At 42.3% G+C, this 251906-nt stretch overlaps 7 protein-coding genes across 17 annotated transcripts; 5 read left to right on the top strand and 2 right to left on the bottom strand.

The window, feature by feature from the left end:
• The first annotated feature begins 9711 nt into the window (after window positions 1–9711).
• On the top strand, window positions 9712–19590 carry trappc13 (trafficking protein particle complex subunit 13). Of its 3 annotated transcripts, none has more exons than XM_030085345.1 (13): window positions 9712–9848; window positions 10839–10907; window positions 12959–13058; window positions 13144–13228; window positions 13303–13430; window positions 14777–14849; window positions 15165–15209; window positions 15530–15547; window positions 18001–18134; window positions 18224–18422; window positions 18754–18854; window positions 18993–19140; window positions 19265–19590. In XM_030085345.1, exons 1-13 carry the CDS (start codon window positions 9803–9805, stop codon window positions 19370–19372), a joined length of 1254 nt encoding a protein of 417 aa, XP_029941205.1. In that variant the 5' UTR covers window positions 9712–9802; the 3' UTR covers window positions 19373–19590. The 3 variants fall into 3 exon arrangements, with proteins under 3 accessions (XP_029941205.1, XP_029941206.1, XP_029941207.1); XM_030085347.1 differs by having other exon boundaries at window positions 9776–9848; window positions 12599–13058; XM_030085346.1 differs by lacking the exon at window positions 15530–15547.
• A 758-nt stretch (window positions 19591–20348) lies between these two features.
• Window positions 20349–27689, bottom strand: sgtb (small glutamine rich tetratricopeptide repeat co-chaperone beta). Of its 3 annotated transcripts, none has more exons than XM_030085204.1 (11): window positions 25019–25118; window positions 24565–24668; window positions 24236–24311; window positions 24002–24101; window positions 23677–23781; window positions 22928–23066; window positions 22752–22814; window positions 22269–22306; window positions 22082–22165; window positions 21775–21895; window positions 20349–20573 (listed from the first exon to the last, which is right to left on the bottom strand). In XM_030085204.1, exons 1-10 carry the CDS (start codon window positions 25116–25118, stop codon window positions 21784–21786), a joined length of 921 nt encoding a protein of 306 aa, XP_029941064.1. In that variant the 3' UTR covers window positions 20349–20573; window positions 21775–21783. The 3 variants fall into 3 exon arrangements, with proteins under 3 accessions (XP_029941064.1, XP_029941063.1, XP_029941062.1); XM_030085203.1 differs by having other exon boundaries at window positions 20349–20547; XM_030085202.1 differs by lacking the exon at window positions 20349–20573 and adding an exon at window positions 27614–27689 and having other exon boundaries at window positions 21784–21895; window positions 25019–25138.
• A 198-nt stretch (window positions 27690–27887) lies between these two features.
• nln (neurolysin (metallopeptidase M3 family)) lies at window positions 27888–38788 on the top strand. Its single transcript, XM_030085201.1, has 13 exons — window positions 27888–27946; window positions 28436–28683; window positions 29752–29900; window positions 30339–30443; window positions 31607–31709; window positions 31789–31949; window positions 33446–33581; window positions 35232–35598; window positions 36519–36720; window positions 36810–36996; window positions 37077–37205; window positions 37294–37430; window positions 37528–38788. Exons 1-13 carry the CDS (start codon window positions 27906–27908, stop codon window positions 37678–37680), a joined length of 2118 nt encoding a protein of 705 aa, XP_029941061.1. The 5' UTR covers window positions 27888–27905; the 3' UTR covers window positions 37681–38788.
• A 1685-nt stretch (window positions 38789–40473) lies between these two features.
• erbin (erbb2 interacting protein) lies at window positions 40474–100250 on the top strand. Of its 3 annotated transcripts, none has more exons than XM_030084660.1 (27): window positions 40474–41161; window positions 52163–52234; window positions 72103–72297; window positions 72456–72573; window positions 74283–74361; window positions 74522–74611; window positions 76192–76248; window positions 79281–79344; window positions 80518–80592; window positions 81198–81342; window positions 82359–82431; window positions 84422–84551; window positions 84649–84764; window positions 85334–85403; window positions 87797–87896; window positions 89983–90104; window positions 90396–90569; window positions 90775–90957; window positions 91040–91142; window positions 91242–91425; window positions 91676–93197; window positions 93625–93774; window positions 96464–96511; window positions 96613–96783; window positions 96859–96951; window positions 97040–97114; window positions 97339–100250. In XM_030084660.1, exons 3-27 carry the CDS (start codon window positions 72112–72114, stop codon window positions 97444–97446), a joined length of 4236 nt encoding a protein of 1411 aa, XP_029940520.1. In that variant the 5' UTR covers window positions 40474–41161; window positions 52163–52234; window positions 72103–72111; the 3' UTR covers window positions 97447–100250. The 3 variants fall into 3 exon arrangements, with proteins under 3 accessions (XP_029940520.1, XP_029940519.1, XP_029940522.1); XM_030084659.1 differs by having other exon boundaries at window positions 40475–41161; window positions 91040–91157; XM_030084662.1 differs by lacking the exon at window positions 93625–93774 and having other exon boundaries at window positions 40476–41161; window positions 91040–91157.
• Window positions 100251–101585: 1335 nt separating this feature from the next.
• srek1 (splicing regulatory glutamine/lysine-rich protein 1) lies at window positions 101586–111540 on the top strand. The gene is made up of 11 exons (XM_030084664.1): window positions 101586–101839; window positions 101972–102105; window positions 104999–105114; window positions 105542–105688; window positions 106772–106950; window positions 107069–107199; window positions 107318–107414; window positions 107504–107611; window positions 108054–108125; window positions 108209–108323; window positions 108949–111540. Exons 1-11 carry the CDS (start codon window positions 101712–101714, stop codon window positions 109108–109110), a joined length of 1389 nt encoding a protein of 462 aa, XP_029940524.1. The 5' UTR covers window positions 101586–101711; the 3' UTR covers window positions 109111–111540.
• Window positions 111541–112471: 931 nt separating this feature from the next.
• LOC115382774 (interleukin-31 receptor subunit alpha) lies at window positions 112472–118352 on the bottom strand. The gene is made up of 17 exons (XM_030084663.1): window positions 118326–118352; window positions 118101–118123; window positions 117922–117975; window positions 117662–117715; window positions 117468–117585; window positions 117228–117388; window positions 116998–117143; window positions 115518–115659; window positions 115035–115120; window positions 114747–114954; window positions 114481–114666; window positions 114240–114371; window positions 113995–114156; window positions 113670–113813; window positions 113503–113581; window positions 113355–113436; window positions 112472–113244 (listed from the first exon to the last, which is right to left on the bottom strand). The coding sequence occupies exons 5-17, from the start codon at window positions 117476–117478 to the stop codon at window positions 112804–112806; spliced, it is 1980 nt and encodes a 659-aa protein (XP_029940523.1). The 5' UTR covers window positions 117479–117585; window positions 117662–117715; window positions 117922–117975; window positions 118101–118123; window positions 118326–118352; the 3' UTR covers window positions 112472–112803.
• Window positions 118353–123505: 5153 nt separating this feature from the next.
• mast4 (microtubule associated serine/threonine kinase family member 4) lies at window positions 123506–229067 on the top strand. 5 transcript variants are annotated; one of them, XM_030084654.1, is made up of 31 exons: window positions 123506–124039; window positions 148056–148209; window positions 154973–155106; window positions 183640–183671; window positions 190748–190828; window positions 201737–201825; window positions 206814–206883; window positions 207103–207123; window positions 207544–207622; window positions 209474–209610; window positions 209707–209782; window positions 209865–210074; window positions 211035–211136; window positions 213273–213405; window positions 215118–215179; window positions 215328–215419; window positions 215637–215845; window positions 216071–216209; window positions 217199–217331; window positions 217419–217584; window positions 219509–219610; window positions 220298–220420; window positions 221672–221781; window positions 222349–222470; window positions 222855–223069; window positions 223150–223350; window positions 223812–224038; window positions 224185–224307; window positions 224475–224611; window positions 225132–225316; window positions 225422–229067. In XM_030084654.1, the coding sequence occupies exons 1-31, from the start codon at window positions 123797–123799 to the stop codon at window positions 229042–229044; spliced, it is 7530 nt and encodes a 2509-aa protein (XP_029940514.1). In that variant the 5' UTR covers window positions 123506–123796; the 3' UTR covers window positions 229045–229067. The 5 variants fall into 5 exon arrangements, with proteins under 5 accessions (XP_029940514.1, XP_029940517.1, XP_029940516.1 ...); XM_030084657.1 differs by lacking the exon at window positions 190748–190828 and having other exon boundaries at window positions 209456–209610; XM_030084656.1 differs by lacking the exon at window positions 207103–207123.
• The last annotated feature ends 22839 nt before the right edge of the window (window positions 229068–251906 follow it).

Genomic DNA, 251906 nt, shown 5'->3' with positions numbered 1-251906 from the left:
AACAGCGCTGCGCTGTCTGATTGGTTCTCTCTGCAGTTCTGCTGTTTCCTGAAGTGCTCCAATAGAGGGAAACATCTGTGATTCAGCTCTTCCCAGTCTCCCCATGCAGTGTTTCCATCCAGCTTCAACACATTTAGCTTCACAGTATATTCAACAATCTGGATCATCAGTCGATTTGAAGCTGCAATCACCAATATATAGTTATTTCCATATAAAAAACACAAATTTAGTTGAAGATTCTGCAACCTGCAGCTGTGCTGCCACTATATTGTTGTATAAATAACAATTTATGGTGATGCAGAACAGAGAAGGTCCAGTGGTCCAATAATCACATCTCACTATGTTCCCTGACCTGCAGTATAAAACAGTGAACACAAACAGATGGCTCCAAACATCTCTGGAAAAACCACCAGACTGAACAAATTTGCAGAAGAGAAAAAAAAAACAGTGAAAAGATGAAAATGTCTAATAAAAAAAGAAGTCAAAATGTCTTTAACAGCTGAAGTATATTTGAACTTATGTTTATACGTATGGATTTAGTAGTGTTTGGGGCATAATATTAATTCCTCTTCAGTATTCAGTGTTCTGTCATCCTTAAATCATATTTTCTTTTTCTATTTTATGACGTGTTTCTTTCATGACTCTTTCTTTCTTCAAACAATCCTCCATAAGCTCTTCAACAGATCTCCATGTTGTTATCTTTGGCGCCACCTGTGGTGAGGCGGCGTAGTTGCAACTTTGTTTTTTGACCTGTGAAACTACAGACCTGATGTTTAGAGTTGTTTTCCAGTTTCGTGAAGGATAAATGCTTCATAAAAAAAAGTCCAACAGACACAGTTTAAAATTTTGTGGGATATTTTTTTGTCTCTGAAGTTGCAGTATAAGTTTTAAATTGAGATTATATCTCCTTTAAAACAGAAGAATTGCTTCTTCTCTGTCTGTCTGATGCTTTTTGGGTTTTTAAAAAAAGGGTTTCTTACATGGATGAGTGAAATAAATTTCATTTGTGGATTAATATTAGATCTTCGCATTTAAAATACCTCAAAGTAATTCTTTTTTATTCCTAAATGTATGATTTTTTTAAAAGAGGATTGAGAGCAAATGGCAAACTGAGACAGAGGTCTGAAATTGTTTTGGCAAATAAGAAGCTAATATATATTTACAGCCTCGTTTTTTTGTACTCCTGAATCGATCTGTTTGTGGCGCTTCTTGAAGTCTTGAGTTCTCTCGATTGAATTACAGCTCAGAAACTGAACATGATTCTCCTGCTGGCTGATTCTGGTCTGATACCAGGAAATTTAGCATTGAGCTAACTTTTTAAAAGAGGTATTCATCTTTAAGAATTAATGTCAAATGTTTAAAAAAAAAATAAAAGAATTCCCTTTAGAGCCTTTCTGCAAAGTTTTCTGCAACTTTTCCTGCTGATTGGGGTCTGTAAAACAAGGCCATCATTTAAAACATCCTCATGTAATAAGAGCCTTCAAGGCCTGAAGGCATGAAGTACACACAAAAGAAAATACACACAGTAAGCACACACATAAGAAAAGACTTATTTGCTGCCGTGCCGAGAGTTTGGGCAGAAGACGGAGATTAGAAAGTAGATCACTCTTCCTTCAGCAGGACCTCAAACTGAGAGACATTTAAAGTGAGCTGGATGTACGTCTGCGGCGTCTCTTCCCTCCGTTTCTGAGGGTTTGTCAGTAGAAAGCCGCTTCGCCGTTGGCTCTTTTTGATCTCCCCTTCTGTCGCTGTCTGTCCCTCTCATTGAAGCTCCACCTTCACTGGCGGCGCCTTGGGGAAGCTCGCCGGTGTCTGCGCGAACGTCTCCTCTCATCCGGAGAGGCCGGGATGGGTTTTCAGTCACAGCTCGCGTGTTTCCTGTTTTACGTTTGATTGATCTCGGCTGGCTGTCAGTCTCGGGCTCCGGACCGGTTCTGGTCGTCTTGCTCCGAGCCTGATTGAAGACTTTCGCTTTAATCTTTGTCTCGGCCGCTGTTGTTGTGACCGTTTCCATCACCGCTGATTCCTCCTATGGCACGCTCTCTTCTCGCTTAGGGCCGATCGTCGCCATATTTTCACGAAGTATTTTAATACTTTCTGCCTTCTCTCTTGTCCCTTTGACCTCTGAATGTAAACTTCCTGTGGACGCTCCAGTTAAAGATTTATCTGCTTTTGTGTGCGTTTTTCCTGTTGCATAAACCACTCAGTAAACACCGGCTTCCTCTCAGGCCCTCACATGCTGAGATTTCAGTGTTAAAGTGTTTTACAGCAGTAAAAATGAGCTCATTTAAGAGAGTATTTACTGTTTTCCGCCTCATGTCTGGAGCAGGCTTGGTTCCAGATGATGTGTGTGTGTGTGACAGGAATAACATCATCAGGGCTGCATCTCCTCCAGCAGATCCTTCTTTATGGACATTAGGATCGCCTGTTTTATGTGCGGAGTCTGTTTGCGGGATGGATTCTAATCCCTCCGTGTTTGTATGCTCTGTTTTACTTTCCCCCCTCCGGGCCCCCCGAGCGCCGCTTGTTTTGTGATTATCTCCCCACTAAAATATTCATTATTATCATGGTCCTGCGCCGGCCTGGCCTCGTCCCGCGGTCTATTTACAGATCGTTTGTTCTCCCCGGGTAAAGACAGGAGTTGCTTCTCCACGTTAAATCCATCATCGTCTGCTGGAGATGCTGCTTTTAAAGGAAGTGGTTTCTGGGAACTTTCTCGTAAAGCTGAGTCTTCGTCCCGGTTCAAACGTTCATTCGTCTTCATCACACGTCTCTGCAGATTTAACAGTGATGCACGGCGATGTGGAGTTTTTCCTCTGAGGTGCTGCCAGAGCGCACAGGAGCAGCTCGGCCGGCCAAAGCTTTTAAAGACAGTTGTCTGTCTTTCTTTACGAGAGGCTTCACATCCATTACTTGCTCTATTTCCACTTTTTCTCTAATTTGTGGTTGTGCAATCTCTGCTTGTGATGGCTTCTTTATGGTCGTTGCGCCATGTGTCGGGCAGCGGGAAATAATTGAGCTTTTAGCCACGCAGCACGTCGGCAGTTTTTAGTGAGGGAACAACGGCGCCGGCCGACCATCTTTCAGCTTTCCCCAGTCTAAACGGTTGAAGATGCCTTTTGGTGAATGTATAGTGTTTCACTGATGATTCACTGAGTAGTGCTTTACACTCAGACTAACATCCACTTAAAAAAAAAAAAAAAAAAAAAAAAAAAGTGGAGTTTGCATGTTCTTCCCATGCATGTGTGAGCATTCTCCAGTTTGGTCCCACACCCCATAAGCATGCATTTGAATCTAATTGGAGAATCAAGTAAAATCTAATAAGATCCTACATGAAGCAGCCACTTTGCATGTCTTGTGCAGCGTTTCAGATGAAATAAAAACTGTATCAGTTGGATTTATTAACGCTTTTAACTGCATCTTTTGATATTACTAATATTAACACATTATAAATGAAGTGATATAAACTGACTGTAGTGAATGTTTACTGTTTTTTTTTTGGTGCTCAATTTAAAAAAAAAGACACTTTTAAATGATTAACTTTCATGCTAAACAAAATAGCTGAGATTCAGTCAACTGCATCACTTTGGTGTGAGTCAATTAGCACAGTGTCATGTAACGCCACACCAAGAGTGATGATCATCAGCATGAGCATCCAGCCTGCTCAAGCAGAGACATCTGACTTCCAAAAGGCAGATAAAGTAGTGACAGTTTAACTTTTCATGCATCTCTTTTCCCTTTCTCCTCCTCCATGTTCGTCGGGCCTTGTTAGAACCAAAGCATGTGGTCGGGCTGTGCTGCACACGCCGTCGGCCATGCAGAACATCCGCTGTTATCTGGCCTGCTAGGAAGAAGATTGGTTCCTGTGGAGGAATAATTTATGTCTCCACAAATCTGAACGCCCTGCTTTTAATATGTGAGTCTGTTCAGGAAATATTACACCGGTTTTCATTTGTGGTCTTACACTTTCTGCTAGAAATTAGCTTCCAGTACATAATCAGATGCAAAAATATGCTGCGTGTCAGATATTCTCAATGTTTCCACGGTGAAATCAGGAGGAAAATAAAGCAGACTGGTAATTTTTCGGGACGCTCGGCTGCCTTGTGAAATGTGACAATCACACCTGGGAAAGTGTCATAAATTAGAAATAAATAGCATCTCTGCTCAAATGAAGAGCAAAAGGTAACGATTCAATCTTTCAACATGCAAGGGAAAATAAAACAACTACTGATTGCTTTAATTATTGAATGAAAGAAATGATCAGGGTCATCATACTTGGTTGTTCCTGCAGGTCTCACTGAGGGAAAATGAGCCCATGAAGGTTCTGGCCTCTCGGTTTGAGTTTGTGCTGCAGAGAAACATGCAGACAGCGCCTGCAGCGCCTCTCGGTTTGGATCCTAATCGCTTCCACTCCTTTGTGTCTCGCGTTTCCAGCGAAGTGCAGCCGGTGCCGCACAAAGTCCAGCTAAATTGTCCATGGAGATTCAGGTCAGACAGCAGCAGGGACGCCAGCAGCAGCAGCCACGGCCTCATTGTGCTGAGTACAGAAGCATCATGAAGCCTGCAGTCATGCTTTTATCGTTTCTGCATTTTAAGAAACTTTGTATATGCAAACCGTGCTGCAGGTTCAGACCTAAATGCAATGTAATGTAACTAAATGTGTACTAAAATGCATGATAGATGGATGTGACCCATGCATAACTTACTTACAGTATTTATGAAATCAGTAGCAGTCCAATGCAGCATTGGTCAGGTATGTTTTAAATATTGGAGTTTGAATATGAGGCATGTGTACAAAAATACTCCAAAATATCCTGGTTGTTCTCTTCTTTCTTTTCCAGTTTAAAGTTGTGAGACGCCTGCAAAACCTCCAGCTTTCGACTTCTTACGAAGAGTTTTTGGGATGATTGTTAAAGAGCAGCCAGAAGTTCTGTGCGGTCCGCCACAGGCAGCCGCTGAATGAAGAATAATAAGCCGGGAAGCTTCATTCGGGACAGTTCGGTTCTGTTCTCACGTCTGGTTACTTTGCAAAACAGTCACAGGGAAGCTTTCAGAAGGACTCCTGATGAATCACATCTGTCACATCAGACGGAACAACTGGAAACATCAGTCCTGCAAAGCAGATGAGCAGACGCAGCAACAGAAAGGTCAGCGTTTGCACTTCCAGCTCCTCCTATCCGGCACATGGTGATAAGATGCCTGTGGGAAGTGGACACACACACACACACACACACACACACACACGGATGCCCCCCTCTCAGGTGGAGGCTCTCTGTTCGTCTCTGTGAAGGACAAAGACGAGGATTCACAGAGAGCCTGGCTGCTTCAGGACAACTTCTTCTTCCGTCTGCTCCTGATCAGGACCTCCTCCACACACACAACACAGTGTTTCTGAGTGAGTGAAATTGCGAAAAGCACTGCTGGAGACAGTGTAATAAAAAGTTATCTAGTTAGTCTTTGAACTTACTACACTAGGTTTCAAAGAAATACCCTCAAACTGTTGTCATGTACACATTTTAAATAGCTTTCATGACTGTGGTAAAAAGAAAAGATCAGTCATTTAGATAAATTGATGCTTCACTGTCATTACTGTCAAAATTTGATCTGTTGGAGCTAACAGGTTTTATTCTTTATTTCTGTTTCACTGAGTGACAGAATAAATAAAAACACTTTAATCCTGCTTTGAGGTGGGAAAGAAAAGATTTTTATGGTATTTTCAGGTTTTATCCAGAAACATGAGCATAATTTTCATATATTGTATTTTCTGCTTAGAATCAATCATCAGTTTCAGACACAAAGACAATTCATGTTAAGCGCCAATACAATGAAGGGTTTTTTTTTTTCTAATTGTACTGTCAGATATATGGACCTCACACATATAACAGTAACTACAGTTGATTTATTTTTAATAAAGCTCTGCACCTTCTGATGTATATCCTTGTATTTTATTGATAATCTGTCCCATCGTGTAATATTATGTATGCTTTAACATGAGACCTTGCGTCTCAGTGTGATTTCCTGCATGAATAAAGGTCAAATAACTGAAGATACGATGCTCAGTATGGCATCTATCGAATCTTCTGTATCTCTTCATCCAGCTCAGAGTCACCTGGCACTGGAGTCGACCTCTGATGACCTCTGGCGACGTGAAAAAGAAGCTTTGTCTTTGGAGATGCACAAACGCAGAAACAGACGACACACTGGCATTTACTCTGTGAGAGAACAAAACTATTAGAACCCCATGCGGGCTTTGGGAGAACATGCAAACTAGACCTGAACTCCACCTTCTTGTCATATTGCATGTTTTTGAGTTATTTTCTGTTTGGGGCATATGAAAGAAAAAAAAAGTTCTGCTGAAGGGGCAGCACTGCCTGCAGAAACAGATAATGACTTCTTTTTTTGGCTTCACAAGAGAACCAAAAAAAACCTTCCAATTACCAAAGTCAGTCTGCTGTTAACACATTTCTTATGATTCCTTCTTAAAAAAAAATCAGAGAAGCCCTTCGGCTACACAGTTGTCTCGCTTTTTGCATTTGTCATTACGGAGTGAAATGAGATTACACATTTATTTAGTGTCCGTTTGCTTACGTGCCTGAGTCCTCGGCGATCATCTGCTCCAGAGCAGATCCCAGGATCGCTGCTGGACTGTGGAGGCTTTATTCTCATCAGAGGCCCTCCCTAAACTCAATGACATGGCTGTGGTCTCTGGCACCCACATGGTTGTTGTGAAACAGTAAAAAAAAAAAAAAAAAAGCTGACATGTGGCTCAACCTGCTAGTCATAGATATGCCTCAGAAAAAAAAAAGTTATATAAAACATTTTTTGATTGCTCATGGTTACTACAATGCATTTTCTGTCTCTTATGCATCTATTTTTATTCAAGAATCCATAGAGAGGCAGCTTTTTAAAGCTACTTTTTAATCATGTTATGATTTAATTCATTTTGGATTTATTTGTTTGTTTGTTTGCACCTACTACTGCTGATATAACTACTACTATTACTACTATTATTAATAATACTTATATTTTTGTACAAAAATTCATTGCGGTTGTAACTATATTTTATTGTCTTTCAGCTTGTTCATTCACTTACGTGTTGATTATTTTTTTTCTTTTGTGAGTTCATCTCTATTGTCTGGAATTAAAGGAATGAATAAACAAATGAATGCTCACAAATTTCATTAAATGGAAGCTGCATGTTTATACAGCAGTGTGTGTGAACAACACGTGACAGCCTGAGGAAAAAGCAAGGAATTCCTGCATTCATCACTGTGCTGTACCCACAATGTCAAGCCAAGAAATTTCACTTTCACTTTTCACTTTCATTTACTAACAAAAGAATATATATATATTTTTAAATCCTTCCTTTTTGCTTCATCTGTCAGAATGTTAATATTTCTTTAACATAATAATCTTTACCTTTAAAAATTGCAGCATCATCCTTTGAGGGTTTTGTTATTAAACTGAAGCAGCAGTGCTGTAGTGCCATTTATCACCACGAGATGTCAGTAGACACAGCAGCACATCAGCATTTGTGGATCAAGGTGCCTTCTGTCTGCTTCTGACAGAGAAGCATCACAATTCATTTCCACATATGATATGAACTCTGAAACTGGCGCCGTTATAGTCAGAATGGTCTTATTGTTGTTATAGTGTACAGTGAGATTGGAGAGTTTCTCCTTGCAGGCACAACAAACATAACAAATATAACAAATATACAATATTAATTTCACAAAGGAGATATATATATGTGTGTGTGTGTGTGTGTGTGTGTGTGTGTGTGTGTGTGTGTATATATATATATATATATATATATATATATATATATATATATATATATATATATATATATATATATATATATATATATTTATATATATATATATATATATATATATATATATATATATATATATATATATATATATATATATTTATATATATATATATATATATATATATATATATATATATATATATATATATATATATATATATATATATATATTATTAATGTGAAAGAATGAAAGAATTGTAAATAATGTGAAAAGGTGAATTGTACACTTTAGTGTGACTGTATTGCAGGTATTGAATGGATATGACTTAGTGAACAGCAGCAGAGACAGAGCTGCATTATACTGTTCAGTAGTTCCATGTGAGGGTTTAGGATGGTGATGGTTTTTGGAGAGAAACAGTTTTGCAGTCTGTTTGTCTTCACTTCAATACATCTGTATAGCCTCTCAGATCAACAAGCTGAGAACTGGATGTGATCCGTCCTTGATGAGGTTCTGAGGAGGCACCAGGTAGTTATGAAGAAGGGGAGAGGACAGCCAGCAATCCTCTATGCTGATATGTGGCACAAAGTTTTTAGGACATACAATCATATTATCCTGGATTAAATATATTTTTGTTTAGAAATCAAAAAAATCAGGCCAAAGACCAAAACCAACCATGAACCCAACCTGGATGAGCAGCTCCTTAAACGCTGACCGGGTCAAACTGTCTCTTTTAACCAAGTTGAAACTAAAAAAGGCCGGTTATTTGCAGTTTAACAACAATAAAACCATTCTGATTCTGATGGATCTAGTTTCAGTGTTCATGAAAATGCTTCTTGAAAATGAAGCATGATTCTTTTTCAAACCGAACTAGAAGTTTGGTTTGATATGTGTATTGAAGAATCCAGCGTTGTACTGGTTTAATGATATTCACATGGTAAAACATGAAATAATATCACAATAACCCGTTTTTTTTTTCAGTGTATCCAAATTTCTATTGATGAAGACATTGAGCAGGAATATAGAGTGATGAGGAAATCCACACAGGGCCACACAGAAACTACAAGAACACAAATACTAAAAACAGGTAAACCAGTATGTTTTTCAGAAATACTCTAACTTATAACTTCATGCAAGAATGAAAACAAACGCTTACAATAATCAGAAAAAAAAGAAAAAAGTAGCACTGTTTGCTTTAAGTTTAAAATGAAATAAAGTGGAACATTTGACTGTTGATTGAATTCAAATGATAGTATCTGCACTAACAGAGGCATTTATTATTAAATATATCGGCGATAACTTTGCTTGCTTTGTCACAGACATCCTGTTCTTATTAACCTAGTTGAAAATAGTCACAAAATAAACCCAGTTTTCTTAAGAAAAAACAAACACCAGAGATTTACTCTGTGAGAAGCAGGTCCAACCTAATTTAACAGGTCAGCATGAAAGCAGATCTCCAGCACCATTCAGACACAAGGCATTTCAGTGTTCCATTTCCAAATCAAGGAAATACACTAAAACAAGGTGACTAAGATTCTTAATCCTAGTGAATAAGACTATGAAATGTGTTAAAACAAAGTCATTAATAAAGGCATAAACGGATGAATATACAAAGTGAATTTGATCAGATAAAGGTAATAAAATAAGTCAAATCAATTTTTCATGGGAAGCCCAAGCAAATGATGTTGAAATGCAATAAATGCAAATGAAAGTCACTTATTTGGTATATCCTTGCAAAAAAGAAATTCAGGAATCTGGTCCTCTTATAAATAGTGTTTGTTGTGCTATGGATAATTTCTCTCTCGGAATAATAAAGTAATTCCATTCTGTTCTGTCGTGCTGTAAGAACAGACATGCACAGTTGTTTTGATTGTTGTAATACATGAGCTGGCCTGCAGAGGGCAGCATCGGAGTCTATGTGTGTAGCTTCAACCCCAATGAAACGACGAAGAAGAAACCAGCTGCCAAAGTTCAAGAGCTAGCACTGTGGCTAACATCCCCTTCAATACACTGTTATTTATATCAAAATGGACGTAAATCAAACAAAACAAGAACATCTACTTGCGTTAAAAGGTATTTATTTCCTCAAGCTCGTCTATCGCTGTTCACGCGCTGATAGCAGGTTTAATACAGACGCCGTAATAGGATCTGTTGTAGCTGTTGCTGCTAGCTGCGCTAAATAAAACACTAACATGTTTATGTAAAAACATGACAACTGGAGGCAGGAACAGCTTCAAAATGTGCCGTTTTTCTTTGTTATTGAAGTATAACTTGTGATTAATGACAGCAATGGAGGCACACGCTCTGTCGTTTTGTCGGGCTTTGCTGCTGCTGTGAGGAAGTTGATATCAATTCACAATATTACGATTTTTGAACTCGATAAAATGTTTTCATTCAGTCACTGCTGCACGAGAGCAACTTATACGATTCTGCAATATTTTGAAAGTTGTGGATGTCACATGAACATGAAGTCTTTTTGTATTGACTACAGCTTATTTGAAAGGTGATAATGCACATTATTATGTTGCCATGTAGTTGATGTGAGACAGCTTCAGATCAGGGGTAACTTCGCTAAAATGAGCATATTGTTTATTTTATGACGTTATTGAAATATCAAGACTAAATGAAAGTTCTTGAAGAAATGTACACATATCCACATTTATTTAGCAGCAAAGACTGAAAGACATACAAACTAAAGAACTCCCTACATTTGAGATCATTGCACAAGATTGGAAAGCTGCTCCTTTCACAGACCAAGTAAACAAAATTCAACAAATAGTAGTGTTCTATAACAAAGAATAGTGCAGTCTGACTTTCAATAAGGAGCAGAAACTATTTATTTTTTTATGTTTTGTGCTTTATAGATGTGTGTGTTTAAACTTTGTGCTGGGTCAACTTAAACTCTGAATCGCTGTTTTTAATGTTTTAGCTGCAGACACACAGCATCCATTGTGAGCGTCCTCGTTGCCTTGATTGAAGGAAATCCATCAGAAAAATATTAGTGTTGTTAAACTACATCCAGGTTTCATTCCAGTCACTTACATATGGTGCTTTATGTTTCAGTCATGCGGTTAACAAAGCCCACGCTCTTCACAAACCTTCCAGTGACGTGTGAGGATCGAGATCTCCCAGGTGGGTCAAAATCCTTTCTTATCATAAAATACAGACAACCGGATTTATGAGACCTCATTTATGTCACAGCTTGTTTGTTTCAGTTTCATAGAGGATTGCAGAATTTCAGTGAGAATTATTGTGCATGAGTCTGCCGATTTCTCCGTCTGATGTCGTTTGTAGTTCAGCATCTGATCTTGTGGAAGGAAGGTTTATTGATGAGCTTTAACTCATCAGTTCAGTTGGTCAGAAACCTCCAAACAGAATGTCATGAATCGGCCTGGTTTGTTTTAAAAATGAACATAAAGACAAGACAGCAGAATGAAAGACAACCCCCCTCCATAAATAATGTTGTTTATTGTGTAAGTACAAAAACTGTATTATATTAGTACCGTGTTGTGCATCAGATGAGAACAACCGGATAGTGAAAGCTTTTTCTAAGAGATAAAGAGAGAAAATATATTTAAATGAAATTTATTGGATCTCAAAAAAGCCTTGAACAGCATTCAGGTGAGAGAAGAAATAATTTAGGAATATTTCAAGGAGTTTTTTGTCAAGATTCCACTTTAAAATAAATAGATTTCTTGAGAACTATTTAAAGCAGTTTATTGTTTGAATGTACATTTTCCTGATTTTAACATCTCAACAGTTTTATGTTTCTCCAGTCCTCACTCAGTTGTTTTTCCACTGAGTTTTGTCCACAATTGTTTGAGGAACTTACCATCACACTTTACTGTGTTTCTCAAGAACAAGAATGTCAAGTTTTCACTTCTCTAATTGCTGATTTCACGCCGGTCTTTAAATTTAACTAAAAGAAGCTACCGAGTTAGTGAGGACACTCTCAGTATGAGAGCTTTTTTATGCTTTCATCCATACAATGTAAAGGTTACTTAAAATCTTCTCTGTTTAAAATTTTATTCAACTGATTTTAATAGCAATAGATCTGGATTTCCATCCTCAAATTGCCAAAATGTATCTTCTGCTGAAAGTTTCTGCTGCTTGTATTGTAGCGCAGAGTGCTGCACTGGTAACCCAACTCTCCATTCACCATAAATTACACTGACACTTCAAAGTGGGATCTCTATTTATATGAGTAGTGATGAAGTGAAACATGACTGAGCATAGCTGAGCTGCTTTTGATGTTCCCCTTCTTTGTCATCGTGTTGTTTCTGCTCGGAGCTCCAGACGACATTTTGCTGAGGATGGCAGTAATGGTAGTACAGTAGATGAATTCACCACGGCAGAAATGTGTTTCTCTGAATGTAAGGAGGGCTTTGTTCACTGGAAATAGGTGACTTGGAGATCATATCGAAGGGATTAGAAGCAGCTTGTCAAACAAGCCATGAAGAGGCTGCGAAATGTTGCATCTCATGCACTTTGGATGGCATGCTGTGGGGAGGAGCAGGCGGTACCGGAGCGTGACAGGAACCAGCGAGACAGGAAATCTGTGAGGGGAATAGAAACATATCCTGCAGACTGCACTTCAAACCTGTACGGAACAAGTCGCAGAGTTAAATTTGCACATACTCATATCGCAAAACGGAACTCATGTAGTAAATACATTCGTCTTATATTCAGGTCAATAGGGTAATTCGTGAAAATGATGAGTTGCACGTCTGCACGAGCAACTAGAAAAGGAAGACAGAAGAAATTAGAATTTGAGTCGACTTTGAAACCCGATCTTCAAAGGTTCTTTATTTATCTCCCCGCAGCAAACGGAAAACTCAAACATCTGACGCTACCTTCCCGTGTCAAAACCGCTCCTGCATCTCAGAGATCTGCACGGCTCACCGGTGTAGCAGGAGAAAGTCATGTGGCTGTGGAGGAACATCAGATGTAGAAATGCTGTTTGTTTGTTGGTTTAAATGACTTTTCCTGCTTCTATTTTTACACAGGTGCTTTTTTGTCCCCCGCCCTCTCCCTGGTCCAAACATAATCGGCTGTACTCGGCGTCGTGTCACGTGTTTGTCGGGCCTCGTGTGTCTTCAGCTCTCAGCAGAACGTGAGCCGAACGCAGGGTTAAGTTCTCACGTATTCACTGCAGGTTCTCTGTGTGTTTCGGGCCTCCGCAGGGGATCTGTTCGGTCAGCTCATGAAGGAAGACCCGTCCACCATCAAAGGAGCAGAGACGCTGATGCTTGGGGAGATGCTAACGTTACCACAGAACTTTGGGTAATCATCAATAAAGTTTGATTCAAATCGGCTGTCAGTTTGATTCCCGTGACAGACTTTATTTTTTTTTCTCTACATCACACAGGAATATTTTCCTGGGCGAGACCTTCTCAAGTTACATAAGTGTGCACAACGACAGCAGCCAAGTGGTTAAAGATATCCTGGTCAAGGTACTGGTGGAGCACGAGCGCCTGTGCAGCGCGCCGCTGGCGCTCCTCTCTCACGTCTGTCACGATCTCCGCAGGCCGATCTCCAGACGAGCTCGCAGAGGCTCAACCTCTCCGCGTCCAACTCCGCCGTGGCAGAGCTCAAACCCGAGTGCTGCATCGACGACGTTATCCACCACGAAGTCAAAGAAATAGGAACGCACATGTGAGTGTTGCGTCTCAGTCGTGACGCTGACGCAGACCTGATCGATTCACAGCTCTCAGGCCACAAATTAGCCTTTGCTTGATGAAATCCAAGCAATGTAGCTCAAGCCTGTTCATATGACTTTGAGACACATTCAGGTGTCAGACAGATTACCACTCAATCTACACAGTGAAATAGAAGATCTTAAAGCGATACTTCAACATTTTGGCAAATTGGCCCATTTAGGGCAATTCCCTAGTCATTTAGAACAGCCTACTTACTTTTTTTGTGAGGGCGAGCTGTTGTTTATTCAGCTGTGGGTCCGAGGAGAGCTTCACGGCAGACATAATGGAAGTGGATGGTACAGTTGCTTCCCTCGTCAAACTCATCAAATACACAATCCAACAACCCCAAAACACTTTGGTGGACATGTTATAATCCGCACATTCACTACGCTGTGAAATATTAATGCAAAATTCCGAGATTGACTGGTTTTTGCGAAGATTGCTAAAACGGAACTACTTACTAAACATGGCGTCTGGGCGTAGTGATCTCATAAGAAAAAGTAGTTCCCAGTATTTGCTTCAGTGTCGTAACGCTACAATATTATTTGTAGGTGTTTCACAGCGTAGTGAATGTGCAGATTATAACGTGTCCACCCGAGTGTTTTTGGGGTTGTTGGATTGTGTATTTGATGAGTTTGACGAGGGAAGCAACTGTACCGTCCACTTCCATTATGTCCGCCGTGAAGCTCTCCTTGGACCCACCGCTGAATAAACAACAGCTCGCCCTCACAAAAAAAGTAAGTATGCTGTTCTAAATGACTAGGGAATTGCCCTAAATGGGCCAATTTGCCAAAATGTTGAAGTATCGCTTTAACTGACGCAGATCAGCAAACAGTAGCGACTTCAAACCATGTCATTTAGAGTTTTTTTTTTTTTTTTTATATATATATATTGAAAGTATAACCAGACTCAGATCATCTGGACTGCTGCTGGAGCTGATTCCAGCTGACTGAGGGAGACAGATGGGATGAAACCAACCTAAAAATGCCTCGATTGTTTCATCCTTCAAAGGGGGGGGGGGGGCCTACTTTGAAGAGCTTTCTCGGGCCCGATTGCTGCTCCTGAATCAGAATGAGTGCACATTTTCCATTGGGTCTATGTTAATCCTGCCTCATTCACTGTGGTGCACAGAGTCCCACAGTGTCCATTGTGTTTATTTATGCTAATTTTTTAATACTCTTTGTGGTGCATAGTATCAAACGGTTTAATTGAATAACAGTTCTTGCAAATTTTCTGCTTCAGTAAAAGTTGTCATCCCTCTTCTCGTTGCTGAATGTTTCCATCCTTTCCTCCCATTTGCAGCTTAGTTTGCGCCGTTAGTTACACCACGCAGTACGGGGAGAAGCTCTATTTTCGGAAGTTCTTCAAATTCCAGGTGAGTTGCGTCTGCGCGCTCTCGTGAGATGGCAGCGGCGAACTCCGGCAGGAGTTTGGAGGCCGCTTGTGAAATTCCACAGTGTCCCACAGCAAAGCACAAACTCCATTACCATCCGGGGTGTGGATCCAGCAGCCTGCGCTCCTCTGTTTGGAGCGAACCCAATTCCCTCAGAGTTCCAGATAGATTCACGTTCAGAGCGTCACCACCTTTGTATGGATGTAGATGTGGGTTTTTTTTTTTTTTCCGACTGAATGAATGAACGGACCGAGCGAGAAAACGGCAGCGTTCAGCTTTCAATCTATTTTCAACCAGGTTCTCAAGCCGCTCGACGTGAAGACAAAGTTCTACAATGCAGAGGTAAAGTGCATGTTTGTAACCCTTTCATTCTTTACGCCAGTTCATCATTAGGGACATTTCCTGATGCTAATAGAAGCAGTTAGCATTAGTTAGACCTCCTGGGAAAACCTTGTACCTCCAGAGGCGTGTAGCCTGGTTACTGTCCGAGCTGGAGATCCAAGGATTTTTCTCGCCCTGGAGGCAGTCAGCTTCATTTTGTTTTTACCTCTCATTTTCATACCAGTAGCTTTTTATATTCGACTGCATATATTCATTGTCATCAACTCTGGCATGTAACTTCATTTGTTTATTGTTGTCTTGTATTTTATTTTCTCCATTAGAGTGACCTCAGTTCTGTGGTAATTGTCCCTTCAGTTCTCATCGCTGAAGCATCGGCTTCTCTTTAATTTGTCTTTGTTTTCTGCAGCCTATTGCGTCTCGCTGGGCTCAGAGAAAGGTGCAAAGTGAAAGAAAAGCATGGATATTTAAAAAAAAAAAAAAGAGCTAAAGTGAAAGAAATCTGAGCTGAAAGAGCTCCAGATAACAGCAAACTGGTTGGAATCTTCCAGTATTTTACTGTTGCCTTTTCTCTGAGCGCTTGCTCTTTCCTGCAATCTCATCCTACACTGCGCTCTGACTTTTCACTCGAGGCTTGCGGTGTCCGAATGTGGTGGGCGGGGCTTTTATTGATCGGGTCAAGCCGCATTGACGAAGAATGGCAGAGTGTGCGTTTTGATTAATTCAACTTTGATTTGTAGAGATTTAATGATCACGTAGCCACGCCACTGGAAATGATGCTACCAAGATTCAATCAGTAGCTGTTGTCGTTTACAGATTCCAACATGTGTGCATTTCCTTTTTTTTTAAATTATGCCACATTTGTAATGAGTCAGCAGCAGAATAAGCCTTTTGAGTTTGCCAGAGAAGATTTACCACATTTTCTGCTGCTCATCCCTCAAATGCTCCTAAAATAATCAGGCTTTTTTATTAGTATCTATTTGTGACCAATCAAACATTTCCTTCATATCTGTGCTCTATTTATCCAGTTACCCTGGATGTGATAAAGTTTGTTTGGAATGGCTTTGCATGGAGAGATGCGCAGCTCTGTGGTTCGCTGTTAACTTCACTCAGAATGGTTCGTGGTTCTGTTCTCACGTTATGAATCGCAGGCACGAACTAATCTCTGCTTTTCTGTCATTGTATCACACTGTGTGTGCTGGAGGCTGCACAGACTGCTGGAATTCAGTGTTGGTCTCACAAAATATCAACCTGCGTGCTTAATGACAGGTGAAAGTTCAGAGTTGATCCAAAAAAACTGTTTTACACTGAAAGAAGTTCCAAAAGCTGCAAAATAAATCAAAGTTGGGAGAAGGAGATCGGTTTTTAAACTGTATTCAGACTTTAATGCACTGTCGGAATCTCTTGGATGAGAAAAAATGTGAAACTAAAACTTAATTCAGCATTACTGATCTTGCTTAATTTGTTTCTTTTATCGCCATAACACAAGCAGTTTATATGTTTTAGGGTCAGAAGTGGACGTGCAGCCTCTACTGTTCTCTGCACCTGCACCTGTACTAACATCCTCAGAGGGACACTGAGCAAACCTAATGTCATTCATTTAATGGATTAATTTATCTTGTGATGTTTGTTCCCTGATAAATGCCCACTGGAATCTCTCATCACCAGAAGTGTCTTAAAGGATGACTTCTCTGTTTTGGAGTTTCTCAGATGTTTGAAATGTTTGTCTTCAGTCTGCTGGCAGCTTTTCTAATGGCTCCTCAGTGGAAGTGAATGGTTATTGATTTTGTGTCATTTTGATGAAAATATCAAACTTCAGCAGTCTAGAAACATATAGTTTTATTTGAATGTTTTTCTCTCTCTATTTTAATGGCATTCTTGGTTTAAAAGAAACTGTTATGTTGGTCTGAATATACAAGAAATTCCCCTTTAAAAAGCTCATTTGATAAAAGGTTTTTTAAACCAAATTTAGGTTTTATGGAGATGTAAACATTATTTTCTTGCACTTAACAGAGCTAATTTTTCAAACTTGTCAGATCTACATACAATTGATAGCAGACCCATTGGTCCCATTTCGTTTCCTTAATGATGGTGATGACATGAAGTCTGTTCACCACAGCGGAACCCAAAATCATTTGTAATTATTGATTAAATGTTGTAAAACTGAATCATTTTTAAAGTTGAAATCCATACAGGCTACTTTTCGATACCTTCAAATGTGATTAATTGATAAATAGTGACAATTTGAAACTCTGGTAGAGAAGCCGACAGATCCGACGAGATCTGTGTGAGGAACTGTGATCGCTGTTACAGCGATCACAGTTCCTCACACAGATCTCGTTAGATCTGTCGTTCTCATACTGCAGTTCTGCCAAGTAGAAAAATAGATCATTACTATTTCAGTTGCAATTCCAGGCACAACAACAGCATTTGATATTCGGATCAATACAGTAATTAAGATAAAACCTTTCAGACTGATATTTTCTTTAATCTGATTTTTTTGGAGAAGTGGTCTCCTCTCTCTCCCACTGAAGCCTCATTAGAAATGTCTCTCCTCAAGACGATAAAGAACAGCAAAAAAAAAAAAGACCAAAACACGAACTCATCGTTCGAGGCTGTCGAATTTTTAATCCTCTTTAATACCGCATGATGAACGTGACGTGTTGCTCAGTTCACCTCAGAGGTTATGCACTTGTCCCCACAAAGACCGATATCAGTGTGACCCTCCCCTCCACCTCCACCCACCTCCACCCGGCCTTCCCCCCCCCCCCCCCCCCCCCCCCTCCTCCTCCAGACGGACGAAGTGTTTCTGGAAGCTCAGATCCAGAACATCACCACGTCACCAATGTTCATGGAGAAAGTGTCTCTGGAGCCGTCCATGATGTACAACGTCACGGAGCTCAATACCGTCTCCAGCAGCGACGAGGGGTGAGGACCGAGCGCCAGTCTCTTCCTCCATTGACAGAAAGAGAGAGAGAGTTTCCGCTTCAGCTTCATCTGTGAATTTTACGTTGCAGAGAGTCTACGTTTGGGAAAATGTCCTACCTGCAGCCCATGGACACGCGGCAGTACCTGTATTGCCTCAAACCCAAGCCGGAGTACGCCGAGAAGGCCGGCGTCATCAAGGGCGTGACGGTGATCGGGAAGCTGGACATCGTGTGGAAGACGAACCTCGGGGAGAGAGGGAGGCTGCAGACCAGCCAGCTGCAGAGAATGGTGTTTCCCCTCACGTCTTCTTTGGTTTTTTATTTTCTATTCTGCTCACACATTTTTCCAAAAGTGTATTTTTCTTATACTTTTTCAACGTCTTTGGTCATTATTTGTTGATTCCCACCATTTATGCGTGCATTTATAATTCTATTGAGCATATTCCAAGATGTATTTGTCTGTGTCGGCCTGAATGTGTACATATCCACATATGTGTCAATCACCTGTTTTTTTTTTTGTTTTTTTTTTTTGAGTCACATGTATCTAATGATGCTTTAGTTGATGAATTTTGAAGTGCATCTTACTGCCTCAGTCTGCTAAATCCTCGTTTGTCCTCCAGGCTCCAGGATACGGAGACATCAGACTCTCTCTGGAGGTGATTCCTGACACTGTGAACCTCGAAGAACCTTTTGACATCATGTGTAAAATCACCAACTGCAGGTAAAAATTCCCAAAAGCCGGATTTTGTCTCTCCTAACCAGCCACGTTGGATCATCGCGAATTCTGTTTGACGACCGATACGAAAGTTAAAATACAGACATGGCCTGACGGTCGTTCTCCGCTGCTGTGGTGTTGCAGTGAGAGGACAATGGACCTGGTGCTGGAAATGTGCAACACCAGTTCCATCCACTGGTGCGGAGTATCGGGCCGACAGCTGGGGAAACTCAACCCCGGAGCCTCGCTCTCACTGCCCCTCACAGTCTTCTCATCCGTCCAGGGTCTGCAGGTAAACTGTGCAAAATGTTCCTGTTTTTCGGGATTGTAGGAAACTGTGTCACAGCGAGCTGCGGCTGATTTCTAGGAAACTCGATTCGCCTCCTTTCCTCACTTCTTACTCTGCTTTATTTCAGAGTATTTCCGGACTGAGACTCACAGACACGTTTCTCAAGAGGACGTACGAATACGACGACATCGCACAAGTGTGTGTGGTCTGCCCGTTTAAAAGCAACGAGTGCTAGAGACTTTTAGCATTTTTTTTTGTTTTGGTTTTTTTTTGCATTTTAGATATGAATGGACCAACCGTGGGAATCTGCACATGACTCTGAGATTTCACTCCTTTTTGCAACTTAAGGTGAAAATACTGACTTTTAAAATTTATTGTGAATATCCTGAATCCTTTTCTTTGAACTTAATTATGTAAATGTGCATAAATGTTAATAAATCCTCCATGATCTTTGATTCTTCTGCTCTCTCTCTCTTTTGAAAGCACTATGTGATATTCTCAGTGGTTTTTAATCGCTTTTTGTCACGATCCATACTCCTCATATGGGAGGTCTCAAGTAATGCCTATTACTTTTTCCACATAAGACGCCAGAGTTCATGTTGAATTTCAAGACATTTATTCATATGTTTTAGACAAAGTGCTGCTGTAGCGTACCTATTTGTTTCCATAAAGCATCTGATCTCAAATACCAGATTTAAGAGCATGCAAAATGAACAATATGAATATATTGTTAGTGGTTAATGTAACAATTGAATACGCTTAAAGGGGAGGAGGTGTTTGTTTCATGTCTTTTCGTTTAAAGTGCTATAACAACATAATCCAGGCTGCAAACACTGCTATACATATACACACTTGTCTCGATCAAATGTTAAAAGCAGTGATGTGAGTCGGTAAACAAGTACGACGTCTTCTGTCTACAAAAATAATACCGAACAGGATGAAGAAACCTGATGTATTATGTGTTCTTGTATGAGAAGAAGCCCAGATGCGCCCTGCAGTGTTGCAAAAGTACATTCCTCCCTAAACCTTCGGTTCGCCACGACTGGATGGAGGGATCCCCTCAGTCCTGACATACCAAAAAAAAAAAAAAAAAAAACCTCTGCAGGATTTAAAGAAAAAAAAAACACTCGGAAGTAAGAGTTTACTCAGAATCTGTCTGGATGCTGAACGCCTTCCTGGCTCTGTTGGGTTTTTATATTTTCATTTAGGTGTTTTTGGTGTTTTGCCCTGGATGTCTGGGGTGCTCGGTTTCGTGGTCTCCCTCTCCAGTCCCTCTTCTCTCCACACGCTGAACCTCAAGTCACAGTAAAGTGCCTTCACCCCCCCATCCCTGTCTCTTCATTCCAGCGATGCCGGGGAGCTGACTTTAAGAAATGGGTGTAGAGATTGTAATCGCGCCATATGGTTGCCCTTCGTTGGAGAAAAACAAGATGAGGCTGAAACACAAAAAATGCATGTTAAGTTAACCATGATCAGCTTTCCTTCAGTCAGAGCATGAAGGATGGTTAAATCTCTGGGTCACAACTTCCTCTGTGCACTTTCTCCATTTATCATCTTTAAATACTTCCTGATCTTGTCCTGGAAGTATTTAAAAAGAACTGGAGTTTTTAGATATCCTTTATAAATAAATTAGTGTGCTCTTGCATTGAGAATATCCTCGGTTCCTGTTCTAAAATACGCATTTGAGGTTAATTAGTGACTCTAAGCTGCCTGTAGTCCTGACTGAGTGTGTGTGTCAGCTGGGAACGGCTCCTCTGAAATGAATAAAGTGGTGAAGGAAACTAATGGATGGATTTAACAAAGTAAACTGTATCGTCAAATACACCAAAAAATGCTGCCTGTTTCATCGTGATTCCAATAATCGACCTGGGAGATGCTTCCTGGGAAATGAAACTCATAAAATCTTAAATGAAACATCAATTTTGGGGGGAAAAAAATGTGTGGATATAATAATTTTTCTAAAAATGACTTAAACTGTAATGTTTATGTTTTGCAAGTTACTGAAAACACTCTCTCACTTCTGACCAACAACTTGTTGTCAAAATGTAATAAATTTAATTCAGCCTTCCCACAATCAAATTAACCATTTCTTGGTCAATTTAAAAGAGAAAAATAATTTAACTTGCATGAACAGACAAAAACTTAATGTGTATACTTTTTGTAGATCTGTCCTGTGTGGCCAGAAGAGAGAACCAATCTGTTTGTTGTTTATTGAAAGGCTTCAATTAGATATTTTAGAAGAACAGAGAGAGACAGCAGCTCTACAACTTTTCACCTCTAACACAAGCAACAAGCCCGCTGTGAAACTCCAGTAAGTTTCAGTTACTAATGTCACAAAAACCACAAAACATCGACCTCCAGAGGGTAAAAATTAACGTTTTCACCTTGACTAAAGATCAGACATCAACCTTGCAGTGTCCTCCTCCTAAGAATAGTTTATATCTCTACCATGAAAAGATGGTGACAGACTATTCAGCTGCTGTCTTTTACCCTTCAGGAAGACATTGTGACTCGGATAGTTAGAATGCAATACATATTTAGACTATCAATAGTGGGAAAGCTCAATAAAAGAAAACATGCAGTAAAAATCTTGTTTTTTCACTGTAAACGAGTTGCTTTTCACAGTTGAGTAAATACCTGAATAGATCATGAGTGCTCCTCGGCGCTGCCGCTGAAGGAACGGCTCCGGATGTGGTTCCTTAACTGTTCGATCAGCTCTGGGTTCTGCTGCTGGATCTGCTGGGCGAACTGTTGACCCCTGTCAGACACAAGAGGCCCGCTCAGTTCACCTGGCCGGTTTCTCTCTCTCCCGCAGCATGACTGAAAACATGCTGCCTCCCGGCTTCTCGACAACAGCTAAATGAATAGATCAATGCGGCAAATATGCAAAAAAAAAAAAAGGTTATGTGTCATTGTGTTTTCACTGCGACTTCAGAGCACTTACGCTTCAATCAAGCTGGAAATGTCCGACATGCCTCCCACTCCCGCCGCAGGGCCTCCGACTGCATTCGACATCATTCCTGACATTCTGACCACACAAGGAGGACGTCACAGCCGGTCAGTGTAAGATGAAACCCACAGCCACGCTTCACACACACACGTTCCTCCTAATACAATCGGATTATACTCACAGCTGCTGCACTTGTTGGTTCTGCATTACGCTCGCAGCCTGTAAACAAGAAATCAAGTTCAAATTCTTCAACCGCCTTCAGGTTGGCGCCGGCGTCTCGGTGAGGAGAAGCCCCGCTCGCGTGAATCCACAACACGCAGACGTCTGATTCAGATGTGTCTTGTCATTGTTGCGGCAGTAAAACTCTGGCATGCTTGGAAAAACATTCCTGGCCTGGCAGACGTTCCCACGTGTCATCGTTTAACAAGAGCGGCTCTCCAGGACCCAGACAAGGTCCTCTCCAGCTCTCCAGCAAACAATAACTCAAGGCTGGTTAACAGGCTGTCCGTCACTCCGGGGACTAATTACAGAAACATTCCCGAGACACACTGAGCCGCGGATATCTGTCTCGAGGAGCAGCGTGGAGGACTCTGAGTGGCAGATCCAGCCTATTACGCCAGCAGAGAGCCGTTTATGCGCTGTGCATGTGTATTAGCGCTCTCACCATGCTGATGAAGGCAGGGTTGTTGATTAAACTCGCCATGTCGAATCCCAGTCCGGCGGCGATCTGCGGCACACGTCAATAGGAAAAGGTCAAAATGCTAATGAGTCGCATTTAACTGTATCAACAAGGCCAAAACCCTGAACAGCGGGAGCTCCGAGGGAAGCGGCTTCACTCACCGGACTGGTGGCTTCTTTCTGCTTCTGCTCGGCAATTTTCAGGTTCGACTTGTAGGTGTCGTTCTCCGGGTCTAATACCAGAGCTTTCTTGAAGTAGGATATTGCCTCGGGATATTTGTTCATAGCTGTCAAAGCAAGACTGGATCCACAAAACAGGGAAAAACAGAGAACTTATTTTTAGACGGGGTTCCAAACAACAGGGAGGTTTGCTGTTTAGCATTGTTAATGTGAACTGTCTTATCATCCATTTTAGAGTGTGGCAGGAAACCAGAGTGCCTGGAGAAAAGCTGTACATGCACAGGGAGAACATGCAAACTCCACACTGAAAGGCTGGATCAGGACTCCAACCAGGGACCGTCTGCAGGCGATACTTAGTTGTATCAGTTTTATGTGCACACTGTAAATCATTAAATGTGGTGTCAAAAGGGAAAAAACTAAACAGAGTTTATGTTCTCAAGAGAAATGTGAAGCTGAAGTGTCGCACATTTGATTAATTCTCACAGATTCTAGAAATCCTGCAGCTATTTACACCTATCTGAGTATCGAGCAACACTTTAAAGAACTTAACATTAGTTTTCACTTGAACCCTGAGGTGTTAAGAAGCCACTGTTATGTGTGATTGTAGAGTTTGTGCCCAGAGTTATTTCTTCTAGTTTTCCATGTATTTTATGTGTTTTGTCCGGTGAAGTACTGAAGCATTTACACTTTGTCACATGTGACTGTTATTCAGAAGGAAAGATCTGACTCACCCCATTCTCCCATACGCCTTGCTGTAGGTGGGATCGATCCCGATGGCTCTCTCACAGTCACCAGTTGCTTCAGTGTAATTTCCCAGCTTGCTGTGCGCTGCGGCCCTGCAAAGTGTGGAAAAAAAAAAAAAAAAAACTCAGCCAGTCGCCAGGCTTTGATCGCCGAGCCGTTTGTTTTCAGACTGAAACAAGGGGGAGGATTCAGTTCAGTAGTCTGAGCGTGGCATTGTGACGAGTGCTGCTCAGCCCGGCCTGCCGCTGTTCGTAAAGTCTGAATCACAACGAGAGACTTCAGTGCAGTTCAAAACAACGGGAGTGTAAATACCTGTTGCAGTAGTAGACGGCGTTCCTCAGGTCCAGATCGATGGCCTTTGTGTAGCACTCCACCGCACATCTGTAGTTTTCCTCCTTCATGTGATTGTTTCCTGCAATCAAGCATCGGAATCAGAATAAAAAAAACAAAAACACACCCTCCTTATAGTGCAACATTTCGAGCAAGAACAGAAAGATCAGCTCGGCGAGGATGCTTCAAGAAACTGGAACAAGAATGAAGTGTAACCTTCATTTTTCAGTTGCTCTGCGCGTTCGATGTCTTCGGGGGATGGCGAGGTCTCTGGGATGGTCAGGTTGTCATTCTGCGCAATTAAAACACAAGTGATGGATGAAGTCTGGACTTTGCCAAGAAAAGGAAAAAGCGTAATTAATAACATTATGGACCACGTCGATATATGCTGATGAATTAGTGCACCGGCATTTCTCAGTTGCCCCCAGTTGAATTAAAACACCTGCCCTGCATAGAGCACATTGGCGAAAATGACGCATGCATATTGTGGGATGTGCTTCGCTGGTGCCGTGTGTGTGTGTGTGTGCGTGTGTGTGTGTGTGCACCTTGAGCAGGGAGTTGAGGAAGATCTCAGTGAGCGGCTGTGGCACTGCGAGGTGGCAGTCACTCGAGCTGATCTTGAACGTGGTCTCCAGACACTGTATGGCGACTGCGGAGTGGAGAGAAGCGGCGGTGTGATAATGATTTAAGATAACGGCTCCAGGAGCCGGTCTCGGAGTTAACGGCATCGCTGTGGTGAGTCAGAACTTGGCTGCACATCCAGAACTGGAAATCTAACAGCCCCGAGGACTCTTCATATTGGCCCACACACACATTCTGGTTAATATATCCTAATAACTTTGAGCTGACAAAACCTGCCGATGCTCATCTGCTCCAAAAACACTAAATCAAGAGCGTCCAGCATTTAGAAATGAAGTCCTAACTGGACAGGACACAGACGGCCCCCACCTGTTTGTGAGGAATCCCTCTGAAGTCTGAGAGTGTGGTGACTTGACCTACCTTCAAGGCTCTCCTGCTCATCTGAATTCAAGCCACCGCAATGTGTTTGATCCCGTAGAAACTGCACAATAGAGAAAGCAAGGCGCTTCTCCACGGCCATTTTTTTCAACCTAAAAAAAACTGCAGGTCAAGAAACAGAAAGAAATAAACTGTATTAGTAAAGCGTCCTAATAAATGATAATGCTTCTTTGCTCAGGACAATTAGTAAGAACAATTGGACCTACAGTGATGGATTGGTGGTGCAGTGGTTAGCACTGTTGACACTGGGTTTAGCTGTTTGCATGTTCTCCCTGTGCAACCTTCAGTTTCCAGATTCATCTACCTACATTTTATTACATGATCAAACAACAAGTTCACTAATGTGTGCTATAAACTTTTGAGATATTGAAGTTTATTCTCCCTTCATCTGAAGTATGTTTTTTGGTTGTGTTTGTTTTTCTTCCTGCATCAGAAATCAGAGAATTAAATGTATTTATTATTATATTATCATTAAAGTATTTATATCTAATGTTACCTATAAATTAAGGGATAAAAGAAAAATAACTCGTCAGCTGTTAATTAAATAGCTAAATCGTGGGAGCTTTATCACTTTTTGTAACTACTGACCAATTCCCACATTTCTTCGACAGTGCTACTCAGACCCTCAAGGTATTTTTTACCAAATGCATGACAACATGTCATAAAATGGTAGGATTGCTAAAACCTGCACTGACAAGGCTTTTATATGTTTATGCATCGCTGATGTACAAAGTTTGAGAGTGACCACATGGTCTCTAAACTGTGAAATTAGTGAGACTGTGAACTAAATACTTCTTTCACGGCGAGTTCATCACTTTTTGAAGGTGATTGTCTAAAATTCAGGATATTTCCACCATGAAGACAACAAGCATTACATATGATTCAGCACACACTTTTCCTTATAACGCAGAATTAGTGGAAACTGCACTGCAAAATGCATACTTATGTCATAAATATATGGTAATGGATGAGTATCCCTCCTCATGTACAACTGTAGTCCTGTTTGGTGGACTCTGACCCACCATGGATTATAAATTAGGCAACAAATGCCCCACATGAACTGCATGCAAGTGGATTTTAGAAGTCTTATCTGAGCCGCTGGATGCAAAAATTCACTCAAACCAGCCCTGCTGTTTGTTGTTCTTATTTTCTTTGTGCTCCCATCCATTTATTCAACTACTATGCTGCTTAATCCAATTTAGGTCACGGGGGCTGGAGCTGATCAAAGCTGGCTATGAGCAAAGAGAGGGTGAATTCTGGATAAGGTAAACACAGTGAGACAGACACAATCATTTTCACATCTATTCACATCATTTATTGCTATTAAATAGTCTAAAATCGTTGGGGTATTTTTCTGTAATGTGGAGAGAAAACTGAGCTGATGTTTGCTCAAACTTGTAGTCCATGCAACCTTAAGTTGGATTATGTGGTACATAAGAAGGATGCAGGTTCATCCAGAGGTACTCTGAAAAACCCTGCAGTTTTTTTGTGTGCCTATGTCTCCATTTATCCATTTAACTTCTGGGCTACCTAATCTAACTTATAGCTCAAGGGAGCTGGGGCTGATCTCAGCTGAGAAAGAGCCAAAGACAGGACTCCATTCACACCTGGTCATCTCAGAGACACTGAAGCTGAGGTACCCAGAGAAATCCCACACTCACAGAGAAGATGCAGACTACAGCATTTAACCAGGGATACAGCATGCCCCCCCTGTGCTTACACCGCTCCTTAATACAGTGGCATTATATGAAGCCACCTGCAAATTGCCCGCTTTTGAATCCCACCATGTAATTATCCATTATTTCTTACAGTCACAACTGAAAAAGAAAAAAAAAAAAACCATACCAGCAGAGCAATGTACTGAAGCTCGTTTCCAAGACAACTCAAAGGAGGATGAAAAGCAAAATCATTCTTGCTTGTGACCAAAATGAGCATTGCTCTATTAAAAAGGCTGGCCACTGTTTGCAGTGTTCTCCCTCTGCGTGCAGCAAGGAGGTGCAAGGTGGGCACACCAAAAAAAAAAAAACACCATTAATCTCAGTGTAAATTGGCTGTGTGTGGGGAAAACACCGATCAGACGTGAACACGGCCTCATGTTTCCATCACGTGCTGACGCCATGCGTGGTTCTGCTCATGTAGGTCTGGCTCGCGCCGCTACTCCTCCCTCAGCCTGTGTTGACACGCGTTAAATGCAGCGATGCAGAAGCTGTGATGTAATATCAAAACAGGAGACGAGAGGTGCGCGGATCCATCACACAGGATCTGCATCAGGAAAACACGCTTCAGTGCGAGGTGGATATTCAAAGCGACGCCACTTGGAGCGGGGGGGGTAAAAGGGAGGGAGGATTTGCAATAAATAACAAGCCTGCGACGCACACTGTGCAGCCCGTGTGTGTGATGCTGGCTCATTAAAAAAAAAAAAAAAAAGCAGCCCCTATCCTGGTCCAACAAAGGCCGGGAAAACAGCACGCGGAGGTCACTCTCGGATCCGCACAAACACCACCGAGCCAATTTTTTATAAATAAGATTGTGTGAAAGGGATGCTATTCGGTTTCCCCCTCCCTCCCGCCCACCTACCTGAGCTCTTCTCCAGCTGTCTGCTGCCGCCGCGTCATGAGGACCCGTGTCGGATTGATCGCATCCTCCCACTCTGCGCATGCGCACTGGCAGCGGAAATAAGAAGCGGTCCCCACACGGGAAAGCAAGAGAGAGAGAGGGAGAGGGAGGGTGAGGTAGTTTCTTCTTCTGCTGCTGCTGCTGCTGTTGTTCTGACCGGACTGAGTTCTAGTAAGAAGGGAGGAAACTGAAGTGTTTTTGTTTTTTTTTTCTCGTGTGTGTTTTTGGGGAAACGCATGAAAACAACAGCGGCATGTGCGCGCTCAGAGTTGCATTGTGCCAAACGCTTTGCAGGTACGGGTCAAAGCCCTCAGCTCAAACATCTGCTGAGTGTTTTGTTTGTTTGTTTGTTTTACTCTGCAGATATCTAACGGTGTTCGTGCATCACACGCTCCCGCTGAATTAACATCTGCCCAGTATTCTGTTTACGAGCGCACCTGTTAATCGCGGAAAGTGTTATAAAATCATCGTGCTCCGGCGGCGCTTCTAAAAAAAAAAAAAGCCTCCGAGATAGTTTGTGGGTTTTGGCTCCCTCGCAAATATGCCACGCTTTTACGAACGTTTTTGGAAAGCTTTCCGCCGCCGCCTCGTGAAACTGTACCCTGATGTGACACGAGAGGAGCTGGGAAAGGTAAAAGGTCAACGCTTAGCATGGAAAAAATGCACAGCGCCTCCCAGGCATGACCTTGCAGAATTTACTGCTTGTGTTGGTTCCACCTGTTACTGCTGCTGGGCGCTTTATTATTCTCCATTTACTGTCTCTCTTTTTTTTCTTCTTCTCAGGGTCTCCAAACCTGTAAAAATGACAATCACGAGCGGCCTGCTGATATCTGCCAGGGAGTGCTCCCAGGCAGGACACAAGAGGAACACCCAGAGGTGGGATCTGTGTCCTGAGGACATCAAGGCAGCCACGGACAGCTTGATAGCCAGGGTGCAGAAGGTCTACGATGACATTGGATCTCTAAGTATAGAAAACGTGTCTGTTGAAAACACCCTGCGAGCTTTGGCCCATGCCAAGTTGGATTATGCCTGTAAGTCTGCTTTCTTCTGCTTGTCATTATTAAATAATAACAAACTGCGCCACAGTGCCCCACCATTCAGAAGGATATCTTTTGGGACATGTTTGAATTTCACTCAACTACAGACAATATAAAGCGCCAGAGGTGGAGGTTTGGGGTGGACTTGGGGGGCCTGCTGTCACCTGCAGCTGCCTGAAGCTCAAATCTGGAGAGTGGGGGTCGATCGTTTGGTGATGAGAGCAAACTTAGGGATCACCAAAAATGGTGTTGACTTGACTTACATGACATTAGAAACTTGGGTTGTCTGTATCCAATCGCCTGAGCAGCTCCTGACCGGACTTTACTTCAAATCAACACATTACAAGTGGCATCATAGGCATTAAACATATGTATAAATATTTCTGATGTATCAGCAGAAAAGTTAATGCTATGCTGATTTTTTTTCATTTCAGTGCAACAAAGGATTTTTCTTATTCTTTCTTATATTACTACCCTTTTATAATATTTCATTCATCTAAATCAAAATGAAATCAGAAACTCTGAGGGCAGAGCATTTCAGATCTTTTCTGAGGCCCGTGGTTGAATGCATGGCGTTATTTAATTCACTGTGATTGCTGAAATCATTCATCGATTATTGGATCTTCTATTTTCAAGTCACCCATTGCACTAACAGCTGCAGGTAGCTGAAGTGCATTCCAGGTTACTCTGTGTAAAGGATGTATCCTGAAGAGGTCGCCAGGCCCTCAGAGAAAACATTCAATCTCTCACAACTGCAGGTAGTTTAAGAGCAGCAGTTAACCTGACAAGCATTTTGTTGATTTGTGGGAGGAAGCACCCGGAGAAAACTTAGCACAGAACGTCCGTGATTTGTCATCAAACATGAAAACCACTGTACTGCAAAAAAAGTGTAGAAAAAAAAAAACACTTCACACATGACATTACCATGTGAGAGAAAATGGCAAATTCCTTCTTTGTAAAAATTCCTTGACGACATTTTGGTCCTTTCATGTTTTGATAAACTATATCCTAATCAGCTGTGTCCAAATGTGTGTCCGTGCCTTGTTTCTCCTGCTCGCTCAGCATCGCGCCACGTCCTCGACTTCCCCCAGTTCGTGTGTCCCTCTAAGGAAGTCCGCTCTGCGAGCACGGAGGCCGACAAGAAGCTGTCGGAGTTCGACGTGGAGCTCAGCATGCGGGGGGACGTCTTCGAGCGGCTCCGGGCCTTGCAGGTTCACTCCGTGTCACGCCTCCTCACATATCCACGGATATTAAAAACTCCAGTTTGCTAAGATAATAATGTGTTAGAGTAACCCCCCGTCGTTAAGGAGTTATGTGTGAGGTGCGGCTGCATTTATCGGGGTCACTGTGTCAGTGAAAACATATTTTCACATTTGATGCCCCCCTCGGGTCGACAGATGATAGATCCACCAGCACCGAGGCGTTTTATATTAAGATCAAGGATATTGTGCCCTCATCTGACCCCATGACTGGTTTCTATTTAGCTGGAGTAAGAAATTTAATCCCGTCTAATGAGCGTGACGCCGTTCAACGTGATATTTCAAACAGTGCAGCATAAATAGGTTCATAAATTTAGCCGAGAGACCTGGGTAGTAAATAAGTTTGTTTTTTGGAGGTTTTATTTTTACCGTGTGTTTATATTTTGACAGGCAAAGCCTCAGAACAGCCTTTTGCCTGAAGAAAAGAGGTTTTTAGACCGACTCGTCTTGCTCGGCCAGAGGAAAGGACTGCACCTGTCCAAAGACACACAAGAGGTACAATGTTTAGACTTTGTCTCAAAAAAAAACATCTAAAAGAAAAACACGATAAGGAACTGGTGGAAAATGAGTTCAGATTTATGAAAACAAACACAAAGCAGTTACATGTTGCAGAAAGTGAGGATGTGATGACGATTATGAGTTGATTGTTTTAAAAATATTGGAATTTTTTTTGTCATTACTGCAATTAGAAGCTTTTTAGTTAGAGACGCGTGTTGCTTGTGATGTCTTACTTTCCAAATCAATTCAACTTTATTTAAGGACGTCTTAATATTGTGCACACACAGTTGTAAATTTGCAGCGTCGTTATGACACATTAACTGAGCTGTCAGCACTGTGGGGGTCAACCTAACGACTGATTAAGTTCAGCTGGAGTTAAACTTCATGCATGGGTTCCAGGAAGATGCTCTTTATTCTGAATTTTACACGTTAGAAGGGACACGAACAGCATTGTAAACAGTGTTAATCCAGGTACTGTGGATACTGGTCAGGGACCAGTGGCTCTAATCCACATCTCTTAGATGGAGATTTGTTAACACTAAAACTCTGCTGCTCTGCACAACAAGCCCACTGAAACTTAAGTCATTGCAGCTGCATCAGTAACTCACAATGGTATAATAATTGGTTTATAATTAGTTACTGCAAAAACGAATAAAAGCAACCACTGGTCACATGCTGGACATGTGTTGAGGAGAGATTGTGAATATATTGGAGAAAGGGCGTAGTGAGGACACGGAGATGGTTCGTGCTTCCCTGAATGGAGCAGCGGTAAAACAAAGATTGCAGTAATCGTCCAGATCACAGGCGCTACGTCCCACAGTCCTTTATGTCGCAGACTGTCTTCCTTCTCCAGCACACCTGATTAGAGCTTATCAGACCTTTGCAGAGCTTGCTTTCGACACATTCGTCATATAAGACTGTGGATCCAGGATCAGGATTCAGCAGCTCTGCTCCAGATAAAATATATATTACTGTTCTCTCAGGGTCTCAGGACTTGTAGGAAAAGGGAGTTAATAGGATCTTAATAGACTGCTTTACTTTTTTAAATCCCTCCTTTTGGTCTTGGGATTTAATATGTAATTTTTTTTCTGCTAATGTTACATAATGGGGATTAGATTTTCTCTCGTGACTCTGCTGCTGTGTCCTTTTTCTCTCCCAAGGAAATAAAAAGAACTTCAAAGCTCATCAGCGAACTCTCCATAGAGTTTAACCAGAATCTGAACGAGGACAACACATATCTGACGTTCTCTGAGCGGGAGCTGGGTAAGCTCGTCTGCAACAAACTGCGCGCCGCCGTGACTGCACTTCGGTTATTTTCACTGCCTGCTCTCTTCCCGATAAGGTGGGCTGGCTGATAGCTATCTCAACAGCCTGGAAAAGACCGAGGAGGGCCGGTTTAAAGTGACACTGGAATATCCCCACTACTACCCCCTGATGAAGAGGTGTCACAACCCTGAAACCCGGAGGAAGATGGAAGCAGCTTTTCACAGCAGGTGTAAAGAGGTAACTGGAGTGGTGATCATGAGTGTGTGTGTGTGTGTGTGTGTGTGTGTGTGTCCCATGCTGCACCGGCCACCAGTCACGTTCCCGGTTGCACAACATCCACCCATCCATCCATTTTCTGCCGCTTGTCCTTTTCTGGAGCCAATCCCAGCTACTTGAGGCGAGGGCGGGGTGTACGCCCTGGGCTGGTCGCCAGTCTGCCGCAGGGCCGACACATATGGACAGACAACCATTCATGCTCACATTCACACCGAGGGGCAATGTAGGGTCACTAATTAACCTAACATGCATGTTTTTGGACTGTGGGAGGAAGCCGGAGTAACTGAATTGAACCCACACACATACACACACACACACGGGGAGAACATGCAAACTCCACACAGAAAGGCCTCGAGACCCGGCCGGTATTTGAACCCAGGACCTTCTTGCTGAAGGTCGCACAACAGTTAATGCAAATACCTGCAGCCTTATCTTGAAAGACAACGCTGGTATGTGCAAGAAGTGTGATTTATGGGAGGAATATTTAATCCTCTGTGTCTCTGATATGATTCTCATGTGGCATTTTAGAGGAAACTGGATTTTCACTGTGTGATTATTACTTTATACCTTTTAATCCAAGAGGATTGTCAGTGAGTTTTGTGGGTTAATTTCATTTGGATCAGCCTGAGTGTCGACTGAGTGTCTGTCTCTGTGTTTGGACTGTTGTAGACTGGGCTTTCTTTGAACATTTTTGATTAAAGCAGGACTGAATAAGTTTAAAATGCAATATTCTTTATCTTTTGTTGTGCCTTTTCCACCTCCATCGTATTTTAATTTCATGTTTTTGAAAAGTTGAAGGTTTTTCTTGATTTGCATTGAAGCTCATGATTATGGGATGCTGGCGTGTAAACCACAGATCTGAAATATGAGTGAGTGAGGACATTACTCTACAGTGATCTATTGCCGAATCATTTTCATCAATCATTTGTCCAGTGGCTAAACAAATGAACAAAGAACCAAGTGACAGCATAGCTGACTGACCTGAACTTTAATGCTGCGGCGTCTTTAAGAGGAAGCGTTGCAGTCGTCTGCAGTGACTCCCGCTCCTCACTGCAGTAACGAAGTGCCACATCCCGCCGCCGGCTGGTTAAGTGCTCACAGTATCTGTAGCATGAAATCAGATTAATGTCTGTTAATGACACGACAGTAAAAGGACGATTATCAGCTGTGGGTTTGCAGCGCTGCAAATAGATCCCCCCCCCCAGTTAGTGTTGCAGTTGTGGCTGAGAAGTTTCGGCGATTATGTTGAAATTCATGACAGGCTGTTAACTTTGGAACGACATTCAGACATACTTCTCAGTTTTCTATACCGATCTCTTGAATAATTCTCACCTCACAGAACCGAAGGCACACACAAGCGGGGCTGTTGCATGATAAGAGTTTTGTTAAGATTTGGAGAAGGCATTCTTTCACTCACTAATTTGCATAGCTACTGTATTTCTTTGTTTTTTTTCCAGGTAAACACAGCCATCCTCGAACAGCTGATCCAACTAAGAGCAAAGGTCGCAGACCTCCTGGGTTACAGTAATCATGCCAACTATGTGCTGGGGATCAACATGGCAAAAAATGCAAGCAATGTGTCTGACTTTCTCGGTACGACCCCCACCCCTGTGGCACACACACGCACACACACACACACACACACACACATGCAAACATGCTGTTATTTAAGACACACACTATCTGGTAACGGCTTCGGCGGTGGAAAATAAATTTTGCTGGGCAGGAAAGTGGAAGCAGAGAAACGACGCGCTCCATACCGCCAGCACGCGGAATGCGGTGTGTGTTTCACTACATGACACTCATATGTTGTGTAACATGCTGTGATTTACGGCCCATGAAGGCAGGGGGATGAGTATTAGAAAGCAAAGAGGAGCTATAAATTTTAGTATCCCAGATCGGAGCACCTTTCACACATTATTGGAATACGTTGAGCGGAAACTGGAGGCCTGGTCTATAGGTACGCTCTGGTGGCCTGGAGGTTAGAGAAGCAGAATTGGAAGTTGTAAGACCTTTGACCCCCGCTGCTCTCCAGGCAGCACGCTGCTCCAGCCCACATCCTAACATGATTAACTGTCAATAGGAAGGAGTGTGGAGCAATGAAGTCCACTGTCTGTCTTTCTTATTTATTTTTCTACAACAGATTTCGGTTGCAGGCTGATTCTCATGTTTTTAGAAGTCATCTAGAGAAGAATTACTGAGCTGACGATATGAGAACCATCGGTGTGTGAGGGAAAGTTAGATATTTTGTTTCCAAAGCAATTTTTTTTTTCTTGTAAATCATTTGGGAAATTTTAAATTTTAAGGTTTTTTTTTTATGTTAAAGAAAAATCATTTTACTCCACAATCTCATTTGCCTTCCTTTTGTCATGTCAAGATACGTGTTCACAAGAATTATTTTATTTTTCAATAATATTTGGCAAAAAAAATTCTTTTGTCAACATTTCGCTCCATTTTTTCACATCTTGTTTTTTGTTGCCCGCATTAACTCATTATTATTTTTTCCTAATTTTACTTTTATACTAACATTTATTACATTTTGTGATATTCTCACGAGGATTTCGGTGAAATTTGCCGTTATTCTAATATTTTCCTTTGTTTATTTGATATACTGAATTTCTTGATGTTTTGTTTTGAATCTTAGCATTTGAATTAATTCTCACTGGTGTATTTTATAAATTATTAATAAATAAAATTCAGTTTCAGTTATTAATAATTCTTCATCATCCACATTTCCTAGCTAACTCTTTATTTCATTCTTAATGTTCAGACATATTTGCAAATTGTTTTTTAAATTTGTTTTCAATTGCAATATTTGAGTCAGTTTTTCTTTATTATTCAAATTTTGTTTTTAAGGTTTTCTTCCACTTTCAACAGCTTTAATTGTTTCTAAATTGTTATTGTTATATTATTGTAAATTTTTACAATCAACTTCAGTTTAAAATATGTTTGGATTTACTATCAACTTTGTTGTTTTTCTTAAATTTGATAAATTTACTTTATTTTTTTTATTTTTTGTCTTCACAGTAGACTTCATCAATGAAAATGCATTTTTACAATTTTAATTAATATTCAGTAGTTCAGCTTAAGTCTCAGCGATTTACCTTTATCTGCCAACATTTTTCATAAATAAATTTTTAATTTCAAAAATCAAAATTTATATCTTGATTTTTTTTTCTTTTTTTATGAGGACTCTAATGATCCAGTTTAACAAGCAAATCTTTGTTTTGTTCATCTCCACAGATAAGTTTCACGAAAGTCTGAAGCCGGTTGGGATGAAGGAGAGGAAATACATCCTGGCGCTGAAGAAGAGGGAGTGCCTGATGAGGGGCCTCCACTTCGATGGGAAGATCAACGCCTGGGATTTGTCCTACTACATGAACCAGGTGGAGCAGTGCAAGTTCGCCGTCAACAAGGACAAACTGATCGAGTACTTCCCGCTGGACGTGGTGACGGAGGGGCTGTTCGGCATTTACCAGGACCTGCTGGGCCTCACCTTCGCCGAGGTGCAGCACGCGCACGTCTGGCACGAGCACGTCAAGCTCTATTCGGCCTGCGACTCGGAGACGGGCGAGGAGATCGGACAGTTTTACATGGATTTGCATCCAAGGTAGAGAGTCCGTTGCTGTTTTTGTAAAGAGTAGAAAACTAGTAAAACCCGTCGAACAGCTGCTCATTTGACTGAAGGAAACTCAAAAGTCAAACTATTCCTTCAGTTCTTAGATTTTACTTAAGTACAAACTACTTAAAAAAAATACTTGAAATATCAGTTAGTAGCTGGATTGGATGTTGTGTTGCATCTTCAATAGCAGGCTTTTAATCCATATGTCATTATTGTTCATTCATTATTTATAAGGTTTGGTCTTATGGTGCATCATTAAGAATTGATGTTCTTCATACAGCTTCACTGATGCCTTTTTTTTGAGTGTCTATATTGTGTGTCTGAATTCTCTGAAAGTTTCCACTTTTGCAGCCGAAAGTTTGAAATTTGCCAACATTCAGAGGTTTCTTTTTCCCCAGCTGGAGCAAAGAACTTTCCCATCTTCGATAATAATACAGTCGTTTTTTCTATTAATAAAGATAATACGGTAATGTGGAAAATATTTTTCCAACATCTCTTGTGTAGCGGTGACTGAACGATTTGTGTTGGCAGAGAGAAGCCAATAAAATCTAATTTATGTGTTGTGACTTTATAGCTGTTAGCCAGTTATTTATTTGATTTAATTTAATGATGCAGCACTTTTCTTAATGTTGACAACAATAAAGAAAAGATTATAAAGTCAAAAGGTTCAAATCAAATGAACAACAATGATGGAAAGAAGTTAAAAGATGGAACATTTACATTTTTTAAAAGCTTTCATGAAAAATAATCCATAATACATGTGACTGTAATTATATCTATGACAGAAGCATGGCTGGTATTCAGGCCCTGTGCTGTGATGTTACTTTTTCTCATATTTAAGCATAAAGACTTGTTAATGTGTTGCTCATTCCATCATGAGACTTCACACTTCTGCATGGTTTCACCAGGGAGGGAAAATACGGCCATGCGGCCTGTTTCGGGCTCCAGCCCGGCTGCAGAGGCCCTGATGGGAACCGCAGGCTTCCCGTAGCGGCCATGGTGGCGAATTTCACCAAACCCAGGAAAGGCTGGCCCTCCCTGCTCCAGCACCACGAGGTGGAGACCTACTTCCATGAGTTTGGTCACGTGATGCATGAGATCTGCTCCAAGGTAAAACGTCCTGCGAGCCGTCCGCCGCTCACGCCGAAGCGTGGCGATACGTTAATAACCAGGATCGTTTGGTTCTGCGCCTCTGTCAGACCACGTTTTCAGAGTTCAGCGGGACCCAGGTGGAGACGGACTTCGTGGAAGTGCCGTCCCAGATGCTGGAGAACTGGGTCTGGGAGAAGGAGCCTCTGAGGAGGATGTCACGCCACTACAAAGACGGCACGTCCATCCCGGACCAGCTGCTGGACAAGCTGATCGCCTCCAGAGTGGCCAACACCGGTCAGCCAGACGCTTTCCTTCCCACTGCCGTGCAGTCTTTCCTGAGCTCCAGCTGACGTGCGGCCTCGTTCCTCCTCCAGGTCTGATGAACCTGCGTCAGGTCGTCCTCAGCAAAGTGGACCAGTCGCTTCACAGCAGCTCCTGCGCCGACACTGCGGAGGTGTTCGCCAAACACTGCCAGGAGATCCTGGGTGTTCCTGCCACACCAGGTCAGTCACTGGAACTCTACCCTCACAACACAGAGGATGAATGACTCCATTTGAATTTGATATATTTATAGTTTGTTAATGTCTGCAGGTACTAATATGACGGCCAGTTTCAGCCACCTGGCCGGAGGGTACGACGGTCAGTACTACAGCTATCTGTGGAGCGAGGTCTACTCCATGGACATTTTCTTCAGCCGTTTTAAAAAAGAAGGCATCATGAATCCAGAGGTCGGCCCGCTAACGTTTCCTTAAACTTCAAGGCAGTTATTTGCCTTTCTTTTTCTTTTAATTCTGCTTTTATCCCTGCACGTATGGCTTGATCCAGGTTGGAAAAGAGTACAGGAGAGTGATCCTGGAAGCCGGGGGCTCCCTGGACGGAACGGACATGCTGAGGAGCTTCCTGGGACGGGCGCCGCGTCAGGACGCCTTCTTCCAGTGCAAAGGACTCATCGGCTCACGGGACACGCAAACGGCTTAATTCCTCTTGACTTTTAAAGAATCAAAGAAGGGATTTTTCTGAACTGTCAGCAGAACAATGCTTTTGTTTAATGTGTTCATCTCATGGTGACTTTTTTCAGCATGGCAGACCTTTTTCTTTTTTTTTTTTTCTTGGCTCATCTCAGCACAGCAGAAAGCAGAGGTGTGTCTAATAACATTAACCACAGCACTTCTCTGTTAAGTGTCCCCCCAAGACTGTTTGACAGTCAGCCAGGCGGCACAAAGACCCGTTTTAAACCACATCCTGACTCGTCAGACCAGGAGAATCCATGTGGTTAATGACGACCGTGTCCCAAGAAAACCATGAAAATCTGCATGAAAGCAGCACCGTGAAAAAACTCACCTGAAAGGAATGCCGTCTGGACTTTTTTTTTTTTTTTTCTGCTGTTAGAAGCTAAAATCAGCCCTGAAGCTGGTCCAGTTTGGCACAATCTGATGTTTATTTTATTATTTATGTGTTGTTGTTTTTTTTACTGTGACATAGATAAGAGTTTCCTTCAGATTTCTGAGCATTATTGTCTTATTTCATTATCCCTCAAGGTTTGGACAGATAATCTGTTAAAGACCACTTAAAGTTGCACAATGTGATTCATTCACTGAAAAGGAAAAAAAAATCCACTGTTCTTCAGTAACTGTTCTATGTGACGGAATTATGACACTATTTAGAAAAACGTATTTTCTGTGCAACCATGTTTTCAAATTATGAGCCATATTTATTTTGTGCTAATCTCTAAGAAAATAAACATACTTGAAAATTCTGAAATAATCATATTAATTCAAGAAATTAGAGAAACTTTGTTTTTGCATTAAACTTTTCTTTAATTTTTGGAAGCTTATGTAATTCTGAAAAAAAAAAGACATTTTAACATGAAAATAATTGTTATCTTACTGGTTTTGAACATTTTCCACTTTAAGTACATATCTGTAAGTCTATATTGATTATTAGTGCCAAGAAAACAAATGTTTTGCTTATATGAAGTATTTCACTGTTCATTTGTATATTATCAGAAGGATAGGTGGAAAATGATTTTCACATTTGTATTTTATTCTATCGTAACTTATAAACAACTTCTGATTTTTTTTTAATAAAGAGAGCAAATGACTTTATTGCAACTTTATTTCTCCTTTCTTTCTTATGTATTTTATATCTCAGAATCAGAATAGCTTATTGCCCCATATATTATTTATTTATTTACATGTATAACACCTGAAGTGTCTGTTTTGGGTGAAATCACGCTCGAGATGAGACTATTTAAAATTTCCTTTATCTTTTCCAGAAACTTTAATGCATGTTGTGCATGTTGTAACCAAGATGCATTTGTGGGATGCGCAGCACAGATCTGAGTATGTGGAATGAAGAGATGTGTAAACCAAAGAGCTTTTCTCGTTTGGTGGATTAAAATCTGAAGAAAGTAGACACAAACAGTTTCATTTAGCAACAGGAACCGAAGAACCAGACACAGTCACAATAGACAGGTAACTACACTATTTTTGTACAAAGCTTATTCAGTGGATCATTGTAGCTGTTTTCATCTACATTTCTGTAATTTAGAAAGTTATCTGAACATTTAAAGACAAGTTGTTATGGTTTTTTTATACAATTACATCCTGGTTGAAGTTTGAGCTCGGGTTCTTCCTGTCCTCGGCTTCTTTTCAGGTGCACCTTTTTCCTTCAACATGTGTTTGAGGCTAATTAGTTTCTAAATTGCCAGTAATTGTGAATATATGATGAAATGGTGGAACCAGGTTGTAGGTTCAGTTCCAACACCCTTGCAACCCTGTGCAAGATATTGTAAATCTGTGTGAAAATGGCTGTTTTGGATGATGATGATGATTATTATTACAATTTTGTTATTATTGAACTCCCTCACACACATATCAAAGCTGTTATGTAGGCCTAGTTCCTTTCTTATTTAGCTTTGTTTTCTTTTGTAGCCCATTAAAATAATCGTTTTTGTGAAATTTAAGTGATGGAAAACTTCATTAAAAAGTTATTACGTATGTTAGAAGAAGCAGAGGCGGAAAGAGGAAAAAAGTCACTAAAAAAGAAAAGTTACACTAACAAGGGAAATTTGTTTTGGGGGAAAAAAAACTTTTGCACTAGCAGACAGAAACTAGTAATATTTGTTCAGCATACATGTAGAAGAGTTTGTTGAATGAAGGAAAACATCGCCAAGTAGTGTTTGCAGTTAATTATACAACATTTTGAACTAAAAAGCACATTTTTCCAAAAACAAGAGAAGGAAATTGTATTTTTAATGCACCATTCAGACACATGATTTACAAGGACATCAAGGAAATACATTCAAACAATAAGATTAAGAATCTGATGAGAAACATTTAAACAAAGTGATTAAGAAAGGCATGAAAACAGGAATAAATAAAGTAAGCGCTTTATTAAGCTTTATAATGAAGAACGGGAATGAGATTCCTGAAATCAACAGTTATTATTCGTCTACAACAAGATAATCTGTTGAACTCAGTGAACTTAATTGGAAAACATCCACAAAACAACAATCATATGTTGGAGAAAACGTGATCTTAAAAGTTATATTTGCAGCAGAGGGCGCCACAAGATCACCATCGGACGGGTTGTAAATACAACATGTTGTGTGTACATGTCATGAAGTTGTTTTTTCCAGGTGTTTGCCGTGTGTGTGTGTGTGTGTGAAAGAGAGTGTGTGTGTTTTGTGGCGAGGAGAAAGGGGAAACGCGGTCAAACGCGTGGATCGGGACAGATAGCGGGGGACTCGCAGACTGTCTGGGGGAGATAGCGAGAGCAGCATCGTCCTCATCCTCCTCACGGGGGCTCGGTGTGAAGCTGGAGAGAGGAGACTTGTGGCAGATCTCCTCCTCCTCTCCTCCTCCTCCTCCTCCTCCTCCTCAGACTCACTCAGAGGTCGCACAGACCAGACTCGTCCATGTAGCTGGGTCGAGCCCACTCCAAGCTGATGATCCAGGACGCGGAGATAATGAGTGAAAACATCTGGGTGCGGCGCGTTACACAGGAAAAGGTTTCGCTCTCTGCCGGAGGTCGTTTCTTTCTTTTTCTATTTCCTTGCTGAATGTCGTGGACATATTGGATTTTTTTTTAATGTTTTCCGTGTCATTAAGATGAGGGTCGTGTCCTGATTGTCTCCACCTTTTGTTTACTTTTTATTTTATTTTATTTTATTTTTTTTAAATGTGGTACTTTGTTTTAATGGTGTGAAAACAAGGTGGAAGGGCAGCTTTGATCAACTTGAGGACGATAATGTGCGCACTGGGCCAACTCGGAGTCTCTGTTCTGTGAAGTGGGCAGCGTTAGCTCCCGTGCTAACATTAGCCGAACCCGATTGAACTGCCAAGTTAAAAGCTCTTCGGCGGATGCCCGCCCCTCGAAACATTTTTCCTGGAGATAGTTTCACCCCGGCCGTAACCTGGACGTCGCTACGTGAGTCGCCGGCTCGACGTTAATTCAGGTAAGTGTGTCTTTTGTGTGTGTAAGTTGCTGCTTGTTGTCCGTGAGGGGCCCCATTTAACATGCTAACGTTTCTGCTAGCCGCACCGCGGAGGTCCCATTCTGATGCCGAGGCTCCACTTTCAAACATTTACCAGACGATTTAAACTGTGAAATCACCTCGTCTGAGCCTTTTATGATCCGTCCCAGTTTATTAATGCCCGAAAAGCTCAAAAATAAGTGAGGGTTTTGCTCTGATTGTGGAGGTTTTAGACATCAACAGCTGCACACAGCTGCAGCTTCTTTGCGACGATGGCTCGGTTTGTTTTATTCGATGATCACAAATCGTGTAAATTCGAATAATGCACACCTAAAACTGTGAATCGGTCTGTCTTCGGTGCCATCCCCGGTGTTTGTCAGGAACCTAACAGCTGCAGTGCAACAGCAGCTGCAGCAGCAGCCTCCTCTTTTGTTGCGGAGCACCTTCAGAGATTATACACTCCACATATCGGCGTTTTCGTTTTCTCACCACTTCACTAATCTGATTACCATCCGCACTTAACCGACCGTAATTTAATCCTGTTAAGACGTGAGACAGATTAAGAACTAATCTCACGGGTCTGATTTTTGGGAATTTCTGTCGTTTCCCTCCATGTCAGACTGAATGGTAGTCATCTTTTGGAAAATGTTGGAATGACTCAAACATTCAAATCAACTTGAGTCACATGTGTTCTGCTAATGTCAGTGTTATTATATGCTTAGATTGTTAAGCATTGGTGTATTTATGTCTTTCTGTGGATAATCTGATGATGCACAGTAAACTTGACCCTGCTGAACTAAGCCTGGGATGTCCTCCAGACTCCAGACCAGCACTGTTTCTGCTACCTTTAATCCAAACCCTTGGATCATCTCAGTGAAGGGACAGTGTATCTGTGCTGTGATAAAATGTAAACAAAGACTTGTACCTGTCTGCAACCACTTGTCATTGTTCCAGGCTCATAATCTGTGAGGTCTGATAGCAGTGTGTTTGTAGTTTATCACACAGGTATTTACAACAGTATTGATGAAGGGTTTCCCACAGTCCAGCCCTGTCGTTTCGACAGTGTTTAAAGCTTTCGTCATATGAATGAATGACTGTCTCACTCCACTGATAACGTTTCCACTGAGGTACTGAAAGCCAGTCTTGGCATTTACCTTTTCCTTGTAGGATCATTTACAGCTTATCTAGACTTGAAGATACGGTTTTCTTAGACAAAAGCTCTCTATTACCCTGCTCTTTTCCCACAGTGGTGCCACTACTGTAATGTCATTGCTCTTATCTGACTGTTTGTTTGTTTTTTTGTACCACAAGGAAACATCTCTAGCAACAGCATGATAGTCATGTTTCCATATCTTTTATTTCTTCCCTCCATTGTGATTCTGTTCCTTAGTCATATTTAAAGTTGCACAATCAAACCTTTTAAGACATATCTGAAAGCCTTTATCACTGTAAACAGCCCAGAACAATGTCGTCCGGCAGTTTCTATCAGCCTGCATTCACTCTGTGTTGAAAGCCTAATGAAATGGCATCTAATGTAGTTCCTGTTGAAACCGGAGACAGCGAGTGCTCATCCTGAACCGTAAGCCAATACAATGCCATAATGGGGCTGGGAAAGGGAGGATTTCTTTAATAAACAACAGTTGGGCTCTATTTTTACTTTGTGTTTGGGCTCATACCAAGATCTGTGTTTGTTTGAGTATCGATGCAGTTATCAGTGATCTTTACTTGATAAGGAAGCTTTCTTCTAACTCTTTGGGGATGGTGTGATCAAACTAGTACACATTTCCTGCTCAGCAAATTAAACCACGATCTGATTCATATGCTTTTAATTTGCCCCTGTTATGAGTGGGAGAGAGAAATATGCCAGTCAACCGAACACGTTGAGTGACTAAACACTCATGTGACATTGTTGATGAGTTGGAGGTGATTCAGTGCAGCGATAGCAAATCAACCTGTGAGATTTTTTTTCAGTTGAGGTAATGAATGAGCCGATATTTCCTGTGCCAGTTTCCACCATCTGAATGTGCCAAAATCTGTGTTGTCTCCCTGTTACGAAGCTGCTGGCAGGTGATTTAGGCCTTTCATGTTTCCTGTTGGCAGAGTGAATAATAAGGAAGTGATTTGGGTCTGAATTTCCACATTATCGTCATTGTAGGCCAAGGCGTCTTTTGATTTCTTTGCTTTCTTTGATTCCTTGCGACGTGCTTGTTTTCCAGTTTACGTAAATTGTGTACATGCAGTGATTGTCCCAGTTCACAGTTTGATGATGACGATCTTCTCTTCAAAGCAGCTTGTTTTGTGTTTTATTGTATTCTATGCTGATTGTCCCTGTCGAGAAGTGGCGTCAAGCTCACGTTCAGCTAAATTTAATGTGACTTGGTCATCACCAGTAAGATGATTGTATCGTACCGTAGAACTACTTCAATTTCCCACACTGTTCTGAAAATATTCACATTTATTGCAGTTGTTGCAAAATGTATTATAAACACTTAAAAAGTGCAAACAAAATGTTTTTTTCCCCCACAGTGACTTTGAGCTGCTCAGTTTGTGCAGCCTTCAGTCTGTTTCAGCCTCACTGTGTGAATTATTGTAAGTTTTGTGTTTGTAGTAGGACAGTGTAACAACAGACAAATTACAAGTCACTTTTAATGAAAAATTGCAGTGAACATTTTCTCTTATTATCACACTGTGCACAATGATCTCGCAGGCAGGATCGAAGCCACTTGTGGACTGGATTTGACCCACAGGCCACGTGTTTGACATCCCTGCTTTGGAGTAGGGAATTCACAGGCAAACATTAACATTGCTGAGTTACCCCCTCAGTTTCAAACAGTCCGCTGATATTTTATCGCCAGAATTGTTAGTAGCTAGAGATAGTGATACAGAGAATATTTGCATGAATAATATATAAACTTTAAATTGCACCTTCAGAAAATTAAAACGTGAAACAAAGATAATTAAACCTACAAATCTTCTATTTAAATTCCCTTATTATAAAATACACAGCCTCATCTTTGTGAAGTTGTATTGTTCATTCATTTAGTTTTATGCTAACACCACAAATAAATTATCAACATGTGGAAACCAGTGAGTCACAGCAGAGGGAGGGAATTTTTTTTTGTTGTGCTGAGAATAGTGTCACACAGACGTGTAAAATTAACAGTGATAATGTTGTGTTATTTAAGCTGGTGGATAGGAGTTGTTGATGTCCATCAGTCATATTACCTGCTCTTCCTTCAGCACAGATTATGGCTTCAGGATCAGGATGCATGAACCAGAGTTATTCTAACAAGCGTGTGTTTTGAGAGAACGAGAAAGCAAGAAATAGCTGCACAGGGAGAACATGCAAATGCAACATGGAAAGGCCCCACAGGTCATTTAGATCAAATTAGACTAGAGCAAGGAGTCTTGTGAACAGTGTGAGTCACTGAAGCATGTGCATATAGTATCTAATGTGATTAATGCGATCTACGTGACGTAGACGCTCGTACAGTCATTAAGTTTCCAGCGCGTGTGTGTGTGTGTGTGTGTGTGTGTGTGTGTATATGACACATCCGCTTTACTCTTTCTTACAGTAGGAGAAGAAGAAGGAACATGGAGTTGACATTTCCTGCCAAACTCAGTGACAGAGCTCCACTCTCCAAACACTGTCTGTTTAATCTGATGCAACATATTTGTTTAAGCGATTAGTGAAACGCAACGTCGGTACATGTGCTCCGACTGGTTTGGTTGCACAGTTGTCTGATGTGTTGTTTCTTCTATTAGCCTTTGGGCCTCTTCTTGAGCTTTCCATAATCCCTCTGGATCCTCAACAGAGCACTGCGATACTGCAAAATGCGAGGCTTTCCAGAAATGCCTGTCCTGCTCTTTCTTTAAGGCATGTGAAAGCTTGCAGTAAAAAGAAAAACCCAAAAACAAATGGTTTTATCTCATGCTCCAGTATCAGTTTCTGATGATGTAAGTGCGGTCACGTGGCACAGGAAGGACTTCATATTGTTCAACCACCTTAGGATCACCATTTGTGGTCATATTATTTTTATGGCCTTGAAGATTGAAGGACGGAGAGCGAGACGACATTCATCTTGATTATGGGGTCTGTCCGTGTGTTCGGTTGTGGCTTCTAGATCTGAACCGCTGTCAGAATGCCGCTTGATTTCTGTGTATTGTTTCCTGTGAAAAGGCTTTAAATTAGAGAAGCGTGTCCCAGATTTGATGCACATTTTTAGCATCCATTCACAATGTACACGACTCAGTCCTTTTGGCTCTGACGCCGGGTTGGTGCAGAGGAGATACCGGCAGTGTCGTTAGTGACGTAAAACGAGGAAATGTCTTCCAATGCAATGAGTCATCCAACATTTGACACAATTTTACAGGACGATAGGAATCTTAATTTAATTTTATTATTGTACCAACAGACAGATCAGCAAACTGGGGAAATGTAGTTTCCTGAACTCGTGAGCTTACGTTGCGCTCTTGGGGGATCCACAGACGGCTGTTGTGGTCCTGCGACCAAAGATAGCCCGAGATGATCTTCTGACATGGTCAGAAATGTACGGACGGCTGTCTCGCTATGTCTTGGTGTCACTGCTGCCACAACCTACTGCTGCTGGACAGCAAATCCATCCCAGTGATGCTGGGGCGAAAACACAAAAGTGTTCTTGCATGCAGATGAATGCTACAAAAAAAGAAACTCCCAACAGTTAACTTCAATCATTTAATTATTTTTGAAGTACCCTAATGATGAGCCTGGATGACGACCTTGTTTTTCTTGCATAAACTGACTCAGTGGAGGTTGAAATCTTGTCCATGAGATTCAGGTTTCTCAGTGGAGCAGGTAAATTCATGAGACTACTAAAACCACCCGTCTGCTGGAGGCTTTCAAGCTGAATTTTTCTCTGCGGCTCAGTATTGTCCCTCCCTTCGCAACGGCAGACTAACCGAAGCAGCTCAGCTAACACGACGCGGAGCAGGTTATATTGGGACTAGGGATGTCCCGCAAAGATATTTATAATTTATGGCAACTTTTCAGCCCAGCTGACCAACTCAGACCTTGTGAAAAAAGCACGGACACTCTCCCGACGGCTCCCGAAGACGCTCATTCGGTATGTTTTCAAACACACGGCTGCCATTATTTCGTGTGATTCAAAGTGAAAGTAGTGGCTTCACCTGTTTCCTGAGGTATTTTGTCACCAGACCTGTGCCGTTGAGTTCAATCCGGAGGAAGACGGCAGCAGCTTCTTACGTACCGTTTAGCTTGTCATAACGATAAATCAGCCAGATACACAATATAGAGTGCATGTTTATGGATTTTCTTTCTTGGTCTGTTGCCCACTGGTTGTTAAAGCTGGCTTAACAAATAGCCAGTGCTATACATTAAATGTCTGCGCATATCAATATTGAATGAAGAGCCTATTAAGTGCAGCGTAGACATTTCAGAGAAGAGATGGATGGCTTGTGGGCAGGCTTTGAGAGTCTTGTATCTGGACTTATTATTTGCAGAGAAGTGTAAATTTGCATAGCGCTTCACATGCTGGCGAATCAGTTTGAAACGCATGTGTGCATTCGGCTTCCCCCTTATGATTCCTCTGCCTGCGTGACCCAGTTAGAGACTGTCTGTCTCTGCCTCGTTCAGTCTATCAGCTGATACGATCACAAAGACGATTCTGTCACCAGCGTCTCATGCCAAAGTAAGACGCGTCAAAGAAAAACAAAAGTTATTGGTGGTCTGAAAATTTGCCACTTAACAGAGGAAATTATGCAATGGAACAGTTTCGAAAGGGTTTTGTTTACTGAATGGGAAAGAGGAAAAAAAAAAGGCTCTTAGAAGTAAACCCTGCAAGAAATGGTCTGTTGCAACCGCAGCTCCAGATAAGCTCGGTATCTCCGCTATAAGCTACCTCCATACTGTAAAGCCAAACTGGCTGTGTGCGCTCGAGGCTGTTCAGTGCATTGTTGTCAGGCTGTCTACACACGATAAGGGCTCCAGCGTTTGGAGTCAAACAGTAGAGCCAGCGTCATTCTCGTGTGTGTGATGTTTGAGACAGCCAAGAAATTAACACCGAAGGAAAACGTAATATCAGAGGTCATGTCATCCCCTGACGCACATTTCAGATGTGGGAAAGACATGTCATGTTTGCTGAGTTATGTGGCTCAGTCGTTCATCACAGACCTGTCAACCCACTAATCCTAACCACACTGGGTTGCTCAGTCACGTCACCGCAACGTCATCGGAACACCGCCGCTACTGTTGTGGATAGAACCATGCCCGCTACAGGGGAAAAAAATAGATTGTGTCTAAAATGCAGTAGAAATTTAGCTGAACCGGCAGTGCGCAGAGAGACGAGGGAGCTTCTGCAGGTCCGTGGAGACCCAAACACGCCAATGCATCAAGTCCAACTGAAACTAAAGTGGCAGCAACAAGGGATTATTGTCTCCGTCAGTAACTTGGGCAAATGTTTGACGTCCCAGCCACAGATTCCCTCCACTTCTGCACTCCACCGGTCTGACGAATTTTTGCGGTGCGCCTCGGCAATGCCACCTTTGCAGTGGCATCGTATGGCCATCTGTCAAATTCTACCGCATTACAGGCTTTGACCTGTTTGATGAATTAGCCTAACAAGAAAGTTTCAGTGTAAAAAAAGTGGGATTACAAATACAGTCATACATAAAAGAGTATTTTATTCTTGTGTGAAACGTGGCTTCAAAATGGCTTTCTTCACACTGCAGTGAGATGATTCAGGTATGCGATGTTAAGACTGGATTTTATGTACCGCTGCGAAAAGCACAATGAATTTCCTCATGAGGTTTGGGAATGTGATTGTTGCTCACCGCAGTCTGCTTCATCCATATTCATCAGTTCAGCTTCTGCTGCGGAAAATGTTGCCAAAACATTGTTTTTATTCTCTTTCTATGACAATATATTTAGGAGTGTGCAATATGGCATACTTTATTGATGAGGGAGTGAAGTAAATACCCATATATGCAATGTTTTCTTCAGCAATCCTCTCCAGTCTTGAATTTTGCTGTTTTTGTATATCCTCTTCATAGCCCTCTCTTAAATCCTATTTCTTTGTTAATCCCTCAATGGCTTGAATAAATAATGCCTTATTAAAATAGCATACAGAAGATAATATGTAGCCTCATGACAATCTATTGTATTTATCTCATCAAAGAGTTTTCCAGCTTGTGCATAGACCTCAAGTGACTGTTGAGGATCACATATTTCTATCTGCTTGGTATTCAGAGTAATGCACACTTTCATTGCCCAGATTATTCTCGTACCGTCTCTGGCGCTCAAGTTTTGTAGCTGCTTCCATCAGATGTACTTAAAATATAGTCAACATAAAAATAACACCAGCTGAATTTGTTTCCACGTACTGAAAATACACTAAAAGACCCTCAAGGAGAGGTTATGGCGCATTTTATGCCGTAAATACATCATAGAAATATGTAGGAATGAATTGACTGTCAGTTAATGAAATCATCCTCCACATTGCAACTCAGTGAAATATTTGGCGAGTGTCCCATCTGATGTCTTCTCGAAGTTTTAATAAAGCTTTATGAGTGTGCATGGGCAAAGGAGAAGGGTCGAAACCGCAAAGCGGCTTCATGTTGGTTTCTCAATCACTGCAGCGTGCTGGGATTTAAACAGGCGCAGTCCAGTCAGCGGCTGGTTTACTGACCCCAATACGCCGTGTCCTGCCTGTGCTGAACTGCCTGTGCTGTCAAGTGACCCAAAGTAAAACCTGGTTCATGTTTTGTTTACTATTTATGCCACATGCAAATTATCCCCATTCTCATTTTAATCGAAAAGCATCTCCTTGCAGTCAATGAAACAAACACACCTCAAACTGCATTCTGCAAATGTGCGATGTTACTTTTCTGTGTTTGATCTTTTTTTATTTATTTATTTTTTTTAACATTTGACAGTAGTCTCGGAGCGGGTGAAGTCAGATTTTAGTTTTTAAGTTCATTGTAAATCTAAAAGAGAGGAAAGACTGTCCAAGACGAGATGCCGAGGAAACAGCATTGCAAATTGTGAATTAGACTCGTAATGAAAATTAATGACATTATTACCATGGCAAGCACACAGCAATCAGCGTCTCTTCTGAATGAACAGACAGTCGCTTTGCACTCTCTGGGTTTAATCATGCAGTTAGGTTGCTAAATATCTGTCCTGTATATGTTCTTGATATATTTTTCTCACATGAGGCCCGTTGAGGAAGTCTGAAAGGAGCTGGAAACACCACAAGTTTTGTATTTAATGCTTTGTATTTAATATTTTATTCGCACTAAAACGTCAGAGTAGAATAGAGTCAGTTTTGTTGTGAAATCCATAATTGATTGTTTGCTAAACATGTTTCCATTGTGTTGCTAATGAGTCGTGATGTCTGTGATTGTGGTTGTACGCAAAACGATAAATATGTTATTTATCTTATCACAATGCTGTGAACAAGGGAAACCCGGCATAGTATAAAAACCACGCTTCCATTTCTGAATGCATATAAGCTGTAAATATTTGGTGCTCATGCAGCCAGAATGTTTGGTTTTGCAGCGGTTTTCCTGGATTATATTGATGAAATTCAGCAAGTGAGGTATTCTCAATAAGGCAGAATCCTTTCATCCATGTTACACACCTTGATGGATGGATGATAGTAGGCTTATCTGTCCCTTTTTTTAATCCAGATCAATGGCTGTTTGTATGTTAGGTATAAATGACTGATGTTACTGATGTGATTAGACAAAAATCTGTATGTGGTGATATTTTTCTTCTTGATTTGAGTTTGTTAGAATTAAAAATTCCAGTACATCTTCTCATTTACCGATTGTAAATTCACTGCAATGTGTGACGTATCCCTATATTGTTGCCAATAAACAGTCTTTGTATTCTCTCCAAAAAAACACCAACACAATGCAAATAAAAGAGGAAAAATAAAACTGCAGTGCATCATCACTCATATTCGTCTTGCCCCATGTTGATGAGGCGGGGTGCCATCGACCAGATAACATGGAGGACGAAGCCACTGCAGAGCTGAGCAAAAAAAAGAAACAGTCCTTCATGACATGCCAAGCCATCTTTCATACTCCCAAATGATGCAATTTGTTTTTCAACAAATGTACATCCAAGTGACTGAGAGCCAGCTTCTCGCTTTGTAGTGCTGCATGGAGACGTTGGCATGCGTCATGTTTTTCAGATGGCTTTTTGTTATTAATCGTGCACTGATATATTCCTGATCGCCTTCGAGCCTAAAACCTTACATTCAAACAAACATATCAGAAATAATAATGCCAGTATAATCCATTTAAACCTAATGCAATGCTTATTTGATGCTCGTCTTGACAGCAAGTTTGTAATTGAGGTAAATTCAAAAAACTATATTGAGTGGTCGTATCAGTATTTTAGAGAATTCTTTAAATAATAATAAAAAAAGGTTACTCCAATAGATTTAATTACACAATGGGTTGTGTGTAAATGGCTAAAGGTGACGGTGTGTGTGTGTGTGTGTGTGTGTGTGCGTGCTCGTGTTGAATGACTTCCTTATTGGCAGGGCTCATATAAACAAGGCTCAGGTGATTTCCTTCAGTCTTCTGCTTTTGATTTCACCGACAAGCTGTGAAGACAGGATGGATTTTCTGAATGTAGGACAAGAAGGAGGCTCAAAAAAGAGGAAAAGGAAAACGTTGTACCACCCCCTCCGTTCCCCAACACCCCCTGATCTGAAACCGACGCCTCTCTTTCGTTATCCCACTGTGCGACGGAGGCAACTTTTGTTTGGCACCTCTTGGTATCCCAGATAGATGTGATGAGGATAAAGGCACCCCGGAGGAAGTGGAGCAGAAAGTAATGAGTGTCAGTGCAGCCCAATGTGTTTGCAGCTGATTGGGAGACGCCATGAATAAGTCAAAAAATTTTCTTCCTTCCCCAGCTTTGTCGTCGTCCCCCTCTCCCTCCCTCCCTTTGCAGCTCTGTAGCTCTATTGTGCTCGACGAGGATAGCGGAGGGATAATCCTATCTTTTAGCAGGCTCAGTTTGTCTCAGATCAGCTGGCAAAGCTAATGCTTTTCCAGACATGCACGGACAATACTGTTGTTTTGTACTCTGACCTGAGAAGCAAGATCATGTTGCATTACCTCTGGTTAACGTTCTTTTTTTTAATGAAAAACTGGATTACCTTCATAAAATCATTCCATATGTGTCCTACTCTTAGTAGACTAAAAACACTTTTTCAGATTCCTGTTGATTTATTATTATTTATTTACATTTCTGTCATTAGCGCTGTGTAAGATGTGCTGCATTAAGAGAAAAGACATTCATTCTATCCGTGCTTGATGTGTGTCCGAAGGCGGGTCTCACATGGCAGGGCTTTTCTATTTCAGTATACCCTTAATAAGTTAATAAATTCCACCTCTATTCAGCAGCCCTGTGTAGTTACAGAAATATCTGCTGACCAATCAGTTTTTCCTCAGTCGAACGCAGTGAACATTAGCCTCCACAGCTGCAGAGCTCTAACAAGCACAAGTTAACGCCACGGCAGAGAGAAGAGGTTCTCTTGACCCAAATTTGACTACTTAACATGCACCGTGAAACACAGAGCTTTTTAACAAACCTAATCACTTCGGATTTTGGCAGTTTTCCACCAACTTTTCCGAGACATTAGGCAAATTTTCAGCGTTTTGTAACAGATGGGGGCAGTGAAGGCAGAAGGCATATTGCTGCAAATCTGTTTCTAGATATTGTGGCGTGAAACAGATTGCCTTTTATTTTACAGTGCTAACCTCAAAATTGGCTGAATTATGCTTTTTTTAAAGCAAAATCGTGAAGGTGAATAGGTGACAGCTTTTGAAATATACTGCTTGTTGACCTTCATGTTTTGTTTGAGGACGGTTCTGCGACAAAGTGAAAAACTTCTGTATGGAATTTAATGTTTGAAATGTTACTAGTACAATTTTCTGCTCATACTGATTTTTCTTTTCTCCCCTCAGATAATCAAATTGTTGTGGGATCTGCCATCAGCCGTCCACTGGCATCCAGGCGCTTGAGTCCTAAATGACAAGGTGTGTTTGGCAGAAAATCCTGTCGTAATTGCTTCTTCTGCTGTATTTTTTTTTAAATATATATGTTACAAGGGGGAAATATTTTTTTTTTAAAAATCTAAATTTTTTTGTCAAAGTTTCATTTGACCTGGAAAAGCGCGTTGAGATTTAAAATCTCTTGCCAGGTCATGCAGTCGATACAAGTAGCAATTGAGACGGTGTGTGACAGGCAGAGTATGAATGTTCAAATCATATTCATCATAAAAATCCAAATTTAAATAAAAGGATGTAAAATCATTCACAATTACCAACCTACGCTGCTGCTTTCGAGTTGTGGTGGAAATTGGAACTGGTTGTCTTGTTTGGCTTTTTAACTCCAACAGCAGCATAGAGTAATCATTTCCAATGCCGTTGGAACACACTGTGTTCTGGCCCTAACATGACTTGGCTTTTAGAAGTTATTCCTTCAAGAAGGAGCAGAAAACATGATTCATGTTTTGTTTCAATACCTATTTGCAAGAGTAAATCTTTGGAATGCAAGGTATGATTACCAATCATTTCCTTTGCCACCTCACTGAATAATAATCTTTGTAGCAGCCCAGGAAGCACTTTATGAATGCATGTGCACCGATGAATGAACGTCGGGATTAAGCACTTCATCTAATCCGATCATACAAGTATGATGAGTGTGAGCTGGGCTTTCTAACTTCGCATGACTTTGTATAGAAGTATGCATCCAGTCCAAAAGTAACACAATGACTTGATTTCTGGCTTGACAGGACATGATTGATTTGACACCGAAAATCATGAACAATTGGCCTGCTACAAAAAAAAAAAAGATTTTAAAACCATGTATCATTTCCCTTCCGCTTAACAACTAGGCAGGTGTGGTTGTAATGCGACAAAACACAGAAAAGTTCAATGGGGAGACATTCTCAAGCCACTGTAAACAGTGAGGCTTGTTTTTTTCACTCGTCTTGAAGCATTCGTGGACAAATTCATGGTCCCACTCTCACAAGTGATGTGTGCACGTCAAACATTGGTTCAGCTCTGAACAAGAGGCAGCGGCGGTGCCCCACCCTTGTCTCCTGCAGGCCAGGAGACATGATACACCTGCCAAACTGGCTCTTTGTGCCGCCAGCATCCTGTTTCATCTTAAGAAGGTCAGAGAATAGCCGTCCCCGGATACTGTTGAGACGACTTCAAGCTACAACATAAAGGACGATGCAGGATGTACTGTATCTTCAGATTAGAGATTATTAGATGTTGCTCCAGTCAACCGAGTTAGCTACAGCAATCACAAGGGGTGAACCAGTTCAGACAGATAGCTGTGGTGACATTAAAGCAATGTAACAACTGTCGCAGCGAAGACCAGCATGTTCCACCGTGTGTTTCCACCTGGTAACGTTTTAATGTGGCACCAGAGGACATTCAGACTGGTGCCATTACTACATGTCTGTTATGACTAGAATATGCCACCAGCCAGATGTTTATATTGGCAGTTTGGTGGATATTATGGCAGAGTAATAAATGGGCTCTGTTTATACAGTGTGTTTTACTGCTTTTGCAGCCTCATTGTTTCCACTTGATATGACCGCTGCCATGCAAGGTGCTCACACACGTCACTGTAGGCAACCTGGGGTTGAGTTTCGTGCCCAAAAACACTCGTTCCCTTTTTTTATTTAAACCGTTTGGAATTGTGATCGTGGATACGTTGCCCAAGGACTGCCTGCCTGCACAACGTCACTTTGTCTTGTTGACACTACGGATATCACGTCTTGTGACCTGAGTGGTGATGACAACAGGAGCCACATTATGCTAACCCGCTCCTGCCTGACACAGCTTGAGGTTTTCTGTTCACTTGCTCGTCTGATGAGAACAGGTTGTTCTTAATCTGAAGCACAATGCTTAATTGTTTTTTTTTTTTTTTTTTCTTTTCGTCATTAGTCAGTGCTACTGTATTTGCATACCTTCCACAGTGCTGCAGGGCTTTTCGTCAAGCTGCATTTGATACCGGGATTTAAACCAAGGTCAACAAACACGTGCTTGACTACCACAGTAATTCTTTTTTTTTGTTGTTGTTGTTGTTGTTGTTCATAATAGAGATGCCAAAGTCACTGAAGCTCGGCTTGGTAATAATGACGGAGCTTCTGTTTGTCGGTAATGCTTTTAGCACTGTGATAAATGCATCACGTGAGAACGCCTGTGCATGACCGATACAGATGCTCTCACGCCAGCTGTGATCGTTCACTGCTGAAGATGTGCGTCAGGGCACATGTAGCATACACATGTGAAAGATACTATCTAATTCTTTACAATATGTAGGTACCGTACTAACATTATGATTTATGTTGATGTTCAATCAGTAGAAGATGAGAATATTTAACTTGTCTGGTTATCCTTCAAGGTTGCCTGCTTTTAGCCCACAATCCATTGCTCGTGTTTGTGAAACATCTTAAATACTGAAGTTTAAGGGTGGCCGATTGAGATGGAACATTTCCAAGGTCGCCATTTCTTTTCTCTCTGCCTCTGTTGAGACTTGCACTGTGCAGTATTGTCAAGCGTATTGTTAACACTGACTGATTCAGCGTTGCGTGTCTTCAAATGTTTTCAGGCCGAAACCACTTTACCTTGAATCCAGTCAAGAAATTTTGGAAAGCAAATCTTGCTTATCATGGCTGTGTTACTGATAAAATGGTCTTTTCCTTATGTGGTGTTATGAAATGTTTTTCTATCTCTTAAAAAAATAAACAGTCACTTAATCATAAGATGTTTTTATCAGCTGGCACATGATGAAACAACATCCTGTTAAATAGTGAAACTGATAGCTAATTGCTGCCTTATCTTATTAATATGCCAATAGTTTTGGTCACTGACGATGAACCAGCTATTGGAAGTTGTCCGTTGCTTTCCTGCTAGCCCATCTCTTTTTTTTTGACACTTTGGCTCTTTGTTCACAGAGAGAAGTTTCATTTTGAAACATGGTTGTGAAAGTCCGGGTAGGGAGCTCCACTTTGTTGCAGGCTGAGATCTTGGGGTTTTGTGTTTTGCTTTTTCCAGGAAAGAGAAGTAATCTGTGCAACAGCCAACAGTTAACTAGTCCCATTCATGTGACCCAGTATCCTCACCAGATGATCTGATTTTGATTTCCACACAAAGAAAGATGCTTAGTAGTAGAAATAGCACTTCTTAACGATGCCTTGCAAAGTGCACATTGGCATTTCTTTTAGCTATTTCTACATGATCTGCATTGTAGCTGAATAGTGTTCAGCAACTTAAAAAGAAAAGTTGGACGTGTCATACGGTGAAAGATTCGTCATCATCTGATGTTTTTCCCAGATTTTTTTCTTTCTTTCACAATGTCGGTAAAGACTGTTAAAAGTGAAGAAAGCACCAAGCAAGATGAGAAAAGACTTGGAAATCTAATTAGTTAAAACAGCAGCACTATGTTTACCTTGATGGAGCGGATGCAGTGAATGTGCTTTTCAGCTGAGTGAGGGAAAAGTTCAAAGCTCCTCTCATGATTCAGTGGCGGTACAGACCATAAGGACTTATATAGCAGGGTTTTGACCGAAATCATAAGTGTTGTGTCCATGTTTCCGTTAAGTTTTTGTCCTGGCTTTCACTGATCTAGAAAGTTTTATTGTGATTACATCAGTAAAACAGCATGTATAATACATTCTTTTGTCCTTTTGGGCTGTATTTAATTCCAAACTCTTAAAGAAAAGTCAGAAATAACGAGCAAACTTTCTGACTTTAAGACAGCAGGGGATTCTTCTCCATTTCCATATTCTGCAGTCGGCAAATGAGGGAAATACGGCGGTTGTCAACATGGATACAAGGCTTTGACCTGAATGTGTCTGACCTGGTTATTGAGACTTGGCAAACTGCATCTCGCTCCCTCTGTGTTCGCTGCTCACGTGGGCCAACACACAAACAGGCGAGCGCCTGTATCCGATACCCCGTCCCCCCGTCTCTGTTTACTGGAGGAGCATCATCTTTTATTTGTAGATATCAGCACAAGTGTTTGTTAAAGGATCCTTTCGGCATAGACGGTCCTGATTTATTTTTGGTTAACCTATATACACTTGTTGGCCGTGTTCATCAACACCATGCAGAGTAATATTTACGTTTACCTTGCGCAGGGATGACTTTAGATCGCTGTTACCTTTTGTCTGGCTGACTGATTTACTTTCCACTCCCCTGCCTTTTCCATTCTTGGCCATCTGTGGGGGTAGCCTAGATCATAAGCTGATTGCCCTCCAGGTCTTTTTTGAGATCTACGTGTTGTGGAAAAAAAAAAAAAGAAAGAAAGAGATGACCAACAGTGGTCAGCAGCATTTGAATACACTCCTCCTTCAGGAAAGTGACACTAATCGTCTGTCTTTCCTTTATTTAATGGTTCAAGATCATGTCTTGAGAGAGAAAATGATAGCAGTGTTTTCTCAGTGTCACGTGTGAGCCATCAGATGGAGCAGAACAGATGACGTTTTTGACTCGGCATCAAATGCCAGACAGGCTGAGCCAATATGCCTTATGTTTTCTGCTATTACCGTGGCTGTCACATGCTGTTCAACAGCAAACTCAGGCCAGCGGAAGTATCTTTAAAGAGCTATAAGGCAGATTGTATTTTCTTAATCTGTCCATATTGTGTTTTCTTAGGTACGGACATTTAAATGTCATCGGCTATGACTCGGTGTGATAATTGACAGTCACACATGAAAGATGAGCTATTGTGTAGATATCTTTGGCCGTGTCTTAAAGAACTTGTGAAATGATGTCCAGTAAATATGAATTTTCCGTATATTTATGTGTTTCTGGCAAGCGTGGTTCAATTCAGTGGGAGTGTGATTGTGATTGACCTTGACAGCAGCCTGTCCTGATGGTTCCATTACAATCGCCTGCTTCTGTAGCCGGGTATCTAAAGCTGCACCATTGTTGGGCTAAAAGAAACATCGGCAAAGCTGCTTATGTGTTTGTCTTGAATGCATATTCAGGAAATGTCCTCCAGTATTGGGTGAGTCATCCAGTATTTCACACCATTTTTCAGGGAGACTGTACATCTGCTGTATATTTGATGTGTAAAATGTATTCCAATCATTTATTGAGGCAATTACACGGCATACATCAAGTTCATATATTTTTTCTATTTACATTTTCCATAAATTAAAATCCTGTGGTCTTGCACTGCAAAATAGCTCACTTTATTTTTAGGTGTGGCTGCTGCTAAGGGGAATGCTGTTCGTGACTAATTTGTCTGTCAACGAAACCACATTTTTAATCACGACTAGTCAACTCGCCCTGAAACTGATACCAGACGGATAACAAGCTCAATTTAGCACCGTGAATTGAGGCTGCACGTATTCTACTAACTTCCAGAAGCATTTTCCTTCAACAAAGCTTGAAAGTAATTTCCTCAGAGCAGACTGGACCACAGAGCAGGAGCTCTGTGCTTGAGTTTCGGGTGATTCTCTGTCACATAATTAAAAAAAAACCTATCCTGAATCATGGTTTGCATTTTCTTTTCCTCCTGTCACAGTTGGTGGCAAACGTAAACAACATAGAGGACGTTTGTTTTCCTTTTTTTTCTTATCGATGTTCGTCGTCGCTGTCGTCAGTGAGGCCTGACCTTGTGGGTTAAACTTGATGCCTTTCCAAAGTTGGATGTCCATGTCGCTCTGTGCAGCAGGTAATAATCTAATGAGGTTGCTCAGATCACACTGCAGTCTGGAGGAAACATGTTCGTGTCCTTTGGCGGACGTGCAATTTGTCACTGTAATGTAAACCGTGGGGTTTTTTTCAGGTGTCTTTGTGGGGAAATGAAAAGAAACAACTGGCAGTCGTGTGTTCGTGTTGCGTCACGCTTCATACAGCCATATTGCCTTGCATCAGGAAGAGCTTCTATTGTTTTTACAGGTTGTAAGGAGGTGTTATTGTCAGCTGCTTTCCCCCTGGTGCTGCGGTTTATAATTAGAGTTGGGTATTACTTGCAGGAAGATGATTGTTTTGCTGCTCATGAGCACCAGCAGCTTTAATTAGATGGGTTGAACCCACCAGAATTTCGGCAGCGTTATGATTTATTGATGCAATAACCATATGCTAAGGTAGGAGTCAAGCTCACACTGTTTGCAGTCTCATTAAGTTTTCAAATATTTGTTTACAAATGCTGTAGTCAGTTAGATTTGATGCATTCTTTCGAACCCGTGCATTTTCAAATAGGAAAAACTGAAGCAAACCCTGAATGCTGTGAAAAACGGAGCTCTGTCGGCGTTCCTGTCACTGTTAAGGTCCCTTCTGCGCAGAAATGAATCCCAGCGGTTCGTATTCAACTGGCGCTCATGTTTAATTAAGAAGTTACTGGCAGAAGGGATTTTTCAGTAGATTTCTATTTTTAACCAGGACACTCTCCTCTTCTGCCTGTGTTGGCTCCTGATGTGGGGAAAAATGCTTCCGTTTTGGTTATGAACCACTTCAGATCAAAAGGTATTGATCTTTAAAATGTCCTTTCACATACTGTTGATTTGAAGGAAATATAATCACGTGTGTATTATTGAAGCCAAAATCTCGTTTTGCTGGTTAGTTTAGTTCACTGGCAGTTTTTTCTTTTCAGGAAAAAAGTAGATTTTCCAGGTCTTTACTGGGAGAAGGTGAAAGGAGAATTCTCGGTGTCACAAGCTGATCTACTTGAAATCAAAGCTGGCTGTTCGGAGCAATCAAGTGAACAATTAGTTAAACCATCCCTGCAGATCAGCTGTTGATTGGTTCCTCTTGTTTCATATCCTCTTTGCTCCTTTACGCTTTCAAAATAGATGACTTCACGCTGGGTGCTTTTGCACTTTCCGTGCCCTTTAAGACCTCAGAGACACCGAGAATATTTTGGAAGTGCAGGCTTCAAGTTGCAAGGGAAAAGATGATTGGATTGCGTATGAAATTCAGCCAGTTTCCAGCAGCTTCTCTTTCCTCGCAGCTTTCCTCATTTTTAAAATGTTAGCATAACCTACAGCCAGCAGATTTGACTTTCCCCCCCTTTGCTTTAGCCAACCGAAAGCATTCTTTGATGAACTCTGGCGTCGGTGTCAGTCACGGCTGAGGTGAGGCGCGTTTTGCAAGATTCTCCGCTGCTGCACATCTCAGCACAATCGCTGTGGGTCTAGTTGCAGCCAGGAAGTGGCTTTCAGAGACACAACAAGGTAGTTTATGAAAGTCAGCATTTGTAGCTCTGATCGTCAAACTTGCATGGGTGACGGCGGCGGTGAATTGTGATTAAATTATGGCGGCTCGAGATGCTAGCTGCTTCGCTAAGAATTGCACAGCTTTTTAATATGTTTGCTGTTGACATTGCAGTCACGTCTTTGACTCGAACTGTTATTTCCAGCAGTCTTGTTACGCTCAATAGAAAACAAACAAAAAACAAAACAAAATGGAGGATTTCTGCATGAACTGTTGTGGCACAGAATGGCATAATATTCTGTTTAGCCAGGCATATGCACTCGTAACCTTCAAATGAAAACGATCTGCTTTGTTTGATTCATCGCTGAGGCTCCCAGAATGATTCCATTGATTCCAACACCACACAGCGAAGCATGACAGCAGCCTCTGAGTGTTCATGCAGGAATCAGCGCGTGGCAGTGACATTTATCCAGATAAATGGTAGATGACTTTCACAGATAAAGCACGTTTTCCCTGCTTTAGTTGTGTTTAGGCACTTCACACCTTGAGTCACATTCACTCATCTCTTTATCGGCACGTAAAAGCATCAGTGTCTTGCCGAAGAAGCCCTGCAAGCAGAAACTGTGATCAAACCACCACTACTGGAAAATTTTTTCACCTTAGCAACAGCAGCCGCATTCACAGAAAATCATTTTTTCGCCTTATTTTCATACCACCATCCATACGCTAAACATGAAAATCTGTACATTTGATCTGAAAGAATTTCCCTGGATCTGATCTGCAGCTTTGCGGGATTTTGTTCCACATATATTGATTATAAAAACTAAACGCTGCTTCCCCATTTTTCCCTTCTCACTCTGGAGACACAAAGCAGACCGGCCCCTGATGATCTGAGAGGTCTGGAAAGTTCATACCGATCTGCTTTTAGTACTTTATAAACCAGCAGTGTTAAATCATTTACCAGTGAAAATCATGTTCGGAATGGGAAATGAAGAAAAGCAAAAAAAAAGAAAGTCTTCATTTATGGTTTCATCAATACAAATGCCATTCATTTTCAATGAAACTTAAAACGTGTGACTTTAAATAGGATGTTGCACAGTGCTGGCTGAAACGTGATGGCTGTTTATGTTTTTGCCATCCTGACCTTTCAAGGCTGAATGAGTTGGAGGACCGATTGTTAGCAGCGTGCACACAAAAGGCCAGGAGATAAACATGCTTATTAATCATTCCACTGCGTGTTGCAGAGGTCTGCATGTTTTCCCCTTCCAGTCTGAATGGTTCTCTGGGGGATCCATAGCATCTCCTTGACCTTAAGAGTTTTGAAGGCTTGAAGAGAGCGAGTGAAGCTAATGCGGCCTTCGGTCGCCTCGGGCTAATCCCCTGTCTGGAAAAAAAAGCAAAAAACAATAAGGCGGGAATTATTCATTGGAGTAATTATGATCGTCGTCTCAAAGGGAACCGAGATGAAGATGCCCTGGATTCAGTGCATTTGTAATCCCCCCACCCTGTATAAGCTGGTGTTATTTTTAAAACACAACACCTCACCAACAGCAACAAGACTTCACCGCCCCGGCCAGACGGCACAGTGCAGCGGTCTGCAAGCCTTCTCTTCAACCTTTAAAAAAAAAAAAAAAAAGATGTAGCATATAATTGTAAATGCGTAGCTTGTCTGCCAGAGCTGCGTTTAGAAAAGTGTAGAATTGCAGTTAATTTCGGGTTTTAGCTGTTCAGCAATAGGAACCAGCAGACATGTATATTTCTGTTTTGAAACAATTTGACAATGACAGTATACAGGCCCACTTCATGCTCTCAGACACATGTAAACAATGAATAAGGTAACAAAACACAGTTTGAATGGGAAAGCGGGGAGCATTGCGTGCTTGTCTGGCCACACTTGGTAACAAACTGAAAATACAGAGGAGATTTGGATTAATTTGTGCAGTTATACTGCTGGAAGAATGGGTTCTGGTTGTGTTTCTCTTATCGAATAAATCCAAACTGTAAAAAACATTTAAATTCTCCACCGAATATATGTATATGAAGCCGAACAAAGACGATTGTGAACTCAAACCAGGGTCTTTCTCATTGTGAGGAGAGTGAGAGTAGCCACTACATCTCAGTACAGCCACACTAAACCTATTCCAACCTCAAGCAGTGAATAATTTCAGGTTTAAATAAACTGTTCTCATAGAACTTTCTGTTATTTACCCATATTTATCCTAGTAAGTACTAAGATAAATCACCTTTTGGGGCAGCTGTGGCTCAATGGGTAGAATGGCTCATCTCTCAATCAAAAGGTTGCAGGTTTGATTCTATATCTGTCCACATGTCGAAGTGTCCTTTGGGGAATGCTGAAGTGGTGGAAATGTGTTTATTTTTTCATGTGTTTTTCTGAGAGGGAGCAGCTACAGAGAGGTTGTGGAGCTGCAGGTTGCAGACCCCTGGCCTCATGGGCTTAGCTGGAGGGGGGGGGGGGGGGGGGGGGGGGGGGGGGGGGTGGATGTGCGTCAGAGGGTGTGGGAGGACTGCATCTTTAAACACAGCATGTGGACTGTCAATACTGGGCATTGTTGGGATGGGTGAAACGGATAGTAGATCCTTCTCCCTTCAAACTCCAGCTGATGCAGTGCTGCAGTATTGTGTTGTGCAAGTGTCTCGGAGATAAAGACGCTGACTTTGCTGTCTTTCCAGCGCTTTCAGTAACAATAATAGTTTTGTTTGACATACGCAAAGAAAGGGCAGGCAAATCTTTACATGAACGTATTCTGACGTAGAGGACAGCGTGCAGGCGGCATATATGTGTTGAAATACATGTAATGAGTTTCCTCCAGCCGAGCTCATCTGTTCAGAGAGGAAAACTGGGAGAGATGCTGTAAGAAAAAAAGAAAGCTCTTTGTCGCAGATCAGATTACTTACCCTCATTTCACCACAAATTCAAAGAAAACAATCATGGTTTTGTTTTGTGGAGTCACGCAAGACCACTGAGACCTTTAGATCGCCGGTGAGAACCAAAACCAGAGGGAGAGCGAAAAAACTGGAACTTCAGGTTCCACTCAGCTGCATTCCCCTGCCACAGATACTGACGACAGGCTTGTCTTTCTCCCTGTTTCAGCCACGTCTCCAACTGTCGTCTCCCATTGCCGAGCTTTTTGTATTCGTGGATATCTCCCTCCGTTCGTTTATCAGGTCCTCCTGCAAGGGAAACACCTGCATGCTGACTGCCAGTCGCTCTTGAATTAAACAAAAGGCATGTGCAGAGCGACTGTTCTGTCACGATACTGGTCTTAATGCCCAAACCGCTTTTTTTTCCCCCCAGAGATCCATTCTTTTGTGCATTTTTGGTCACATTGTCATTTAAACGCAACCACAGTCACACTGCTGTATGAACAGCCTTCCACTCTAAAGTGACCTGCATTTTCCTGTGAAGGATCAACAAAGTTCTATTATATATTTGCTGAAAAAGACATAACATGCTGCACAACAGGCACCGTATTTGTCCTATATTGAACAGGCAATTTTCCTGGAAATAGGGCTGAGAGATTGGAGTGTCGTCAAATCATCAGCTTCTGCAAAACAACAGGAACATGTTAAACTGAGGTCCCATTTCCACAACAGCATTTCCAAGGGAAAATGGAAAACTTTCATTTCATTATCGGTATCCGTTCACATGTCAGCGGTACTTCGAGCCACTGACAATGTAACTTTTTGAAAACGGCTCCCTAGGTGAAAGTTTTTGGATGTGCTTCACGACTGTTTCCATGGAAACTGGGGAAAACTGAAGTCTTCTGAAATTCTTCAATTGCGCATTCTCACCGTGGCTGTAGTAAGTGGTTCTTCAAATGTACATGTAACTTGACAATATCAATGGCGGCCTCCAGAATTTATTGTGTACTTGCATCGAGATTGTATCCGGAAGTAGCTAAAGGTTATTGCTCGTATTTGTCCTTCAAGAAAGTGGTATTGGTTCACCATTGGTATTGTTCTCTGCGTGCATATGTGTGTGGATTCATCACAAAAACAAACCACACCCAGTAGTTCGTTATCTGTTGTTCAGGAAACAGTGCTGCTTAAACATGAAACTTCTCTGGAACAGAAATACAAAAGTGAAGCACTCACATGTTAGTCAGAAAAACTCATGTCTTGATAAAGATAGATGGATCCTCTGTGCAAAACCTTTTTTCAAAGGTGGTAACTGGTGTTATATTTGAAATGATTCATCAAATATGTATTGATTTTGAATTTGTCGTGCAACTGGAGCCAACCAAATCATGACCAGGTGATGCAGAGAAGAAGGAAAAAACAAGCAGAAGTAACAGTGGCTGGCCTTCCCACTGAGATTGCTTCTAAAACTGTTAGATATGTATTCGGCTCTCATTTGAAGAAAGGAAAAAAAATCTTATTTATGCGGTTCATACTCCCACGTGGATCTTAAATAGGCAAAAACATAAAATTTGGGCCACTTTCTCCTGCTGTGTAAATGTAGCCCATATTCCGTTTTCTGTTTATAATGCAGCTGCGCATGTGCGTGTTTTACTTCACTGCTGTGCTGAGGTTGTTTTAACTCAATATCCCACTGCATTATTGAGGAGCTGCGCATCTCTTGTGTTGCCAGCTGGAGTTTTAATGCGATTGCCGTTAATGAGGTGCTCGGAGGAGAGACACCGCCTGGGACTGTGTGGTACACTTCTCTTTGCTAAAGAGATGTCCCCCTCTCTAAATGATGACAAAAACATTTCATTAGTCAGCTGTGCCTCAAGTGTAGAACTAACATTTTAGCATAAATACGCGTTAGATAAAATAGTACTGTGGTATTATACTGGTTGGACTCAAGCCACCTTCTGTTTGGAGTTTGCATGTTCTCCCTCTCCGTGCTTACATTTTCCCTGTCATCAGTTTACTCTTATGTTTTCACTTCTTGTTGCATTATATCCAATTTGACTGAAACCATCAGTCAAACAGTCAGAGATCAGTTGTTATTGGACTGTCACATAGTGAAAGAAGCACACTTTGTTTCCCCTCGCTGTGCTCAAACACATTGGTTAAAAAAAGTCAGACTCACAATGGGAAGCCGCCTGCTTTCATTCCTCTACAAAGTCAACAAACTGTACCACCCACATCTTCCCAGGCCTCCTGTGAGACTCTACCTTGGCTTTTTAATTCTCGCATTTCTTTGTGAAGCCTCTGTTACCAAGAAGCTATTACAACTTATTTCTTGGAAGTACTGCTCCCTCATGGTGGTCTGTTCTCATTTGAAGGTTTTCATCAGTTACTGAGCTCACCGTCACTAATCTTTTTACCTGGCTGGCAGGAGAACATTTCATCACGTTATGGCTTGCCACTCAGATTGTATCCCGATAGTGAGGTATATTGAGGATGATTTCCTTGTGTGAAATTGAAAAGATACAGCACACTCGGGGCTGAAATATGACAAATATTTAAAAGTATCATCATTTCTCGGGTCTGTGTGGCTGCACACTTTGACAGTTTTGCTTACAAAAATCTTGCAGTCTTTCAAAAATATGCTCTATTGTCACTGATGATTCTCTTAATTATCTCAGAACTCAGTGAACATCTTTCATAATGATCCTTTTGCCCAATCTCCCTGCACAGTTATGTGTCTCTGAGCAGCAGATGTACTTTTCAGACAACAAATCTTAGTGCAGTCTAAGGTGACTGCAAATGGAAACTGTAAAAGGAAACCGTATAAGGATGCAGAGTTTTCTGAGCAAACTTGATGCTGCATTCCACAGCAGAGTGGTATCTTATTCTTAGCATAGGCTCGTGTTGAAATATATGGAGATTGTAGCACAATATGCCCCCTAAACGCTGTGTGTCTTGGCAGTAGATTTTGCGTGAAACAAGAAGAATGACCACAGTGCACATTCTGCTTTGATGCACAGAACTCAGAGACTTTCTCCTCTGGCTTGGGATTCAGCCGTAATAAGGAAGAGGGGATCTCCATGGTAAAATACAGGATTCCATTAAAGTAGTTTAAGTTGCGCCGTAGGAAGCTTACAGCCCACTGGCACTCCGCCCTACATTGAGGAAGTGGCTTTTTTTCTTTCCTCTTCCTTCACAGACGAAGGCAGTTCAAGTATATATATCCCACAGGCTCTGAAGGTCGTCGTGTGCCTTTTCTCTCTCCACGCATTGTTTTTCGTCGCCATAATCTCTCCTGCGAAAAATTTTCAGCTGTGGCTCAGCAATCCTGTAACAGCCCAGTGCAATCTGGATCAAAAGCTCCTTTCATAAGGCAAGAGCTTGCCCGTACTAATCACATTCTGCCATATCAACCAGACGGGGACTATAAATAACACAAGCTGCTCGCTACTGTCAAAGGCTACACTTGCATTTCCGTTTAACCCTTGACACACACACACACACACACACTAAGAGTCACATGGACACACAGCCACATCAACAAAAACTACAATGCCTATTTTGGTTGGTTACGTCACTCATGTTGAACAAGTCTCTTTTTTCACATTCTTGTTCCTCATCAGCAAAAAGTTTTACGTTGATTGTTAGTGCTCGGAACAGTTCTTCCATCAGAAACTATAGAGATCCTTCCAAATGTAGTTCTGGGAGCTCAAAAGTGCCTGTTTACCTGATATGAAGACACACTGAAGGAATAATCCTACCAAGAGAGTTCCTCAAGTCTGGCCAAATGTCTATATCAATAAGTGTCTTACTCAGTCCTCATGATAAAATCTCAAACTCGCATAATAAAGTTTTAGGGAAAATAGACCAATAAAGTTGAAGTAATTGAAATGCCGTGGCAGGAAAACGGTCCGTCAAGGAAAAATGCCTCGTTAAAGAAAACAAAGTATGAATGTGCAAGGATTTAGATATTCAATCAGTCTCCAATTTCAGACTTTTTTTCCAGTGAATTAGCAAGTGCTGATGGACTCCTGACATATTGTACTTGGCGAACTACTGTTAGAGCAGTGAGCCGGCAGTGGACAGCCTCAGTGACCTTTGAAGAATTCAACTAGACATTTCAAGCATGAACAGAGTGGTGGTCTTATTATATCTGCTTGTCTCTTACGGACCTTACTTTACAATTCCCTTGCTTTGCCTACGTCCCTCGTGCCTTAAGTGCAGCTTCTCTGCTCTCTGTCAGTCAGTAACTTTCTACATATGGCAGCTGATAAGTGAACTCAGCTGTGTGTGTTTTCTTGCGTGACTTCAGGGGTCAGAGAGCCAATTCTGCTCTTGACCGTCGTCTCGATGGCAACAGCGCCGACCCAGGAGGCACTTAAGTTACAGGGAGAGGGGCTGCGACAAGGAAGTGGTTTCCTGGTTCTGAGTGGGAGAATGTAGTGGGAATCTGCAACTGGCCGGCTCTCTGGACTATTTCATTCACTGCTGCACAGAGGAAGCCACAAGGATCGCTGCCAGACTGCACAGTCACATGTTCACCATTCACACATGCCCACACATTCTCAAAATCATCAACAAATACAGCCAGTGTTTGCAGAAACTCTCATTGCCTCTCTGACATTTCCACCGCTAGCAGGCTGAGCGTTTCCTGGCACAGTCTTTTGAGTGCATGTGTTGCCTAAATAAGTGGGGTAAGACAGCGAAAAAAAAAAAAAAAAGAAATCTCAGTCGAGAGCTTAACAAGTCTGGAAATCTTTGTTGCATTTTCTTCTTACAGAAGTAAAAAGCTTGATGGAGTAAAGCTGGATGGAGTGAAGTCAGTCATCATTCCACTAACATGTAGGTCAGTGGATAAGCCTATCTATGTTGTAGGCAGTGCGGTTCTCATTAGTGTGCTGCCTTCCAGATTACTCCTGGGGAGGGGGGGGGGGGTTTGCTTCAGACAGCCCAGCAGTGCTTGTTATCCAGTCCATTTCTCCCGCTATTCATTTTTTCACGTCGGAAACAATTCTTGACTCATAAATGAAGCCACTTAAATTAAAACGAAAAACGCTCCAGAAACTTTTCACCAAAGCGGTCAAAAAAGAATGTACTTCCAGCCCTGCTAGCCAATTATTTATCTCTTATTCCAACTTTGTCCAGGATGGACTGCTAGGGCAGTGGGCAGTGGAGAGTTCAGCTAGTCCATCACAGAATTCACTCAGATACAGTTTCCCCCACACATTCGTAGGTGAATTGGAGCCACCGGTTTTGGTAGAATTTGGAGAATCTAGACACACCCAGGCAGAATATGAAAATTCCTTGTGCCAGTGGCATTTCCACCATTTGTTTTAAATGCAGTGGTGTTGGAGTCACTTTAATTTACATATTTTCAAAATGGCTTCGGGTTTTAAAAACACAACACTCCTTGTCCCTGTGACAGCAGGGAACAAGGAGTTCTTGCACACACTCACGGCCGGCGCAGTCAGTAGTTTCACTGCATGTGTGAGTCGATCAATAACCATCTCAGTTCTTCTCCAGTAAAAATATACATTTACTGCAACATCATCCAGATGACATTCAGGGACACTTTTCTTCCACCCTCTTGATTTTCTTTGTGCAGATACAAAAAAAGACCATTTTAATGTGAGTGGTTCTTTATAAAGACACAGCACCAACTAGTGGCTTGACGTGGAAACTACAGCATTTTCAGCATTTCTGATCGTTATTAAAACGTCACAGTATGTTCATGAATTTTTCTCTGTAACAACCATGATGTTGTTTCCATTCAGTTACTGCAGGTCAAAATCCCTGTGCCACTGTATGCAGCATCCAGGATGTGTCAAAATTCAGAAATCATGGTTTATTCGACAGTTGATAGAAATGGTGATGTTGCGTTGTAACCGGCGTAACAGCTTATCCAATCGGACGGAAGCACCAAACTGACATCGACTCAACTTGTAAGGTCGCATGGTGTGATGCTGTGTACGGATATGTGCAACATACATTAATTTTCTAAGGATTAAACCAGACATCATTCAGTATTTAAGACCGTTTTGATGCCTGTTGGTACTTAAGTATTTGATTTTTCACCTCCCAGCTTTGTGTCAACCCCCAAACCCATTTCTCCTCTGTTGTTGAAAACCCCAAATCTCCTAAAACATATAATCAACACGTGTCTTTAATTGTCAAATCTCTGGATGTAATTGGTTTTGTTAAACTACTGTTTGTTGTTTTAGCAGACATCACTCGGGCAGAAGTAAACGGTGTGTTTTATTGAGGCTGCTCTCCTCTGTGCATTTCTGTGCTTCGGCTTAAAATAAACTATATTGGTCACAATTGTGGGAATGCAGGAATGTCCCACCCAGAACAGTTGTGGAACTCTTTATTGCAGTTTTAGTAGTTTTGGGATAACAGAGGAGCAATTTAGTGCAAAGATATACCCGTGTTTGGATGCATATAAAGTAATTTTATCCCTGCAGGTAACCAGCGCAGCCAACATTTTGTCTCATTATCAAATACTGAGGGAAAATGTCCCAACAGTCTCATTGTTACTTCACTTCTGTAAATCTACCATCATAAAACCTGATTCATTTGGATTCCTAACAAAAAGGAAGGAAACTACCAATGAACTAACAAATTAAGGTATTAGTTTAACAATGTATTTGGTGAATCCAATCTACATACGGACTCCACTGGTGCACCTTCCTTAGGTAATAATTTAAGGGAAATAAACCGACCATTTATTTATTTAGTTCAAGTCATATTGCCCAAAAGCACTGTAACAACAAATAAATTGTCTTTTAAATACAAATCGTCCCCTTTTTTCTTAGTTAAGTTTGCCTCTTACTCTTGTTGTCTAAAAAGAAGTGGCATAGATCTGTTTGTATGTTTACACCGATTTGTTTTATTGATTGTTTTTTTTAATGGGTCAAATCACTTCCTCTGAGTCTGTTTTTTTCCCCCTGCCACGTTCAGCACATCCACTCTTCATCCCCTTTGATTTGCTTTTAATGCTTTCCTGTAAATCTTTCAGCTATATCTGTTTTCCCATGCAACTTTTTCTCCCGACACTTCCTGTTCTTTTCTCCGTGATTGCTTTCTCTTACATAACTTGCAATAACCCCCCCCCCCTCCTTTTTCTTTTTTCCTCCGATAACCCGTGTCTCCCCCCCCTTCATTCCAGTCTTCCCTCTCCTCCCACACTGTATGGCATGCGTCATCCACATGCTCATTACTGGGGGTGAATGGAGCCAAGCCCTCTGTCATCTCCTCTGGTCATATACCAGATCACAGAGTATTTATATGCGGGCTGCCTTCTGCTGGAGCAAAGATTGTGTAGGAGGCCGACAGGCCTCTTGGTTGTGGATACCTTATGTTAGTGTGGGCGTGTGCACACATGTAGCCATTATTAATGAGTTGGAGAAAGAGGGATCGCAGACCCGTATTCTATGAATTGTCGCTAAACAAAATCGAAAAGGTCTCCCAGGAAAACATGCTTGTATAATCTTTAAACCTAACCAGTCGTAGTCTCACCTTCTTTTCCCCTGTCCTGACAGACCATATCTATGCAAAAATGCGCGCAGCTGATAACAAGTATATATTTGAATGCCGTGTTTCCCTGTGCAAACATGCACGCTCTCCCACTCCCAGTCTTGCACCGAGAGTTTTAGCCGGAGCCCGATCATGATTTGGCTGCTCAGTTGGGCAGCCAAAAAAACGCAGTGAATGAATGACTCTGAGATTATGAGCTGTGGCGGCACTCAGATTAAAACAAGGGGGAGGAAAAGTCACATTCTCCACATGCTCCAGTGAACAAAGCCTCTCTTGACCAGAGCGCATTCCTCGGTTAGTACTGTACTTGGTGGAAAGCTTTGTGTTAACATGAGGTTGAGGCTATGAAAATGTACATATGTATATATATACATGCCAGTAACAGTTTACAACTCCCCTCCCTTCCACTTTTTAATCCCCTCCAGACCAGATAGAGGGACTGGAAAGATTTCCTGGCTTTTATGCCTCTTTATTGTGCTTTTGGATGAACCTCGTCAAGGACAAGGATTTCCTAAATAATGACTGATTCATGGCCTACTTTCTGTGCCTGTTTGATCCTCTGCTTCGACCCAAATGGGGATGCAGCATACCCACGATATTAAACAGCTACTCATTTCGCACAACTTCGGAAAAGGCCCGAAGTGGAAAACAGCCTTGGAAACCAACAAAATACACTCTATTCAAGTCTTTTTTTTCTTCTTCTTCTCCCAGATATTCAGTGAAACTCGAAAAAGATTACTTCTTATCAGCCATTCGCCTCGAGTGTCCACTCACTGGCTTGTGACTCGGTGACACTTATCAGCTGTAATGCTCCGTAGGCTACATAAAAATTTGATCGCACCGGCGGCGGAATGCTCGGCGAGAAATAATGAGATTGTGCGTGCGTGACGCAGCTCGTGGCTGCTTTGAGAGGCCCTTGTGCAGATGTGCCTCTGCACTGCAGAGCTGCAATACATTCATCGATACTGTGGGTTGCACTTCACATTCCATTCAGACCACATTCTGAATGGCATGCTCATTTTTTTTAAGTATACTTCCCTAAAAATGAGCTTAGTTGCTGTGGTAAAAGAAAAACTGGTATTTGTCAGTGTCATATTTTGGTCATCTGATCATCATCTGTGCTGCAGAAAAAGCTTCAACATTAGTTGAATTTAGTTGGTAACTATTTGTCTCTTTCGACTGAAGAAACAGCAGTGCCTCCTCCAGCGTTCGCGTTTGTTCCAACTTTACTAAAATATCAAATGTCGACCTCACTAACAATCACATCCAAGTTGTTTTTGAGTATGTGGCTCGTAAATAAATGCCCCTGTTTGAGATGCATAACAAACCGCACTTCTCTGACTTGTCACCATGCTCTTTATTCAGAGCTGATTCGGTCTTCCTGCCCTGTTTGTGCCCTCCCACTGTTCTTGCGTTCGGAAGCAAAGACAGTGATATGACCAAACAGCCAAATGAACTGGGACAGAGACCTTTCAAGTTTTTTTTTCTTTCCCTCAAGTGACTTAAGACTGCAGCAACAAAAATGGGGGAAAAAAAAAAAAAAAAAGTTTTGAAGCAATTTAATGTGTTTTACTGTTGCCTTAATACTAGTGTAATGTCTTGTTTTTAATGCTTTGTACTTCTTCCTTTTTTATTGTATGTTATTGCTACTGTTTCGAGGAGATAGAAGTCTTTGATCTGAACAAGGCTGACCGAAAACAGACATGAGTGCAACATGGATTTCCAATGGATCACTTTACAAACTGTTTTCAGAAGATAACCGAAGAAACTCAGTGTGATTCACGTCTCTAAAGAAGGGGTTGGAAGAAGAAAGGGCTATAGATGCACTTGAATGAGAACTCGAAAACCGACTTCCTCTGATGTATCTGAGATGGCGTCACAGCGCATGTCTGCAGCAGTTAAAGTCTTCATTAAACGAAATAGGGCTGATTGCATAATGTTTGCTGCTGCATGTTTCGTTATGACCTGGAATTTTGTGACAGGAGGTTTTTTCTTAAACATGTTTTATACAGACATCTGAACTTCTCATGCAGAGATATTTTCCGAAAGAACCATTTATTCTTACAGTTGTGGATCAGATTAAGGCTCAGATATCAGGATCTCTGTGCCTGCGTGCATGCGTTAGTTTTCACGGCATGTGAACCACATTAAACACAGTGTGTATTACATGCGAGGGATGAAACAAACCCACATCCAAACACATGCAGCACAAGTGTGAAGGTAGTTGCAGCCAACATGTCCACCTCCTCGTGAGCTCTTGATCCTCTCCTCCCCTTACATATCTCCCTGCTTTCCGTCTCCAGTGCCTGAGGATGTCCAAGCGGAGTTTGTTTGTTCGTCTGGTGCCATGCCGCTGCCTGCGCGGTGAGGAGGAGACGGTAACATCGCTGGACTACTCCCACTGCAGCCTGGAGACTGTTCCTAAGGAGATCTTTAGCTTTGAGAAGACCCTGCAGGAACTTTACCTCGATGCCAACCAGATCGAGGAGCTGCCTAAAGTAAGGCGCTCAGCGACGTATAGAAGCTTTATTGACAAGAGGCTTTTGAGTAATGCAAGCTTCAAACGCAGCCTCTACATGAGAGCTTCCAGCTATGGACTGTATGCGATGAACCAGCCACGTTTGGCTGTTTGACTAACTTTTCTTTTCTTCACCAGCAACTGTTTAACTGCCAGTTACTGCACCGACTGAGCATGCCAGATAATGACCTGACAGTGTTGCCAGCAGCCATCGCAAACCTCATCAATCTCAGGGAGCTTGATGTCAGCAAAAACAGTAAGCAAAAAAGGCTTCTCCTTTGTTTTTGTGCGATTTAGTTTCTCTTGAGAATTGCCCCCTGGGGTTAGAGGTCTTTTTGTCTGTGGGGTTAAGTGAGTCACATTAAAAAAAAAAAAAAAAAAAGTACCACCAGATCAGGTTGCCAACACCTGGAAACTGACCGCAGTCAGCAGATCAGCGACCTGTGAAGTTCCAAAGTGTAACTCTACGAGTTACACTTAAAACGTCAGCAGGCCAGTCGCCATATTTGATCACTTCCTGTTTTCTCCCTGTTTCTTCCAAACATGCAATGTTAAAGACGGTTTCGGTTGGTGTGATGAAGCAGGGATGGGCGGTTCATTTGCAGGAAAAGAATGAGGAAAGAAATCCAACATTGGTGACACAGTAATTGATTTTATGCATGGGTGAAAGAATTCAAAACATTACACCACTGATTAAAGCTGTTGCTACATGTTATACAAGAATAAGGCTTCACTGACATTTAGTTACAGAAGGATCGAATGATACCTGAGAAAAACTTTAAACAACTTGAGTTTCATTTCCTAGTATTTAAGAGATAATTCTATGATAGCAGGGTGAGTTTAGTACAGCACATTTGGTTCAGTGTGAAGCAATCAGAATTCAGAGGAAAGAGATTGAAAATCTCTGGTTTTAGATGGTTTCGGGAGATTTCCCGCAGTAAAATGCCACAGCATGTCTCCTTCGCTAGAAGTTACGTCACAGGACAGCGTGACTCAAATATGCTGATGTGATGGATAAAATAAGCAGACAAGCCCATACCTGCGTCTGATTTAAAAGCTGTCTCTGCGCCGAGTGGCGTAATAGCAGGGACAGAAGAGCATGAGATGAAGCAACATGGAGCTTGATCCTCACACAAACTGAAAGTGTCGGAACGAGGGGCTCCACTTCAAGTGTTTGGTCGCCACTTTCACCGTGTACGACGTGACAGAGATCGCACAAGTCTGACAGTCACTCACTGCAGTTGACACCTTTTATGTTGCGTACACAATCCTTCAATTCTGAAATATCTATTGTGGACGATAATCTCGCAGCATATTATGGGTAAAGCAAGAAAATCATACATAACCTAAAACTGTATTGGGGGTATATATAATATTCAAATGCCAAATAGTCTACAAACGAACGACTATGACAGTATAACCAGCTTTCAGACATTTTCTTTATTTGAATTTTCAGCGAGTCGTCGAGCTAATTATGTTACATTAACGTCACTGTAACATCTGCACATCAGTAAAAACAGATCCAACCACAGGAGGCCAAAGTAACTCACGGTCACCGTTCAAACCACTTTCTTTTTAAGGTCAGTTACTAGGAATGGAACTGTAATCTATTGCCGACTTTCAGAAGGAAGTGGATGTAAATAGAAGCACACATTAAAGGATGTGGTGGCGTTCTCATGAACCAGATCTGTCATCTTATCTGCCCATGTGAGCCACTCTCGGCTAAGTGCCGTGGACACTGAACAAAGTGAGTGGAAATAAACCCAGATACTGTTTGGAGGGAACCTTCAGACTGTCAGTCGGCGGGCTCTCTGTGTTCTCTTCTTCCATTCCTCGTTCTTTTTATTGCGTCACCGCGCTCTCTCTGGTTGTTTACAGTGGAAAGGTGCAGAGCCTTTCTCAGTGCACGTCGAGCTAACGCAGCCTTCTTGCCGCTGCTAAAGTTGCTGCGTTGCGTCTCTCCAGGTATCCAAGAGTTTCCAGAAAACATCAAGAACTGCAAAGTCCTAGCTGTTGTAGAAGCGAGCGTCAACCCCATATCCAAGTGAGTGGCGCTCTCTCTTACACCACTGTTCAGCCTGAATTAGCTTCACTTTCTAATATGGTGCATGAGTTTGAGTGTTGCAGCCTCTGCTGCAGCATCTCGAGGCTTTGCGTGAGTGAAATGTTTTTATGTGTGTGTGTGTGTGTGTGTGTGTTCTCAGGCTCCCAGAAGGCTTCACTCAGCTCCTGAGCCTGACGCAGCTCTACCTGAACGATGCCTTCCTGGAGTTCCTACCAGCCAGCTTTGGCAGGTCAGTGTGTTCCGCAGTCTGGATCAGGAAGAGATTGTTTACAAAAAAAAAAAAATCTCAAGGATAAACTGTGCAGCCGGGCTTTGCTGCTCGATGTTGACCGTGGTCTTAAGCGTATGTTAAGGTTGGGTGATGTATTGAAGTTTTCCATCGTCAAACCCGGCAGTGCCGACGTTTCCCGGTGGCACGGGCAGAGGCGGAGTCGACGTTAATATGCAGCCCGAGTGACGTTTTTCTTCAGCTAAACAAGATGAGTCATAAATCCAAGAAGCTGATCGGTCCAATAACGGACACCTCCAGTTGTTTACAACTATTGTACTACAGCATCTAAATCCTGGTGGGGTGAGAGGCAAACCCAGATCGTTAATCTTGGATATTTGTAGCACTCAGTGTCGGGTAGCGTCAGCTGCGTCTAAGAGCTGTTTTGATTATGGATGTTTCTCTTATCAACTGAACAAAACTTTATTCAAGACCCGCCGGCCGGTCTAAAAAAGGAGAACTGTCAAAATGTGCTCAGAATCCACATATTCCATTAGGAAGACTTTTAGCATAAGCTTGTATCCCAATGGGCTGAAATATCTTTTCAAACTCTGTTGACAGTGACCACCCACGTGCACGTTTTCATTCAGATCAGGCAAACAGAACATGCAAGCTCACAGAAATGAGAAAAATCCGGACTCGAACCGGAGATGTTGTCGTGATCAGAGCAAACCGCTTCACCGCTGTGCAGCTGAAAACTCACTAAGTCAGCAAAATAGAACTGCGTGAAGCCACTGGCTGGAGAGCTTTATGAATTTTTCAGCCTTTCCAGCTCTCCAAGAAGAAATGAATATTCTATTTTTGATCCCATTAAGTTTTCTGGAGGCGTCCCGCAGCGATCCGTTCTCTGAAAACACGGGCGGGAGCGTCCTGCGTTACAGGTCAGGCGGAGGTCAACGCCTGCCGCATACATTTGAAATGATGAGGTGAAGCTTAATAAGATGAAGCAGCAAATCTGGACAATCTTTAGCTGAGCTGCGCAGTCTGTCGACCGAATATTGATTATGACATAAGACCGGATCACGTCACGGCCGCATTATGTTAATAACATTGATGTGATGAAGTGTTGGGACAGGAATAAAGTAAAGTTCTCATTTTTCAGTATACCCGAGTCATTTATCAAACTGTACAAAGGACCTAGTTATTTATTCCTGTTTTTATATTAAATATCAAATCATTGTTTTGATTATTTCAATTGATCTTCGAGGAATCAACAGATTTGTTACATGCGCTGACTGTTTGGTCAAACCGCTGTGGTTTGTCACAGCTCTTTTTGTTTGTATGTTACACAATGGTTGGGGCCGAGTTCTCTGTTCACACAAAACAAGTGACATGACGTTCCCACGTGGACGCTTGCTTCATCTTCCACTGTCCTCTCAGGCGCCGTTTTCGTACATTTTGTTCAACCCTGAGAAAATGCTTGGCGTCAACTAAAACTTTTATGTCCACGTATAGATGTCAAAGCATTGATTTTTTTTTTCCTCTTTCTACCCCCCCCCCCCCCCCCCCCCCCCCCCCCCCCCCCCCCCCCCCCCCCGCAGGTTAACAAAGCTGCAGATCCTGGAGCTGAGGGAGAACCAGTTAAAGATGTTGCCAAAGTAGGTGGTTTGTGCATCACATGTTTTCATGGCGTTGGTGTGGATGACAGGCGACCCACTGTTGGAGTCACGCCTGTGTCCTGAAGCACGTCAGGAGGGGTTTTTTTTTTTCTTCTTTTTTTGCCCCCGCTTCCTGGCCGTCTTCTTCCCCTTACAACAACCGCAGTGTCCTCCATCCTGTCTCTTTCTATCACCCCCCCCCCCTACACACACACACCTCTAACTGTAGTATTAAATTCCACCGGGTTACATAACAGCCCCCTTCACTTGGCCGCTTGCTGTGACAGGTTTTATAATCCTCTGCTGAGACAGTGGTGCGGGTTATTTCACTGGTTGAGAGGCTAACGGCGGCAGCGCCGCCGGGACGCCCCAAACGTCCCGCCGACGTCAGAGAAACCTGCAGGTGATTTTGGAGGGAAGGTGCTTTCCGTCCCGTCTTTCTCCCATGCTCCACTTGCTGTATCCTTTCCATTTCCTCGGCAAAAGCTCACTTCCCCACTTGCCTTTTTGTCCTTCCTCCCTCTGGCCGAGTTTCCTTTTGTTATCTCACGGAGGTTTTTTTTTTTTTTTTTCCTTCCCCCTTCTGTATTTTCCTGTGAGAGACGGGTGTAGGGAGTGCGGTGCAGTCGGAGCTGCGGATCCTCTTTTTCTCCTCGCTGTGTTTGTGTGACAGAGGCCAGACCTGTTAAAGGCTGGAGCCCTGACAAAGAAAAGGACTAATGATTGGGAGGGTTGCCAGAGCAACGCACAGGCATCCCAGAGATGTAAACAAATGTGTGCGTGCACAAACGGGGGCCACAGTGCGAGTCTTTTCAGGGCTCCTGTATAGAAAAGCGCAGACTCTCCTCTTCTCAGCCGTTCTCCCGGTGCGTCGACGCACAACCAAACACACGCATAAAGCAGACGTCTGAAAGAGGGCTGCTGCGTTTCTCACAATTCGAGGTCAGAAGTGTCTCGGCGTTTCAGCAGAACGGCTTTTCTTTTAACTCGCATGGCTGTTACTGTAGCTCGCTCTACTGTTCTTGCCAGCCTTGAGTTCAGAATGTGATAAATCTGGCTGACTTTCGCGATAATTGTTCAGTTATTTCACCAACGGGCTGAAATCCCGTTTATAATTCATGCCGTATGTCTCACACTCGTGTTTAATGAGGAGCACCTGAAAACCAGACGGACTCCACACGCGGTGGCGTTGGTGGGCCTCAGTGTTCCAACCGTCCACACCTGCTGTGAAAACGTCAGCATATCTGATCCCCGACGGAACACGGTGCATTTCCCGTGTCTTGCTCTTGAACGTGTTCACTTAACTCTGAACTCCTTCTGAGGAAGTGTTTGGTTTGAGAGCTTTCCCACAGACTGAGACAGTGCTGTCAGTCAGTATTCAAAACTTTGTAAATGAACCATACAGCCATGCGTCATTACTGTCCATCGAAAATCAAGCTCAAATTGTCACATTTTCACTGTGTAGACTTTTTCCAACTTTTCCATCTGTTCGCAAACATCATTTTTTCCATGTTATCAACTTTTATCAAAATTTAAATTTAGCATTTTTAATCCTGTGTGCTAAGATCATCGTCAGAGTCATGAGTTTAGTCATTCACCCAAGGTTAATTTAAACATTCCCTCATGGAAAATATTCACAAAATATGGATTGAAACAGTTGTATTCTTCAACAATTTTAACTATAAATTCCCCATGGATTTTTGGATTCCTCAGTTTATGAAGGTTTTCAGCAACCACCTGAGGCAGACTTTTAGGCTTTGGTTTTATTTTCCCCCCCTCTATTTTACAGCCATAGCTGTAGTTTTACTGACATCTGAGCACTTTTGAAATATGGCTGAACTCTGCTCCCTGCACAGCTGCTGTGTCAACACACAGCCCGAACACACAGCGCTGCAAAATACAGCTTCAGTAGAGTATTTCTTATGTTTGATCCACTTCGGAAACTGTGATTTTGTGACTTGTTCTTTGCATTCATGAAGACACACGCCAAGTGGAACATACTGTATTTTCTATACCTACATACACCCAAACCCATATTTACCCGCACACACTGCCCCCATAACCGTTTCCTAGAAACGGTGTCAATCCATTCTTTTCTTTTCTATTCTGTTTTTCCCTTTTGGGCTCTATTTCATCGCATCTGTTACAATGGAGCATGTAGGATGCTTTTGCTCCTTTAAGCTGATTTTTTTTTTTTTTTGGCACTTTGATCATATAATCCATGCTGAAGAAAAGATGCCTAGACCTGGAGGGACATCGATCTAAGCCGTCGCAGCTAATTGGACCACTGAATCTAGGTCAAAGATGATCGCTTTAACATGTTTGCAGTCTAAACACCTGAAAATGGGGGTTCGCCGCACACAGAAACGCTGAAACCAGAAGTGCTCTTTTCTTTTGCCCCATCACGTCGTCCTTCTATTTTGAGACCGGCTTTGATTGCAAGTGTCTGTATATCTCTTCATTTAAGCGCTTAAATTATGATTTTCCGGAAGCGAGGGTCGGTTAATTCTAGTAAAAAGTGAAAGCAGTTGAAAAGTCTTGGTCGTTCCGCGTTGGCAGAAAAACGCTGCGCCGGTGACCTAAATGTGGAGAGAAAATTCTGGAGCAAGGCTCAGGGCGAGCATACGTCACATTTTCCATTATTTAAAGCATATTTCTGTCACGCCTGTGATCTGGAAGGTGTTTATTTCCACATAAAGTGATTCAGCGAAAAGACCAAACGCGGAGCGTGCGGGCCATGTGAAATTAAACATGGAAAATAACAGATAATATTGAAGAAGAAAGGAGCGTTTTCTTCTGGCCGGCGCTTTGAGCCACATGCCCCACATTGCTCCGAATCCTCAAAGTGTTGCTTTTGTTGCAGCGCAAGGCTGCCGCCTCATATTTTGCATGGCTCCTGCAGTCGGTTTTCCAGTTCTCAGAACCAATAAAGCATAAATCTCCAATGCACCGTCACCCTGTTTTTTTTTTTTTCCTTCTTTTTTTCTTAAATTACTCCCTGAATTTGAGTGTGTTCCTCCTTGTGTGTACAGAAGCATGCAGAAGCTCACACAGCTGGAGAGGCTGGACCTGGGGAGTAATGAGTTCACTGAAGTGGTGAGTGTCTGTCAGTCAGTCTGTCGGAGCCCCTGGGCGCTCTACCTCTCTGTGGCGACCCTGGCTCGTCCTTCTCTAATCCTTTTACTCTTCTACTCCTTAAAATTTCGAAAAGGAAAGAGCTTTGCGAGCAGCATAAATGCAAGCCAAACCAGTTCTGTAGCATCCCGATCTGTAATAAAATGAAAAATAAAAAGAATCTTAAAGAGAAAATGTATTTAGGATATATGGAAGTGCTTCAAGATGTGCTTAAATGATCTGAAGTAACTAATAAATGGTGATTTTACTGCATGAAAGCGTCTGTAACAGGCTCACATCGCCTCCCCATGTCTCTATTACTGTATATCATTATTGATGTCTGTTGAGAGTCGTGGACAATAAAGAGCTGCACTCGTCTGATGGTAAATAGTGGTTTTCAGTTTTCCAAGAGATGGAACTATATAAATAAAACTGATTTGAATTAGAATAGGGTCTTTATGTAGAGACTGCATGTTTGTACCAGGGCTCATCTTATTAATCTTTTGTTTTTCCATCATGCTAACAACAGAATGTAAAGTAAAAATTCATTATAATTTCTAAATAATTAATAATTCAATGCTCAATTTGTTTCTTTTTATTATTCTTTCCTCTCAAAACGTGCAGTAAAAGAAATCCTGCTCTCCTGAACTATCAGCATAATGTGCACCGGTGTCGCTTTAATCTTCTCTTTGTTTTCTGCTGCATTTTTAACAATTGCTGCTAATTACACAAATCCCTTTCACTGTATGACAAAAGACTGATTTTTTTTTCCTTTTAAACAGGCAGTCAAGATTGCCCTATTTAAAATCAGTGTTTAGCCGACTGAAAGAAGAAGCAGCAGCATTCACGCACAAGACAGTACAAACATTAATGACATTTCGGATCAATAAAGATTGATACAAGAGGAAAATCTGATGATTTCCTTTTTGCAGTAAAGATTTGTTTTAAGCCCTGATTAGAAAGCGTTTCAGCTGACCTGATATTCTGGGATGTTCTCCTCGAGGCGGGGGGCAGAGGAACTACAGGCGGCTTGGTTTTCTGAGTAGTAAACGGTTTAATGTCCCCACAACAGCCATAAATACCCTTCCAGAGAAGCCCAGACACTGAGATCTCCTGCTCTCCTGACCTCACCTCCTCTCGTCTCTCCTCATGCAGCCTGAGGTGCTGGAGCAGCTGACAGGAATCAAGGAGCTGTGGATGGACGGGAACAGACTGACGTTTTTACCTGGGGTATTGCTTCACACTTCTTTACCGTCGGGAGCGCCGCTGCGCCCTCACACATCATCTCCACATTACGTTCCTTAATTTATCCAACAACGCGTCTGCTGGAATCTTTATCAAAACGAAGCCACGTCGGTTCACATCAGACTTTGAGGTCTGCGGCAGAGACGGAGCTCCGCTTTCCACGAACATGAAGAGGATACGGTGTACATTAAGACGCATCTCCAGCGCGGTATTGACGTGCAACGAGAGATTGTCTCTTCCATCCAAATGACCCGCTTGTTTGTAACTGGGTCATAATTAAAGCATTAGTTCTGCTGCCAGCATCAGCTGTAATCACAGTCTGGCCTTTTATTAGCAGTGACGTCCGATAAGCCTATTAGCCAATCCAGGAAGTGGAGCCATTTCTCCTCATCCGTATGAGCACTTTTCACTTTCACTGACTACAGTGATACAATGAATACTCTAATAATGGATTTGTTTTATTTTGAACCTATTTCCTCCGATCACATGATACTGCCGTCGTGTTATAAATGAGTCCACATATCCCAGACATCACTACATCATTCAAGTTGGGTGATCAGTTTCTCTTGCTCCTCTCTTTATCCGTCCAGATGTTGGGGATGCTGAAACAGCTGGTCTATCTGGACGTGTCCAAGAACAACCTGGAGATGGTGGACGAGCAGATCTGCGGGTGTGAGAACCTGCAGGACCTCCTGCTCTCCAATAACGCCCTCACACAGCTGCCCGGCTCCATCGGTGAAGATTACACACACACACACACGAAAAGTCCGTTTTGAAACATATTAAACTCTCTTTTAGCTTTTTCCAGCTGATTCTCTCCATGTTTTTTTAATCCTGCTCCTCTCAAGTGTTGGTTTTGTGATGATCATGTCTTTATGTGAAAAAAATAATCAGAGAAGAAACCGCAATACGCAGCTTTATGCATTTTCACCTTTACTTTATCAGATATTTATTTAGGAGGCACAAGAAGTCAAACTAAAAAAAAATGGAACTGGAAAAAAAATGTAATGTTTAATATGCTGATCAATACTGAGAGTGAGACCGTGACTCACAAAGCTTTTTATTGCAGTAATTTCGATCAAAAACAAACCACGCACACTGTAAAGAAGGATCATTAAAAAATATGTAAGGTTAAAAATAGATTAAATGAGAAACACAAAAGATATCGCCAGTCAATATTGATAAAACAAGTCAGTGGAAAGTCAAGGTTAAAAAGTGTAAAGACCACTTCCAAACTGTGAAATGTTGTAAAAAACACAAATTCTGAATAAATTACCATAAATATAACAAAATAATCACCCATTTTCAAAAGCTTTTTTTAAGATTTAATTAAATATTGCAAGAAAAAAGTGTGTAGATGTTCTCCTAAATTAGAAGTGTAGCAGAATCTTTCTCTAAGCGTGTTTTCACGTCTCCTCATCTTCCCAGTGCCCTTTAAAGGGTTAATGACATAATGTGGATATTTATAATCTCCTCTTCCCCTGAGCCAAAAAGTAATCGTTATGAGTTAAAACCAGGCTAATAAAATCAAACCGGTCCAGATGCACCCTGCTGTCAATATCAGAGCTGATTACTTCTAAACCCATTACTGTATTGATGACAGCATGAATGAATCTAATTAACTGCAGTAATAGATATTCCTCTTTGTGGTGCAACAACAAGTGATAATCAATACGCTGCCCGCCCGCCCGCCTCTGTCTCTCGCTCTAATTCAGTCGGCCTCCTGTTTTCTGCTTTCCTTCTTTCGTCAGGCTCCTTGAAGAAATTGACTGCGCTGAAAGTGGATGAAAACCAGCTGATGTATTTGCCAGACTCCATCGGCGGGTGAGCGCGAGCAGCAGCAAGCTGGAGCACGAGCGGGACTAAACCGGGAGATCAGTGGATTATTATGCTGTTTTTTTTTTTTTTTTTTTTTTATCTGTCGCTCCGCTGATCTCATAAAACGTCTGTCTGGATAAATCACATATTCCCATTAACCATCACGAGCGCTGCCCTGCTTTATTTGTTTGGGTCTGCTGCTGCTGCTGATGATATTGAATACTGCTAATGACTGTGATTATGAAGGCTGGATGACAGTAATGGAATGCCGCCGCGTTTTGCAGTGACTTATGGGAATAGTTTGCATTATTGTGGAGGTAATCTCTCCCTCCGAATGACCCTCCGATACGCCGCCGTTAGATTAAAGCTCTCCGTGTGTGGCGAAGACAGGTGAACCCAGGCCGCTGCCATTCGTCCATCGATCTTTTTCATGCACGAGACACAAACACACCTCAACTGACACACACACAACTGCTTTAGTTTTTATTTACTGTTTCCAAACACATCAATTATCCCTTATGTCAGACTGTGTCTCCTTGTGTACTTTGACACAGATTATGTGACAAAGCCTATGGTTTTAGCTTAATCCCACGCAAGGATTTCAGCTTAAGCAAGCTCATTTTTTTTTTTTTTTTTTTTCCGTTTATACGTAACTGATTTTATTGGGCGCACCGCTGGTGAACCGTGTTGTCCCGTCCCCCCATGCGGCTGTCCCGCAGGGCACACGCCCCTCCGCGTTCACATTAATCCCCCCCCGGAGTGCATTAGCTGTTTTCATTCAGCGGAAGTCCCAGGATGCGCCGTGCTTCTGTGTCAACATCGGTCCAGCGTAAAACACGGCTGGGTGCAACTCGTGCGCCGTGGAGCTTTTAAGTGTGCATTACGGAGCGTTTCAGCGCTCCTGTTAGGTAACGTGGCGCTACCAGGGCAAAGTTTAGCTCAAGTTCAGTGTCTTCGAGCTTTGAGTCATTGCTTTCTCTTTTTTTTTTTTTTTTTTTTTCTTTGTGGAGTACTTCAAGACTTTTCAAGCTTATAAAGCCTCTTCTACCATATGTATATAATACCTGTTTAAAAGAGAAAAGTGGACAAATATGAGACGTTTTTGCTTTAAAGAGTCTTTCACTGGATTTCTATAAAGTTGCATAATACTGCGTGAAAGCAGGGTACCCTCAATGTGACACTCTGTGCCTTAAGGGTAGTTTTTTTTTTTTTTTTTTTTTTTTTTTTAAGAAGACACCGTGCCTTGCTCTAGTTGCATCAGGTGCAGCGGTGCATTCATGTCCATCGTCTATCATCCAATAACTTGTTTGTAAGATGAACCTACCTCTATTTGTGTGATTTTATTTTGTATTCGTAGATCTTGAGAGGTTTTATTTTGTTATTTAAATTTTTCTTACATGCCTCAATTTGTTGTATCTTCAACGTTGTTTTATCTCCTAAAAGTGATGGTCAGATAGAAAGTTCTCCCACAAAAAAGCATTAAAAAATTAAATATGTCATAATATGTTTCACCTCAAAGTAAACATGAGAACCTTTATCCTATTTTTACATAATCCAAGCATTTATGTGTGCAGAAATATACTTTTCCCACCATTTTAGGCTCACAGTTTTCAAGCAGACGTTTCAGTGATGGGCTTGTGTTTAAGCGTTAAACCTGATTTTTGTCACAATGGTGCTTAAAAAAAGCTTTCCTTGTGGTATTTCCATCAGATTTCATGTCAAAACATTATTAAAATGTCTAAATTCTAAAACGAAAGTACGCCGAATATGAGAAATCTGAATGAAACCTCAAGAAAAGTTTTGTCTCTGTTCACACGGCATCCACTCTGACTCAGATTCAAAATATTACCGTTTGATTTACAGGAAAAAGGAAAAAAAACTTGTATTGAGGCCAAGTCGGGAGCCTGTTTGAACCCGCTGACTCGCTGCGCTTGGAGGAAACTGTGTAACGCTTTAACCACACGATTAAAACCTTCTCCCGTCGTTCTGCTTTCAGGCTGACGGCTCTAGACGAGCTGGACTGCAGCTTTAACGAAATCGAAGCCTTGCCCTCTTCCATCGGCCAGTGCGTGAACATCCGTACCTTCGCCGCGGATCACAACTTCCTGACCCAGCTTCCGCCCGAGGTGAACTCTTGAACTCCGAAGCGTTCTGTCTGTCTGCCCGCTCAGGGAGCGTCGCAGCCTCGTGTTTGAGTCTCCGGTATTACTTCCCCCTTCGCAGATGGGTAACTGGAAGATTGCGACCGTGCTGTTTCTACATTCCAACAAGCTGGAGTCCCTGCCTGAGGAAATGGGTGACATGCAGAAGCTCAAAGTCATCAATCTCAGCAACAACAAGTGAGTCTGGCCTGACGCCGTGCGTGCAAGATGTAGGTCAGATACAATCGCTGGATTTTAGTCTTTTATCAATGCACTTTTTCTTTTGCTGAATCCGATTGAAATCTTTCCGATTGAGAGCCGAGATCGTTTCCTTTTTACATGAACTCTGACAAAGGGACGTATGTGCAGGTTTAGACGCGCCGAGAAATCCATCCGATTCGCCGGGTTCGCTCTGCGACGCGGCGCCGTTTGAGACACAAACACATGATCTCACGAGCAGCTTCACTCAGAAGAGCCAGTGTTGAAGATGGTTTTGTTAGCGAGACTGATGGAGCTTGTTGTGGGTCTTTATGCATCCTTTACATTAAGCTGTTGTTTCTTTTTTGTCCAAACATGAAGCATCATGTGATGACTTTGACGCAACAGACATGCGGTGTGAAGACAGTGCAGTCTGAGTAAATTGGGTAAAAAAAGAATATGAGATTGAATGAGATCAGCTTCCTGAGAGGCTCTCTTATATCAGATTGATGCGACGCTGAGATTCCTGTGAGGAAATCGACTCAGTGACGTCTCTTTGCTCCCCGCAGGTTGAGGAGTCTTCCGTACAGCTTCACCAAACTGAACGAGATGACTGCGATGTGGCTGTCTGAGAATCAGGTAAAGACGACAAGCCCTTCCCCGTCGAGGTCGAGCCACACGACACGCAGGGGTGGTGGTGGTGGGGGGGTGGGTGTCCGGAGAGTTCAGAGCCGTAACCCGAGCCGCGTACGTGACAGTTCAGCTGTAAATGAAGACGCCGGGTCAAGTAGCTCACAGGAAAACATCTGAAACGCAGGAGGCCACTTCCAGGACATTCGATCTAAACCTGCCAGGTGTCACTGCAGGTCAGGCCTGGTGGTGATCCCTTTTTTTAAATCCCAGTCACTGCTAGAAAACAATCTTTACTAGTTGTGTAAGGCAAACTGAACAGCAGCTCAAGAAGTGGTCTGCGAGAACGTGTGGCGGGTTTTGCCCCGTGAGATAAGGCAGCCGCAGCGAGCTGGAAGCGAACCAGAGGTCAATGTTATCTCCCCGATTCGGAATTTTCCTCCAGCCCTCAACAGAAAACAAGCCAATCAGAAAGGGGAAAGCATGTGAGTCTGGTTAGCTTATGTGTCAGGAAACCCGGCGTGTCGCAGCGTTGTGGTTGCAGCGCGGTGGAGGAACTCGTCGCGACGGGCCGAGCAGAAGAGCGAAGGCTGTGTTCACCTGCCAAAACAAAGCTGCATTTCAGGCACATCTCACCCCGTCGGGATGTGAACAGACTTGTCAAAAGGCAGAAGTTTAATAACTTATTCCAAAATGTGGAAATCAGTTCTAAATATACCTGTAAAATGGGCGCAGCCTAACGCATCACACACTCTTCAATGTGGGTTTACAATGTCTAAAAGTACATTTTAAATAGTTTTAAATTTATTCTCAAGTTCACACTTGTTTGCTTCACTTTCTCCCAGAGTTTTATGGTTGAAAGAATTATTTTGACAGGTTAATTTCGATCGATTAATTACAGGGAAATGAACTCATTCTTTATTTGTCCATGCTGCTGAGAAAGTTCATTTCGGTTCTTAGCCCAGTGGATGGAAGTGTGGATAAGAAAAGAGGCATTCTGTATTGATCCACGGGGGGGTAAATGATTTCTTAGCACATCCTCTTCGTGGTTAACCGGTGGAGAAGGTTTGTGGAGCTGCTGGGAATCTTTTGCTTAGAGACCCACAGTGGTAACATCCCAGCTGCAGGTTTCCAAAACACAAACTCGCTTCTCTAACTGAAACTTTAGATGAGGGGTCTGCAACCTTTCTCATCAAAACAGACATTTTTGTCACTTTCCAGCAAATTGAATTATTCTGGACCCACAAAACAGATCACACAGCTGATTCAGTTGGGATGTTTCAGGGCTGACGTGTTTTTCTTACCTGATAGGTGGCTTGGTTGTCGTAGCCATTTTTTTTTCAGTCATTTTAGGATTTTAGCCATTTTAACTGTTTGCTCGGTTTTTGCTCCATACTTGACTTCTTCAAATATTTTAGCAACTTTGTTGTTGTTGTTGTTGTTGTTGTTGTTGTTTTTTAACCAATCTTCCTAACGCTTTTTACAGTTTTTTTAGTTATTATTATTTCAAGTCTTGTTTATTAATTAATCACAAAAAGAACATTGTGGACTTTAAACCCTAAGTTTTTAATGTGTGTTGCACCTTTAACTTGCTCTGAGGCTTTGTTTGGAGGTAGATAGAAGATTTTCACTGATTTAAATGAATCGCTCTAGAAATACAAAGCCAAACTCAACAAAATGCAAACAACAGTCCAAATTTACGCGGAGACGTTGGAGAAGACGGTACTTTTTGCCAGTGCTTCTTTTTGCTTTGTACGACCTATAAATATTTCCAGATTGCGGTCTGACTCTTGCTGCATTCTGAAATCTATTATTCATGTTTTTTCATTCTCGTCTCCTCCTCCTCCTCCTCCCGGCTGCACCGCTCCCCGACTCGACTCTCAGAATGCTTCCACAGATTGGCCCCCGAGAAGCTGCAGCTGTTTGAGAGGGCTGTGAAGAGTCGGGATTTAAGAACCCATCTCTGCTGTCTGGGCCTCTAAAGAGCGTGCGATTAGTCCGCTTTTGTTTTTGCTATTTCCACCGCGGTTCACAGACACGCTGCCCGGCAGGCGTATCACGGCACGTGGATGCCGTTGGACGAGGTGCGACAGCGGGCGACAGCCACACAAAGATCGCTGCGGCTTTATTGGGAAGCAGCAGCAGAGAGGCCCAGACTCTTATATCAACCCTTGATTAATGTCCCAGTCCTCGGGAACAAAAAAAAAAAAAAAAAAAAAAAAACTCTGATATGACTGCGCTGAATTCATCATCGGTACAATGTGTGTCGTGCTATTTCACATAAAATCCTGTCTAAAGTGCCGATGATGCAGCCCAGCTCGCTCGAGAAAAGCGAGAAGCCCGGGACTCTGTGAGTGAGTGACGGAGACGGCGCAGCTCAGACCTCCTCTGCTCTCCCACAGTCCAAGCCCCTGATCCCGCTCCAGAAAGAGGAGGATCCAGAGACTCATAAAACCGTGCTGACAAACTACATGTTCCCCCAGCAAACCCGGACGGACGACTGTGAGTACTCAAACCCTCTGTTTGACTTTTGTTCGGTGCTTCATCTGGCAGCCGGTCGGACTGAATGTCCGTGAGCGCATTAACACATCAAAGCAGCTCTTACAGTATACACTGGAAGTTTTCTCACAGTTGGATCAGAATTAAAGATTGACTGGAGGATGAAATTATAATGTCTGCTCTTTGCTCTTTAGTTTATACTGCAGCTTGTGTTAATGCTCAGGGGACAGAGAGAGACAGCAGCTCTCCAACTCTTCTAAGACATGATTGGTAATAGTTTCTATAAAAATGTACACTGATTAACAACATTTTTATTTAAATTGTTTTGCTATTAATGCATTCACCAAATGGCACAACTGAGGAAATTTCCACATTGTTAATTAAGGTGATCAAAAAGTAGAAAATAGACAGAAACTATATTGAAATACATCTTCATTGGCAGGACGTTCCTTTTTCAGTTGTGTGATGGATTGTACATCGATTCATGTTCATTTATTCAGACTATGGATTACTAAAGGAATAGATTAGAAAACCTCTGTTACTTCAGAGCAGCAGGGATCCCTGCATGCATATTTCATAGGAGAGCTTGTTACCTGAGACTGAAGCTGCAGAAGAAACTCTAGCCGTGGTCTTCTTGTCAAGCATCTGTTAGTTTTCTTTGGTTTCCTCTTGCTGCAGACGGCTCACACTGTGATCCTGATGCATTTAAGCTGTGGGGTAATTATTGGATCTGACAGATCTGCGTGTTGGGATCCAGAAACGGTGGATCAGTCCAACACAAACTAAACAGCAGCTTCGGTTCATGCTCGTCAACTGGTTCAGTAAATATTTACTAGGAGAAAGATTTTGTGTTTCGTGTGAAAGAGATGTGTCCTGCTTGTACAACTTTTTTGCCTCCACACACACACACACACACACACACACACACACACACACACACACACACAACCCACCTTCCCCTTTGACTCATATCAACCACTGTGTTCTCACATGCTTGCGTAAATGCGTTGAGTTAAACCAGAGTTCTTAATATGATTTATTATCAGCTGATCTTCAATGAGAGACACACACACACACACACACACACACACACAGTAAATCAATAAATATATGTCAGGCCCCGTAAGCCTGCAACATTAACTTAATGTTGTTGATGGTTTTTTTTCAATGGATTAGTAAATGTTACATTGTACATATAACCAAATAATTTTTAGTATTTACAATTTTGCATAGTTTTTATGCTTGAACCCCTCCCCCACGTCTCATTCTAATTATCATTGCTATGGCTACAGTAATATAGGTTGACTAACAGCGTCATGAAGATTCTATTTTGATTCAATGCACACATTTCAGGTTTTTTTCTTTTTTACATTTGGAGGCCTTTTTGAATACAGGAAACCACAAACACGTCAACATTGACTTCAGGTGTAAATAACAGCTCTGAACAATGGCCTGCGAGAGTTTCACATCAACTTCTGGTGTGATTGCAGAGGTTTACCGCTCTGACATGTTCTCCGTAGTAAACGCTCCGCTTCTCTTTACTCCTGGTAACATGCGGAGCTCAGAATATGAAATAAACAATGGTATCTGAGAGCAGCACTCTGTGTTAAGATGCCTTCAGAGGAAAGGAATTCATTACAGTACCACGTCCAAGTTTCAGCAATCCGTTGCTGTGGGCTTGTCGTGGAGCTGAAGGGGTTAACTCCTCACTCTCAGGTTCCTTCACTGCTCCCCTTGAGGCTTGATGGCGTTGCTGTGCGCCATCTTGTGGTCATATGTAGACGTGCAAGTCAAACACAAAGGAGTCTTGAATTAATCATCATGCAGGTAAAGGAGATTTTGGGTTTGGTTCAGAGAGTTCAGGCTTATTTCAGTGGAGCTCAGATGCTGTGTGTACACTTTTAGAAGAACATGGTTTTGTTAGAGTCCAGGTTTGTTTTTAAAGCCTTTTTGTTTTTCTATTCAAGAAGAAAAACAATGCAGCTTTAGAGTGAAGGAAAATATCATTATGAGTGAAGTTTATAAAATCTGTTCCATCTGACAGATTCCCCCTGATCTTTTGACAAACTGTGTATTAACCTCATTTCAGACATTCCCAACTCGGACTCGGAGAGCTTCAACCCGGTGCTGTGGGAGGAGCAGCGTAAACACCGAGCTCAGGTGGCCTTCGAGTGCGACGAAGACAAGGATGAGAGAGAGACGCCCCCGAGGGTGAGCAGCACACATTGGCTACAGCTTACATAACTAACCGCGGAAAAACACAAACGGCGCCGGCGACAACATGATTTACTGCTGTTGTGATCGCAAATATTATCCCAAGTGGCCAGTCTCCATTTTCTGTCTCTCTGAAAACTCATTACTGCTGAATGATTTCTCAACATGAGAGGCGAGAGAGTCCATGGCCCAGCATGTTGTCCTCTATCAGCTTCCTGTTTGTTAGAAACAACCCAGGATTCCTCATTTCTTCAGCCTTTGATCATCTGCGGTCTTTCTTCCCGTCAGGAGGGGAACCTAAAGCGCTACCCCACCCCGTACCCCGACGAGCTGAAGAACATGGTGAAGACGGCCCAGTCGGTGGCTCACCGGCTGAAGGAGGACGAGTCGAGCGACGAGTCGGGGAGAGATCCAAAACCGGTGGAGAGGAACCACATCGGCGTGCAGGACGTGGGAGTCAAGGTCGGCGTCCATCACTTTCATTTCTTCAGCCCGTTTGTTCCACACTTCACTTCCTTTTTTAGGAAAGCACACGAGCTGCAAGCTTGTGGAAAATATCTTTTTTTTTTTTTTTTTTAATTCCACTTGAGTGAGAAAACAGCACAGAAGTTTCAGCAGTCGTAGTTTTCTCCGTGCTCCAGACTGAATTCCCTCCTCTTTGAATCAGGTGATCGAAGCCCCCTGTCCCAACGGCGTGGCGTCGGACATGGAGACCTCCATATCCACCAACACGTGCGCGCAGAGTCCGTCCGCAACCGAATCGAAAGACACGTCGGACTCTTACAGCTCCCAGAAAATCCCGCTCAAATCGTCCGAGGGAAACATGATGAACCACGAGGACACGCTGGAGGTAGGAGCAAACACCACCAGCGCCGGGAGCGACGGAGACTAATCACAGTTTCAGAGTATAAAGTGGTTGTTTTTGCCCGCAGGATTCTGAAGAACTGTCTGATGAAGAGGATGAGATGAAAATTGCCGAGATGAGGCCGCCTCTCATCGAGATCTCCATCAACCAGCCTAAAGTCGTGACATTAAGTAAGGATAAAAAAGGTAATGTTTCAGTTCTTGAGGGACAACGGTGGACCGCAGCATCCACAGTTGCAGTAACGGCGTCGCTCGCTCCCGCTCACACAGATGACGGGAAGGACGCCGACTCCCTGCTGGACGACACGGTGGCCAACAGCAACCAGAACAACAGCAACTGCTCGTCGCCGTCGCGCATGTCCGACTCGGTGTCTCTGACCACGGACAGCAGTCAGGACAACTCTCTGTGCACGCCGGAGCGAGAGGCCAAGATGCCTTTCCTCCCCAAAAACCGGTTAGTTACTGTTTTACTATGAAAAACACATGAATTATGCTGGGAGGACGTCCTGCTCCTGCTGTGCACACATTGTTTGGCGTTTTTTTCCTGTGTACAAGAGTCGAACAGGTCGCAGTCAGCGTGACTCAGAGAGCCGCAGCATGCATGTTAATGGGGAAACGCATCAACGTGAAATTCACAATAATATCTGCTGTAAAGGTGTTCTAAACCTGTTTGTCTCCTGTGGTCATAAATGTCCTCGTTCCAGGCAAGAAGATGAGAATATGAACCACCCTAAAGACACCACGCCTCTCCTCCATAACGGTAACGGCTCCGAGACGTCCCTTCAGGCCCTCTTGAAAACCCAGCAGTCGCCTCCGGAGAAGGTGGGCGACTACGACCTGTCCATGGAGGCGCGGCTGGCCTTCATCGAGAAGGGGATCAACAACGGCGTGGGCGACGGCTACACCAAGTGGGACCAGATCAACATGAACGTGAGCAAGCCGCCGACCGACAACATGGTCCAGACGGACGGACCGGACCAGGCCAAGAACGGCCCGGCGGGCCCGGAGGACCCGGACGGCACGCCGGGCCGCGGCTACGACAACGTGGACCACCTCCAGAACGGGAACCAGCCGGCCGGCGACTGCGTCAACAGCCTGGGGAGCAAGAGCGCGGGGCTGAGGCTGGAGACGTCCGCCGTGCACGTGGCGTCGACGGGAGTGACGGCCAGCAGCGACATGTCTCTGTCCCGCAGCACGGAGGAGCTCTCGCCGGAGAAACGCTGCCACCCGCCGCCGGTGGTGAAGTCCCAGAGCATCAGCAACATCGAGTCCGGCGGGATGAAGCTGTACGCCTTCGACGGGGAGGGCGACTGCTACGACATGGCCGCGGCGAGCAGGACGGCGGGGGCCGGCCCGGCGCCGGGGAGCCAGGGCCAGAGCATCGTCAGGAGCAAGTCGGCCAGCCAGCTGCTCAACGACCAGACGCTGGCGGTCTACCCCGGCTCCTCCGCGTCGTCCTCGGACCTCCTGTCCTCCTCCAAGCCTCCGGCCAGCGCCAGCAGATACCCGGCGTCCTCCAGCATGGCGATGGGAATCCCGCCGCCGCAGTACAACGTCCAGTACACGAGCAGCGCCGTGCCGAAAGACGGCCTCTGGGCCCAGAGGACGCCGGTGCCTCCGGAGCACCAAGGCTACCTCCCTCCTCCCCCCCCTCACTCGCTAGCCAACACCAACTACTCCAACCGCAACCAGGCGCCGCCGTACCCCCTGCAGCCCCAGCAGAGGGGGCCCCCCATGGCGCCCAGAGCCCCCGCGGACATGTGGGCAATGGACAGGCTCCACTCGGCCAGCGGCCCGCCCAGGAGCAGCACCCTGCAGAGACAGAGCAGCTCCGCCTCCACGGCCTCCATGGGAGACCCGCGGCGCGCGCAGCTGCCCGACGGCGACTACCTGACCTACAGGGACATCCACACCCTGGCGCGGGGGCCGCTGGCCATGAGCCAGGCCGCGCAGAGGCCCCTCTCCGCCCGCACCTACAGCATCGACGTCCCCGGGGCGTCCCGGCCCGCCGCCGCCGCCGCCGCCCGGCCGCAGCCCCACGAGCTCCCGGAACGGACCATGTCGGTCAGCGACTTCAACTACCAGCACGGCAGCCCCAGCAAGAGGCCCGGCGCCGCCAGGGTGAAGTCGGAACACTCGCTGCTGGACGGAGTCGCGGCGGGACGGGTGCCGACGGACTGGAGAGACCAGGTGATGAGGCACATCGAGGCCAAGAAAATGGAAAAGGTAAGAAGCGTGGGGGTGGGGGGTGATTTCTTCAAACTAATCTTTAAATGTCAACTTTTTGAACCGTTTTGTAAAGAACTTGGAAGAACTCCTGTTTGATGTCTGTAAAGTTCCCAAACTTGTGGCAGGATGACTTTTGTTTTGAAAAGCTTCGGTTTAGGTGACCTAAAGAAAAGCTTGTACGCAGGTTTGGTTTTATTTCTCCTGGTTTTTGAGGTATCGCTCTGGTACTGGAGTCCAAACCACCGGGATATCTCAGAACCCGTCCAAATAAAACCAAACTGTCAGGCCTTACTAACGAACCCGTCTCCATGCCAGATGTCCTCTCTTGCATGTCTGCCTGTTGTTTGTGTGTATTGAAGCTGTAAAACGTGTCGCATGGCCGCCACTGACGTGTGGTCTGGTGCTGGTTGTCTCATGTCATCAGAACGCGCTGTCTCGCTCCTATAATTCCAATAACGCCCCGCTGAGCTGGTCTCACTACGGCAGCTGTAGGGACATGCATGCCAGCCAAGGGTCCCTGGTGTTTAGTGTCAGGGACGGACAGCCCGGCCCCTGCGGAGCCCCGGGCTTCAGCGTGAGTACCGTCAACTCGTAGCGTTTTGCACTGAGCACGCGGGGCCTCCCCGCTTCCTGCTGGTTTCACATCCTTTTAACGAGAAGAAAGCGTCCGTTTCCTCCTCCGCTCGATGTTGAAGTGATCACAGACCGTCACAGAGCCGGCTTTCACTTTGTCCTCAAAAAGACAAATGAAAGTTTGTTTCAACATCTGCAGTAAATACTGTTGTGAAAAAGGATGGATTCTACTATTTCCTGTTGCTTTTTGAAGTTTTAATGACGCAGCGGCTTTTCAAAGGGGTCAAATGATTTTTTTTTGCACTGCCTTCAAACTGAATTGTGACAATTTACTGCAGTTTTAACTGGATTGGAAATGTGGATAAAATGTGACTTCAGTGTTGAGTCGAATCCAAAATGCTGATGAGAGCTGAACATGTTCACCAAGAAGGATTCATATAAAGACAAAAATGACTGCAATTGAAGCTTAAAATGAATAAAATCTCATTTAACATTGAAAAATAACATTTATTTAGTATGAAGACAGGCACTGAAATCAAAACTAGCTAAACACAGAAAAACAATAAATGATTACATTTTGCGGCCGTTTTTAAACAACAGAAAGTTGAAAAATATACCAACTTTAGTGTTTCGTCACTAAGTGCTTTTTGTAAATGATCTTCCTCTTTTCTTTTCCTTTTTTTGTTTTTAAAGACTCCAGATTCTTCAGTGACGCTTCAAGTTCACTGCTGCATTCTGATTTTATTATATTCAAAGTAAACCTTCTCTGCAGGGATAGAAAGTTTTATCACAAACATAATTACATTTTAATAGTCACGAAATTTATGTTGAGTAAATGTAAATAATTTATTTACATTTACTCAACACGCTTTAAAAAAACTTCTTAACTTCTATAACTAGAATACTCTTCAAGCACTTTTTTATTTAAAAGAAACAAAATATCTTTATTTTTCTTCTGAAATGCAGCATTTGAGTTTAATTTGAGGCCTTATTAGAAGCAGCACTACCTCTGTGTGCAGCTTTTAGACCATTTATATACTAATCTTAAGACTTAAAACAGCAGATAAACACTTTTTTTTGAATGATCACATTTCTGAAGAGTCCATAAACACATCAGATGTGATTTCTCTCTTTCATCAGGCTTTTTTATTCAGGTAAAGAGGCTTTCTCTTTCATTTTAGCTTCTACTAAACATTTGCAAATGCTGCCACCTGCTGCTTCATCTCATTCTGTTTATAGGTAATATTTTTAGATTCTGATTTCTTAAACAAAAAGAACAAATTGCACTTAGGAAACTAAAACTACAGTAAAGAACAAAGCGACCGCCTGGCAGCTGATGGCAGACCGTGTGAACGGATCGACTGAAGCCCATGGAGGAGGAGAAAAAGAGAAAAACACTTGAAGTTTTTTGGAAAAGCATGAAAACAAAGTTTGTGAGCGGAGTCGCAGTAGGAGGTCTCCGCTGAGTGAAGATCTCCTGGCAGAAGGAACAAACCGGCTCATCCTCCAGCAGATGGAGGCTCGGAGGAAACTCTCCTCACGGCGCCGGCGTCCCCGACTGACCCGCTTCACTCTCTCTGCTCAGAGAAAGACTCGACTGGTTCAGTCCGGTTCATTGTCTTAAGAGAAAAGAAGCGTTTGATCAAGTTTGATTGATAGAATTATTACTCCTGCCACTTCTGCTAATAGGAAAATAATTCAACTTCATCTTGTTTTTAATAATCCTGCATATATCAGCATATAATAAAATGCTAATGAAGTTCATTCCAGGCCCAGAAATGTAATAAAGTACAGATCGTGTCCTCATCTAAAAGTCTCTGTTGAACTTTATTTACAAATGAAAGAAACGGATATACAGAGAAAATGAAAACGCTTCGATTAAAGCAGGTTAACAAGACTGAATCGTGTTCGTGCGAGTCAGTGTCCCTGTTCTCAAACTAACCAGGTTAACGTCGCTTGATATTAAACCATTTTTAATTATCTGAGTCATTTCACACAGTTTTCCTCCAGGACCTGAGTCCTTGTTGGTGAAGCAGCGCTCGTCCACTTTCTCAGTCGCTGTGACGGTTTTTGCTCATTTCCTCTGTGGGAAAAGTTCCACTTCCAGTTGGATTAGAATTCTAAATATGCTTCCAGACAAACCCCCTTTTAAACCTGCCTGCCTCGTTTGCATGTGAATTAACCCCCCCCCCCCCCCCCCCCCCCCCCTACTCACGATCTGTCCCCGTGATTGTAATTCTCCTCAGAAATCACAATTTCCTTTCCTTTAACTTCACTATAAATCCTGGTTTTTGCTCATCCGTGGCCTCGGCGCCACTCCATAACCTCTCGCTGTGTGTGCGGTGGTGAAATCTGGGTTTTGTGGGGAAGGTCGGGGTGGGTCTGATCCTGGACGGTGGGCTTCAGCGTGTATGGAGGGAGCAGAGGCTGTGTGAGAGTGTGGCGTGATCCTCCCCTTGCTTCCTCTCCGGGCGCAGCTTAATCCCAGTTATTCATCATCGTAATCAGACGTGTCCGCCCATTATCTTTCCTCTGAATCAGCATCTCGCTCCCCTAATGTCTTTACCGGGTGAGAATTCTGGCCTCTGCAGCCTTCGGGTGTCTCTGCTCTCCGTCATTCTTGGGCGTAATTGGATTCGGACGGTTTAATTTGAGTCAGTCGGTGATCGTGGCTGCATTTTGCTTTTCAGGATGAAGTTTTCGGTCCTCCGGGTTACACCATGGACCCCCACAGAAAAGTAGGTTCGCCACGCAGAAGCCCCTCTCCCCGCCGCTCGGACCCTGAACCCTGAACCCTGAACCCAGTCTCACGCCTCTCCACTTGCGTTTGTGTCTCCAGGTGCCTTTGATGAACGGCCAGATGGGCCCTCCGGTCCGTCCGCCGGCGAGCCAGGCGTCCATGGCCCGCCACCCGTCCAGGGAGCAGCTCATTGACTACCTGATGCTCAAAGTGTCGCAGCAGCCCCCGGCGGGGCCCCAGCGGCTGCAGCACGACGCCCCGCAGCAGGAGGTGAGAGGTCACCGTCCAGCCGTCCAGTCACCGCGATCAATAAATGTCTGACGGCGTGTCGCGGTTGGGTTTCAGATCCGCGTGAAAGTGGAGAAGAATCCGGAGCTGGGTTTCAGTATATCGGGAGGAGTGGGAGGTCGGGGGAACCCCTTCCGCCCGGACGACAATGTAAACTCACAATTTATTTCGAACCGGCATAAATAGCAGCGCCTGCGAAAGGCTCGATATTGAAAGCTTCATATTGATCACATTTCAGGGGATCTTCGTGACGAGGGTTCAGCCTGAAGGGCCGGCTTCCAAGATCCTCCAGCCCGGAGATAAAATCATCCAGGTACGGTCGGGACCAATCAGCAGTTAAACAACTGAATGCTGTAACTTCTACACCTCTTCCAGTAACTCTGACTCTAAATATTAGGCAGTTGAAGTGATGCTAAACATCAAGGCGGCACGATAATGTGCAAAAACACGGCTGTGCAGTTATATTATTTGAAATAAACACAAATAAGCGGATGACGATGTGTTAATCCATCTTTTTTTTTTTCCCCCTCCCTGCAGGCGAACGGATACAGCTTTGTGAATATCGATCACGGGAACGCCGTCTCCCTCCTAAAGACTTTTCCAAACACTGTGGATTTGATTATCGTACGAGAAATGCAAGCGTAGACTCAACTGAAACTGACTTCCCGGGGAGAAACGAAAAAAAAACAAAAAGCGAGCGGGCGCAGTGGTGGCGGAGCGAGGAGAGAGAGAGAGAGATTTAATGTTGACTGTCATATTTTTATACGCAGAAGAGACTGATCTGCAGCAGAAACCTGTCGGGACTATTTATAGTAGAGATCTTCATAGCCTTGATTAAACGGGGAAAACCACTGAATGTAGTGGATCCAACAAAGCAAGACAGCAGCAAACATCGACAAGTCTGTGTCCTCCAAAAAGAAGAAGAAAAAACAAACCAGGCCATCACTGTGGTATATAAATATATACATATATATATATTTTTATACAGAAGAAGCTGAAGATATGACGCGCTTTGATGCAAATACTGTGGTCTCTGTACAGGTCTTTTTCTTCTTTTTTTCTTTTTTCTACACATCAGCCATTCATCATGAAGTTTTATTTCTGCAGACAGATGTCTGACCACTAGGGGGCGGGGCTTGTCCCCTTGCCCCCCCCCCCCCCATCTCCTGTCATCCAGCTTGCCTTTTTTAATTTCATGGGAAGACGGTGAAGCCGTGCGGTCGCACCTGGAGGACAGTGTTACGTGCTTGTCGTGTCGAGACGGAACGTCGATCAAGGAGGACGGGGTTCTTTTTTTTTTTTTTTTTTGTTCCTTTTCTTCGAAGAGATTACTCGTCCGCCCTCTCCCCCTGCTCCCCAGGCTCGGAAACCAGGGAAACTCTCATCCCCAGACACGGCCGGAGACGGATCGTGAAGGCGAAACGGGAAGAAAATCACATCCAGGGAGAGTTTGGGGAGGGAAGGGTGATGTGATGTCTGTTTGCTGGGCCTCATCGGTTTCACTCTAAAGGTTTTTAGAAACGAGCTGACTATTTTGGGAAATACACACATTTGTAGAAAGTGAGAAAAGGAGAACCGCCTCATATCGGCTCACAAGTCTGCGTATTTTTCCAAACCGCGATAAAGATCCCGAGCAGAGGAAGACGAGGACGTCCTGCTAGTCAACCAAAGCAAGTTTGGAAGTGGACAGAAGGAGAACAGAATAGGAAATCAGAAAGATTTAGGGTCTAAACTTCACTCATGTTTTACGTTCAAGGGCTTCACTCTTCAGGCAGCCGTAGATGAGACGAGTAGCTTTTAAAACCCGGTCCTTCTTTTTATTGCGTTCTTATTATTTAACATGGGAGAAGACCACATGTTGCCTTTTATGTGTCTGTAAAAAGAAAAAACATCTTGCTTTTTCTGCTCATCACTTTTTAGCTGTGTTTGTTTTGTTTTTTTTGTTGTTGTTGTTTTATTTGCTGTACAGAGTTGGGAGAAGCCGAGTAAGTCAAGTGCCATAGACCTTGAACTGTTTGATCGAAAGGGGGAGCGACCTCTGACCCCAGAAACCCGAGCAATATTTTCACACGGTCACACACACACGCAGACACGCAGACATATACACACGCACACACACCTCCTAAGTACGTTTGCAGCACCACGGCTTTGACAAAGCAATATCTGAAGCCTTTATTTTCATCCAGCCCATTTTTACACACCTGGTTTTAGTGATGATTTTACATGATTTTTATATGGTGAGACGAATCTTTTGTTTGTTTGTTTGTTTGTTTGTTTTTTTGGTAATGAAACGGCACAGAAAAAAACATATGGTAGTGTGTTTTTTAAAAAAAAATAATGACATTTCTGCATTGTGTAAAGGTTTGTGTCACTTTGCCTGGGATGTTTTATTGTCTGTTGCTTACAATTACAGTTTGTGTGTGTGTGTGTGCGCGCGCGTGTGTGTGTACAAATAATGGACACTGTTGGACTGTGTGGAGAAAGCAGCATTTTAAAGAATTGGAAACTGCATTTCAGAGTCTCCATCATCACATTTTTTTTCCTGGTTTATTCAGAATTGCTTGTGGCAGTGAGCGATTCATTCAGCGCGACGTGTTTCCAGAAAACGAAGCGGAAACGATAAAAAGCTGCAGACGGACGAAACCCGCGAACCACTGAAATCGTCTGTAAGCTGCAGTGCTTTCACCAACCTGTCCTCCTGTGGAGCAGTTTGTACTTGACGCTCGTGGCACTGACCAACCAAAATGAAAGCCACTGTGGTAAATTAGCCGTTTTATCCCTTTAAATATCAATCACGGCGATAAACATTGGAAAAATATTAGTCACACTGTTGGGAGGTAGCTGTTCTAAATTATGCTGGTTTTTAAACACAGTTGTATTCGACGACAGCTTAATGTGCGTTTCCCAAATTTTCTACGCAAAATCGTGGATTTGTATTTGTTTTTATTCGGCTGGTGGTTCCCTGTTGACCTTCAGGCCGAATGGGGAGAATTTCTGAGTAAATTGTCACTTTACTTTCATGGTAAATAAAAATAAAATAAACCAAGGCTGACATCGTAGACAATCTAGGGAGATTTGGAAAAAAAAAAAACTTGTTTTCACACATTTTCTTCATCCATGTTGGTTTGTTTTCTCTTCTGCTCCCACATTGTTATTTATTTAGCAGTCTTTTGTGGATTTTAGATCGTTACTAATCAAATTGTAAATAATCTTAAAAGTACAGAAAAGAGGTAATAAAGGCATTAGTGACTTGCGATTGTAAAACCAGCAATAAATTGCGATGCGGAGGCACCCATTTTAATGTATAGCTAGTCTTTCTAAGGTTTCTGTGGAAACGGTCACAGTTGATGTGAAATGACGACGATTGATATGCATTTATCCAACATTCCAGATTTTGTACATAATTACCTGTTTCTGAAGTAACCTGTGGAAAATAAACTAATGCTGTTTAACACTGATCCCACTGTCTTTATTCCAGGATTGTCAATAAAAATTAAAGATCCACGCTCACAAAACTGAATGCTGAAACAAATGAACAGGAATTTAGCTTAGAAATGAAGTTACAAGTTGGAGGCATGTCCCACTTCCTGCCCACCCACCAGGTGGCGCTATCTCTGTATGTGTTAGTTGGAATTCATATGATCACTCATGATGAGGTTCAGAGTGATTGAAGCATGAAGAGCAGAGTTTCTGATCCCATCAGGTGGAGCAATGCTTGCTGCTTTAAATTCTTTTTAAGTTAGGCTTTTCTGTTTAAAGGAAAATGACATTTTTTGCAGCATTCAAGTGACTTGTGATGACTTGAGTGAAATGACGGGATTGTGAACTTTGTTTGGAGACGTCAATTTACTGTAGATTCATTTCAAATCTTTATTTCTTAAAATCTTGATGAGTGTGGCTCATCTCATAGATCATGAAAACCCAAATTCACTGTCTCAGAAAATTTGAATATTGTGAAAAAGTTTAATATTTTAAAGTCATGGTGTCACACCCAAATCAGCAAAATACTGACTCAAAACAGCCCTACAAAGCTTTATAGAAGACCGATGAAAGCATCATGTTTTTTTTCTAAATAACAACTAGTAACGCTTGTTACTGTAATCTAGTGAAAATTACCAGTAACTTGCCCAGCAGTGGTGAAATGGACCAAACAATTGTGAGGAAGGTGGAGGAGAGAAATGGAACATCTCTAACAAAATATTACTTCCATATAATTACATGCAAACATGTATGATCTATTTTGAAATCATACAGATTTCTCAAACTTTGTACTATATTAATATAATGAGGGTTAAACTCGGTTACCACAAATAGCCCAGTATGATCTCATAAGAACTGGAAATAGAGTATAATTGGTCCAACATGTTTTAGAAATCAACATAAAATGCTATGTCACTAAAAGATAAAAATAATAATAATAAGAAGAAGAACACTGTGGTACTGCTGGTACCATCAACAGAGCTTCATTGCTATAACTGTCTAATGTAGATTGATTTTAAAAAGAAAGTATGACTACTTTAAATATAAGCGTTTTTAATCTGAACTCCACACTCAAAGACACTACTCACATGCAACCTTATCTGTTATCTGATCCCCACACAGACAATCCTGACCAGCAGTGATTCCAGCTGCCAACATCATGTTGCAGGATAAATTTAAATCTGTAATAAAGCAAACAGCTACATGTTTAAGGTGCAAACTTTTACATTGCCCATGTAGATGTGCTTTTTGTAATGCCGACCCCAGCCGGCAGGTGGCGGTAGTGTAAATCAGAGTCAGCCGCTAGTCCCTGTGACGAAACCAGAAGAAGACCGTATCGCCTCTATGTTCGCTGTTTCTGCTGTTTTATTTCTTGATAATTAGAAAATACAACTCCGCAAATACCTACACTCTATTTACCCGGCGGCACCATGAGCGGGATCCCGGGCACCGCTGTCGTACAGGTCACCAACCTCTCCTCGGCCGTGAGCAGCGAGCAGATGCGCACCCTGTTCGGTTTCCTGGGAGACATCGAGGAGCTGCGGCTCTACCCGCCCGAGTAAGTGCGACGCGCGCCCGGCACGAGTAGTCAGGAAACACCGCGGACCTGCGGCCTCTTTTTTCTCCAAACCGAGAAGTCCCGGGTATCAGCACACTACTAATCTTATTTTTTTTCTTCTTCTTCCTCCAGCAATGCCCCTCTCTCTTTTTCGTCCAAAGTGTGTTACATAAAGTACCGAGAGCCTTCCAGTGTTGGTGTGGCGCAACATCTTACCAACACTGTGTTTATTGACAGAGCTCTGATAGTTGTGCCATGTGCAGAAGGTGAGTGCTTCCCGTCTTCTCTAAACATTCTGAATGAAGCGTGTCAGTGGATTTGCTGTGGATTTCTTTGATTTTGGTGTTTTCACGCTTAATTTAGGGCTTTGCTGCTGCCACAGTTAGTCTGTATTTGACTGATGGGGTTGTATTGCAGGAAGCTAATTATAATAGCAAGAAAATAATTTTTGTCTTGATACCTCTTGGTCACAGGGTGTTTTTCTTCACAAAGCTGAAATGCATATTATTGTAAACAAATGATTTATGTTTGATGGGAATTACAGCCCCAGTTCCAGAATATGGAGGACACTTGCATGTGCCTGACTTTAAAAACATAACCCTGCAAATGATGCAAAGAAAAGACATCATACATGATATGTATTGGCCCTATTCAAATGGAAGATTATGTCATTGCAGCTGATTATTGTAGTTAAAATAAAATTATTGGTTTTACTACTCAAACTATTCAACAGAACTTGAAGGTTTTATGAGACGCGGTACATGGAGCAACTGAAAATGAAAAAGAGTCTTAAAAAAATGTGTTTGTAAAGGTCATGCTGACATTTGTTTTGGGTTGGCTGCATCCTTGATTTAAAACAGTCACAACACTGGTGTGAAAATCACTGCATGAGCTCAGAAAACAGCTCATGGTTGTATCCAGCAAGGCTATTATACCAGTAAAAACCACATCTGTAACAAAATGTGTAGCAACACTGCTCTCCTTACTGGACTCAGGCCTTGAACAACTAAAAACTTTTTTCATGTTTAGTTCAAAATCAGAAAGCCCAAGCCAACAAGGAAAAAAATAGGTTCTGTCATCTGCCAAAAACATCGTCTTTGGAACTCTTATTCTGACTTTTGGTGTGAAGTTGAATCAGGTCTGCGTTTTCCAGCTGTTTAGATAATTGCCAGTCCTCACATGAACCCTGAGAATAGGCAAAGGTGGAAATATCAAATCCATAAAACAAAAAGAAATCAATTAAATGTGGTTATCACTTTGTTTTGAGAATAATTTTCCCCAATTGCTATTAGTATTGGCGAGTGAGCCTTTTGATTTCCAGATCAATATTTGATTCCTTTGTCTTTCATTACTTTAAATTTAAATGTTTAAATGATTTGCATCTCTTTCTGTTCACATTTAAGTCTTGCACAGTGTCCCAATTTTTCTGGAACTGGGTTTGTACAGAGTTAAAAGTCCACAGCAACACAGCTAACACAATCCACTTTTCTGTCCTTGATTTGTTTCCGGTGCTGCTTTTCTTTAAAGATTGCCATCCTTCTCTCATTTTTTCGGTGCCACTGTTGTTCCCATGTGTACAGTGCAAAACAAAACAAAAATAAATGATGTCACCTCTTAACTTGATGCTTTTTGTCCTCGTGACTTGGTGCTGGTTGGCTACTGAGTTTATTAATTTGGTTTTGTATGTTTTTTCTGTGTGATTATGTGTGCATATCAGATGACTAGACTGGCCCAGCCGTTACACTACACTAGCCTGAGTCAGGCATTGTTTTCCAAGCCACTCTCCCCGATCGGGCCAACGCAGCCTTCAAGGGGGGGATGTGACCAGGAGAATAGCCCGCTGAACCTTCCAAGATGGACACCTTGTCTCTTTTTATTTTTTTCTTTTCTTTTTTTTTTTTTCATTTCGGTTTGTTTCCTTTCACACTTTCCCATGTTGTCCACTCTCTACTGTCTCTTATCTCAGAAAAAAACTGCAGTTACCTGCTTATCTCTTATAGCGTTGTGTTTTTATATTTGTTACTTTTTGGTTTGTTGTTTTTTGATTATTGTCCAAACCTCCCCTCCCCACCCCACCAACCCCCCCCTCCTCTCTCTCTCTGCTACAGCTGCGGCTTGTGTGTGGTTGGGTTCTGTCCAGGTTGCTACGGCATACCGGTGGGACGTGTATCACACATGGGATGCTAGGAGGACCGCTAACACTTTTTGCCCTCATTGTCTCCTTCACCTGTGTGACGTAGCGAGAGGCTAGTGGTTTCAAATGAAAAAAAAAGTGAGAGTTTATCATCTGTAGTAGAAAGTGTTTTTTTAGAGTTCCCCCCTCCCCCTTCCACATACACACGCATACACCAAGCCTGTTTTGTAGTTAGAAAATAACAGAGTTAAGCTGCATATTCACTCTGTTCCGTTAATGCTTTATTTTGACAGTTAAAGGAAACGCTAATTCTTTCTCAGTTCCCTGTTGTCGCTGTTTTTGTCTCCCATCTCTCTGCAGAAACAAAGCATCTTAGAGTCCAGGGTGGAACAAGCAAACTTTTTTTAAAAAAAATTTAATAACTATCATTATTATTTATTAGCGAAAGTTTTGGCTAACCATTCCTGCAGTTCTTAAATTGTTGTTCTTTTCTGTATCTGATGTCCTGTGTGCTATTAGTGATGCAGCCATTGGGGTTGTCTTGTGTTGCACACCTTTCCAACACTGCGAAACGATCGAACCCCTCTCCCCCACGGAAAAGCGCCCATGCTTGATATCGTACGGTTCATGACCAATATGTTTCCAGTACAGGTGACCCATGCATCAAAGTGTTGACTCATTCTCTGCATTGTGTTCTTTTTCTTTTTTTTTTTTTGATCTATGAAAAGAGACCAAGGACAAAATGATTTTTTCTTTCTGTTTGTGAAAAACAATTTTTATTTTTTTTTGCACTTCATTGAAAATAATGATTCAGATTGACTGAAAAGGATAAATGAATACAAGCAAAGTAGAGGATTCTCGGTCTCCAGTATGCCATGAGTAGACAGTAGCAGACTTGTAGGCTGTACGGGGAGGTGTATGCTCTTTTTCTCTCTAGAATACAGTGGGCTAATTGTGCAGACATAGAGGAAACAGACAAACGAGTCCCGCTACTGCCTTCGCTGATATCAGCCTCTGTCCTGCAGGGAAGATCCCCGAGGAGGCCAAGGCTCTGTCTCTATTGGCACCAGCCACCCCGGCACCCAGTCTGATTCCTGGCGGGGGATTGCTTCCCATTCCTGCTCCAGCTCCACTTCAGAACGTGAGTCGGCAGCTCGGCGTTCTCAAACGGTTTTCAAAATGTTCACATTCACACATGCATAGATGCATATTTACCGGCTGTGCTTCTGCAAACCTCAGCAATCTTCTCTGCTGTCTTACATGCTTATACTCATACACGTAGATGGCTGCAGAACTGAACACAAAGGTGCATACAGACCTGCACATGTTGACCTCAGCATGTCCACTCTCTCACAGTCATGAACGTCTGCGCGCCTGTCTGCTCACATTATGCATGCATAGCTACACATGTAGATGCTTGCAAAGCTAAATGCATAGATACATGTACATTAATACACACCAAGAGATACACACATAGGTCTATGGATGCATGTGTATTCACAAGGAATGGCAGTTGAGTTTTTACACATGATTTTATAATTTCGTAATTTTTCCCTCCCGGCCTGCAGCTCAACCTTCCCTTGGTAAATCGGCTCTCAGCTAGTCTCGAACCCGCAGCTTCAGTTCTCTCCCAGCCGCCCCTCATCGGGAACGTGGACCCTTCAAAGATCGATGAGATCCGGCGCACGGTTTACGTCGGCAACTTGAACTCGCAGGTAACCGACAGATAAACCTGTGTTGAGTGTTTTACTCTGAAACCTGTTTGCACAGGTTCAAAGTGTCTCTTCTTGGCCTGATCCTGCCTGTTTAGTCTTCAACTTTAACTGTGGAAACATACAAATGCAGTGACTTTGCAAAAGTTTAAACCATAAGGTGAAGAGTCAAGGAAGTCGTTCGGGTCTCACTGTGTCTATTTCTACACAAGTGTGAACCAAGACCTGTTTGTCTTAAATTCTATCTAGTAGCACGACTGTGGGAGCTCAGCGTTACTCACATGGTGATCTGTAATGTGTTCTGATCTGCTGCAGAGAGTTTTTACAGCAGCGGGATGCTTCATATCAGATCGGCCTAAAATAAACTGCAGTGCTTCAGTAGAAACGGATACCGCTTCTTCTGTCAGGCAATATCTGTGGGTGTCGAGACGCAGCCGAATATACTGCTCTATTCAGACCTCCACAAAAAATGACAAAGAAAAATTGAACAAGACTTTCAGTTGGGGATGAATCGACACCAAGTTTTGATGGAAAAGGACGAACCTTTAACTTCTTGTTGATACGGAATACCAACACTAATGCCAGCTTTCACCTCCTCCAGATACATAATTTACAGCCTGCCTTGCTTCTGTCATTCTCTTAAATATTACAGAAGCTTCAAATCAGGCAGATGGATCGTATTACCTGACGTAGCGTAATAGCCACTGCCAATCTGTACACATTTAGCAGATATGCAATTTGACATCAAGCTACGCTGGTGCGATTCATCTCTCTAAACTACAAAAAAATGCCTACACCTGTGAGTTCAGTCCTGCTCGTGAAGTACTCGTGTCTAAAGAGTGCAGCAGTGGGCGTGGCTTAACAGCTTCCACCAATCAGGCGAAAAATAGCAGAGAGTAACCTGCCAAACGGCATTAGCCCCATGGATGGAGCTGTGAAATGTGTTTTCACCTTTTGAGCAGTATGATTGTGTGATGAGCATTAACAGGCTGTTTTGCTATAATCTGTAACTTTAACTTAGTAAATAGGAGCTTATTTTCCCTGCCGAGGACTGATGGAGTGCTGTTTTCCTCCATATCTGCTCAGACCACCACCGCAGAGCAGCTGCTGGAGTTTTTCCGGCAGGTGGGGGACGTGAAGTTCGTGCGGATGGCCGGAGACGAGACCCAGCCCACGCGGTTCGCCTTCGTGGAGTTCGTGGAGCAGGACTCCGTGGCCAGAGCGCTGACCTTCAATGGAGTCATGTTTGGAGACAGACCCCTCAAGTACGCTTTTGTTTGCCCTCGCATCATGTTGCGGTCCGCCACCGCACATAAACCATCGCCAGAGAAGCTGGGGACTCGAGTGCTTTTGGTCTGACCAGGGTGGTTTTGTGTCTTTCAGGGTAAATCATTCCAACAACGCGATTGTCAAACCTCCGGAGATGACGCCTCAGGCTGCTGCTAAAGAGCTGGAGAGTGTGATGAAGAGGGTGAGGGAGGCCCAGTCCACCATCGCCGCCGCCATCGAACCAGGTGATACAGCAGTCGGGTCACAGTATTTCAGGATGTTTCATGAGGTGAAAAATCCACTGAAACCTCATGGAATGCAGTGTGTGTGACGTCTGGTTCTGTTGCGACTCTCACATTGCAGTGGAGACCAAGAGGCGCTCCTCAAGCCGGTCCCGGCGGTCGCGACGATCCCGCTCACACTCGAGAACACGCAGGAAAAACTTCCGCTCCCGACACAGGTGACAGATTCACTCCTTTCCCGTGTCTGAGTGTTATTTATGCTTCGTGCTGTTTTCAGTGTGTGACTCTCTTTGTTTTCTCGTTGAAGCCGACCGTCACAGAGGCCGTGGCCGGGGAGCAACTCCCACGCTTCCCGCAGCAGCCACAGGAGGCGCTCTCGCTCCAGAGACAAGAGGCGCAGCCAGAGTCGCTCCAGGTGAGGCAGCAGCAAACGGCCTCCGGTTCACCTTTTCGCTGTTGGAGGATTTTGCCTTCCTTCATTCAGGATGAAAAAAAGTGAATATTTTCTTGTGGCTCTCCTCCAAACTCTTTAAATATCCTCATTTGCTGTATTTTAGCTTTATGAACAGTGTAGAGGTCAATGAACGGCTGAAATATTTGCACTTCTGGTCTGCAGTGTCCTCAGAGTGTTTTTAATTGAGTTAGAGCATCTTAAATTACAGCCTGTAATTCCTGCTTTTACCAGCAGGGGTCTTCATAGTCTAGACTGATTCTGACATACAGGGAGAAAAGCAGATGAATCTTGAGTTTTTATCTAAAGGTTTTGTCTCAGTATGGTTTGTTTTCTATGATCTATTGGTCCATTTTCCTTTTCGGTCAGCAAATCGCTGTATTTAGTGTTTTTGTGTTGTTCTCAGGGGCCACAGGAGGAGGAGTAAGGATCGGTCCAGGAGCCCTCGAAGGAAACCCCGATCACCCTCACCCAGACGGTAAATCCACCACCTCCCGTCACTGCCGGCATCTCTGCGGGGGGGCGTCTCAGATTAACGCCGCTTTGATATTTTTACTCCAGAGGTAAGAGGGAGAAGAGGAGGGAGCGCAGCAGGGACAGGAGAGAGCGCTCCACGTCGAGGAGGAGGAGCCGCAAGGACGAGGAGAGGATAAAGAGCAAAGCCAAGCCGCTGAAGGTAACTCAGAACACAATGAACGACATCAGGATCATAAAGGAGGATTTCTAATAGAATAAGAGTCATAAAAGATTCAGTTGAAAGTTTGTTTTTTTTGTCACCAGCTACCTGTCCTCACCTGAGTAACTTTATTTTTTTAATTCATTAATTTCAGGCGATTTATAACAATACAAAAACAAAAATTCAATATGATAACATAAACATAGAGTGCCTGAAAAGAGGGAGTAGGAGAAAGAAAACTTATTTAATCCTAGCCCCAAGCTCATCTATGGAACACTATGAGGATGATCAAAACAGAGTTTACTGTCCAGATCTTGTTGAAAGACGAAAGCAGGGCTCCACTTCTCTCTTCTCCCCTGATAACAATGAGACAGACAGCAGCTGAAGAAATGTTCCCTCAAACCGCCGTCATCCTGCAGATTCCCCACGTGCTTCGGTTCTCAGCTCCTTTATAAAGTGATTAAACCATTTTTTTTAAATCTGTTGTCCTGAGAGCTTCAGATGTTGCTAAATTGTCAGGAGTTGAAAGTTTCGGGCGGTTCCAGTGTCGTCGTCCTCTGGTTGATCACATGGTTCCTCTCCTCAGTCAGCGTCTGACCACAACCGGCTGCTTTGGGCATTTCAGGTGGAAGTGGACGTCAGGCCAGGAGAGAAGGAGGAATACGAAAGCGACAGAGAAGACTCGGCGACCCCGAGCGAGGACATGACCTTCTGTTTTCAGCACAACGGCGTCTACGCCCCCCACCAGGAGGACGGGGCGCCGGTGGCGTACGTGGACTCAGATTGAACACAGTGACTATTTGCACCACCGTGGACATAACCCCCCCCCCCCCCCCCCCCCCCCCCCATTCCTGTTTGAGGATTTCAACACTAGCTGTGTGCAAAAGAAGAAAAAAAAAACTGAATAACCACTTACAGCAGCATCTCATCGTCTTGTCCTGATTTTCCTCCGTCTGGATCATTTGATCGGTTTGGTTTTACCGTTTGGCCTGAAGGGCAAAGTGAGCAGCCCAGTACCGCCAAAACCACACCAGCTTTTCAGTGCGATGCAGCGTAGCTCGGTAATTCAGCCCAAGCTTTTCCAACAGTGGGTCAGTGTGCGTTCACATAAAAAAACGGGGCGGGGTTTGCGGCGTCCGACCAATCGCAGACCCCCGCCGAGCAGCCGACTTCAACACGGTTGCCGCAGCAACAACCAGGAAGGAATGCTGACAGAAAATTGGCGACTCTGTTAAAGCATAACTTTGTGAGATTATCCAGTATTGATTATTCGACCTCAGGAGTGTCAGTAGTTTACCAAATAATATGTAAGAAAAGATTGTCTTCACATCAAATCAACAAGTATGCGGCTATATTCTTTAATAAGGAAGAAATCAAATCACTGTATGTCTTTTAGAAGTGTATAGGAAAAAAAAAGAAAGTTGATGAATGGGAAACAGAAAATAAATATCAATCAAAGCCCTGAAATAGGAGTCACTCAGATTTCAAGCTTTGCACGTTTCATATCAAAGACTGGAAATACCCTGCTTCTATCTGGCAGCAGTTTTAAAACTCTGTACAGAAAGTAGTGAAGGAATCTTTTAACCTTTTCGCTCCGTCATGTGTTCCTCTCACAACTCCAATTCACTGCAGAGGCTCAAGACCTGAGCCAATCACAGACGAGCTTCACCAGCAGGGAACACCCCTGGAATGTGAGCTTCTCCTGAAAATATGCAGAAAAACTCACGGATTGCACTTTTTTTTTTTGGTTTGTTTGGGGGGTTTTTTTACACTTGTACAGTCATTAAATCGATCTAATGGTGAAAGGGAAAATTGAAATTGAGCATTTTCAGTGCGTGAATTTTCAGAATAAGCACACATTCAGTGCTGCAAATACCAGTGTGGGGTAAAAGTAATGGCTTTGAGACAGAAGCCAAGGGTCGAACTGCATTTCAGTGTCTCCCTGTCACACATTGCTCAATGTAACTTAATGAAGCTGGTGTCAAATTACAGAGACTTGCCACTGCATGTTTTCAGGAAGGAGAAACAAGATTGAAGTTGGGTTTTAAGATGAACTATCGACTGAAGAGCTGCAGTCGAGACTGTTTAAGTAGAAGAATCATGCTTTAGATTGATACTTTATTAATCCCGAGGGATTTCCACGTATTCAGCAACTTACAGAGCTCAAAACCAGTAACCACATTAACATTAAAGGAGCATATACTCCAAGCTTGCTGTACAATACTGTAAACAGAACACGTCAAATTTACAAATCAATTAAAAAAAAAAAAAAAAAAGTCGGTATGCAGTATTTGCTCCTTTCAAGTGTATCGATCTCAATGTGATCATAATTACATTATTTGTTAAATTTCTTAATCGACTCGACCCATTGGAGGGCGGCTGCAGTGTGACGCTCTGGGAAGCTGGTGGGGGGTCGAGGGTCTTGCTCGGGGAGCCACGGTGCATGTTTTTGGTCTATGGGAAGAAACCAACGCACACACACACACGGGGAGAACATGCAAACTCCACCCAGAAAGGCCTGGCTAGTATTTGAACCTCGACCTTCTTGGCTGCGAGGTGAGAGCGCTCGCCGCCGTCAAAGATCGAAACTTGCTTCTGGCCGCCTGAGGCCTTGTTTGGGGTGTCCTCTTTCTGTTTTCTGCGACAAACTTCCCATTTTCAGTTTGTTTACCGTCAGAAACAACTGCCGAGTGCTTATTTAAGACATGTTTGAGGAAGAACACCGAGCTCACTCTGTACCCTCCCAACGTAAACAATTTTTTTTCTTCTTCTTCAAAGAAACGGTTATTGCCAAAGCTGAGATGCTCGACTGCCCTTTCTTGGAAGGAATAGTCAAACCGTATGTGAAGTGTCCTTTTATTCCAGATTTCGCTCTAAATTTCCAGAAAAAAACTCTCCACTGCTTGTATACCTTCAAGTTTAGACGTGTATTTATTTTATAATACAGATATTTCCCATTAGAAGTTGCAACACAATGTTTCATGTTTCCATTGCCCTGGTTTTGTTGTAACGATGCGACCTAAAACATTTTGTCTTTTAACAATACAGGCCTCAGCTGTTAAGAAAATACGGTGTGCAAAATTCTCTTTTAGCTCGTGTGAACTGGTGAAAGTTCCCAGTTACAGGAAATAAAATCTCACAGGTCAAGAAACTGCATGGTAAGCACAGAAAGGTCAAAAAGTGCCTAGACTAAGATTGTACAGAATATTCTATTAAATAAATGTTCAGGATGACTAATGAGATGTTATATTAGAATATTGTCGTCTGTCTTTGGTAAATAAGAGGGAAAAAAAGCAGATTAGGCTGAACAAAAGTCGTTTTCCTATTTAAATATTTGTTGTATTTTCTTTAAAAGAAGTGCATTTTATGGCTCTCTTTGCCGAATCCCATCCTTCATGGCTTTTACAATCCCGATTTTATTGCTGCTTTCGTGAGGTCGTGGTAACTTTTATTTGCAAAAAAGCATTTCAAGACACAACTGACAGCATGTGGAGGTTTTTTTTTTTTTTTGTGCGTGTGTGTATTCCACAACAAAATGAAATGGTAGAAACCTCTTTCGACGGTTTGCTTCAGGTGGACTGGCAGCTTGAATTTGTGTTGTATGGTTTGGTGGCGCCGTTTGTGAAAAGCTGGGGCGTGTGTGTGTGTATGAGTGTTTGAGATCTTCTACATTTTCTGTCTACGATATGTTTCCCAAACTGATCAATAAAGAGGCTTTCTCATTCAATATTTATGCATAAAAGCCCTTGGTTTGCAGTCCATCGTGGACTTCGGTGTCCCACAGAACTCTGTACTGGGCCCACTGAGAATCTGGATTCATGCGATTTACTGGATGGAAGAACATTTTGAAAAATCCCAAACTTCTAATAATTCACAGATGACACTCAACTGTGTATATATTGTGTATTATATGCACCAGAAATTTGAAGTTTCCTCTTATCTTTGTTTACGTTGAGGTTTGAACTCAAATAAAGTTGTAGCTGCTCTGAGAAAGTTTGTTGTTTTTTCAGTCTAAAATCTTTGACGTGGCTTTAAGAGGATGTTTGTGAAGGCTGGAAATTTCCTAATATTACAAACTGGAGATCGTCACTCGTATCATCATTTGATGTTATTTCAGTACTAAATAAGAGAATTTCAAAAGTCTGCAAAACAGTTGATGGATATTTTTAATGAAAATGCATCACATCAGAGACAAAATTAACATTTAAAACTAAATATAAAAAAATGTTTTAGTAAAAAAAATCGGAGCCATATTAGGTTTTTTTTAATACAGTATGCAAAAAGTGAGCAAACCTTCATAAAGAGATACATTCATTGAAAAAAAGCATTAGTTGCAATTTTTTCCACACGAAGGCCAAAGTTCTGAAAGACTGTTCCTTCAACTGGAGTAGAAATGTCTGTAAAATATCCCGCGGTCCTGTTTGTCGGTTTTCATTTGCCTCTTGGCGTAGTGATGGTGTTTCACACAGTCCAGCTTCTCTCACAGAAACGTGGACGTGCGCTCGCCGCCTGAGGCCGGACTGTAGCTGACCTGCCTCACGTAGTCCAGTCCGGGTCTCATCGTGGTCGAATCCAGGTCCGGCGAGCTTTTCCCCACATCAGGAGTCGCGGCTGCGTTCATGCCCTGCTGGAACATTTCCACTGTGGTGTATCCGCCAGCGAAGGCAAGGGCAGAACCTTGCATGTTTGTTTGTTGTGTGTGAAGGAGAGTATTGGGATCACTCAGTGAGACGTCTCTGCCGGCACTGTCCGTGTCGTCCTCTGCCCAGCTGGACCTGCTTCCTGCTGAGTCTTCCTCGTCCTCTGGCGGATTCAGGAGCGTCAGCACATTAGCAGGACTCGCTGCTTCTCTCTCCAGTATGTGAAGGCTTTTCACATCCCATTCGTCCACATTCAGAATGCTGATGGCTTCCGTCAGTTCCTGATTGAAATATGAGACAGGTTTCACACATTTGTTGATTCTGTTTAGTAGCCTTAACTTCCCACAATCGTAGAGCTGGTGCTGCAACATTTGAAAGATCAGATCCTCACCAGCTCATCCGCGCCGTCTATTTTCTGCATGGCGTTGCTTCTCCCAGGGTTTGGTATGCTTGGCCACAGGATGACCTTTACCCTAAAGTAAATCAGAGGTTAGTGGAAGCTTGTTCTGCATCACCTCCATCTGAGTGAGTGATTCTACCTTTTAATTACAGGCGAGCCACATATCAGCACCAAGGCTACAACCACAAAGCCCACGATGAGTCCCAGGTCGACCTTCTCTGCACGGCATGAAGACACAAGCGTCAGTATCGGAGGTTTGCTTTCTGCCGACTTGTTTCATCTGAGTTGTGTTAGCACTGCGGTAACCTTTGGGTTTTGTCTTGAAAAAACTTGTGGCGCTTCGAACTCCCTCTCCTGCCGAGGTGGAGCCCGACATCTGTACTTGGTAAACCGTGTCACTTTTCAAACCCGCCAGTTCAAAACTGTTCAGTGTCGGCCCCACTGTGACGTCTGCAGAGAAAGTAGAGTCCGTAAACACTTTTAGGTGGAGACTCTATTAGCCAAGACAATCAAATAGGAGTTTCAAGATCAATGTGGTAGCCTTAAACAGCTTGAAGAGAGACATAAAACCCCAGTAGAGCTGCATTTGAGCGTGACTGCGGCGGTGGAGGTGTAGGTGGGCGGCGCTCACTCCTCTCTGCGCTCGCCTCCCTTTGGTGATACTCCATGAAGTAGATTGTGTAATCCGTCAGGAATCCTCTGATGCCCTCCTCCGGGATGCACGACCATCGCAGCACGGCCGAGTCCAGGGTGATGTCGGAGGTGCTGATGTTCGTGGGAGCGCCGACGGGAGCTGCGAGAACATGGAGGCTAAATGTGAACAGAAGCCGAGCGTGGATTTGAAACGTAGGAGAGGTGGACGGTTTCCGGACTTACAGCCCTCCACGGAGTAGAACTGCGTGCTGGCGTAGGTGCTCTCGCTGTTGTTGACGCGCACCATGTTGCAGGTGTCCTTGTTTGGCCGCGTGTGAAGAGTGATGTTGTATCTGGTGTACGGCTTCAGAGGCTCTTAAGATACAAGAAAACCCGTGAAATAAAATTGGTAAGACTCATCTTGGTAAAGGTCAAATGTTTGTTGCACAAAAGTTTCACACTTCCCAAATTGTTTTATACATACCTGGTAATGGAAAAAGGGTTCTGTAGTTGTTCTTGCTCTCATGGAAAGACATGTAGATTGTCTTCTGTTCTTTTTCCCACCACTCCACTGAGTAGCAAACGTACGATCTGCTGAGATTGTCTTTCCAGAAGACGGTAAACGAGTTGTTGTGGTGGACCGTCACGTTCAGCCTCCCATCTGGAACACCTGCCGACGTTGACTTCAGTCAGTTGAGACAAACTTATTAAACATCCTCTCAGTTTGACGTGATTCCCGAAAGTCCTGACCAGTCTGGTCTTCACTCCGTGGTATCAAGACGCTCGCGGCCGGGGAGACGCTGGCGTTATTGACGGCGCTGACGTTCAGACGATAAGACGAGTAGGAGAGGACGAGTCTGAGGTGAGGCTGGGCGGTGATCGTCTGTTCACCCCGAGTCTCTCCCGAGGCCTTCCACACCGTCACACGGTAGCCGTCGTACTGGCCTCTGTCTGGAGGCTGATGAACACACTCACTTTCAGCTCCTCCTGCTTCTTCACTTCTCACAACACATTTCAAACGCTTTGATGGAAACGTACCGTCCAGGCGACAGAAATCACCCGGCGGCCTTTCTTCCTTGCATGGTCCTTTTCATGAAATTGGACGATCGGCGGTGTGGTCAGTGCTACAAGCAGCAGAGGAAGAAACATTATTTTGCTTCTCAAGCTGAACATTTCATTCTTGAATTCTGAGTGAAAACAGAAAGTCTTTGTCCTGAATCTGATACCATCTGTTCAGTGTCTTCAGAAATGATGTGGCCTGACTTCTGTCTGCTTGTATCTTTTGTGCTACACTTCCAGTTGACAAATTTGACTCTTATTGTGAAGTTTATCAACTAAAATATAAATCACATCCTAAATGGTAACAAGTGCTAAAAGAACTCAATCAGCTAAATTAAAACATAATTAGTTGACACTGCTACAATAGACTAAACTGCTAAAAATGCAAAATACCATAATAAAACAGGATGCCTGCAGGTTGCAGATTTTTGCAGTAAAGCAGTAAAATGAAGCCAGACTGACCTGCCGGCACGGTGTACGCTTCGCTCCAGGGGCACTGCGAGCACTTGTCGTTAGGAACACACTGGATCTGGACGGAATAGACCAGTGAGGAGTTCAGGGTGTCCACTCTGCAGCTGCTCCCATTTTCAGACCTAACAAATGACTGGAAACAACACAGAGAAAATACAGATTCTAATAATAATAATTCTAGTTAAATCATCAACTTCATGGTGCTTTTCATGCAGGTTTGTGTCTTAAAGGTACAGTGAGTGTGGTAACATGGTGTTTTTAATTGGGAATTGGTTTATTCTGAATTAAGTCATTCAGAATTATATTCATGAGCTTGGTGTTTACATGAAAAAAACAAAGAATTAAATCCTCTCTTACGCCGGGGTCTGCGCAGCGTTCTGATTGGACAGTGGGCGGCCGTGACGTACTGACGTCTCCCGGAAGTAAACAGCGTTTTTCTCGTCTCTCTTTCTCGGTTAAAGGTGCTGTAGGCAGGATTTTGCTAGTCAATGCTAATTTTTCTGTGTTTTCTTTGGATTAAATGTTAGAGTATCCATTGATAATCCTTTAGGAGTGTAGCATAATTGCACTTCCGCGAGGGCGCAGCGTTTCCATCTGTCTCTGTTCTGAGCTGAAAAGGAATCTCGACAGCTCCAGGTATCTCTGACCAATCAGAAGAGCCCATGAGGCTCTAACCGTGATTGGTCGAGGGGCGTTTGTCGCACGTTCTTGTGGGAGGGGCTTAACTTGCGTAAGGGCGTGATGTCAGAGAAAACAGGACAGGATTGGCTGTGCTGGGTTTCAAATCGCCATCTTAGATAGGTCAAATCGTCATCTTGCTTAGGTAAACCTAAGCAAGATGGCGGAGATGCCGAATCCTGCCAACAGCACCTTTAACTTTGACGCTACAGCTTTGAAAATGTCCTTGTTGTTAAGCGCCCGTCGATCCACTCGTTTCATTATATCCAGTCCTTCTAAAACTGCCGTTAAATAAATCATCTCCATACGAGTCGAAATCCGCGACTCGTATGGAGTCGCGTTTCGACTTGAAACGCGGATTGTGGGCCGCCATCTTGGAAAATTGCGTCATCACATCAGAGCATGCGCAGAACGACCAGAATGAAGTTGCGCCTAGCATATAATTCCGCTTCCAAAGGAGAATAAACCCGCCGGTCTATTAGGATTTAAACTTAATCCCGAATAAAGTTTTCAGGCGTTTACATGGTCATTTTAGAGAGGAATTAGGCTTTATTCAGATTTATTTAGGATTAAAAAGTCCCATGTAAACACACGGGTCCAAACCGGCTCACCAGAGGAAAAACCAAACACTCTCGTTGTTTTTACATCAAAAGTTACTGGTTTACAGACGACTGAACAAACAGCAGTCAGAAGAGAAACCAAAAGCAGAGTGAAATGAAGGTCGGAGTCAGAGGAGGACGCGGACGCGGGGGTTTGGATGGAGTCCAGCTCCTTCTTTGCGTTTCACACTGACCTCGCTCCACGCCCGGCTGCCCAGAGTTTTATATCTCATGTTGTATCTGTCAACGACCTTCATGTCGTCCTGCAGCCAGCTGACTCTCGCTTGCAGCCTCCCGGCGGTTCGGCTGAAGGAGGCCGTTTGAGGAGGGCCACATCGCACTGAAATCCAGATGAAGGAAACATTTAAAGCAATCACGTGTTGACTGTGAACGAAAACATGAATTAGTGAAATTGTGGACCTACATGTGTCCTTTGGTGAACCTTGGAAAACTGCTTTTGTGCAGTTTGCTGCTTCACCGTGTTCAAAAACTTCAACGTTCATGTCGAGTTTTTCGTATACTGTAAAATTGACTGATTTTAAGGATCCTTCAATGTTTGGATAAAATGAGCAGTAATTTCTGGAACTAGAAAAATGGGCAGTTATTAATAATAATAAAAAACATTGGAAATTTTCTTTTATTAAAGGAATGTGTTGTGTCTTACCGTTGCCTCATAATCACCGTGTAGTTCTTCTCTGACGTGTGGTTTCCAGGTTTCCACACACAGGTTTTTTTACTACGTGTTTCATGTTTACCAAAGCAGACCAAGTCATGCACTCCATCTGAGAGAGAGAAAAACATTTCAGACTCCTCTGTGAGCGGATTCTGCCGCTGAAGATGGCTCGGTGTCTTCTGTACCTGGACGTATCTCACAGTGCTCATATGAGGAGAAATCCCTCGAGCGGCATTTTACTGAAATGACAAATACAGTGTGAAAGTGACCTTATGACAAAATAGTTGACGTTTAAGTCGATTATTTGTTTATCTGAAAAATGCTCATATTTTCACCCACAGTTCAAACTGCTCTCTTAAATCAGGCAGAACACTGAGATATTTGAGCAAGGTCAGAAACTCGTCGCGTGTGACGATAAAGGAGCAGAAATATATTTCAAACCTACCTGGAGATGCTTGGATTTGTGAAGAAAGCGTAGTGTAATCAGCAAACACTAGACCTTGAATGTATATGAACAACAGGATTTAAAACATTAACTTAAATATTCTTAAAAAATTGTAATTTAATAAAACGCAATAAATGTTTAGCATAATTGAGAAAGTATGGAACACTCAGCTCACTTACCAAAGATGAGAAATGTGATTTTCCTGTCAATAAAGAGCATATTAAGAGTAAATCAGGCTGAAATCCAACCATGTCTGATGGAGATCACACACACACACACATACACATAGACACACACAGATACAGGAGCAGCTCTACAGACTGAAGGAGAAGGAGATAGTTTGGGGAGTTCACACACATGAAGGGGCGGGCGAGATCTTCGACACAGTCGAGAGGACTTCATACCTCAGATGAGAAACAGTTGGACCTCCAGAGTTTGCAGAAACAGCTCATCATTCTCGTACTTCTGCTTTCCTGAAATAGAAAAGCTTTTCTTCTTTTTTTTTCATAGAACAAATTTACTCCTGTATGTAGGAGGAAACGTAGAAACTAAGAGGAATAAATGTCTTGTTGCTTTATAAACAGGTGCTTTATCAGTTCGCAGTGACTCAAAGTGAGAGTGACAGAGACTTTCTGCTCTTCACATTCACTGCGCTTTCAAAGAATTTAATGCAAATGGATTCGTAATAGGAAAATGTGGAACTAGAGACTTCTTTGTCTCTCAGTTTGGCACCAGAGAAGTAATATGCTGAATGTTTCAGGTCGTTTTCTGAGAAGATGAAGTGTTTCTGCAGGTGAAAAGCTTCAGAAAGCTGTAGAAAAGATGGACACTGATAAAGATACGCGATTAATTATCACTCTGGAACATGTTATTCTACAAAAATGTGTCATGCATATAAATTATTGCTTTATAATTAACAGTAAATGAAAATTAGGTAAATTGAATACTAGAACAAACCACCGTGGTAATACATGTTGTAATATTTATTTAGATTTTTGCTTTTTCTTGAAAGTTAAACTCAGTTAAAACTGACTACAGTTAAACTCAACATTCATTTATTTAAATGTATAGTTTTATTTTACCCTAATGGAAAGAAAGTCTCCCAGCGGTCTTAACCTGCAGTAGTTTCACTAGAAAATGGTCCAGGTTGGCCTGAACCAGCACTATCTGTAGCTTTGATGAGACGCGTTTTAAGCCTGATTCAAAAATATACGTTACTGCAGCAGATTAAAAAAAAAAAACTAACCAGTGATGTGTATGTTCGTCCTTTTATTCCTCTCTTGTTACTGCCTATAAAATACAAAACAAGAACACACAACACTTTATAAAACTACCATAAAGCAGGGTGTAAAGGGGTAAACGTATTCAGCCACAGAGAAGCGTCACCAGCATGTCGCTCATCTACAACAGGAGCTTTTCTCTCTCAGTAGCATCAGAGCGCTCAGATGTTCAAAGTCTAACTAGATGCATCTTTTAAGAGGGTGAAACAGAAGCTTGAGATAAAATTTCCTCCTTCATGTCTGAAAACAGAGGAAGTTCATTTCACACCTCGCCGACTCTGAACGTCTGCGTCACCAACGTTGTTTGTCGAGATTGTAATCTCAGTGGTGTACATGAACGCAGCACAGCGAGGCCTGGATGGGATTTCTATGTTTTTATCTCTATTCTGTTTATTTTCTGCTGTCTTAACTTTATCTGCTGTAAAATTTGAAATACTTTTCACCCTTTACGTTCAACATAAACAAGCTCACACCTCAACTGGCATCCTTTTTAATCGAAAAGTGACCATTTCAAAATCAAAAGGGACATTTGATGATCTGCACCACACGCAATGACTTTCCACTAAATGAAGTTAAAAAAAAAAAAAAAAAAAAAAAAAAGACTGCCAACTCAGCTCACTATGCCCTTGTGGGTGAATTTCCCCAACCTTTACCCTTATCGCCCCTGAGATCAGCTGCTGTTACTCAAATGTGCCACCGGATAGTGAGAACAACACGAGCCCGCAGGTTCCTCTCGCTATGCCTTTCACTTTTATCTGAAACCTTTTAGCCTTTTTGTAATCTTTTCATCATCCTACCGGGTGCCTTCTGTAAGGGGATGTTTCTGGTAATGATTACTGCAGTGTTGTGTTCTGAAAGGTTTTGCACTGTTAAGTCAGAGTGTGGTTGAGGTGAATCACCTCCCTGATGTTGAAGATTCCTTGACCTCAGTGAGACGATCGGAAACACGTGGAGACGATGCCCTGAGATCGCAGAATTTCCCAGTTTAGTGATGTTTGGACAACGTCACTGAAACCACCTGAGATAATAAAGACATGGCACCTTCCAGCTGCTTTTGGCCCGCGGGCCTTATGTTTGACATCCCTGGAGTAACTTTATTTAGTAGAGGTTCATCGACAGTTACAGTTAAGTTTTTTACTGCGCTGTTGTTGCAGAGCTGCTGTCTCTCTCAGTCCTGCTCACTGCTGTTTGGTTTCAGTGTGTTGCGGTATTTCCTGCCGTCACGTCCTTGTCATCGATCACGTCTCAACTGACCAATGAGAAAAGAGACATTTTCTAACAAGAAAACATATCTGAAATACTGCTGTAAACATTTTAACATGTGAATCTGCCAGAAGATAAATGTGGACCACATTGTAAACGTATCTTTCTCACTAAAATGAACTTGCAGCTTGAAAGATCTCAGACTGTAAAGGACAATGGCTTCTGTGATAGATTTTCTGATCTGGATCTGCTTGTTTCTGTTTCCTCTTGGTTGCTGTTTCTGCTCATGTCTTTCACAAATTGAAGTGAGTGAGTTTAATGGGTCACACAGTGTCGACGGTTCATTACTGGGTCTCATCAGCACTAATGAAGCTGCAGCTTCCTTCCTCAGTGACTATATCAGCTCTTTATTTACTCTAAGCAGGTCAGTCCACTGCTCTTATCAAAAAGAACCTCGTCACTTTAAATAAGTCCAAATTCTCAGTTCCAGTGAGTCATATTTTTGTGTTGTGTGGCATCAGTGAGAGAGAGGAGCTCATGCTGTCAGCTTCTCATCAGTATTAGCAAACACTACCCTCCTGTGGAGAAACTGTCAACAGCGAGAAGGAGATCAGAATGACTGATGACAGTGTGACAGGCTGTGACGTCCAGGTCAGTTTGACAATAGCTGTCATTTATAGTACATCATGTGTGAATTTTTCCTCTCAACATGTAGATTTTGTCCTTGGTTGTGGCCTCTTCTGGTTGTGAGAAATCCAGTGAATGAATATCTCATTTTGAGTCTTCCACTTCGTCTGTAGAACATCTGTAAGCTGCAGCAGCACTGTCTCTGCATGTCTCATGTTTCTGATGTGAAATCAAGCGTTTGCCGCACCGTCTCTAAATCAGCTGGATCCCTGAAGTCTTGTTTATCCGCCAGCAGATCCGGTCCGGGGTGATAAATGGGGTTGTGGAGATGGGCCCGCTGTGGGGTAATGGTGTGTGTGAACCTGCCAGACAGGCATTTACCCCGGATCTGTCTGAACGTCAACACTTTCACTGGTGTTGACATGTCAGGTTGTCAAACATCGGGCCGAGGTCTGACTCAGTCTAATGGCTCGACACTCGTGAGAGTGTTTACTCTGCTGAGCTCAATGTACCGGAGCATAATGTGGTCGATAAAGACTACAAAAGAAGGAAGCTCAGGTCTGCTGCTGCTGTGAGGATGGAGGGCAGGAGGTGTTGTTGAGAGTAAACCTGACCTACATTTCATCAAATTCAGGGATTTCCTTTTTCATTCAAGGGGATAGTATTTGAATGACATCTATAATTTCTTTTTTTTTTTTCAAGTTAGAACAACTGTAATGCAAATGTAATGTAAATGTATTTGGTTTTCATCTGTGCTTTTTTCAGCTTTTTTCCCCACTGAAATTACTAAATCCAAACTCTATGAAGGCTAAGACAAAAAGCTTAATTCATCTTGAACAAATAAATAAATAAAAAAAAACAATATTTAAACATGACTGTTAAAAATATTGGTTTCCCTGTGGGTCCAGCTTTTGTTTTTCAACTAAGTTTGTGATATCAGAGAGGGAGAAAGAAACAACTTCATAAGTGTTTGGATAGTGAATAATCAACAAAACAGAAGAAGAAATTTTGTTTCATGCTCCCTTATTTAAATGCCTCGAGTTGACTGGTGAGCAATAAAGAGTGCATGTTTAGAACCAAGTATGAAATTCACTTTAACTCACTCTGTTTATATAAGTTCGCCCCCTAGTGGAAACTTTGTGTCTTCTCCTCCATGACTCTCTCAAGGTCTATTATCATCTTTAACAACTTTTGGAAAAAAAAAAAGAAATTCATGAAAATAATCAAATCATATGTTGCAACACCTTTTATTTAAAGGAAAGAAATAACACAAGTTTATCTTTCTATCTTTAATTCTATTTTATATCTTTTAAATCTATATAGGTTTTCACAGTTCGTCTCAGTTACAGACATTTATACATAGATTTAGAATGCATATAAGTTTGAGTTGGAAAAAGTTATTATTTGCAATTATTTAAAAATCACTTTTTGGTCATCTTCCCAGAAGTCACCGCCAGCAGTGATAAATGTACCGACTGAACCCCGTGTCCAAATATTAAAAACGGATGTATTTTGCATGCTAGATCATATCTGAGAGAAGAGTTCTGATATAGTTCCTCTGCTTGCACGTCTTGTTCACACTGATCGAGATGAGCTTCTCCTCATAACTTCTGAACACTGCGTGATGACATTTATCTCACTCTTGGCCAGATATATAATGGAGGTGGAGGGATGCTTCCCACATACATTTAGTTTTTTGGCTTCTTTAATGTTGCTGAAGATGTTGCACTTTGCACTAAGACCCGAGAACCTTTTGTTAACATTCTCCATGCTACTTCAACAATAAAATGTGTGCTTTGGAGAAAGATGTATGTGTGCAAGGAGTACGATTAATATGTTTTGTCCTATTTTTGTTTGTATTTTGTATCATAACATAGTTTTGACATGTTTGAAATAAATAAAAGATTAAGTAAATAAATTAGTGCTGTCAGTTTTAATCGCATTGATTGCAATTTAATCGCATTGATCGCAATTAATCGTGATTAATTCATGGAGAACTGTCAACAATTAACTTTTTTAAAGTTGATTTTAATTGCAATGAAGAATCTAATCCTCATAAATCAGTCCCAATGTCAGGAAAAAACACTATTATCCTCTAGTTCTTTTCTTTGACCCAATTGGCAGACCTCAATGGATTAATCGCGATTAAAATTGACAGCACTAATATAAATAAATAAATAAATAATTTGTCTTTAACTATAAATCTCTTCATTTAAAAACACTGTAAAAAAACGCAATAATAAAAAACAGAAGAATAATATTTAAAAGAGTTCTAGAACATTGTGGGAAGATGAAGGGGTTCTGCCCTCATGCCCACCTCTCTGTAATTACCGCCCATTAAACCAAATCATACCGAACCCGCGTGCGCCGGTGTGCAGGCTGCGAGCCTGTGATTGGCCCGTCGGCCCCGAGTGGGCGGGGTCTGGCTCCGGGGGCGCTTCAGGCAGGACCGGAGCGTTAAGAAGACTCACTGACAGCAGCATGGACTCACCGTGAAACCCGGAGCTTCCCGACCCGCACCGGGGAAACTTTTAACCGCAGCGGACTCCCGCGGCCCGGCCTCCGCCCCCGCGCAGGTTCCGCACACATTTTTAACCGGCAACTTTCGGCGGCGTCGTGACTTTGTTTCCACTCGAGTGAGGAAGGAAAACAAACAAACAAACATAAAAAAAAGTGTCTCCCGGCTCGTGACGGCTATGACCCGCTCAGGTGCGCCAGCAGGTGAATTCGTGTTGTTGTGAGAAGTTAAAAAAAATACATTAATAATGGAAGAGAAACATTTCGAAGCGTGTGGAAGCGACGAGAGTCTGTCAGCGTCGTCTTCAGGCTCCCAGACCCTGTCCGAGGGAGGAGAAGAGGAGGAGGAGGAGGAAGAGACCGCGTCCGTGCTGGAAATTAAAGTTTATGGAGATGAAGGGGACTTTCAAGCTGTCAACGAAGACGAGCAAAACGCCCAATATGAGAAAACGACTGAGGAGGAGGAGGAGGAGGAAGAGGAAGATGAAAAGGTAAACAAGCTATACTCCAACACACATAATGAATAATTTCAATCCCTTTGTAGATCAACTGCCAAAATTAATAATTCCTTTCGTCTGTAAATATAAATTAAATATGAATAAATAATAAAATACACATTTTAACCACTTCTGTACATTTGAAGTCAAATTCAACCCTGAAACCACCAAACTGATAAGCTCAATGGAAATTAATGGAGGAATTGTGTTGAATATAGGCAACAAAAAAGTGCTCAGAGTCAAACTGAGGTATGTCACTAATCTCTGAAATAGCCAAAGTCAGCAAGCAAAAATCCGCTTGAGCACACAGTGAACTATTTAATTTTGCCCCTGCTGTTGAAATATTTGTAAACAACCTCCTGCTTCATGTCATGAAGTCAGCAGGACCAGAGTTGACTTCATCCTTTCCATGTTGCCCCATTTATCCCCCAGTCCTCTGCTGTTTCAGCCAAAGTCGGGCTGGATTTTCTTTTTTGGCCAATTATGTGGTGTTTTGGGTTCATTTGAGTATTTTCCAAAGCTGTTTTCCTTGAATCATACTTCCAACAATTGCCCAAGCTCTTCATGCAGTTTCTGTGGATTCAGGTGTGAAGCATGATTTACCTTTCGTACAGTGGGCCGCATTATGACAGTCCCACAAAGCCAGGCTTCCAAAGCCATCATGCAGTTGAATCAGCCTGTCTGAAGCAATCACCACTCATTACAACATCTGCAACTTCAGCATTTCTTTGCAGGGAAGCTCCATAGGACTGCTTTGCTAGTTGGAGTTATTGAGTGTGAATGTACTTCAAGCTTCTTGACTTGATCCCCTCTGCAGGCTGTGTGTTTGCTGTACTGCTTTGATCATCTGTGAGTTCTCACCATGTTTCAGGCTGCATTTTCTGGAAAATAAATAGTGTTTTGGGTTCCTGTAAGCTTTTTTTTCCAACGGTTATTTTCCTCCTATCAATCTTGCAACTCTTTCCCAAGCTGTACCTTATATTTAAAAATTGTTTAAATAGCTGTAGGAGGGGGAAAGTTTTTTTTTTTTTTTTTTTTTTGATAAATTTGTGAAGCATGATTATAGTTAACGCCTGGTAGGGTTCATGAGTTTGAATCCACAGTCCAAGTTGCAATGACTGTTGTGACTCCTGTACAATAAAACGCAGCTAAAAACACTGTATGATTCAACTTTAAGCTTTTCCAAGTGTCAAAGAGTTGCTGCCCCAGTCTACCTTCAGTCAGTTAAATCAAAACACATTTGAAGCGATGACTACACATTGCATTGTCTGCACAAACGCTGCGAGAGTGGCGTTTCATTACAAGGATGCACTAGTGGAATGTATTGCTGATTGGAGACGATAAACCAGCCCCAACTGAATTTAATTCATGCCTTGAGCTCCTTTCTCTTCATCCTCTTCATGTATGTATTTCTTATCACGCTGCTCTGCTTCATGCATAATCATTGCAGCCTTTATGCGTCTTCTGCGCAGGCACGTTTCCTTCAAAGCTTTGCTTATTGGATTGCATTGAGCTGCACCACTTGTATTTGATCAACCTGCAGCAGCTGAGTGCCATTTATACTGCGAGCTTCATTCATCTTCTCTATTTACCAGTCACACTCATGCATCCATCTCAGTGAGCTGCTCTGCTTTATTAATACAGTACATGAGCGACTGAAAGTTTTCCTGGCTGGTTTTGATTTAAAAAAAAAAAATCTTTTGACTTTTTTTTTTTTTTAATCACCACTTAAAAAGCCTTTTGAGCCTTTTCCAAGTGGCAGCCTTATTTACCAAAACCTAGAATAAAAACGCTGCAGATGTGTCATATCCTAGCTCCGTTTCCACTACCTCACTAAATTCTGAAGTGCTGTAAGTATCAGTTAAAGGTGACTGGTGTACTGGCACCACATAGTAGGCAGTCATTATGCACTCGAATCAACAAAAACCACTCGCTTCGAACCTCCACGAAGGAAAGTGGTGATTGCAATGTGGCTGATTTTCAAGCTTATATTTCATGCCATTTCTTTTTTCCCCCCAAATTGTGTCCTTTCAACTTCAAGTCATATTCATCATGCATATCAGTGAGCTGTGTGCACAGTCCCCTGGTTTATTTATACATGTGTCCAACATGTTTCAGACGATGAGACTGAAAAACGCCCAAAACACAATTTTCCAGAGCAATCCAGAAAGTGATTTTTTTTTTCTTCACTCCAAAAAGACTCCACTAACCAACCATATGACCAACCATAACCAACTTGACCACTGGTCAAGTTGCATGTCCTATGTTCAAGTGTGAAGTGCTCAAAGTTATGTTTTTCCCGCAATGCTGAATTACTGAACTTAAAGGGATACTTCAACATTTTGGCAAATTGGCCCATTTAGCGCAATTCCTTAGTCATTTCGAACAGCATACTTCCTTTTTTTGTGAGGGCGAGCTGTTGTTTATTCAGAGGCGAGTCGGGGAAGGTTTTCGGGACGGACACAATGGAAGTGAATGATATTTTTGTTCCCCCTCGTCAAACTCCTCAAATACAAAATCCAACAACCCCAAAACACTTTGGTGGACACGTTATAATCCGCACATTCACTACGCTGTGGAACACCAACAAATAATATTGTAGCGTTACGACACTGAAGCAAATACTGGGAACTACTTTTTCTTTTGAAATCACTACGCCCGGACGCCATGTTTAGTAAGTAGTTCCGTCTTAGCAATCTTCGCATAAACAACTCAATCTGGTAATGTTGCATTAATATTTCACAGCGTAGTGAATGTGCGGATTATAACGTGTCCACCAAAGTGTTTTGGGGTTGTTGGATTTTGTATTGGATGAGTTTGACGAGGGGAACCAAAAATACCATCCACTTCCATTGTGTCCGTCCCGAAAACCTTCCCCGACTCACCTCTGGATAAGCAACAGCTCGCCCTCACAAAAAAAGTAAGTATGCTGTTCGAAATGACTAAGAAATTGCGCTAAATGGGCCAATTTGCCAAAATGTTGAAGTATCCCTTTAATTACTGAGTGTGTTATGCAAGCTTTGTCAAACTCGTCCTCCTCATCATGCATCGTGTGTGTGATCAGTGAGTGTTTTCAGTGAGTCCTCAGTGTGTTTCAGGCTGACTAAATCTGAATTTTACAGAAAACTGTGTTCCTGAAGATGTTTCAGAGTGTATTTTTACACCCTAAAACACACTTTCAGTAACATTTTTTTCAAAATATTGTAAGCTGCACCTTTAAACTTAAAAAAAAAAAAAAAAAAAAAAGATAATCATGGGCAGATGCAGATGTTTCTAGGTTATGCTAAAATTGTTTCCTATAATTCAAATTTGAAGTATCAGTTCAAGGAGGCGGGCAAAGTACATCAAACTGTTAATCTTTCAATGCCATCTGTGGGGTGAAAAAGTAAAAAGGCACACTGCAGCCTCTGAAAGTTACATTTTACTTCATCACCGCTGGATGAGGTTATTGCATGAGTGGGCGCAGCTCAGAAAGTCCCAGCAACTGTGTTTGTTAGGTTGGAGGCAGAATGTGCCCTCCAGCCACCCGGGTTCAGAAATAACATCACATTTAAAAACCTTAGTCACTGTCAAACGGATTATGTTTTTCTCAGCTGACAGTGAAAACAGAAGGAATAACATTAATTAACCTTTCACTTTAAGGAAGGCAGCATTGTTTTGTTTTTGTTTTTTTAAATAATGAGCACAGATCGGACCGTCCTGAGCCGCGGTGTGTATTCAGGTGACAGATGGGAAAACAAGGGATGTGAAGTTTGTGCTGCAGCCTTTAATTTATCCTCTCACAGTTGCTTCAGTAGAGACAGGTTTTACTGGCTCGAATACTCGCCAAATAGGTCCAAGGGCGTGTTGGAGATTTCATGCTTAATTACTTGAGCTCTGCCTTTTTCTTTTTTCCCCCTTCCCTCTTTCAAAACCCTATTGCCGCCGTGACTCGGAGCTGTAGGCGTGGCCGACGGTCACCCTCTTACAACCCCAGCGAGACGAGAAGTGGGGAAATTCTGGAAAGTTGAACGGCGTCCTCCATCTGTTACGCCATTATCTTTAAAATGCTTGGACAAGAGAAGTGCGCTGTGGGTGGAGGAGTTTTGGAGGGGAAAGCAGACCGACTCGCATGCAGCGTGAGGAGAAACTATGGCTACAATGCTGTCATTAACAAGTGTGTTCTCGTTTCAGAGGCCATTAAATGGGTATATAGAAGTGTAACAGAATCATGCCAGCATCCCCCTGGATGATTCCCCCCCCCCGTGACGCGGTATCGTGTTAGTGGTTTGGCTGAGTAGCAGCTCGTCGATTCATTACCTTAAAAGAGGTGCACATGAGTGCAACAGACTGATCTCTTATTTCAGATTCTCCCATCGTGAGCCGGTAAACAACATCAGAATATCCTTATTTGGCTATAATATTAGATTTTTTTTTTCTTTCTCTTTTTATGGAGCCATCGTAATAAAATTCAAATGTTGGACGTTATATGTTTACAAACTGTAGCTTCTGTGCAGACTTTGAACCTAATCTGCTCTCGTTTTTGAACTGCAGTGTGAACTCCCTGCCCTTCTCTCCTGCGCCCCTCCAAATGTCAGTTTGAAGTTCATTTAAAACCGGTGACCTCTCTCGTGCTGGCCACAGAAGAAGGGATGTAACCTGACCTGTTGCTCTAAACACAGCGGGCGCGTCGCCGGCCGCGGCACCACAAAGCAGGTCGGATAACCTATCGGTGCGGAGAAGCCTCGCAGGGGCCATTACTACAGGGTTAATCAGGGCTCCTTGACCTTTGACTCATGTCTTGCTCCTGCAGAGTTAAAAAAGGAAAGTCTTCTGAGAACTTCCATGATGTCAGGTTTTTTTTTTTTTTTTTTTTTTACGTCGACCGACTCGGTTAACACTCGATGTCCAGACTTAGCGACGTGCGGAGATACTTTCCACAGTGTTTGCACAGCGTCTGTCTTTACAGAAATCTGTGTCGCCGTGTCTCTGCTGGCTCCAGACGTCTGAATCCGTCCAAAAGTTGTGGGCAGTGACGGCGAGAGCCTTATCTACCGCCGAGGTGGCGGGAGCCAGATGATCCCACACATAATCCTCTCTGTCATGCACAAGACAAGATAACGGAGAAAGAATAAAATGGGAAGCATAAAGTTTAGATCTACAGATCGCACCTCATGATTCTGCATGAAAACGGTCTGCCAAGTGAAGAGTTGGAGGTGAGCAGGATGACATGGACCTGCACCTGCCTTTCACTCTCCAAATATTTAGAGAAAGATGTTATATTTAACTCGTATTTCAGTGTGGTTGTGTATATTGAAGGGGAAACTCTGCAGCATGTGTCTTAAATCTGTTTCTCTTCTGTTAGCTGTCTTTTTATTTTCACTTTTCCATCAGTTTGATTCATGGCTGCAATCGGCCAACTTTTCTTGATTCATATTTCAGACTCCTAAAGGTGAACAGTGTCTGAAAAAACTCTTGCTAATGTGGTTTTAGAATCCTCTTAAACTGCTTCAGAGTGAACAGAGTTGGATCATTCTTGACGGAGACATTGAATAAAGTCTTAATTGACCTGGAGACAAGGTTCTTTCAAGCATTCCCACTGAATCTAAGGCTGAAACCCAGAGCATATACACTCACTGGCTACTTTATAAGCTACATTTTACTGGTTTTTCTTTCTAATTTTAATGCTTGGTTTAAACTTCAGTAGGTCCTCTTGACTAGTTTAACTATCCTCATGATATTTAGTTGCTGCCTTGTGATTGGCTGATTTCGCTTTGGGCGTGACTAGCTGAACATGTGTACCTAATAAAATGACTGGTCAATGTGGAATACAGTCAAAACAAACGGTCTGGAACTGGAATTAAACTAATAACATAAAATTCGGTCTTAGAACTGAAATATGGCCCATTTTATTTAAATGAAAAGAAAAACGTGCATACAGATACATCCAGAGACATATGACGGTTGGAGATAAATTATCTCGCCCTTATCAGTGCTCGCCCTGCTGCCTCTGACTGCACACCACTTGAGATAATACCCTGAGTTCGAGCTCGGTTTCCTTTTTTTCAGAGTGAATAACATTTTGAATGTGCTGGAATCTCTCCATGCATTAGTATATTTCATAACAGTGTGTGATGGATATGATCATGATAATAAACATGGTTGGAATACACTGCTAAGAGACAAATATTTGATCGTTCAATGGATAATGCTGTTTGTAAAAAGCATATAAATGTGCATGTACACTTTGCGTAAAGCACTTCCATGGATGCAATGTTGTTTTCTTTCTTCAAGCCCTCACAAATCAGACATCCAGCATTGCAGCCCACACCGTTTAACACGGTACATCCCAAAGTACACAGTCTGTCGGCGTGTTAATCATTCCTTGTCTTTATATATCCCGCCAATATTCCCCCTCATAATCGTAAGCGTTACCTTTTCAGAACTCCTGTTTGTCCATGTCACTTTTGATTAACGGTGTGGTTTTTAATTATTTGAGCTTTGGTGATTTTCGTTGCCGAAGTTACCTGTGGTGAAAAATTACTTTCCTTGACAATATCCCGGATCGTATTTGATATAGCTCCTTATTGTGATCCTTATAGTTTCCTAAATGAAACCTTTGATGGCAAGCTCCAATGAACAGTGGAGAAATAGCTTTCATATTCTTCCCACGTATGAAATTTCTGCTTTCAGTTTGGATGTTTATAGAGCGGTTACTTGAGAATTAGATGGATTATCAGGGAGCAGCATAAAACTGAATGGATTCCTCGGTCTCCCCATTAATGAAAATGACTCTTAAATAGTTGCTGAGCGAAGTGATTTTTCCAACAATGTGTGAAATTGAAAAATATGACTCAGCAGAAGGAGCCGCAAACTGAATCTGCAGCTCCGTTAAACCAAACATCTACATGATGTCCCTGCTCTGGCCTGCAACTTCTGTTTTTCTTCCCACTGTCATTGTTGTCATGTTATTGGAACCTACTTGCAGCGGTTTCTGCCATAAAGCTGTAAAAGTCCATCACGTGCGCCTGATAAAGCTAACCGAGCAGGCCAAGTGAATCATTTAGCAGATACAAAGCCATCCTGAGACCAAAAACATATACAAGGAAGTGAGAATTGCCTCGTGAGTGTCTGTCATCAAAATACCATAACATTTTTGTTTTGAAAGCACTTTTTTTGCTGTCCGATTGAAAGTAAACATTTGAAGTCAATCAAAATGTAAAAAAATTCATCTTTATTTTAGTATTTTAAAACAGCTACAGGAATCCAAAGTGCTACATGCAAACTAACACAATAAAAACAAATGCTCCGAATACAGAGAATAATCGGCAGCTTGCACATAAATATAAGCCTCTTAAACGTTAGTTCAGGAGCTGCAACTCAAAGTGCTGGAGCCGCTGAGAGCGTCAGGCTGGTTTCAGGCTCCACCAGGAGCACCTTGAGGTGAGGAGGGTGGGGCAGTTCAGGAAGGCAGTGTGGGAGCAAATGCATGGAGCGATTTTGAAAACACTGAGGACGACGCTCCCATTATTCCAGATCAAAAGACGACCTTTATTCATCACCTCTCTAACATTCTCCACTGAAAACCAAATAACTCCAAACATATTTAATGTTCAAAGTTTAAATTGATTCACACACAGAAATTAATCCAAAATTTACCCACATCAGATATAAAATTAGCCACATCAGGTTGACTTGGTATAAAAAGGTTTTCAGTTAATTTTGGATGGCCTAGTTGCTCATGACGCTATTTTCTGCCCCCTTCATTTTACAGTTCTCCGTTTCTCTCTCTATATCACTCGGCAGGCAGCTGCTATCAACCAACAGACTTGACTTTGTGTTTGTCTTTACTGCAGCATTAAAAAAAAAAAAAAAGAAAGGGAAAAAAAAACCTTCCCTAAAAGCAGAATTGATAGTGTGGGACAGCTGTACAGAACACACACAGCTCAAATGGCACCAGAAAAGAAACACTGCTCTACTGAAGTGAAGAATTATCTCCCGAGACACTGTTCTCTGAATGGTTCTGTTAAAAATGGGGCCTAACCAGTGTGAGACTCGACTCGGAGCTCAGTAAACGGCGTTAAGTGGAGGATAAACACAGCGGGAAAGCGTTGTTGGGTCGGAGCAGGTGAGCGTCTGAGAATGTGTGCCGAGATGGAGTCATTTGTTGAAACATGACTATACGATTTGGAAAAGAAAAGTGTTTTCAAGTACGTCTGGCGGTCTTCCAGGGACTTTATTTCCAGGTCGTTCATCACGCCTAACAACCCATCCATCATATCACACCTTTTCTTTTTGGAAGCGGCGCTGCTAAACAGATCCTCTGCACCACAGTCTGCAGATTGAAATCCCCTCTCTTCAGTCTGTGTGAACATTAGTTTGACTTGTTCCTCGAACAAATTAAATCTCACTGAATATTCCCTTTTTTTTTACCAGATGTGTGTCAGTTTGATACTATTCCAGTTGTTTTAAGGGTCATAACTCTAAACAAACACGATGCACCGTTCAGGTTGATCATGACATTAAAGTGGGAAAACAGTAAAGAGATGTTGAGGAAATTAGTTCTTATGCAGATTCGCTGTATAAAATATGACTCCTCTGTATTCCACCAAGAGGAAAATTAGTTTCATTCTCTTATAGTGAAACTATATGTCCCTGTCTTTGAATAAAACCAAAACAAGTCGGTTTTTACTGCAGAAACATTAGAAAGGAGTTTAGACTCCATGTTGAGAACTGAACTCAGGGTCATCAAAGGTCACCAGTCAAACTGAATTACGACCGCAGCACGGTGACTTTATTACAACTTTCACTCTGGGAATCCAAAGTTACAAACAACTGAGACACAAGTGTTTTCCTGAGAAATCAGATTTTACTACATGAAATGTTAAAACGTACAAATTGTTCCCGATATATTGTGAAAATTATTTGCATCATTTTCTTTTTGTGCAACATTAGAAATGAATAATAAGACATTATTATGATATCTTGATGGATTTAATTGCAACCAGTTGATGGTGAAATCGATATGCAGCCTTTTCATTTATCTGTGTCATTCTAGTTTCACCGTCGTCATTCTAGTTTTGAGACGGTCTTGCGCGCACACCTGCGTCCCATATTGTTCTGACTGAATGCTCAGGAATGTTTGACACAGTCAGCTTTAAGTTTTTCACCTTGTTAAAAATTTTGCGCATTTTTCCCAGATTTCTTTCATTTCACTTGAGCAAGAAACATCAGATTACTAAGTGATGAAGTGATCAGCTGCGCCGTCTTCACCCAGTTCTTTACTGTTTTCCCAGAATGCCTCCTTGTCTTGGTTTGTGTCCAGATTTGTAATGAGGCCGTGCTGCCAAACTCCTCCACTTTCCTCAGCTCCCAATAGAAATTCTTCGTTGGTTTACAAAGTTGCCAACGGTTGAATCACGACCATCAAACTCATCAACATCCTGTCCTTTTCACACGTTTCGTAAAGTGATGAATGAAATATGATTATTCAGGTTAGTTAGGATGCATTTTTTCTCAATTTATTTATTTATTTTTTTGCAGCCAGTCGAAGTGAGAACGCGTCCTCCTACCAGCTTATTGCCGAGGCACATATCTTGTTGAAGGGCGCCGTGTTTAACCTGGTTACATAATGTCTCATGTGGCAAAGTAGAAGAGCAGCGTGTTTCAAGGTTGCTCCGGGTGATTCTTCTCTTAAAAAAAACCTGTGTGTGTTGCGCTTTATGTGCATCCACGATCGGGGCCCTATTTGAAACTTGGAGGGTTTTCTGGGGGACAAGACTAGACAAGTGAAAGCACTGCCAGCAGTTTGAAACTGGGATGGGCAGATCAGATCTGTGACTCAGCGTGTGCGCGTCACTCAGTGTTGTCATCTTCAAGTTTACTTTTGCAATTTTTTTATTTGTTTTTTTTTTTATTTTTGTCTGTAGATGGAAGTAAAGCTCTAACACTTATCACACCCTCGGCCTAATCCCTGTTGGGGAAAATTGGTTTAGATTCCAGGTGGGCCCTTTCCCTGAAGCTGGGAGGACGGCCGGCGAACGTTGCACCAGAGCTCCCTCCCTCGCTCGTGTATCAATATTTGCTTCTGTTTGACAATATTTAACTCTCCGTCCACGCTGCGGCTCCAACCTCGTGTCGTGTCGTGCCCCCCCGAAATAAGCAGCCACTCAGTTCAGCAGTCAACGCATCAGGAGGGCGATTAGAGGGATGTCCGGTGTCCGGCGTATGCTTTAAAGGTTAAGAGGATTAGCTGGTTAAGACTCTTCTTTTTTTCCCTCTCCTCACTCCTACTACGAGCTGCGTCTGTCTGCAATTCAACTTTTGATTTCTTTGCTCTTCGTTCCTTTTTTTTTTTTCTTTGAAAGCTTAATCATGGCAGACAATGGGGATTAAATCCAGACAAAGTGACACAGAGGCTTAAGTCTGTTGGCACCCAAACAAAATGTCTCTTGGTAGGAATTTAACTTTTGGCCCACGAATATCATCGGAAGGAAACAAGGTAAGAGACTTGGAGAGCTGCTTGCGATTGAAGGATGAAGACAGCGGTGTGCAAAGTGTCTCCAGTGGCTCTCTCTAACATACAATACCTGCTTCTTTTGATTTAAATTTTAGAGTAGTTGCACAGCAAAATTCCTAGTTTTATCTTGCATTTGAAAATGGATATGGTCATTTATGTACTGTATATGTACTTCATATTAAAAATCTGACATGGGTCGGTTTAAACAGGGAAACGTCTAAAAGCAAGATAGTTTCTTTAATTTGACTCCCGGATCTTCAGGTTCATCAATCAATGGTTTCATAAAGACACTTAAAGATGAATACAGAGTAACGGTGGAAAAAAATCAAAACCGTTATTACATATTCAATACAAGTTCTGGAAAATTCGTATATATTTATATTTTGTTTTTTGTATATATATATGAAGTCCAGCAAAGCTTACTTTTTTTTTCCATTTGGATTTAAAACGGATACAACTAGAATCTTGATCTGTGGCCAATGCTTATATTATCAAATTTTCAGTTGATGTATCCAATATGTAGTATGAAAATAGTTAGATTTGTGGATCACGTCCCCACAACTCATTCAAAAACAAAAAAATTCAAATTGACAGATTCTCTCAGCTTCTGATCTGACCTTGTCGACCTTCTCCAGGTTTAAGCCTGGGGGCTCGACGGGTCCTTCAGAGGTTGGAAAGAAAAGACAAACAGCTCTGTGCACAGTGATGGAGGCACAACATTTCAGTCTTTAGAAAAACTTCACAGGGAGTTTAGCCTCGATGAAGGTGACCCGTTCAAATGTTTTCAGTTACAAAACTTACAACATGGAAATTGGGAAAGGAATCTCAGCAGAAGGAAATGTAGTGGTCAAAGTGTTAATTGATACATATAAACAAAACCCTTCAGAAAAAATGATCTCGAAACTATATAAAGGTCTGCTCGAATTGAGTATTGTGGAGGAAATACAGTCCATGGAAAGACTGACTTGTTGAGGACTAAAGCAGAGATGGATGAACAAAGATGGGACAAAGATTTTTATATCAAACAGAAAGTAATACCCCACCCCACCTCTTATGTTTCTGCTGTTTTTGTTCTTTTGCATGAAAAAAAATACAAATAAAAACAAGTTAAACTGGTGCTTTCACTTTCACCCCATCTTTTGTTTTACACGTCTATTCTTGTACTTCTCAATAAATAGTGGGAGTATTTTGATAAGTGATGAGCGCTGTGCCTGGCAGCTATCGTGCAAAGTACCTTTTCTGATTTTTACTTCCCAAATGTAACAGAGTACAGTTTCGGTACGAACACCGAAACGATAAACATCCGTTTTGGTCAAAGGTCATGACAAAATGTTGGGCTGCTGTGAGTCCTTTGCCAGTTTAAAGCAGGAGGTGTCAGAAAAGTTCCCACAGGGATAACTGGCTCCTTCATGTCGGCTCTTGTTTCTCTTGATTCTTCACCAACTAACAAGGAACGTGAGCTGGGTGTAGACAGGTCAGTTTAACTGATTATGTGTTGTTGCAACAGTAATTTTGCTTTTCATTGTGTTTTTTTTTTTTTTTTTTTTAATCGAACATGTAAGACTACACCCGCATTATAGGAGTGCTTTATCTTTATTCTCGATGTTTTTGCTGTACTGAGTGGATAAAAACTCTTCTGACTTTAAAGGCCACAGACTAAAAGATTGTTAGTTTTTGCCTTGTTCCAAAGACTTCAGCCCCAAACTGGAATCAAATGAATTTTCTTCACTCAAAGATTAGTTTAAAGGAATACATTTCTGCAACACTATATAATTATTCTATCATTGGATAAAATTTCAACACTTTTACCTTGACTGTCAGTGCAGAACAACACATCTTAATTTGCTTCTTCATACATTGCTTGATATTTAATTTTTTTTGACATTTCAGAGAAAAACTAATACATAAATATTGTAAGTCTGTTGAGCTCTATAATAAATGAGAATCACTATGATGTTACAAGTATTTTAACATGTTCAAATGAGGATGAGCTGAGGATAAAATGCAAAAGTACAAGCAAAAGGTGCAAGTTATGTAACCCAAGCTTCAGGTCAGACACGGTCACTGAAGCTTTTCACATCCTGAAGGACTTTTTGAGGCAAACATCCATGCGGGAAACAAGGTCTCTAACTGTTTTATTAGAATAAATCTATTTTGATAAAATGATACGAGTTCTGCTGCTGAATGAAGATGAAGCAACCAAAACGAAAAAAAGCGAAGCTGCAGACATTTGTAACCAGTTCATTACTCAACTTGTAGTATTTTTGAAAGCGGAACTCAGAGATACGGATCTCAACCAGCTTGTAATCAGCTGCTTCTCGGCCTTCGGGCACTTCGCCACACTGCATGTTATTATAATACAGTATTAGACCCTATGCAGGCATTTTTCACTGTGACTTCTAAAGATGAATGTTAAACCTCTCTGTGTGAAGCTGAAGTAGAACAAGAGCTGCTGTGTTTTTCTAACTTTAGATCTTGTCAACACAGGAAACTGAACTCCCATGTGAGAGAGAGGACTCGGAGTTCAGACATCCAAAAGTCAAAGCTTATTTTTAATTTTTAGCTGATAAAGTCGCCGCAGAATGTCCGCACACTGTGACACGGGTGAAATGTGAAATACAGTTTGCAAAGAATTAATCACACTTCGGCCGTGAGACCTCCGAGGGCTGTTATCCTCTCGAGTAAACACCAGGAGCCTCCGAGCAGCGCTGGGGGAAGAGAAGACGGGATGAGAGATGCAGGCCAGGGAGGAATTTAGGGAGAGTTCAGAAAGACAGATGTCGGGTGACGAGGTCGGCCACAGCATGGTTCGCTCTGCTGCCATTAACCCTGAGAAAAAGACAGATGAGCATGTTCAGGAGCAAAGTCCACAAAGATTTGCATTACTTTGCATCATGGACTTATAGCATGTGTTTGTTTTGGGAGTCAGAGAGACGAATGCACTAACGAATTTTTGTTCTCATATGTTAAGAAATCTCATATATGACTCATAGTTGCAGCTTGTTTTAATTCTAGTGGGGGGACACTACCAGGGAGATCCTGTTCACCAGAGCCACTTCTTTCAACATGTTTGTGACGGTTTGTGTGCTGTCGATGGCTCACTGCATTCGCTCATCCACCAAATGTTGGATTAAAAGATAGCAAGGAGTCCGTCATGGAAACGAGAAACTTGATCTGATGTTGCTGAGGAAGTCTGATTTGTTTGTCAGATATAAATAAAGGTACATTTCAGTGTTGATGAAGAGCTTTAGAGTTGTTTGTACAGCTACGTCAGACTTAAGGGGATATTTTCAATTAGCTGAAAGCACTTTTTAAATCTGTTCATTCATCCATCTTTGATACTGCTTCATCCAGTTTAGTGTTGTGAGATGTTTTGTGTTCAAGAAAGTAGCTTCAATCACGATGAGAACAGCAAAGTCCATCACAAGAAAGCTGATCCAGAATCAGCGGATCCATTAACCAGAGAGATAGTCGCCCCTCCCGTTGGGGGAGGGGGAGCTCGAGCCTTTACATTGTCAAACCCCCATTGCAATTTTCTGGTTTGTGAATGTATTCATTCCATCATTTTCCTCACTATAAGCCAATTACAAAAGCTATTTACATCACTTCAAAGCAGAGACCGAGGATAATGTACAACATGGAGGCCATGCAGAAAGAGTAGCAGGTTGCTTAAATTTTCAAATTCAGACAAGGTCAATGAAGCAAACATTCTTATTTACAGACACATTTTGTCTGTTTTAGGAGTGTGGTGTTTTCTACTTGTTCTATAACAGAAAATACAGGCTTCGTTTGTATCAAACCAGCTCTTATCATATATTTGCATCGCGTTGTATCAGCTGTTCATAGTGTAGCTTATCAGGAAGGCCCTTTTAATTTCATGCAACCTTGTTGTAATTCCAGAGTAAATCCATTTGTATCCGTTCAAATCAAAAGGCATGAACTGCTACTGTTGGTCACTGCATCACAAGGACCGAGTGTAAATGCTTTTCATCAGATATGAGGGACACCAGGCTTGTGATTATTTTTTTTGTTCGACACACATCAGAAAAGAGTGGAGAAGGGCTTTTAACGGGGAACAATAACAGATTTTCCTGGTTGGTTGAAGACATCTCACCAGCTATGCTGAAGTGAGATTATGTAACAAGCAGCACAGTGTTGTTTGTGGTGTTCTTTCAAGTGAAACGCCAAGGAAAGAAACAGATTTTGGCTGCAGTTTTTCAAAGACTTGCTCAAGAATTTTTTTTTTTTATTTAATTTTTTGACGGAATATCACTGAAGGACTTTGATTATGTAACTTTGACAGTTCAAGAAATGTGAAAGTGACATGTCTTCTAATGAGGAATATCTTGTCTTCTGATTTTTGTTAATTGGAAAATAGCTACTGAGCATTTTTCAGTAACGATGTGCCCAAATTGTTGCTCCTGCACAACAGCTCTCTCCATCATGGTGCATATCTGTCAGTCGTGTGGATCAAAACAATTCAAATACACCTTGGATTGTTGTTTTTCAAAGAGGTTGAATTCTTTCTGAGCTGTGTGCAGCTCTTCTGAAGGAATGAGAAAACAGTCCTCGACGAGAAATAGACAAATATGGTCACATCTGGATCTTTGTATATACAGCGCCAAACGGTGGACATGCGACTGAGCAGGGTCGCATTTCTCAGGAAGGATATTTATGTCCTCGATCAGAGTTTTCCCACTTCTGATCACGGAGCGTTGAAGTTAACCAATCCTCAGTGTGAATGTTCACCCTCAGACCAAACCAAGCGTATTGAATATATTTTTGAAATCTAATTACAGCACAGTTATTCCCTCGCAGACATAAAGATGTAAATTCCTGCCTTAACTCTAAAGTCGCTCTCTCACTGCACTCGGCGTCTCAGAGTAATTTTGGTGAGTGTTAGACTTGGACTTTATATACAAACTGCAATTCTGTTCTTACTCAATTTTATGGTGGAAAAAAAAATCATACTTTCACTCCCAGAACCTCAAATTAAAAAAGTAAAGATATTTTGGTTTCCTCTCATTAAAATCCTCAAATGAAACTAACTGAATCCAGGAGTTTTATTAGACATGTGCTTATCAGTTCACAGGTGGTGTGAGCTGAGCATGCGGTGAAAAGTATGATTCATTTATTACCCATCAGTGCCAGCTCAGAAAAGGATATGATGGAGAAACATTAGCAGGGAAAACGACGGGTGAAACAAAGGCCAGGATGACTGGAAAGAGGTACGGTGTAGCCCCTCTTGATGTATGGGCCTTATCTTCCTGTTTTACTGTAAATGAGGACTCGTGTCCAAGCAACCAACGAAGGCCACTAACAACAGTTTGTTCCCACTTTTGAAAGGTTCCTTTCATCCATCTCAGTGAAATGATAAACAACACTTCACCACAAAGCCTTCAAAGAGAATTAATATCCTGTGGTGTGAATTTGTTTTTCCAGTTTTCTCTGGATAATTGTTCTAATTTGGACTAAAGACACTCGTCCTTTTGTGATGCAGAACCATACCATAGAATAAGTGGACGAACGCAGCAGGAAAGGCATTGATGTCTTCCCACTTGTGTTGTTTTTATAGCCAAGCCTCGTGGCTCAGCGACATAGACCACATACTAACATGTGAATACCACAGAGTTTTCCTTGGCCTGGACTCTCGGAGTATTTATTACTCAACCTTGAGGACAGTGTTCTTGTGTGTGGCCGTACTCTTTCATCCTTGTTTGTCTGTGAAGCACAAGTAGCTCCCGCTGCTCCGTCCTTTTGTTTGTCGACTTGTTTGAGTAGCTGCATATGCTTATGCGTGCAGCAGTATAGAAAAATAGAGGACTTCCTCCTTCTCCCCCTTCGGCGCACTTTGGTCTTTGTAGTGTCGGCTGATGAAGGTCGACATGTACAGTGTCTGCAGGAAAGTTTGCTTTCTGCACAGTGGAAGTCATCTGCGGTGTGCAGGAGATGATTATCCCCCCTCTGTGCAGCATCGGGGTCACAGAGACCCTTAAGACATCTAATTTCTCAGTTCTTTCTTTCACTTTCTCTTTCCCCACCTTGTGTGTGACATTAATATCAGAATAATGTGTTTGTCTTTTACAGAGAACATCTAGTGGACTGCTCAAATGCCCATCCCGCAAACGCATGTTCCTACCAAACAAAAGGGAAATAAACAAGCTTTTCCCACAGTGTTAGATTGATTCCAAAGAAGCACATAAAACAAGCGAGAAATGATCCACCAAACACAAATCACCGTTTTGTGCTTGGGTTTGTGTTCCTTGTTCCTGTCCCCCCAGATGAGCCACAGACAGTCATTATTACTGGGTTGTTTGGTAAATATTAGAATCTTTGTCTTCAGCAGATTTAAGGGCAGTGTGACAACAAATACATGAGTGTCCCGATGAGTAGAAATACAGTCGCTCTCCATGCAGGTTGAAATTGCCTCATTTTTTTACTCGGTAAACACAACAGTCTTTGTGTGCTGTGCAGCCCACCTCCTTTGTTTTCAGCGGTTTGCTTTCTGCTTTGGCAACAAAACATTGTTGGTACTGTCCACTGTGTGTGTGTGTGTGTGTGTAGCTGAAGGTGGAAGAGAGGAAGGAGGGGCAGGTCAGGTTTGATCTTGCTCTCAGAAGCTCTGCATGGTGGCTCTTTGCTGCAGGTGGCGAGGAGCGGTGGGTGAAAGGGCTGCGGACTTGTGTGCTGCTCGCTGCGCACACAGTAAAGCAAACTGTGATGGACAGATGGGAGTGTTCTCAAAGTAATCGAATCGGCATTTAAACAGCTAACACCCACTTTTAAAATCAATGCAGATGTTTTAGACTGGGAGATATTGGAGCCAATTTGTTTGAGATTTCACAATGAATATGCTGTCCTTTTCTGCGATGTTCTACTTCAAATACACATAGAATGGGAAATGTAGGTTTGCTGATTACTCCGATGGTTCGTAGCTGGCATGAGTGTCTGATAAATATGGCCCAGCTCAGCTGAGTAAAAGCAAAAATCATTGGGAACCCTGGACAGCTTTGGCAGCCCTCCACAGTTTTCACTGGCTCGGATTTCTGTCACGGTGCATCAGGAACACGAAGGCAAAAGGTTGCAGGAATCACTAGTTGCACACAGCGAAGCTTGAATGTTGTGTATTGGCTTTGAAACGGTCGGTTTGTACGCTACAAAGCCTCTGTCGTAACTCCGAGCAGGCAGAGTTTGCCTGCCAGTGGGTGGATGGATCTGCTTCATACTGTAGTATCTATAATGTGTTTCTCCTGGAATATTGATTAAATGTTGCTCCACATTCATATAGCCAAGTAATAGCAAACTGCAGACCTTGACCCGCTGCAGACATAACTAAATATAATGAGGGTGAGCTCATTCCCTTTTATCTGCTTGGATAATTTACATGGGCGGATCTGCCTCTGAAACTACCAGACCAACAATGGATCGCTTCTAGTGCTGCAGGGGGAAAATAACATGGGCATCAGCTGGTAATGGCTCTAAAAATGTTGCTGAAATCACAGCCTCATAAAGTTTAATTTTGTTCATTTCTAAGCCTCATCACTGGATTTTAGCAGCCTGAAATGCCTGTTTCACAACGTGTACATTTCCAAAAGCACTGTATTGTTTATCTGCTGCTGTTATGAGGGACATAAAACAATAAACACTAAACCTGGATTTCCTCACAGTTTGCGGGAATGAAACTAATCCATTTCCACATTTGACACAGACAGCTACTTCTTTCTGGAGATGTCTGGTGATCTGTTGAGATCGTATTCCTGCAGCAGCTATCAGAGCCGTGGAAACCATACCAGTGGTTTAGGCAGCGGGTGGGAAATTCAGACGAGTGTAAATCAATCCAAAGGTACGAAAACTAAAGCTTCTGATCTGGGAGGAGAGCTGCAAAGACAGAGTTCAACTTCTTCAAAAGATTTTGACTTCATTGCACCATCATAGAGCGGACTCAAAGACAGTACTCATGTAGATGTGTGGTCAGCTGAGAATTTAAACTGTGATATTTCTTCACCTATCTTGGAAAACATCCCATTAGACAAAACTCCTGAAGATATGCAGCATTTAATAGCTCTTTATTTGAGATTTTAGGCATTATAACAATGTGTATGGGACCTTAAATTGAAACAAGCTGAGTAGATTTGCTATTGAGAGCAAAGCAAAAAAATAAAAAAAAAACACTTGGAAGAAAGACGGCGATGCAGACGGAGGAACTGAAGCTGAGGTGTGTTGCGAAATGGAGTGTTTCTATAAAATGAATCAGACTTCCGTTTGGCTGTTGAAATCTGACACACACAGCGGGGATGCGGTCACTGAACAGAGGAAATCCCTCAGGTCGGCGTGCATGCACCACATATCATTACGGTCAGTGGTGTGAAGGACATGGTGACCGGCGCAGATATTTCTGGTTTGAAAACAATGCAGCTGCGTGCTGCAGGGGTTCACCGCTGATTGTTTCTCGGCATAGCTTCTAAGCTGCTTACAGAAGCAACAAGTGGGCATTTACTCTCTGCGAAATTACATAACTGCCTGCGCTGCTTTGTTTTCACATGGAGTTAATGTGTGTAGGTTTGCCTGTGATTCACAACACTGAAACTAGTTCCTGCACTAATATTAGTTTTTGATAATTATTTAGAAATAATGACCGTGAGACGTAACTGTCGCAAAGGAAACCGAACCAACTGACAAAGTTAATATTTGCTCACTGTAGACTGTTTGGATTGAAATATGAACTGTAAACATGTCCCGAGTCACCTGAAACTGCCTCAAAATCCTGGGAAGCACGTGTTGTCATGTGGGTGCTTCCAAAAAAACAGAAAAACATTCAGTTTCAGTTTTATTCACTTTTCACTCTATACAAACACATTTTAAACAGATAAATCAAAATAATTTCTTTGGGTGCATGAAAACATCGATTGCATTTGAGTATTGATAGGCTTTTTGAAGTTATTTTTGAAACTATGACACACTTGAAGTTGCCTCCTGTTACTATAGTTGAGTCGATGGTGGTTTTGGTTCTGATTTTATGCAATACTGTCAATATGACTTGAATGGTGTAACTCGATTGACCACAGTCTCTGCAGCCCGATGCAGAACTGGATTTATGGATATTGCAACCAAATCCTAAATTTAACAGGTGACTGAAACTCCGTTTCAAGCTCCCCTCCATTGTATTTCTATTTAGCTGCACATGTGGCGGTTGTGATTAATTTCATTTGTAGAGAAAGATGTTGATAAAGCTGTGTCGCTTTGCTGCACTTACAGCCGAACAATATTTAATAGGAAGCTCTCACAGCTCTTCATATCCGCCTCTGCAGTGTTTACTGGCTAAACATTAGGTGGTGGGCGTCTGGTTTGTTTTTATTCAGCTTAACTTGCAACAGCAACGCATCTAAGAGAGAAACAATCAATTCATTGCAGTAGTCAGATGAGAGCATTTTATATAATCTAACACTGATACATCAGGACTGAAGGATTTGGAGAAATTAGTATATTTTAGAGTAAAATCTAGAGAAAGTGACTGAGCTCTGAACAGAAATGTGATTTAGTAGTTTTTACTACATTCTTTGATATTAGTTTTGAAGAAGTGAAATTAGCTTTAATGACTAGTTGGGTGTTGCAAGGCATTTCTAAATGAAGGCTAATTATGAGAACAGACGGGAAATAATGTTGAACAGTTTGAGGGAAAGGATTGGATAAAATAGGACTATTTCTCCTCCTGATTTCAGAGTTATGTAATGTTTTTAGGCAGTGTTTTGATCACACTGTGTTATCTGCCACCTTTTCCACTTCATGAACAAACTAAAACTCTGGAGATTCAACACTGCAGGGGGAAGAGATGTGACGATCATGCTGCTGAACTAAATTATTTGGATTAACAGTAATTATCAACATGAGTCACACTGACGTTTGTTTGTTTGAGTGGCCTGTGAAAAACAGCAATGGATGCTGCAGTTACCTGTCACTGAGCAGCAGATAGATCTGCCAGTTTTCATGCTTTGTGAGTTAGTTTCACTTCGTTGCGGTGACGATATGCATTTATCCGTCCTCCTTACCTCGTTATTCAAGTGATGATATAATGCCTCGGTCGTGTGACGTAGTGGTAGCACTATTCAATATGATCATGATACAAAAGAAACTGTAATCAGTCCGTGTGTAATCCAGTGACCAAACAGGTTCATGCAGAAGCAAGGAGCTTAAAAGTGGAGCATAACCCACATACTTAACATTCTAGACCATTCATGCCAAAATGAACAGAACCACAGAATTATTTACTTAGTTTCAATTCAAAAAGTCTTCACAAACCAATGATAATTTTTTAAAATATTTACTTGCTCAAAGGGTTTTCTTTTATATTATTTGTGCTCTAAGCTGAAAAGAACACCTCTGCGGTGCGTTTTATTTTGAAAAATCAGCATCCAAGCTGTCGGTGAAAACAGTTTTGTTTTGAACATGGATCTGTTACTCTAGATAAACATCTTTAATTCAAAAACGTTTACTGGCCTGATAATGCAGTTGTTGTATTTAAAAGGATCTCAAACATAATTTGTTTTTTGTTAAACGATTTACATTTAAAAAAAAAATCCTTATTTTTGTGAATAAATGTGATCTGACAGTAAATAAACTGATACTATTGACAGCTTTGTCATGTTTTGTGTTTTTGTAAACCGAAAGGCTCCATACTGATCCATATTGTCCCTCTTACTTCAAAGCCACTGTGGATGCCTTTGTGACGTCCTCCAGAACCGGTGCATCGTCACACACAAACACAAAGTTGAAGTCGGTTTCTTTTTCGTTGTTCTCTCACGACAGCATGTGATTATTTAATAAAACATGTAGCCACAAGCGAAACGGTTCCCTTCTGTGAATAAAAAAAAAAAAAATCAGCTCTGCAACCACCCAATTTACATGAAATGGAACCAGCTGCATGTGTGTGTTTAGACTTATATTCCACTATCCTGCAGTTTCTTCTGTAAGTGTGCGTGCGAGTGTGTGTGCTTTATGTAACACAGCCACAGTTCAGACCGAGAGGGGAGTTTGAATTTGTACAGTGATATCTGTCCTCAGCATGAACAGTATATATTATGTTTCAAAACAACGAACACCACTGTTGCAGAGCTGCAGTCTATCAGGGTCATGAGCTGCTGATGCTACAGTATCTGTTTGTTCTGGAAACCATCGTTTTCTCCGGTTATTAGCCTTCGGTCACAGCTGACTGATCATATTCTCTGGGCATTTTCCCCCCCACAGCGGATCATCTTCTTAACCAACTGTCAGGCCATCGCTCTCACACCTGTGGGCAGTTTAATCTTTGGACTGTGGGAGTGAACCAGGGCACTCGTAGAAAACACATGGTAAACATGTGGTGTGTGTAGAAAGTCAGGGGGAGATTAGGCAGCATTTTGAGGATTCAAAGGAAAGAATTCGTGTCTCTTCTTATTTAAACCTCATGATCCCATTGTTTCCCCCATTGTTCTTTAATTAACTACTGCTTCAATATGTGGATGAATCTTCCATACGATTGTAAAATATTTTATCACTGCCACTGTAAATCTAATTGAATTCCATATGTCTATTTGTTTAATTTAACTACAAATATTTACAGTTTTTTTTTTTTTTTTTATAGAGTTCCACGGAAACATGCCCAAAAATAAGTGTTTTACGAATATTGCATTAAAATGTTGGTCCTTCTGAACCTGATTTAATGGAATAAAATATGAAATTTAAAACTGCGTTATTGGAAAAGGATAAAACCTAGTCAGCCTCCCATAAAGCCTGAGGTTAGAACTTCTTCTCCTTTCACCCTCATGGTCATTCTTCCCATTCATACACATGTATTCTGTTCTCATGGTCAACTGATGATAAACTGCGTTTAATTCAGTCCAGAAGTTCAGAATCGTTCTGTTTAGGAATATTGAATAGTTAATGCAGCGTTTGTTCCTCTGAGTATTGGATTAATAAATATGTTTGTTTGTTTTTTTTTTTTGTCATGAAAACATGTCAGATCTTCACGTTAAAGCCTGGATGGCCAAATTACGTGACTGCAGCCAGATATCAACCTCGAGACAAGATTGATCTTTATCCATGTCAAACTGAAGCAAACTTTACACATGGGGCACCAATAGCAGCTGCTTCATGTATTTTGGGTGTTTATGTTTTTATTCCAGGGAAAACAAGGAACTCTAGACAAGGTGGTTATGTATCACTTTAATTTGACTTCGGCTTTTGTTTTGTGTTGTGTTGATTCTCATAATTGTTACACTTTCAGGTCCTTACATTTTACCACGTATATTTGGACAGAGCAAGTTTTTAACTTGTTTGAGTTCAAATAATTGTCATTATAGCATAAGTAATTCAATTTTTTTAAAAAAAATTCTTGCACAGTTGGTTCTGACTTCATACTGTTTCACTCTTGCTCTACATATTTTTCTTTTTTTTTCTGTGTGTGTGTGAGTGAGGTCAAGCCACCCTGCAGGTTTAACTAGCGCTCGGTGGCACTGGGAGCATGAATCATCCCACAGAGGAGCAGAGGACATTTCCTTCCACGGACGGCTCTCAGCCATGTATATCTTTGTATTCTCAGGGAGGGCCTCTTCCTCACCGCTGGCTTTGTTTTGCACACCGAGCTTCGCATTATCTCCTGAGAATACAACAGGCTGTGTAACGTTGTTGTGCTGTGTTTTGGGTTGCTGCGTCTATGTGGCTCTGAGTTTTTAAAGTTTCAAGATAAAAAAAAAACAAAACAAAACAGCAGTGGCATGTTATTTCGTCTGCCTTGTTTCACATTTAAATGGTGTCGGACTGAGAGACTGTTTAAGTTCAGCTACATTTTGCTCATAGCTGTTTTCAGCAAGTTTTTTGGAGAACACCGTGGGAATCCCCTTCATAAGTTGTTCTAAAGATGTTGAATCCTGCCCTTGGGGCTGATTCTTAGATTTGAAGCTGTTGTTCTCATACCTCTGTACATGTTTCCTTCCAGAAACGCTCTTGTGATTTTCTATTTTCTTTGATTGCTACACCTCTGATTTTAATGATAACTGCTGCTAATGCATTTTCCTGCTCCGACAGCCGCTCCGTCATTTGGGATTTCCACAGAGAAGTGGGTAACCGTGTCGAGAACGGAAAGAAACGGATAAGCTGCTTGGCAGAACTGAGTAGTGAGGGTTTGAGTCTGCGCCCTGGGCTTTCTCAGAGGAGTTTGCATGTTCTGCGTACGCCTGCGTCGATTTTCTCTCAAACTCTGGGTTCCTTTCCCAATCTAAAGGCATGCATCTTAGTGTTTTGTATTTTGTAAATATGTGTGGGTGAGTTTAGAAGATGAATGTTTCCACCTCCGTGTGGGGAAAAAAGTCGAGTCCTTTTGTAGATGAAAGAACATCTATAGTTACTTTCAGGCCTACGGTTAAGTGCTTTTTGAAGTATACACAGCCATTTTGAGCAAGCACACGTCAGTAAGTATATTGTCTTTAGACATGGGGAGGTTGCTAATTGTCTATTCTTTTTTGTTTTCTTTCTCCTTAGTTGGACAACATCCTCTATCCACCGGCTTCATACCACAGGAAATCCAGCAACCCTGAGGTGACTCGAGGATTAAGTCCTGCCCTCAAGCTGAAGCGTCATCTCAGTGAAGATGGAACGTACGTCCGGAGAAGAAGCCTCGGGGGTGGACTCACAGGTAGTAACGCTGAACACACACACACGGACACACAATGGCATTAATTACATATAAATTCATTAAATAGGTGAAGTTGGCTTTGAAAATAAATGTGATAGGAAATGAAAATAAGATGAGCAAATCTAAAAATATGCACAATGATACACATTATGCCAGGAATATGAAAGGTCAAAAGGCAAAATTTCAGTGAAATAGTTATTAACAATGTATTATTTTAGTGATGAACTTCATTGCATAGTTCAGTCAAATGAATAATCCACTGAGTTCAACTGAAGTTGCTGCATTTAGTTGAAGGAAGATGCTCCGTAAGTCTTCAAACCTAATAAACTAACTGAAATAAAGATGAGAATAAGCCACAAATTAACAGAAGAAACTACCAACATGCTGATAGCGGCCGACGGCTTATTTGAAGGTAAGCTGACATTTATTGAACGCTGCTGGTCCAACAGAAGTTCTGCAAATACAGGCTGATATCGACCACAGTCCGACTTGTTTGATGTGGCCGTCAGGAGGCACTGCCTGGGTTCAGGATTAATGAGGCTCTCCTCCCTCAGTAAATAGGAGTTTAGTGATTAGTAACAGTTGAAGCAATGATTCACTAGTTGAGCATTAAAGCAACTGTGAAGATAAAACAACAGTTTTCATAATGAATATGTTAACTAAAACTGTTGTGACGCTAACTGTTTATAATTTAATTACATTCAATATTTGCTGACTGTAACCAGTTATTCCTAATGTTCTCTCACGGTAAATGACTCAACGCTGCTGAGTTTCTTTACCGAGAGGTTTTATTGTCATCCTCAAGCCACGCTTCTCCTCTCATATTTCTGTTCAGTCTAATTTTCCCTTTCAATTTTACAGTTTCTAATCTGATTTTATGTAACCAGACATTAAGAAAGCAATATCCAGGAATGCAGCCCATACGTCTTTCATCAAATCAATTAATCATCCCTCTCCCCTCCCCCTGAAGCTCTCTCACCTTCACGTATTATTCTCACTTCTTCTCACTGCTCGAAAACGTTCTCCCAGCGTTTGACCGGAGAGCGAGAGAAAGCATTTATGCTAATCTTTCATGGCATTAATGCTCACAGTACACCCACTATCTATCATTTTTTTTAACGCTTTAGGCTGTTTCATAATGGAAATAAAAGGGCTTCTGAATAAAGTGTCATTTAATCCAAATAAAAAATTCATGTTGCCTTCAGTGATTACCAGCCCTCCCAGTATTTATTTCTTTATGTGCCACTGCCTTCGAGAGCTCAAGGACTTCTCAGTTCAGAAGTTGAGAGTGGAATTCCATTAGTGGAGTTGAGAGCATTTAAACATGACTTGAATCGGCGTTTCCAGAAGGTGCCTTGGTTACTGAATATAATCAGGATAATCCACAGGATCCCGCTGTGAGCAGTTTTCAGTGTTGCCTACATTTCTGAATTGAAGATGGTCTCTCAAGGAGAGGGTTTGAAGTCTGACGTTTCCCTTGGTGTGTGTGTTGTGGTAAACAGTGACGTTTCCCTTCGTGTGTGTGTGTGTTGTGGTAAACAGTAAAGATCTGTCTGACGGGAGAAGTCGTCATCCTCTAACATTAAACGCCACCTGAGCATCCCCTAAACTGGAAACCGTCCAGTGGATTTGAACATAGTCTGAGTTCCTCACTGCGACCTGCACTTGATCTTTTTCATGCTGTTTTGAGTTTGTACCGCTCAATGGTTTCAAGGAGGTGAGAAAGACAACAGGATGGGACTTAAGATCAGGACTTAAGTACAAAAACGTCACATGAGAGTTTAGTTGAGACTCTCATCCAAAAATCAGTGAGGTAGAAATTTGCACGGTGGGAGTTTTAGGAAGACTGAAACAAAAACAAAATCTGTAAATGAAATCAGGGAACATAACATAAGAGCAGCAAAATATAGTACAGGTAATAAAATAGGTAATGAGAGCTTCTCACTTTTGTTACATTAATAAAAAAAAAAAATCAAAAGAATATTTGAAAAAAAAATATGAGGTCAAGTTTATTCATGAGTTTGATTAATGCTGTGTAGGTTTATGCACCAGCTTTTGGTTTTTGTTCTTTCTCTTGTCACTTTCTAGACGATAACAACAAAAGAACACCCTGTAATAACCAACTCAGACCTTCTGCTGCTTTCATCCTCACTTGCAAAGATAAGCTTTCAGACATATTGTCGATATTTGAGGATCAATGCAGAATGTGTGCTTAACTCAGAAATTAAAGCAGTCCATTTCCATCTTTCTTCTCCAGTTTTCACATGGCTGCACACGAGCAGAAGCCGGTCACATATACACACATATACACAATATGGAAAGAAATATATACACCAACAGTCAAACCAAATGGGGAAATCCCAGTTCAGTGGGTTTTAGTTTAACGCCGGTTCACCCCAGTGGAGCAGAAAGCTCTGGGTCAGAGGAGGATGTACGGTCTCGCTGCAATATTTCTTATCATGGGTGGATAAAATCCTCCTCCCCTTCACAGTGATTAAAGCTGCCTTGCCAGCAAAAAAAAAAAAAAAAGACCAAACATATCAAATACATATATTTTAAAGTGAAGCTGGGGTAATTACTGTGAAGTTAGTAGTTTTAATTATAAGATCTCCCACTGTTATCACTTTGTCAACTTGGGCTAATGCGACATTTGAAGGTCCTGGTTCACCACATCACAAAACTTTCCAATAGCACCGCGAGCTGGTGGCTGTGATGGCTCTGGTCTTGTTCCTCTCCTCCTTGTGGCACGATAAGAGCGTAATATTTTCAAGATAACACGAGTTTTGAACTTAAACACAATTTTAAAAAATCTTCCTAAATAATGTCAGATTTATAATAACTGGATCAATAAATGTATGCATTGAAGGTATATTCCTGGTCAACAGATCCCTCAGATGATCCTCCTTGAAATGTCATGTTTTATATTAATATTAGTGTGCACAACTAGAGATTTGTTTGAAGGATAAACTTTGGAAAAAAAAAAAGTTAAAATGCAATCTTAGACATTTCAATGAACACAGTTGAGAAAAAGCTTCTGAGTTTGTTGTTTCGTTGTTTTACTGTGCTGGGTTTTGGGCACGCTCTCATATTAAAACACTACATGTTCCAGGGATGAGGAATGTGTAAAGTCAGCAGAGAGCTTCCCCCTTGGAATTGAAAAATTCGGTGTGTGAGAATTAGTGATTGAAGTTGGTGGGTAGGTTGCAAATCCTTCCCACTACACCTGCAGAATATAAAGGAGCTGCCAGGACTGTGTGTTTCCACTTCATTTTCTGCATTGTGACTTCTGTAAATGAGTTTTTCTTCAGGTTCCCACCAAATAGCAAAAAGAAAAGTATCTTATGCGTAGTTAAACCTGAAGTTCAGCCCGAGGGTGGACAGATAGGTGTGTGTGTGTCCGGTCCGTATCTTTACTCCAGTTACCGATGTGCCACCAGGCTTCATTTACTCCCTCAGACTAATGTTGTGTTATATGGCTTTAAAAAGCTTTTCTATTTGTTGGTTGTGTTCGGGAGCTTCACCTCCCTGATTAAAGTATTTGACCTTTTCACAGTCAATGAAAGATTGTGTTTTCCTCCGGTTGAACATTGAATGAATGCGTTACCCTTTTTTAATTGGTCTTCATAAAAACAAGATGGATAAACACACATTATCCGAAATGAAGTCAACTTGGATTGACTTGATCATGCCGTTTAGATTTGGATGAGGTGTCTTTGCCTCTATTTAAGAGATTTTCTACTTTTCCTGTAGCATCTGGTATTTAAAAAAAAAAAAAAAAAAAATTAATAGCATTTCTTTTATAGACAGACAAATGTGGTCGCTCCCAAAAATATTTGATTGGTTTAAAAAATAGCTTCCTCTTTAAAGATCACTCTGCATGTTAGTGATAAAGAGAAAGGGGGGGAAAAAAACACCTGATAACTGATAATCAAAGAAGCACCAGCAGAACAGCTGAGATAAACCACGACAATCTGATGAAAGAGCATCTCCCTCCAACTTACTGGTGTGACTTTCGCTTCGCTTAACGAGTGAATCGGTCATTGGAGCGACTCACGCTGTGCTGAAAGTTCAGCTCATTCGTCACAGCAACATTACAGTAAAACGGCTTAGTGCACGGTACGTTTGTGCACATATTTTAGCCCAGAGAGCATCAGCAAACAAACACCACGGCTTATTTTTCCACACCAAACCCCCACAACTAAAAACTGTTTATTTTAAGGCAGAGAACAGTGCCAAAATCCTTTTTACTCATTCTTACAGCGTCTTCTGTAACGTCACAGTTCCCAAAGCTTGACCTGAATAACTGTGTGCGCGTGTGTAGTTTTCATCATTCACATAACAGAGGTGTGGTTGAAACGGGACAACATCTGTTCAAGGTTACAAGCTGGCCTTGCGTGATACCTTCTCTGAGTACAAATGAAACCATCCAGCAGACTCTCCCTGAACCTCCTGATAGCCCCTCACCTTGTGGAAGTGTTGACTAGCGAGTGACGAGACGCTTCCTCCATGCCGGGATGTGATGGGCTCTCTAGTGAGGAAAACATTTGCCGGTAAGGAAGGAAGGACTCCAGTCTTCCCTCCTCATCCTGTTTGGTCTCCCTTCGGTTCTCCGAGTTTAAGCTGCGGTGGTCATGGTGCGACCGCGAGGATAACACAGCAGGCAGGAGTGTGCAGATTGTGTGATTGATTACAAGGAGGTCGTCTTTGCAAGGAGGGAAAAAGATCTGTCTTTAATATTTGTGCTTTTTTTATGCAATGGATTTTTTTAATATCTGCAGAGGAGTGTGAATGAAAGATTCATGAATAAAATTAATAATTCTGGTGTTAATTATATTAAAAACAGGTGTTAAAAAAAGCAGATAGCAGTGACATGAGGACCAGAATCTGTGCTTGATTATAAGCTCTTACATGTTGAAATTCAAAGTTTTCTCATTTCCATCTGTCTTCTTTACCTGCTCAGTCTGGACACGGACAGCCAGAGCCTTTACCAACAGGATGAAGAGTAGCGTGCATCCCAGACAGGTTGCTCACCAATTTCGAAAAGAGTCATTAACGAAAGCAACAAGCATGTCTCGTAAATCACCATGCCTGCACAAAACTGGGAGAACATGCAAACTCCGCTCTGGCCCCACCGTTTGGATGTTGATTCAGGCTCAACTCTTATCCCTCTGAAATCTCATATTGCCGTTTTCTTCATCCGCTCTCTTCAGTTCATCAAAGATTATCACATCCGAAGCCCAGTTAACGCCAAACAAGCACGGCTGCATCCGCCTCATTTGTCCTTCCTGCCTTATGAAAACCAGTTCACTCTCACAAGAAGTAGAAATACACACACGGACAAAAGATGACAGCATGTTTACAAATGGTGTTTGAATTTTTCAGAGATACAGCGTTGCAGCTGAGATGCTGAGGCAGATATGTTGTTGTCTTGGTTGTTATGCCGTTGGTGCGCTCAGCACTAGTGATAAGAAAGACAAATGGTAGCCGCTGCATTCAGTGCCATCTAGCTGCCAGATGCAGGTGATAAGTGTGTTATTTTTCAGTTTGTAAGCAAAGCTTTCCCTGGAAACGTCGCTTGTTAGTAAACCTCGCAGGTTCACACAGCCGATCACTCTTTCCGGATTGAGTTGCCGCTGCGGTTTCGTAATGTTGCGGTTATCAGTGATCTCTTAATGGGCTTTCCACCCCCTCTGGCCCAGTTTAACCCTTTGACATCCTGCCGCAGAGCACAAGGTCAAGAGCTTTCAGCTTAACACGCCTAACAAGAGCCGACAGCCAGGACTTTCTTATGCTGCCGGCGTGCCCTTTGACCTGTGCTGTCGTCTCTCTTTTCCGTGTGCTGGTGGAGGATCAGCCCGCGATTATTGTGACATTTAGAGTCGCTTAGATTTACAGTCGAAGCTTGTTTACAACCGTGCAGCAGTGGAGTTTGTTTACACCCCTTGTGTTTACCATAAATAGAGGTACTGAGCTACACATGGGGAAAGTCCTGATTGGTTGACTGTTAGCATTTAAACTCTCTTGACTGATGTATTTGCTGTAAGGTAAGACCAGATGTTCCTTTATTAGTCCATCAGTGGAAAATTTACAGCATCAGAGCAACAAAGTAGCAAAATAATACAAGATATAGATTAGACTGATACTTAACTTCAGTAAGACCCATTGTAAATGAATAAATATACTGTATAAATGGCATGAATCATTCATTAATGTACATATCTAAAAAAAAAATCAATTTGAATATAAAGCTTTCTAATTTATCTTTATTTATGAGGCACTTTAAAACTGCCACACGCAGCTGAAGCGCTGCACACCAAGTCAATAAGACGATAAATAAATCAATACAATATACTTATGATAAACATCTGCCATGTAACTTTTTACTGTGGAAGAAGTGTTCCTCGTTATGATAGTCACTTTTGATAAATGAGCCGGTTTGATTCGACCTGTTTTTAAGTGTTTTTGTCCTTTAGTGTTCAGCCTGAAGGTGGAGTTTCCTCCTCCGGGCCATTAGATAGATCTGAGCGGTCATGTCATGTTCAGTAGGACAGGAAATAAAGAAAAACCTTCAGTTGTGTATCTTTTCACATCAAGTTTTATTTTTTTAAAATGAGAATTTAGCTGAAGTTTCTCAAGAACATGTTCAAAAAAAATTTGAGGAATCAAGAATCCAAATCTCAGCTTTTATCATTTCAGGAGGGGAAAAATAAATGAATTTGTGTGCGCATTGCCTTTGAACTGATCTCTTCCTGTTGTCGTGCAGGAAAGTACCTCCTGCTGCCGAGCACCATCCAGCCGACACACTCAGCAGGCCATCAGTCCTCTGAGACCTCCAACCTGGTCCGCATGCGATCCCTCAACCTCGGGAAGTCGGACCCCTCCCTCACCTCCAGCCTGGTGAGTCACTGGGATCGGATCGTCCCCTTCACGTAACCTTTGGATCAGAGTCTCATCAAAGTCTCTGTCTCTTTGTAGTGACTTATTTTAGATACAGGAAACTCTTCTGGAACGAGAACTTGCTTATTGCTGCTGTGTCCGAATGAATAGCATTCAATGGAGTCCGTGGCAGTGAGGCATATTGCATAAGAGGGTGTTTCCACCGTGTCCCCTGAAATAGATGGTCAGCGTTGAAGATCGTAGTGACTCATATATTCTGTCATTTGAATGTCGCGCCAGAAATGTCTTTTAATAGACATTCATGTTGACCAGTCGCTTCTCAAACTGTACAGTGTATTTTTAAACGGCCGCGGTGTAACAGATCAGGGTTGAGCTGTACGGATCACCTTTAGGTGTTTGGCTCTGCTTACGTTTCACCATCCACGCACCCGCCCACTAAATCAGTTTGGTTCATCATGGAGGCGGTGAAGGGTCGGATACGTGTTCAACTAGTCTCCTGTCCATCACAAATTGGAAAATAATAAACTTACTTTTAAACTAAAAGGTTAAAGTTAAGACAAAAGTATAAATTTATTGAAATGATAGAATAAATCCCAACTTTGACTCCAAACCATGAACTGTGATCTCAGTCTGTGAAATTCATTTCAGAAAATTCTTGTGGTAAATAATGTCTCAAATAATCATCAATCATTATGCCGAACAATGCGAAGTGGAGTTAATTTTCCAGACAACCACTTCTGGTCAGGTTCTCTGATGTAACACATTAAATGTTACCGAAAGCCAACAATTAAACATGTTCGTTTACATTCTCCTATACTGAGGCATTTTCAGGCGCCGAACATTGTTGCCTGTGTTGATAAATGTTCAACCAAGATGTAACACACTCATCTGTTCTCTGCGGTCTGAGACTCCGCTCTAATGAACGACCTGGATGCTGGAGGGTCTTATCTGTTGCTGCTGCCGGTTGGCTAAACACTTAATTGCCTTGCTTTGAGATGTTTATTTCCATGGATAAATTACATGACAAGCCAGGAGAAATCACATTTATTAAGGAGAATTTATGAGCGGTAGAGAAACCCTTTGAGATTATTGCATAACTCCATGAAACAGGACTGTGTGATTGAGGAAACAAATTTCCTAACAGTAGTTAACACAATCACTGAGAAACATTGATTGTTTAGTTTTGGGAACCTGTAGACATTTTCATCTGAGCGCCACAACAAAGAAAAACTGTAAAGCTTAAATTTAAAGGTCATTGCGGCATTATTTTAGCTGTCTGGAGCACTTCAGACTAAAATTATACTGCATGTTCCCCCTGAACTGAAATGTGTTTGGCTCCGCTGGTCGAAAGCATAAAATAAACACTCACAAGATTTCCACAGTATATAGCAAGACTCATACCAGATAATATGAATTAAAAACATTTAGCTAGATTGTTATTGCCTATAGAGCCCAACACCTTTTGATAGTTTTTGTTTTCTTCCCAATATAACATGAAAAACATTCAACCAAATAATAACCATCCTCGGGGTTTTTCAACTCCTGAAAGCTGAGCATTTTAAGAGTGGGAACAACAGGAATCCACATCCAAATCACCAGCCCTTATCCTGTATCTGTGTAGCTGAAAATATCTGGATAAGTCTGAAACTATTCCTGGCCGGAGAGGGACGACGGTCGCTTCCAGTTTTGTGCCGCTGTGAGCTAAAACTACAAGTGTTATTTGTTTTAACAATTTGGAGATTAATTCCAGCTGACCATCTTTTGGAGAAAATAGTTTCCAGCGTTTCTCAACGCTCTTCTAGACTAGTAACAAGTCGTGTTTGCATAGCGCTGAATAAATAAAGTTGCCTTGAATCAAATGACGCCATGCGGACAGAGATGACCTTCAGCGTCGGTTCTCTCAGATGACACTGATAGATTCTGTGATTTGTTCTATCGTGATCTTATTGTCTCAGGAGTGAGATGCAATCACAAGCAGAGGCTAATCCAATGCTGTTGAGCTATGACTCATTCCCCATGTGTGTGTGCGCTCGGGATCTGCTCGAGGAAAGGTTAATGCAATAAAAAAAAAGAAAAAAAGAGGAAGAAGCATTTGAGGCGTCACTCTGAAAGCACCCACACATGTATTTGTGTGCGCACGGAGTCGCTCTGAAAAGAAGGGTTTGGCTTTTTGGCTCTGGGTCAGTCTGAGTGGGCAGAGTCAGAAAGAGGCTCCGCAACCCGAACTAGAGCCGGTCCAGCTCTTTTCACATGGTCCATGACAACAGGATGACCTTGTTTCCACAAAAAACACAGTCAGCCTGTGCTTTTAATTGTAGCTTTAAGCTTACAGAATGCAGTCCCTTCTTCTTCCTCCTCCTCTTCTTAAAGCAACTTGCTTTTGTTTTAGAATTAAGTGCATAATACCTCAACTAATTCCACACACTTGGGGGCGCTAGTGCCTTTTCAGCATTTGTAGTTTAAACACATGCGTCTGTGTGCTTGTAGAGGCACAAATTAATCCCTTTGGTTATTGTGTCCTGCAGTGTGAATGAATACAGGATTTCCTGTAACTTAATTGTCCTCCGGTGGATAAGTCCTCCAGCTCATGTGTTGATTCAATTTCAGTTTTACAGCTGGATGACCTGAGAGAATCTTTTTAACATCATTGACTTGCCAGAATTTACATGGCAATTCCCTGCGGGTCTTTGCAGACGGTTATCGGACCACCATCGCACACAGTCTGCGGGGAGAGATCAGATACCGGGAGCAGGGCAGAGGTGGGCCATTTAAGAGTCTCTGGCCACACGCAATTTATCCAACTGGAAAAAAGGAGAGGAATCTTTCTGTTGACATTGATTTTAGGGAAGAGATGTGCAATACTCATCCACAACAAACTGTGGTGGAGAAGGAGTTTTGAAAAGTCATCTGGAATCGTTACTTCTTTCATAATCTGCTGTTTCTTTGCAGCCTTGGCCCTGCCTGCCCTCTGCGATGTGGTCGTGACACACATGAATCACAGCCGTTTCACCCGCACTCTGTCAAATAATGTTGGAAAAATGCTCCGAGCTCTTTCTTGGGTTTAAATGCTGCAGGATAAACAGCTCCACTTTTGCTAAGATTTGTGTTTATTTCTTGCCGCCACAGGGATGCTGTTCATGGCGATGAGACTTTTGTGTGTGTATCAATACGTCACTGCATTCGAAATCTTTGATGTACGATGTTAATGACAAAAAGATTTTTTTTTAAAAAGTGGAATAGCTTAATCCAAAAATCTGTTTTAATCTACTTTTTGGCTCTGATATGAAGTTGCATCGATCAAATGTGTCATCTGACAAAAACTACAGTCGAGTCATGCCAAGACCAAATTCAATTAAAGATGGGTTGATGGGACTCTCCTCAGAGTGGAGGGGGGGGGGGGCGGCTCTGTAAGGTCACATCGTCCCAGGAGCCTGTAATCCAATGTTTCCTCCCAGGTCGATGGTCAGAGTTTGACCTGCTGCTAAAGGACGGACATGATGTGGGTCGAGTTTTCCTGAGAGGCCGCCCGCCATGTGCACGGCGGTGCAGTATCCTCAGGCAGCAGGTGCAGCGTTATTAAACCTTATTCATACGTTGGCAGCACTTGGGTTGCGGTTATTCTGGATTTTACCCTTGAACTGCAATCATATATTTTATTAAAAAGCACAACATTGACTGTTTCTCATGCAGATGCTCGTATCCCGTGGAGTGTAATTTAAACTTGCTCCTCAGAGCTCTCCTGAATTTTCCACTTTCTAAGAACGAGGTTGCCAGTTGCTTTGATTTGATTTGATTTGATTTGAGCTTTTTTCGAACATGTCCACACAGTGAAACAATGAATAATAATTAAAAAAAGAAAAATAATTAAAAATACACAAAGGAAAATAACAACCAAATACGTGACGTCTTCTTGTTATACATGTCCAAAAGGGAGTAGGAAGTAGTCAAAAATTGTTTGGAATCGTTGTGGGATGTATTTTATCCCACTTTGAAGTCAGAACTTTCCCAGTCACTCATGAAGTCAGTTTTGAGATTTTTTTTTTTCAAGCTCTAAGCTGTGAAAGATGTGCTTCTCATCAGTTTTCAAACTTTATTTAATGACGTTCTTCAAGTTCTGAAGTTTTTGATTTTACACGACATGCAAAAAGTGAGGTTATTGATCTCTGGAATCTTGCTTTATTTAAATAAATTGCATACTTGAATGACAAATGACAAAAAGTCATTTATAAGATGGGGGTTGACAGGTTACAGAAGTTGAAGTTTGTCTTATAAAGTCTGAGTTTAGTCATGAATTAAAATAGAAATTGAGTTTTATTTTTAAAGTGGCTTTTATCACCCCACAGTCTTGTGTGTTTACAAAACCTGGTCAGAAACTTTGGCTTGTCCACGCTGAACCTCTGCTTGCACGTCTGCGGCGACAGTGCGGTTAACACGGCGGGAAAATGAAAAGCCCGTGACCGCTGCTCACGCGCTGTCATGTTGTAGACACAGGCTAAATGGCCGATGTGTGGCTACATCTTAATGGCATCTCAGGGAGTGAAGCGCTCTGACACCTCGGGGGTTCATCTTCCGCCTGCTGAATGAGCTGAAGGAAGCGACGGAGAGTCGGCTGACCTTGGGGAGAGGAGCGCCTCTCGGCTTGTGGCCACTAAATTAAAAAATGCTGCTTTTTCTTTGCTTTGCAGTTCTTTGCAGTTGTTTTCCTCAGTTAGAAATGTTTGGGTTTTACGCTATCAATGTGGACAAAATCGTGGATCGGGTATTAAAATTAGCAAAGAATTCTTTGGCACAATGGCATTTTGTGGTAATGATGCTTCCATGACTGGAAAGCTCCCCAGTTTTTGGCCCTGGTGACGATGAATGAATGGACTTGTGCCAGCCTGCAGACTGTGTCACAGCATGTCACTGTTGTCAATTCTATCCACGGACAGATTTGGCAGATACATTCATGCCTGAAGAGATTTATTGTAATGAGACAGTGTATGTGGTTACTCCTCCTTCAGTTTCACATGGACAGAACTGTCGTGGAGTTTTTTACAGCTCTATGACTTTCTGTCTGACTTGCAAAGTGTCTGTGAAACAGAGTTTAATGAAAACTTACAACTTAATTTAAGAGTTTGTTTCTTATGAGGGAACCAAATATAATTCCATTATGTTACTTCCCAATTTTGCTAACAAAGTTAGAGGGTTTTGGTTGTTAAAACTGGTGTATAAAGTGTTTCTTCGAGCTGTTATTGGCCTTAATATCCTTCTGTGTCATGCTTTTGTTCATTTCTGTTCAAGTAAACTTTTGTTTAATCTATCTCTCCATTCATCTTTTACAGCATTTTATCTTGATGCTGCATCCAAAAATTCAATAAATGACACAACTCAGACAAATATGCAGACCTACAACTTCTGCAGCCTTCAGCAGACATGTTTTCAGAAATTCACCCTCACAGTGTGGTTTTGATGCTAATGCTGCCATCAGTGCTGCATCACTGATGTTTCACTCTGGGTAACAGTGTCTTGTTATGTTTATTAATCTTTCTGAAACAAAGCAAACTCCAGTGAAGGAACTGGGAACAGACTGTTCTTTTTGTTTCAGAAAATATTATTTGATTTCTTTGTTATTTTTACTCTTGCAGTGTACCCCTCAGTCCGTATGTCAGACAATCCTGTGATTCTTAGTTTTGATTTCTGTTTTTCTTCATATGAGTTCCCAAAAATTGTATTTTTTCAAAAGATTAAAGTTCACTTTCTAACTCTGCTCTTGACACATTGGACCACCACGCCTGTAATTGGATATGTATTGCCAATATAACGCCTCAGTCCATCATTGTTAGTGTGACAGCAGAAAATCTAAAGGAGGCTTAAAATCTGTTGTTTCACCTCTCTTAATCAATCAAAGGTGTGTTTTGGCTGTTGCATGAAACAAACCGATCAGAATCTCATCTTACCTCTTCTTTGCGAAGCCCGTTGAGCGGCAAATTATGTATGAAAGGTGTTGGATAAATAATGTCATTATTAATTCCAATTTCCTCCGAAGCAGGTCTGCCGTACGCTGACAGATTGTTAATATGGAATCAACTTTCGTTTCACACGTAATGTCCTAAAATACAGACGGTTCGTCTCCTTCTCCTTTGTGTCTGCATCCTCAGCACCGGTTTTAACCCTCTGCTTCTCTCAGCCATGTCTTAGCCCCTGTTTGCCTCCCTGGACTTCTTTTTATTGGTTTTTGTCTGATATTTTTCTTCTCCCCCCCATGCTTCTCCATCATGCCCCTGGGTGTGCAGAGGCTCTCGGACGAGCATGGCACATCTCTCTTGATTGTGATGCTCTTTGGCAGAAAATCAATACTTCACTTCTGGTGTGATATGGAGATAAGACCGTCATAATCCTGATGTTGTGCCTTTGTGGACTCTCATTTTTCCCCGTAATTGGCAGTCAGAGATGTCCTTTGCTGATATCATTGTTGCTGGAGTAGCTTGTTGCCACAAAGGAAGGGCCTGCAGTTTATGTGGACAAACACGAGGTACAATGGTGTCATAAACTATCAACTTCTCCACAAACGCCAAAGTCCATTTCTTTTCAGTCGACACTAAAGAATGTCTCTCACTTTTTTTTTTTGTGGCTTACCTTCATAAAAACCACTGAAAATGATCAAACTGCAATGGCAACCTACAAAAACAAGAAAGTGAAAAATATATTGCCCAGAAGCTCCTTATTGATCAGTTTGCCTGTGGTTTCTGTCTTATTTTTCTAGTGTCTGCATGGCTGTATTATTTAAGGTTCAGGATGGGTGTGCAGCATCTACTTGTTTTTTCCTCAGCGTGATCTCTGACTTGCGTGAACGACATACATTGAATGGTTAAACCTTTAAAAAGGAGTGGAGCATGGAGTTTTTCATCAAGTACATGCATATATTACACTCTTGTAATTTTAGCCTGTTTGCACAAATTTGAACATTGTTTATATTTTCCATGATTACCTTTTCAAACTTCAGAGATGATTCAGTGGAATTATTAAGTGTTTAACATAGAGAAGAAGTTTTGACCCCGCTGATCCAAACATTGTAGCTTCCTTTAGGATGCTTCTATTCTATTTCTTAAATTCCCAGGAAGAAAATAACGTTACCAAAACCTCAAAATGTCAGGGTCTGTAATAATATCTGTCAGATCCTGATGGGTTAGCCCACCAATATGAAAACTTTAGGCCACTAACATATGAAATGTTGGGTGACACACTCAATACCTGAGCTCCCTTGTACTTAGTCAGACTCGCCAGCCCAGTCAAGGAAACAGAATGAACTTGTAGGAATGAGAATATGCTGAGACAGTTAAAAAAAAAAAAAAAAAAAATGCTGTGAAGAGCTGTCAACAAAATCAGACTCAGAGCTGTTGGCTTTTTGTTCGAATCAATTAGGGCTTGAGGATAAGTAAGAGAGAGAAAAACAACTAGACAGTCGACATTGTCAACACGCAGCAGACTTGTTGAGGGAAGCAGATCTCACGTTTCCAACTCCACGGTCTGAGATACAGAGAGGAGAGAGCTCAGAGGACACGGGGAAATACATAAAGGTTAATGACATGAAACTGGGACAAATGAATAGTTTAATACTTGTATATATACTATCATTGTTCCTTTCAGCCTTCTCCCAGGATCCTTCAGGTTCGGACCTCGGTCTTTATTTATAATGCAAAGTAAAAAAAAAAAAAAATCATGATTTTCTCCACATTAGAGAATATATTAAAGAAAAAAAATACATTGCATTGTCAGTTGGGCACAATATTATGGAACTGTGACGGTTGATGACTCGCAGTCAATCTTCGCCGTTGAGTTTCACCGTTCAATCAACCCTCTCAGTGTCTTCGGACTGTCTGAGAAATGTGTTCAACAGACGCCGTCAAGGTTTAAAACTTGAATTACTTGTCTCAAAGACAGATGTGGGAGTGCACACAGACGACGCACAAAAGAAATTAAAGATAAACTCGCGCTCCAGACAAATAAATAACCTCTCTCGGAATGCTGTTGGACTGTAGAGACTGTAGGACATTTGTATTTTTCAACGTGGAGGAAAAGAAGGAAAACTGCAGTTTGCACTATAAAGAGTTTTATGCCACATTCGTGAAGTGCTTTCATGTCTCTTTGTTTCCACCTGCCTTATGTTGCACAGAATATCTTTAGAAATACCCCAACTTCACACATCCCAGCATTATAGACCATGTGGTGTGTTACTGTAAACATCTGTTGGTGTGTGTGTGTGTGTGTGTGTGTGATGTAAATGAAACTGTCACTCCAGATAAACGTAGCAGCAGTTGAGACGTTCAAGCCCTGTCATCTGCTCTGTTTGAGATACAATTTTCTCCGTCGTGAAATTCAAATTTGACGGTGTTATTCAGAGTGTGACTTTGTGGTATCTTCCCAAGTAAAGAAAATGAATTGAGAGGAGAGCCTATCGGATTTCACCCGAGTGGGCTCCAGGTTACATCATTTTCATCTTTATGAATGCATATATTTACATGGCCACTTCAATTTATTCCAAATTGCAAAGCCAGAGATGAATTGAGAGTGATGCATTTCAGCTATTGGCTGTTTTCAGTTGCTATCTTTGTGCTGGTTGTCAAGGTTTAAGAGAGTCCCCCTTCCATTGAGAGGTCGACTCTTTGGGGTTTTATCATGGCGGGGTATTCGCACTCCTTTTTGCTGTGGACAGATGGATTCTTGCACTGCTTTACACGGAAGGGAATTGCCTCTTTATTTCCTCCGTGTCCCCCCTGTGCCCGCCTTACATCTGCAGGTCACCTCTGGGTCTGATAAGCTCAGGCAGAGCAGAAGCTGTGGGTCACTCAATCAGCGCTCTCTGCATGCTTTCAGGACCTGCTCTCCCTTTTTTTTTTTTTTTTTTTTTTTTTCTTCTCCCCCCCTTTCCTTTTTGCACCAAAGGCAGTGGAAGGGGCCTCGGCTGCCCACCTGCCAGCAGGAAATGAGTCACAGACGACCCCCGGACTTTTCCCGGAGGCTTTTCTGTAGGGCTGCCTCACGGCTGCATGCTCATACTATCTGCTCTCATCGTTGCCCCAAAAGCCGACCTCAAAGCAGCTTCACTTTGTCACATTTATAAAAAAAAAACAATCTGTGCAGTGTTTATCTTTTTCACAACAAAACTACAAACGACAGGAAAATGGGTTTCATTTGTGTTTTGCTTCATCATAGAGCTGCAGTATTGAGGCAGTTAAAATAAGAACACCTCAAACGTTTTGGTCCGTAATCAATCCCTTTGAAATACTTTGCAGCCAATTACCACCAAACGATTTGTTTTGGTAGGAATGAAATCCTGTGCAGCTTTGTGAAACAACGTGGCGCTGTGTAACAGACACCTTTTGAAAAATGGGTGAATGCTGGAATATCCACTAGAAACGTAATGGCACCCCAGTTCTCTGGTAGGAACAGTCTGGAGTCGCCAGTGTAGTTGTCTCAGTCAATTCGGAATAAGCTTGATGAACTTTGGTGATTTAAAAAAAAAAAAGGAAACAGCCCAGGTAGATCACCAGTCCAGCACAGGTTTATTCCACAATCTAGAACAATATTTGAGAATCAGGAAATCATCTTGTGCAGAAATCAATCCTTACATGCTCAATTTTCAAATCGCTTCATCAAATGTCTTTCAGTCATTTGAATGCTGTGATCGATTCAGATTGATTGTGCCTCTTTTAATTAATTGACTCAGTCTTTGAACGTTGGCGTTTGTTGTTTCAGTGCTTTTAAATTACAAGCAATGAAAAGGAGACTTTAAACACTGAATAAGACAAACGACTCCTCCCTGGTGCTTCTGCAGCGCTTCATCTTCATTGTTCGCCCAATGTGAAATTTCCGTAATTGCTCCTTTAAGCGGCGGCAGACTGAGCAGTGACTCGAGACTAGTCGGTTGAACATAACAGGGATTCTTTAATTCCCTGCAGTAATCTGGAGAGCGTTGTTCACTGTGGAAAAAGTTGACTACTGTAATCCGTGCCCTCTGAGGTTTTAAAGGGGGTTTATTCAAAAACAAGCCTGATTACCCGAGAGCAGACCTGAAGCCCTTTGTAACTCTCCAATGAGTGCACCCTCCATCCTCCACCTCTCTGTTGTGACGGGGTTCGGAAATGAGAAAAGTTGATGTAGTGGTCACCTGTCTGACAATCTGGCTGCTCCTCCTCCGCCTCCTCCACCTCCTCCTCCGCCTCCTCCTCCGCCTCCTCCTCCGTGCACTAGCTGTCATTCCACTCTTAGTCTCTAAGAGAAAATCATTTGAGCCTGGCTGGAGATGAGGAGAATGGAAGGGGCCCACTTAATATTCACAGAGCAGTGCCACAGTGAATGGAAATGAGTGAGAGAGGGTGGAAAAAAAAGAAGAGAGAGGAGGAGGGGGAGGGGGGGGGGGCTGCAAAGGAAAACAGAGACTGAAACAGAATGCAAAAATGCTGGGAAGAATTGGCAGCACACATGGAAGCAACTTATTTTACAAATGCTAATAATTCAGGCTGGTGTGGGGACATGGAGTTAGCGAGTGTGAAGATCTGTGGTCACTTAGTTGCTGCCGCCGAGCTCATTTCCATGGAGTTGTAGCAGTGCATGTAATTCCTGCAGCCTGACACCGGATATTAGGAATGAGTAGTTTTTATAGACACTCTGCAATTCAAGTGCAACATAAAATGAGTGACTTGATTAAAAATAATGTTTGAAGCTATAATTAGCTCATTTTCAGCTGCTGAGATGTTGTGAATATTTCAGTTTGTTGTACTTGTTCGTGATATCACACTAAAAATCATTTAATAGTGGATGAAATGTGGACAATTATTAGAGTATTGTTTTATATTGTTATTCTCCTTTGCAGGGAAAATGTAAATCAATTAGAGGCCTTTTTTCATTCAAAATGGCTTTGGTAGATGATTTTTTTAAACAACTAACTCATATTTGTTGTGTATTTTTTAGAGTTCCAGTGTCTATTTTACATCTTCATCCATAATTACACATTTAGTGTTGAGGTGATCAACAGCTAGAATTCCTTCAGTGAAATTCAAACTAATGCATCACATCCGTCATCAGCCGACTGTTACTGTTTTCCACACCACGCTGACGCATTACCAGGAAATTATATATGAATTGAATGTTTCTCACTGCTCTAAGATGAATTTTTGTTTGAAGTGCAAACATTAAGCATGGCAAATTTAAGTTATTTTCCTGTAATTGATTAATTTAATTCAGTGAGCACCATTGTCAGTATCTACCTCCTGTATATAGTTTCTTTTTTTTTACATTCTAAAGTTCTTCTTTAGTAGAAATGTCTGTGAATGATTTACAACACCTCCATCTGACAGCGGAAAATAGGAAAAATATATTTGTTTTGTGTTATGGTGCTGCTGCATGTTTGAGAGAGGCCGTTAAACAATAAGTCATATCTCCATTCTCATTGTCACATTGTTGCAGTGTATCATAATATATAAAACTGTATGCATATGATATGCATTGCATTGCCAGAATTTTTCACAAAACTGATTGCATTATTGTTGTATTATACTGTTCACATCGGGTCATTAAAATTTAAAGCTGAATAAATGCACAATGAACGTGAATCGAATGAAAATGGTACCGCGAGATGGAACAAAATACAGTTTGTGCATGAATAAAAATATATCTAACTATCATCAGGGCAATGTATTAAAAGAACACCGCCAGAAGCGTGCTTCTAATTTGAAACACAGATTTTTATTTATTTATTTTCTCTATATCATTACAGAGTTAAACTTTGAAGAGTCATTGATATGAATTTTTCAGAGTGTGGTAATTTACACAGTTTTAATCCTTAACTGGACACTCGATTCAAGGCTGTGGTACATGATTTTACTTCTTTACTTTTTGAAAGGATTCACAGAAAAAGACTTACTGGGTGCATTTGTCACATGTGGATGCAGTGTCTGTGAAGTTAGTTGGGTCATTTTTGTTTAAACATTGTTTCATTGTTTCTTGTTTTCCTGTTTTGCTTTCCGCCACTCAGAATACACTGCAAAGCATCTCCTGCTCCCACTTAGTGCCTCTGATGGTTTAAAAAATCTAAAGTTTTCTGCATTGTCATCTTTTCATTCTACTGAAATGACACATGCATAGATTTTTTTTAATTTGATGTTGCTCACAATCAGTGGGGATATATTTTAGGGCTGATCTTGAGTTTATTTAGAAACGGTGTGACATTTTCAGCACTTTCTGACATTTTAAATAGTAAACAGCCAATTAAACCCGAATGAATCTGTGAGGAAAATATTCATTAAGTGCAGAACTGTGGTGCAGTAGTGCAGGAAAGTCAGCGTGAGTTTAGAATTTAGATTCCTTCTGTTTCTATTTTTCACATTTTTTGTCAGTTTCTCTTGTGCTTTGAAACATCTTAAGCAGCAAACCCACCCCGTCTGTCATTTCCTCTTTTTTCCCCCCATTACTTTTAATGGCAGCCGTAATCTTAGCCCTCATGTATCTGTCACTGGTTTCACCTTCAGGTGTGCGTTTTCCAGCCCCGGTATGGACTGAAATAAGACGAGTGTGCTGTGTTTTAACTCCGCCTGCCCGCAGACAGGATGCCAGATTCATTGTTGAGGTTGGAGCAGAACAATGCTGGGAAGGATATCCTCTCATTTTCATGGTCATCTAGGGTGTCCAAAAAGCGTGGCTGCTCAGAGAAATGAGTCTTGGGGCTCCCACTTGTCCCCGGCACCCCCCTCCTCCCTTTCTCCCCCTCCACCTCCCATTCACCCCCACCCGTTGCTACGCCAAATTAGAACTGCCTGTCTTCTCTCTCTCTCTCTCTCCTCCCTCTCTCCCTCTCTCTCTCTCTGTATCACTCCTGAAGTTACAGAGGAGAGGAACAAGAGGAGGTGTCAGCTGACCGCCCCCCTCCAATCAGATAAGTTCTGATGGAGGTGTTTAGCAGCTGCTAAGATCAGATCCAGCTGGAGGGAGGGAGGTAAGGAAGGCAGGAGGGAGAGAGACAGAGAGAGAGAGAGTGAGAGAGAGAGATACAGAGAGAGTGCAGGAGGCTGGAGCGAGAGGCAGTGCAGCATGGCTATGCGCCGGTAGAGAGGCATGATAAGTCGGGGCTCCTCGCCATGGACGAGTCCAGCATCCTGAGGCGACGAGGGCTACAGGTAGGAGAGCGGACACATCTGCGGATGCGCGAGGTGCAGCGGTGGCGGCGGCGGTCCGCACGGTGACTTTTTGCCGTGTGCTCTGCCGGGGCTTGTGGAGCTCGTGCATTGGCTGCTCCTCCACTGAAGCACAGTTCGGACTTTGACATCTTTCCTGTATTAATACTTGATATCCGCTCGTGTGCTGCATGTTCTATGCAAGCAAAGCTGCTGTTAAAAACGCATCTTTTTCTTAATATTCTTTTTTAAAATATTTGTCAATGAAAGTTGGCGTTGAGATGCAATCGTGTCCAAGCTGCTACTTTTTAAAGAGCAGCTCATCTGTCACGTTTCATTTGTGTCGGCTGCCAGCAGGAGGGAAGCAGAGCTCTGTATTCACAGAGCAAGATTGATCCCTGTGTGTTGTGAGAAGGGCTTTTCTTGTGCGTTATTGACTTTTTATGATAATTGAGTGCACCGAGGGGCTTTTGCTCCACTGTCAAAAATCATGATTGAAGCATGAGCTGAGTTCAGGACAACGGTCTTTAACAAATGATGCACTTAATCAAATTATTGCTGCCATCACTCTGCACCGTATAAAATGAAAGCATGAAGGAAGGGGGCAGAGTGTGGTGAAATATGAGATTACTTGTATTTTACAGTGCATGTCATATCATTTTTAATCCCGGACCTTTCAGGCATTAATCATTTCCTCCCTACCCGGCCACCAAACTCAGCAGTCGCTGCGGGAGTGAAGCATAAATTGGACTTGATTTATAATTTTGCTTACCCGAGTTGGGGCCACGTACGGCGTAATTGATAAACAAGTTTAAAAAGGAAGCCTCTTTTGAATTCAACGCAAACTGCCTTGTGTGTGTTTTGAATCCCAAACTCCCCCTTGCGATCCATTGTAATTAGACTGCAGCGTGGCAATAAAAAGGGTCATTTTTATTTGAGACGAAGGTAAATTTTTACCGTTTTGGAAGTAATCCCCCCCGTTATGTTTTATTTATTCAGCTGGTCACATTTGACTTTCATGTTCACACATTTGGTGTCAATGTGTTCCTCTGCGATTAAAAAGTCTGCCTGAAAATTAGGCAGAAGTGCTGACTTTTATGTTATGTTCTCTTAATGACTTCCTCTGTGAAAAACTAATAACACTTTTTGTAATTGCCTTTGTCAAAAGCTTCCAAATAGTAATTTTGTGCACAGTTCGCCTAATCTCTGTTTCTTTTGTTGGACACCACCACCACCACCTCCTCCCATCCAGTCGCCCTTTTTTTCCCCCCCCCACACACACAAGACTTCTTTATGCGCACCAACATTCATCAGTTAAACCAAACACAACGGTCGCTCCTGTGGTCAGGCAGCCGTGCCGCCGCGCTAACTTTCACATTCAAAGAAGGAAACGCGGAAGTCGGTTTGTCAGGCAAATGAATGCCGCCGCTCCGGCACCACAGTCTCCCATTCATCCTCAGACGGAGGGGAAAAGATGACATCACCGCCGTCGGACCTGCTTTATCTCCGGCCCACAGTGAGAACCCGGCTATTTACAGGACACGAGGTGTCCGGGCCGCTAGAATCAGGTCAACTTCTCTGCGGATGTCGGTGCCTGTGTTCCATTCATTATATGAAATGATCACTTTTCCAGATGAGTTTTGAAGTTGTAACGAAAACTTGTTGAATGTCTTTCTGTTTTTTTTACTTTTTCCTTGCACATGAAGGAAATGGGCTTGGCGTAGACCCTCCGTTGGCAAATGTGCGGGGTTCCTGGTTCGAATGCTGGTTGTAAAATACATCTTGCATGTAAATTCATGCAGATATGAAAGGCCAAGTAGACTATATAACAAATTGTGTCGGAATAATGAGCAGTGATGTGATTGGCTACATTTATTTACCTTGTTTTTAGGGCCTTTGATGACTTTTTTTTTTTTTTTTTTTCCATCTTGATCCTCTTGATCCTCAGACCTGAAGAACAATAGGAGCGCTCACGTTAAAGCCTAATGAATATGACACTGTGCAGATTTTATTTTGGGGGATTTTTGAGAACAACCACAACTACTGAACAGTACGCAGGAGGATTATTGCTTCCCAAGTATCAGAGCCAGTAATGAGGTCTCTAAATAAAGAGCCTGTTGTTCTGCTCTGCTTAGCTTGAATGTCTGTCAGTATATTGTTTGTCTGCAGCCAAGGACAGATAGAGTGAAGTTAAATTTCCTTTATTGAATGTGATAATTAAAATACTGCACCAAATTGGTTATTAAATGTATTTTCTGCAGTGCGTGTTATGCACAGCTGCGTGAAAACACAGTCTGTGGTTTTTATATATGCTTTCTCTGCTTTAACTTTGTCACATCTCAATAGATTTGTGTGCTTTCATTCAGGTTTGTTCAAAGGGCTTTATAGATGATTGACATGGTAACAAAACAAAGCAACAATGACACAAAGCATGGAAGAAAAGGGCTGTAAAAGGTATAGCTGGAAATTTAAAGTAAATAAGGATATTGAAAGAAAAAGTGATCATGTCAACATAGATATGTTTAAATATGTATTAAACTGATGAGCTTGGTGTAATTAGTGTCAAAAAATGACAAATTTGCAATGAATAAGAATAAAAGAAAACCTTCTAATGTATCTCCAAATCCAAGAAATCAACACTTAAACTAATGACTTAACAAAACAATAAATTACAAAGTAAAGCTCCGCTATTGGAGATTTTTCAAATGAACTCACATTTTATTTTCTAATTAATGAAAGGTTATTGCCCACTTGTGTGTCCTGAGTGTTTTTAAGTGTGTATTAACTTAGAAATCATCCACTATGTCTTGATTAAAAGTGTCTAATGATAAATATCCGAAGGATTTTGACTTTGGACGCCCCTAGCTCTCTGCTTTCCTTTCATTTTTTTTTTTCCCAGCCTGTCTCGGGTCTCTCAAGCTCTGTAGACTTGTTTCTCAGGGCGTGCAGCTGCCACGCTGCCTCATTATGTTAAAATTTGTCGGATTTATATAGATTTTAATGATTCCTATAGCAGCTACACGTGTCCTTCATCTTAATTAGCGGCAGCCTGTTACAGGCTGCAGTGTTGCATAGCGAGCTTTACTGTCCTTCTGATATCCATCTCGCGCTGCCTAGTAGTAAATTTTTTTTTTGAGAAAAAGTGGTCATTCTGGGCTCGTGCGCCTCCACAGAACTGTTTGTGTGAAGTGGGGTGATCCACCTGGTGAGATGCAGCGAAACGTGAAGGTGCCGGAGCTGAAAGGCCGTCAGGTTTCACACGTTTGAGCATTTTTACAGCTAATCAATAAATTCCGGTTATATTAACACAACAGTGGAGAGAAACTGCAGTCTCGGGAGAGCATTAAACACTGAGATGCAGTGTTTTTTTTTTCTTATTATAATTGTACGACAGAAACTGTTGCCAATGAAACGCTCTTGTCAGTGAGGGACGAATGAAGAGGACAATGTGTCTTTTTTGCCAGGAGAGGTAAACACGGCCTCTGCTGGAGTGTCCTTGTGCTTGTGTTCCGAGTCTCGATCAACTCCAGCACTACTTCATTGATGCTGTGAGCAGGGGGGCAGATTCAAAGGCAAATGTATCCTTGAGAATGAAGAACCTCTGAAGGAAATGTGTGTCATCACTGGGACACTGAATTGGATGGAGGATAATGCCTTAAAGCTCGTGTCCGGAGTTTCCGTTCGTTTCCAATGTACGTATCATTTTTTAGCAGAGCTTAAATGTGTCAATCTGGTTCGATACTATAATATAATATTATCATAAAGCAATATAAAAATGTATTAATGAGCCCTGCCTTCGTCTCATAGACCCCTGTGTTATTCGAAAAAGCGCCAGTCAGCTTCAGCCAATAGAGTTCGAGCTTCCACTTTGTCATACTGTCAGTCAACGTGTGCGCAGCCAGAGAGCACGGCCGCTCGCCCAGGCAGAGGTGAGTTAGCTACGCAGCAGCCAGCCCGCTTACCTCGGATATATCCACTGTCTGCTGAACATCCACCGTAAACAGCTAAACATGGAGGATGCTGTGGGGCTCGGAGGCTCTCATTTTCACCCGGCAGATAAATGCTCGTGCACAATTAAAGGGGCGTGGCTTGGTCGCTCATGAAAGCAGAGGGAGGGGGAGCCAAGAGACGTTGGATTAAAAAAACCTCTCTCTTTCAAAACTCCGGACACGAGCTTTAAGCTGACGGAAAACTGACAAATCATGAATTTTATCTATTTTTTAAACTGTTGACTAGTCTGCATATTTTCAGTTCTCAAGTGATTTTATCAGAATTGACAATGCACTAAGTTTGATTAAAGAAAAAGTGTAATTTTTTACCAACTGCATATACTAGTCTTTGAAGGTCTGAGTATTTCCACTGAACTCAAAATAAGGTCATTGATAAACACTGTTGATGGGTTCATCAGTGATTGAAAAATATAAACATCCCTCTTCTTGTTACTCAGTGAAATCTAACTTCATTGGGGAAGTATTATTATTGTTTCTAATTATTACCTTGAGAGTAGCTCATTCATGCTGTTTGATGTTGGCATTGATTTGCAGATTTTTAAGAGACAGACTTGTTTCTGTTTCTTATTTTCTCATGAACACTTCTTACTGAAAATTTTCTGATCTCTATGAATGCATCATGTTTTTATTGTTGATGCACGATTGCTGTCATGTTCAGTGAAAAAAAAAAAAAAAAAACATATCGGTATCCGCGAATGCCTTTCCCCATGAATTTGGATCAAATTAACTTCTTGGCGCTCTGGGAAAGAGGGAAGTTTCTAATTTGAGTTCAGTTCGGATGTATTTCATTGGGTCTTTTCCCACTTCTTACTCATGATTCCATCATAAGTGTTGTCCAGTCCTGGTCCTGGAAGGTCATTGCTCTCCATGTTTGCCTTCCAATACACCTGATTATAATGCCTTTGAGAAGCTCTTCTCCACAGAAGGGCTGATAATACTTGATAATCAAGTGTTTTGCAGCAAGGGGACACCTGAAACACGCAGCCCTGTGAGACCAGGACACATTTTATTGTCTCTTTCCTCCAGCTCCTCAAGCTGATGCCCTTTGTTTCTGTTGGTTGGTTACTCCAGCTGCCCGTCCCGTCTGTCGTCTGAGTTCGTGCGTCGCTTCTGTCATTTGCATTCTCTCCTGTCAGGCATCAACAGACACTCGTCCACATTAAAAAAGCGAGCGGCGCTGTCGGTTCAGTGCAGATGTCACTCAGCGATACGCTCAGACTCGCTTGGCATCTCAACAAAGCAGGTTCCCGTTAACAACTGCAAATATCTGATGACGAGACCGTTCTCATCAGGTGTTGAACACGATTGCATGACGGGTGCAGTGATTTGGCACTCTCATGACACAGAGAAGACCACGGTTTGATTCTAGAACTGGGATTTATAGGATCTTTCTACATGGAATTTGTTCTTCCTTAGTGTACATGAGTTTTCTCCAGGTCACAAGCCCAACACATGAATGTTCAGTTAACTTGGACATCAAAGTGACTGCAGATGGAAATGTGTGATTTATAGTCCGTCTCTGTATTGTACTGAAGCTGTTAGCAGGTCTCTAGCTTGTTCCCGCAGGAATGTTTCTGTAAACTAAATTCTCTGGTGACTAAATAAAGACTATTCCATTATTCTGAGTCTGAGCTAAGCCCAGTTTATACAATAGTTCATTTTTGACCCTGCATAATGTGTGTATGACGAACTTCTGAAACCCTTTATTCACAATATTTACACACCGTGTTTCCTTGCAGGTTATCATTTTGCATTTTTGGATGAATGTCACCAGTGTGAAATGAACCGAGACCATTTAAACAGTAAAATTAGCTTTATGAGTAAAGTCCATTTATCCCAAGCTTCCCATTGTGAAGTTTTAAAACTGAACTCTGCTTCAACGCTGTGCTGCTCCAGCAGCAGTGGGTTGATGCATCACAGCCTTGGAGATGAATGAGACTCTGAATGCCCAATATTTTTGGTGCCGACGAGCAAGGGAACTGACGTTTATTCACTTAGCTGAATACTCGCACACAACTAGCATAATCTTAGAAAAAGCTTTAAGTGATATATGAAGTTACTTGAACTTTTTTCTGCATTTTGCTGTGGCAAAACATTTTTTGTTCATACAGCGTAACTATAACCTTAGATAAAATGAGATTACTGCCATTGATTTAGACTTTGGTAAATAGACTTTGCGTCATTTTACCACTTGAACAGTCTCAGTGCGCGTTACACGATCTATCACATTTCCCTATTCATGCACACGTTCAACTTTAACTCAAGGACTCTTTAGTTTTTTTTTTCCGCTGAAACTAAAATATCATTTAATAAAAATGCTGGTGAGATCTTCTGATGTAGGTGGAGATGCTCTCGCTGTATTAAATGAAATTCTAAACGTTTTCCAATATTTGTTGACTCCACAGCAGTAAATATCAATCTCGGTTTTGCACCTAATGTCTCACTTTAATCAGATTAAAAGCAGCTCCATCATTCAATTAAATAAATAGACGCAGCTCATTAGGCGAGAGGAACGCCGCGCTGTGTGTCAGACTTTTATTGAATTGTTTCTCACTTACAGCAATGGGATGAGGCAGTGAGTTAAGTGTTTATGACACCTCGCATCATGCTAGAAGAGAAAAAATATGAGCATGCTCTCAGATTTAATCAGCAGAGATTTCTAACAGTGTTTACATGCCTTTGCTTTCGAATCTCCTCCTCCTCCTCCTCCTCCTCCTCCTCCAGAAATCAATGTGTCTGAGATTGCGCCTGGGCGTAATGGTGGAAAATATTACTTTAGACAGTAGGTTTGGCTTCACTGATGCACTTGTCGCAGTTAATAGAAATCAGCAGCTCACATGTTGCTCCTGTGCGATCAGAATTCAGGCTGCTGGCTGTTTATTAATGTCCAGGCCCCTTTGTTTGCCCCTGCAGATCAATGCAAGCACTTAAAGACGATCCTCCATCAGTTCTTTAATGTGTAGTCGCCACACGTGTTCCAAGTAGATAACTAGTTTCATTGATCCCTTTGACCTTTTTCTAATCTCCACACACACTTTGTCTCTGACTTTCAAACAGCATTGAGGTTAAATGAAGCAAATGTTTTGAGGAAGCTTTTTGTTATTCAAATTCAACGCATTTATTAGGCTGAAAGCATCTAAATGAGTTTGAATATCTTTTCTGATTTCAAAAAAATCCATTGATAGCAGGGTTGTGAATCCCATCTGACTATTGCCTTCCTGTGCTGAGTCAGCACTGCTGCTGATTGGTCAAATATCTTGTATTCAGTCAGAGTTCATATTTTGTAATTACGGGCAGAGGGGTTGCGTCGGATCTGCTGAAACAATGAAAGAAATGTAACTTCTTTTCACTTGGATGTCGCTGATGTTGGTGATTTTATGTCTTGCTCTGTCTGACTGGGTGGGAATCCGTATCCAGACGGCTTCAAAACTGCAGTTAAGCTAAGTACACTTTTGATCTTGAGATGTAGGGGAAAAAAACCTAAATAAATCAAGGGGAATTATTGATGAAGCATTACACTTTTTTTTTTTTTTTTTTTTTAACCAAGGCAACAGCTCAGCTTTGATGTGGTGTCTTTTTAGATGAAATGTTATTGCTGGAAGGCATCCATTGACATTTAGCCGGTAAAACAAAACACACTGTCAGGTTCATGGTGTCACGACTGTAAAGATTACTGGATAAACAAGTTATTAAATGCAACAGGATTTGTTTTCATTGCTGGATAGTTTTCCTGACTGGAATTTTGAGAGCAGAAGGATTTTCACGCGATCATTCTGAGTTTGTGTTGCCTGTTGGACAGCTCTGCAGCCCGGAGACGATCATTACGCTTCATGGAAACACTTGTATTTGTGTTTCACATTTGTCTGACATTTCAAAAAAAAAAAAAGTAAAAAAAAAAAAAATAGAACATGTCAGTGGTGTTGTTTTCCTAGATGACATTTAGTGTTTTAAGACGGTTTCATATTTTTTTCAATTTTGTGTGTGATCTATTACTGAACTCATTACCTAAAGTTTTCTTTGTCTATAAGGTTTGAGATGCAATTTAATCAGAATAGGTCAGTGTAAGATTTTTAATGTCTTTGTATTTCAGTAGTAACTAATTGATTCAGCAGAGAAGATCAATTTGTCACTCAAATATTTTGATCGCATCAGTTATGAAAAGCTTTCAAACTGAATGTAGTAAACACGTGTATTTCATTGACCTCGGATTAATGAGAAAAAGTGCTGTCATCGTAAATAAGTGGTGAGTTTTAGGCTAAATACTGTTTGGATCAACTGTATTTAAAGGTTTTAAATCAATTTACTCGTGATAAAAGTCTGTGTTTTAACTTTACTGTTAACAATATGAAAAATATTTCATTATTCCCTAGAAATTTCAAAAAATGTTCGCAGTTACAAGTTTTCTTTCAACTGTCTCTCAATGTAATCTATTTTATCCATCAACTTTTATTTGGTTTGTCTCTTTTTTTTTAATCACATTTCACACTATTATATGCAAATTATGCATTTGTAAGTGCCACCTAGATTTGTATTCGTTCATTGTTCAAATTTCAAATGCCATTGACAGATAAAACATCACAAAAAGAGTTTCTTTCTTCTTTCTGTTTTTTGTTGCCGTTTGTATAAAAGCTGCATGGATCTGAAACACAAAGGTCCGACTCTGACTGCATGAAGGAAGAAAGTCTTTAAGGCTCCTGGAGGTGAAGTCCACTGACACTTTGGTAAAGTGAGAAAAGAAAACTCTTTCTGTGATGTCTGTAAAACACCACTGGAACAGGAAGTGTCACGGTTTTTAAATCCTTCTCGCTCTGTAATGATATGTTTATTATTTGTTTCAAGTTTTGCTGCTTAAATTTGTTCAGAGAGCAGTTCAGGTTGAAAAAAATGAGAGTCACAAAAATAAAAGCAAGACGTTCTTCAGCCAACTGTCAATCAGTGATTCCTTCTCACCAGAAGCATCAAAGGAGGAAATGTGGCTTTCTAATTTTAGGTTTGTTGCAGGAAAACTAATGAGGGAAACAATCAGTTTCCTTACAGCTAGAAATTAATGCAGAGCTTGTTTACACGCAGATGAAAAATCCAATCTCTGTCCAGTTTCTGAGGCTGTTGGTTATTAAAGTGATGGCGGGACACATGCGGCCCAATTCCATCTTGAGTAGGCCTTGCTGGTAAAATAATGTCAAAATAACCTTCAAATTTAAGCTTTGAATTTTTTCTTTCTATATTTTCACAAACCAAACCGTCACTACTGTAAATGACAACAATCTCAACAGAAAGCCCGTTTCAAAGAACCCTTCTGGTGCCAAATTGAGTGAAACGTCAAAAAATCTTGTTTCTGTTGCATTCTGTATGTTTTTCCAATTTCACCTTGATAGTATGGCTTTGAGGCATAGATGGCGCCAGGATGGGCCTTGGTTGGGCTAAAGCCCCACCAAGAATTGTATTAGCCCTACCATAAGCCAACCAAGAAAAAATAAAAGTTTTAAATCCAACAGTGCCACTGCGGCGCATGTAACGGAGGGGCTCTGTGTTGCCAGATTGGGCGGGTTTCTGCCAAATCAAGCTTCTTTATTGAACACGTCGGACGGGTTGATGAAATGATTGTGTTTATGATGTGTTTTTTTTAATTATACAAATACGGTTTTAACATGCATTTTCAACCGAGATGGCGGTTTGGGCTGCTTTCTATTGAGTTAGACGGGTTTCGTGACAGATCTGGCAACCTCCTCCAGCGGACTGCAGAGGCATGCAGGCGGTGTGCTGCGGTGATTCCGGACCGGAGACGGAACGCAGCCAGAACGGTTGTTCTGTTCTACATGATTTTTCTGCCGGCCATACAAATCGCTGACTTTCAGAAGGAAGACAGGCTCTGCTTCCGCCATGCTTGATGTGCGTGCTCAGAAGAACAGTTCGTGTCGCGTGCTACGGAAGCCTCACACGGACAAAAGTGCGACAAACGAGGGAAGTTGGCTCGACCCAGGGAGTGACCGTGTTCTCACTGCATCTAGATTGAGCCGGGGTTTTGTTTTATTTTAAATATACATTCACATTGAAGTTCTGGCATTTTTTGGAGCCCTGCCACAATATGGGTCAGCCCCACCTTAGCCCCACCAGAAAAAATACTCTGGCGCCGCCGCTGCTTTCAGGGTAGTTTGATCGCCAGTTTTTATATCAGCTTTACTGATATCTCGGATGGGGTCTCAGTATTGTGTTGTGTCTGCTGCTCTTTACAAATTTCTGAAATAAAATCGGTTTTCTTTGAAGTTTTTATAATTTACCTGTAGGTTTGGCGGACCAGATTGGAGCCTCTTGCGGGCCAGTTTTGGCCCTCGGCCCTCATGTTTGTCACCCCTCTTCTAAACAGCTTTGTGGTATAATGGCCGTCACTTGTCTGACAGAATTGAATTGACTCACCCAGATTTCCCTCCAACACTGCTAAATGGAGTTTTTGTGCCTTTATGCCTGATTTATTTTACAGATGTTCTCACAGCACGGAGCAAACAAAGACAAACTGACATGTAGCAGCACGACGATAACAGAGCAGCCACTTCTGCGGTGGAAAGGATGAAGTTTAAGCCAATGCTAAAACCGTACACGTCTCCATGTTCAGCAAGACCAGATGTCACTATATGTGCGCAGTCTGAGAGAAATCCGATAATGGACAGAAACTCATAAACCAGGGTTTTGCCATGATGGCAGTTGTGAAGTGCACGTTTATGTACATGTTCAGATCAGCGTTTTCCATTTATCCGATTACTCCCCAGATCTTTATGATCATGTTGAATAGACTCAATGAGACGGACTGATGTGCTGGTGAAGGTCCTGATTTGCACCTTATTAAAGAGTAATGAATTATTAATGCTTCAGAAACCAATAACACGGTGCACGGGGGTGTAGTGATGAGAAAATCCTCGGTGACCGTTTGCATGTTCTCCCATTGTTTGGTTAAACGTTTCATTTTAACTAGTGGCTTTAAGTTGTAGCTGTAGATATGAATGTGAGCGTTTGAACCGAGCGGTTTAAACACAGTCGGCTGTGATTAGCTTCAGCCCTCGCTTTGGGGAAAAAAGCATTCTGGATGATTGATGCATTGAACAAACAACAATTAACTGAACCGAAGCCTTCGGTATAATAAAATGCAGCACATAGTATTTAAAGACAGAGCTACTCCCACTCTCCACAGACCGCCCCTTAAACTCAGAGGCTTAAAGATAAAGGTGAAAAAGTAGGCTAAATGACAATCTGCCGCACTAAATCTTTCAGTTCTTATTAGCTTGTTGGGAGATTGTATTTGGTTTCTATAAGCTCGGAGGTTTCAGGATTGATGCTTTTGCTTAATCTTTTCAAAGAGACCATTGTTTGTGGGAAATAAGTGCATTCATTTGATTTCCCAATTTGTGCGGGGTCAAGGCAGATTTATTTGTACAAGGAAATGCAATTTTGAGACAAAGAGAAAACCAAACATTAGCTGAAGGTAGAGCAGGAATTGGGATGTGTCTCACCACTGCGTTTCATTAAAATCGTGTCACGCAGTGCCTTCTGAATACATTTGCTGTCGGGAATAAAGCCCCCTTTTCTCTGCACACGCTTTGCTTACTCAGAAAAATGTCAAAAGGGTCAAGCATCAAAAGCATGAGCGGGGAAATTGTCCCGGGAAATGTACGTTACTTTATGTAAATAATTTCCTGAGGCATGTGTTAATTATACATGATTTACCTGTACCAGGACCCATATTATGGGCTTCACACTGTGATTTGTCGTGCTGTGATTGGTGGATTTCGCGTCGGTGTAAGTCATTCGCTGCTTGGTAATTAGTGTTGTGTTGGCTGCGGTCATGTCTCTCAAGGAAACTCTCTGCCCTTGGTCGTCTGTCGGCAGCAGGGGAAGCCAGACATTAAGCCTTAATTGATAGCAAAGGGAGAGAGAGAGAGGGGCTTAGCACTTTTTCTGCTGACTGTAGCAGCCAATACACGTCAACTCCGTGTCCTACAGTGTTTTAAAACAAAGGAGCACACTCTTATCAGGTTATTTGATTTTAATTGTTCGGATTTACACCCTCAAAACAGATCTGAAGCCTGACTATTTACTGTTCATATATCAAACCTGCCGATTTAAAATGATCTCACCTTCAGAGTTTCATGTATTTTCCAGACTGATGTTTTGAACAGCCACGAGAATCTTCTGTAATTATGCAGTTGTTGCTGTGAGGTCTGAAGGGGATGAAGCGTTCTGTACGCCGTGTGCCTCCTCCGTCATTGTGCCTCATATCAGTCCTTGAATTGCGCGGCTGTTCGTGCGGCGCCGGCACATCAGCAGGAGCTACAGCGCCGACGCTCGTGGTCTCATATCCAGTACAGCTTTCACTTCTGATAGAAACCGTCATTTGATATTTGAGAATAAACGCTGAGACCTTTACTCCATTCTCACACATTTCAGAGGCTTTTAGAAATGAAAAAAAAAATTAATAGATTTTCAATAGATTTTGGCTTTTTACTTGTCTAACTTAGATGGTAGCAAAACTGGAAAAAATCAAGTTTAGATGGACAAACAGACAGAAATTAAGTCATAAATGTTTATATATATAAAAAAAAGAAATACACACAGTTTGCATATTTTATGAATCAACATGCTCGGAAGTCTTTACAAAGTAAATTCTATTTATTCCAAAAATATGATTTCAGTACAAATTTGATATAAGTATCTCAGTTGTTACACACCCTTAACTTATGTAGAGAGATGAATATATTTTATTGAAAGTCAATATGTCGGAATACATAAATCTGATCTAAAGGGAGATTGAAGCTTATTTCATGTGTATTATTAAATATGACTATTTGAACTATCTTATAGAGTAGCATACTCACATTAAAGCCACACGATAAGTTCAAAATACACTTTTCCCATCAGAGTATCTTGAGCATTTGGAGAAGTTCAATTAAAAAATGACTCCCGAATGTTCATAAATAGATGACATTTGTGTTGTCACATCGCCGCAATAAATTTAATTGATGTTGACCTTTAGGCGATATATGGGACGTCATCACTCATTTTGGAGTCACAATATGTTGATACATGACTGTTGAATAGGCTCGTTTGAAGGTTTCCCTTTGAGCTCACTGTTTGTAAAAATGTTCACGCATTCAAGATGCTTTTAGGAAGAAGTTGTTCTGGCTCCTTACTTCTAATGCCTTTAGGCAGCAAAACCAAACTCTGGAAGTTTATATCAACTGACACAAAATGACATACTAATATTAATATATTAAATAGTAAATAGACTACATTTATACAGTGCTTTCACACTGCTTGAACAGAGCTCACAACGCTTTACACTGTTGATCGCCTTCACCCGTTCACACGCTCTTTTGTTGAAGTTTCTGCGACTACTTGAGGTCACAATGTTTTTACAGATTGAAAAATCAATATTCAGTCTATGTGCAAGTTTTTCCTTTTCAATATGTTCTGGACAAAAGTTGTATTAATTCACTTTGCCTGTCGGTTTAGTTTTGTTCCGAGTTTGGTGCAAGCAGAAGGTGAAAAGTGTAAAAAGAAGTAATTATTGCTGCAGCCCTTTTTATTGACATATTTGAAATGTCTCATGAAGAAGAGGCGGAGTTTTCCTAAAGTAAATATATAGACATTTCTAAGAAGATGAAATATACTTGTAAATGTAAAGATACCTAAAAATTGATAAAATTCTAAACTTGTGCTTTCATTTTGGATAAATTGCAACTTGAGACACACACGATCAAAATAAATGTATGAAGTTTGAGTACAGATCATATATAATTGAGAGAAACACTCCAGTGAATACAAATTAAAAATTTAATTTTAACACTGACCCAGCAGCACACAGCCCTCTCTCTGGATTGCCCTCCATGCTTAAAGTTAACAACTGAATAAAGTGGATGTATCACAATTTGTATTTTAATTTTTTGGTAGTTTTTTTTTTTTTTTTTTAAGCAGACTACATCTACTTGAAGCAGAAAAGGTCAAACTTCTGAACTGACTATATATTTTAAAGTACTGCATGTGTGTTAAAAATCTTGGTCCAAAATGACTGCCCGGTAATGCAGTCGATTAGGCTTCAGGACTTTTCTTTGTCGAGTTTGCATGTTCTACCTGTGCTCGTGGGGAATTTGAGTTGCATTGGTGACTCTAGATTGTGTGTCAATGTGTCCTTCACTTTGTGTTTGGACTCGAGAGTCAAATGACCCTGAGTTAGATAAAGTTAAATAGAAGATAAATGAATGCTCAAATGAGTAAGAAATATATTAATTTTATGGTATTATTGCCACATTTGCAGAGATGTTTATATTGCAGTGAGTTTGCGACCCTGGAAATGTTCTCTAACTGTATTAGCCTTGAAGCAACAAGCTCGTGTGAGCTCATGTAATCCCTGCAGAAATCAATGAAGGCATTGTTTCAGTGTGCACGGTTTATCCTGACCTCTGTGCGACTGCCTCCAGGGCTGGCTCCTGCTCTAAATACCTCTTGGCTTTTAGACGGTCAACGTGCCAGACAGATATGTTGTCATTCTTTTAGGATTAATAAGGAGGTCGAGGAGTTTTCTGAATCCTGCTCAGGCAATGGGTGTCAAAGTCCGTTTACTTCAGGTTCCACCTGTTTATCGGTGCAGGCTGCCTTTGAATTGCCAGAGTTTGAGTTGTCATGAAATAGCTTAAATTAAAACGCCCATCGTTCGTTCAGAATTTAAGTTGTATTATTATGCTGATTTTTAATGCATGGAAGATGTTTGACACATTTATCACGAGAGACGTGCCGCGTTTGAGAACAGGAATATGTTGCTGTTGCAAAAAAACTCTCTTGGGATTCTCCTCAGATTTGCATACACAAAGCAATTAAAACATGTTTCCACATTTCCACGCGTTAAAATTGAAACACCGTGAAGCATACGTTTGAATTGAAAACGTGGAGAAAAGGATGAGTTTAGTGTGAGCTGCTGCATCAGGAGGTGTGGGCAGTTGGAGATCCAGATGCAGAGCCTTAAACATCACTTCTCGGGGAACGGATCTAACAGTTTCACACCTGCTCTGCCATCTCCCTTCCATATGTTCTCTTCTTTTTTTAAACTTGTGAAGCTGCCGCCGGAGCTGAAAGAGATGAAACTTTTGCTTCTTAATTGGCCACTTTCAGGTGTCTGTGATCTCTTCTGGATCTGGTCAAACATGTGGAATCAATCGATGTGCACATCTGCATCATCACATTCACCGTCTTTGCTTTAGTAGCATTTAAAAGTGATTTTATCTCGCTGTATTGACTTTTTCTCGCGTTTGATGAAAGCTGAAAAACTGAAAAAAAGTGATGAATCTAGTTTGAGTCTCTACTCATATCTTTTTTTTTTTCTTTTACAGAAGGAGCTGAGTCTTCCCAGAAGAGGCAGCTTGTAAGTACCAAGAGAAATGTTACCTCTTCTTGTCAAACTAAAGAGCTGTGTGAGATGTTTAAAAAATCTCTACTGCTACACATGTTGACTGATTAATACCCTGAGTTTGAAGCTCGCTGGAGCTTTACTGTGGGATCCATAATATCACAAAACTCTACACTCACTTGGCTCTTTATTGGGCGCTCATTATTGGTTTATTGGTTAAGTAATTTGGAATTTTTCGTTTAAGTTTTTACACCCCAAAAAAAAAAAATCAATTTAGAGTGTGTCTTCTACAATCTTTATATACCACAGTGAAATATGATAATGTTGTAGGCCACATAACATTTTTTTTGCTCATTTATTTTGTCAGTATCAGGAAATCAATCAAAATTTGTGTGTTTCTTTAGATTTAGGATTCTTGGTGTATATTCCAGTGACGTTAGATGAAGATAGATCTCAGTGTGGGTCTTGTGTGTTGTTTAGAAGTGTCATGATACTTGATCAAAATATATCAGGTTGTTATTCTTATAAATACATCAAAATGAACTCCAAGATGTTATTAAGTAATCTTCTTTCTATCTTGAACTTAAAAGAAAGATCATCTTAAATGCTCACAGTTAGTTTTCTTAGATCTTAGGTGATTTGACTTGTTGTTCCTTCCTAAAAAAATATCGGCTGAATTTAGAGGGGGCCCTTGCTTTATTAGGCTTTCATTTTGCAGTCGATCAGTCGCTATTTAGACCGGTCCGTCAGGAGACGGAGGTCACTTTTAGTGAATTGAAACGATCGTCCGACTGGCTGCTCGGGTTTCTGCCTGGCAGGTTTTTAAAAGGCAGTTCTCAGCCAGGTGAGGACCAGCCATTAAGACATGAAGACATAATAGACTTCTGTTATGGTTTGATGTGTTTTATGGCTGGAGACGGAGTGCCCCCCCCCCACACCCCCCCCCCCCCCCCCCCCCCCCACACCCCCACACCCCCGCCATAACACCCTGCTGCTCTCGCTATCGCCTCACCAGAGGGGGCACCTGCTGTAATGGAGGTGACCCATTACTAACATTCTGCGCTGAGATCACCAGCTGATTTATATTTAGAGCGCCGAGCTTCTGGTGACCTTGGAGACCACAGCAGCACTGCTGTTTGGATTCCATAAAGTGGCTTCAGATATTACCTTGTTTTTTGGGGGGATTTTTTTTTTTGTTGCCAAGTTGTCCCGTTGAAAATGAGAGAAGAGAGTATGAAGTAACTTCTTAAGATGAGTTTTTTTTTTTGGCTTCGTCTTGTGTGTAGTGCCTGACAATGGAAGCATTTTACTGGTATTTGTTTCTAAAAATAACCGTGTGAACCAGAAAGTAATTTATGACCTCAGTGTGCAAAGGAAGAGCATGCACATATGTGAAGGTGACCAGACGCCCTCCTGGCCGAACCCTTCTCACGTCACGTCACGTCCGGAGGGTTTTATAAATTCATGAAAATGGGAGTTTCTTCGGTGCTTATTTAAATTGAGTGACTTTGACTGATTGCGCAGAAAACTGCTGTAATTTCTTGTGTGTCACAGAATTCTCAAGAGGCTGACCTGAACTGTGCTCTGCCACACTCACTTCTGAATTCATCTGAATATTCCCTAAAAATAATGCTTTAAGTGAAGAAAACAAATCTTTGATTATTTGTTGGACCAGCACCTTTATGAGGCTGTTTACATTTTAAACGGTAAGAGGTACTGTATATTGTCTATTTTTTCTGAATTTTCTAAAAAAATATAATTACATCTAAAATGAAATAATTAGACATAACAACGCATTCTGTGTAAGCTTGACATATATTTTGTCTGCTGAAGAAAAATGTCAATATTGTTGAACAGAATTTTTTTTTTTATATATATCCATACAAAGGAGGAATATGATGAATTCAAATCTTAAGGCATCTTTCAGGAAAGTTTGAGTATTTGTACTTTGTTATGAAAGCTGTAAATTTGTAACTGATAAGTTGGTTAATTAAACAATATCAGCATGCAGACTGTAACAGAAAGGCCCTTTAAAGGAAAGCCAGCATTGCTCCTGTGTATTCAGGCTAATGTTCCTGTTAATTACAGTCAGACATCTTTACTTCAGTACAAATGAGGTGATTCTCTTCCAGTAAGCCAGAGTTTAGTGAAGTATTGACTGAAAAAACAACAGAGTTTGATAATTCTAATGTAAAAAGTCAGTTTGTTTGTTTTTTGATCAGCGATCAAGCAACAGCCTTTTTCAACTTCAGGCTCTTCAACACCTGTTTTTCACATGTATTCCATCACAGTCATCAACCACTCCGCATTTCTACTCAAGCAGTGTTTTTTCTGCTTCCAAACCAAGAGAGATGTAGATAATCTCTGTAATCTCTCCATTGGGTCGTAGTTGGACCTCTGGGTTTCCTCCCAGCTGACTGTTCCTGGTCCACCTCCAACAGACGGTGTCTGGGGCTTCTTAATCAAATTGCCCATCCACCTCAACTGGCTCCTCTCAAGTACTTAAAATACTCATTAAAAAAAATACAAAAAGCATCTTAAGCCAGCCTGAATCTGCAGTGTTGTGACTTATGCTTGGTTTTAATGTGTGTTTCAGTGTATTGAGGTGAGATACTGATATAAGAACTGAAAAAAAGAAGACGCTGCACTCGTTTATGATGATGATTTGCAATCTGGACCTGTTACACTCTCCATCTATTTGTCTTCCAGTCGCAGGAAGAGCGAGGGCAGGGTCCAGCATTTAGCTCATCCACAGCACTGAGCGCTCTCGGAGGTTTTCCTGTGACAGAGAGCCATCTACTGAAAGTTTGATGTCATTAACATGCTGCCTAATGTCAACATGCCAGTTAATTAGTGATATTAGCCTTTTCCACACTCTCTGCGCCTCATATCAGGACATTTGTTACTGTCACTTCTTTTTCCTGGCCTCAAGAGTGATTAATTACACATTTTCAGACAGTCTTATTTGGAGTTGTTTTCAACATGAGTCATTCTAGTTAAAGGATGACTGAACTATTTATAGGCTGACCTTAATAGCTGGAAGTCCTCTGCTGGGCCCCATTAAATATCTGGAAATCAATCATTAGTCCAGGGATTGAGATGCTGTCATTTGATTTGTTGGCCATTATGTTGGAGCCAAATCCGATTTCTCGTCATCAGCACAAACATGCAGCCTGTTGCACTTTGAGCTTTTCAGGATAGCATACCTGTTGTGCCACGCAGACTCGTCCCAAGATGCAACGGGATCGTAACGAGGACCTGTTGACTGCAGCTTCAGTTACAATCAGTTTACCAGATGCTGCCGGAGCCGCTTCGTTAACTCTGTCACCACAGATCGAGTTCCTATCAGGATTCAGCTGCTAACTGAGACAGAGTCCCAGGTTATAGACCAACCTCAGATATTAACTAACATTTACTTCTTTCCCTTGAAGCTTATATGTTACTAGTGAGGGGATAACTGAAAGAAGGCTTTAAATGAATTAGATTTTGTGTGACGCTTTCACATTGGTTGTCATTGCTTGTGTCGTGGGTGTGTGTTGTCAGTTGGAATACTTGTCAGATTGACACAGCGAGGTTATCATGTTCCAGTCTTAGTGTCATTTTCTTTTTCTTTCTTTCTTTCTTTCTGCTTACTCCACTTGCAGTCGTATCATCCCAGGCCACAGAGCAGTGTGTAACATCCTGGAAGTGTTGGCATTTGGTCAAGTTGACCTTTAGGGAGAGAAACAAATCAACCTGCGTGGAGAAAAATATGGTCAGATGGCATAAATATTGATTCATCATAAATAAATCTGGCAGGCGCGGATCTTTCTGGATGCTTACTCTTGACCGGTTGGTGCAACTGCACCTCCTTTTCACGCTCCAGTTCCTCCTCACTTCACCTTCTTCCTCGGAGTTTAATGCAGTGTTGGGTGTCACCTGCAGTGACTCTCAGCTCCTCATGTGCGCTCGCCGTCATAAAGAATTCATCAGCAAAGTGAAGCAGCAGCAGCCGAGTTCTGCTTTCTATGTTTCTTCCATCCTGCCCAGATTTAACAAAGCCATCGTCGCGCTGCCGTTACCAACGCTGACTCATTGCTAACACATTTTTGGAAGTGTGGTGAGAATTATCTGAAATCACCCTCCCTCTTTTGTCATTCAGTAGTTCATCTGTGGACAATTTCCTGCCAGTGACTCATTGATTCATTTTGACTTATGGGGCTCTTGATGGTCCCGCGATAGATTTGCTATAGCAGTGTGCGTGGATGAAATTCATCACGGGTTATTTTTACTGACGATAAGCGGTGACCTCCAGTGTGGCTCGAGTTCCTGCAGGGGCTCGGACACTCTGGTACATTGTGATCCCGCTTCATTACTCTGCGTTTCAGTCACAGCAAACACTCAAAAGCCTCCTTCATTTAATGTCTGTTTGCCTGCAAGGTTAAACGCCTGCTACCTGCTGGTTTTGTTTGTTTTCTGTGTGTGTGTGTGAGTGTGTGCCTCCTGTACATTGACAGACGTGCACTTGGCTGTTAGTGGTGCATTATGTTTCTGTTTGGGAGATGACATCATCCCGCCGCTCGTGGCCACACTGCGCCGCACCGCACACGCCTCACGTTCGGCATCTGTCAAGGTGACTGCGCGCAGAGGAGGAGACACAAATGTAGATTTAATTTATCGCCTTCACTTCTGCCGCGTAGCAAGTCACCAGCTGGTGGAGGAGAAGGAGGAAGAGGTGGGGAGGTGGATGAGGAGGAGGAGGAGGAGGAGGAGGAGGAGTGGCGGTGGTGCTGCGGCTGCTGGTGGGTCACCGACTGTGCATGCGTTTGAAGGAGCAGGGGGCGTGTATTAGGGGAGGGGAGAAGGGGTATTGTCCTGCCTCCGTGCCCTCCGCAGGCAACTGAGGATCTTATTTGACAGCTTCAAGGTGGAACGTGGAAAGACCAAAACAAGAGCCGTAGCCCCCCTCTGTTTTTTCTTTTTAACCCCTCCTCCCCTTTCCAAGGGGGGAGAGAAAACCAATCCGTCTCATCGCACTGTGGTGGCTGGGTTTGGCTCTTTGTCAGTGCAAAGGGGGGGCGGCAGGCAGGCTGTGTGAGTGCATATCATGACCACAATAGAGCAAACGAGCACAGTTCAGCCATGAAAGCCCAGCGGGAGAGGCTGAGAATTCCAGGGCTGACGCTAGAGTGAGTATTTTCCTCCGTTATCCTACCGGGAAGGCAGCTTCTCCGCAGTGTGGTAGCTTCATCTGTCTCTGTGTCATGTTTGTGGCTGTCTCACACTGTTGTGTGCTGTGTTAGCATTAGCAGCAGCTGCAGCATCTGCAGCAGGAAGTCTAATGTCAAATCCTTTCCCAGCTCAGCAACAGCGGCTTACCCTCGCCTGTGCTAATATCTCTGCATGAGTGTTCACAGATTTACATTTTCATGCACGTGTGTGTACGTGTTTGATGAAGAGATAATGTTGTCACGCGGAGGATTGCCGCAACATTCTGTATTTGTTGCCGTGACACAAACAAACAGTGCACATGTAGGAAAAACAGACTCGTGCAGACATAGCACACCTCACCAGGAGCAGCGTTGCAGTGCATCTGATTGTTGAATGTTCTCATTAACGATGGAAAGCAGTGAATGAATAAATGTCAGCATCCCCTTCTCCACACAGCCACTGTCACTGCTCCACTCGATGCATTTTTTATTTAGGTCAGCAAGGAATTTGTTATGGTTCCCTCCATCGAGGATTAAAAATCTGCATGTGGGAATAATTGGGCCGATTGACTGTTATGAGTTCATACTGAAGCCTTTATTCCTGTTCAGAGAAACGAAATGATTCAATAAACAGGAGATTTCATTACTTGTTGAGATTTTTATTGGTCATAAAAACTGCATGATCAGTCAATGGATCTGTCTCTCATTTGCCAAATGCTTGCTCAGTAGGGATGTTGTTCTTGGATTTGCCCTGATTTGATGCAGATTCAAAATAACCAAACATTTAAAAAAAAAAAAAAAAAAATCATCACTCTTTTTGACAAACTGTTTGTAAATCATAGTTAAATAATCCACTGAGGTGGATTATTTATTCATACTTTTTTCAAATATCAGCAAACCAAATTGAGAGTAAGAGGTTTTTTTTTTTTTTCCTTTTTTTTTTTATTCTCCATAATGAAGACCTGAATTGGTTTTAAATTAGTTTAGGGTGTTATTAAAAAAAGAAGAAAAAAAAACTATTGGATTGCTGTTTAACCTAATGCAACTGAAATAAGTATGAAGAGTCAAAACTGTTTGCATGTTCGGTGTTTTTTGGAATGGAATAAATTGAATTAGAATAGGATACATTCGAGTCTGGTAATGGATTAAAGTATCAGACGTTCAATAGATTGGGTAATGGGATAGAATTAATAGGAAAAAAAAGAATTGTTGTTGGACTACTTTAGCTGTTAAAAACGGGTGTTGATATTATTCTTTCAAATTCTGCACTGGCTCAGTGGTTTCCTAAAACAGCAGTTTTTAATACTTGTTGGAAATCTAACAGCTTCTGTACACTGTGGATTTTCATATTACAAGAAATCCACCAGTTTTAGATTCAGCAGGTGCAGTGAGAATTTTCCGTCTGAGCTTATTTACAGCCTTAGAAGTTTGAGTGTGTTACTGTTTAGTAACGATATTTTCTGAAGGCCACTGCAGTAAAAGTTATTCACCTTCCTCAACCTGATGCTCTGCAGTGCCACTCCTGACAAGACGCCTCACAGATGAAGAGCAGGATGAGAGATGCCGTGTTGCTAGCGTTTGGCAAAGAGAGGTTAATCTTCTCTTTAAAAGTAATAATTCTGTAGGGTGAAGAAGCTTGATTGGCTTTTCTCCATTTTGAAAATCACTGCTGTCAAACCAGCAGTGCAGCAGTAGATCATTGCCTTGGGAGGCGGCTCCTGAAACACGATTCAAGTCCGTCTGACAGGGATCATTTCCTCTTCATAATGCTGGTGGCTTTATCTGGGCACGTGTTGTGGTTGGATGGGTGTGTGGGGGGGGGTTGGCGGCGGGGGGGTTGTGGATTTTCTGTCCTGTGTGTGATAAAGGGCAACTATTCACTCCACTCCATTTAACTTGCAGCCTTACTCCCCGAAGCTTGAGCCCCACTCCCACTAGTCCGTGCAGTCCGTGCAGCCCGCTGCACGCTTTTCATTTCTGGAGGTAAGCAAGAGTTCTTCAACCATGACTGTTTTTGATGTTCATCACCGGCTGAGTCTGTTTCGTCTGCGTGCGTCACAAATCCACAGTCCTATATCCAGTTGGCCCTCCTTAAAATCATCTGCCATTGAAATGACATTGAAAGAGGACATGGGGCTTATATAATGTTGGTGATGTCTCCCCACCCCTTCCCCCCATCTTGTCCCTCTCTGTTCTGAGGTTTATGCTCCTCTTTCATGTGCTAAGTAGGATTTGTGGCTTTTGCAAAACATCAAAGTGAAGAATGGTCTCAATCTGTCTGAATCCCAGCTTGATTCATTTGGGAATGGAGAGCACTCAAAACAGCCGAAGCTAATAATGATTCTACATCCAAGTGCATTGCTTAGATACTAACTACTTTATAATGAGTCCTTAAAAATCTATGTGCCAAGAGGTTTTGCTTCCGTTTTATCCCTGTGTTGCTGAACTGCCTTTATGTTGTCCCATTTATGAGTGTGTGCACGTGACGTCCTCTTGTCCTGTTCCTCAAACTCCACGTTCATCCACCAACGAGCTTTGAAGCTGTCACTGTACAGAGTGCCATTGGCTCCCACGGTCAAATGGGTCATTCAGGTTGATGCCATCTTGTTCGTTAACTGGTGTTTATATAATTATAAAGGAGCTTGTGATCTGGACAAATGGATAACAAGACAGCCTGTGATCTGACCCCCTTTGATGATTGGACAGATCACACCAACAGTTGTGATCCAAGGTTGATTTCCTTATCTGACTTAAAGAGTTACTTCTTTTTGAATCCTCCAAAAGAACTACAAGCAGTACTGTATCCTTGCGACACAGTGAATATCCGTGTGTTTCAGTGCTGTGAGGAGAGTTGTGGTTTCTGCTTTCTGCCAGTGTTATTCAGCTTGTTTCTGATGCAGAGCCGCAGAGAGAAAAAAATGTTGGAATGAAACTTGGAATGGGTGTCTTTCTCTCTTCAGCCCATTCAAAACACTCAATTTGAGATTTTTTTTTTTTTCCTGTATCAATGAATAGCTGAAAAACACCCACCCATTTCACCCCTGGTCTCTTGTTCTGCTCAGCTTTCATGGAGAGTCAAGTGGAGCAGGCATTTAATGTGAGTCAGCTTCATACAAGAATGTAGAGATGCTTTTTACTGGCTGGATTTTTATTAATTTATTTATTGACTGCATCAGTTTTTATTCCATTTTCGGTGTGTGGCACTTCGCTTTGCGATTTTCAGCGAAGAGCCCAGATCTCGTGCTGGAGGACATAATCCTTCATCATTGATAAATACCAAAGCTGAATCATATCCATTTTCGCAGAGTTTAAGGCTTCTTTACTGCATGTGCATTACCTGTGTGTTATTTTTTTGTGAGGTCTGCAAGTAGGTCACTCTTGATTCTTGATACTTTTCTATACCAGGCTGGGAAAGCTGGTATAGTAGCCAAGCCTCGGGGGGGCTCTGGGATTGAGAAAAATGTATGTTGCTTAAGATAGCGTGAAGACATAAGCAGAATGGACTCAGAGGTTCTGATTAGGTAACAGATCTGTGGGTTTAAGGGACCAGAGAGGAAAATGCTCCACACACATTCTAATCCTCGCAGGCAGCGTTTGCACCAGTTTACAGATGACGTGGAATTGTGTTTCACTCTAAGCTTAGCGAGGGTCAGCGTCTCAGCTCGACCAGCAGGGATTTATTTGTTGAACGACTGCGTCAGAAATGCTGCCGCTCCAACCAACTGGTCTTGAATGAGTAAATATGGTGTGAATACAGCCTTTATTGCTTAGAAACAGAATTTTTATGGAGCATAGTGAAGTCTACTTGGTTGCGTCCTATTCAGAGGCTGAACCTGCAAATCTCTTCAAGTTGCACCTTTGACTGGGCTGGTTTTAATGCTGAGACTTGAAATGAGGATCTCTAAACTCAATTTGAAGACTTAACTGGCTGAACGACAAGAAGAGGGTCTATTGTTTAGTTATTGTGCAGTGAATTTAGGTTAATTTCTGAACTTTAAGGATTGGGTGACTACTGTAAATGTTTTTTTTTATAAACTTAGTTCACTCATAGAATATTAATTACATATATTTTTTTTATTACAGATAATATCCACTTGTCAAGTGCAACTCACTCAAAGATTGATGTACCCAATGTTCCCAAATGTCTCTGAGACCAGTGCATGGCTTCTCTTTCCTCATTATAGTGAAATCAGAAAACTGTCTGCGGTGAGTGTCCAGCAGACTGAGATCGTCAGAGCCTTTGCAGATTTTTACCTCTGGTGACACGAGTTTGAATCCCAGTTGTGGCAGAAAGAAATACTGCAGTGCGAGTTACAATGGATTGTTGTGACGTGTCCCTCTGTAGACATACAGACACACACCTGTTAAATTAGCCTCATCACTCAGTTATGTTAAGTACCATTTTCAATTTGACCGCTGTTATCAAACTCAGAAAATATCCAGGCTAACTTTCAAAATATTGGATTTAAATACTCCATGAAACGGTTATCAGTGATATTTTATCACATAACGTTCACCTTTCATATGATTTATTTTTAATTTATTGAAATGATTGCCCCAATATTTCAAACTAAAAACAATTTTCACAAATAAAGCAGTGAGATGAAATCCAACCTCTTCCAGGATTTCTGATTGACAGTGACTTGGTGCTTGTCCTAATTGCAAAAACAATTATTTTTCATCACATGTATTGATAAAACTGATAAAGACATATGTATGTGACAACTAAAGCAGTATTCCTGTTTTCTGTCACTTACAGGTAGATACAGTAGGCATTACGCTGTGTGTTTACCGTCGAGGTGTTTGTCTTTGTTTGTGTTTTAGTTGCCCAGAAGACAAAAGCTCTCTCGCTGAGCGGAGAGAAGCCCTTTTTCTGCTTGTAATGTTCGCACATCCGGTGACCTCTGTGTTCCTGCTGCTCTGTAAGAGTTTGACTTTGAACCACGTGAACCGTCATTTCTTATGTGGAGCACCGAAAGAGAGCAGAGCCATAATTAGAGTGAAGGCTGTCACAGAGGCCTGCAGGGAGGCGGACTGAGCCACTCGCACAATCCCTCGCCTTTACAGCAACGGCAAATTTTTCTCCTAACGTTTTATTACAATTGTAGTACATGCCATAGGAAGCAGTGGGTTTTTGCGCTGGTCATCCTTGGACTTTTTGATCCCCGTCCAGGCAGCGCTCTTGGCAAGTGATTACTCATCTGCAGCATCCTAGCGCCGCTCGGGTCTGACTGTGCACTTCCTGAGTGAAGCTCTCAGACGGTCTTTGAAGCACTTCTCTGCTCTCCCGCACACTGTATGCTATTGTAACTGCCCGGAAGAAATCTGACATGACAAGGCAGCTGATCTCAGGTCACCCTAATGAAGTGCATGGGGTGCAGCAGCTCGGATTAATCCCGGCAAATGTTGGAAATAACTAACAGGTTGGGATTTCAGTCAAAAGTTGGTCAGTTTGGAAATCTAAGGAAGAAACTCCTGAGATGTTTTGGCTTCTTTTTTCTGCATCTGTGTATGTTGTAATGTTATTAGATGAGGTGGGAGGAATATGACCCCCCCTCTGGTCAACGGTATCCTTCCGCCCTTTTTCGAGTTTCTCCACATTTTATAAATTTATTCCTGCAGAAAGAGATAAAATGCGTCAGTCACAATAATCAAAGCCTCTTCACCAACTCACTGGACATAACGCTTTGAATAAATCTTTTTAATCCTTCATCGAACACGTGACCATGTTTATGACTTTAACCAAGCTTAGTAACTATGCATTTCTCTTGAGTGAAAGTCACTTGATCACTTATTTGTTCAATTTATTTACATTTTGAAAGTTAAATAAAAGTCTTGAATTGCCATCAATAACACTTAATTTTGCTAAAGGATTAAGGTCTCTGTAAAGTCGACCTGGCGGCTCACTCATTGACAGTTGAAGCCACATGATTAACTCTAAACTGGTGCACACAGATTTATTGTATTTATTCAATGAACAAAAGATTTCCAATGGTAGAGCTTTTGGAAGAACTTGTGTTCCACAAGTGCTTGGTTAGAAGCTAATACAATAAAAGAGAAAGCTACAGAAATCTGAATCCGACCCACCTGGAGCTTTATGGTGTGGAAGCAGTCGGCGCCTCCAATTCATTTTTGTGTTCTGCAAATCTTGTGGCAGCATAATGAAACGGTCTGTCTTGATCAGAATTTAGAACGCATTGGCTGCCATCAATGGTGGCTTTAGGTTTTTGTCTGTCCAGACTGAAGGTTGGCTGAAGTCATAATACTGGATCCATTTCCCACAGTACTTATCTGGTTTTGACTCATTCAAAGGAGGTGTCCTTGATTGAAGGCTGGTGTTCTTGGTATATTTTAAATAGATCAGAAGCTTGAACTTGTCCATAGGCTAGTAGAAGTGCTGATTCACCATATTGTTTTTATTGAGGCTTTTATCTTGAGTTTTACAGCTCGTGTGTTTATGTGGGACGCGGCTGTCTCACGTCTGTCTTTTGTGGCTTTTCAGTTTTTCTGTTTGAAAAGTAAGTTTTAATAGAGTATTTATTATTTGTTCCTTTTATCATATTTTCCTGATTGCAGTAGAATTAACAAATGAACCTTTTACATGCATGCGATGAAGGGTGGCAATAAAAATGTGTCCAACAACCAAATCTCAGAAACGTGAAATGCATGTCTGTGTTCTTTCTTGCTCGTGTGCGTTTTCTTTAATATCTCGAGTGAGACAAGACAAATGTCTTTGCAGCTGCATTGTGAAAGTAGCGTATCTGTCTGACTTCATTGATCACGTGATCACAGCAGCCTTGGACTGTGTGCACACACACTCGGCAGACAGTCTTACCACACCTGTGAAGCTCTGAGGTGTTTGCTGAAATATCACTGAATACAGTTGATCAGTCATGATGTTCTCCGTGAGACGCCGTAATCTTGTTGGGAGTATTGTTTTTATCTGAGCCCCGACAGCTTGTTCAAAGAGTTTGTCAGCAGACTTTGTACCCTGCAGCCCGACGTGATCAGCTGACCCTGGGCTCTCGCACATACATGCGGGAATCGGCAGTCAAATTCATCACTGAGCTGACGAGGAGGACTGAGTGTGCCTGTGAATTTGAGTTCTGTTGCTCTAAATTACACCTGAAAAGTCACGTGTATTTTGAGGGAGGTTTTTCTTGTTTTTCAAATCAATGCTTTTGCAGCCGTGGATCAAGCTTTAATCCTGTTTGTGCGTTGATGTTGTGCGTTTTCCTGAAGGAGTTTAGCTGCTTATCTCTTTTAAGAGTCAAGGATCAAAGGTGGTGTGGTTAAGGTGAGGCTCTCATCCTCTGCATGAGGGAGGAATATATGCAGCAGCAGTAAAATCTAAGCTCAACCTCAACATTTCCATTTCAAATGGGTCCTGCTTTAATGCACTGACCCACCGGACTTTTGGAGGGGTGCCAGCTTGCAAACGCGGCGACGTGCACGGCAGCATCTGCTGATGATGCAGTACCCTTCTGTCTCACAACCCCCCCTTCGCAGGATGTGAAGTGGTAGATGCCTGTTACATGATATGAAGCATGTTGAGCGAAGGGAGCAGGGCGAGTGTTTGGGATACAGAACGCAGTCGCAGTGAGACGGGAAAACAAAAAGTCAGCTGGTGTTAGGTGTCGTATCGCCCCCCCCCCTCCCTGCAACAGTGGAAGCTGTCACCACCTGACCTGGATCACACACTCCCGTGTGCCTTTCAGGACTCTCCCTGGATTACTTTTTTTTTTTTATTATTGTTTGAGGACAGAGGAGGACGGCGTGTCCTCCTCTGCCGCTGTGTGTATGCCGCAGCTGGCTGCAGATGTGCCTGTGCAGAGGAAGTTTGGACCTAAAGACAGTGCCTGTTAGGAGTGCTCCGGAGGTCGCAGCCTCCTCAACCCCGAGCGGCGACGCTTCTCCTCCTCAGCTCTTCAGAAGCCGCCTTTGCATCTGCCTCTCTGGCATGACTTGGACACCATGTCGGACTCCAGTCTGTGGACAGTCCTGTCCAACTTTAACATGCCACATTTCTTCAGCGGAGCTCGTCTGCGCCGCTCTAAGAGGTACCTATAAACCTGCTGTATTGTTCTTGTAATGAGACGAATCATAGAGAAAACAAGTTGTTTCCCTTTTTGTCCTGCATAGTAAAGTCGCACGTAAAGTCTGCAAACTTAGTGTTGCACGCCATGACAGCTGTGGTGTTTTTCTTTGTGTTTACCTTCAGTCATTTGAGCCGTTTTATGAGGCCCACATGAACAAGAAGCTGGGTGTTCCCTTCTTGTCCATTGTGTCTTATTTGCTTTGTGAGTCAAATGGTAATTGAATGTTTGTTGTTGAGGCAGTCTCAGGTTCCTTGCTCAGGATGTGTGCTTTCCAGTGTGCCATCCCCATTAATTTTCAGCGGCGACGTGTAAATCCTGCCTCTTGTTGTGGTCTCCAGCTCAAAAACCATGTATTTTATTTCACTTTTTAAACATCCCCGCATGGAGAAAATGAAACAGTTTGAGTGTTTTATGGGATTTGGAGTGTGTGGACACTGGTTTACAGCTAAGCCACTTGATCCCAGTTTTGTGTATATGATGGGGCTTCAGTATTGGTGAAGCTCATATACTCATATTTATTTTTAATCCCCGTTCTGACCTATTTTAGCGTGCAGAGCAGCTTAGCTTGGAATACTGGCAGTTTTTGGACATCTTACATCAGTGCATAAATATTTTTATTTGAAAACCATTGAATTTATGAGAACCTGGAAAAAAATAAACGGCTGTGGAAACAGTCTCGGACAAAATAGTTTGTCTAGCCGTTCACTTCTCAGTAAAACTTCAAAGCAGTGATGAAATATTGTAAATGTTTAATATAAAATGTTTAATAGTACGTGAAATATCAAATATTAAGACAGTATTAATTTAAAAAGGCATCGTGAAAGTGGTTGACGACACTAAAAGTTCTTCGCTTCGTCGAGAAAGTGAAAACTGTAAAATATTTAACCTATATCTTGGAAATAGGATCAGAAAGAAGAAATATACTGAAATGACAGTAATTAATTTTTAAAACTTTTCTATACCGCCATCAGAATTATTAGCAATAAAGTCATGTGCTGTATTTATAAATGTTAAATCCTCACAGAAACAAGAGGTTCATCAGTTCAATGCTGATTTAAATGCATTTCTTCAGATGTATAAAATAACAAAACGTTTGTCTCCAAAAATGAATTGGCAAGCCTTTTTTTTCCCCTAACACAAGCAGCAAGCATTTTAAATACTATTAATAGAGCTGTGTGTGTGTGTGTTTGTGTAATTGTGTGTAATTGTGTGTGGGTATGCGTGTGTGTCTGTGTGTGTGTCATATGTCTGACTTTGACTTTGGGTTTGTCAGCGCCGAGCAGCAATTTATGTGTCATTGCGCTTTGTCAGCTCACCTGACAGCTCTGACGAGGGAGCAGAACGTAAAAAAAAGATTAATCATGGCTTTTTAGATTTATTTATTTTCTGACACGGGTCAGCGGGATGAAGTATTTCAGAATCTTTTGAATTCAGAGTGGTGGGAATCAAACGGTTTTTCATCTATTTTTGCCTCCTCTTTTCGCCAAAAAGAGACGAACTCTAAGAAATTGCTTTTGACAGATTGAGATTACTTTGTGGTGGAGTAATGTGGGTTAGTGTGAAATGTAAAAAGGAAGCTAAAATCAGAGGTACAGGGGAAAAAAAAAAAGAAGCTCAGTTGTGCAAAGTGCTGCAAACTTTGATGGGAAAGTATTTTTAGTTTGTTTTGCCACTGAGCTTGTGTGCAGTGCAACAATGCCGCTACCAGATTGAGGGTTTTGCATATAAGACTGCTAAACCTTTATATGAATCTGTTCCAGGAATCTCACACATCTGCATTACAGCACAAACACTGGCCTACTTTCTCCCTATCATCTTTGCCCAGGGCTCCTTTATATCCCCCCCTCTTTTTCAAGCTTTCCACTATACCAACGTGATTTCCTGCTCGCGGTTGCTGCGACCGCCGAGGCGCCTCCACCACCGCTCGGCTCAGCATCAGATGTGAGGAAGACGACCCGCGTGCAGCTATAACCGGTGGCAGCTTGTTTTCCCGTCCAGGAACAGCCATTTAAACGCGCCTTTGAGTTCCACTCAGCTGTGTAATGGTGGGGAGTCGGTGTTGAGGTGAGGGGGTGGGGGGGCTACATGGTGGCACAGGCTGCCGGGATAGGCACTGAGAGGGGTTAAGCAACAAGAGGGTTGATTGGGCAGCGGCGTGGCATCCTCTTGGCCTAATCCACACTGAGAGGGTATAAATAGATCTCGTTAAATCTGATCCGCTTTGACCGAGCACCTGTGTACCAGATATTATTCACTCCCTCCCCATCACGGTAAATGATTCATGGCGAGTGTCCACACTCCCCATCGCAGAGGTTAGCCCCGTAAGCCACTAACCGTAAACAAGGATCAAAAGTCAGGTTTCCCCCTCTGATTGGGGGGGGGGGGGGGTTGGCTTGACAATAAGGGAGGATGGCAACAGATCGAGCAGCTTATGATACCGTAGTAATGGGTTGTTGTCAGCGTCTCAGCAGATGTTTCTTGTTCTGTTAAAGTTGAGGGTGAGAGTTCACCTTATGACTTTCAAACACTTCTCTTTATATGACCCTTTAATTATGAATGTGCCTATACGAGCACAAGGTGTCAGGCTAGTTCACTACATATTTTTTGAATTAAATATGTTTTATTTTGAATTAAATATCAAACACTCTATATTTAATACAAATCTACACTGTAATTCAATGTTTTATATTGTAATATTCATAAACTTTTATTTTCAGGCGTTTTAGCCATCAGAAAGTTGTGAGAAAATCAGCAACGTCACCAAATATGAAGCATTTAAAAGGGATCATAAATGCAATCATACAATTTTACAGTGAATGTCCTCTTCAAAGAACAGCTAGAACTGTTTCTGACGCATGAAGACTTTGAGAAGTGGCTCCAGTATGCAAGAAAAGAAACAAATGGTGCTCAGTGAATCATCGCTTCTGAACTCTTCACACTAGAGGCTTGACATTTTCACAGAATGTTCAGCGTTGTTAGATCTCCATACGTTAGGTGGGCCACACTTCTAAAATTGCGGCAGTATGGCACTCTGGAGGTTACATGACAAAAGCAAGGATGTCCGTTGTTCTATTCTATGTAGAGATTACATTGACTTCCTGTGTGTGGGGTTATCACTGGACACTGTGGTTCCACCCCACAGTCCAAAGACGTTTGCATTAGGTGGTTCCAGACTATAAATTGTATTAAGCTGGTTGATTTTTCTTTAATATGAAAACTGCTAAATAAATAATTTGATTTGATTTGAAAAGGTGGATTGATAAATGTGATGATTCAGCAGTTTTAATGAAATTTTCAGGATGCTGTAGCTAAACAAAATATGAAACTACCCTAAACTGAAAACTGCATGTATTGGACATCAAAGATCAGGAAGTATTGACTTGTTGACCTTTGGACAGTCTGAAGCAGCTCTCGTTTATTTCCAGATTGAACCCGTTCATAAAGCCCCCATATTACACAAAATAATGAAGAAATGGTATTTATATTTTATGTGAAGACGATCTTAAATGTTCAGTTGTTTAAAATTTCCGGAATCTGCCGGTTTCAGATTGGTGGTCTTTATATGAAAGCCTTTGCCTGTCAGACTGGTGCGCCTGACCGAAGCTTTTCGCTGTTGCTGGTGTGACATTGAGGCTCTGGGGGCTCTGCAGTGGCACCTGTAGACGCTGCAGCAGCGTTGACACAAAGATGAAGGCGCGTTTCTGCATCGCTGCAGAGGCCGACGTGAATTTGATCGTCGTGCCGCAAACCTGTGACTGACTGACTGACACCGTTTCTCTGTGACGGCGGCGCTCCTGTCCTGCTGTCACCGCTGTCTGTCATTGCCTCTGTGTCTTTACGGCTTATAAAGAAACGTTCTCGAGGAGAAAAGTGTTTTCTTTCTGTTTTCTGGATGAAAGTCATTTATTGAAAAATCTCTGAGAAATCATGTTGAGAAAGGTTCGTCTCAAAGGAGGTTGTGTAACAGGAATGTCATTGAGTCTTTGACCTTGAAGTGAATTCATGTTTCTCGGGCTTTATGTGTTTCCACTGACGGCCTTTAATTTGAAATTATAAACCCAGCACTAAGCAGGACGCTCCGCACCCGAGCTGCCTCTACATCGAAATAATTTATCTTTCTCTCAAGGTTAGAAAGAGAGGGAAAAAGAAAACGAGCTTCATTTCTGACTCATTTTGTTGATCACAGCGACTCTTTGTGAGTCAGTTTTAACATGGCCAGCAGATATATGTCACATTGTGAAGAGTCTGCATACAGTCAGCTTTTTGGAGACTGAACCAAGATACGCGTCTATGTCCTCGGATGCAACACTGTCGAGTCTCCTGTGCTGGGAGAAGTTCATTTGAAGGACATGTTTTGACAAACTAAGAGTAATAAGAGATTCACTTCTTTGGAAATCTCTAAAGTGGAAAAAATACCGTTAAATATTTAAATAGTAGACTTAGCATTAATATACTTTTCTTAATGGTACAGACATGAATGAAATCAGTAACAAATGAGACGTGCTTTTTTAACCCTTGGAAACCAGGACCACCGTGTTGTATTATCACTTCCCCCTCTGTCAGATGCAACAGTGGTACATTTTAAAATAATGTTAGCAGTAATTCAAAAACTGCAGTCATTGTGCAGACTAATTTTTCAAAGAAGGTAAAATTATGCATCTTTCAAGACCGAAACAGTGTATCCAGTTTAAAAAATATCAAACTTCTGTGATGTGAGATCCAGACAGGCTAAAGCTGTCTGTGTGTTTTCCTGAGTGTCTCCTGTCTAATGTATGTCTCTGTGGTTTTCCAGCTGCAGGACGAGCAACAGAAAGAGCCTGATAGGAAGCGGTCAGTCTTCCGGTTTACCTCGGCCTCACTCCCCGCTCTCATCTCTCACAGGTAAGTGCATGTCCAGTGTTGGAAACAACCGCACAGAGATGGTGAAGCCATTCCCTCACAGTGTTCCCACACAGGAATTCAGACCATTGTGTAATATACAAAAGTTTGAAAAACACACAAAGAAATTCCTCTCTTCAGTTTTTAAGACCAATGGAGTGTATCGATCTGTATTCACTTGGCAGAAATTGTCTGGTTTTCTGATGATGGCTTTAAAAAGAGAAAGTTAATAAAGACACTCGGTTTGGGTTGTCGACCCTGACATGAGCTGCAAAGTGATGGGGAGTTTTAAAACATGAACATGAGGGTGGTGTTGTGTGGCTTCAGTGTGGCGCTGTGCGTGGTTTTTGAGAATCGAGGCAGCGCAGCCGTGAATTAAGAGGCAGTGATTGTTGTGGGAGAGGAAGTGGTGGCCTGCAGAGGGGAAATGCACAGAGGCCGAGGGACTGGAGCCCTCATTTACCACAGGGCGTTTTATTTCCTGCCATTGGTCAGCGACAGCGGAGCCGCCACTCGCACTGTTTAGTCTGTATTGCAGCTTCACGAAGGAGCGCCGTCTCTAAGATGGATTCAGACTCCGAAAACCTCATTGTTCCAGCTAATGAGTTTGTTCAGCTGTGGGATGACTTAACGCTGTGGCTCAGACGTAATATTGGTTCCAAAGGTAAGAGAAAAACATCTTTTCACAGTAGTTTCATCACTGAGTGCTTTGACGTATGTGCACCGGTGACGTCCGGTAATTAAGTTTCTACAGAATGATTTACTTTTTTTTTTCTTTTGAGTTCTGTTTATTGGCGCTGCAGCCTTTGTTCACGATTACAAATACTGTCATGAAAGACCTTAAACCTTATTTCCTGTTTTTCCTTTCTGACTCTTACCAGTAGTTATAAAATCGATCTCTCCAGGTGCAGCATAACTCCCAACGGAAGAGGTTATCATCTTGAACCAGATCTGATTAAGATAATAGTGCAATTAAATAGGTGACGTTCATCACTAACAAGCCTCAGTGGCTCCGTCATGATTTCTCAGGATGGAATAAGGCTCGTCTTTGTCATCTCAGGAGGTGGTCACATTGTAATTTGTGGCTAATTAATTACTTGGTCCTTCCCTCAGTGGGGGATGTAATTATATCTGACTAATGCTGGACTGTTGGTTTATTCCTACACAATAGGTGTGAAAACACAACTCCTAATTAGGGTTTAAAAATTCCCCGCTGTATTTTCACCAAGATGTTTTAGAGATCTGAGTGTTTTAAATGAATGAACCAGGCTTATATGACATGTTGGCCAAGTGGTCAACCTCCACTGTGAGCTGCTTGGGGGTCGAACCAACAACCTTTTGATTGTTGATCTACTTTACCTGGACTGAAGAAAAGAATTAAGCAAAGATTTAGTTATTTAGTTATTAATTTATTCTTTTTTTTTTTCCATTTTCCAATTGAACAGTTAAATTCGGATAGGGTCATTGTATGTCTGTCTCTAAAGCCCTTTTAGATTTGCACCACTTCAGCCTTGTTGCCACTGTAGGTTCTCACACATGCTCTAAAAGAGTGGATTTGGTTGCAGTATTGACCTTCACAGCTAAATTGCTTCATTTTCAAAGTTAGTCAAAAAAAAGAAAAGAAATAGTAATGGCCTCATAGAAACAAATGCATCCCTGAATGTTACCTCCTCCTTTCACCAGTTTTACCATTCAGTTTTATGGTGGAAAATCTTTTGAGTCACAGTTTTAATTACGGACTGTTTCTCAGCCTCGGTAAACTATCTAAGCCAACCAACTGATTTTTAAGCCATGTTTTCCTTAAATTTTACAAAATGTATTTTTTCATGCATTTTTGAAAAGGCGCCACTTATTGATATTCCATTCAGTCAACAGCAAACTGCAAAGAAGTAATACTTCACTTGTTTTCCTTTTGTGTGAGTGTTCAAAAACAAGACGGAAACAGGTTTTCTGAGTCCCTTGTTTTGTTCTTGCTAGGAAAATGATAAATAATACAGTTAAACATGTTATACCCCATTTATTGTATGAATATACAGAGCCCAAAGCGCACTACACTAAAGAAAATAATATTTCTATGTTGACGTTCTGTCTATAAGACAGAAGAGAGTTGATTTTTCTTTTCTTTTTTTTTTTCCCCAGAGGAAAACGGTGATGGTTATTTCTGTGAGGGTGAAATAATTACATGTGAATAATACAGCCTGTGTCACCTTTGTAAATTTGCTGGTTGATATTATACCAACAACATCTCTTGTATTTGCACAATGGCATTCTAGCGTCAGTTGTAATCTAAGTCTGTTATGGGATATATGATTTATAAAGTGTCAGTTGGACCACAGCCGGGTGAACGCTGGCTGTAAACATAGCCTCGCTGATGTTAGCTGGCTGCCAATTTTGAGGGTGGACATAAATACCGGACTCAATGTCTTAATGAATTTCATGAATGTTTGTGTCAGAAATAATTGGTTTGATTTGGTTTTTAATGAGGTTAGAAAACAAAAATAAAGCTGTGAAATTGAAATAAACACCTGTCACAATTGTTTCATTTTTCCTCTAATTTTATTCAAACTTAAACCCTCCATGCCTCCTATATTCTTGTCCCCCAATTAATGTTTTTGTTTCAGTTTACAAATAAGCAACTTGTTCTGTTTGGTTTAAACACTCAGCCTTGGCTGCAGCCTCTCTCAGCAAGGAGTCTCATACAGGCAATCAGCAGAATGGCAGCTCACAGTCAGCCATTTTCAATGTTAGTTATCTTTCCATCTTGTTATCATCAGCCACCATCTCTCCCATGCTCTTTTTAGTGTCTCCACTCAGATCAGTGCAGCCCACCCCTCAACAGAAGCTGTTCAGTGTACCTATCCGGTTAAACACACACTGCCCCCTAACAAAGACAAGATGTGTGGACAATGTCGTGACTCCATGTTACAGTTTTATGATTACGGGTGACTACAATTCAACTATGTATATTGGACGGTATGTTTCTGTGTGGAGTTTCAAATTCCTACATGTGTGTTGGAGTTAATGGCACCAGGCTTTGAGGTGTTTTATCACCAAAGCTATATGTCACTAGAACCTTTTGCAAATTGCTACTTCCTCTTCTTCCTCATGTCGGTTGTACCTGAGTGTGACCCAAAATCCCTCAACATCCCCTGAGTTCTCTGAATGAGGAACGACTCTCTCAGATATTTGAGTAGATTCGCTCCCGGGTCCATCTTCTTGAGCAACATTGGCAGCCACTTTCACCCAGTTTCCAGAGTCTAAATTCAACAACAGGAAATATTTTTTCAGTGCTTTTTCATGTATTTGTACAGAAATTTATTTTAATAATTTTTTGATTTGCATATATTTAAATACCTTTTTTTATATTTAAAAAATTACTTTTTGGAACTAAAAAAAATTCTTTATCTAGTTGAGGTTTTTTTTTTTTTTTTTTTTTTTTTTTTTTTTATCCGCACCAGGACAGTTTTGCTGAGTGCCTGTCAGGCTTTCACACTTTTACAACCACCGCACTTAAAAAGCCATTCACTGCCTCTCAGAAGCGCAGCCGTTTCAGATCAGTGACGTGAGGGTAGTAAACTCTGCTCCGCACTCAGACACGTCTTTGCCCGCTGTGAGAAAAACGAGGAGGCTTTTTAACACGAGCTGGTCCAGCTAAGCATACTGTTTCACTGCGCAAAGTGGGAGGTGGGATGAGAGATCGCACTTGATGTGGAGCCAGAGTCAGGAAATGTGCATTGAGTGAGAACGCTCTCCTGAGAAACGATGCATTTGACTGAACAGTTTGAAAATGTAATGTTTGTAACCCAAATTAATCCTTTACTGAACTAGGCCACCTGCTGGTTTGCTTTATAATGTTGACTGTTCCAGAGGAGATGCAGCTATAATATGTCTGAACATCCTGAATTACTGTGACTGTTGAAATTCAACCACTGATGTTTTATCTCACAGATGAAACTGCGGTGGTCTGACAAGGGTCACCATGATTCAAAAACTACTAAAAAAGTCAAAAATGCTACGATGCAATAACCACGGCACAGACGAAAAAAGCTAAGAGACAAATACAAAACCTACAAGTGATTACGTCCAAACAAAGCCGTCGCCGTGGTTACCAAGTTATTGTTTTTGCTTCTGGAGTGGTGTTTTCATGGGGAAGTTTGATGAATGCATGGTTGAGATATCACAAAGCTGTATAGTTTACCGTCTCGTCAAACATTTCCATAAGAAGTCAGTGCAACAGCAAAACAAAATCTCCCTGATTAAACCGGCCCTCTGAAACAGCTGCTCGCTCACGTCTGTTCCAGGCTTTACAAGTCACAGTACGTGGCTTCGTAGGTATTCGCAGTTACAAAATCATTTATATTTAGCAACACAATTGTGTTACTGCTTTTGCAGTTTGAATCGGCGCTGCATCTTTTGCATAGTTTGGCTCTTGAATGGAAAAAATTCTGTTTAGATGTTATTTTCATGCATTCATTTTCTATACAACTTCATGTAACTCAACTGAATTCTTTCTCAATCCCTATGAGAGCAGGAGAGAGTGTATTGTTTATTGTAATTGTTATTATAATCAATAGACAGTAGCTTAATTTGCTTGTACTCTCTAAGGACAATCTCACTATTTATGAGAGCTGGGACTGAGCGCTCCATATGAGAAAATACATATACAGCTGTTCTAGTTTGTAAACACTTGAATGAATATTTTAAAGAGGTATTAATAACCAGACAGTTACATTATTATGAGCAATATTGATTATCAATTAGTCTTTATTCTTTAGCTTTAAGTGCTTTACATGATTTACGTGATTATGTTATGGTCACCAATGCCATATATAACCATATTTTATAATAATGATCACAATTTTATTTATAATGAACCATGAGTATTTATTAGAAGCAGGTATTTCTAAGGTTTTTATAAAAGATGGTTTTCCTCATTGTCTTTCCTCTTTTAAAAATGTGTTTTCCTCCTTTTTGTGTGCTCTTTCTTGCAGGAACGAGCCCACAAGACAGTCCCAGAAATTTCTCTCCTAGTGCCTCTGCTCATTTCTCCTTTGCACGAAGGTAACCTGAACGTGAATGTTTCTCAGCAGAAATTATTTAAGAAACTTTCCTGACTGGCTGTGCAGCCGGACATTATTTTCTTTGCCAGCTGTATTCTCTATTCATTCAGAATGAGCACTAATAACATGTTTATTTTAGTACCATTTCTGAACACGATGCCATATAATTGTGTTTTTTTTTTTTTTTTTGTTTTTTGGTTTGTTTTATTATAATCCACAGTCATTGCCACAGAGCAGACAGGTAACTTCATGTTAGGTTTCTGTTTGGCCTTAAACATCCATCCCTTCACATCTGTCCAACGTTAAAACCTCTCTCTGCTTCATCTTACTGCAGTTTCATATCTCGGCCATTCTTACATGTAGTTTTAGTTCATTGCATTTTTATCCCCCTGTTAGTTTGTACTTTTGCTGTGTGTGCTTAAACATTACTAAAACGATCTATTGTAAAACAACAGCAGTGGAAGTTTTCCATTCATCTGCACTTGTGGTCTTTAGAGTGTTAACTGTAACCACGTGTTTTAGGAGCATGTTTACTCTGAACTTGTCTTCTGTTCAGAGACAGTTTCTTATCATTTAGTCACATTTTAAGAAGCTCTGTGTTGCAATTGCCAATAATTTCATGGATCATGGAGTGTATTTTTTCTGTGCTGTGGTGTAACAGGACTGATGGTCGCCGCTGGTCGCTGGCCTCCCTTCCCTCGTCTGGATATGGAACCAACACGCCCAGCTCCACTGTCTCTGTAAGCATCGTGACACTTATTTCAGAGATGCAGAGTCAATAAAACCATGGCCAAATTAAAACCCACATATCAACACCTCAGAGGTAAACAGTTGTTTCCAGTTTCAGTAGTAACATAGGTAATTCTAGGTCAGCACGGGCTAATGGAGGAGCTGCAAGATTAATAATTTAAAACTATTTCATTAGTTTAGTTCTTAATCTAATAATTTCCCAGAGAGGTTAAAACAAAACTGTTATAAATGGTGAAACATCTGTGAGGAACCAGAGAGCAGAGGAAGTGGGTTACACCCTTGAAAAATGTGTGAAATTTTCTCCTGCAGTGTCACACAGCTACTTCACAGTGAGGCACACACTGAGTTCAAATCCACGCAGCTCTGCTACATGGTCACATGTGAAAGAAAGTTTGTACCAACTACAGGAAAGAGTTATTCGACAGGATGAGGTGTAAAAAGCAGTATTTGAAATGTTGGTTACATAACTCAAAGCACCAGAGTCGCAACACCGTCATCGATGACACTGGATGAGGAGATATCTGGGTTTCTAGGCCGAGCCCCGCCGGTGCAGCCAAAAGCTACTTGAACACGAAGCCCAGTGTTTTTTCTCATGGTTTTGGCTCGATTTGCTCGTGTGTGCAAACGGGATTGTGTGTTGTGTGTGTACGTTTGCTCAAGTGTGTTCACTCATGCACGCCCCTGTTTGCACGTGTGTTTACATGCGGTGCACTGCGGTGACGGCATGTCTCATCTGCACATGGAGAGTCTTTGTGAACAAACTCTGTGTGAGAGGAAAAGATTTGTCAACATGAAACCGACACACATACACTCTGTCTGTGCCTCCGTTTGTCTGCAACTGGCTCGCTGCGTAATTATGCTGCTCTATATCATCGAAATGGAAGGTTTTCTAACTCGCGCACAAACAGTAACACTCTAATAGAAACTGTGACGTCCAAGGAGGCGCGCTCTAGTTTCTCAATCTTCCTCAGTCAAACACCAACACTGTGTGATTTTCCTGATTATTGTAGTTTAACGTTTTGTTCTTCATGATTTTTTTGTGTGTGTGTTGTGTTAGCTCTGTATCAAGGTCAATCCGTGTGAAATCAGCAAAAATGTCCCAGCAGAGCCTCCTAAACTGTTACTAATAAGCTTTGAGAAAATATCACTGCTCAAAAATGTCAAGAAACCCCCACAAATACATCTGAATATTAACAGTTATTTTTACTACACAAATAAATATGTGTTGGTTTGAGATTTTAATAATTTAAGTTTACTCATTCAGAGTTGCATCAGTCCCTCCTCCGAGTCTTTTTCTTTGAATTTATAATTCAGGTGTGCTACACATTTGAAATGTAGGCATTCGTTCTGTAATATCTATTTGTTATTGCCTTATGTTTTTCTTCTGGTGTTATTCTTATCTCCAGACTTAGTTTAGGAGTGTGCTGCATGTCTGGTTAGTCCAAGGCAGTTCCTGTCAAAATGCAGCTTACACACTACTTGTTGGTTATGTTGAGAATATTTGTATTAAATATGAAGCAGCTTTAACATGGAGAACTGTGAAAAATCCCTTCATATCTGCTTGTTTGACACCGACTGACCCATCTGTAGTTGTTTTGGTTACATTGAGTTCCCTGTGTCCGTGATGTTTACATTATTTGATAAACATGATGTTTCTTTATTCTCTCAGTTGGTTAGTTGATTACATGTATACAAACTAGTTTTGACTAAACAGATTGAGAGCTGTACTTTTAAATCCACATAGGACAAAAAAAAAAGGAAAAAAAAATCTCCTTTTTTTTTCTTTTCTTTTCATGTTGAATATATATTTGTTTCATTTCCAGTCATCCTGTTCATCACAGGAGAAGCTGCACCAGCTGCCCTTCCAGCCTACGCCCGATGAACTGCACTTCCTCTCCAAGCACTTCTGCACCGAGAGCATCTCCGGGGACGAATGCCGCAGAGCGACAGCCATGCGACCCCGCTCACGCAGTCTCAGGTAGAGATCATTCTGCACAAACACTCTCACACGGACGGACGTGCTTCATCTCAACGCTGCTAATGCTCTCAAATTGTTCTTTCTTCCTCCTCGCAGTCCTGGAAGATCTCCATCGTGTTACGACCATGAGATTATCATGATGAATCACGTGTACAAGGAGCGTTTTCCGAAGGTATGCGGCAGCGGCGGAGGGTTTGCCGCAAGCCGCGTCTGCTCATTAATCACCGAACCCGCTCCATGCCTCCCGTCTGCAGGCCACGGCTCAGATGGAGGAGAGGATCGAGGACATCATCCGCAGCAACTCTCCGGAGACCGTCCTCCCGCTGGCAGATGGCGTGCTCGGCTTCGCCCACCACCAGATAATTGAACTGGCCCGTGACTGCCTGGAGAAGAGTCGGCTCGGACTCATCACCTCCAGCTACTTCTGCGAACTCACCGACAAGCTGGAGAGGCTCGTCCAGGAGGTGAGCGCTTCATTAGGCGTCAAACAAGAGAACAACGATGCCTCTTGATGAATGATGTGTAGTTTTGCATATCCCCCCTCCTTTTTACTCATCAGTATTTTCTTCTTTTTTTCTCGTTAATGTACATTGCCATACGTGAGATTATTTACAAATGCCTGACCTATGCTTAAACTCTGTCAGGTTTTTTTTCTGTATTCCCAAATTACTCTTTAAATAACTGTTGAGAAACGGTTTTATTAATTGGGCAAGTTCATGTTTTGCTCTTTTCCTGGCTTTGACTATATTACCTGATTAAATTACCTTTAAAATTAAAAAAATAAATAAATAAAACAAAGATGAGAATTATGTTTGGTGAAGATAATTTAAAAATATTTCACTTTTTTTTTGGTGTAGCAGCTGTATGGTTTGTTAAGCCTTTCAGCTCAAAAAATGTAGATCAAATGTAAATAAGTATCTCAATCTATTTGTCTGTTTTATCTATTATTACGTTATGTTTTAATATTTTCATTCTGTTGTATGTCAAGTATGGAACTTTCCCTTAAATTCTTTATATTGTTTGGGATTCTTGCTATATAATTAAGGTTATTATGAATGCCACTATTTAAACAAAACATGTATCAAAATATTGCAAAATACTTTCTCCTCAATTGAATTCAGGTTTTTCATTTCATAGACTCTCTAAAACTAATCTTTTTTTTAACTTGCAATGTTTCATATTTCCCTGTGTGTACTTACAAAGCAAACCAAAAACGGATATAATAATGGAACTTTTATGTCAGTAATGAAGAGAGATTGGAGGAAAATTCAGCATTTGAAGAGCTACGCTATTTTAGTTTTCTTTTTGTTCAGAAATTCTTATTGATGTGATTAATCCAGATCACATGTAGAATGAGTTAATGAAGAACTGTAACTTGATGAATGACTCGCTGACGTTTGTTCTGCGGTTGTTTTTCTGCGCAGTCGACGGAGAGGTCGGAGAGTGAAGAGGTGAACTTCATCAGAGAGCTGGTGAAGAAGATTCTCATCGTCATCGCCCGACCTGCACGACTGCTCGAATGTTTGGTACGTTGGAACAGTATCTTAAATTCTTTCTCTTTCAGTGTCATTTTCCCACTCTTTTTCATGTTTCCTCACTGTTTAAGAGAAATAAAGTGAGTCGGTATCGCTTCAGTGAAAGAAACCTTAAAGACAGTGGTCTAAACATTGAGCTTATTCTGGACTTTCCAGTATTTGTCTCCACATGTGATTTCTGCACCATTTAACCTGCTTCAGAGTCAGCAGCTCTCGTTTACTACAGTCAATGACTATCTGCCTCGTCTCACTGGTTTTCACCACATTTCTGTTTCATTTCCAGTTGAAATAAAGGTTGAAGCAGTTACAGTGAAAGGGTTTTATCGTCAGATTCAGGAGGCGTTTATGTGGTTTTACAGAGGGTTTTGGCTCGTTGTTCTGCTCTCTGTCCTGCAGCAGGCAGCTGTAGAAAAAGACCAACAAACACCTTTGACTCTACCGACTCAGCACAGACTGACAAATTGCGGCGCATTTAGCAGCTAAACAGCTCGATGTGTCCCTGAGGAGCAGGGAGAGGCTGAAAGGCGGCACCACAGAGCCAATATTGAACTTACATTTGCCAGATGGTCACTGACTGTGTGTGATTGTTAGCTTACAGGTTCTACACACACACATGAAAGTTGACATGCGAGTGTTGTGTTTGCGGCTACATTTTTTTTTCCTGGCATGAGAAGCGCTGCTTTTTCAACACTTTTACATACTGTAATTGGCACAAATCGTGTCACCTTAAGTGGATTTGAGAAATAAGCTCTTAAAACACCTGAGATCGGTTATTTATCATCCTTTAGTGTGCTTCAGTGTTCAGGATTGATGTGATTGAAGCAAACTGGATTGATGCAGCATGAAGCAGAAGGTCTGACTGAGATGAATGAACAGGGTCTCAGCTGTCCAACGCTGGCTGTTCTGTTAACATTTAACCTTTTCGAACATCAGAGTTTTATTTTGATGCTTTTACAGAAGCAAAAATATGTTTTTCTTCCCCCAGGAGGCACCACAGAAAGCAATTATAACTTGAACAATAGAAAAGTGCTGAAAAGATCAAGTACATGAAACGAAATTCACACAACTTACATTTTAAGAATAGAATTATGGCACAAGCACATCTTCTGCTTGACTTTAAAAACCCAGACTGAACCCAGCCTGATGTCAACAGGTCCGTAAAAATGCTGTTGATATCAGAGCTACTGCCTTTATTATGACCATTGGGACATACAGTGGTGTGAAAAAGAGTTTATCTCCTTCTTGATGCCCTTTGGGATCAATAAAGTTTTCTGAATCTGAATCTGAATCTGATTTCTTAATTTTTTGTACGTTTGTCCCACCTACATGGTTCAGATCGTCAAACAAATGTAAATATAAGACAAAACAACACAAGTAAACATAACATGCAGTTTTGAAAATGAAGGTAAGTGAAGGTAAACTGTTTTTTAATGAGTTCTGCTCACAACACTTGTCAATACACCTCCAAGGAGACTCAAAGTCATGTTCCAAATATCACCAGATGCTCTCATGCAGTTGTTTCTCTTTTTCTGGATGACAACAATGAAGACTGCCGCCTCATTCCTTTTTGGCCTGGAGCTCCTTCACAGTCCTCTGGCATGGGCCTCAGTCTTCAGTTCGCCCCACAGATTTTCAATATGCAGACCAATTAATATTGTTGGCTGAGCAGGATGTCGTTCTTCTGCAGGGGTGATGTATGTCTTGAGTTGTTGTTCAAGGACGAAGCGAGGTTCAATCCCCCATCTTCCCCTGTCCATATGTGAGAGTGTCCTTGATTGTGACACTGAGCCCCGGCGGAGAGCGATGGGTGAACGTGACTGACAGTGTAGAGTCTTGTGGGGTCTGCTGGAGAAAAGCGCCATTAGAGTGGGTCGTCCTCCAATCCCTATGGCGGTGGTTAGATTTCCTTCCTTGTCTTGACCATATGTCGGCGTTCCTTGGAAAGACATTGAACCCCAAATTTCTCCCAGTGGAGGCCTGGCAGCAGCTGCCGTCAGTGATTGTGACCGACAACGCAGAGCGCTTTGAAAAATAAGTGAAGTTCTTTTACATTGACAGTATTTCCAGTTCAGTCACACACATGCATACTTTTTAGTTTGCACTAAAGTGTGTTGCTGTGTCTTGCAGGAGTTCGACCCGGAGGAGTTTTACCACCTCCTGGAGGCCGCCGAGGGACACGCTAAAGAGGGTCAGGGCATCAAAACGGACATCCCGCGTTATATCATCAGCCAGCTGGGACTCACACGAGATCCTCTGGAAGGTACACAAAGGACTCGCTTCTCTATCACCGTTACAAAACACAAGTTTCATTGTGAGCCGCGGCTCAGAAGTTCAACAGAAAACACTGTGTTGAGGACGTGCTAATTAAGTGGTGAATTAATCTGTTGATCAGACTTCATAATTAAAACCGATGTGAAGAATAAAATATTCTGGGTATTTTCTAAAGAGAGCATTTGAATCAAGCAAAATTGGAAGACAAAAAAACTCTGAAGTATTCATAATAATAATTACACACTTTATTTATAAAGCACTTTTCAAAAGGATGAAGGCAAATGAACCCTGATGTGCAAAAAAATAAGATATATCTGATGAAATGTTTGTCATGTTTGAAAGTAGTTACACATCAAAGTAATTAAATCAAAAATATATTCAATTTAAAGCCCATACTGAGATAAAAATTTACAGATAAAGCTACAAAATGTGTGATTTCTTTCTGGGATTGTTTTAGTAGCCTAGATTGGTCTGATTATGTTTTGCATGTTTTCAATGTCTCTTTTTATATTGTTTTATTGGCTATAAACCTAAAGGGAACAGTAAAGCCAGCTTTGAAAGTTTGAAAATAATTAAGTGGCAAAAAAACAATGAAATAAAAACAACTTTAGTAGTTCCTCAACTTTTCCAGCGTCTAATTTATTCTTTCTTATTGTAATGATTTTCTTTGCGACTCCCGCATTTCCAATTAGAAGGGAGAGGCGCTGTAAATCTGATCAAACGAGAACAACGGCTGCGTGGAGGCTGTAAAGGAATGAAAGAATTGAGTTGCGCTGGAAACCAAAAGACAAAGCCAACTCTTGAGTAATGTCCTGTACCGAACAGACCGTCGTTCTAATGACCCGCCGTCTCTCCAGATTCGCTAACCAACAACATTCATTATGACTAATTAGAAAGGAATGGCCTCCCCACAGACAGACTCGCACACACAGGCCCGGCCTCATCAGCCCATCTCCCCCGCTCATTTCCCCCGGGGGTCTCCCCCGTGTTCCGTTTGCTCGAAGCCTCGCGCGCTCCCCGAGCAGTCCTACAAGGAAGGACAGATGTTAAACAGCGCTGGAAATGTGTTTACAAGCTCTCCGGGGACGACACAAACGGCACACATGGACTTTGGCGTGGCTGTGCACACACACACACACACGCACAGGAGGAACAGAAGAAAAAAAAACCCTATAAAAGATGCAAGGTGGTTTTTAATGAGCGCTCGTTCTGGAGTGGTGGTTTTTCTAAATGAGTGTTAGAAATGTTGTTTGTGTGGCCAGATTTGATTTCCGCCCAATTTATTCTCAATTCAGGTTATCTCAAGAGTCAGCACCTTCAGCCTAATAAGTGAATTAAAAAACAGCAGGTTTGCTGTTCGCGTGGTTTTAAAAAGGTCCTTTGTTTCACAACTTACGCTGCAAATCATGTTTATAATGGATGGAGCCTCATTTTGCACTGCTTCATTCAGGTAAATCAGACAGTTCAGGCTTAAACATGAGCACAGTAGTGTTATGCACGCCTAGCAAAAGCAATGAATATTTGCTGGATTTTTGTAACAGTGCACAAAATTAGCAGAAAAACTTTGAAGTTACCTTTTTGCAGTGGCTCTTGGTTAACGCTCGCGCTGCATGAAATTATAATACATCAACAACACCTTCTTTGTAATGCATCTGCTGAACGTTTGCTGCTTTGTGAATTGATTGTTTGCTCTCTCCGTAGAAATCGCTCAGCTCACCAGCTGCGACAGCGGCATCGCAGAAACCCCCGAAACAGACGACTCTGTAAGTGCCCCGAGATTGATCACCGTATTGATCGAATAAATCTTCACCACAGGCGGTGCGGTGAAATACACGACTTTGATCTCTTTCATTTGTTTTTTTGTTTTTTTTTAATGTGTGTGTGTGTTCGTGTCTTTCTTCTCGCTCGTAGTCTCAGAGCCTCAGCACAGCTCTGCGGTCCCGGCGGAAACCATGCGAATTGGACTTCGAGATGACAAAACTCATCAGTAATGGCGCCTATGGGTACGGCGGTGTCATTTTTTATTGGATGATTTCATCTGTAAACAGCAGATGTTCTTACAGCGGCAATCATATGTGAATCCACAAAGACGTGCCCGTCTCTCCTCACTTTGAAGTGACAGAACTCATCCGATCATCGCCGATCGTGTTTTCCTCTGGAGAAGAACCAGTTTCTCTGTGTAATTCCCCCTCCAGATGACCATGAACATTTGTCCCGCAGGGCTGTTTATCTGGTGCGGCACAAGGAGACGAAGCAGCGGTTCGCCATGAAGAAGATCAACAAGCAGAATCTGATGCTGAGGAACCAGATCCAGCAGGCCTTCGTGGAGCGAGACATCCTCACCTTTGCCGAAAACCCCTTCGTGGTGTCCATGTACTGCTCCTTCGAGACGCGGCGGCACCTCTGCATGGTGATGGAGTACGTAGAAGGTCGGTGGCTGAAGAGTTACTCACAAAACCAATACTTGATCACAGCTTCAGTTACTTCTTCAAACAGTTGTGAAGTTCCTTTACTTATATACATTGGTTACAACTTATTACAAGTTATATACTTGTCCATCAAAGTCCATCAATTAATAAATTGTATTTTGATGTCATTTTCCCAATTAAGTTCTGCTGTCAGTCTGAATGCTGGTGTGTAAATGTGAACCGCAGGAGGAGACTGTGCCACGCTCTTGAAGAACATGGGTCCGCTGCCTGTGGACATGGCCCGGATGTACTTCGCCGAGACCGTGCTGGCTCTGGAGTATCTCCACAACTACGGCATCGTCCACAGGGACCTCAAGCCGGACAAGTGAGACCTCATGAGTGTTAAAGTAGCTACAGTGAATGTTTTTACTTTAATGATTCCTGCTCATGGTGATGAGCTCTCTGAAAGAAAATCCCGATCTGTCGTAATTCTGCACCAATCTAAATCACAAGTATTGACAAATAGCCATTTTTAATAATTCATATTTTTAAGCTATGTGTGACTTTCTTAGTGCTGGACTGTTTTGTGATGTAAAAAATGGGAGCTGATAAACTTTCTTTGATCATATTCAGGGTCACACTTTATGGCCAGTTTATGTGGAAAAAAAAAATTCAGAAATTCCAAATGGTTTGAATAGTTGGTCTTTCTGCTGAATCCAATCTGCTGTCAAGAAGCAAAGAAATGTCCTGAATAGATCTTAGCAGAAGGCAGGAGTTAGATAGGACTGCAGCTTCAATACCGCAGTGAATTTGTAAAGGAAGTTTTAAACGTCTTGACCATCTCGCTTCAAATTTTATAACTCGGTGAACTTCAGGCACTGTTCAAGTAAAGTTATTCCGCTAAACTAACCAAGACATGTAGCTGTAGCTCAGGGGAGGTCGCTGCAGTGTCACCTTTTTTTTTAAAAATTTTTTATAAAACATATGACAATAAAAATCCCTCTGAAATTATTAAAGTATTTTATTTTCTATTAAAACACAAAGACAGTGTTCAGCTACTGAAAAAAGCAGCTGAACTACATCTTTTTGTACTTTCACACTTTGGCAGTCGTGACTTGATCGTCTTTGAAGAAGTTTAAGTTGGCAAACCCGTTTTAAGAAGTTGAGTTTTTTGATTTTGATAAGATTCATCGGATGTATTGAGATCTTGGAGTAGCATTAGAGGAGACGGAGGACTCACTGAGGTGACCCCTGAGGGAACAGGAGGAGAAGATTCACATTATTGTGATGCACAGAGAGCAGTTTTCATCTGAGAAAACGACTAATAAAGCCTCTGTTTGTTATCGACTGATGTTTCGCTTGTTCTTCATGCAGTTTGCTGGTGACCTCCATGGGACACATCAAGCTGACCGACTTCGGTCTTTCCAAAGTGGGACTCATGAACATGACCACCAACCTGTACGAGGGCCACATCGAGAAAGACGCCAGAGAGTTTTCTGACAAGCAGGTAATTGCCGCTGAGCTGTAGACGTGCGTGCAGTCTGAAATGACACTCCGTCGTCCATATTGAATGTATAACGTCCTTCCTGCGCAGGTGTGTGGGACCCCGGAGTACATCGCTCCAGAGGTGATCCTCAGACAAGGCTACGGGAAGCCGGTGGACTGGTGGGCCATGGGAATCATCCTGTACGAGTTCCTCGTGGGCTGCGTGCCGTTTTTCGGCGACACCCCAGAGGAGCTGTTTGGGCAGGTCATCAGTGGTCAGTATTACGTCCCGTCTGCTACAGAAATGCACAAATTCAACAACAAGTAAATAAAATTGCAGTTGTTTTCCGTTTTTTTGTCACAAAGAAATCCTCTGCAGATGCTCCGTACTGTGTCCCGATGTCATTTAACAGGAACAGTTTGTTTAGCAGCAGCAGTACGCTAACTGAAAGCCTTCTCAGCAGAGTTCATAATCATTCATTCGGTCATTATAGAATTCATTCATTCAGATGTCATCATGTCAGTCATCCAGGCTCTTCACAGTTTTTAAAGGTGTTTCAGTGTTCTCAGCATTGATCATTTGTCATTGTGACAAGTATTCAAGGACATTGGTCGGACGGTCAAGTAGATTTTTGCAAAACTCACAGCACAGTATGCCAGGATTGGAGTAATGCATGTAGAATGAAGAACCTGAAAATCTGTCTGATGTGAGACACGGGTGTCGGAAAAATATCTACAGCTGAATTCAGAGGTCTAAAAAACTAAAATCTATTCAAAAAATACTTTCTTGAAGGAGATTGTTCCAATCATACATTCTCAATGAAATACATCAACAACTGAAATGACTTTGATGCTTATGACTCTAGAAAGACAACTTTAGTTATAATTTCCAAGTTTAAAACGCTGCCTCTTCGATATTCCCACTTAAAGATGAAAATTACGGCTTTGTTTTTTTTTTTTTTGAGTCAGTTGTATGTCACACTCGACGAGACGTACTTTCGGCTGCCGGAGGAGCTTTAGGCGAAGCTTCACAGCAGCTGGCGTTTAGATGCTGCGGAGCACGTCAGGAGAAAGTCCCAGACCTCATTCAGATATGAATTAAAGATTTGCATAGTGACCACATGGAATTAGTTGGTGTGCATGTCTCTCAGTTTATTGAAGGCTGAGATTTCCCTGAAGACTCGTACACAGAAACAGATGGCCGAAAGTGGATTTAGCCTGACTTTGGAGCACCAGTGAAGTTTTAATTCGATGATGATGTTCCTCCAGCCCTTTGTTGTCTTGTGCTGACAAGCGCGGAGCCGAAATCTTAATCTTGAAAACAGGAGCTTTTATCTTGTCACTGGATACATTACGCCGTGTGGAGTTGTCGGGTAACGGCGTTTATTTGCGCCGCTGAAATGAATGGCGCGGCACGACTGATTTGGTATGCTCTCAATCAAACTTGTACCGAGCCTCTGAGAGTGACTGTTAATTAAAGGGGCCCGAAAACACAGAATGCATGCCACAGTGGCCTCGGGCCGTGCATACATATTCATAACGCGCTACCAAATATGATTAAAATGGAGGCCAAACGGCGCACGGAGCCGGCAATCAGCATGGCGCAGACCGGCTTTGCTCCCCTTTTCACTCCTAAATCCGTGAGGCTGTGAACAAAAGCCAGCGCTCATGTCGATAGTCTCAGTCGCCTTTACCCTCCGACCTTAAAAATAGCTTCATTTGCTGATTTTGTTAGTTAAACTATGTTGGAGGAAGAGTTGGAAATTAGAGGATTAGGGAAAAAAAACCACTGGATTAGCTAAAAACAGCGGTCATGTTGAACCGAAATGTAAAATTTAACATTGATGACCAGGGTTTTAATGAGGACACGACCTGTAGATTTAAGGATTCTCGTAGTTTAATCATGCAGGCTGAACTTGAGAATCGTCTGATTAAAGTTTTGACCTTTTGAATAAACTGATCTTCCCTACCTGCATCACTGAGACACAAGACAAACCTTTCAGCCCCCACATGTGCAGCTATTAAGACGCAAACCGTTCAACACCCTTTGCTCACAGTTTTCCCTCCCTGACATATCGAGTTGCAGCTCTGTGATGTTTCGTCTGTCGCGTCGAGTCTTGCGCAACATGCATCTCATTTTCAGAAGATTTATGGTCTGCCTGCATGTTGGAGTGATTTTCAGTTTCCGTGCATTTCCAGATGAGATCAACTGGCCTGACGGCGAGGACGCCCCCCCTCCCGACGCCCAGGAGCTCATCACCTTGCTGCTGAGGCAGAATCCTCTGGAAAGGATGGGCGCAGGTACGAACACACACACACACTCACACACACAAAAAAAAAAGTGGAGCAGCCTCAACCCTGTTAGAAATACAACCGGTGCGAGCGGCCGTCATAAATTCTCATGTGCCACTTTAGCGGCGCTCATTATTCCAAGTCACCGGGGGGAGAAATTGAGGTCATCCAGCAGCGGCGCAGTTTATACTGAGGCCTGCTCACCTCTTTCCTTTGATCAATTGTAATTATTTCCTCCCTGCTTTATGAAACCGGCTCCACGCATGAGCAGACACTGTGAGAGCGTCGATCCGCAGACCGTGGAAGTGACCATGACCTGCTACAAAGGCTTTTAATCAGAGGGACGCACGCGGTTGTGTGCAGCCTGGGTGCAGCCGGACCGCCTCCTCCATCCACATCCCCTCTTCGCTGGGCCGCCATTCACAAAGTCGCCCGCTGTCCCATTAAAGGTCACAGGCAGGAAATTGTGCTGCATAATTTATGGTCGTGATATCGGTTTTGGCTTGTGGCCACACGGGGGAAAAGAGAAACGTAGCGTAAGCGTTTCTTGACCTCCTGTGTTTAAGTGAACCGTTCAATGTCGGCGTCCGGGGGATTTGTGCCCCGTGTTTCCTTCAGCTGAACTTTTTACATTCGCTGTGGGGGTGGAAGGGACGCTTTCAGACTCATCCAAAAGTGTTTTCCTTTTCCCTGCAGGTGGAGCTGCTGAAGTGAAGCAGCATCAGTTTTTCCACAACCTGGACTGGAACGGCCTGCTGAGGCAGAAGGCCGAGTTCATCCCCCAGCTGGAGTCCGAGGACGACACCAGCTACTTCGACAGTGAGTCACGCAACAGAGAAACACTCAAAACAGAGCTTCAAAAAACATGCTAAGACAGTTTGTCATTGAAAATTAGATAGGTGAAAGAACACAGAAGTACATAACAAAGACAACAGAGGGTTTTACTGATATAATAAAATAAACATGATATGTGTCTTTTGGCAGCTAATATTTACTGAGGTCATAATTTGCACTACATTCATATGTAGATGCCAGATCTGCCTCAGTTGGGATTCAAAGCCCGGCCCTCCACAGTCAAGGTCAAGACTTCACCTGCTGCTTCACTAGAATATCTGAAAATCTTTAGATATCTTGATAATTCCTCTGGTGTCAGTCACTGAGACGCTGCAGCAGGATTACTGGATTGACGTGCTGATTTTTTGTTGTGTGAGAAAAATGAAACCCCCCAAGTCATAATTTACAATTGAACACTTTGCTCATTTATTCACAACCAAAACTCGGTGTCCAGTAAACTGACGCTCAGCTTTCCAGAACTATATTTGCTGCTTTGGGGAAGTTTTTAATTGGACACACAGTCAAATGTCAGCTACTTGGGTTTCTCCGTGTCAAGGAGGGACCCTTAACGGCTGGGTCATCAGTGCTTGCTCCGATCTCTGGGATTCTTTAATATTCTCACACAGACTGCGGCGGGACCCTTTTAAATAACTCCCTCAGTTTGCACAAGTCCATGACGTTGCATAAACACATAACAAGGCCACAACCTTGACACCAAGAAACACTCACTACGACTTGCACATGCGTCCTTCCTGCATTAGCTGAGGTAATTTAGGGATAAGAAGATCAAAAAAACTGAAGCATGGAAATTTAAAGAAGTAGAAAGGCTGACAAAACCCATTAATTTTAGCTTTTCCCCACAGTTTTCCATCAAAACTAATTCAGGCTGTTATAAAATGAGCTGATGTCTGATTGTGACAAATTTTCTTAGCGGTGCATCTGCTCCAGACCCAGCAGCCATCACTGTGGTGATGCTGGTGTCTAATAACAGGATGTTGCGTTGGCTAAACTGAAAGAGAAAGAAGCATCCTTCAGATGAAGGTTGGAGTGAAAATAAATCAAAAGGATTATTTTATTGTGAATTTTGAAAATTAATCTCCTTTTGTCCCAAAACAAGTGAAATCCTCGTGAAACAGGCTAAATGAGTTTCTGGACAGGTCCTCCTGTGGTAATCTAATAATAATTTTGACCTTACATTGCGAGGCCAGTTAAATCTGAACCGTGCTTCCCTCTCAGCGCGCTCGGAGAGGTACCATCACCTGGAGACGGAGGAGGAGGACACCAACGACGAAGACTTCAACGTGGAGCTGCGGCAGTTCTCCTCCTGCTCCCACCGATTCTCAAAGGTATCCTCCTCAAATCACTTCCAGCCGAGCACATGAGCACCGTCATCACTGCCAAAGACGTTGGTGATGGAAATGAGCCGATAGCCTCGGCTCGTTCTCGTGGGAGACAAAGCCCGGGCTGTTTGGTATTTCATATGGAAATTTGTGTCTAGAAAACAAGGTTCCTCCCTCCTGTTCTCCCCCTTCTTTTGCCCACACAAGGATTTCAGCTTTGCATATATTTTCTGCTTGCAAATCAGAGTTTTTTTTTTTTTTTTTCTTCTTCCCCCCCCTTGTAATATGTGACACAATACAGTCATACAAGCTCGGAGTCGTTGTTGTACTGCATTGCAGTATGCTCCCCTCTCACATCCAAACAAAGCATTACAGTGTGTCTCAATAAGCAGCAGGACGTCTCTGTGGAAGAGCTGCACCAAACCGTTTTCTCAGCCACACCTGAGCTCGCAAGACACACAACAACAGCAGCAGCGGGAGCAGCGGCGGCGTTTCTCTCAAAGACACAATGCACGTTCGCACGCCGCCTGCACGAAATACATATTTAAAAGATGTTGTTTGTGTGGTTTTCAGGTGTACAGCAGTCTGGATTTGTCTCGTGGGCATCTGGAGGAGAAGGGAGAGACGGAGGAGAAGAAGAGCGAGAGCCCGCTGACGGTGGACTCCCTCAGCTGGACGCCCGACTTCGCTGACATGTACGCACGCCGTTTCATCGCTTATTCGATTTTAAGCCATAGTTCATCGAATCTCTGCAGCTGAAAATTATGCAGAATGAAGCAGAGATCTAATGAACAGCTCAGTGCACATTAGGCACAGATTGAGAAGACTTTTTTTTTGACAGTAACAACTTTTGGTTTGAGGCATTGCAGGCCTGTGCAGCGCTTCATTAGCTTTATTTGTATAGCACATGTCAGCAACAGGGTCAATTAATGTTTATATCAGTAAGACTGCAGCAAATGAAGGATGAGAGCAAAGAGAGCAGAAAAAAGTAGAAAATATTTTATTTTTAAGAGCATTTAAAGAGTCTTTCTGACTCTAAAATATTGAATATTGGTTTTGATGTTGCTGTTCTGTTTCAGGCCCTCTCTGTCCCACTCCACCGACACGGACAGTCTCAATCAGGGCCCTCGTCCCAGCGCGCTACCAAAGTTTGCCATCTCGGCCGAGAGCGAAGGGGACGAGACCTCGGGCCTCGGCGACCCCAGCAAGGCCTCCTTCTCCATCGGAGAGCTCCCGCAGGACGAGCCCGACGCCACGACGCCTGGCAGCACTCACAGCGGGGCCACGCTCTCCGGTATGAACCGCAGCGCCGAGACGTTTTCACACACAGCGGCTTCTTTGTCTCACTCTGGACCATTTCTTTGTGCAACGCAGGAAGTTTCTCCGAGCATCTGGACCAGCTGACGCCCAGAGGTGAGGGCGTGCAGAGTCCCGACAGCACCAGCCAATCAGTGGAGCCGACGCCTCTGCAGACGTCCTCGCTGCGGCCCGAGAGCGCTGCGGAGAAGAGCGGCCCCGTGGCCAAAGTGCCCAAGTCCGTGTCCACCGGCACCCTTTCCCTCATGATCCCCGGAGGTGAGTCGAGGAGACAACACACACACACACACACGCAGCAACGGACAGTGAAAACAGGAGCCGCTGAAGAGCCTCGGAGCGATGACGTGTCGAGAATCACAACACCAGCAGCGGACTTTGAACAAATAATGCGGCAGAGATGAAAGCGCGCCATGTGTCTGTGAAAAATTGGCCCAGTGTGACACCTGCTGTGAGATCCATTTGTACAGAGCGGCTGCACACAAATGGCCAAACACAAGCCTCTGTAGCACGGAAAAGAAGCAGGCAGGGCCGGAGCGTGAGAGGTCTCCGCTGCTGGGAGAGAAAATCCCATTAGTTTCACCCTCAGCAGGCGCAGAATGAAAGCAGGCTCAGAGGCTTTACAGCAGCACCCCGGTCCCGACTTCAGCGCCGCTCAGACACTGATTGATTTAATAAAAGAAGCTGCTCAGGTGGTGAGCTCTGCTCTCTCGTGCCTTCAGATATCTTCGGGGTCTCCCCGCTGGCGAGCCCCCTCTCTCCATACTCGCTCTCCTCGGACCCGTCCTCCAGAGACTCCTCCCCCAGCCGGGACTCCTCCCTCTGCACCTCCAACCCCCGGCAGCCCGTCGTCATCCACAGCTCCGGGAAGAAGTTCGGCTTCACGCTGAGGGCCATCCGGGTGTACGCCTGCGACAGCGACATCTACACCGTCTATCACATGGTCTGGGTAAGGAACCGCAGGATTTATTTTATATAAAATAACTTTTTCATCTTGGCTTTCCCACTGTGTCAGACTTTGATTCCCATCTCAGATATGGTAACATATAAATAAAGGTGTAATATATCGGTGTCTGTCTGGTTCCTGTTGATCAGAATGTGGAAGATGGAGGACCGGCACATAAAGCAGGGCTCAAAGCCGGAGATCTCATCACACATGTGAATGGAGAACCGGTTCACGGCCTCGTCCACACCGAGGTGGTCGAGCTCCTGGTGAAGGTAATCCCAAGCTGTTTAGCGTAATAAGGTGCTTTTTTTTCCCAACCTGCATTGTTTTTAGGACTTCAGAAAGGTCAAAGTAACTAAAATGATCCCATGCCTATTTTGTAATTAAAAAACTTTGCTTTCTTGCGGTGGCCAACGTTCTTACTTTCTCTCTTCTTTAGAGCGGCAGCAAAGTGTCCATCTCGACGACCCCCTTTGAAAACACGTCTATCAAAACAGGCCCAGCCCGGAGGAACAGCTACAGGAGCAAGATGGTCCGATGTGGCAAAAAGCCAAAGAAGGAGAAAACTCCAGAAAGGTGCAGATCTTCTGCAGCAGTCTTTTATCCAAATGACCCCTATTTGAATTTTAAAAGGAAAATTTAAGTGTCTGTGCTGGGGGGGAAAAAAAAAAAAAGTCACAATTTGGATGAGTTCATTTAATTCTATCCGGTTGACCCAAATCCTTCAGCCACAGTTGAGGTTTTTAAACAGTGAAGTGTTTAATGGGGGCCACAGGGATCAGTTCCCTCAGAGATTCTGTGGGGAATTTCTTTGGTCCTTCAGAGCAGAGGTGAGTTCATGGTGTGGACTGCAGAGCCATGATTAGTTTCACTCTTGGCCTCTAGATGGCAGACACAAGTGGGTGTCTGCGCCATAAGCCTGCAGGATTACTCATTTCATCTACAAACTGTTTTTATGATTCACTTTCGCACATTTGCTAAACTTTTCTGTCTTATTCCCTTTACAAGACCTGCTATTCATATCATTCTTTTAAGAAATAGTTATAAAACAGGGATTTTTCCTTTTTTTTTTTTTTTTTTTTTTCTTGTTTTTCAGGCGACGATCCCTCTTCAGACGTTTCGCCATGCAGCCGTCGCCCCTTCTGCACACCAGCCGCAGTTTCTCCTCCCTCAACCACTCTCTGTCATCTGGTGAGAGTCTCCCTGGCTCCCCTACCCACAGTCTGTCCCCTCGTTCCCCTACCGCCGCCTTCCGCCCCGCTCCAGACTTCACCCAGTCAGGTGGAGAGTTTTACCTAATTCCATACCAACTTGAATGTTTTTTTAGAAAGAAATTACTCCATTGACTAATATATATCTATATTGTTTTATGCTTATAAATTGCAGCTGGAAACTCGTCCCAGAGCAGCTCACCCAGCTCCAGCGCTCCAAACTCCCCCGCGGGATCAGGCCACATCCGTCCCAGCACCCTGCACGGCCTGGGCCCCAAGCTGCCCGGCCAGAGGCTCCGCCAGGGCCGCCGCAAGTCTGCCGGCAGCATCCCGCTCTCGCCTCTGGCTCGCACGCCGTCCCCCACTCCCCAGCCCACGTCTCCGCAGCGCTCGCCCTCCCCTCTCCTCAGCGGACACTCTGTCGCCATTTCCAAGGCGACCCAAGCCTTCCCGGCCAAAATACATTCCCCGCCCACGATCGTGCGACACATCGTGCGGCCCAAAAGCGCCGAGCCGCCCCGCTCGCCCCTCCTGAAGCGCGTGCAGTCCGAGGAGAAGCTGTCTCCCTCCTACACGGGAGATAAGAAGCACCTGTGTCCCAGGAAGCACAGCCTGGAAGTGACCCAGGAGGAGGTGGTGCAGGACGAGGAGGTGCGGCAGGGCGAGCGGGATTACAGCGCGCCGCAGAGCGCCGAGGAAGCTGCCTGCGAGCCGCCGGCCGTCACCCGGGTGCGACCGGTGGAGCAGGGCTGCTTGAAGAGGCCCGTCGGTCGAAAGATGGGCCGGCAGGAGTCTTTGGAGGAGCTCGACAAAGAAAAGCTGAAGTCCAAGATGGTCGCAAAGAGGCAGGACTGGTCAGAGAGGAGGGAGTCTCTGCAGAAGCAGGACGCCCTGCACGAGTGCGAGTCCCCACTCCTGTGCGGAGACGACAGGGAGGAAGGCTTCATGGGCCGAAGTCAGAATAAAGCGCAGAGCAGCCCTGAATCGGGCCCTCTGGAGGCGAAAGCTGCGAGCTCCACTCTTAAAGATGTCCTGTATAAAAAACTGAACACACGAGTCTCCGAGGGCATCGCCGAGCCGTGCGGCAGCGGCGGTGATGGCGAGGGACTGCGGTCACCGCTCTGCTCCATTCACCCGGAGTGGCAACACTGCAGGCAGAGCAAAGACGCCATGAAGCCCGACAGGCTGGACTTCAAAGCTCCCAACATCGAGTTCACCAGGAAGAGGCTGTCGTTCGAGGAGAGGGAGGACTGCATGTGCCGCCTGTCTTCGGGCCTCCACGAGAACCTCCATTTCGGCTCCACCAGGTCCAAGAGCCTCCAGCTGGACACCGCCATGTCTCACGATCACATGAAGGGCGGACTGGGCAGCGTCCACTCCAGCCCTGAAGGTCTGACTCCAAAGCTTTTCTCCGGCAGAGGCGAGAGCGCCGTGGAGAAGCTGCAGCTCATCTCCTCCGCCGAGTCTCCGCTTCGAAAGACGTCGTCCGAGTACAAACTTGAAAGTCGCCACGTCTCCTCCCTCAAACCTTTAGAGGGCACCCTGGATATCGGTCTGCTCTCTGGGCCTAGAGTCTCCAAAACGGAAACATGTTTATCGAAGATGGCGGAGAATACAAGCAGCACTGTTTCTCCGATTTGGCTGCAGAGTCCCACAGAGCGGCAGATAACCATTCCCCAGCTGAAAACCTCAGATAAGATAAAAAGCCCCCTGACTTCTTCCCTGAGCCCTGAAGCTGTTTCATCTTTAAATAGCATCATTGTCCCTAAAGAGCCGTCAAATCATGCAAACGCCGACATGAAAAGCGGAGAGAAAACACAGGACAGGCACGGTGAAACATTTAAAGCCTCCAGCAGCAAAGTGGAGGCGTCAAACTTTATCCTGAAACCAGAGAGCCGGAGCAGCATGGTGAAGGTGGGCTCGTCGCTGGCCCACGAGCACCGAGGCCCTCGCCACAGCTCCCACTTCTCCTCCTGCGGAAAAACTCCCTCCATACGGGAAGTGAGCAACGAAGATCAGGAGGACGAAGCGGAGCTGGAGGAAGCCGCAGCACAAACCACGTCGCAGAGCGCCGACAGCTGCAAGACCGTGGCGTCTGTGGCTGCAGCAAAGCTGGAGGCGGATGTAAAGACTTCCCCCGCGCTCAGAGCTCCAGCTGTCTGCAGACCGGTGCCCGTGCTCGCAAATACAAACTGTGGTTTGGAGGCAGGTCGGAGCAGTGAGAGGAGGACTGACCCAGACAGGACCTCTGTGTCTGAGGCGAACGTACCGAGCGGTTCAGCACCTGCACATGTTTCAGAGAACATTCTCTCAAAACCGCCCAACATCTGCTCCTCAAATACAGAAGTCCCCATCACAACGTCAGCGTTCGGCTCTGCACAAGACCATAAATCCGGCAGTTTGAAGTCAGAGCTTCAGGACTGCTGGAAAACATCTGGCGGTAAGAGCAGTGTGCAGCCCGACTCGACCGCCGCGAAACCCGGCGGAGGTTCAGACGGCTCCACGTCCACCAAGGAAAGCATCGCGCCTTCAAACGTGGAGCACAAGAGTGAAGTTTCTTCAGCTAAGGCGAGCGCGTCATTAAATGTAGTTACACAAGTCACACCGGGCGTGAACAAAAAGGACAACACTGTGTCTGCTGCCGCTGCAAAAGAGGACAGTGGCTCATTGTTGCAGGAGAAAGGCGTTCCTCTTTCACCAAAGACAAAGAGAGCAGGCGATGTGAGCGATTCGGAGCAGCTGTTAAAGACTTTTCCAGCTGAAAAAGCACAAGACAAACCCTCTGATTCACAATGTTGCACCTCCAAGAAAGACGGCCCCGTTTTGAGTGGGAACGCAAACACTGTGGCACCCTTAGCGAAACCAAAAAACGTAGCTCCAGCGGCTACCAGCGACAACGCTTCGAGTCCCAAAAGTAAGACGAGGTCTGACCCTCAGCCTGCGCCCTCCGGATCTGCCAAGACGGAGACAAAAACGGCTCCTCCAGTTCCCGTCAGAGGAAGTCCACATTCAAAACAGAAGGAGTCGGCGCTGCCGGCTCCAAACACTGACAACGCTAAATGCAAGGACGTCCTGCTGTCGTCCGCCGGAGTGGAGGTGAAGCAGGCAGAGTCCGTTCAGCCCTCTCACTCGCCCCCTCGCCCCGACCCGAAGCAAAGAGAAACCCAGCTCAGAAGCTCTGTAGCAATCAGCATCGCAGATTTCAGACCAAAATCTGTCCCTCCGAAAGCCGCCGCCGCCGCCGTGCCGCCGGCCCCAAAGCCCACTGTAGCGCCAACCCCCTCAGTCAAACCAAGTCTGGACGCTAAAGCTAAAGAGCCCTCCGCCAGAAACCCAGCCGCAGTCCTCAAAGACGCCCCCAAACCCAAAGACGGCGCTCCTCCTCAAGCTGCGCCTCCGCAGCTCAGGAAGGAGCCTCAGTCGCTGTCGGGCGTTGCCGATCCGCCGCCGCCGGTTCTGCCGAAACCCGCAGTCAGAAAGGAAACGCCGGCAGCCGGCGGCGGGGCCAAAACCTGCGAGCCGGCGGCCAAGACGTCCAAAGACGGAGCGCCCAAACCCGACGCCCAGCAGAAGGCCGCCGACGCCAGAGTCGCCACCACCCCCGACAAGCAGGCGTCCTCCGGCCGCAAGGAGCCGGCCGACAGGAAGAAGAAGGAGACGGTTCAAGAGGCAGCGCAGAAAAACACTAAAAGGGACTCGTCCAGGGCGTCGCCGTCGGCTCTCAGAGACGGCGCGGAAAAAGACGGAGGCAGGTCGAAGAAGGAGTCGTCGCCGCGTAGCTCCTGCAACAAGAAGTGAAGGCTGGAAACAGCGGATGTAGTCAGACGTGAGGAGTGATTCGTGCAAAACATCTTCATGCCTTCTTTATTTTCTTAGATTTAGAGGACCGGGCAAGCTGTTACACGCCGATAGAGAAGTAATCAGATTACTTTACTACGTCTCCAGGTCTGAATGTAAGCGATCGTCCGCTGGCGTATTTTTTTTTTTTTTTTTTTTTTCTTCCAAGTGAATGGAGTTTTTTTTTTTTTTTTTGTTCATGGCAGAACGCTTTGTGCAATCAGTATGTCAGGAGAGATGGGGGGGAGGGGGGAGGGAGGGGGGGACGGCCATACCGCACAGTCTGTGCCATAAATGATTTGAATTGCACTCTTTACCTGTAGACTGGCAGGACCGGACGTCCACGCCTGTTCGATGCAGTAGACCACACAAATCCTTCGCTCGGCAGTTTCCTCGTGTCGCTTCTGCTCAGTTTGATCCGATTGTTTGTTTTTTTTTTTTTTGTTTTTTTTTTAAGTTGGAGTTTCGTGCAGTGGTACACAAAAGGGAAACGCACTTCAGTCCTAAAACTTCAACAAGAGAATGCAGAAACTTCAAAAACGATCAATTAGAGAAGGGGCCTTAGAATTATGGGAAATTTGCAGCTTGCTGTTCTTAGCAAGACGTGGTGTTTGTTCACATTCCTCTTGACACGTGTACATATTTTTTTTTTTTTTTTTTTTTTTTTGATTTTTATGCAATATGGTGTAAATAAGACAACGTTGTAAAACGGGGATACATGGGCTCACATGATTGTCGTTTGTATTATATGTAAAGATTTTGCAGTGTCCTGTTTGTATGCTCGATATTAAGAGTGTCATGTTCTGCTTGTGTGGTCTAAAGTGAGCCGCTGCAGCATCTCTCATCGAAGGTCTCCTCTTTTTTTAGTGAACGGTAAAATTTCATAACGGCCATCATCGGTGAATGGTGACCAGCAGGAAGCTGATATCTGGGAAATACAGGAAATTATTTTGCTGTGGGTTTGTTGAAAAATAATATTTGTAAGTATTAGCTTGAGAACAAAAATCAAGAAAGTAAAAAAGTCATTAAAAATAGACATTAAAATAAGATTTCAAGTATTTTATTCTTATTGTAAATTCAACAACCAATAACAAAATATTGACTGTAGTAATATTGAAGTAGTGAATATCACTAATTCAAACGTTTGTAGGAGATTAAAATATATATAAAATGGACACATTTGTTTCAAAACGGTCATCGTGATAGTTAAAATGTAGTTTTGTTCATGTTGGTTTGTCATTTAAAAATGACATTTACACACTTTTCCACTGCAGTAATATATTGACAGTGGAAACCAGTCATAAAATTACAGTTGATTGTTTTTGCACCATTTTTCTTATTTTTTTGGGAAAAATTGCGTAGTTGTCTTTTTCATGTGACAGAAAACCAACATCAGCAGAAGCTGCACACGATTTACGCTGTTGAAACAAGTGAAATTAGCAGTTTATCGGTTTACCATTTATCGCTGCTGGTTGTTATGAAATGTTCCTGGTCGGCATGTTTTCACATGTTCCAGAATGAGCTTGAAGAGAGAGAGAGACGGAGGCAGAGAGGGTGAGCGTGACGGGGTAACTTGGCTATTTCGGAAAAAAAAAAAAAAAAAAAAATGTAGCATTACATAAGAAAACTGTGAGGGGCTGTCAGCGTTTTCCTGAGAATGTCTTTTATCACCGACGGCGAGTGAAAATATGAGAAGCTGAGCCGGAGGAACGAGCCGGACCGGGCCGATCTGTGGGGTCATGTCGAGAGATTCCCGTCTTCAAGAGGGTTTGTGCTCAAGAACACGAAGTGCTTCTCGGTCGGGGTTTCGGTGTCCGTGTTGTTTGCGGTCGTGTGTGTGTGTGTGTTCGTGTTTTTCGCGGTCTTGCCGCTGCAGCTTCACCCGGGCCGATCGTCCCCGGTCATATTTTAAAGCAAAAAGTCACTCGGTACTCTACACACAAGGCTGCCATATATTCATAATCACTTTACTGCTATTTACACACGTCTCCATACTGTAGATGCCTTTAAATTGCGAACCCTCCAATGACGAGCAGAAGGTAGGCGAGGACGCTGGCGCGAGCGGCCTCCGCCCCGTCGCTACAGGGCGGCGCTCCTGCGTTGAACCGAACACACTTCTTTTAAAACCGGCGTGTTTCGAAAATGAGAGCAGAAAGATTTTTAATGCTCCGAGAATCTGATGTTTCATTAGATTTTGTAAATGTCAAAAGTATTGTTAGAGAGTTAAAATGCACCTTAACGCTTGCAGTTCACAGGGCGAGAAAAAATAAATCTGGAACTGGAAGTTTTTGAAGTCGACGCGTCAGATTTGAATGAAATTTCTTGCAGTTTTTTTTTTTTTTTTCACCCCATGTAATGCCCTCTTTTTTTCCCCCTCATGTATTTTTTTTTTCCCTCCTCCTGCGACAAAAGATGTTTAAATCCTCAAAGCACATTCGATGTTTGTTTACGAAGCATCTTGGATGTATATTTTGTATATTATTGATTTGCCAAATCTCTGTTCTGTGTCACAGATAAATGTTGTTGTGAGACTTGGCTCCATCAGGATGTTCAACGGAAACATTCGTCTGTGCAGTAAATCGATGTCTTTTCATACGTCGGGTTCTTCTTCGTCTGCTCGTCTTTCTGGTTTCTTTTCGGGTTTTTTTTTTTTTTTTTTTTTTTTTACCCCCCCCCCCCTTTTTCTTTTTCCTCTGTGCAAATCTAGTATTAGATGAACTCGCTTATGATGGTTTGTCTTTTAGAACATGTGCAATAAAAGTGTTTTGAGTTTTGTATTTTGCCCGAGGAAAGCTCTATGGATGTCATAGATGTTGTATATTAAAACAGATATTTATACTTCTAATGTTGCGTAATACTGAAAATAAAATGGAATTATGAATCAGTCCTTCATTTTTTTCAACGTTACCGCTTCAACACAGAAAGAGAGAAAGTATTTGCACACATAGGAAAAACATGCAAACTCTGACCAGAACAGACACCAGACACACTAATGATCAGCCTATCTTTTTTGTGTTTTCCCCTTTTTCTATCCTTTACCCTCTCTTTTCCAATTTTTTTCTTCTTCTGGTAGCCATGGTGACATCCTTCCGCTACAACACACTGTTGTATTGTCTGAGTAACTAAACGTGTTCTATTTAACCACTGAAGAAGTGAATTCAAACCCTTTGTGATGTATCTACCTTTTAACTTGTTTTTAGGCACAAAAAAGGTCTTTTTTTTTTTTACATGTGACATGCATAGATGTACACACACACACACACACACACACACTACAGACTCCAGTCAGTGTAATATCAAATGCTATGTAAAAGTGCTTAAACATTTTAACGTTTATCATAGTTTTTCATCATAAATAAATTATCTTGGAGAAAAAAAATAAAAGCTGAGCTTATGTATGCTGGACTTTATGTATAATATGATGGATTCCAGTTAGAACTTTGATTTACACCCTTTTTTGTCTTTAAATCAAAAACAAAATGTTTTAATCTTCAGTAAGTGTTTCGTTATTTCCACAGTTTGTTTGAATCCGTCAGCTGCTTCATTCCTCTGAATTTAGGCTAAAAGGTTAAGTCTGAGGAGGAGAATTACATACCTGTAAAAACCCCCCTATTTTCTGCCATCAAAAGCTTGAAATAAGTCTGTTCTCAGCCTTTACGTGTCTCGCCAATAGGGGGCAGTCTTCTCCCACTGTCTGCTGTGGTGGAAACTCCTGAAGTAGGTCTTGCCTTATGCAATGTGTGCCCAGTGCAGATAAGGAAGGCGAATGAAGTGAAGGGTAAAGAAATCATAAAAGACTCCACAATTATGTAATGAAGAACTAATCTACCGTCCGTCTGTATTTCACGGCCTGAGCCGGAGACTTTTATGACCCCGATGGCTCGTATCTGTGCTATCATCAGATGAGACGGCCTCAGATTGAGAGTTACATTAGGCCACTGTCCTGACACAGAAAGGAGGAAAAAAAAAATCCCTGATGATCCTCGGGAACTCTTTTCATACAAGATTAATGCTGCAGATGGATCAGTGTCCACAGTCTGATTACTAAGCAAAAAAGGCTGAATGGAGGAATGAATGAAGGAACAAAGAAATCCTCTTAGAGTTCATGGATTATAATGACAGCAGCAGCTCTTCCTGGACAAAAAAACGCCTAATATAGCTAATTTATTTATCAATATGGTGTATGCCTACGTCTTTGTGTTTAAAAAAAAGAAAGAACTTGCTTGAAAATGTAAAATAAAAATCATATGCCTGCATCTACTTCCCTACTGACAGCCTTGAAAACACAGCAAATGTTGCATCATCCAGATCGAGGTTAATAGTCTGGGAGCTGGATCCTGATCCAGTTTGCTAATACTGATCAATGCTAACTGTGTGTGAGCAGCTGTCTGCATCACTATCAATGAGCTGTGGAGTTAAAAGCAGGGTAAAGTGTGTGTGTGGTGTGCAGGAAGTGAAACAGCAGAAGAGAAATTAGATTAATCTACGTCTCTTATCTGCGTGATTCATGAATCCATTACCTGTACTGCTTTGATTCTCTCGTCGTCTTTCTTTCGTTTGCAATAATCATCATTATGAAGACAGCGATTCGCACCTTGAGGCCTGGATCTCACTCGGAGGCTCTGTGAGGTTATGAACGTCACATCGTCCGAGTCGACAGGCTTCCTGGAGTCACGAGAAGACGTTCGAAGGCTTCTGCTGTGAGAATAGATGTGTCCTCCGCTGCTTTTCATCACAGTGACCCCAATTTCAACAAATATTGTGACTTATTTCAACATGAGTTTGCTATGAATGACAAAGTGTTTCAAAACAGGATTGCGTCAAAGAAGTAGGTCACAAAAAAATGCTTGTTTTTTTAATCTTTCAAGTCAAAGTTGAGATTTTTTTCACTATTTTGAAAATAGACAGATTGTTCACCAAAAGAAATTCGACCCAAATTTCAATAAAACTCAAAAATAAAAACTAAAATAAGTGCTTCATCCTCAGCACCACTTTATCGCGACATATCGGGTCTGATTGACTGAAAGTTTAAACATCAAGATTCACATGTTGAAGTTTCTGATCCTGTGTTGAGCTTTATTCTCATAGATTTGTTCAGAACACAGATTTTCAACACATGAAAACTATTTCTGTCATTTATAACTGGGTCTGTTTTCAACGTGTAGAGTTGCTGCTGCTGTTGTTTTGTGAGGCATTTCCTCAGCTGGATCCCCTCAGCTTTTATTGGCAGACTTTATAAAAAGATATTATTTATACTGTTTGTTAAGACTTGCAATTTCTTTTCATTTATTCTTGTGCTCTGCTTTTTTTTTTTTTTTTTTTTTATTTGTGACTTTGTGACAGAGACATAAAAAGATAAGGAAACACATGAGGAAGTAAAATAACCAAACTGTCATTGGAGTCTATCGCCTGATAAAGTAGAAGCATCACTTTAATGATTTGTGCTGCCTCCATTACTTTCAAAATAAGATAATCATCTGAATTTCAACATCTAATTTGAAGTTTCTTTCCTCGTGGTAGTAAAATATAGATTTACAAGATATCAAAATATTGCATCTTGCTTTTATTTGACACATTTTGGGAAGCTGGCTGCATTTTGTAAAAGGCTGTAATAAATAAAACTTATACTGGAAAAAAAACATTAGCAGGTCAAGATGACTTCGGGGTTTGAATTGAAACAACTTGTAAATTTATCATGACCCAGAACGAGAGGTGCAGATCACCCAGTTACAAAAAAAAAAAAAAAAAAAAAAAAAAGCCAGTTACAACATCAAGGCCTAAAAATAGCCTCCTCGAGCAGCAATAACAGATTGAAACATTTACCGGAAAGTTCAAGACATCCTCCTGTGGCGCTGCTCGCACAGATTAAACTGCAGTTTGCAGAACGGAGCTGTTTCATATTAACCGACCGGAACAGATGTAAAGAGGCATTCTGCATTCATGTGTTCGTTTCTATTTATAGGAATAAAGATCAACGTGTGGGACTGATAAAGCCGCTGTACCGCCACTAAAACCTACAATGAGTTTTCATACAGTCACTTAAAAGCGTGCGAGTTTCAACCTGGAGTTTGTTCAACAACAACAAAAATCGAAAAACCAGGCCGAGTAAATCTTCCCAAACAAAGTAGGCTGAGAACAGTGGTGGGAAGACTGCTTGTTCCTGCAGGCTCGTGCAATCTGAGACACAGAAAGATAAATCCACTCTGGCCCGCATTAACTTTGCTGCTGGAATTCATTCCAGTACATTCTGTGACTTGGGGAGAGGCCAAAACCCCAGCCCAGCTCTCATATCTCATGTTGCAACTAATGGCTCCTGGCCCGGCTCGAGTCCTCGGGCACCGGGCCGCTCTGCACACGAGAGAGGGGGGGGGGCGTGGCTTCGCCGTGCGTGAGGACGACAGAACGAATAGAAAACTGCCGCTGGAAAACGTAAATAACGCGGTGCAGAAAACGCCTCTGAAGTGATTACCGGCGCTCAGTGGCACAGTGGACGAGCTGCAGAGCTGCTGTCTCTCTGACGTTTGCTGAAGGGTTTATTAGCAGTTGCGAGCAACTTTCACACAGATACAATGTCACATAGTTTTAAGAGCAACTACTGCGTTGCTCGCTGGGCTCGTTAGACACATTCGAAGAAGTGGCGCGGCGGCGCAAAACATCCTCCGCGACGATTACGCAACAGTTCAAACTGTCACTTGTGCCCTGCGGGGACGAGCCGTCGGTTATTCACTGCTGCAACATTTTCCTCTCTGTTGATCCAACCCCTTTGTGCAAAGTCATATGAATGACACCCACCCACCTACCTACACCCCCACCACACACACACACATGTGTGTGTGTGTGTGTGTGTGTGTGTGTGTGTGTGTGTGTAGGTGGGTGGGCAGCAGCAATCTGGCTGTGTGGGCGAGCGGAGGCAGAAAGTACACAACGCGGAGGTTACGAACAGGGTAGAGGACCAGTGAAAGATTATTTTCAGAGCCGGGGTAAATAAACAAACAGTCCTTCGCGGCTCGCACGGGCTCGTCTCCCGCCTGTGTGGCACAAAAAAACAAAGAACGCCGGTGATTAAAACTCCCTGGCCTGCGAGAGTTAGAGCGAAATGAGAGGATGATGCACGGCTGGATGAGCCTGCGGTTTCGCCCCGTAATGCAGCTAAACGCCGGGCGTTCTGACAAACTGTGTACACAGTGAGCTCAGAGAGCGAGAGTCGCTTTTGTAAATCGTCTGTATTTGCTTGTGTCAGGACGGGGACTTTGCCGCGGCCCATAAACACACGGCTGATGTCGCTGTTTGATTTCTAGGTGTGGGCTCGCGGCGCTCGGATCCCAGTCAGCTGGAAAGATGTGATTTGGTCGGACCTCCTTCGTCGTCGATGCAAAACTTTCCCAGAGAATAATTTTTGTTTTGCGCCGTTTGTGAATAGGTGTGGGAACGAAGTCTCAGAATCTGTCAGAATCGGAGTTGACCTTTTTCATATTCGGGAGATAAATGAGTTTTGTGATCAGTTTCGATCTAACTCAGACTCAGGAAGGAGCCAATCCCAGGCTGGTTCCACAGGTCAACGATCGATTCATAAATCCAGATCCTGCATAAAGCGTGCCTATTCGCACGGTCATGCAAATGTTTTGCAGGAGATCGACAACGAGGCAATGGGAATGAGGATTCTTCTTAAGATCCATTTACATGAAACCGACCTGCTGGAAACATTGTCGTCTCTGTATTTATTTCACTATTTTCACCGTGAAGTGATTGGATGGAGGGTCAGGGCCCTCAGGAAAAGGTTTAGGCCCCGTTTACACAACATTTTCAAGTGAGAAGTGGAAACTTTAGTTGAGTTGCCCATAACAGCAGTCCAGCCCCGTCGTCTGTCCGTACGAATGTCGCCATTGTTCATGTTTATAGCGTATTATGCTTGCGCATGCTTGGTATTCTATATTCATGTAGGCAAACATGTTAAAACCACGGCGTGTGTGTAATTTTGTGTGTACATCAGATCTACTGTTCATCTCCTATGGCTCCCAGGAGCAGATCGGCTTTAGACAACAAATTACTGAACTAGCTGTTAATCAATACGTCCAGCAGAGGGCAGCGCGCGATCCTCGTTTCACGTGGGACAATCCGACCAATCCGAACTGGTGCTGAAGTGCTACAACAAGTATTCATGTCTAAAGGAGTATATAAAATGTCATTTGAAGATTTTAGAAATTGTTCACTCAAGCCATCTGAAGCTTCTTTGTGCACTCAAGTGCACAACACTGCCACCCACAGGTCATCAGTGGTATTACTCTGCGTGCAACACATTTAAAATCTTCAAATACCAAATTATAAACATACAGAAGGCCGAAGATGGACATGAGGATGTCTTTGTCTTTAGCTATGAGCATATTTAGACATTTTAAAGAGCATGTCCTTGGATTGAAGTCGGTCAAACACTTAATGAAAAAAAATCACAGACAGGAAAAAATTAAAGAAAAGTCCAGACAGAAAAAGCTTGTCATCCAGCACCTTTTCTTGCTTTAAAGCAACACAGTAAACCACAGCACCGCCACGCCACCCTATAAATATGTGGCTCGCAATTCTAAAGCGTTCATGTTCCCTTCAAAACGACGGTTCGGAACGTCAGAGGCACCAAACACAAACCCATCTTTTTTGACAACCTCGACACTTTATTCTTTGTTCTTCAACTCTTAAGAGGTTTTTTTTTTTTTTTTTTTTAAATCAGAGTTTCCGATTTGAATATTTATCAGCTTTGTACTGATGAAACAAAACTCCATAAGCATCATGCATGTCACATATTAAAAGCGGAAAGGTTTACATGTGTCATTTTGGAAATCACCCTGCAAATAACAAGCTCTTAGTTTATTCAACCTTCAGTTGACATAAAGCCAAAACATTCTGCAGTAAAACGCTCCGTCCTCGGTTTATTTATCACCACGAACAACCTCTTTCCCCAGTTAGTCAGTTTACTGTCAAGATACAATCGTCATTCCAAAGAAAGATCAATCAACTTTATCTCTACGTTTATTACTCACTCCTCCATATCTGTTTAATCCAAAATAAGAGTGTGAAGGCCGGAGCTTATTACAGCTCACTAAACGTGAAGTGCTTCCTGGACGGGAAACGTTGCACAGAGACACACACTTCACTTCATTTAGTCACCAGTTAAACAAAAAAAAAAAAAAAAAAAACATGTCTGGATGCCAGAGAACATGGAGAAACACACACGAGGGTGAAACTTGGAGACTTCTCAGACGAGAGTCGTCACGGCCGTCCGCACAGAAAGTCTCGACCCCGGTTTGAACCCCGATCCACTAATAGGCTGACCACTGCCACACCGTGCCACCTCTGAGTGACCTCCGCCGTAACCTGATGCAGCAGCGGGTCCCGAGCGGAGCAGCCGGCCGCTCGGATGTTGTGGGTTCTTGGACATCATGTGATCGTTTCCCAGTGACCCACACGCCGCTGTGTTTGGACGCCGCAGCTCTCCGCCGTTAGTCATTCGTCACACGATGTGAACTTTGCTTATTATACAACAGACGTTTGAGACGGCGGGACGGGACGGGACGGGACGGGACGCCTCGGCCTTCGCGTTCGGTGGCTCAGCTCCGCAGATTTATTACTTTTCTAAACAGACTTCAGTCGTCGGGCGGTTGGGCAACATCGAATGACTGCAAAGTGCTGAAAGTGCAGAGAGAAATAAGACTGCATAAGAAGTTTCACAATCTCCTCTGCAGGGCTGATCCCGCCTCAGCTGACCACAGGGCCCCGTTTTATTTTCTTTTATGTTCAAGCAGGCCAAGGAAAACGCCAGCTCTAAACAGCCTTCTTTTTTTATGGTTTTCACATTAATATTAGTCTCATCTCATGTTTTCTAACTGAACGATCCAAATCAAAAGCAATGTAATGATGAAATAAAGTACATTTATACTTTTTCTCTTTTTTTTTTTCAGTTGCTGGTATTAAGACTGTTTTCAGTCCTGGGATTTCCACCGGTATGTAAAACCATTACTATGGTGAAAATGTATCTAAAGAAAACGTCTTTTTGACATTTTTTCACACACATTTTTCTACAAATTTATCTTGAATTAAAAACATAATGATGAACATAAACAATTTTCACATATAACGTATTGCACCTTTTTATACAGTAACTATTAAATCACAATAATTTAAAATCAACTTAAGTTTACATCCATTAAAACCTTTAGATACACTGTAAGTTGATAGTTAAATGTTTAACGTAAAATGAAGGATGAAATACAAATGAAACATGGAATAATTGAGCAACATTTCACATATTAATTCCATATTACACTTATTTTAATTGTAATGTCATATCTAATCTTTGAAATCCAGGGAAAAGCATTGCGTCGTTGTGTCTCAATTTATATTCAGTTACAAGTTTATTTTCTATCTGAAGGTTAGAAACACTGGGTAGGATAATAATTCCCCTTCATCTGTCATATTCAGAGATCTGTGAAGGGACAAGAGGTCAAAAAAGTGCCAGAAGCCGAGTCTGTGGTAAAGGAAGAAATGAAAGAGGATGAGGGTGATGGGGGGTGATGAGGAGGAGGAGGAGGAGGAGGAAGATGGGGTGAGGGGGTGAAGATCCCTCTGTCAGACACAGGGTCGAGGTCTGGGCTCCAGAAGAGTGACACGACCCCGGTGTGGTCCCACACCGAGCGCATTAATGAGCGTCTGAGAGGGATTTAAGCGCCGGGAGCTTAGCACAGATCAGGCGCTGATTCTCTGCCTCAGGAAAAAAAAAAAAAAAAAAAAGCAGGCCGAGAGTCTGAGCCTCCATTATGGAGGACGCGGCGCACGCCGGGAGGGCCGCATTAAGGCTGTCAAACGAAAGCGCCACCTGAAACACTCAGAGCATATTGTCTCATCGGCCGCAGCGCGGCGGCTAAGCCTTAAAGTGTGCCCCGGCCAATCCCAGATAAATGATGTGAACAAAGCTCGGCCGCTGCTGATGCTCGGGTCACCTTCATGAACCCGCCGTCGAGCAGGTTCCACGTCTCTGCGCTCCAGAACCATCCTCCTCCGCGCTTCAGACTCGTGTGTGTGTGTTGAAATGTTTGTGCACCGTCACGCAACACCGACGCCGCCGTATTTAAATAGTGGCTCAAACTCGACTTTGAACTTGACAGCGAAGCTTTGCTTGTGCGCACGTTGACATGAACTTTTCAGACACGCGCTGCAGGGATCAAGGTCAGTCGGGGAAACTCGAAAAAGTTGTTTCTCCGATTCATAAAGAACTGACGTTGAACGGCCCGCTTCTGACTTTCTTTTTTTGGGGGGCTGGAAAGGGAAAAAGTCCGAAGGAGCGTTATGTAAACACATTCCCTGCACGCACGGCCCAAACAGCCACAGCTGGCCGGACTTGCGTAAGAGCTGCTGGCTCAGACGGAGAGTGTGTGCCATCCGGGTTTGTAGATCACTGGAAATCTGCTTTAGTTCAGTCCTGTGTCACAGGCACCAGCTGCATGGTGCTGCAACGGATGGATTAACATAAGTGCAGGATTGAGGTTGTCCCAGATAACCAGAGAATCAAAAGAGACTTTTATGCCCCGAGTGATTTCCAAAACTGCTCGGGAAAACTTTCCCGGGGTTGTTTAAAGGTTACACGCTGGACCGCGATGCTGGAGGAGAAGTTTTCCCTCATAAAAACTTTGTTGAATCGCCTTAATGTCTTTCGTCTGCGAGCCAAAAGAGGAAGAAGGAAAAAAAACAAAAAGAAGGATCATAGCTTCGTACATGAAGCAGCGTCGGTGACTTTAAGGTGTTATATTTTCCCTGAAACTCGAACAGGGTGCAGGTCTGATTCTCTCACAGCCAGAAAATACCGCAGAGATAACATCCAAGGTAGATTTCAGCGTCACTCAGACACAAAGCTGATGAGATTTTCCGTTGTTTTTTGGAATATTGCAGGAAAAGAACTTTCATGACGAAGAGAATTTGACACAATATTTGCTCAGCTGCACAATTTTCACACCTCAGCATGGCTTTTATGTCTTTTCACACCAAATTAAAAGCAGAAAAAGTCAAAACGGTTTATGTTCAGCTAAAAATGAAGTGTAGCTACTGGAGGGCGACCATGTTTTACTTTCCAAAAAAAAAAAAGACTCAACTTGGCCTGGAGGTACTGAAAGATGCCTTGTTTTAATATACGGTATGTTTTAATGTATGAATGTAAACTTCAGTTCTACTGCAAAATAATCTCAATCACCAAAGATCTACTGGTCAAATAAATCAAAATGATCAAAAATTGTAGCAAAAAAAAAAAAATTGTCTCTTTTTTCAAAACTTTCCAAAAAATCAAGATGCCTGGTGACGTTTCTGCAGCACCCAGGTCAGATTCAGCCACATCCCTCAAAGACACAAGCAGATCTGGAGAGAATTTAGAGAGAATATTTGGCAATAGAGAGAATAAACAACCGGGCTGTAAAAATAGACAGTGGTGGTGCAACACTGACAGCCCACTTCATTTTAGTTTATAAAATAAAAGCCTCCAAAAGGAACATTGAATTAATAAATCCTGTTTTCTATCCCAGAAAATAAGATTTAAAAGTCTGTTTAATCTACCTTGGGCTAACATATGTTCATTTTCCGAATCTGAAAACAGATTTTAACATTATCCAACTAAAATCTGAATTTTAGTACAACTTCTTGTTTAATTCTGCTCTTTCCTGGTTAGTTTTACCTCTGGATAAAGATACTGATTCCAGCCTTCATGTTAAATGATAATCAGCTAGAAAGAGCTTTGAGCCACAGTTTGCATTAAAAACAACAGTCTCCCAAAACGTTAAATTAGTGCCGCAGGCTGTAAAGATCATGTTTTTAACTTAGCTTCCACAGAAGAGCTGTAAACTGAACACAAAATATAAAATATCAGCCTCTTCACGCACCATTTATCTTTATTTGAGACACATTTTGTCTGATCCTGCAAATTATATTGTCTTTTTTTAAAAAAATAAAAAAAATGACTATGACTGTAAACTACTTTTTACAAAAAAACTGAAATAAAAGTAACCAAGTGTTGCTGCATGAGTCTGCTGTGAAGCAGCAGTTTGAGAGATTTCCAGGTAAACATACTTTACATGTCAACCACAGAATCCACTGCGATGTGGAAATTGAAGTTACTGTTCTAGAAGCTCTTACCTTTTGCATGAATATGAGCAAAGGTCATGCACTAACAAGTACAGCCAGGCACTGATTAGGGGGGTAATGCACTTAAGTGCAGTAAAGTGCTTCACTGTATAATTGGAACAGACTGGATTTGCCTCGGTTGGTCTGCCAGCATGGCACAGTCTTAACATTCAGAGAAACACCCAGATCCCAGCTGCTGCTCTCAGCCGCTCAGGCAACAATGAGGCAGTGTTTGGTTCCAGCCTGCAGGAAAAGACTGCAGATGAAACGGCTTCAGGTGACTTAGGCTCCCCATTGGTTACATGTGCTGTTTTATTCTGACCGTATATTACATCTGGAGGGCCGCGCAGGTCAGATCACACTGCAGATAGCAAACACTGAGGCTTAAGGCACAGAATCACTTTAAAAAATATCTTCTTCATAAAGATTCTGGTTTTCCCATGAAATCATGATATATTATTATTATCATCATTATTATTAGTATTAGTAGCAGTATTTATATGTTGTTCTTATAATGCAAAGAAAGAAACTGAATTGTAATAAAGTAGAAACACAAAATTGAAACACTTTTACTTTACTGAAACTCTGCTGATACTAAAATTAAATGCTGCTCTTCATTCTCCCCCACCTGATCTCCGCTCCTCATCCCATAACTTCTGTTCATCCTCCTACTTTTTGGAGAAGTCTAAGACGCTCTCCTCCTGAGTGTTGGAGATTAGCATGTGATCACTGTGGCTTTCGATCTGACCCTCCCTGCACACTGAAATTGAGCAAGATCATGTTTGGGTCCAAACCGAGATAATTCTTATAAGCGAAAGTCGACAAATCTGCTGCTGGCGGATTTCTGGCACGGTGGAGTTCAGCGGCAGCGGCGGACTGGTGGAGCTGCAGATGTTCGCAGATTAAAGGCTTGAGCAATAATCAGCTTGGTGGAGACGTGTTCACTCTCTCATTACAAGTGTCCCAGGGTGGCAGACAAAGATGTCGGAGAGGAAGATCGACGTTTGGGGAAGAGCGCGAGTGCAAGACTACCACACTACTTCCCAGGTCGCATCAGGAGTCTTTATCCACGTATGAACACTGATTGGTATCAATACCGATATCAGTGCTGGTGCACTCTTTGTATTTGCACATGATATATTCATGTAATTTTCAAATTTGATAGGAAAGACCGGTGTCAGGTGAAGTTTTTCCAGTTTTATCCAATCAGGAACAAGTTAGACTCCACTCCATTATTATTTAATTTGCGTTTATGAGATGAGGAAAGCTGTTTGTGAGCCTGCAATATAGCAGCATTCTGTTTAGATTTGCAGTTTTTTTCTTGTAACTAAACTAAGTGAAACATATACATTTACTTGAATTCACACTTCGACCCCACTCACTAACAAATTGTCTTCCCAAATACAAAATTATTCTTTTTCTATTCAACCTGCATTTCATTAACTTCATTTGAAATTTTTAACAATTTGTTCTCTTGTTAAATTGCCTTTCATCTTTTAGCTGTGCTTTTGTCTTCTTAAATATCTTGCCTTGTTTCATTTGACTTCTTTTTGTGTATTTCTTGGCCTTCGTGCATGAATGGTGCCTTCCCTCGTGTAGTTTCTCTCTGTGTCGTAGCGATAGCATCTCCTCCATTCAATAGAAGATAAATGTAACTAATTTGTACCAAATTTTAAAGGCATTAGCTTGAAAGAGCTCCCGGATATCGACAAAATTGTCAGAAATGCTGTAATTGTCCGTCTGTCTCACCTTCAGGTGAATCCTCTTTCTTAGAAAAAGGACACTAAAGGCCGTGTCCGCTTCCTCGTATCCGAGCAGTGATCACATGGAGCCTCTGTTACTTGCTGGGGGTCGATAATTCAATAATTAAGCTGTAGAAAGCAATACTTTTCCCCTTGCAGGTTTTGCAAGAACAAAGCGAGTTCAGCCACCAAAACCGTGTCAGTGTAGATTACTGTCATACATGTTTGTGTGTCTCTGACACTGTTATTGTGAAGGTTTGTGTTAAACTGTGTAACTAGTTCAGTTTGTGCGTACTTCCCCTGTTCATGAGCTTGTTTATTATTTTTTTTTCTTTCTTTCTAATTCTAACAGGCCCACGGCTCAAAATGAATTACCAGGCATTGCGAAGTCGCCATGTGATGCCCAAACTCTTGAATATAACCATTCATCTGGAGGTCACACTGCAACTCCGCTCGGAGCGTGTCTGAATCTTTAATACAAGGTCACTTTCCGCCCCGCTATCGCTGGAGTGCAGTGAAAAGCTGAAAATTTGCTCTCTATTATGGGACGAGCGGCCTGCCAGAGCAGTAAAAACGCCTTCTGGTCGCACAGCGGCCTCCTAAAAATACTCACCCTACACACAAGGACAGAGACGTCCGAGCTCTTTTAAAGGGGTGGGGGTCCTATACGGCACACGCACATGTTCTGAAAGGACAGACATGCTCTGCCATGTGTATGTGAAGCGTGGCGTTTATTTAAGGCGACGGCATGAAAAACTCGGCGAACATCTGTAATGATGCTGTCTATTTTGGAGGCGGATCGCAGGAAGCACTTTCCTCTTAATGGATGACTCATGCTGGTTGTTGACAAGAACACGGTCCAATGTTCCCGGAGGATTGGTACCAAAAAGCCTCCCGCTCACATTATCTATTTCGGGTTCGAATCGAGAACCGGGTTATCAGACGAGGTAAAATGCCAGACTCACCTTCCAGCGAACATGTCATCTTTATTATTTATTTTCAGTCCATTTGGTCAAACAGTCCTCCTCTCTGCCCCTGTGGAGCAGCACAGTTTAAATATATAAAAATTGATTTGGGCTTCAGACCAAAGTCATTCAGAACTACAGTAATCCGATTTTACATGGAGGCATCGCTCAACAATGCAGTGATTTTATCACTAATAGCATTTCCTGTGGGGATGCAGGCCGTTCATGTGCAGAAAAATGCAAGGCTGTGGAAAATGTGAGCTGGAAAGAAAGACGGCTTAACCGTTTTACACACAGACGGATGCATGAAGTCATTAACAATTAACTGATTACATTGATCGCCATTCCAGTCACTAAGAAACGCGCCGCAACAAAAGGGTGTCTGTCCTGATCTCACACTATCGATTTTGCAGTTTTGCACGTATTCACTTAAGGAGCTCTTTTATCATGAGGTGATGTTCTCAGATTCAGTAAACAGCCAAGAACAACGTCAAAGTTTGGAGAAAAACTTTGCTTACGCCAAGACTGAGTGGATAAATAGATTTCACTTTTCTTTGCATGTGTTTTGTGGGTGATCTGAAGTCTGAAATTGGCAATTAAAGCTGCTGTAGGCAGAATTTTGCTAGTCAATGCTAATTTTTCTGTGTTTTCTTTGGATTAAATGTTCGAGTATCCATTGTTAATCCTTTAGGAGTGTAGCATAACTGCACTACCGCGAGGGCGCAGCGTTTCCATCTGTCTCTGTTCTGAGCTGAAAAGGAATCTCCACAGCTCCAGGTATCTTTGACCAATCAGAAGAGCCCCTGAGGCTCCAACCGTGATTGGTCGAGGGGCGTTCTTCGCACGTACTTGTGGGAGGGGCTTAACTTACGTATGGGCGTGATGTCAGAGAAAACAGGACAGGATTGGCTGCGCTGGGTTTCACATCGCCCTCTTAGATGGGTCAAATCGTCATCTTGTTTAGGTAAACCTAAGCAAGATGGCGGAGATGCCGAATCCTGCCTACAGCACCTTTAAAGTAAACAAAAAAGAAATGTAGGAGATGCTGAGATAGAAAGTTAAAATTTGTGGTATAATACAGAAGACATCTTACAATAAAGTCCTCAAACAAAAGCCGAGGTGGGCCAGGTGAGGAAATGTCGCATGCCAGTCGAAAGCTGAGTTGGTTTTCTAATATTGCTTTATCTTTTGCAGAGTTGGGAACAAGGTGGGAGAAGGCAGCGTGCAGCCGGTCCAGGTCTTCATGCAGTCCGACACGGAACTGGAGAACTTTAAACTCATGCACGTGTGGAAAAGAACATGCACTCTCTACATAGCGGCCTGTATTTGAACCTACAACCTTCTCGCTGAGGTTAACGATGATCTGAGTTTTGTCGTGTTTTGTTTCAGAATCTGCTGCTGTAATGGGATTTTCACACACACCCATGTTGAAGGTTTGCAGAGGACGTTCTGAAAAGGAGAAAATGTCCAGAGAGCCGCGGTTCTCCAGGCCAAAACATTTTGTTGACGCCAGAGGTCAGAGGAGTATGGCGAGGCTGGAGATGCTATAAAATAAGAGAAATAACCACTCAAACAGCGAGCCCTTGTGAGGAACAGAAGCAGACTATAAATGTGATGCATGGGAGAGAGAGGGAGTTTATCAAAGTTACAGATCATATAAAAAAAAACATATGCAGAGAATATTACTGAACTCTTCTTATTCCAGCATGAATTCCAATTGCATTCGCAAACAAGTCCAACCTTTCTCAAGGCTACATCATTTTTAGTAATGAGGCCTTTCTTGCCCGGTTTGTACAGAGGGAGATTCATCATGCTGGTGCAGCTCCCCCTGGGACTGAAACCTCTCAGCAGCCCCTGCTCTCGTTTTTTTATTTCATTTTATTTTCCCCACATATAATTAAGCGTGAAGTGAACATAAGTTGGTTGGCAAATGCATCTTATTTGCATTTAATGCAGATTCTACATCAAATGAACTCCAGAGAGGGAGGAGGAGTTGGAATCATTTGGAGTTGAGGAGCTTCTAATATTAGAGTGAAGTTTCCAAATGAGTTTGGCTGTGATCCGACTGAGGGGACAGGATGTCTGATAGCCCTCTAATACACCCTCTCTGCTCTCAATCTGATGTGGCCGAGTCCCAGAAGAAGACCGAATCAAAGGCCTTATCGCTGCTATGGGTCCTTTAAAACCCAAATGTGTTTGTAAACACAGAGAAGGCCTGCGAGGGGCACAGGAAATTACAACATCACTTACGATGGCATTTTGAATGTTTTGGAATCGGGCCATATGGAAGACGTAAATCTAGATACCAAGTTAAGGCCCAGAGGTGGCCTGGCCTGAACTATGGGAAAGTGTGCGATATATTTACTGCAGCGTGAAAGCCAATACAACACCAGTGAGCCCTGTGCCTTCCAAAGCTGTCTTTATATCTTGAACACAAGCAGATTCTCAACAGAACAGAGAGATAGACTCATTTCTCATTACTTGTTGAGGCTTCAGAGATGCAAAGAATCCATACTCCTCGCCCCGCGGCCGTCTCGCAGGCTTTAACTCAGCCGGGGAGGCGTGAGATTGGTGTCACGCTCAGACCCAAAGAGTGAGCTGCAATATTTTTTTATCGCTTCCCGGAGTGATAAAATGCCTCAGAGCGATGTTCATAAATGTCAGTCATGCCCCGGCAGACGACTCCGCCGCTGTATTAATATTATATGTCAAACAATGCTCGGTCCGATTTTTATAGGTCTATTCCAGTTCTGAGCCTGCAGGAGCGCAGACCCGTCCCGACCCACACGGCGAACCAGATACTCGCTAATATTAGCCTGGCAGTGGAGGGAATGTCTAATGGACGGAATTTCTGCAGCTCACGGTTACATCCGGAGACCGCCATGCGTCTGCAAATGCAAAGAATCCAAACAGGCGTTTATAGGAGGGCAGCACCAGTTATGGCAAAAACAGAGCGTGTATGACGAAAAAAACTGAAACTGTGATGAATTGTATCTCCATTTACTGTGAATTCATGCTCTGCAAACTGAAAATGACAGAATTTTTATTTAATTTAATTTCAAAGCGATTTATGATTAATTAGTTATGGTGTTTTAAATTTAAATTGCTCTTTTAGTTTATACAAAATCCAGAAAGAGTTCACACTGAAGAAAAAAAGCAACATACTGTCACATTTGAGGAACTGAAACAGAACAGATTGTCCTGTTTAGGTATAAAGGGATTATTAGAATCGCTGATGACGAGGTTTCCTTTATTCAGCCGGATGAATAATCTATACTTGCCGCAGCCGGTTGCTTGGTGACGTCCCCACGTCAATACGACTCCAGGAAGTGTCTCCTTCCGGCCAAGAAATAGTCACAAACCTCAAGAAAATCACATTACACTTGGCAGATGAATCTGTCCCCTTTGGTTGGAGCCAGATTAGCGGTTTCCTCCTGTTTCCAGGCTTTGTCGGCATCAGAATGATTTAGACGCCGTTTCCACCGTACACCTCAGTGTCCATGGAAGCAGGAGAGAGTTTCTCCACGAGACAACGTTCATCCAGAGAAAAACTTTGTTTCTTAAAGCTGCATTAAAAAGCCAAACAACCAAAAGCATTAAAGAAACCAGTCGTCACAGATTATTCAGCCGCTTTTGAAAGAAACCAGATAATAACTCATGAATAACGTGAGATTAGTAACAAAGTTAAAGCTATTAAAGTTTCAAGTGACTCATGATTTGTTATTTTTGTATTAGTGATGGGAACTGCTTGGTGAGCTGAGTCGAAACAGATGGCTCTGTCAGATCCTCACGTTAGTTTGGAGCTTAAAGAAACAAGAACAAGAGGAAATCAAGTCTAGAATAAATTACTAATATACAAAACAGACAGTCTACATGACAGAATGTTTATTTGTTACATGGTTTAATCATGAGTACAACAACACAAATTAAAGTTCAAAAACTCATACAATCATACAAATTGACAAAAGATCTGATAAAATCAAATTTATAAAGTTCAAACTATTTACAATCAAGATAAAATGAAGTAGAGAATCATGCAACAACAAAAACAATTACAAACAAATAGAAAGAAAAGAACAATGAGTCTTGGAAATCCAAATCCAGGAAATCACAAAAAACCACTTTAGCCAATTCCTCATGATCTGTCAGGAGTTTTACTGGGTCAGAGCCTTTAGGACACACTGTGACCCCACCGCTGACCCTGCGGCTCAGCGTGTGTACTCAAAGACACACGTCATGTCGTTGACCAATCGCTTGTGATTGGTCAACGACACGACGTGTGTACTATGAGATTAAAAAGAAAAACTCCACCGTCATTCATTATCGCTGCCTTAAATAAATGTTTGATGCCGTGTTGATAGTTTAACTCCGGTGTTTTGTTGCTGCTGCTTTTGGTTTCCTATTAATTCATGAGTCTAATTCTTTCAAGAAGCACTAACATTTCTGTAACCTCTTCAGTTTTCATTAAAGTGGTATAATAACCGCACTGAGGAGTAACTTGGACATGTAATTGATTACAAATTTCCCTTGGCACGCACAACACGGGCAGTTCGAGAAGTGGCTCAGGGAACGGTACGTCTGACAACACGCCCGGCCCGCAGTGCACACAAGACTTCAAATAGAGCAGCAGCTGACATTAGCCCGTCCTGCCCTCTGGCCAGAACACATAATCCTGGTTTAGGGTGTAGGAGATGCTGCAGAGTACAGCCGCCATCGCCACAGTCCCTCACAACACTGAACACTTGTCCAAAGTCCAAAAAAGATCCACTCTGTTGTTGACCGACTGTGAGATGGTTTATCCTGTGGGGAGAAGATTTTACCTCTTCTGGTGATTCATATTCAGCCTTTTTGGGGTTTTTTTTTTTCTCTCTATTTCCGTCCCCCTTCAGCAGCATGTGGATGGAGATGAGGTTGAATATGTTGCAGTTGGATTCACTGTTTCCTCCAGAGGGATACCGATGCTGACCAGGGATTTTCCCAGTGACTCAGTGGTTTCACTACCAAACCAAACTTTAGCGGCATCAATAGTTACTGTTGACATCTACAAATTTACGAATATCGGCGCGGCCATAACAGACTCTGGTACCACTACTGTGTTGATGCTAAGCTAAAGAAGCTCATAAACCATCAGATGCGTCTGTACGGAACCAAACAAGCGCATCACTCCTGTAATCTTAAACTGTCAGGGAGTGGGGGGTGTGTGTGTGTGTGTGTGTGTGTGTGTGAGAACCTCCGCTTCTAATATGCACCTGTTCAAATCAATAAATCCTCACAATGGTGAAATACGGCGATGAAAAGCTAATGTTTCAATCATTTATACTACGTCTGACAGAAATTGTTGTCGAAACAAACCCACAAGTCAATCTTGACAACTGCTATTCACGCAGGCTTGTGTTTTGTCTTGTGTGATGAACGCGCCGTGGGGCCTCTCCCTCTCTGCGCCCTGCTTTTTTGTATGATGCCAGATGGTCGGCCTTATACACAATGCAGCGCCCTCTCCATCACGTCCTGTACACTGATACCTAAGCCTGTGGTGGGAACGGGACGTGTAGGGCAGGATGAAAGCGAAGGCTGGTTGCTTTAACTAGTCTCCAGAGCCTCTCTTTCAGAGACGCGCTCCAAAAGCCTCATTTCTTTTCATTTCCTTCTGCCATCTTCTCGAGGTGTTTTGCTGCTCCTGCCATCTGCCGCCAGGGTTTAACGGGCATTACAAGCCCCTCCTTTTTTTTTTCCCCCCTTTTCATGTCATAAAGTTGAGAATGGTAAATGGAAGGACATTATACGCGTCTGATCGGAGGCCCTATCCGACCTTGACCTCTAGACCAGACCACCAGACCTGTTCCAGCAATCAGGAATATCACAGCAAGCCTGCTCCCAGTCTGCCTCCTCCTCTGTTCAGACTGCATTGGGACCACTGAATGGCACCTTTATCGCTTTCTGTATCACAAGACCATTTCTGGGAATGTCAAATTAGTAATTTATGTGGCTAAAAACAGACTGCATTGCAGTGAACACACAGGCTGGCTGCTGTGTAATCATTACTCCTTCCTTGAGGAGTTTTTAAAACATAGAATTTTTTGGTGCTTTAAGCTTAGATAATCTCTAAAATAATCACAAATATATTTTTGTGATCCCAAATTGTTTTTCGACATCACCAATGGGCAGAAAAAAGTGTGCAAAACCTGCAGAAAATGTAGGAAAAAAAGTGTAGAATCTGTTAGAAAAGAAAAAAAAAAGCTGGATCGCAGCAGTGTACAGTATGTTACAATCAGAAGGAAAGTGTAACGGCGGCCCTGCAATGCAGCGCCGTGACAGGGCGATGGATGAGCATCTACCAGGAAATTCAATTTGCAGCCAGATCTTATAGCCACCTCATGTAATTCAAATCGACAGCTCGAAAACCGCTCACTGTGTGCTGATGACGAATTTGAAATGCAGGTGAGAAATAGCTGGACGGATCCCCTGTGTCAGCGTGTGGCGGGGGAGGGCGGCGGAGGTGGGACAGGGCGGTGTGCGCTCTGCACCCAGAGCTGCAGGTCGTCCCACAACTGCACCTGGAGAACTGTAGTAGAGATGAAACTCTAGACATGTGAAGTATTTCTTCAAAATAACACGAGACATAAGGCCCAAAAACAATGCAGAATTGTTCCAGGATGTCAGAGTTTCAAGTCAATGTTGTGTTTCTCATGTATTCTCTTGGACCTGTGACGGAGCGGGGGCTCCGCCAAGCACCAAGCGTCAGCTATAGGATGGAGTGAACACAAACCTGCTGTTGAACCAAGCGCTGGACTTTAGACTGTACGAGACACTCCACACTTTAGCAAACAAGGTACTTACATTCAAATGCACATCAAACACACTTTGGACTTCAAGCTGTGTGCTTATAATTGTAAAAGTTCAAGTCCTCATATATGATAAATCATTTGCTTTTTATTGCCTTTTATTGAGAAGTTTATGTTTTACTTGA

This window comes from Salarias fasciatus (assembly GCF_902148845.1).
Source record: "Salarias fasciatus chromosome 7 unlocalized genomic scaffold, fSalaFa1.1 super_scaffold_4, whole genome shotgun sequence".
NCBI classification, from domain to species: domain Eukaryota; kingdom Metazoa; phylum Chordata; class Actinopteri; order Blenniiformes; family Blenniidae; genus Salarias; species Salarias fasciatus.
The sequence above is the reverse complement of the archived record's forward strand: the minus strand, read 5'-3'. Positions and strand labels throughout refer to the sequence as shown.

Excerpts from the sequence above, each read along its gene's own strand:
- srek1 (XM_030084664.1), top strand. The coding sequence starts at position 101,712 with ATGAGCGGGATCCCGGGCACCGCTGTCGTACAGGTCACCAACCTCTCC. Across the intron at positions 105,689-106,771 it reads TCGGCAACTTGAACTCGCAG|ACCACCACCGCAGAGCAGCT; the intron begins GTAACCGACAGA and ends ATATCTGCTCAG. Across the intron at positions 108,126-108,208 it reads CGATCACCCTCACCCAGACG|AGGTAAGAGGGAGAAGAGGA; the intron begins GTAAATCCACCA and ends TTTTTACTCCAG.
- trappc13 (XM_030085345.1), top strand. The coding sequence starts at position 9,803 with ATGGACGTAAATCAAACAAAACAAGAACATCTACTTGCGTTAAAAG. Across the intron at positions 9,849-10,838 it reads ACATCTACTTGCGTTAAAAG|TCATGCGGTTAACAAAGCCC; the intron begins GTATTTATTTCC and ends TTTATGTTTCAG. Across the intron at positions 10,908-12,958 it reads TGAGGATCGAGATCTCCCAG|GGGATCTGTTCGGTCAGCTC; the intron begins GTGGGTCAAAAT and ends GGGCCTCCGCAG.
- LOC115382774 (XM_030084663.1), bottom strand. Across the intron at positions 114,372-114,480 it reads AACCCTTTTTCCATTACCAG|AGCCTCTGAAGCCGTACACC; the intron begins GTATGTATAAAA and ends TTGTATCTTAAG. Across the intron at positions 113,814-113,994 it reads GGAGGCGAGCGCAGAGAGGA|ACGTCACAGTGGGGCCGACA; the intron begins GTGAGCGCCGCC and ends CTTTCTCTGCAG.
- nln (XM_030085201.1), top strand. The coding sequence starts at position 27,906 with ATGTGCGCGCTCAGAGTTGCATTGTGCCAAACGCTTTGCAG. Across the intron at positions 30,444-31,606 it reads TGTCCAAAGACACACAAGAG|GAAATAAAAAGAACTTCAAA; the intron begins GTACAATGTTTA and ends TTCTCTCCCAAG. Across the intron at positions 33,582-35,231 it reads CAATGTGTCTGACTTTCTCG|ATAAGTTTCACGAAAGTCTG; the intron begins GTACGACCCCCA and ends TCATCTCCACAG.
- mast4 (XM_030084654.1), top strand. The coding sequence starts at position 123,797 with ATGGAAGAGAAACATTTCGAAGCGTGTGGAAGCGACGAGAGTCTGTCA. Across the intron at positions 201,826-206,813 it reads CCCGCTCTCATCTCTCACAG|GAACGAGCCCACAAGACAGT; the intron begins GTAAGTGCATGT and ends TCTTTCTTGCAG. Across the intron at positions 215,180-215,327 it reads CCCCCGAAACAGACGACTCT|TCTCAGAGCCTCAGCACAGC; the intron begins GTAAGTGCCCCG and ends TCTCGCTCGTAG.
- sgtb (XM_030085202.1), bottom strand. The coding sequence starts at position 25,118 with ATGGCCGTGGAGAAGCGCCTTGCTTTCTCTATTGTGCAGTTTCTACGG. Across the intron at positions 22,307-22,751 it reads ACCCTGCCTTCATCAGCATG|GCTGCGAGCGTAATGCAGAA; the intron begins GTGAGAGCGCTA and ends TCTTGTTTACAG. Across the intron at positions 21,896-22,081 it reads ATTTCCAGCTTGATTGAAGC|GGGTCAACAGTTCGCCCAGC; the intron begins GTAAGTGCTCTG and ends TGTGTCTGACAG.
- erbin (XM_030084659.1), top strand. The coding sequence starts at position 72,112 with ATGTCCAAGCGGAGTTTGTTTGTTCGTCTGGTGCCATGCCGCTGCCTG. Across the intron at positions 84,765-85,333 it reads ATCAATCTCAGCAACAACAA|GTTGAGGAGTCTTCCGTACA; the intron begins GTGAGTCTGGCC and ends TGCTCCCCGCAG. Across the intron at positions 91,426-91,675 it reads CCTTTCCTCCCCAAAAACCG|GCAAGAAGATGAGAATATGA; the intron begins GTTAGTTACTGT and ends TCCTCGTTCCAG.